General features: G+C 34.6%; 1 protein-coding gene across 1 annotated transcript; it reads right to left on the reverse strand.

The window, feature by feature from the left end:
• Positions 1-33758: 33758 nt before the first annotated feature.
• On the reverse strand, positions 33759-159897 carry PRRG1 (proline rich and Gla domain 1). Its single transcript, XM_051985049.1, has 4 exons — positions 159775-159897; positions 110806-110860; positions 73843-74003; positions 33759-37319 (listed from the first exon to the last, which is right to left on the reverse strand). The coding sequence occupies exons 2-4, from the start codon at positions 110813-110815 to the stop codon at positions 36798-36800; spliced, it is 693 nt and encodes a 230-aa protein (XP_051841009.1). The 5' UTR covers positions 110816-110860; positions 159775-159897; the 3' UTR covers positions 33759-36797.
• Positions 159898-211015: the final 51118 nt, after the last annotated feature.

Below are 211015 nucleotides of genomic sequence, written 5' to 3' on the forward strand. Positions count from 1 at the left end.
TCTAGGTCCAGAGCTCTATCTCTTGAAAAAGTAACTGGTTGGTCATTTTTTTTAAATAAAGCTATTTGAATCACTATTTAAATTTGCCCTCTTATTCCCTCTTTCCCCACCCTACTCTTGCTGAAACAATATGGGAGCACCTTCCCTGACATCAGGTAGATTTGAGTTCAAATCCAGTTTCAGATATTTAATACTTACTAGCTGCATGACCTTGGATTAAGTGCAAGTCACTTAACCCCAATTGCCTGGAAAAAAAAAAAAAAGGAAAAAAAGGAGGGGGGGGAGAGAGAAGAAATATGAGAACTCTTAATCTTTCTGCTTTCATAACATCTGAGCCGTTAATTTCCCCTTCTCTGTAGGTACTACTAAAACAAGTAGTTGGGATATTTCCCTCCAGTCTTATTGCATTGGGTTTGTTATTGTTGTTTGGAAGGGGAGGAAGTAAAATAAATTCACTTTAAAAGTGAACTCTAGTTTTCTGTAAACATCCTCAGAATAGTAAGAACTGATCTTCTCTCTCTCCCCTGCACTTATTAAGTTCCAAGAGCAAATGGTCTCTGATATGCTGAGTAGAAGGAATTCTTTTTATACATTGAGGAACTTTTGGCAAGACCATATGATCCATGCTAACAAATATATATTTTGTCTCCATCTGTTAGTATAGACAGAACAAGATGATGCATGAAACTGTTTTTCCTCTAGATGGCAACAAAACCACACTCATAGTAATAAGTACAGCTTTCCAATAAGTTTTATCAATGAATCAATCATTAAGCTAAGAAGCTGCTCTGTTCCAGGCACTGTGCTAGGCTCTGAAGTCACAAATACAATTTCTAATGACAAAGGAGCTTACATTTCAATAGAGAAGACAATAATGTCATATTTATGCATGCATTTATTTATGTATATTGCTGTTCAATCCAGTTCAACTATTTGTAGGGTTTGGGTTTTGATTACTCAGATTGAGTCTGATTAGCAACTGTTTCTGTTTTGATCAGAAACTCTCATTTTCCCTCCCAAATCGATTTTTTGTGAAAGTAAATATTAGTTTGACTTTTGCCTCAGTTCTTACCTAACCCTTAATTACTGAATGGGTGTGTTGCCTCAGACAAAGTGAGACTTAAGAAAGACTTTAGTTTTAAAAGGCCAAAGTTTCCTATTACATCCCGGACCAGTGCCAATCTTTTTGACCTATGTCTTGCCACTGCAATGACTCTGGAGGAGAGGGTGAGGCTGATAACTTTCTCCAACTCTAACTCACTTAAATTTACTTTCAAGTTAATAAGTTTCCAGAGGAATTGGTCCTCTTTAAGAATGCAGGAAGAACAACAACAATACAATTCCTTGTGACCTCCTTTTTAAAAATATTTTCTTGGCAAAAATGTTGAGGTGATTTGCCATTTCCTTCTTTAGTGGTTTAAGGTAAACAGAGATTAATTATGTTGCTCAGTGTCACACAGCTAGTAAGTACCTAAGTATCTGAGAACTCAGGTCTACTTATCAAGCTACCTATAAGTATGCATGTATTACAGAATAAAAATAATCAATACAAAGAAGTTAAAAACAAGGTATTTTGAGAGGGATGTTGAGAGAATTAGGAAATTTGTCATGTAAAAAAATGGTGCTTAAACATAGAAAGAGATAGGTAGGTAGGTAGATAGATGCAAAATAAAGTCAAAAGTTTTAGAATGTAAGTACATTGAGAGCAGAGACAGTTTTAGTTTAATATTATATTCCTTGTGTCTAGTACTGGGCTTGGCATTTGTTAGTTTAGTCATTGTCAATCAATTAACATAGAAAGATGGAAGAATAACTAATAATCAGACATCATGTTTCATTATTATCTGATCAATGTCGAGAGATTTAAAGCAAAGGCTTGAGAATAACTGGTAGACAGCTGTGGATCTTTGTTGGAAAAAATGGTGCTCGAATTGTATCTTTAAAAAGGAGAGGCATATTTTTTTTATTATTCCTTAAAACTTGCTTTTTAAATGCACTTTCTCTAGACTACATTAAGAAACTCTGTGCTTATATTTCACAGTGTAATTTTGATGGGGGCATTTTCTTATTTTTGCAAGGCAGAAATGGGAATAAGTTACATTAGTTACATTAGACCTGCCAATCATGAAGCTTCAAGGTTTGTGGTGAGCTTTATATGTGTTATCTCATTTGATCTCCACAACAACCTTATGTGATAAGTGCTATTTTTAGAGATCCCCATTTTAGAGATGAAGAAATGGAAATTAGAAGATTATGTTATTATTTATTAAATTGAACATGCTCCCAAAACACTCCAGAGTGAATTTATTGTGCTTATCACACAGAGAGAAAGTACCTTCTGATTGATCAAATCACAATTACTAACACTTTCCCTAAGTTATATGATTACAACAATAAAAATAACAATCTGTGGGAGGTACTGTGACAAGCACCTTATAATTGCCTGAGGCAGGATTTGAATTCAGTTCTTTCTTGTTCTATGTCCAGGGTTCTAACTCCTGCACAATCTAGCTTTGTTAGGTGAAATTCTAACCCAGTCCACTGACTCTAAATCCAGTGTTTTTTCCACTCTACTACATGTTAGAATTTTAGAATGATATTTTTCTTGGGATACATGTCAGAGGAACAACTTTACATGGAAGTGTCCATTTTGGTTATTTTGATATTTGAGAATTGGTCCATAGGAGACCCATTACTTAAACTGAATTCTATGCTAAAGGCAAAAAAAGAGAGTTTTTTTTTTTTGAAATACATTATATTTGTTTACATATTGCTTCATAATTGCTCTCCAGTTCTTTTATGCATGTATAATCTTTGGCAGGAAAACCCTAAATTAGCATTCAGACATATCATTCCCAGAAATCTGATGCTACCAGATAGCCCAGTTTCCTCCTAATTACAGACCCACTAGCCATAATCTACCAAATAAGGAAGCTTAAATAGGAACAAATATAAAGTTTAATATCCTAGGAAAACTAATGAATTTCCAGAGTCTCAAAATAGTCCTCATTGTCATGTCACTTGGGGAAAGATCCACCTACTCAGAAATGGCAAATCAGCTCTGATCCCTGCAGTCTCAGGATCCAGATTGAGTTTAGAATGAACACTTTCTTAAACTGCAGTAACTTATTCTGAGAATCATCAACAATATCATGAAAAGTTGAATCCAGTAGCAATTGTAGTCAAATGGGTTCCCCTTATCTCTTTCTCTATCCCTTAAAGAGAGGTTAATTGTGAGAGACAGTGAAGAATTGAGGATCATTCTGAAATTACGGTTGAATATTGGTTGATGGAGGAAATTCTCTCAGGGGTGACTTCAGGAATCAGGTACATATGAAAGATTTATTTTTGGTCTAAATAAAAAGTCAATATAATAGTAATAGCAGCCAAGCAAATGGTCATGGTCTAGCCCTCCTTGAAATTACTTTTATCCTCCAAAACAGGTTGCTGTATCACTCTGGAGAATCACACATTGGAGATCACTCAGGCAACTGTCAAGATAAGGTATAAGGGATTTAGGATTAAACTCTGTATTCCTTCCCCAACACATATCAACCTCCCTTTTCCACCCCTCCCCATAGTATTGTTTCCCTGCTTTTACCAATATTTTTACTATGGCTACCATCTGTGGGGATAGTTCTTTATTCTACATCTACATACAATAATTGGGTCTTATTTGGAGAGTTGCAGTGAGATTTGTTCAGTCTACTTCCAATGGGTAGGTAGACTTCTTCCCAATATGTCTGTTCATTGTGACAAGGATGTGAAAGTGATTATTTTTTCAGAAACTACTATGTTATTTTCTTAGGATGAACTTTCTTTTTCCTAGTCTGGTACCTTTTCCAAGGCATCATGGAATAGATAAATATCTCTATGGAACTGCTTGACTTAGCATACAAAGACTTAGACTTGCTCTTTAATCTAGCCAGTAATTAACTGCTTCAGGGAAGCAGAGACTCTTATAAAGGTCCTCTTAGTTCAATCAATGTCTTTTCTCACCTTAAGCCATCAACAAAAAAAGCCCTGCAGAGATAGGAAATAAGAGATATACACAAACACAATAATAATGATCAAGAATAGAATTTATTAGAACAAAAAAAAGAATAGTAATCACTGATTTCAAAGTCAAAGTTAAAAAAGATTCAATCAAAAGAGAAAAATCTACATTATATGTTAGACATATTAATATTGTTTTAGACTATTCAAAACAACTAGATAATATAAGGTTGGGATGTTGCTGCAGTATAGAAAATGATAAGTTGGTGGATTTAGAAAAAATATGGAAAGACTGAGATCTTAAAAGGATGATAGTATTCACCTTTAGAGAAATAGACAACAAATAAGTTTAATATGATGATACATAAATGTATATGTGAATCATTATAGGTATCTAGTATGTATGTGTATATTTTGTGTGTGTGTGCACACACATAAATATATACTTCCTTAACTGTAGCTTGCCTCAGGGAGGAAGAGGGGGGAAAAAAAAGAGTAAGTTTAAAAAGTGCAGCAGAGAACAAAAGAGAACCTACAAGGAAGGGAAAATGGACAATTCTGAATACAATGTGTTCTATTATTATATACACTTCCTTGAAATGGAAATTTATTGCTAGATATTTTTAATTCTCTCATGTTCTGCTATGCAATTTTTTCTTTTTTCTATTTTGTATTTGTGTTAAATAAATATATATATTTAATTGGGGGGGGGGGGAAGAGGCTCCTTTTCCAGGAAGATTGCATTCTTTCTCATTGAATTGGACATGTCCCCAAAATACTGAGAATAGTATAATTTTCTTATTGATTCTATTTACAATTAATTGATTTTATCCTGAATCTGCTTTTGTTCTATAACTAATTCATGGCTCTTGTCTCTGAACTTAGTTCAGAATTCAGTAGCTATGCAATGAATTAATTTTAGAAATGCAGCTCTTCCTTCTAGGTTATCTATTCTTATCTATCTATTCTTATTTTTATTTATCTATTCCTGCCTCAAGGAATTTTATTGACCTTGGGGGACGTGTGATTTTCTGTCCAAAGTCTGGTCTGCCATTTCCTATCTGGACTCAAAGAATAAGTACTTCTTAGTCTCATGAGAATAGAAAGTGTGTGTGTGTGGGGGGGGGTAATTTCTAGCTCCCATTACCAATCTTGTGGTTCCCTGTACTTCAACTTTTTCATCTAACATGTCCCCAATTTCATGAGGATATCTACTTTGGTCTGTTCTTTGTTCAATATTCCCCAAAACTTATAAAAAGGGAACTATCTTTTTGCTCAGGGTCTTTGACATAAATAGAGGGAAACCATTGACCCATTTGTTGACAGATAGCATGCCTGTGCTGATAAATGTTATCTTGCTCAGAGAATTACTTCAGTTTGCTCTTTTGTTAAATTTCAATCACAATAGTAGACAAAAGTGAGTTTGTTGTGCCTTTACAGAGAGAGAAGGCACTTTCTGTCTGAGAAAATCACAGTTACTAACACTTTCCTTAAATTGTGATATAACAGGAAGGATATATTATATAGTGCTTACTACATAGCAGTGTTAAATGCCTTACAATTATTATCTAATTTTGATACTTTGCACGTGCACTAGTGTTTTCAGACTTTCTAGGATGAAGATGGGTCCCTTTCCACTGATAAACTAAATATGGATTTGAAATTCTTCTCTCTCTCTCTCTCTCTCTGTCTCTCTGTCTCTCTCTCTCCATCTCCTTCTCCTTCTCCCTCTGTGTGTGTGTCTGCCTTTCTCTCTCACTGTGCCTTTGTATCTTTCTCTGTCTTTGCCTCTGCCTCTGTCTCTTTCTCTAACTTTTTCCCCTTTTTATGATTATACTAGATTTTTTTCAAGACAATCTTTTTACAGAACTTGAATCTTTATAAAATGTCACATTGTAGCTTACTTGAGTGTCACTCACACAGTATGACTTTTATTGAATGATCAATAACAGGCCCCAATCCAACCCTCTGTTGCTCATTGTTTGGGTTTTGGTGATTTTAAAGTGAGTGTTAATGACTGTTTTCTGTTCTGGCCAAAAACTCTGAGGGTCTTCCTCTCCCAGATCGATATTTCCCATGATGGTAAATTAGCTATCTTTTGACTCAATTTTCACCTAACCTTTAGTCATTGAAAGAACATGCCTCCAACAAACTGAGACCTGGGAAGATCTTAATTTAAAAAGACCAAGGACCCCTACTGAATTGTGGTCATTGCCAGTCACCTTGACTTGGAGGCCAATGATTTTGCACAGTTCTGCCTCACTTAAATCCAATTCATTGCCAAGTCAAAACATCATAGTAATGTCTCTGGTTCTCTTTAAGAATGAAGCAATAATGTATTTTGAAGATTGAAAGCTATATATATATTTTTAAAAGATTATCAGAGGATTATTTCAGAAAGGCCTGAATAGATTTACATGAACTGATGTTAAGTGAGTAGAACCAAGAGAACATTGTAAATGGCAACAAGATTATGTGATGATCAACTGTGATAGACTTGGTTCTTTTCAACAATGAGGTGATCCAAGGCAGTTTGATAGACTTGTGATGGAAAGAGCCATCTGCATCCAGAGAGAGAATTGTGGAGACTGAATGTGGGATAAAATATTATATTTTCATCTTTGTTGTTTTGTTGCTGCTTGGTTGCTTGTTTTTTGTCCTACTTTTCTTCTTCTTTTTGATTTGATTTTTGCCTTGTGCAGAAAAAAATGTAAAAATATATTTAGAAGAACTGCACATATTTAACCTATATTGGATTATTTGCTGCCTAAAAAAGGGGAGGAGGGAAGAAGGAGGGAGAAAAATTTGGAACACAACATTTTGCAAAGGTGAATGTTAAAAAATTATCTTTGCATGTATTTGGAAAAATGAAAAAATTTTAAAAAAAGAATGAAGCAATAATTTGATTCTCTCCAATTCTTCTTGTGCAACAAGAGAATTATACGGTTCTGCACACATATATTGTATCTAGGATATACTGTAACATATTTAATATGTATAAGACTGCCTTCTATCTAGGGCAAGAGTGGAGGGAGGGAAGGAAAAAGTCGGAACAGAAGTGAAAATAAGGGATAATGCTGTAAAAAATTACCCATGCATATGTTGTGTCAATAAAAAGTTATAATAATAAAAAAAATTTGATTCTCATGACAATCCTGTTAGGTATTTACAGATGAGGAAAATGAAGTTTAGAAAGCTTAAATGACTTGTTGATTCCAGGATTCAAACTCTCATCTTTCTGACTCAGACTTCAGAGTTCTATTCATGTCTTGCCTATCTGCATACTATCTTATGACTTAATTGAGTAAGCTAATCACCTAATGGTTAATTAGGTGATCACCTAATGACTTGGAGTTAGGAGGCTTGGATTAGATGACCTCTAAAGTTCCTTCTAGTCCTAGTTCATAGATTTCTATGGTTCCCTCATTGGGGCATCCCACCTATACCTATCCTACCTCCCAAAGCATTGCAACATTTTAAACATTTAAACATTTCCCCTTTGTTCAAAGAATCTTAGCTAACTATTGAAAGAAATGCAAACTATGATTATGCCATTTAATTAATTTATATTGTTGTGAATGATCATTGATATCCCCAGAGGTATTTTTAAAAAGTGAACTTTTAAATTTGTGACCAAAGATGAACTAGAGACCATTACTGATCACAGAATAGAAAATTTCGATTACATCAAATTAAAAAGCCTTTGTACAAATAAAACTAATGCAAACAAGATTAGAAGGGAAGCAACAAACTGGGAAAACATTTTCACAGTTAAAGGTTCTGATAAAGGCCTCATTTCCAAAATATATAGAGAACTGACTCAAATTTATAAGAAATCAAGCCATTCTCCAATTGATAAATGGTCAAAGGATATGAACAGACAATTTTCAGAGGATGAGATTGAAACTATTACCACTCATATGAAAGAGTGTTCCAAATCATTATTGATCAGAGAAATGCAAATTAAGACAACTCTGAGATACCACTACACACCTGTCAGATTGGCTAAGATGACAGGAAAAAATAATGATGAATGTTGGAGGGGATGCGGGAAAACTGGGACACTAATGCATTGTTGGTGGAGTTGTGAACGAATCCAACCATTCTGGAGAGCAATCTGGAATTATGCCCAAAAAATTATCAAAATGTGCATATCCTTTGATCCAGCAGTGTTTCTATTGGGCTTATATCCCAAAGAAATACTAAAGAAGGGAAAGGGACCTGTATGTGCCAAAATGTTTGTAGCAGCCCTGTTTGTAGTGGCTAGAAACTGGAAAATGAATGGATGCCCATCAATTGGAGAATGGCTGGGTAAATTGTGGTATATGAATGTTATGGAATATTATTGTTCTGTAAGAAATGACCAGCAGATGAATACAGAGAGGCTTGGAGAGACCTACATGAACTGATGCTAAGTGAAATGAGCAGAACCAGGAGATCATTATACACTTCGACAACGATATTGTATGAGGACATATTTTGATGGAAGTGGATTTCTTTGACAAAGAGACCTGAGTTTCAATTGATAAATGACGGACAAAAGCAGCTACACCCAAAGAAAGAACACTGGGAAACGAATGTGAACTATCTGCATTTTTGTTTCTCTTCCCGGATTATTTATACCCTCTGAATCCAATTCTCCCTACGCAACAAGAGAACTGTTCGGTTCTGCAAACATATATTGTATCTAGGATATACTGCAACATATCCAACATATAAAGGACTGCTTGCCATCTAGGGGAGGGGGTGGAGGGAGGGAGGGGAAAAAAAAAATCGGAACAGAAATGAGTGTAAATATAATGTAATTTTTAAATAAAAAAATTTAAAAAAAAAAAAGTGAACTTTTTTGCTCAGGTCAATTTCTGATTAGTGGGACTTCCTGGGAAAAGACATTTAGGAGCAGGAGAGATACTAACAAGGTTTTGACTAACAAAGTTAGGCTGAAGAAAAGGAGAGAGTGAATCTTTCTTCCCTTTTATTTTTTTATTTTTTTTATGTGAGTACTCCACCTTAGAAAAGGGTCTCCATTCCACTCAAAAATAAAGCATTTTGAATTCCACTTTACCCTTTTTTTCTTAAACTCTCTCTAATACTGTTTTTCCTGCTACAAAGATAGACAGATGGTCCTGCTGCATGCTAAACAATGATGTAGTTCTGCAGCCAGGCTGAAATACAGATAAGCCTCAGTTGCAGAACTAAAATAAATGCAAACTTGCTACTTTTCTTAAGGCTTCCTTCAAGCTCCTTAAGGAGGTGGAAGGTCTTTTTAAAGAAAACTCTTTGTAGGTTTAACAACCCCTAGTGACATAAGTATTTGCAACTGTATCTTCTGTTTTCTTAAATAAAGCTTCTGCTGACCTGTCTTAAAAAGAGTGAGGACTGATTTTTAGCTGGGAAAGGTCTGAGGTAAATCAGGCTGCAGATTTAGATAAATGAGCAGCATTTAACAAGAATGGATTAGTGAACAAAATGAATAATTCCACCAAGGCAGTGGGATTTACTTAATCACATGTTTTATTTTTTTCTCAATCATATTTTATTTTTCCAAATACATGTAAAGATAGTTTACAACATTCATTTTTGTAAGATTTATGTTTCAGGTTTTTTTTTTTTTCTTTCTCCCTCAGTTCCTCCTTCTCCTACACAGCAAGCAATCTGATATAGATTATACATCCACAAAACTTTTAAACATATTTTCATATTTTTCATGCTGTGCAAAAAAAAGTCAGACCAAAAGGAAAAAAGCAACAAACACAGAAGCAAGGTAAAAATAGTTTGCTTTGATCCCCATTCAGCTTCTATAGGTCTCTCTCTAGATGAGAATGGCATTTTCCATCCCAAAACTATTGGGATTGTCTTGGATCACTGCATTGCTGAGAAGAGCTAAATCTATCATAGCTAACCATGACATAATCTTGTTAGTGTTTACAATGTTCTACTGGTTCTGCTCACTTCACTCAGAATTAATTCATGTAAGTCTTTCCAAACTTTTCTGAAATCAGGTTGCTCATCATTTCTTATAGAACAATAATATTTTATTACATTCATGTGCCATAACTTATTCAGCCATTCTGATGGGCATCCAATCAATTTCTACTTCCCTTATCACTCCAAAAAAAAAAAAAAAAAAGAGCTGCTGGCAGCTAAGTGGCGCTGTGGGTAGAGCACCAGCCCTGAAGTCAGGAGGACTTGAGTTCAAATGTGACCTCAGACACTTAACACTTCCTAGCTGTGTGATCCTGGGCAAGTCACTTAACCCCAATTGCCTCAACAAAAAGGCAAAAAAAACAAAAACAAAAACAAAAATCACTGCTATAAACATTTTTGCACATCTGAATCCCTTTTTTCCTCTTTTATAATCTCTTTGGAATTCAGTCCCTGTAGTGACACTGCTGAATCAAAGAGTATATACAGTTTTGTAGCCCATTGGGAATAGTTCCAAATTGCTCTATGGAATGGTTGGATCATTTCACAATTCCACCAACAATGTATGAGTGTCCCATCTGTTCCCAGATCCCCTCCAACAGTTATCATTATCTTTTTCTGTCATCTCAGCCAACCTGAAGGGTGAGTCACTTAATTTTGACCTATTTCTTCTCCTTCCATTGGAACTTGGACTTTTGCCCTAAGGATCCTAAGCTCTGATTTGTGAGATTTGATTTTTACCTTGTCCAGGTTGGAAGTACAATGAACTTCTTCTGGCTATCTCCAAACCATTCTATCTGCACTCTGGTACTCAGGTTTCTACCCTGAGACTCTGGGCTCTCAGCTTTTACCCTTCTCCTGCCCTTCCCACTTTCCTACTTTAATTCCCAATAGTCACTTTTCTTCATTCAATTAGAATGTAAACTCCTTTCCCCCAACTTGAAAAAAAGACTTTATTGATTTTTATTTTTACATTACAAATATTTCCAGATTTACCCCCCCCAAATGAAAAACATTTAAGCAAAACTAACAAATACAGAGACTAATCTGAAAGTGCACACAACCTTCCACAGCTGTAAGTCCCTTCTCATCCTTTTTAATTTTTAATTTTATTTTTTTAACTAACAGAAATGTATTTTCTCTTTTTCCCACCTTCACATTGAAAGACTGCAAAAGAAATATAGAAATTGACAAACGTTGTAAAGGTTATATAAAAACAGGCACATTGATTCACTATGGGTGGACCTATGTATGGATATGACCATTCTGGAATTATATTTAGAATTAAACCCAAAATTCCAACAGAGTGAAATATATATACAATAGGAAATGCCTTTTGACCCCACTATGCCACTGCGTCCTGTATCCAAAAGAGATAAAAAAAAATACTAAAAAGGTCCTCTATGTAAAAAACAAATACGTATAGCAGCTCTTTTTGAGCTGGAAATTAAAGGGATGCTCGTTAGTTAAGAAATGACTGAATAAACTGTGATATATAAATGTGATGGAATACTAGTATGCTATAAGAAACAAAGAATTAGGTGATTTCAAAGAGAAATGGGAAAAATGCAAGAATTGACACAAAGCAAAATAAGCAGAATAAGAACAGTTCCTACTACACAGCATCAATATTACAAAGATGGACAAGTTTTGTGTAAGATTCTTGAGGGCAGTGATTGTTTTATTTGCTTGTAAGTCTACTTTTGCCGCTTAGCACAGTGACTGCTACATAATATTCAACAAATATTTTTTCATTCGCTTAATCTTCATATTCTTTTTAAATACAGTAGTTAACAATCCTGGTTGACAAATAATTACATTAGACAAACAGAAACACATCTTTGAGTTAAATGTACTTCTAATAAGTTCAGTTATTAAGAACACAAGAGAAAGATGTCACCATCCTTCATCTAGACATCCCATGTGTGGTATATGACCATACCTATGAATTTATTGATGTGAACAACTCAGAGAGGGGAATCCCCAGGGCTAAGGCAGGTTGGTAATCACTCTGCAACCTACAGAGAGTACACTGAGAACATGAAGAGAGGCAATGTGGAATAGTGGAGAGAGTGATAGTCCTGGGGAATCAGGACAACTTGGGTTCAAATACTGTTCCAGATACTTACTCGTTATGATTTTTAATCTCTCTATGCTTCAATTGCCCTCTCTGTAAACATGAGGAATTGGACTAAATACTTCTAAAGTCCCTTCCAGTTCCAAATCTATGAGATATAATTTCCCCAGGGTCACTGAGTAAGTATATTAGAGATAGTACTTGAATGTAGTAATTCAGAATCTCTGCAGAATTTGTCTATCCCTTAGGTTTCTTCTTCTTGCTGTTATTGTTTAGCCATTTCAGTCATATTATTTAGGATTTTCTTAGTAAAGATGCTAGAGTGGTATGTAATTTCCTTCTCCAGCTCATTTACAGATGAGAAAATTAAGGCAAATAATGCTAACTGATTTACCCAGTCTCCCACACCTAGTAAGTGTAAAATCTAAATTCAAATCAGATCTTAGGTCTTCTTGACTCCAAGGCAGGTATTCTGTTCATTGCACCATCTAACTTCCCCTCTCTGAACAAATGGTCACAAACTGAGGGAGCCAGATTGGCTTGTAACCTGATTTTATAGGCCAGTAATTAAGAATGGATTTTGCATTTTTAAATATAACTTATTTAAATATGGGTTTTATATTTTTAATGGATTTTACATTTTACATTTAGGGATTTTACATTTTAAATAAGTTATATCTTAAAATATAAAATCCACTCAGCCCGTTGGCTATACAGAAACAGACCGAGGGCTGGATCATTCTATAGTTTGCCAACACTTGTACTAAGTCAAGCTGATTCTCATGCTGCACATAAATATCTAGCAGAAATTAACTTTTTGAGGCTTAATTATCCCATACTTATGAAGTGATGGCATAATTTAGAATCACACTATTATGCAGCAAAATTGGACTTCAGTCCTCCTCAAAAGAATTCTTTGAGAACAGATAAAGGGGAAATTTCTTAGATGCCCTCTGAGACATGAGCATATTCCAGATTTGCCAATTTGGAATCAATTCAGTCTCAGCTGCTCACTTTAAGCAATTAGACTAAATCAGCCTGTGCCTGACATATCCCCCACAGCTATGATTCACATTCACAATTACTTTGACTGTGATTTAGACAATGAACTATGGGAAACCTCCTTCCCTTTCTTGGGGAAAGGTCATAATTTAGGAATTGAAGATGAATATAAACCAGTATTTCTCAGAAACTCCCCAATCTAAGAAAGTTAGATTTAGAATAAGGAGCTTTTTTCTTATCACTGAGGTTTTTAGCTTTGGAATCTTTCACCTTTCTCTCTCTTGGAAGATTAGAATCATATTTACCACTTGTCTAAGGAATTGAATTGTTTAATGATAGAGATGATTAGTGATGGGAAAGAACTGAACTCTGTGATTTTCTTTTATTCTGCCTTCTTGGTCTAGCTTAGAAAATAAATACCAGAGCAGAAACTTCAGATCTTGGCTTGAATCTGCAAGGAATCAGAAACTTCATACTGGACAATTCAATTTCACAGGGATTTATCCAGTGCTTGCCCTGTTCTAAGTATTAAGTGGCATCCTACGTGATGGGGATACAAACACAAATGAAGCAATCCCTTCCTCAAAGAACATATATTCTACTTGAAACCTGGGGGAAGGGGAGAACAATGTATATACATATAAGTAAATACAAAACATATAGAAATTAGTTTCTAGGAGAAGAGCACAGGTGTAATAGGAAGATCAGTTTGTTCCAGAGGGCATAATGGAAGGCAATAGGATACTGACACCAAAAGGATGGGGTTGACATAGGTGGATATGAAGAAGCAGGAAATAGTGATCAGGAATTTTCAAATTAGGTAACCTGTAATTCTGAATCACAAGGATTTTAACTAAAGTCACAGGGGGAGTAGATTATTTTGTCCCTTAGAATAATAATGGTAATATTGCTTTATCAACCCCTTGCTATCAGATAAATAACCATTGGTTTGATGAAATCTGCTTCTCTAAATATCTTATATTTATAATGTTGGCTGTCCTTCCTCCACTTCCCATCACCAAGTTCTTACATATCAGCTCAAGCACAGTTTGGATCCATTATGCCTTCTCCTGAATCAGTCACCCCACTGAGATTGTTGGCTTAGATGGGCAGACTCCAGATTCTAGCCTGTAGAGAAAACTCTACAAGTTCTCCTAATAAATCAAGACTACAGACTTGTCACCACTTCCTGAGATTAAACTGAGGACAAATCTTGGGAAGATAAGGAACAGAATTCCCACATTAGTATAGCCAGAATTCTCCACCTGGGGCTTAAGCTTTGCATGAGCTTTCTTTATTTACCCTAGCAGTTTTGGTCAGTAATTAGCCTTTACACAGGCTACTCTCTATGCCTAAAATGCACTTATTCCTCATCCTCATCTCTTAGAATTATTAGCTCTCTTCAAAGCTTAGCTTGGGCACTACCTCTATAGGAATCATTTTTTGATTCTCCTGGTTGTAAGTATTCTTTTCCTGTCCATACAATCTTGCATTTGCTTAATATTTTTAAAAATCACATCCATCAGTAGAATGTAAGGGTTTTTTCATTTTTTGTAACCTCAGCATCCAGCCTAATGTCTTATACACATTTAGATACTTAATGTTTGCAAAATTGAGTTGGCTCTCTTCCACTGTGTTCCTACATATTTTACCTTCTCTTCAAGCCAGCATACTTAGCAAATATCATTACTATTTGTCCTATCAAAGGAGCTTAGATGTTGCCAAAATCTACACTACTGTGGTTCATCTGATTAAAGTTTATTGATTGTATATGTATAGTTTTCATTTATTACCTATTAGTGATCCGTCATATACCATATCTGTGAAGGAGGTAGTGGTGTAATTTACCTTCCACTCTCAGACTTATCAGGTTTTTAGGGATAAAGATCATCTAATCTAATCTCACTATTTTGAAGATGAGGAAACTGAGGTGCAGAGAAATTGTCAAAACCTGCATTGGTTCCCTATTACCTCCAAGATTTTATACTTTTCCAGTTTCTTCCCTCTTTCATCCAATTATGGAGACCTACTCGTTACCTCCTCCTATCCCTCTCCCCTCCTCTTTAATGTAATATTTCATCTTTTTAATAGGCTCTGAATTCTGTGTCCTTACTCTTCATTCCTACCTTCTGCAGAAGGCTTGTGAGAATGCCTTGCCTTTGACCTTTTTCTTCCTTATTCTATATCCTGTGAATATATGATCATTTAATAACATTTGCTTCCATTTGAATGTCAGTTTTTTTTAAGTCAAGGGTTGTTTTTGCCTTTTTCCCTAAGGATTTAGGGTAGTACTTGGCATATAATAAATCATATTAAATATAAGTATAATGATAACCTAGAGTCTGATTAATCCAAAGATACCAGCTTTAAGAAAAAGAACTCACTATTTGCTAAAAATTGTTGGGAAAACTGAAAAACAAACTGGCAGAAATGAGGTATAGACCAACATCTCACATTGTTTCCTAAAATAAACTTAAAATGGATAACATAATTTAGACATAAATGGAGATATTACAAGTAAATTGGTAGAATGTGGTAAAAAAAAATTACCTGTCAGTTTTATGGATAGGGGAAGAAAGAATTCATGACCAAAGGAGAGACAGAGATTCATAGGAACCAAAGTGGATGATTTTAATTATATAAAATTAAAAAGGATTTGCACAAACAAAACCAATATAGCTAAAATTAGAAAAAAGGCAGAAAACTGCAAGCAAGTTTCTCTAATAAAGGACTCATATCTAAAATATATAGGGAATAAATCATTTCCCAAATGATAAATGGTCACAGGATATGAATAGGCAGTTTTCAGAGGAAGATATTAAAGCTATCAATAGCCATCTGAAAAAATGCTTTAAATTACTAGAAATAAGAGAAATTTGAATTAAAACATTTCTAAAGTGTCACCTCACACCTCAGATGAAAAAAAATATTAAATTCTGCCCTAAAAGCTATTAAATTCTGCTTTTTGAACTTCTACTAGGTCTATATCCCAAAAAATTCAAAGAAAAAAGAATAGGACCCATATGTGCAAAAATATTTATAGCAGCTCTTTTGTGGTGTCAAAGAACTGGAAACTGATGGGATGCCCATCAATTAGGAAATAACCAAACAAGTAGTACTATCAATGTAATGAATACTATTGAGCAGGGGAAATGATGCATGGGGTGATTTTAGAAAAGCCAGGGAAGACTTGTATGAACTGATGCAAAGAAAGTTAAGGGGAAACAGTGGAAAAATTAACAGCAATATTGTAAAGAGAGTTAATTGTGAAAAAATTAAATAACACTCATCTACACAATGATGCAGCACAATTCCAAAGGACTCATGATGAAACATCTTATCCAACTCCAGATAGAGAAATGATCAACTCAGAATAGAGATTAAGGCATATTTTTCTGCTTCATTTTTTTTTTTTTTAGACAAAGCTAATGTGGAAATTTTGTTTTGCATGACAATACATATTTATAAAGTTTAATTTTTCTTGTTTTTTCAATAGGAGGAAATTTGGAGCTGAATATAAAATAAATTTGAAAAAAGGTCTTTAAAGAAAAAATGCCAGCAATAACCTGAGACTAGAATGTTGATTGCTAATAGAGTATTTTTTTCTTCTGTAACATGCTACTGACTCTCTCCTTGTGACAATGAAATCCCTTGTAAGACTCAGACTTCAAAACAGAGCACTGAAATTCTAAACATTCCTTGTATTTGCACTTGGAAAAGTTTTCTTCAGAGTGCATTGCTTTCTTTAATGAGGGCTAGAGTTAAGTTACTTGATCAAAATTTGATATGTTTCTTTCAAACTCAATGAAATATGAGCAATGAATTCCTTAAGCTTAATGGCAACACACATTTTCCACTGTGCAGTTTCCTTTCTTAACTTTATTGCCTTGCATTTAAAATTCTTCACTCATAAAACAGAACTAATAGGCACTGGAATATTTCTTTAGGATTTTTAAACATTGTGAATTGTTTAGTTTACATTAAATAGCATGAGGATAATTATCAGAATGGAATTATTTTTGTAGATTTCAGTGTAGGCTGAATAAATCTTTCAACCTTCACTCCAATTGATGAAATCATTTCTGTAGTTAGTAGACTTGAGGAGACATAACTACCATCTGTTGTGCTGTGCTGAGATAAATGAACATATGTATATTAGTTTCTAAATGATGAATGTTGCTCTTAATAATGACTGCCATAATTTGAAATTAAAATGAATGTCCTTTTAAAGTTACTAGATTTTTCTGCTCCTTCAGAACCACAACACTATTCACCAAAAATTCATACCTAACCAGGGCCTATTCTGGATCATCTTGTATTGAAATCTTATTTTAAAGTTATTTCCATAGAAAACATCATTCTGATTATCAAATAACTAGACTATGATGGATTATTGGAAGGCGACATACACAGAACTCAGCTCAATTCAATAAATATTCATTAACCATATAGTGTTTTCCAGGTGAGTGGCAATGTGGTCTAATAGATACAGGAAATTGGGAAAAACTGAGCTCTCTTCCTGCCTCTGACACATATTGACTATATGACCATGGGCAAGTCACTTAATGTTGCATTGTCAGCCAAATCTCTAGAACTATAAAATACAACAAATTGTATTGTTGTTAAGATAAATTGTTAAGCTGCTTTAGTGGAAGAAACTTCCTATGAAGTTGAAATCAGAAGTATAGAGTCCCACCAGAAATGCCCAACATGCATTTAGAGATACAAGGTGTAGCCCTGGTCCTCAGGAAACTTACAAATAATTATAATAAAAGACACATTATGTGTTTTCTCAGTTGTAAGATGTGAGGTTTGGATTAGATCATTTCTTTAAAAAAAACAATTTAAATTTTTATTTTTCCCCAGTTACACATAAAAACCATTTTAAAAGATTGTACATGTACATTCTTCTTTTTTTTTTTTTTAATATATTTTCTTAATCATATTGGGACAGAAAAAGCAACAAAAGGGGAAAAAACAGGAAAAAAAAACAGAAGAAAAAGGAAAAAAAAAAAAGTAAAAATAACATGTGTTGATATACATTGAGTCTCCATAGTTCTCTCTTTAGATGTTTAGATGGTGTTTTTCACCCAAGTTTACTGGAATTGCTTTGGATCACTGAACTTCTGAGAAGAAGCAAGTCTGTCATAGTTGATCATCACACAATCTCGCTGTTACTACATATGAGATATTCTTAGTTCTGCTTGTTTTGCTCACATTAGCTCATGTACATCTTTCTAGGACTTTCTAAAAGCTATCTTGTTCATCATTTTTTATAGAACAATAACACTCCATTACTTTTATATATAACTTATTCTGCCATTCCTATGATGAGCATCTACTCGCTTTCCAATTCTTTGCCATGACAAAAAGTTTTTACAAACATTGTTGCACATGTGGGTCCTTTTCCCTTTTTTGTGATCTCTTTGGGATATAGACCAGTAGTAGCAATGCTGGATGAAAGAATATGCATAGTTTTATAGCCCTTTTGGAATAATTCCAAATTGCTCTCCAGAATGGTTGAGTCATTTCATAACTCCACCAACAATGCCTTAGTTGGACTGGATAATTTCTAAGATACCTCCTAACTTGAAGTCAATAAATCAACAAGCTTTTACTTTCAATCCATAGTAATTGCAAGGAAATAGGGATACAAATGCAAAAGTGAAGAAATTTCTTTACTCACAAACTTTTGTTTGCATGTGCACACACACACACACACACACACACACGATGCATTCAGCTTATGTAGGGGAGAGTGGTCCACAATTATTAATACCTTTTAAGTAGACACTGAGTGAAGAAACCCTATGTACTCTTGGCAAAAATACCAGAATAGTTTGCCGTTTCCTTTTCTACTTCATTTTACAGGTGAGGAAATAGATAAACAAGGTAAAGTGACTTACCTAGGGTTATATAGCTAGTAAGTATCTAAAACAGAATTTAAATCCAGGTTCTCATGATTTCAGGGTCAAAATTCTCTATTGCCCAAATTTCTTTTGTCCATCTACTGAAGATATCATATATACTCAAGAATTTCAGGCTGAGGCAATAGTTGGCAAGTTCATGTGTCCCTTTCCCCTGATATTTTTAGAAGTTTATTAATGCAGATTATTAATATTATAATAATTGTACAAGCCTCCAGTTAAAGAAGCAATTTCTTAATGTTTTCCCTCCTAGAGATAAGAATCTCTGACTCATAAAAATCCTGTCTATATAAAAATAAAGGTTTTTTTTCTATTTGTACTCTCACCATATAAAGACACATATGTACATATCTATATAAAGATAGGCATCTACATAATTATATATACATATAGGTACATGATGCTACATAAAGACACACACATGTATACACATTAAATACTTTTATCTGTCTTTACAGAGTACAAAGAGGAAATGCCTTTGTCTATTTGCATATAGACAGGATTTTATACATAAACACACACACATAATATATATATCCATCAAGAAATCAGATCAATCTTGTCTAGAGAAAACTGGATTTGAAGTATTAATGAAACAATAAAAAACAATTTAACAAAAAGGAAATGAAGTCTGAAGATTCAACCTCCTTGTTTAAAGACAGAAAAGGGAGGATGAAGAGAATACAATTTACCAGACACTGGCATTTCTTCAGGAAAGACTAGATTTATATTCCCAAATGGGATTTTTGCTAAATTAAACAGAGCTATGAACAAAGCTTCCAAAAGTTCAATGTTTAAAGTCAGTTCACATGAAAAAAAAAATACCTCCATTGCTGCTGCTACAGTCCCTTACTCTCTATTCTTTTCCCTCTTCTATTTCAAAATTCCTTCCTCCAGCTGTGTCTCATGGTGGTTGATTATCTTTCTAAGGGGAAAACTACAACTACCAGAAGCCCATATAGCTATTGAGCCATTGGGAACAAATAAAAACTTTGTTTCCTGATCAGTATGCATTTTATTTCCTGTATTGATCTTACATGTTGAATTGAACTAAGTGTGGCTTACTAACTGAATTGAATTCAATGTGGTTAATTAAAATAGGTAAAACACAGTCAAGCGGAATTAGGAAGACCTGGGTTCAAATCCAGCCTTGGACACTTTTTTAAAAAAACTGTTTTACATATATATATAAATATATATATATTTAATAGCTTTTTATTTACAAGTTATATGCATGGGTAATTTTACAGCACTGACGATTGTCAAACCTTTTGTTCCAATTTTTCCCCTCCTTCCCCCCATCCCCTCCTCCAGATGGCAGGTTGACCAATACATGTTAAATATGTTAAAGTATAAATTAAAGTATATATTAGACAATATAAGTATACATGTTGGACACATATTAATGGTAATCTTGGGCAAATCACTCTGTTTCCTCAGCTATAAAATAAAATAATAATATAATAAAACACTTACCTCTCAGGATTGTTGGAATGATTAAATGAGATAATATTTACCAAAACACTTAGCACTCTGCCTAATATGTAGCAATACTTAATAAATTCTTTCCAGAAGAGACACAATATATTTTGTGCGTGCTAGAAAAAAGTGTTAAAATTGCTTGGTTGTGTTGTATTGAGACTTCTTTGTAAAACATGCAGCTTACCTTATTTCCAAATCAATGCCCTATGTGCTGCCGAGAGTAGAACTTTTTGGCATTGAATCTGTGCATGTAGCTAAAAAAAAAAAAAAAAATCAAACTATCCTTTATCACAAACTCCTGAATTATATGCTATAAGCAGTTAAGTTTTTTGCCTACTTTTTTTTTTTTAGCTTTTATGCAAGTAATAAGAACTATAGAAATAATCTTAAAAGCAACTTTCATGCTGAGTAAACTTCTGAGAGAATGATGTCATCTTAGAACATTGTCACTGCAGAGCCTATAGGGGTCTGGAGATATGAGCAACATTGGCATTATAAAACAGAAAAGGAGTTTTTAAATAGAAAGAGGACTGTGATATGTATGCAGAAAGGAAGTGGAAATCAGAAGATAACAATAACAGATCATGTCTGACCTATGACAAGCATTCTGGAAAAAGAAAAATTTTCATTGTCCCCAGTGATAGTACCATGACAATGATAGAGAAGAAAGAACATTGATGGATGTTGCAGCCAGAACCAGAAGGGACACCTATAGTCCCTTGTTCATTAAACTGTTACGAGCTAAGCACAACATGGTCTCTTTAGTTCTGTGATAACCACAGGCTGCCTCCTGCATTTAAAGAAGAAAGTCTAACCTAGGGGAAAAATGGAATTTGAACTGGCAGAATAAAGATCTTTTGAAAAGAAATTGCAGGGAGTAATCTAATTTCTCATCACAAATTCAGAGTTAGTTTGAAGGAATATTTTTCTGTTTAATATTAGTTTTTGCCAGAGATTAACTCCACGGTATATAGCTTTATATGTGGATACTCTATGAGTTCAGGAAAATACTAGGGCAGTTAGCTTAGCGCTGACAAACTTTACTGTTTATTTTTTTCAGCTATGTGGCTCAATAGGCAGAATGCTGAACCTAGAATCAGGAACACCTAAATTCAAATCTGACCTCACTTACTTACTAGCTATTTGATGGTCAAGTCCCCCTTTGCCTTAGCTGTCTCATCTGTAAAATGGAAATAATAATCACCTAACCCCCCCCCCAAAGTTGTTGTGAGAATCAAATGAAGTATCTATGAAGTGCTCTGCAAATCTTAAACTCCTATGTAAATACTAGCTATTATTGTTGTTATTCCTAGCTTAAACTGAATGGCAAACACTTGCTGTGAAAATAGGTTCTGAATTGTACTGGTAAGATTGGAAGTCAGGAACTGATTTTGAGATTTACACACATACACACACACACACACACACACACACACACACATTGCATCATTTATTTTCCATCGCGAATGTGAGATAAGCAAAATAAACTATGTCAATATAACTACATACTCACATTTTTTGCTGCTGTTCAGTCATTTCAGTCATGTCTGACTCTTCATGACCCCATTTGGGCTTTTCTTGACAAAAATATTGGAGTAGTTTGTCATTTCTTTCTCCAGATTATTTGACTAATGAAGAAACAGAGGCAGAGTGAAGTGACTTGCCCAGGGTCACACAGCTAATGTTTGAAAATTAGATTTGAATTCAGGAAGATGAGGCTTCCTGCACTATCCACTGTACCACCTACTACTTCAATAACATATTTTATAGCAAGTAGCTTTTAACAATTAAAATTGTTGTATCATGACAGTACCATTCATCTGGTGAAATTAGAGATTCTTGTTAAGTTACCAGCATTGCTAATTTCACTTATACAATTGGGGTTTTTTATTTTATTTTGTGGTTTTTGTTCTTTGAAGCATAGAAGGTAAACATAGGGTATTCCAAGTCTTAGGACAGTTTAAGTTTTAATAACTATATGTTTGTTGCTTCCACTTCATCTGTTTTCATTCACTTCATAACATTGCAATCTGGCTACTGACCTCAAGATTCAGTGGAAACTTTTCTCTCTTAGTTGCCAAATCTGATTATACTTTCTCAGATTTTTTATCCTTTTTGACCTCTCTGAAGCATTTGAAGCAGTTAATCATCCTATGTTTCTACTTAATACTCTTTACTTTCTGGATTTTGATGACATTACTCTCTCCTGACTTATATGCCTGATCTCTCTTTGCTTTCCTTTGCTCATAATCCATTACCATGCCCCCCACCTCTTTGTTTTTTAGATCTCTATTCTGGGTCCTTTCATCTTCATTTCTTTCTCTATATTTTCTTTCTTAGTAACTTAGTAACTTCATATATATAAAGTGTATGTATGTATATGTGTATATGTGCATATCTCCAGTCCCAGACTCTTAATTAAATTGTAAGTCCACATAGTCAGCCATTTCAAACTCAATGTATTATAGATATCTCAAATTCAAAATTTCCAAAACAGAACTCTTCTGTCCTCCTTCCCACCAATCTCTCTCTTCTAAAATTCCCTGTTTCTGTCAAAGATACCACCATTTCCCATTCTTTCAGGTTTGTAACTTTGGTGTTCTTGACTATTCATTTTCTTCGTCCCACATATCCAATAAGTTGTCCAACCTTTCCATCAATATTTACTTCAGCATTGCTCACATCTGACTCCTTCCTATTCACATTGCCACAATCTTATGTTAAGTTTTCATCACCTTTTACCCAAACTATGGCAATAACTGTAATGACTTTCTAATCACTCTCCAGCCTTTAGTCTTTTTTTTTTCAGTTCATTTTTTTCACACAACTACAAAATGATTTTAATTAATTGCAGATCTGACTCTCCTACTCTATAAATTCTGCCACCTCTCTAGTGTGTCTAAGGTCAAAATAAAATTGTCTATTTAAAAGTCCTTTTCAATCAGGCCCCAATCTATTTTTCAGCTTTGTTGATGACTCCTCTTCTTGTGCTGTGATCCAAGCAAAGTAGCTCTCTCTGTTACTCAAAGTACACAGTACCCACCCTTATGTCTTTCCATTGACTATCTCCCATGCTTGGAATGCACTCTATCCTTATTTCTGCCTACTAGAATCCATATTTCTAAAATAGTGCAAGCCCAATCCTCTATATGAAGTCTTTCTTGAACACTCCTAATTACAATTATCCTTCATCCCAAACTATCTGGTAGTTAAATTCCTTGTATTTAGGGCTGGAGATAGAGTGCTGGGCCTGAAGTCGGGAAAATTCATCTTTTGGAGTTCAAATCTGGCTTCAGACATTTACTATGTGACTGTTTCCTTCAGTTTTGTGATTTGTAAAATGAGCTGGAGAAGGAAATAGCAAACCCCTCCACTATCTTTGCTTAGAAAAATCCAAATGGGGTCATGAGGAGTTTGAAATGACTGAACAACAACAAAGACATATTTATTTGCATTTGTTTTCTTTATGTTTATTCTCTATATACTTGTGTACATACCACACATCTCTCACTCAGTAGAACATAAACTTTATGAGATTAGAAATTGCTTATCCCCAAAGACTGGTAAAATGTTTGGCATAAAAATATGTTAAATAAATTGCTGATGGATTTATAATAAAATACTTCACAGTTTTAAGTTTATGTTCCCCCAAATTAACATTCATCACAAAACACTTCCCTCCCATGACAACCCTGTTCATGAAGTACATACTATGAGCATTACCACCATTTCACAGAGCTGAACTTGAAGTTGTGAAGTGATTGTCCTAAAGTCACACAGCTAGGAAGTAATACAGCCCAGAGAATATATCCTAGGTCTCCAAGTCTACCCTCATTTATACCCTTGGTATCTGTGTTTTGTAAGAAACCAAAAGCCAGAAAGTCAAGAAGGAGTACTTTCTGCATTTTTGTTCCTTCTATCCCTAATTTAACCTAGAGACAATATTTATGAACATATTCCTCACCTTTACTTAGTAAATACATATTTTGTTAATGCAGTTGCTTGATGAATTATAAAGTGATTAGCTTTTCATTCCTTTGTATTACTCTCTTCCATGCAACAATTTTAGACAACTTTGCTTTAGAAAAAAAAAAAATCCTGTCATCTTTTAAGCTTAATCCTTGAGCAGTACTACTTTACCAAGTTTTGGTCACCAGAATTTTAAAATTTGGAAGTTTAAAAATATCATCTGTTGTACTTCTCAATACTATAATGCCATGGGGCCCAAGGAACCCAGACTTTGTCCTACTAAGTAAGAGCTGTGTGCCAAGGTTTTCTCTGAGTGGTGTTATTCCTCTCTGGTACCTAATGAAGTGCCTAATTTGAATGTATTTTTTAAAATTAATCTTAAAAGCTTTACAAATGCCTTCCAATTTATCTATCTAATGAATGCTTTATTGATCTCAAGTGCTGTGTTCTTTCCTCCCCATTAGTTCAATATTTTCCATTGTTCTCTCAGATGAAGAAGTCTTGCTCCCAAACATTGTGTTTTCCCTGGTGATTTCTCATGCTTGGAATGCTCTTTTACTTTCTGCCACCTTGCTTCCCTGGTTTCCTTCAAATCCCAATCCAGGTCTAATCTTCTGCAGGAAGTCTTTCCCAATCCTTCATCTTAGTGTCTTCCCTCTGAAATTACCACCAGTTCCCCCTGTATACATCTTAAAAGTTGTTTGCATGTTGCCTCCACCATTAGACTGTGAGCTTCTCAAAAACAAGAACTGTTTTTTTTCTTTGTATCTACAACACTTGGTACAATGCCTGGCACATAGTAGGTGCTTTAAAAGAAATATTCTTAAAATATGGGTTGCAGCTCCATATGGGGTTGTGTAATTGAATTGGGGAGGGGTAGCAAAAAATTTGGCAATAGTAAAGATATCAAACATTCCACAAAGATTTAATTCTTTATATAATAATAGACAAGCATATCCATCTCATTAGCATGCAAATTTGCTTTCATTTTTAATAAATAGTAAAATTGTATGCTTACCAAAGGATTGGTTTTTTTTTATTTCTTTTTTTAATCAGTAAATGTTTGATTTATATATTTTATTCTTTAAATACCTATATGTCTAGGATTACATAAAAATTTCTTAGGTTAAAAAAAGGGTTTGAAATGGAAAAAGCTTAAGAAATTCTTTTTTTAAAATTGCTTTTTGACCTCTTTCCTGCACTTACACGATCAGATGCTGCAAGTTCACTATCTACCAGCAGATGTCAATGTAGCCAAAGATGAAAAAAAAACAAGAACCCAACAGTGCAGCACATATGCAAAGAAAGAAATCCCAGAAACCAAGAAGGGAATGAAAATGACTCTTTGAAATTTCTTTGGGCATTCATTTATTTGTTCAGTTATCAGCTATTAATTTTCAAGGTGACCAGAAAATAATCCACCTATATCATTCTTCCTTCAATATCTTTCAAACTGAAAAAAAATTCCTATGTTTAAAATATTAAGTCAAGAAAGAAAAACACCCCAAACCAGAAACTATCAGATGTTCACTTTGTGTCTGCTTAGTAGGTAGATGCCATTAGTATCTGTGTGCTGTGGCAATAAACCAAAAGCCAGAGTGTCCAAGAGCAAAACTTCCTGTACATTTGTTCCTTATGTCTCTAAGTTTAACTTATAGACAATTTTTATTGCCATATTTTCTCTCTGGCTTATTCCCTTTCTCCCTCGACTTTAAGTAGCAAACATATTTTTTTCCAGAATCATTTCATTATTTGGTAAAAGTTTACCAATAACTGGCATTTATCTTGTACTTTAATCTTTGCAAAGTACTATGAAATATACATATGTGTATAATTATTACATATCTGTATGCATGTGTGCTGAGGAAAGAGGAGTCAAAAGGAGTAAAAAAGATTGGAATCCTGCTTCTAACTAATTACTAGCCTCAATTTCCTTTTCTACAAAAAAGGGCAAATACCTATAGGATCACAGTATTGTTGTCAAACTCAAATGAGAAAGGGTGTAAAACACTTTTTAAAACTAAAAGCTTAAGTGATAATGTTGAATTGTATAACAAGAGCCTTCCCATGAAGCATGCTTTTCATTTCTGGTTCTGGTTTACCATGTGGAAAGGCTGCATTTTGGTTTAGGCTCAAGTAGTGACTTCTACTTTGAATTTTACTGTATGTTAAACTCTGAGGGTCTCAGGTACTGCCCTGCCACAGGATGGGCAGCTGGGTGAGGTAAGATGCTGTATCTTTTAAAAAGAGAGATCTCTTCTGTTTGGGTCTCTTGCTTGTTTCTCTCACATTGCAAGTATACTCTATCTCTACAACTCCCAGAAGTTCTTCCATGTAAACTCCTTGTCTACTTCTCCCATATGAAAAACACTCGCCAGAAGCTATGATTGAAAGGAGATAAGCCTCTCAGCAGTGCTCTCCCTAGGACATCATCTTTATCTTTCATTTTTAGCCCTATCTCTCTAATCCAATCTTCTCTAAACCATTCCTAAAAGACCATATCTGTGAGGAATAAGGCCATTTGTCCCATACTTTCTGCTACCATATGCTTCCTCTCAATCCTTCTTAGTCGGAGAAAAGGAACAAGCCAAGGAAAAAAATATGCTAATAAATGTTGTCTGTAAGTTAAATTTAGAGGCATAAGGAACAAACATGTATAGGAAGTTCTACTCTTGGACTCTGGTTTTTGGTTTATTGCTGTAGCTCACACCAACAGCATCTACTTATCAAGCGTCCCCTAATCTTTTTTCTTCTAGAGGTCATGGAAATCATCAATACCATGACCACATCCAGAAAGGTCTCATCTTCTAATCAGCATCTTTGTCACTTCTTAGGGCATAATTCCCTACCTTGGCTATCACTCCACTTTATAGGCAGTCTCACGCAATAGAATGGAAACTCTTTGAAGACAAAAAATATCTTGGTTTTTTATTTGTGTCTTCAGGTGCATGACTAGATGGTCAGTGAATAGAGTACCAACTCTGGAGTTACAAAGACTCATCTCTTTGATTTAGAATTTGACCTCAGATACTGTTATTAGCTGTGTGACCCTAACACTCAATCCCGTTCACCTCAGTTCATCTGTTGTCAAATGAACTGGAGAAGGAAATGGCAACCCATTCCAATATCCTTGCCATGAAAACCCCAAATAGAGTCATGAAATAAGACATGACTGACAACAACTGAACTCCAGTGTTTAGCACTTAATAAACAATTTTTAAATGTTTTTCTTTATTTCATTCCTTTGCTGATTCAATCACTGACAGGTGAGCTTGTATCTGAAACCACAGAGTGCATCTTTATTTTTCCTTTTATGAGTAGATAAGTAAAACATGATTCTTGAGGTAAATGTCTAAGATTAGAAGTAACCTTGAGACACAAAAATATATCCAGAGGCCTTTAAGTCTCATCAGTTTGGATCTGACTAGAAGGAAGGACATTTTTTGCATTGCAGAAGATGGTTATTGTTGAAAGGCATCCCATTTTATGAATAAATATTTCCTGGGAGTTGTTTGGATAGTGCAGACCAAGATGAAATGTAAAATGCCTAATCAGTGATCCCACCAACTGCTTTATGTTCTGATGAAGCTTAAGTATGAGCTCTTAGCTGATTGTAACAATAGTCCTAACTTGCTGAATCCTACTCTGTTCGGGCATGTTTTTGAGTCTTTTATGCTTATAATTTTTTTTTTTGTGGTTGAAAAGTTTTATGAGTAGAAGAGTGTGAGAAAATGGAGCTCTCATTTCGGCCAGGCTTCCTAAGATTGAACACGAGCCAAAACGCGTCTGGCTATAGAAAGGGAATGGAACAGTACCTCTGGGAGCCCAATGCTGGTTCTTCAAGATTAAACATATCAATCTTAAGCTATTACCTCATTTTAGCAGTTGAATGTGACATGAGTCATCCCCTTGGTCGAAAATAAAAGGAATCATACTTAACTTGTTGAATCCACCTCTTCAAAGATTTTTCAAACTTTCAGTACCAATTTAAGGGATAATATGTGGTGTCCACAACCTGAAGACTGCTAAAATGTCTCCTGTTAGAAAGCAGGAGAAATTTTAGCAGTAAAAATATTTGCTACATTTGATAAATAAACATAGTACTACTGTAATGTTGGATGGAAGTAAATTCTCTTCCCTAACCTCTTCCCATAGTCATTCCTTTTGCCTATACTGTATAGCAGTATCTGGAAATTATGGTAATTGAGGTAGTTAAGACTTTCACCATGAATGTAACTGATAACTACTTCCTAATTTATTCCAAAAAGACCCAATGCTGGACAAAACAATTGAACTTATCTTGGGAGGGCATGCTAACCGGAATGGGGAATTAGAAGAAGCTACATCACAGTATCATAGATTGAGAGCTGAAGAAACATCTGAGATCACCTAAATCTAAACTCTCCTATTTTGCACACCAGAAAACTGAGACTGAGAAAGATAGCAAAACTTAGATTCAGATCAACATTATCTGCCTAAAAAGGCTAGCCTTCTTTTCATATCCTGTCTCTGGATTGGGGATGTTGCAAAGATGTCTTGGAAGAATTCATTGGGGAATACCTATAAATGAAAAGATGTTCCATAGCATCATATTTCAGTAAGATGAGTTTTGAGTTGAAATGGACTATACAAAGCCCCCAATCATCATTTTTAATGTTAATAACCTTCTGGGAAAAAATATGCCTTTTGAAATGTTTCTGAAGGACAAGTGTGGGGGCAAGAAATATAAACAGGGGGAGAGCATGAGGGAGGGATTAGTCATTTAGATGCCATTTACAGCCCTGAACAAGCATGCCATGAGGTAAATGATTCATGGCCAAGGTCACTCTAGAGAAAGAAGGAATACAGGAACATGTCAGAATAGATTTACCAAACTACTAGTTATTTCATTTCCCCTATGCACTGGTAGATTTTAAATAAAATCACGTGTATTCAGCAAGATGCTGGCTTTCTGATCTTGTTCAGGTCCTATATCCATAGTAATTACTTAGGGAGAAATCTACTAAAGCAGATTTTAAGACTCATACCAAACCATCTGGAGAAATCTCTCAACCACTGTTTATAAATATCATTAAAAAAAACACTGCAGGTCTAATTCAAAGAAATTCAGCTGAGATTTCAAAAGAGTAAGTTCTAGAAAACAGAAAACAAACATTTATTTCTCACAGTGATTAAAATGAGCAGACTTAGAGGATCATTGATTATTTTAAGAGCAATTGTTGGGGAGGAAGGGAGCAGATTTGTTCAACTCTTGTCACTTAGGGTGATTTTAAATCCAAGGCAAGGTTTGAAACCCACTGCTTATTCCTACTCATGTGGCCTTGGATAAAGCAGATAAATTCTCTGGATCTCAGTTTCCTAATTTGTAAGGTAAGGGAGTTGGAAATACTGGAATGGTTTGCCATTTCACTTTCTAGCTCATTTTACACATGATGTAACTGAAATCAACAAGGTCAAGGGACTTGAACAGGATCACACAGTTAATTACTATCTTAGATTTGATTTGAACTCGGGTCATTTTGACCCCAGCCCTGGCACTTTATCTACTGTACCACTAGCTGTTCCCAAAATTAAAATGGCGGTTCCTTTGTTTGGCAAATTTGTCCCTTCCTATCTCTCCAGTTTCCTTACTATTTCTTCCCCTTTACAAAATCTGTGATCCAGTAACATGAGAATTCTTCATTTTAATTGAATCCAACAGGTTATTTCTCATCTCCACACCTCTGGCTAGCTCTTGCTCCTGTTTTTAGAATATGCTGTCTCCTTACAAGACACAGTTCAAAAGCTAACTTTTATAGGTTATTCCAATTCCCCCAGATTGTTCCATCTATTCTGTATATATCTTTTTTTTTTTTAATTTACAAGTTGTCTGTTCCATTTGAAACTAAACTCTTTTAGGGCAAGAATTATTTAGCCTTTCACTATGTCCTGGTGCAAGGGTACACCTACTTCTGACCCAACATATTGACTGACAAAGTACTTTACATATACTCTCTCATTTGCTCTTCTGTAAGGTAGATTTTCAAACTACAAAAGTAAATAATAGCAATAATAACAGCAATTGTTATTTTACTGTTGTTATTATTATCTTTTGGAAGTCAAACTTTTGCTTAGCCTCCAAACTTGGCTCAGTTCAGTTCAATATAACATTTATTAAGGTTTTACTATATGCAAGGAATCCATAGAGAAAGATGCAAGTTTTTGCCCCCAAGGAGTTTGCCTTCATCTTAGAACTCCAGTGGTTTCTGACAATAAGATTATGGTCTGGCCGATATTAAGGCTTTGCAGCTTGACAGGATCTGCCATATTTTGCAAGAACCCTAGGTCATTTGTCTACATCTTGATGAAGCATCAGAAAGGTACTTGAGTGGAATGACCAAATTTCTATTTGGGGTTTCTTAAAAATAACAATTAATATTGTTTTGTGGCTGAATTTGTAGCAATTGGTTATTGTAAAGACAATTGGAAAAGTACATTTTGAAGTTATCCAGAAATGTATTTTCATTCAATTAGATGGCCTAACTCCATTTTCTCCTCCAATTTCCAAAGAATTTTTGAAAATCATGGTACTTCATAATCGCATTTCCTAATTTGGGTGGAAAAGGGCATGCAGAGTATTTTGCTTTGTTTAAAATTTAAAGGAATCATGCCAAGAAAATAATTTTAGACTTGGCAGTGGTAAAAATTAAGATAAGAAATGATCCTATGTAATATTTATAAGATTTAGTTGGATGAGCAGATATAACTAAGAATAAACTCACATGTATTCTGGATAAATGTACAGTAGATGGTTCAAACTTTGTTTACCTCCATAACTGGTCTCTCTCTTTTTTTTTTTTTTTTGGATAACAACTTGACTTCTAACTTCATAAATCCTGTCATATAACACAAAACAGGATCATTGCTCACTAGTCTGCTTCAATTTTATTATCTTGGAAAAAGGATTTCAAAATTCAAAGAACAGAGTATCTAATGATTGAAGAGAAATGGAACTTTGGCAAAGAATAGCAACAACAAAACTCAATTTCATCACCAGATGGAGGAGTATAGCTTTGACAGAAGGGTAATGGATTTAAATCTGACAGTCTCAAAATCTCTGAAAGTTTACAAAAGGCCTTGAATAAAACTCATTTAGTTTGCATCAAGGATAGGAAAAATACATGGATAAATTTGAGAGGCTTAACGTGAAATGATATTTAAAATTTCAAGACAAGCAGACAAAAGTCCCAGAAAAGGGATTTATTTAAGGGAAGGGGTTGTTTTCAGGCTCAAAGTTCATCATTTATTAGCCACTGATGTGACAGAATATTAAAGAAAGCAAAGTTGCTTCTGCCTTCAAGAAACTTAATAGTTCACTTGAAGACAAAATATGTACATGAAATACAGCACCTAAATGGTAACAAAAATAAATATAACATTGATGGAATGCAAATAGAAGATGTAAGTGGAGGTGAAATGAATTGGCATTAATTCCTCTTTGATTAAATAATTTGACAAAAGTAAACAGAGAATTACAACATTTAGAATTGCTACTCTCTCTTATTTATAATGGCTCCTACTCTCAGGAAAATAATTGGGGAAAGAAGATGAACAAAAAATCTACATAGAAATATAGATTTGTTAAATTAAATTATATGGGCTGCAAATTTCATAATAGTTCAAAAAAGGGGAGATATCCACATAGGCTGAAGGAGGACTCATCTACAGGTCCTAGTTATCAAAGAAATATGATAGAGCTTAGAATTGATAGAGCTCATAGACAGCCATAAGTTCTGGGGAAATGATATTTAAAATTTCAAGACAAGCAGACAAAAGTCCCAGAAAAGGGGTTTAAGGGAAGGAGTTGTCTTCAGGATCAAAGGTCATCATTTATTAGCCATTGATGTGATAGAATATTAAAGAAAGCAAAGTTGCTTCTGCCCTTTAGTTATAGCAAGGGGAGAGAATTACATAGTATAATCAAGATTGGTAAACTTAGTCTGGTAATATGTAATGTGATTATGGAGAAGAAACCAGAAAGAAGGTGTTGATTTGATATATTCAGAGATATGGAAATAAGTCCCACTTCTGTTGCATAATTTTTGTTTTAAGAACCAATATTTACTGCCCGCTTATGTGTTAACATATGGTCTCTGCCTTCTGGGTGTTTTGAATGATACATATGAATTGATGACTTGGAGAGCACTCTCTGGATAGCAGAAGGATGGACAAAAAGCTTTGTTGCTTTGCAAGCTTATGCTGCTTACTCTAGGTTATTTTAGAGCTACAAGTTAAAATCCACTGTTCTTTTGCTTGCCTTTAACTCTTTCATGGTTATTTATGTACACAAGCCGGAATGAATCTAAACTTAGGTTAAGAAAATCTTGAGGTGGGCATACTCTCAGATGGGGAGAGTGAAGATCTCTATTTTTGGAGTTTAGACTAGTTGGCCTAAATCTGAAGTTCTTTACTCTTTTTATATCATGGATCTCCATTGGCAGTCTGGTGAATATAAAACCCTTCCCAGAATAACATTTTTAACACAAAATAAAATCTATAGGATTACAAATAAAACATCGTGTTCGACTATATTCAACACTTCAGTTTGCCATTTCCTTCTCAAGCTCATTTTATAGATGAGGAAACTGAGGCAAATAGGGTTGAGTAACTAGGGCAGGTCACCCAGCTAGTAAGTATCTGAGGCCAAATCTGAACTCAGGGAAATGAATCCTCCTCATTTCAGGCCTGCTATTCTATCAATACTTAGCTATCCCAATTATGTCATAATAGTTATCAAAATATTTTTTAAAAGTTTACAGACCCCAATTTAAGAACAGTTGGTGGAGAAGATGCCATCTAATTCTACTGTTCTATTAAAAGCAAGCCATCTTTAAGATGATCAATTTTACATCTAAATCTAAAGAGGAAGAGATTTAAAATCATTTTATTTCACACCATGAATACTTACCTTTAACTGATTTGTGACACAGTGAACCACTTTTCCATCTTCAGTGGGAATGAACTGCAGAAGTTCTGTGTAGTCACAAAAATTTTCCTCCTCAGCTGCTATTTTACATCTGCTAAATAGTTAGGAAAACAGCCAATCCTTAAGAATCTGTTTTTTGCCATTTTTCAGATTCTGACAAAGTATGTGAAATCAGACAAATGAAATCTTCTATGGAAAAGAGTAGTTCTAGTTGGTATCATGCCAGAACCATTTGACACCAGCTCCCAAAGAAGTGTTTCTCTTTTAGTATTTTACACTCCCACTTAGAATATGTCAGTGTTACATTTCACCAGCTCTTCTCTAATTTCTTTAGGAGGAAAATTTCGGAGGTATACCCCAAGGCTGAAAATGAGATTTACTGTGCTAAAATTCAAAATCCCTAAGAAAAAAAACATTTATTGGAAGGAGACTGTATATAGTATCAATTTTATTGGCTACTATAACGTTGTGATAGCTTTGATACTTGGCATAAAGAACTTCTTGGTTTTAAAAATAGCTTTATTTAGCATACCAAAAAATCACAAAGACAAAGAAAAATCTCATCTATTATGAACATAAACAAAATGTTTAAATATCATAATTTAATGTAAACCAAATGTCTTCAAATATTAAATCTTATAATCAAATACATGTTATTTACACAAAACTAAGTTAGAATAACCTCCACAGGTATCAATCGGGTAACCAATCTTGAAGTTATCTTTCAAGTACTAAATGAATAACAACCATGCCTTTATCCACAGAAGTCATCAGAAAATCAGCAATCACTTTATTGTTTGCATATTATGCAACTCATTGTTACATTCAAAGAAGGCAAGGTTGCTTGTCTTAAAGGTGTACAAACACAGTCACAGCACGTGGGAGGCTTGTAAAACATCCAGGGCTAAGGCTGTAAATTCTACTTCAGTTATTTAATGCAAATACAATTCAATTTAGTTAGTTTAAGAAAGGTAGTAAATATATTCTGCAAAAATAAACCTTTATTAAAAACCATTGAAGGCAAATGCAATATCAATCAGATTGGAAAGGCATAAACATAAAAAATATATTGCTACATTGAATGAGCCCCTTTCTCTTCTGCAAATGTTAAGAAATTGAATCTATAAAACTGGATTTCATTTCAGGATGAGGATGGAAATACCAAATCCTAAATGAATTTTAAACAAAACAGTATTTTCCCCTTCTGGTCTCTTCACAGACATTTCTGGCTCATTGCCTTTTATCAGTCAGGGTTTTCTCTGATCAACAGATATAATCACTGATTGATATATTTAAGGATTTGGCCTTTATTTCCAAAGGCCAAAATCCATTCAGTATTGCAGTTTGGATATCCATAAAAAGCAGCAGTAACATTAAACCCAGGAACTTAAATTTGCAAATAAACATAATTCAGGCCAGTATTTAATTATGGTATACCCGGCTCTTGTCCTTCAGTTTCTTCTAGTTACTGGTCCAACCCAAGCCCTGCACTCTACTAATTATCTAAGAAGAGCTTCAGGCCAGCTTCTATAGAACATTTAAAAACAAACATTAACAAAAACAAATTTTGAAGTGAAAATTCCTAATGGCTAGTTTCTAAAAATGCCAAAGATTGAGAGTACATAGGCCATAGATTAAGAATGGAAGAAATCTCTGAGGTCATATCAATCTGCTCTTTCATTTTGTAGCAGAAGCAACTATCTACTGTATATTTATAGTCATGTTCATGAGACAAAAACAAAAAAACCCCACAAAAATAAAAACTAATGTGCTTAGTGTTGAGGCTGTGGTCCATAATTGAGATGTTTTGTAACTTTTGAATTTAAAGTCACTTATAAAATCTTCCCCTGGGCCTTTGGACAGTAATTGCTGAGCAAACAATCCAGATGTCAGCACAATAATAAATGGTAGAAGATGTGTGAGACCAAGTACTTTGATGGTGGCAAGGTCAAAAGAAGTTTGTATTACCCTCTTGACTGTGTAAAAGCATTATGAATAATTGATTCACAGTTCCTGGGCAATGGACTGTTGTTGCTGGAACCTCTCACTAACGTACAATCCACTTGGTTCAGACCATCATCTTTTCTGTCTATGAGTATGTCAAATATGGGTTTCTTTTGTCCAGGAGACAATTCCCTTTGACTTTGTGAGGAGTGCGGACTGGTGTGGAGAAGTGGTTGACAATGTGGGAGTGGGACTGCATGAAAACATTCAGGTGGACAGGGTTGATCAACTTCATATCAGTGCAATACAGAAACTCACACTTAACTGTAGAAAACAGCATAGCTGCCAATAGAGAAGGTTTGCATTCTATTCTCAAATATTCTGCCTGCGGGAGCATGACATCAACTCCCTACTTTGTGAGAGTTATAACTGTACCTCCCCCGACCCAACGTAACACAAAAAGAAAAGTGACAAAGAGGCTGTAATTGGATTCCAATTTGCCCCTGGTATGACACAGATTTTGCAATCTTTCTCCATCAATAGAAAACCAATATAAAAATCACAGTGCTTTAATTCTTTTATATCTAACTTTATGGGAAATTGCCTCTCTATAATCCTGAGGCAATGACTGCAGCCTAACCTATGACTGTAACAAAATATTTTTCTCTCAGAGTTTTTAATCTTAATCATATTCCTAAAATGATAGAGAAGAGTCAAGCTGGAGGGGAATAAGTTTGGGTGGTATTATTGGACAACAAGGAAGTAAGGAGGGAATTAATCAAATTTGAGTAGTTTGTCACTCTAATATTTGTCTGTATCCACTTTACAAATTATTTCATGGCAAAAGGAAAAAGAAAGCATGAAGTGAATAAATATGATCAAAGTCATCTAAAAATACATAAACACTGTTTGGTTCTTTACCACATACACCACAAACCCTGAAATGTCATTAATAACCAATTATCTTACTAGTTAAAAGTTGTTAGCACTTTATCACTTATTGTTATCTCTGTCAGAGTGTCTAAATTCAGATTACCACATGCATTTTCCTTTTTAAGGTAAATGGGAAGTTACTGAGGAAAGTTAATCCAATATAATTTCCTACTTGCAAAATTCAACATGTTACTGGCTTTCTAATCTGCAAATATAATTAAGTGCTACACTTTGTAGCATCTAATAAGTCTCCCTCTCTAGGTTACTAAGATAGAAAGATTTTTTAAAGGCAGCTTCATATATATATTATATTGGCATTTATATGCACTCCCATATGAACACTGCTGTGGGTATCTGTTCCTATCTTCCCACTAGCCAAAATGAGCACTGATAAAATCTGAACGAAAAAAAAAAAAGAAGGAAAATGATATGAGAGGGGGGAAGTGGTATGCTTTGAAGGTCCAATAAATTATGTAAATGCATGATTATGCTGTGATAAAGTGCTACAAAACTCTCCCATTAGTAGTTTTAAAAGAACCAGAGTAATGGAGTTGGCTTTTTTTTTTTTTTTCCTGCTTTACTTGATGGTGGTGACGACAGGTACCATAGCAATGGCATTGGCTGAGCTGGAGTTCATGATGTCATCATACTGGGGGGGTGGATCTAAATGAGGTTCTGTCTCACTTCTTCTTAGGTTTGTCTGACCAGTGGCTTCTTCATAGGTAGGTGGGGGGTCGCAGTTAGAGAGACGTGTAGAGACAGAATCTGAGCGCCCACCTACATAACCCAGAAATCCTGGGGAGAGCCCACTGCTGTCAAAGAGTTCTTCTTGCGGGGAATGAGTGATGCTGAGATGGGACGGGAGAGGTCCTCGACTGTCTGTCAGGGTGCCATCATTATTGGCTTCCAGTGCTCCCCGTCTCATGTACATGGTTTGTCTGCGAGTTTTCTTTTTTAGGAGATATCTCCAAGTTATGAATATGATGATGAGGATAACAAAAAGGCCAATGATTAATGGAAATGCAAGGTAAAATGGATACCAGTTACTTCCTCTGTTTTCTGCCTGATGTTCCTTTATGTAGGTGTCCCAGAATTCCTTCTAAAAACAGTAAGACAGAATAAATCATAATGGTTAAAAGAGGACAAACAGAAAAAGTGAACAATCAATAATCATAAGGAAAAAAAGTTAAACCCAGGTTAGAGGATTCAAGTGGACTTTTTTTGGGTCTTGGGGATGGAGACATTTTGTTGCTACCTGTCTCTTAATCCTATGCTCTTCCCCACATCCCCATACTCCCTTACAATTGATATCTCTGTTGACTAGATCCGAGTTCTGTAACATTTTCATGTTACTTGTTACCGTTATATGTTACTATATTTTGCTAGAGGATTTTTTTTTTTAAAAGGTAACAATGTAGATAGAAATCTGTATAAAACTAAATTTTAGAAGAAAATCTCTGCTTCAAAGTGACTAAAAAAATCTGGTCCTAACCAAAGATCAAAGAATAACCCTGTATGGAACACTATTAAAATTTAAAGATGGCACAAAATAAATTAAGTTTAAAATTTTGCTTTCTCCTCCCTAAGTTAAATACACTCATGTAACTGCAGGAGCTACAAATAATGTATTTCATTATGGAAGACTTAGAATCAACAGTGTAAAATTAAGGGAGAAAGTAAAAATCACAAAAGGAATAGTGAAATGAGTTGTTGGCAGTCTTTCTTTCTATTTGGTAAAGAAAATATTAGGCAGAGCTTAGATTCAGAAGATCAAGCTTTGAGCACGTAGCTATAGCACTGCCTAGCCATTTGACTTTAGCCATGTCACTTGCTTCTTCAGTCCTGTTTCTTCTTCTATACAATGAGGGAATCTATAAGGTTCCTACAGAAATAATATTTGGAGATTTTGGGTTGGACCAGATGCTATTCAAGGTTCCTTTGAGTTCTAGTATTTTATGATGCTAAGAAACAGACATCTACTTACTGCTGCTATTATGCATATTTCAAATATGTGGATGATGATGAAATATATGGAAAAATGTACACAGCTTCAACCAGATAATTCTTATGGAACTAAGAAGCAGCAAAGGTATATAGCACAACATACCTCTTTGCATTTTATGATTATTAATGGAGAAAATTTAATCATTTAATAATTCATTTTTTCTCAATTATAAAATCAGCCATATTTTATACAGTTGTGTCATGATTTTTTAAAACAAGGTATTTCTGAAGATGTGGATAAGTTTTTTAAAATGCAGAGAAGTTTTTACTTAAAACAATACAACTGTGAATCCTTTGGAAAAACAAACACTTTTTATAAAGCATATAATTACTCTTCAGAATCAACAGTATTATAAATCTAGATTTTTCAAAATTTGCCAAAAATGATGACAAAATCTGTAATAAAATTGAACTGTACACATGGAATTTTGAGATTATTAGTATTTTATAAACACAAACCAGAAATGATCACTGCAGAAATTAACAGTATATTTTTAAACATGTTTAGGTTTTCTTTTTCTCCAAAAGTAAGAAGACTGAATAAAAGACAAGAACACTAGGCCTTTTTAAACATCTCTAATACTAGCGCCTGACACCAACATAATTTCCACAAAGTTTCATAGACATATTAAACATAAAATCATGACATTAAACATAAAGCTTAATAGAACAAAGAATATTTTTGGACAATATATGAATGGCAAAATATTTCAAGCAGATGTGGTCCATAATGGGCTCTCAGTAATATAGTCTATTCTACTGTACAAGGATCAAACTAGCTAACTTCAGAGAGACTTATTAATCATCATGGCGCTGGCTCTCAGGTGATGAATTTTTTCCAGTCACAGGGCTTGGTCATTTCATTCAAGAGTATGTATGAGAAAAAACTGAACATGATCCTTCTGTTCTAAGCTACTTATTCTCTTCACAATTTTTCCCTCTCCAGAGCTTTTATTTCATTAAAAATTTCATTTTTGCATCTCTTGCTTCATTTCTTCCAGGTATATAGTTCTTGAATCTAAATTCCTCTTTTTTCCCCTCCAGCTTTGAGTATCATTGTGGAATTACTTTCTTTTGGGTTTACATTTGGGCTTATATGAATCGACTGAGACAAAATATATAAAATCATACTAATAAGCACATACCCAAAAAGATTAAAGGAGAAACAAAAGGAAAGAAATGATAAAGGCCAGTGCCTGGATTCTGAGAGAAGCAGAGATATGGGGGACATTGTGGTGAAGGGAGTTTGCTTCAGATATAGAGTAGCAGCATTGATCACTTTCTCTATCATTCATCACCTTCTTTCAAAAGAGGGAAATGTGAGTCTAAGAGAAGAAAAAGTGTAAAAGGGAATAATGGAGGGAAATAAAAAATTAATAAGCATGAAGTACCTTTAAATTACAAGAGAAAATGACAGATCACAAAGATCATTTTGTTTCAGCAAATGTCTAGAAAAAGCACCAAAGTGAATACCAACAAGAAGTCCAAAATTAAAATATTAGTTGGTTCTAATTAGCTTTAGGGTTTACATTTAGCTCAGGATTACACAAAGAATTAGTTGAAATCTATGAACATTAGAAAGGTCCTGTCAGTATAGATAAGTGGTCTGGAAACTCAATGGAGCACCCCCAAATGAGACACTTATGGCAGTAATCTGACTAGGGAATCCACAGAAAGACCATCATAGAATGCCAGAGGGTAAGAAGAATACACTATATACTTCGATATCAGGGAAAGTCACCCATTGAACTATGACAGGAAATGATGGAGCTTGTTATTGCTCTGAGCATGGATACAGTAAAGGAAATGGAAAATAGAAGCAGAAACCCAGGAAAGTGATATTAGGACTTTGACCACATCATCCAAATGGATGGAAAGGTGAAGAGCTCAGCCCCGGGACAAGGTCACAAATCAAAACCTGAAGCTAAAGATATGACTACATCAGAAAAGATAACCAAAAGCTACTAAGGAATATTATGGAACAAAAAGCACCCAAAGAGAAAATCTGGAAGAAAATGGTAACACCAAAATTTTAAACAGAATTCCAAAGGGAGGGAAAAAAAGGCTTGAACACAAGGACTAAAAAACTACCTGGAAAAAATAAAGCAATAAATAAATAAAATTATAAATGAAATGAGTTATATAAGAAAAAATATAAAGGAAAGTCAGTAGCTTAGAACAAAACTACTAAAGATTACTGAAGCAACAAACACCCTGAAGATTAGACAAAACAGAAATCAATAACTTCATGAAATAACAAGAAAAATTAGAGAAAAATTGAATTGAAAAATCAAGAGTTTAAGAATATAATAAAGTATCTACTATCAAAAAAACAACTGACATGGAGAATACATGTCAAGAAAATGTATGAATCAGAAAACCATGATTCTTCCATCCTTCTGCCCTCAAAGTCTGGATATTATATTTCATAAAATCACAAATGAAAACTTCCTAGATTTAGTAGCATTTGTGGTCAAAGTGAAAAAAAGAATCTGAAAACCTTTTGAAATAAACTTAATATGAAAACTCTCTGGAATATCATAGCCAAAATGCAAAGCTTCCTGATCAAAGAAAAAAAATATATTGCAAGTAACCAAAAGCAAAGAATTCAAGGACAAAGGAAAAACCAGTCTGGATTATACAAGACTTAGTAGCCACACCCATATATGAAAAAAGAGATTGTAATATAATATTACAAAAGGCAAGTGACAAGATCTTGAAACTATGAACAACTTATTCTTTAAAAATTGAGTATAATTTTACTGGTGGGAAAAATATATAGGGGCCCTCAAACTTTTTAAATAGGGGGCCAGTTCACTGTCCCTCAGACTGTTGGAGGGCCAGACTATAGTAAAAACAAAAATTTTGTTTTGTGGACCTTTAAATAAAGAAACTTCATAGCCCTGGGTGAGGGGGATAAATGTCCTCAGCTGCTGCATCTGGCCCACAGGCCATAGTTTGAGGACCCCTGACTTAGAGTATAATTCAAATTATACAGCATATAGCATTGGCTCTAGAATTACAGGAACCAACTTTAAATCTTTCCTATGATACTTACTACATGAGTTTGGGCAATAGGCCTCAGTTTCCTCACCTGAAAAATGATAAAGTTGGACTAGACAGCATCTGAGAGAGTTTTCTTCTATTTCTAGATTTATGATTCTATAAATAAATGGTTTTCAAGCATCCCTGATGAAGATATCAGAACTACTGAGTAGAAACAAGGAAATGCAAACATAGGAGTTAAGAGAAATCTAGAAAGATAGCTACATTGCAGCAAATAAAAGGGGTTATGTTATGATGGTAGAGTGGGATGGGAGGTGGGAAGGGAATGTGTCTTTTGTTTGCATGCTTGTAAAGAATTAAAGAAAAGAAAAGGAAAAGGAAAACCTAGAGAAGAAAGCGAAAATGAGGAGGAAAGTTAACTATTTCAAGATCTAGATATATAGTACACAGATATGGAGAAAGATATATATGCTAGAAATATAATGAACACATAATACTATGTGTTGGAATCCTTACTAACTGCTAACTAATTAGAGTTGATCTAATCTTACAAGAAGATGTTTTGGCCAGAACCTGAAACTAGGTACTAAGTAGAACTAATCAATACAAGGCTTGTGTTCACACCTTTATTCCAGAAAGATTATGCAATGTTGATGAGGACCAAGAGAATTTATTGAATAATTGCAGGGTTCTGCAGAGTAAAATCAATATTAAACATTGGGTATAACCCATGCCTTTAAAGAACTTGAAGAAAAGAACAGCATATATTGATGGTAAAAGAGAAAAAAATATTTTTATAGATATGAGTCACTTTTAATGTGAGAAAGAAAAAGGTTTCCTGCATCTTCAAAATCTTCTACATGTCCCATTTATGTAGCAAGTAAGCATTAAACAATTATATATAAAAGTCTCTGGGTTAAGTGCATAACACATATTCTCATTTCCCTGTGGAGTTTTCAGTTCTGAGTCTACTAAACTAAATATCTACCTTTTTAGCTCATCTGCTCCCATCCTTTTCTCCTACCCAAAGAAAAATTCAGTATTTTTTCTTAAAATATAAAGCTCTAAAAAAAATTACTGTGATATATTAGAGAGTTCTAAATTCATCTACCATTTTCCTGGAAAACTTAACCTTCATATCATTTAATTATAATGAATACTCAGGAGAAAAGTCTGTTGGCTCATTTCATGAGAGATTATATCATCTTTAATTACAGTAACCAAACCTCAGAGCTTTAGCTATCCTTACATATCTACCTGGATAAAAAAAATATGTGGTGACAGACTAATTTCTTCCATAATTAGACTCTTTCTTCTAGACCAGACTGCAGATCAAGTTAAAGCTTACTTGAATTTAAAGAGCAAATTATATTTTATTTAAATGAACAAATAAGAATTCTTATAAGCAATTTATGTGCCATTGTAACCCATATGGTTAAAAAAAAAAAGCAGTACAAAAAAACTGTGAGAAAAGTTCATATCCATGAATGTGACATTCAAATAGCACATTTTAAAACAGATGAAAACCAGCTGAAATGCTGCTGATGCGACTTCTGAGTATGAAATTAAGTATGAAATTTAGTCACATGTTACAGCATTTTTAAGTACCATATAAAATATTTATTTAAAGGAGAGAAGACTCATTAAAAGTCTCAAAAGGTTTTAGATAAAGTTAAAACTATATAAGTAATAAAATTAAATTCATTTGAAGCCATAAGAACTTGACAACCACTTTTTTTAGGGAAAGAAATTTTGTTGGCTGCAGGCTTTGTGTGAGGCTTTCTAGAATCAAATGAAATACTACAAGTCCATCAAAATATTTTGGTTAGCTTTCTGTTACAAGAATTGGCTTTCCAAGAGGCAGAGCAGGGAATGGGGGTAGATTTAGAAATAAAGGTCATGAAACAAACAAAATATGTCAATAATTCCTAAAGAAAAAAAGGGGTGGGAAGGAAAGACTATCAGAGAATGATCAGTAAGATTTTAGGTATTTCTATTTTGTATTTTCTACCTTCAATCTAAGAAAAGGAAATAAATTATCACTGGGAAAATGAATCAAGACCAAAAGGATTCACAAATACATAGTTTTAAAATCACAGCTGGGCATTTTGCCCTAACATTCCAACAAGTAGGTTTCATCACAACTCCATCAGTTCAGACCTAGCTAGCAAATAGGATGGATTTTTTTATTGATTCTTTCATGCTGAGAACAGATATGCTGAAAGTATTCTGCTGTAGAGCCAATATTAGATTTGTTTTCTCCCTTCTGAACTCCATGAAAGGCCCTGAGAAAGGATCATTCTAGTCTTCTATAATACTTACTTGCATGGACCTTAGGCAAAATACTTTTAACTTCTCTAGGCCTCAGTTTTGTAATCTGCCAAATGAAACAGTTGAATCTGATGACTTTTTTTTTTGTCATTATTCAGCTTTTATTTTTATTTATTTATTTATTTTATTATAGCTTTTTATCTACAAGTTATATGCATGGGTAATTTTTCAGCATTTTGACAGTTGCAAGTCCTTTTGTTCCAACTTTTTCCCTCCTTCCCCTCACCCCCTCCCCCAGATGGCAGGTTGACCAATACATGTTAAATATATTAAAGTATAAGTTAAATACAATATATGTATACATGTCCATACAATTATTTTGCTGTACAAAAAGAATTGGACTTTGAAATATTGTACAATTAGCCTGTGAAGGAAATCAAAAATGCAGGCGGACAAAAATAGAGGGATTGGGAATTCTATGTAGTGGTTCATAGTTATCTCCCAGAGTTCTTTCGTTGGGTGTAGCTAGTTCAATTCTTTACTGCTCTATTGCAACTGATTTAGTTCATCTTGTGGTTGAAGAGGGCCACAGAATCTGATGACTCTTGATGAACTTATGGCTTGATGAACTACTGGGCATTGCAATTACCAATTAATTTAATTTGCTTTACCTCTAAATATCATCTTGGGACTTAAAAATATGAAGCTCTTGAAGCTAACAAAATATTAATTCCTTAAGAACCTCCTACAATTCAATCAACAAACATAAACATAGGATTTGTCCTTCTCTCCACATTCCTAGTTTATTTTGCTTAGGTAAATTCCGTGCTGCCTTACAAATATTCTTACCACTTAACCAAATATATTGAATGGCTATAAATCATTTACAACATTTTAGATTGCCACAAAGAAAATTCCGTCCTACTAGATGAACTCTTTCTAGCTTAGTCCCAGAGGATCTTGGAACCCCTAGGCAGGATGTGGCCTTCAGCAGTGAGAATATTATTTCATCTGTTCCCTAGCCTCCAATCCAAATACATCAAGGAGAGTTTTAATATGATTTCAACATCCTTTAGAGGTTGGACCAGTGGTTTAAGTTTGAGAACAGAATGAAATGGGATTCTTACAATCCATATAACAGTTAATTTTTAAAATTGCCTAGTTTCCATAACATGAAAAAAGATATTATTCAGTAATGTGTAGTATTGATTTGGTCCAATCCAGTTTTTCTGTTTCTGTGCAGGCTATGTTAGCACACCAGTCAAAAATCATGTGTCAATTCTGAAGAAGAAGGTCCTGATTACTTTTGTACTGTTTCTGTGTGTGGGTTTTTTGTATTTCATTTATTAGGAAGCTCTATCTGTGATTTGAATTTTAGACTCTTGAGCCACTTAAGTTTTAAGGTCAGTTCTAGTTTGCTGGCCAAAAAATATTGTTTCTATAATATACCATGCTTTGAAATCTTCCAAAGGGTCTTCCAAAAGCTAAGAAGAAGCTAGCAAAAAGATGGCACCATTAATGGCCCCCTGAAGGAGTGAAAGAATAGGGAGAACAAAGACCCTAAATTCCTATTTTGCCTCCTTTCTTCAGAAGAATCCAATAAGGTCTCCTGATGTAAAGTAAGAATAACTTAAACATCAAATCTTTGCCACCTTTCTTTTTCAAGGATATTTGATATATAGTTTCTTTATTTTTTATTTTTTATTTTTTGAGGTAATCAGGGTTATACAACCAGTAAGTGTTAAGTGTCTGAAGCTGGATTTGAACTTGAATCTTCCTGAGGCTGGTATTTTATCCACTGAACTACCTATGCATTCCTGGCACATAATTTCAATTGTTTCCTATAACCCCAAAGTAAAATACCTTCTCAAAGTTCCACCCCAAAGTTCTCCAACCTGTTCCTGAAAGGCCATTGTCTAATGATCATGAGGGTACTATACTGGAAGCAAACTGAAATACCCTTACCACCTGAAAATTAAAGTAAGCAATGGGATACAATGGGCTTGTCTCAGCTGTTGCCTGTGCCAATACTAAGTGCCGAATGTTGTAGCCAGGTCTGACTAGGGTTTCTTGGAGATTCAGACCAGAATAAAATGAAAAGCTATTAGACCATCAAATAATTAAGAAAAGGAAATTGTCTAGACACAGGTTGAAAAGAATATTCAGCAAAGATACAACACTGATTCCTTGAGTGTACTGGCCTTGCTAATATTAGTCAAAATGTCTATCATATAGAGAATCACACTCCTTGGTTCACGGGCTTTTGTGCCCATACCACCAGAAGCTTCAGGAAAAGTTCTGAAATAATAAAAGATTTTTTTTATAAGAAATTTTATAAAGAAAATATTTCTTTTATAAAGGAAAAAAAAGCTTTAGTTTCTTGAAGGGTTTTTCCCAAAACAATAGAAAAAACCAACACACACACACACACACACACACACACACACACACACACACACACACAAAACTCCAGCCCTAAAATACTCTGGTAATAATGCTTATGATAATGCTTCTGCAACACTTCATCAAGCTGGACTTGTCACAAATTTTCCTTTTCAGATTTCAGAGCTTGAGAGTGATGTGGGAAAACTTGCAATAATGCCTTAATGAGGTGTCTATCTATAAGACTTGAAGCATGTATTAATTTAATACAGCCTGCTAATCCTGAACTATCCCTCCAAATACCCCATCCTCACTTTTCCCACTGGTGAGCTCCTCCTGGAGCCTGCATTTTGTGAAGGATCCTAGACTGGTTTGCCTTCATGGTTCTCCTGGTATACTTGACTTTCTAGATTTCAAAATCACACCTTCATTTCTCTCCTGCTTTTCAGCTCCCATAAAAAGAAAAAATTCTCCAGTGAAGGAGTCATTTATTTATTGCTTATGCCTAATGCTTGGCCCAGTGCCTAGCACATAGTAACATAACAGCCTAATAAATTTATGTCCCCCTCCCTCCCTTCCTTGCTCCTTTCTTTCCTTCCTTGCTTTCTTCCTTCCTTCCTCCTTTCCTCCCTTCCAGTAACCATATTTAACTAAATAAGTGCTGTGTGACACAGTAGGAAGACAAACATAAGGAAAATTAGTACATAATGATTCTAAATACCATGGGCTTGTGCTGACGTCCATAAAATTAGGAGGTTGGATTAGATGGGTTCCAAGATAGCAGGGTAGAGATTCTTTGTCTCAATTGCTACCTAGCCTTAATCACTGAATTAATGTCCTCAAACTGAGACCTTTTGATGACCTAAGGTTAGATATCCCATTATAACCAGAGCCAAAGCCAGTTAGTTGTCTTTAAATCTTGCCACTGGATCCAGGTGGTCTGGAGGAAAAAGTGAGGTAGGTAACCTCACACAGCTCACTACATTTAAAACCAATTCACTTGCATGTTATGCAAGCCATGGTCCTCTTCGAGAATGAAGGACCAACAAGGGCCCCAACAAGGGGGCACTGAAAATGGATATCCCAGAGACACCTGAAGCTCAAAAAATCCAAAACTGAACTCATTATGTACCTCCCCTCCAAATCCTCTCTCTTTCCAAAGTTTTCTGTGATGTCTATCAAAGAAATCCCTATCCTTCCAGTCTCCAAGGTTCACAATCTCAGCATTATTCATAACTGCTCACTGTATGTCACCCTAGATATTCATTAATTGACAAATCTGGCTGTTTCTATCTCTATAACAGCTTTTGAATATGACCCTTTCTCTCCACATATAGATAAGATATTAGTTCAAGCTACAATCACCCCTCTTTCAGATTATTCTAATAGTCTTCTAATTAGTTTTCCTGCCCCAAGTTTCCCTCTATGACAATCCATCCTAAACATTACAACCAAGACCATCCATCTCTCTTAATTAATAAACTTCAAAGATTCCTGATTGCTTCTAGGATCAAATATAAAAACTCAGTCTAGTTCAATTTGTTACTGAGTAGAAATGGGTCAGTTTAAAATACTAAAATTCAGTTTGATAAGCACTGGCTAATTATTATGAGATGCTTCTCACATAATAGACATATTGTCTACTACAAGACAAGCATATTGACAATAGACTCTCACATAGTCACATAGAATAGCACATTAGATAAAGGACTAGGCTTTGCATCAAAAATATCTGGGTTCAAGTTCTGTCTCTGATACAGATGGCCTGTATGACCTTGGACAAATAACTTGACCTCTCAATATTCTCAGGAAATTCTAAGATTTTAGGTTCTAGATCAAGCAATGAATTTGGATGACGGTGGGAATTCTTCCAAAGAGAAATCATAGCTCCAATCCCCTCCCTCTTTTTCTCATCTCCCACAAATATTTTCCCAAAACTTTCCCATCTTTCTGTAGACAAAAACAGTCCCTTCCCTCAAGGAGTTTACATTCTATTTGAAAGAGATAGAGTAGGAAACAAGTATATAGGTAAGTAAAAAATATCCTAGCAGCTAGGTAGTCCAGAGAGCCCAGGCTGGGGTCAGGAAGACACATTTTCCTGAGTTCAAATCTGGGATTTAGGAGACTTTTCAGCTGTGTGACTGGGCAAGTCATTTCACCTCTATCTCAGTTTTTAAACTGTAATAGATGAATAATAGTACTTATCTCTCAGGGTTGTTAGGAAAATCATGAAACAATATTTGTAAAACATTTTAAACAATTCTTCACATACAACAGGTGCATAATAAATACTTGTTAAAGAGTATTTATACTTTTCTCTTATATAAAAGTATTTATACTTTCCCCATATATATAAAAGTTAAAGATAACACATTTCAAGTCCTTCATATTACAGACAAGAAAAGTCCCCAAAAGCTGAAATGAGTTATTTATCAAAGGTCATACAATTAGCAAGTGGCAGAATGAAGCCTCCAGGAATGTAAGCCAGCGGACTCTCTATTGGATCATCTGTCCCTAGCCAGCATGAATTCTTCTGCCTGGATGAACTGCTATTTCCAACATGCTATTAAAACAACATTTGATGAAGTCATCTTTCAACTAAGACAAAAACCAGATTTGCTCAACACCTAGAATCATTAAAATCTCATGGCACATTCCTCCCTCCCCGCCAAGTAGGCAGAATGTTTTAGTGTCTTGCCTGAATCCTAATTATACATTGTTCACATAAAATTCCCCTAAAAGGTCTAGCTGATCATTCATGTTATTCTTCACTTCATCATGATAAAATTATTATTTCCTGCTTGACACATGTCATATCCTACCTCTGGAGCTGCATTCCAAATGAAGAAGATAAAGAAGAGGTGGGTAAAAATATCCTTGTAAATAAACATTCAAGGTTTAAAACATAATACCAGTAACTACGTAATGTAGTCTTGTAGCTAGATTTTCAAAATGTGCCTGCCTGAGTTTTCACAATTAGCCTATGAAAGTTCAAGTAGCTTGCCAAATTCTTTCTTGTATTTATAATACTTGTAATCAATGACACTCTATTAACATCATCTTGCAAATCTTCCCTCTCTGGAAATGGGAGTGTTTTATATAAGCTCTAGGGTAGCTAGTAGAAATGACTGCCAAATATCTCTTAAGCAAAATGGATATGGCATCCTGGAATGCCTTTCCAATTTCAGTACTTTGTGGTTCATAAAACATTTCCATATATCTTGCTGGACCTCAATAACCCTACATTATACACAATGTATACATTAAAATCCCTAAAAGTGAGCAAACAGAAACTATGATAACTATCTTGAATCTTGACAAATAGGCGAGCACTTATCTACAAGGCTGATACAAAGTAGGACTAAATAATCACATTATTAAAAAGTTTAAGTGGAATAGAAAAGCCATACATCTACACTGAAAGATTATACTTAGCAAGTCATCTAATCATAGAGAAAAAATTACTTTTAACAAGATGATCTTAGTCACAACAACAGGAGTAATTTTTTTTGCTAGCAACAATGAAATTTAAGGTTTATGTATAACACTATGCCAAATCAATAAAAACTAACTTAGTAGCTCTTCAAAATTGACTGCAGAAGTAAATTCAGCTTAGTGAAAGCCAAAGTAAAGCTATGAATTCGTAAAAATCTGATTAATTGGCACCAAAGGGTAATTCAATTCAATAAACATTTATTAGAGCACCTAACTAAAATAAGGTATTACTGGGGATATAAAAACAAAAAGAAAAATAAATTTCTCCTTCAGGGAGCTTATAATGCGCCCATTATCCTCTGAAATACAGCATGTATAAACAATAACAGTAGAGAAATTACATATAAATTAACAGGGATGGTGAGAGCATTGCAACTGAGGGAGAGAGGAGATCAAGATAAACTCCCTGTAAGATAACAGAAGTAAGGATTAGACTTCCGATGCAGAAAGCCTAGGTTCAAGACTTGTCTCTAATTCATAATATCAGGGTGACCATGAGTAAAAGTCATATAAACCTTCAATGCTTCAGCTAAAATGAAATTGCAGACTACCGTTGTGAAGATTAAGCAGAGATGGATGATAACCATTTCTCAGAAGAAAAATTTAATTTACAGTGCTAATATTTTCTCCAATTTTTTCTTAAATCTAGAAAATCCACAAAAGAAAAAAATGGACAATGTTTACATTTTTTCTCATTTTTTCCCTTTTTGATTTGATTTTTCTTGTGCATCAAGATAATTGTATAAATATGCATTCATATATTGGATATAACATTTTTTTACCATGTTTAACATAAAAAAAGAAAAAAACAACAACAAAATAAAAACAAAAACAAGTTCCTATTTTCTAGTGTTTGCCAATTCAAGAAATAAACTCTCACTGAAAATTTAACAGTCACCTTCCTAATCAGCAGGGGTCCAAGTTTCAGAAATCCAAAATGCTGAGTAAGGAAACAGCACAAAAAGGCAATCAACAGAAAGAAAGGTAAGGAAGTCAATTTTACTCATGGGAATTAAAAATTAAAAACAAACAAATAAACAAACAAAAAAACAAGTGGAAAGAGTTGCACTTGTGGTTCACTGGAAAGTAATACCAAAAACCCGTTTGGTTTTGTTCTGGATGAAGCAAAACCAGGTATAGGTCAGAGAAGAAAGAGGGAGCCCGAACTTGGGGAATGGTGCTGTTGATTCATGCTAGGACTAAACACCTGGAGGCCAGCTGATAGTCAAAAGTCTCTGCAGAAGGGAAACTGGCTTTTAGCATAGTAGTCAAGTGACCAGGAATATGTCTCGGAGGAGGTTCTTTCATTTGGGCCAGAAAGTTTGCCGAGTTCTTTACACTGATAAATAACATATCTGCAAGAGTAGAGGGAGTTTTTGCAACCAACAGTTTGCAACCCACACCAAGTTTGGGGACCTCCTTTCTTCCATTCCTCCCTCAAATGGTCATAAAACAAACTATGTTGTTCTACATTATACACACACACACACATATACATTTATTTATATATATATATATATATATATATATATATATATACACACACACACACACACACTGTGTTGTGTTATTATACATGCCCAAGAATATTTACATTTTTGATGTAATATCATAAAATTCATTATAAAAGAATCATTTGATTATTAATTAAATGCCTAGGAATTTTGTGATGTTCTTTAGCTCCTATTTCTACCATGTGGCTAAATCATCTTGCATTACAAATTTAAATATGCAAAAATCAGCAGGGAAGAGGAAGAACATTTTCTGGCATAATTTCAAAATCCCCAAGCAAATAAATGAATATAAACACAACCTGAGCACTCAGGATTTACAAAAATGATGTTCAACTTCTGCTGTTTGAGCCCCAACAGAGTATATCTAACACCCAATCTTCCAACATCTGCCAATTTCTCATCACAGAGAGAAGTCTGAGAGCTCAGGGGTAGTCTCTCACCACTTAGGCTGCTGTGTGTATACCCTATACTGACAAATATAACATATGCCCTACCAATATGATACTAAAGTGAGAAATTCAACTGGAACAAGCTAAGGTACCACAAAAAATATTCTTGTTGAATGCAAATGTCTTTTCAGACCATGGCACTTGTCATGTTAATTTAACTTACTTGGTAATAAACACCTCAAACACTTAAAAGGGGCAATGATTGCTTTTCTTGGCTTTCCACTGCAGCATTATGTAGGCTGTTCTGAGAAAATGATTTCTTTCTTAATTTTAAAGTATAGGTTCATCTTACTTTAACTATGCATAAGAAGCATTATTTTAGAGATTAAATAGGCTATCATTTACCAGATACAGAAGTCTCCAGTTTGTAAACATAATTATATCTTGTAGAGTTAATCTTTAGAAATAATTAGAAATAAATGCAACAATTCATATGAACAGAATTTTATTCTGTGAGAGCAGGTTTAAAATGAATTATAATAATGCAAAGATGAAACTGACTTATTTCTTCAGGTCAAGAATAATGCTATAATATTTTGATAGATATATGATTTCAAAGAACCACAAAATTTGAGGGATAGAAGGGACTTAGATAGAAGCGGTCATGCATTAGATCCAGAAAATAACATCATAATGACACATTTGACAAGTGATCATCCAACCTCTTCTTGAACACTTGAAAGGAAGGGAGACCTACCATCTCCTGCTGAGCCCAGGACATTTCTGGATAAGTCTCCAAGTCAGGAAGTTTGTCCAGGGTAAAATTAAAATTAGCCTGAGCAATTTCCACCCATTGTTTCTGATTCTGCTCCCTGTGGCCAAAGAGAACAAAATCTAATTCCTCCTCCAGCCCTTTAAATACGTGTTAACAGTTATCACATCTCAATATCTTCTTAGACTAACTAACCACGCCTATTTCTTACAAAAGTGACTCTCCAGTGATGTAAATTCAAGGTTCTTTATATCCTGGGCCTTCTTTAAACATAATCCAATTTACTAATATCCTCCCTAAATAGTGGTGCTCAAAACTAAACAATACTGTAGATGAGTTGGGATGAGAGCAGAATACAAAACAGTCACCCAGTTCCTAGAAACTATGCATTTCTTATTGCAGCCCAACACTGCATTAATATTTCTTAATGGAAGCCACATCATACTACTGGCTCATTTTGATTCTGTAGGGCTTTAAAACTCTCAGATCTTTTTTTAAAACAACCACTGCCTAATCATGTGTCCCCCATTTGGTACAAGTGAAATCAGGGTTTTTTTGGGCATCCATTTTTAAATTTACTTTTATCCCTACTGAATTATCTTATAAGATTTGGTCCAAAGTTGAATTCTAACTGTCCTCCAATGTATCACTTCCAACTTTGTGCCATGTGCAAACCTGAAAAGCATGCTATCAATTTTATTCAAAGCATTGATAGAAACATCACAGGGCCCAAGACTGATAACAGAACCTGAGGACACTTCATTGGAGACATCCACTCCAGCCATACTGACCAGGAATCATTCGTTACACATAGAAGAAGGCAGCTTTTCTGAATCTGGTCAGTTCTGAATTTATCTAAGTGTATTTCTATCTTTTCTATAGTCTCTTCATGTTCTCTATAAAAATAGCAGAGATTCTCTACCAAAACCTTTGCTAAAATCTAGGTAAGTGGTATCAACAGCATTCCATTCATCTATAAACTGGTAGCAATGTGGTGCAATGAATAGAGCAATCTGCCAAGAGTCAGGAAGAGCTACTACTTAAACTCTAGTTTCAGGTTTCCTTATTTATAAAATGGGGGCGATAAAAGCACCTACCTCAAAGAGTCATTGTAAGGAACAAATCAATTATCTGTAAAGACCTTAACATAGTACCTTACTTATAACAGGAGCTGTAAAAAGGCTAACTATTATTATTATCAGTTTAGTAATCTTGTCCAAAAAAAAGAAATTATTTTTCTTGACATGACTTCTCTCAAAACAAATGGCATTTAAATAGGAGAAATTAGTATGAAATAAGGAACTGCCTGGCCATCATATACACTGGGCTATCTCCCTTCCCTGCTTATCCTGTCACCAGTGGCAGAAGGAACAGACTGGAAATGTTTTTAGTCAAGGCAACTTATGCTCCTTGAATCATTTCTCCACTGGAAATCCTTTGTCTCCAAAGCTGCCCCTGCTGATATCACATACAAAACTTCTGATGTCATCTGCTGGGCTAAATTCTCCAGGATTGGAAAATCCTGGTTCCATTTTCTCTTTCTTTCCCCCATACTTTGTCTGTCTCTCTCAACAAGCATTTATTAAATGCTTACCATGTGCCAGGCCCATTGTTAAATGCTAAGTTACAAAATAAAAAGCAATGAAAAAAATATCAGCCTCTACCTTTAAGGAACTCACATTCTAATGGGAGGAGTCAATATACAAATGTTTAACTATGGACAAATATAACATAGATAGCAAAATACAGGGAATTTTCAGAGGGTAGACACTAAACAGCAAAGGGATCAAGGAAGGTGAGATTCCAGCTGAAATTTAAAGGAAGTCAGAATTTAAAGACAGAAGGGGTAAACATTCCAGGTATTGGGAGGATGGCCAGTGGAAACCTTGACTGACTAAGGAGATGGAATATTTTGTGGGAGATAAAGCAAGGAGGCCCATGTTACTATACTACAAAGTGGGAGTGAGGGTAGGGGAATAAAGTGAATAAAGTGAGAAGACTGGGAAGAAAACAATTATCATATCATTGTGTATTCAAAGAACAGAAAATGACTCTCCAATGTAAATCTCCAAAACAAACAGCTTGCTTTTAAAAAAGCATAATAAATTTAAACTTTGGCTTTCATAGATATCCTGTTGTCTGTATCTCCCTCTGAATTTTTATTCTCTCCTTCTCTTGTATTTAAAAATCATTTTAAAGTGCTCCAATGACCCTTTCCACAGTTGTTCTGATAACTTTACCTCTCAAATTTAATAAATAAATAAATAAAAGCACTTTTCATATGACACACAAATGAAATCAATCCGAGCAAATGCACAAATTGAGGCCATGTCTAAAAAAGTATAACTCATTTTGCACCTCCCATCTGTCACCTTTCTATCTTCATTGGGTATGATCTATCCTTGATGACTCCATACTCGCTTTCTATTACCACTACTGCCAACTATTTCTTTAATGATTTCTTATAGAATCTTCTTAGGAATGAAACTCAGAATAACTGGTTTGCAGTGTGCAAAGTGTTCTTTTCCCTTTATGAAAAATCAAGACAAGATGATCAGTCATGAAAGATTCAGCTGCTCTGATCAAGACAATGATCGAAGACTACTCCAAAGGACTCATAAAGAAACATGCTTTTCACCTCTGGAGAGAATTGATGAACTGAACTCTCAGTGCTTTTAATTTTTTTTTTTTTTTTTGCAATATAAGCTAACATAAAATGTTTTATATGACCTCACGTGGATAACTGATATCTTATTGCTTGCTTTCTCAAGTGGAAAAGGTACAGGAAGGAGAGAATTTGGAACTGAATTTTTTGGAGAGAATTTTTTTTAAATGAATGTTAAAAATTAAATTAAAAAGAAAAGAAAAATAAAGAAAATATTGCATCTCTCTAACTTTATGGCAACCTCTCTTATTTTACATGATCTTTCAAATCTCTTTGGCAGGGGCTCAGCAATCACATCTGCCTATTTTTTCAAGATCTGAGGACCTAATTCATTAGGGCTATGTTGCACTGATCAAAGGAAACTAAGTAATGTCTTACTATCTCCTTGACTGAGTAACAATTCCTTTTAAGTCATTTCTATTCTGTTTTCCTTGTCATGGAAAATGAAGCAAAAACAAAAAAAAATTGAAGCTCTACTTTCTCACAATTGTCAATTATGATCCTCTCATGTATCCCATGAAATGATCCTATACTCTTTTCTCCCAAAATATCCTAAAGCCAAAACGACAACAAAGAACCCAAAGACTCTTTTTAAAAATGTCTTTAAGTTTCCTTCAGAAGACTCAGTTTATTCTGAGTTTTGGTTCTTTTTAAATTCCTTATTAGAATTGTTTTCCTTTATGTTTGTAGAAGTAAATAATTTTTACGAACTTCCCATGTCCCATGAACTGACTTCCCATTAATATTTTAATTCATAAAATCCTACTAATCTTTCCTCTAAATAATTCTGAAATCTACTTGCCCCTTATCTAGGGTGCATGTCAGACTATGCCAAGATTTCTAATCCTCTGTTCTAACTACAAGTAAACAATCATATTACTCTAGGGTTTCTATCATTTATACCTCATTAACTCTTTTTCTGGCTCAGAGCTGAGAATCCATTCCAGAACAGAATTTCCCCATGATTTCTCTTCTTTTGAGGATGATATTATGATTCTGGCAAGTTAATAAATTTTTACTTTTGTTAGAGAGAGAGCTCTGGAAAACTGTATGGATATCTGGATAACTGAAATCCTTATCTAGTTCCTCTTTCTGTCCACATAATCTGTAATCTACTCAAGTAAAAAATAATCCTGTTTTTCCCTCCCTTGCCTTTACCCAAATACTCTCCATCACCACTTTATAGTTCCTGATTTTCCTCACCTGAATGCATATATTATTTTAATATTCAATAATATTCCACTCTATTTTACCCATCCTAAAACTTTGAAGTAACTAACCATAATCTAAGCTGGTGATTATTTCTAATACATATCTAATATCCAAGCTACACAGGGAATTGATGCAAACATATAAAAATAAGAATGGTTACTTCCATGCACCAATAGCTAAGTAAACAAATGATATGTAAAAATAGCTTTCAAAAGAAGAAATACATGTTACCTATAATTGTAAATGTTCCAAATCAATAAATAACAATTAAAATGATAGTAACATTTGTTGGATCCTTGTACCCCTATCATTTAGATGGGAACAATGGATAGAATATTGAGCCTGGCACCAGAAAGATCCAAGTTTAAATCTAGCCTCAGACAAATTTCATCAATATTAAAATGAACATAATGATGACACCTACCTTTCAGGATTGTTGGGAGGACCAAATGAGATAATCTATGTGAAGTACGTAGCACAGTAGCTGGCACATAATAGATACTCAATAAATTTTATTTATTTATTTATTTATTTACAAAAAGCCCCTTTACAGAAAGCCATCCCAATTAACAAAGAATTGTTCTTGTAGTGTTTAACATTTTTGTCAAAGATGTGCACACAAGTATTGAAGACAAAATTACTAAATTTTCTAATAATAATAATTGTTATCAGAGCTGATATTTATAGAGTTAAGTAGTGCAGTAGATAGAATGATGGGGCCTGGAGTCAGGAAGATTCATCAACTTGAGTTAGAATCTGAACTCAGACACTTTTATTTGCTGTGTTACCCTGTCACTTAACCCTGTTTACCTCAGTTTCCTCATCTGTAAAATGAGCTGGAGAAGGAAATGGCAAACCATTTTAGTATCTCTGCCAAGAAATGGGGTCATGAAGAATCAGACATAATTGAAACAAATGAATAAACAAAAAAACAAACCTGCTGAAATCAGGCCTGGTACTCCATTCATTATACCACCTACACCAAAATTTCTTAAACTGGCTTAACTGAATTGAGAGTTGTGAAATTATGATTTGCTATCAGTAAATCTTTGATTTGTATACCTATTTTGTATACCTATATACCTGGGGTCGCACAAAAATTTCTTGGGCAAAAGGAAACTGCAACTAGAAAGAGTTTAAGAAGCTGTGACTAGATGATACAACACTTATGCATATGGTTAATTTGATGATGGAGTAAAAATACAAGAAGATCTGGACAGGCTGAAAAACTGAGTTAAATCAAGTAAGACAAAATGTAATAAGGATAAATGTCTAGTCTTACACTTGGGGTAAAAAAAATCAACAGCACAAAAACAAAATACTTGGGATAATGTAGATACAAGTTCAACTGAATAAAATCACTGAAAAACAAAACAAACAAAAACAAAAAAAAAAAAAACTGAAAGCTTAATGAGTCAACAGAGTGATATGGAAGCCAAAAGTTAATGTGACCATAAGCGACATTGAGGGAGGCCAGTGTCCAGGACTAAGGAGGTGAAGTTTCACTGTTTTCTCTTTTGACCAGATACATTTAAATATTGTGTTCTGTTCTGTTCTATTCTCATAGAATACTGGAAAACTAGAAAACATTGAGGGAAAAGTCATGATAATAGAAGTTCATGACATATGAAAATGATTTGAACAAAGTATATTTTAGTTGGAATTACAGATGAATATAAATGAACTATTATCATTCCAAAGTAAATCCTCTAGCAACCTTAAATGATACTGATTAGCAAAAAGAAATCTGATTTCTATATAAAAACTTAAGGACTAGACTTTGTGAACATTGAAGTAACATTTTCATTCTATCACATGCAAATCAGCAAAGGATATTTTACAATATGTTATGAGGATTCTAATAAATAATTTGTGAGATGTGCAAAAATATACATCCTCCTAGAGATATCTTTGCTGAGATGCCCTTACATCCTAATAAGAAATTCTGACCAATTTTGAAAAAAGTATCTATGCATTTTAAAACTAGATTTTGCTTTGGAAGTTTCCCGAGTCCTTAATTTTAAAAAAGTTTTATTTGAATATGAAAGTCCATCTTGCAGAATATAAGAGCATGTACAGAGGGGATCAGACTTGTACCACTGGGTTCCAGAGAGTAAAACTAGAAACACAGGGTAGAGGTTGAAAAGAGAAATTTACACTTCATGCAAAGAAAATGAGAGCTGACCCCAAGTAGATTTGAGTTTTCCTTCCTTATCATAGGTCTTCAACTGAAGATTAGATGACCACTTCTCAGGTAGCTCTATTCACAGAAGAATTTTGTTTGGGTAAGGATTAGACTAAAGGTTCATTCCAATTTCAATTCTATGATAATCTGCAGTTGGGGGAGGACTAGGTAACAAACATAGAACACACACATACACCCACCCACCATTGTTTTTCAGTTGATATGGATACCAACAATTGATGCACATTCGTTATTATGTGGAAAAGTTTAAAGAATTGCTCAAGCAATGAATATTTCAACCTCAAAGCTATTTAAAAACCAAGGAGTAAGAAAAATTCCAATACGCATTCTCCTTCCCTGGACTTGTTTTCAGTGTCCCTCTCACACACATTCAGTTATTAAACAGGCATAAATCACCCACCAGCTTGAGTTCAAGATTGTCTAAAGTTTAGTTAAGTTTCAAAATTTAACTAGCATTGGATAATTAAGCACCATCAACCCTAACATTTGCATTAAGTGGAAACAAAGTTTGTTAGTGGAAAATCACGATATAGGAGCCCAAATACAGACTGTTAAGCAATAAGAAGTTTTAGGTATTTCTACATATTCTAATTATATAGGCCACAAGTCAGAAGAGCCCAAAACTTTAACTCTTAAGAAAGGAGTGGTGTGTGTCTAATATAAAATGTTACCTCTCTATGTGGAGACAGACAACTCCAATTAACACATCTTTAGAGTACAAAGTTTTGTTATTTAAAATAACAATTCGTTTATATAGCACTTTAAGATTTGCCTAACATTTAAAACCAAACCTTACATAAATATTATTATTTCCACTTAAAAATTAGGAAACTGAGATATAGAGAGGGTTCAGGGAGGTGCTGATAGTTATCTAGCTAAGTGTCAGAGTTGGGACTCAGGATTCCTGACATTTAGTTCAGTATTTTTACGCAACATCATGTTTTAAATGACCTTCATAAATCATAGAGAGAGATATGTTGAAATATGACATATGGCATAAAAGCACTGTGTTTGTGAACATCCTGGAGACTCAAAAATAAAATCAGTGTACAACTGAGCACAGAATTATATGTTAATAGAAGCATGCAATTTCAACTCTACCTCTCTCCATCTTCTCAACTACATACAATGGAATGGATGAGTTGAGCTTTTAGTTCTTACACTATGATTCCAGACTTCAGTATACTTATGATTTCATCAATGTGAGTTCTTCCCTTAAAGCACAAATAGCAATCCCTCCATCTATATGGGATTTATATGGGATATATCCCTCCATCTTGTGGGATTTTTATCCAAATGCTCCCATAAAATCACAGTATCACTGAATTTAAGGGATCTCAGCAGTCACCTGGTCCAACTCATAAACAAAAGAAATCCCCATTATTAAAATATCCAAAAAGGGAATGAAAAGCTTCTTTCTCAAGATTTTCAAAAAGGGGAATCAACCCACCACCTTTCTAGGTCTGCTTTATGTTAAGACATCTCAATTTTTAGTAGAAAAAAAAATTTAACATCAAATCCAAATTGGCATGTCTATGATTCTGCCCACAAGTCAAATGAACTACAGTTCTCTCTTCTACTTTAGGAGGGTTTGGGCTAGAGGATCCCCATGATGTGGAAAATCAACATTTTGTCCTCCCTCTATACCAGAGAAGAAAGAAGTCTAAAGTTTTTCTTTTTCTTTTATGTTTACAATACCTTATTGTAAAATTTGGTTAAATATTTGGTCATAAACTCTATGTCACTGTTTGGTCTTTGTGTGTCATATGCACCTTCCATAAAACTCCCCTTAAATTCCCACTTTCCCACACTGACCTGTGATAGGGAAAGTTGTGATGTGGAAGAGATAATTGTAATCGAATTCCTCCTCCATGTGACAGTCCTTCAAATTCTTGAAAATAGCTACTACATCCATGTAGAGAATACTGAAATCTTCTCATACAAAGAAGTTCTATCATGACAAAAATCCTAATTTTCCATCTTTAATTTGTAGTAGAGGATACCCATAGACATTGAAGAAAATGCTAGCAGAATGTTAAGTTCTAATAGATCCTATCCAAACCGGAAAGACTCTGAAAACAATCCTAAGCACAGATAGTTACCTAGCATCTCCCAAAAGAATTTGTGAACACTCATCAGGTCCACTTGCCCCTCAATCCTTTACAATCTTGTTTTTGACCTTATCTCTAAACCTAAACTGTTTTCTCCCAAAATAACAACCTCTTTTTTCCCAGTTCTAATTCTTCTCAATCTATCGACTGCATTTGACACTGTTGACCATATTTTCCTCTTGAAAATTATTTTCTTCCTGATACTACTCTGTACTATCGTGACCATTCTTTCTCAGGCTTCTTTGCTGGATCAGCATTTATTTCAGGCTGCCAACATGGATGCTCCCAAAGGCTTTTTTCTAAACTTTCTTCTTTTCTCCCCGTGATTCATCAGCTTTCATGATGTTGTCACATCTATGAAGATGATGTCAAAACCTTTATATTTGACAGAAATCTTTCTTTTGGCTCTGGCTGTGCATAACAAATTGCCAATTAGACATTTAAAATGGAATGTGTTAGATATGTCTCAGATTAAACACATCCAAAGCAGGCCACATCTTTCTATCCAAGCCCAAATACTTGTGTTTCTGTTAAAAGTCTCATCAATCTTCCAGTTCCCCAAAATTTGTAATCCGAATAATAATTATTCTCAATTCTCCTACCCCTCTCTCTGCTCTCCATATGTCCGATGAAATTTGAGATATTTTTGCTGTGTCTAGCATAAGAATGAGAAAGTAACAAAAAACAAAAACCACCAAATAGCCTTTATACACAAATAATCTTTTTTTCAAAGTTGCCATTTAGAAATGAGTATATTAAATATTCAGTAGAATATCTAACCCAAAATTAAACCTATGTCACCAAAATCATTATAGCTAATGGCTAGAATTTATATAGTGCTATAAGATTTGTAAAGTACTTTATAAATATTACCCCTTTTATTCTCATTACCACCCCAAGATATAGGTACTGTTCATATTCCCATTTTACAGATGGGGAAACTGAGGCAAGTAGAAATTAAATGGCTTGCATAACCAGTAAGGGTCGTGTTAGTTTTGAACATAAATCTTCCTGCCTCTAGATCTGGAGCTCTAGTCATAATGCTGGTACATCATAGAAAATAAAAACTTAGTTTAATAATGATAACTAAAGTGTCCTGAGGCTTTAGAACATTTGTGTTGGGACAGTTTTTGTAGATATTTTCTAACAAACAGCAGAAAATAAGAGATAATTATACATTCCCAATCTCTTCCAAAGTCATGTTGCTCCATTTAAAATGAAAACTTAAGCTTCCCACTCCTCATTGCAGTCTGCAAGTGTAGTTTTATTCATAAAGAAAACTTTAAGACCAAAGATACTATAGTCAAAGAAATGTTAAACTAAAAGCACTCTGTTCTAAAAATAAACAATCTTGGGGACTCATTAATAAGCAGTGAATAAAATAAACAGTGAATAATAAATACTCCCATCTTCCCTGAGAAGATAAACATTACATATAATAAACATTACAATCTTATAATTCCTATTTAACATTACTAAATGAGCTACAACAGAGGCCAAAAGTTTGTATTTTATTTATTCCTCAAACTATTATAGCTACATTTAAAGCAGAAATGTGCTCTCTTGAGATGTAAGCCAGTTTTTGAGACTTCCCTTTTGCTTTTTCATCCTAGACTTCAGTGTTTTTCTTTATATTCACAGAGAAGCTTCACTGATTTAAAATGGCTAGAGAAAAATTCCAAGCTCTCTTGATCTTTAGAAGGCTAGAAGTTAAACAGTAATTTGTGGAAGTTAAATTCACCTCCACATTTCTGAATTTGTGGTTTTAACTAATTCCAAAAGCTTAATGATTCTTGGTTAAGAGTTCAGCTTCACTTTTAGAAGCTTCTGCCTATAAATAGAAAGCATATTTCTTAAGGGAAAGGGAGGAAGAATCTATATAGCATGACACTATATGTTTGGCATTGTACAAATGTTATCTCATCTGATCTTCCCAACAAGTCTGGGAGGTAGGTACCATTCTTCCCATTTTTGCAGCTGAAGAACCTGAGGCACACATAAGTTAAATGACTGTCACAGGGTCACACAACTAGGAAATATCTGAAGCCATTTTTGAACTCGCTTCCTTCTTGACTTTAAGCTCAGTACTTTCTCCACTAGAGGTCCCTAGTTGCTTCTTCCTTAACAGGAGCAAGAGTTTTCTAAAACAAAACCGTATTATCTATTGGATTCTAAATCAAGGGAATGAATAATGAACAATTTTATTGAGATTTTAAAAGAAAATTCCATAAAGGGAAATGTAATTTTGGATCATAACAGATATGAAATACTATTTACTGAAGAACCTCCAGTTTTAAAATGTTTTTTACCTGAGCCTTGAATCCTGAGTCTGTTTCTTGGAATTCTTTTGATTCCTACTTACTGAATACTTTGAATGCTGTTCTTTTTAGAGTCTGGAACTTAATTCCTATCCAAATTACCTGGATTTTTTCTAGCCTAAGAAACAGATCCTTTCTCAGTTTCCTTATCTTATCCTAGTTCAAAATTTTATCAAGTCTTATTTCATCAATCAGGTTTTTCCAGTGGGGAATTTGGGTGAAAGATCAGGGCATTTAGCATCAGAGTTCTACTACTCAAGTTTGTTTAGTTTCAATATATAAATAATAGGTCCTCATGAGTGCCAATTACAAGAGATCATTAGTAGTACCAGTTGGCTAACCATTTACCAGTTCTCCAAGAGACAAACCTGATCAAGAAAACTATGATATTCAAAGGGTTAATAGTACTACCTTTTATAATAAGGGTTAATCTTATTGTCTATTAGAATAATGGTATATAAGGGTTAATCTTATTCCTATTATACTCTAGGTAAGGACTGATGCAATTTTCCTTCCATAGCAGAGAAGTATTTTACCCTGATCTACAGCTAATAATAGTCCACCTGAGAAAGATAAGAAAACTAGACCAAAGAGGGTACTGCTGTCCAAATTACTAAAATCCCTCTGAATACGTTACCACACATTTTAAACTGGATGTCCTATAGGCACGAAAAAACACCAAAATAGAACATATGATCTTTTTCCCCCAATTCACCTGTTTCCCTAATTTCCATCTTAGGGTTGAGAATACCACTATCTACCCAAGTCCTCAACCTTCATGTCTTCTTCAATTTCTCTTTTTAAAAAATTAATTTCTTTAATTACAAAAGTATTTACGGCTCCCACATCTCACCCTCCAACTGAACAAAAAAAAAGAGAGAAGGAAGGCTCTTCTAACAAATATGCACCATGATCAAACAAATAATTTATTCCCATATTGATGGTATTTGAAACAAATCTCGTTCTGCACATTAAGTCCCTCATCTCTCTGTATCTTCATCATGGCATCATGGTTTGTCATGACATTGATGAGGATGCTTAAAACTTCCAAACTTGATTTTTTTTTAAACAATATTACTGTTTAGATTATTATCATGATTCTGCACCTGTCTTCTAGAAATTTTTATTAAAACAGAAGGGAAGAGTGCTTATGCTGGTAACTTTCTTTCAAAGTGAGAATGGAATCAAAACAGTATGCTCCCAACTACCTCTGAAAATTGACTATATTGACAAGGTTTTTTTTTGCATTTAAGTGAGCCTTAGTATTCTTGGTGAAATCTCACAATGACATCCAAAGATGCCAGCTTTCAAATAAGAGATGAAAGAGAAAGGGCATGGCACATAGAAAAGGGATGATGAAGCAGGAGGATAGCAAGGAAAGGGTGCAGGACGATTTTAGAACTTTTTTGTATGAATAAACTGGATACAAGAATGTATATTTTCAATGAATGGCATATATCTGCATTATACTACTCCAGTATTTTTTAATATTGGGGGAAAAGGAACAAGCATTTGAAAAGCTGATATTGTTGTTCAGTCATATCTAACTCTTAGTGATCCCCTTTGGGTCACTGCAGTGGTTAGCCATTTACTTTTCTAACTCATTTTACAGATGAGAAAACTGATGCAAACTAGATAAAATCACTTACCAAAATCACATAATTGGCAAGTGTCTGAGGCCAGATTTCAACTCAGGAAAATGAGTCTGCTTGATTCCCAGCCTGGCACTCTATCCACTGTACCACATACATGTCCTCAGTACTGGGCTAAGAACTTTACAAATATCATTAGATCCTCACAATGCTGTGGGACAAGTGTTATTATTATCTCCACTTTATAGATCATGAAACTGAGGCAAACAGAAGTTAAATGACTAGTTCAACATCACAAAGCTAATAAGTGTTGGAGGCCAGATTTGGACTTAAGATATTTATGACTCCAGACCCAAAGTTCTTGATATCCACTATGTCATTCCATCTGGCCCATACTACTAATGTTAATAGTAACAACACCCTGCACCAAACTGTAGACAATGGAATTACTGGGAAGTGGAACTTTGTGGGATTGTAATTTGATTTTTATCAACAATAAATCCTGGTAAAAATGCTTATTTTACTAAGTTGATAATCCATTATATCCCCCCCCACCCCTTCCCCCAAATGACCACAGTGGTGGTCAGTTTTACTTGGCTATGTAGTATTGGGACCAGCTTTATGGAGGTAATGAAAGGATCCTTCTCAATCTCCTTTATCAATTGCATTATTTCTATTTCCCTATCTTGGAGATTAAAGAACTGGATATTATACCCTTAAATACAAATTATAAACTGGCTGTTCCACATCATTTGCTGACCTTTATTCAAACAGCTGATGTTTTTAACATTGCCATGAGAAGTCAGTCTGTACTTCTCAAATCCAGATGTAGCAGGAAATATGTCAGAAGGATATTTTATATTGAATTGTTTCTGGCCAACAAATTCCTTCTCACTATAACTCTCAGACCAACAACAATGGAAGACAAGTTTGGCTCAACACTGCTGATCAACCACATTGATGAAAAGCTCAATAAAGGGAGGCAATGACTGTGCAGAAGATTGTGGACTAGCTTAAGGATCTGTGACAAGTCCAATACACTCTATTTGATCCTCCCTTTAAAACTATATTCATATGCATCATAAATGAAGGAGGTAAGAGGATGATAAAACTGAAGGAACTGGAAAATAATAGTTGCTTTCAACAACTGCCATGTACTTATGAGCTTTGTATCGTCTAACTTCAGGTTTTCTTTCCAAATAATTGCACAGGAATATGCCCCCAAAGGAAATTGTGTCCTAAAAGTCCATTACTAAGAACAAGGAACATGAGCCAACCATTGTGAAAAGGCCTTTCTCTTCAAAACTTAATTAGCTCACTGTCAATGCTGGGGAATTACCTATGCATATATTTCTAAATAAAAAGCTATAATTTTTTTTAAAAACTTAATTAGCTCAGTGATATAATAAATAATCTACTCTTTAGCTAAAGACCAGAATATAAGTCCTGGGCTAACATTGGACCTAAAGCTCCTGTAGAAGGCATCATGGATATAGTTGGACTTGAACTCAAGAAGACCTTAAGTTTGATTCCAAATTTAGATACTAGATATGTGATGTTAGGCAAGTCACAGAGTTTCTTCATCAATAAAATGGAGATAATAACAACACCTGTCATAAATAGCTTTGCAAACCTTGAAATGCTATATAGATGCTATCATTATAGAGAGACAGATCATCTGGTATGAAATACAGATCTCCACAAAGACTCAAGAACTGCATGCAAAGGCAGGACCAAAACCCACCCATAAATAGCAGGCAGAAAGAACTATCACACATGGGGTGATGTGATTGGTTCCTATTATTTATAGGACAATACATATTTACAACTCTGTCTAGGGTCCCTAGTGTTGTTCTCTGGGCAGCAGTCAGGATGGATTTGTAATAGTGCCGAGCCTAACTCAATGTATCCCATTACTTTTCCCTTTGGTTCACTCTCTGCAAAGGCCTGCAAGAGGAGGACAATGGCTTCTACAAGTGATTTTTCAGAATCGAGAGTAGGAGAAGGAACTGTACAGTTATTAATTTTTACATGTATTGACCTCCTTTTAAAAGACTTTCCTCACAGCGCTCAAGAAAAGTTTCATATTATTTAGGACTTTTGGTTCTATATTACACCCATCCAGAAGAGAAATTCCTCTTCCCTAGGGACTTTCCTTCAGTGTCCTCCTATCCAGAGGCTGCAAGCTCTTCACACTTTTCTGGTGATCCAAGAAGAATGAAGTAGAGAAGTCCTTGAAAATAGTCTTGGACCAATGCTTCTTCAAGGACCATTTGGACCTCTTCGTCTCTTATTCAGAATGAGAAAATACATCATTCTTGAAAAAACAAAAAGGAGATTGTAGAAGCCTATTTAGCTACCTCCATTTAAAAACTACTCTTTGTTTTTGGTTTTTTGTTCCTGGAAAGCAATACCCTAATTCTACTTCCTCTTTTTCTAAAGTAATACGCTTCTGTGCCAAGGAAGATGCTGACCAGCCAAGAAAAGCCAGCCTACTGTAAGTGAATCCTATATAACCCTTAAGCTTATATCCTCCCTCAATATCTATATTTAATAGTAGTATTCCTCAATGGAGATGCTAAAGAAAAATCAGTTATAGTAACCTCTCATAAAAGGAATTTTTTTCCCATTTGCTAACGTCTCTAACATACTTTGATTCCATAAAGATCAAGAATCACAAGGTTTTGCAAGGATGAATATTAAAAACTATCTATGCATGTGCTTTGAAAATAAAAAGATTTTAAAAACAGTTAAAAAAAGAAAGAAAGGGGGGACTTCCGGTTAAGATGGCGGAGAGGAGGCTCACAGCTGCATAAGCTCCACGCTTTCTCTCACTATTCATTTCATTACAAGCCTCTGAATCAATGCTTGACTGAAAAAAACCCACATATAGTTACCAAGAGAAGCCATCCTTGAGATCCGCCAAAAAAGGTCTGTCTTTACTGGAGGGCTGGGACGGTTTTAGATCGGGCGCAGGCTGAGGGCAGCGGCAGTGAGAGCACGGGAGCAGACTGGAGAGGGGGTGGGGAGTGATCGCAGCCGTCTCTGCGGGGAGAGCTCCGCTACTGGACTAGATACTTTGCTCCGGCAGCAAGTCAGCAGCCCAGCAGAGAAGCTAAAAACACCGGGGCTGAAGAATACAACCCCAAACAGCTGGAGTCTCTCGGGACCTGGCCACCTCCCCTTCCCCCCCACAGTGACTCAGCACGCTCTGGGATCTCAGAGCGCAGGCGCACACAGTCCTGCTAGTGCCTCACTGCTGCCCCCTGCAGTCTGGAGAGGAAGCTCGGTAACACACCCAGCCCCTCCCCCAAAGAAAGACTCTAGTTTTTTCTGTTTTTCTTTGGTAGTTTGTCTCTGATTATTAGACAGAATGAGCAAGAAGCTGAAGAGGACTTTAACCCTTGACAGCTTCTATACAGATAGAGAGCAGACTCTAAATCCTGAGGAGACTAAAAACAGACAGTCCCCAGGTGAATCCCCAAAGGAGGAGATCATCTGTTCCTCAGCACAGATGAACCTCATAGAAGTGATTAAAAAGGCTCTCACAAGGGAGCTAGAAGAAAAATGGGGAAAGCAGAGTGAGGCTTGGCAAAAGGAGAGGGAAGCTTGGGAAAAGGAGAGGGAGGCTTGGCAAAAGAGCCTGGAGAAAGTTAAAGAGAGAGTGGATAAAGAAGTAAAATCCTTGAAAAATAGGATTAGTGAACTGGAAACAGAAAACAGCTCTCTAAAAAACAAAATTGGCGAAATGGAAAAAAATTCCACAGAACAAAAGAACTCAATTGGACAATTAGAAAAAGACTTTAAAAAAGTGAGTGAAGAAAATACTTCACTAAAAATCAGAATTGAACAAGTGGAATTGAATGACTCGAGGAGACAAGAAGAATCAGTCAAGCAAATCCAAAAAAATCAAACAATGGAGAAAAATGTGAAATACCTTCTGGGGAAGACAACAGACCTGGAAAACAGATCCAGGAGAGACAATCTGAGAATCATTGGACTTCCAGAAAAACATGATGAAAAAAAGAGCCTGGACACTATTTTCCAGGAAATTATCAAAGAGAACTGCCCAGAAGTCACAGGAACAGAGGAAAAAATAAACATTGAAAGGATTCATCGATCACCCACTGAAAGGGATCCTAAAATCAAAACACCAAGGAATATAGTGGCCAAATGCCAGAACCCTCAGATGAAGGAAAAAATATTGCAAGCGGCTAGAAAAACCCAATTCAAGTATCAAGGAGCCACAATAAGGATCACCCAGGATCTGGCAGCATCCACATTAAAAGATCGAAGGGCCTGGAATATGATATTCCGAAAGGCTAAGGAACTTGGTATGCAACCAAAAATAACTTACCCAGCGAGAATGAGCATCTTTTTCCAGGGAAGAAGATGGACATTCAACGAAGTAAGCGAATTTCATCTATTTCTGATGAAAAAACCAGAACTTAACAAAAAGTTTGATCTACAAATATAGAACTCAAGAGAAATCTAAAAAGGTAAAGATTAATCTTGGGAACTATATTTTGACTATATAGATGTATAAAGAATACATGTATACCTTGTTCTAGAAATTGATGTGGAAAAGACATTGTATCAGAAAAAGGGTAAAGTGGGGGTAGTACATCTCATGAAGAGGCATAGGAAACCTATTATATCTGAGAGAAAGAATGGAGGGGGATGAATATAGTGGGTATCTTACTGCCTTCAGAATTGGCTTTAAGTGAAAAATCTTAAGACATATTCAATCTATGGTGAAACTTCTCCCACCTCATTGAAAAATGAGAAGGGAAAAGTGAAAAGGGAAGGAATAAGCTAAGCGGAAGGGAATACGGGAACTGGGAGGGAAAGGGGTAAGATAGGGGGAGGAACTCTAAGGCGGGGAGAGGGATACTAAAAAGGGAGGGCTGTGAGAAGCAAGTGGTGCTCACAAGCTTAATACTGGGAAGGGGGAGGAAAGGGGAAAGAAGGGAAAAAAGCATAAACCGGGGTTAACAAGATGGCAAGTAATACAGAATTGGTCATTCTAACCATAAACGTGAACGGGGTAAACTCCCCCATAAAGAGGAAGCGGTTAGCAGAATGGATTAAAAGCCAGAATCCTACAATATGTTGTTTACAGGAAACACACCTGAAGCGGGGAGATACATGCAGGTTAAAGGTAAAAGGTTGGAGCAAAATCTACTATGCTTCAGGTGAAGTCAAAAAAGCAGGGGTAGCCATCCTGATCTCAGATCAAGCTAAAGCAAAAATTGATCTAATTAAAAGAGATAAGGAAGGGCACTATATCTTGCTAAAGGGTAGCATGGATATTGAAGCACTATCTATATTAAACATATATGCACCAAGTGGGGTAGCATCTAAATTCTTAAAAGAGAAACTAAGAGAGCTGCAAGAAGAAATAGACAGTAAAACTATAATAGTGGGAGATCTTAACCTTGCACTCTCAGAATTAGATAAATCAAACCACAAAATAAATAAGAAAGAAGTCAAAGAGGTAAACAGAATACTAGAAAAGTTAGATATGATAGATCTCTGGAGAAAATGTAATGGAGACAGAAAGGAATACACTTTCTTTTCAGCAGTTCATGGAACCTATACAAAAATTGACCATATATTAGGACATAAAAACCTCAAACTCAAATGCAGTAAGGCAGAAATAGTAAATGCATCCTTTTCAGACCACGATGCAATGAAAATTACATTCAACAAAAAACCAGGGGGAAGTAGACCAAAAAATAATTGGAAACTAAATAATCTCATACTAAAGAATGATTGGGTGAAACAGCAAATCATAGACATAATTAATAACTTCACCCAAGAAAACGATAATAATGAGACATCATACCAAAATGTATGGGATGCAGCCAAAGCGGTAATAAGGGGAAATTTCATATCTCTAGAGGCCTATTTGTATAAAATAGAGAAAGAGAAGGTCAATGAATTGGGTTTGCAACTAAAAATGCTAGAAAAGGAACAAATTAAAAACCCCAGTCAAACACTAAACTTGAAATTCTAAAAATAAAAGGAGAGATCAATAAAATTGAAAGTAAAAATACTATTGAATTGATTAATAAAACTAAGAGTTGGTTCTATGAAAAAACCAACAAAATAGACAAACCCTTAGTAAATCTGATTAAAAAAAGGAAAGAGGAAAATCAAATTGTTAGTCTTAAAAATGAAAAGGGAGAGCTCGCCACTAATGAAGAGGAAATTAGAGCAATAATTAGGAGTTACTTTGCCCAACTTTATGCCAATAAATTCGACAACTTAAATGAAATAGAAAAATACCTCCAAAAATATAGCTTGCCCAAACTAACAGAGGAAGAAGTAAATATCCTAAACAGTCCCATCTCAGAAAAAGAAATAGAACAAACTATCAATCAACTCCCTAAGAAAAAATCCCCAGGACCAGATGGATTTACATGTGAATTCTACCAAACATTTAAAGAACAATTAATTCCAATGTTATATAAACTATTTGAAAAAATAGGGATTGAAGGAGTCCTACCAAACTCCTTTTATGACACAGACATGGTACTGAAAAGTGACACAGACAGGTAGGCTGAAAACAGAGAAAGAAAATTATAGACCAATCTCCCTAATGAATATTGATGCTAAAATCTTAAATAAAATATTAGCAAAAAGATTACAGAAAATTGTCACCAGGATAATACACTATGACCAAGTAGGATTTATACCAGGAATGCAGGGCTGGTTCAATATTAGGAAAACTATTAGCATAATTGACTATATCAATAACCAAACAAACAAAAACCATATGATCATCTCAATAGATGCAGAAAAAGCATTTGATAAAATCCAACATCCATTCCTAATAAAAACACTTGAGAGCATAGGAATAAATGGACTTTTCCTTAAAATAGTCAGGAGCATATATTTAAAACCATCAGTAAGCATCATATGCAATGGGGAAAAACTGGAACCTTCCCAGTAAGATCTGGAGTGAAGCAAGGTTGCCCACTATCACCATTATTATTTAATATCGTATTAGAAACACTAGCCTCGGCAATAAGAGTCGAGAAAGATATTAAAGGAATTAGAGTAGGCAATGAGGAAACCAAACTATCACTCTTTGCAGATGATATGATGGTATACCTAGAGAACCCCAGAGATTCTACTAAAAAGCTATTGGAAATAATTCATAATTTTAGCAAAGTAGCTGGCTACAAAATAAATCCCCATAAATCCTCAGCATTTTTATACATCACCAACAAAACCCAACAGCAAGAGATACAAAGAGAAATTCCATTCAGAATAACTGTTGATACCATAAAATATTTGGGAATCTATCTACCAAAGGAAAGTCAGGAATTATATGAGCAAAATTATAAAAAAGTCTCCACACAAATAAAGTCAGACTTAAACAATTGGAAAAATATTAAGTGCTCTTGGATCGGCCGAGCGAACATAATAAAGATGACAATACTCCCTAAACTAATCTATTTATTTAGTGCTATACCAATCAGACTTCCAAGAAAATATTTTATTGATCTAGAAAAAATAACAACAAAATTCATATGGAACAATAAAAAGTCGAGAATCTCAAGGGAATTAATGAAAAAAAAAAAATCAAATGAAGGTGGCCTAGCTGTACCTGATCTAAAATTATATTATAAAGCAGCAGTCACCAAAACCATTTGGTATTGGCTAAGAAATAGATTAGTGGATCAGTGGAAAAGGCTAGGTTCACAAGACAGAATAGTCAACTATAGCAATCTAGTGTTTGACAAACCCAAAGCCCCTAACTTCTGGGAAAAGAATTCATTATTTGATAAAAACTGCTGGGATAATTGGAAATTAGTATGGCAGAAATTAGGCATGGACCCACACTTAACACCATATACCAAGATAAGATCAAAATGGGTCCATGACCTAGGCATAAAGAACGAGATTATAAATAAATTAGAGGAACATAGAATAGTTTATCTCTCAGACTTGTGGAGGAGAAAGAAATTTGTGACCAAAGATGAACTAGAGACCATTACTGATCACAAAATAGAAAATTTTGATTACATCAAATTAAAAAGCCTTTGTACAAATAAAACTAATGCAAACAAGATTAGAAGGGAAGCAACAAACTGGGAAAACATTTTCACAGTTAAAGGTTCTGATAAAGGCCTCATTTCCAAAATATATAGAGAACTGACTCAAATTTATAAAAAATCAAGCCATTCTCCAATTGATAAATGGTCAAAGGATATGAACAGACAATTTTCAGAGGATGAAATTGAAACTATTACCACTCATATGAAAGAGTGTTCCAAATCATTATTGATCAGAGAAATGCAAATTAAGACAACTCTGAGATACCACTACACACCTGTCAGATTGGCTAAGATGACAGGAAAAAATAATGATGAATGTTGGAGGGGATGCGGGAAAACTGGGACACTAATGCATTGTTGGTGGAGTTGTGAACGAATCCAACCATTCTGGAGAGCAATCTGGAATTATGCCCAAAAAATTATCAAATTGTGCATACCCTTTGATCCAGCAGTGTTTCTATTGGGCTTATATCCCAAAGAAATACTAAAGAAGGGAAAGGGACCTGTATGTGCCAAAATGTTTGTAGCAGCCCTGTTTGTAGTGGCTAGAAACTGGAAAATGAATGGATGCCCATCAATTGGAGAATGGCTGGGTAAATTGTGGTATATGAATGTTATGGAATATTATTGTTCTGTAAGAAATGACCAGCAGGATGAATACAGAGAGGACTGGCGAGACTTACATGAACTGATGCTAAGTGAAATGAGCAGAACCAGGAGATCATTATACACTTCGACAACGATATTGTATGAGGACATATTTTGATGGAAGTGGATTTCTTTGACAAAGAGACCTGAGTTTCAATTGATAAATGACGGACAAAAGCAGCTACACCCAAAGAAAGAACACTGGGAAACGAATGTGAACTATCTGCATTTTTGTTTTTCTTCCTGGGTTATTTATATCTTCTGAATCCAATTCTCCCTATGCAACAAGAGAACTGTTCAGTTCTACAAACATATATTGTATCTAGGATATACTGCAACATATCCAACATATAAAGGACTGCTTGCCATCTAGGGGAGGGGGCGGAGGGAGGGAGGGAGGGAAAAAAAAAATTGGAACAGAAATGAGTGTCAATATAAAGTAATTATTAAATAAAAATTAAATTTAAAAAAATATATAAAATAAAATGAAAAAAATGAAAAAAAAAAAAGAAAGAAAGAAAAAGACTAGGAATCACTTCTGAAAGAAGCAGAGGCCCTCAGCTTAACTAGATATCTTTTAATAAAACTGATCAATCTTATTTTTATAAAACACAGAAAGTTTTACTATATAATAATGTACAGGAACAAAGCCTGAGAATAAAGGCTTCCTTCCAAGCTGCAGAGGTCATGAGAGATTCTGAAGAAATACTGGGAAAAGATTTTTAATCCTTTAAATAGGATTACCACACAAATTCTTTCAGAACTATCTTTAGAGTTCCTCAGAAATGCTTAGGTCACAGGCTTTTTATTTGAAAAGAAAAAGTGAAAAAAGCTGAGGAAATCCAGGTTGTTTGTATTTCAGCTAGGTATATACATTTTTGAAATGCAAGATTTCCATATTCAGTAATACAGAGAGGAAAGACATATCTACTAGGGAGTATATTTAGTTATTCCCCCCCAATACTTACAGTCTTCACATCATTTTCAAAGGCTTCTCTTGCTTCTTCATAAGTACAAACTTCTTCTTTGCATTCACGTTCAATATTTCCTTGTCTTATCTCTTCCAAAAAACCATTTGCTCTTGGATAACGCTTTAATACTGAATTGGCTTTCTCTTCTGTGAGGAAAACTGAAAAATATAGGATAATAAAAACACATTTAAAAAATAAATTAGCTTTAAACATTCAAAAAGAAAACTAATGGTTGAGAATTAGCACTCAATGGTCCAAATCACTAAATATCAGGAGTTTTTCTCTTCCTGTATATGCAAAAAAAAAAAAAAAAAATCCCATGTCACTGGTAGTTTATTGAATATGATATATAACTAATTGTTTTTATTTTATTTTTTTATTTGCAAGGAAGTTTAGATTATGCGATTTGCCTAGGGTCACACAACTAGTTAGTGTTAAGTAAGTGTCTAGGGCCAGAATTAAATCAGACTCTCCTGACTCCAAGGCCAGTGCTCTAGCCACTGAGCCATCTAGCTGTCCCTAATTAATTATTTTTAGCACACTTTAAATGCAGAAACAATAATGACAATATGAAAGATGAAAGCTGGGAGGCTAAATCTGGATAAATAAATAGGAATATAATGGTTCTATGTCATTACACCCATTCATGCAGTTAAGAGAAAATCAAATTTTCCTGTAATTTAAGTTTTGTCCCTAAAATTAATCATCACTAATCAAAAATTTTCAGTGAAATCCTAGAAGTCTTAAAAATATAAATCCAGAAAACAAGTCAAATAAATTCAATCAATCAATAAACATTTATTAAGTATCTACTCTGCACTAGGCACTGTTTTTAGAGATGTGGATATGAAATGAGTTAAAAGAAAGCTTGCCTTTCAGGAGCTCATAATTCACAAGCATTTTTACCATGTTTGAAGCACTATGCTAAACTAGGGCAACCAAGAAAGGCAAAAACAGACCTTATCCTGATGGAGCTCACAATCTAGTAGAGGAAGAAGGAAAGAAATAAGCATTTATACAGCACCAATTATGAGCCAACACTGTACGAAGCTCTTAACAAATATTATCATTTGATCCTGATAATAACCTTGTAAAGAGCTTGCAATTGCCAATAGCAGTTGCCAACTAAACCAAAATGATTAGATGACTTGCTCTTGTCTAAGGCAGGACTTGGATTTAGGTCTTCCTGAGGGAGACAACATGTTTAAAAAAAAAAAAAAGTATGTACAAACAAAACACAAATGGGGCTCATTGTAGGTAACCTCAGAGGGAAGAGTGTAGCATTGAGAAGGACAAAAAAGGCTTCTTGCAGAAGGTAAGAGTTACTTGATACTCAAGTAATCCAGGAAGCAGAAACAAGGAGAAAACCAATGAAAATACATAAATTTTAGGCAAATTGGTACTTTTTCTGAAAGTACCAATTTTAGGCAAATTGGTACTTTTTCTGAAAGTACACAACTTCTCAAACCTGTACAAAAGAGAAATCATGCAACAGACATAAAACAATTTTTAGCTATTTCCATGTATAAAGACACCAAGAACCCAAACAAAGCAAAACTAAGAGCAGAAAAGGCTAATCTCTAACCTTATCAACTCATAAAAAGCGCTCGAGCACACTCACTCTCTCTCTCTCTCTCTCTCTCTCTCTCTCTCTTTCTCTCTCTCTCTCTCTCTCTCTCTCACCACCTCCCTCCATCTGGTCAAGGCTACAAAATTTGGTTCATACATCTGTAACAAAACTCTATATGCCAATCTCTATCTCTACTTTGAGCCATTAAGTTCCAAACAGAAGAATTTGCTTGGCTTGTGACAATAGTAAAATATAGTACCACTCAATGATGCAGATTCCACAGAGATCCATAGAGAAAACTGTGGAAAAGAAGAAACTGGAGCAGCAAATATATGTGGTACTCTGTGGTTTTCCAAGAAATCTGCCTCCAGGAATCATTTGGAGCAGAAATCTAGAGTAGTTAAGCATGAATTAGCCAGCAGGAAAAGAAGCTGACACTTTGAAATTTAGCCACGGGGAAAATATCCTCAAAGGAAAGACTGTGATAAAGGGAGTAAAGGGAAAAATAAAGAAAACTATCAAATACTTCAGGTACAAAACTCAATTAAAAACTATTAGCATTATAATGGGAAAGGAAATGAGGTCCAGATTAAGAAAAAGAGACCAGGGATCTCTGAATCTGCAAAATCTAAAGAAATGAATCAACATTTGATGAGAAAGACTGTGGATTTTGCAAAAAAGATGCTGTCAATAAAAAGTTAAAAAAAAAAAAAAGAAAAAAAGATGGAACCCCCAAGAGCAGAATATTTTTGAATGATTTAAAAAATAAAAACTGGGGCAGCTAAATAGTACAGTGGATAGAGCACCAGCCTTGAAGTCAGGAGGACCTGAGTTCAAATCTAGTCTCAGACACTTAACACTTCCTAGCTGTGTGACCCTGGGCAGGTCACTTAACCCCAATTGCCTCAGCAAATTAAAAAAAAAATCATAATAAATAAATAAATAAAAATAAAAACTGAGAAATCAGAATTTATGGTTCACACAGCAGAAATAACTGGCATAATAGAAAAATGTGAATCCATGGAAGCAAGTCTCATAAAAGTAACAACAGAAAGGATAACTAATTGGGAACAAAAATAAATGAAAGTAAAAGACAAAGTAGACAAGCAGCAATTAAAAAAAAAATACAATATTCATTCAAGCAAAACAAAGTGATCTCAAGAAAGGTTGTGTGTACATAATTTAAGAATTACAGGTCTTCCAGAAGAATAATTAAAAAACCTGAATACTACAATCCAAATATAATACAAGAAAACTGTCCAGAATTTCTAAATGTGGAAGACAAAAAAAAGAATCTATAAATCGTATCTAGGGAAAAAAAATCCCATTCTGCAAACTGCAAGAAAGGTTAAATTTACAATTATACTGGCAAACAATAAATTCTGCAAGTAGCCAGGGAAAAGACCTTTAAATATAAAGGAAGGGAATTTTGAAACAGACAAGACTATTCTGTACTCTCTCATTGAAGTTAGAGGAGGAAATTGAGTTATAGATTCCAATGAGCAAGATGTAATTCAAGGTGACCCATTCCACAAATCTAAATCTAACTATAAATGAAAATAAATGGATGTTCAATAAAAAGAGCTATTTGAAACATTGCTGGAAAGAAAGGAATTATTTGTATCTCACATCCACTAGACAACAGAATACAAGAGGAGCAAATAAACTGAGTAAGCAAAGAAAACCATCAAAATAACTGAGAGCCCATTTTAAAAAATTTCTTCTAAACGTGCACAAGGAGACAGGTGAAAATAGAAGTAAAGTAAAGTAGAAGTGATAGTGAAGAATTAGGTCTACCAAAAAAAAAAAAAAACACCTTTTTTTCAGTTCCTCCCATACTCATTCTACCATTAATTTCTTCCTGAACAACTACATAAGTTATTTTCTCTTTGTTTTTAGTTTTTGATTTGATTAGGATATAATTTATATTCTCCTCTATTTTTCCCCTTCGTTCATTTCATGTGCCCTCTCATTTTGTGATTTGGGCAATTCCGCTTTAGGAAAATCATCTTGAGGTAGCTGAGGAAAGACCGAGGTAGGGAGAACTCAGAAGACTACTCAAAAAAATCCAGAAGGGATATCATGAGGCCCTAGACCGTGTGGTCGGTAGCAGTATCAGAAGAAAGCAGATGAAATATTTGAATTATGTTACAAAAGTAGAATCAACAGTAGCATCAGATTAGATCCAAGAAGGATGAGAGGTATCATGCAGATAGATAATTTCCCAGTTTATATACCCTGCTCTTTCCTTTCTCCCAAGTACTGGAAATATCTACCTCTTACGGGAAAAGAACCCATATGTACAAAAATGGTTGTAGCAGATATTTTTGTGGTGACAAGGAATTGGAAAATGAGTGGATGCCCATCAATTAGGGAATAACTGAATAAGTTATACTATATGAACACAATGAAATGTTATTATTCTCTAAGAAATGATGAGCAGGCTGATTTCAGACAAGCCTGGAAAGACTTAACATGATCTGATGCTGAGTGAAGTAATAAGCAGAACCAGAAGAACACTACATAGTAACAAGATTGTATGATCACCAACTATGATAGATTTTATCTTAACAACATAGTGATTCAAGACAATTCCAATAGACTTGGGATGGAAAATGCCATACATAAAGAGAGAACTATGAAGCCTGACTATAGATTGAAGCATAGTATTTTCACTTTTTTGTTGTTGTTTGCTTTTTCTTTTTCATAGTTTTTTCCCTTCTGTTCAGATTTTTCTTTCACAACATGACAAATATGGAAATATGTTTAAAATGATTACACATGTATAATAAATTGTTTGCTATCTTGGGTAGAGGGAAAGGAGAAAGAAAAGTATGGAACTCAAAATATTACAGAAATGAATGTTGAAAACCATCTTTCCATGTAACTGGAAAAATAAAATGCTATTGGGGAGGGAGTGAAAAAATATCTACTTCTTATGAACCAAGTTGTCAAATTCAACATCTTTGCCTCCTATCCTCCTGATTTTCTAATTTCTGTTCATGGTACAATTACTCTGTAAATCACTGCTTTTGTATAGTTTATACAGTTATATTTGATGATTTGTATAGTAGTCAAGAATAAATAAAAAGTAATGAACAGTGTAAAGGGGCATTTGTTCCATATAATAGCATTAACTAAGAATTTGAAAATGAAGTTCATGGTACATAATTTTGAACTCGAATGTGTCCATGAAACTTGATCATAGATATAACAGGATCCTAAACTAATCATCTCCATAATTACCAGAATATAATTTTAGAAAAAAGAAACAGCTTGGAATACTTAAATTCTAGTTAATTTCTCCTCAGAAATCTTTTGATTTCTGCTTTACTACTAGAGCAGAAAATTTATGAAACGTAATTAGAATGAAAACCCCTATTTTCTAACCCCAACTACCATGGCAAATTTTGACTGGTTTTTCAAGATGTAGCATCAAAGGTTCTTACTTTTAAAGGTTCCAAATTTTTAAATAGGAGAATCTGACTACTCTCTTCCTTGTCTGTGGCTCATTGCATCCCTGGTTTCCTATTCCTATTTCCTAAGTTGTCAAGAGCTGTTGTACAGTGAATACAGTCATCTGAAAGAGTGAATTTTGCTGGTCTACAACATAAGCCAAGAGCTTCCTTCATATTCTGGACTGAATACTCAGATAACTCATTATAATAATAACTGACATTTATATAATTTTTGCAAAGCTTTTCACAAATCTGATGTGATGCTCAGAAAGTGCATGTGACACAGAGGTGGTAGATGTTACCTCTGCTTTGCAAATGAAGACACAGACTCAGAGAATAAGTGATTTTACCATAGTCACAGCTGATCACAGGAAATTTCTATTCCAAATTTCTGATAGCGCTACGTTAAATACATTTTTCAAATATCTCAAGCTAAAAGATAATTTCATCACAAGCACTCTCTTAAAAAGATATCTTAGTAGAGGAGTTTCTTAGCCTTTTTTTTTTTTAACATCATAACCTCCCTTTAGCAGCCTGGTGAATCCTATGGAATCTTTTACAGAACAATGATATTAAATGCATAAGAAAAATACATAAGACTATGAAAAATGAAATCAAATATAAAGACAAAAAACAAGTTCAAAGCCCTCGGGTTTTAGAACTCTTGCTAACTAAGATTAGAAGGAAAGCAGAAAGTTGAGAAATAATGTTTAGCAAGTGCCTCTGATAAAGGCCTCATTTCTCAAATAGAGAACTGAATCAAATTTATAAGATATAAGTCATTCTCCAATTGATAAATGGTTGCAGTTTTCAAAGAAATCAAAGCTATCGCTGGTCATATGAAAAAAAATGCTCTAAATTACAATTTCAGGTATCACCTCATGTCTATCAGATTGGCTAATATGACAGAAAAGAAAAATGATAAATGTTGGAGAGGATGTAGGAAAACTGAGATACTAATACAGTACCTGTAGAGGTGTAAACTGATTCAACGGTTCTGGAGAACAATTTAAAACATGCCCAAAGGCATACTACTGCAAAAACTGCATACTACAAAACTACTATCAGCTCTGTATTCCTAAGAGATAGATTAGATATAGAGGGATATATTAGATATAGATGGACGGATAGAAGGATGGATGGAAGGATGGGTAGATAAACATATCTATATCTACATAAAAGGAAAGAAAGAAAAAGGGAAAAGGGTCTGTGCAAAAAAAAAAAAATAGCAGTTCTTTTTGTAGTGGCAAACAATCAGAAATTAACAGGATGAACAGTTGTGATACAATTCTTGTTGATTACTATTGTACTACAAGAAATAATAAGCAGGATGATTTCAGAAAAATCTGGAAAGACTTACATGAACTGATATAAAGTGAAGTAAGCAAAACCAGGAGAAAACTACATAGTAATAGCAATATTACACAATGATGAAACATGAATGACAGTTATTCTCAGCAATGCAATGATCCAAAGGATTCAAGATGAAAAACATTATCTCCCTCCAGAGAAAGAACACTTAGTCTGAATGCTATTTTTCATTTTGTTATTTTTTTGTGGGTTTTTTGGTCTGTGTTTTTTTTTCACAAAATGACTAATACAGAAATAGTTTGCATGACTGCACATGTATGATTTATACCAAATTGCTTACTATCTCAGAGAGGGGAGAGAATTTGGAACAGAAACGTTTTAAAAAAATGATCTTAAAAGATGTTTGGGTATGTAATTGGGAGGAAGGAGAACCCTTACTATAGAAGAACCCTATGTGTAATGAGCAAAATGAATAACCATCTATAAAAAAGACTATGATGATCTTAAATTTGATCCCTCCAAAGGGGAGAGATAAACACTGGGACTTCTGGTATTCATTCTCCTAAATATTGTGTCATTCAGTGGGCTGTTACATTGTTATTATTTTTAGATACTTGTTTTACTTTCTTCATTTTCTCCCCAATGTATCTATTTTAATTTTTCTCTATCTCCTCCATACACGGATGAAAAGAAGCCAAGATTAATCAATTCAAGTCTATATTCATGCTGACTTATCCTACTATCTTTTCCTAGTAATTCCCACTCTTCCTACTCCACTTTTGCCAGTTGATGAGTGTTCTTAATCTCATTCTGTTCAATCTTGACCTAGAACAATTAGGATCAGGCTACAATGACATTAAAGCAATAGTTCTCAGTCAGCTTGTGTAACAAGGATCCATAAAAAAGCCTAAAGCCAACTCATGGAACTCTAAAACTAGGTTAGCCTGAGCCAAAGCTATATACTGTGACATGATAAATAATGAAACCTGACAGGGCTATACATAGCAGGGAGAAAGAATCAACTACTGATTGATGGAAGGAAAAGGAGACAGAGAAAGACCAAGGCCAATAACTTTGGGCCACCTAGAGATACTCATAAACTAGGAATTCCAGTACAGAATCTACTCTTAAGCACCCAATTCATCCTATGGCAGCAGCAGTATCCAAGCTACAAAAGGAATAGAGCCAAGTATCTCCTCAGAATTTCATTATTTTCTAGGATCATAGAGATCAAAGTAAAAGAAATGAAGGGGCTGGAGATGGATTTACTCTACACTATATATTTTTTTAAGAAAAGAAAAAAGAGAGGGGGAAAAGAAAGACTAGGGGAGAAATGAAGTAGGAGAAATTTTTCTCTCTCTCTCCTCCCTTCCCCATTGTGGATTAAGGAAAGAATAATGTATAAATATGGTGAAGGGAAAAGGGACATAAACACTCTTATCTGAACCAGGAAAAGAAGGTTTAAACACACAAACACAAAGAGTGTGGTGTACAAATAAATCCAATTAATCAGGAAAACAGCTGGAGACAGGGAGAGAGAGGATGGTGGTTTAAGAAGGAAATAAGAGAAAGAAAGCAAATAGAAGTAAAACTTTACCTTCTGAGAATGGATCAGAAAGGGGCATCAAAAAAGAAAAAATAAAGTATAAGAACTAGTAATCAGACAATAAATTAATTGAAGAGGGAAAGGGCAAAGAAGTAGGATTAAACTATTTTGGTTATAGATTATGAAAGTCAATGATATTCCTTCTCTTTTACCACTCTATCATTTGTTAAGGCAGATGAGAAGGCAAAGGTGGGAGGGGGTGAAAAAAAGTATTTGGATATGACAAAGGGAAATGAAGACTTAACAAGTATAATTATGAATATGAATGGGATGAATTCACCCTTAAAACAGAAGAGCATAGCAGAATGGATTAAAAAACACCATCCAACAATATGCTTTTTACAAGAAACATTTGAGAAATATAAAGATTCACCTGGATGCCTCAGGTGAACTCAAAATAGTAGGGGGTGGGGGAGAATCATGAAATCAAATAAGGCAACACTAAAAACAGACATGGCTAAATGAGATTAACAGGAAAACTATATTATACTTAATGAGTTTTTAAAATTTTTTTTGGGGGGGTGGGGTAATCATGATTCTTTGGCCATCTTGTGAAATCTTTAAATCTCTCAGAATATTTTTTCAAAAATCCAAAAATGAAAGAAATGTTTTCAGTTTTAAGTTAGTTAAAAAAATAAAGAAAAAGAAATATTTTCCCATTGAAATTAATATATTCTGCTGAAATCTATGCACATGGAGACTCCATGGATCCCAGATTGAGAATCTTTGGCTTAAATATACCACAGATAATGAAATAATTCTATCTACCTGTCTATCTAATTTAACTTTTTCCCAAATGACATGCCAATTAAGTAGTTAAAGGAAGCTAATCAAATCAATAGGGAAAATAGAAATGAGAATTTTAAGAATATAATTACAGAACTCTTTTTTATAGCAATAAAGAATGAAATTTTGGAAGAGAAATCATGGCTTTATTTAACTAGACAAATTATAACAAAATTTACTTGGAGGAACAGTCAATTTCAAGGAGAAAAAAGTTTTAAGGAAGAAGGCCTAGTAGTACTATACTATATATTAAAAATTTAGAACTAGTTTAAAAAAAAGAGTTTATCAAGGTTGATCAATTGAATGTACTGAGTATACAAGATCCAGAAAAAAAAAAACTAACTATAAGTTGCATAGGTTCCAATAACCTGAGGACACCAACTATTACCTGTATTTGCTATTTAACAAGAATTGGGCAAATAAAAAAATAGTAATGTGGGAAAAAATAGGCTTATATTAGCATCTTATAAAATAAATTTGGGCAGCAGGGAAGGAGATATTCCACGAATAGGAGAAAAGTTCTTGATAAAAGAAAGGATGAAGACACAAGTGATTAAAATAATGTACAAAAAGTTAATGGAGTTAAAGAGAAATAGGTAAAAAGGAAAAAAATCTCTGTGGCAACTGATCTTACCATGTCACATTTCATATACGTGTGTGTCTGTGTGAGTATGTGTGCATATATATATATATATAATCTCCTTTTTCTGGACTTTATATATAGAAATGCTTGTGTTTGTTAATGATTTCCTATTTGTAAATATTATTTTAAGATAGCAAAATAAACATTAGCAGTTAGCAATCTACAATTAACCCTTTTGACCCTTCCCAATAAAGTGGTTTAAAAAAAAAGAGGTTTATTACTCTTAATCAAAGATTATTTCTAACTTAACAAAGTCTTCACTTGTGTTTCATCAGTCTCATTCTATAGCTTTTTTGGTTCAGTGATTTGCTATTTCAATAATTTGTTCTCAGCAGAGTTTGGAATGAAAGCGCAACCAAACAAAACCTTAAAAGTTTCTGCAATAGCTATTTGAAGCCTTCTTTATAATAATAATATTACTGAAATGTTCAGAGTGATTCAGTATTTACAAAGTACTTTACATATGCCATGTCATCTAATTCCTACATAAATTCTATAAGTAATTACTTACAGAAGGAAGTACTATATTATCCTCATTTTACAAATGGAAAAATTGATCTTCAGACATTTTAAGTAGAGTTTCTACTAAGAAAAATACTTTTATAATGATCTGGTCACATTATGTACAATTAGCCAGATACACTCCATTTGTAACTTTTCTAGAGAACCAAGAATTCCTCTCCTCTGCTTTCAAGGATGCTTTATCTGAATGTACTGGACTTTTTACTTGTGACATTACTGAGACTGTTGATGGTGTGACAAAATGTGTACACATTTAAACTACGTTTAAAGCCACTGGTTTAAATTATTCTAAGATTTTCCCTGAAGTGTTTAAGAATCTTAAAAATGAAAATAAAATTTAAAAATGAAAATAAAATAAAATTTAAAAATATCAAAATTTTTATTTTGAGCAGATCTTTAATATAACTTTCATATAACCAATTTAGCAACTCGGGCATTTTTCTCCTGTTACGTTACTTCACATAAATTGTTCTCTACTATAATTTACATTTGGCTATGTTGTACTTCATAAAAAGTAATAGTAAGGAGGTGCACTAGGTGGCCAAGTGGATAGTGCTCTGAGTTAAGGTCAAGAAGGCCCAAATTCAAATGCAGACTTGGACACTTTCAATTTTCTCCTCTATAAAATAGGGATTATGTAAACAACTACCTCCCAGGTTTATTGTAAGGGTTAAAGCAGATAATAGTTGTTAATATGGGGGCAACTAGGTGGTCCAGTGGATAGAGCACCAGCCCTGAAGTCAGGAGGCCCTGAGTTCAAATCTGACCTCAGACACTTAATACTTCCTAGCTGTGTAACCCTGGGCAAGTCACTTAACTCCAATTGCCTCAGCAAAAAAGTTAGTTGTTAATATGTGCCTGGCACATAGTAGTACATATATACATGCATATAGGTATGTATAGACATATCTATCATATAGTTTTGTTATCATCTCAGTCATGTCCAACTCTTTCACCCCATTTGGGGTTTTCTTAAAGATACTGGAGAAGTTTGCCATTCTGTTCTCCAGCTCATTTTATAGATGAAGAAACTGAGGCAAACAGGGTTAAGTGACTTACCCAGGATCACATAACTAGTAAGTGTTTGAGGCTGGATTTGAGTTGAGGAAGTTGAGCCTTCCTGAGCCTCAGGAAATATCTCTCTATCATAGATATAATATTAATGTCCAAGTATAGTGAGTGATTTTGATGAAGAGGGAAAAAACTATTAAAATGATTTCTTGCAAAATTTTTCCAATTTTTTTTCTGTTTAGAATTTTCCATTTTTGCTCTTAAATATGGTGCTCATTGATTAGAATTTGGTAAGTTTCCCTCTGCTCTTGCAGAATGTAGGGACATCTCAGTGTAAGCTGGAAAGCTTGAGTCTTGCTTAGCTACAACTATACCTTTTTTTCATTTTTTAAATTATAATTTCTCTTTAGGTTTTCTAATCATTATCTTATGTATTTGCTGGAATTTGTATTTGAGAACTGGAATCCTTTGCACCTATTTCACACAGTCCATTTAAGGCTTAACTCTACTTATTGTAATAACCAATTTCTGTTCCAAAGAAATGACAACTAAAGACCTCTCTGAACTCTCAGAAAGAATGCAGGGAGGTTTACATATTGGAGGATACTATCAGGTATAATTAATGTTTTTACTGGTTTTGTTAAGTCATTTTCTTTATTACAAGATATCTTTAATGGATTCAGTGTGAGCGAACATCAATAAAACTAAAACATAATACCAGGAGTGAGGCAGGGAACATTTATTCCTTATTTTTTTCAAGCACTGTACCATGAGAAAGAAAATTACTGAATATTAGAGATTATATCTACAATAGAAAAAACATCTGAGAGAATCAGGAAATTACTAGCTAAATAGTCTTGGATATAAATTAATTTATAATTAAGAATGAGGAATAAGTTAGTTGGCTAAATCTGGTTATATGTGAGGTAATCATTTAACAAGATTTATTTTTTTTTTGTTTATTTGCCAAAACAGAACAAGAAGGGAAGAATACCAGCATTTATTAAGCATCTATTATGTGCCAAGTATTTTGCTAAGTACTCTACAAATATTAACTCTTTTAATCTTTACAAAAATCCTGTGAGAGAAGACTGTGGAGACTGTGTGTGGATCACAACATAGTATTTTCACTTTTTCTGTTATGGTTTGTTTGCATTGTGTTTTCTTTCTCTTTTTTTTTTTCTTTTTGATCTGATTTTTCTTGTACAACATAATTATGGAAATTTGTATAGGAGAACTGCATTTTTAACATATATTGGATTACTTGTATTTTAGTGAAAGAAGATTTAAGGGAGGGGAGAAAAAATTGAAAGGTACTTGTTGAAAACAAACTATGCATATGTTTTTAAAATAAAAAGCTTTACAAAAAAAGATCCTGTGAAGTAGGTGCTGTTATATCACCATGTTCTAGTTGAAGATATTGAAATGGACATAGGTTAAACGACTTGATTATAATCATACAACTACTAAGTCTTTAAAGCCAGATTTAAATTAAGGTCTTTTTGACCCCAGGCTGTTCTATCCATTATGCCACATAGGTGTCTCTAAGAAGAAAGTTTTAAATATTTGCTTTCCTCTCCAGTTCTCAAATATACAGAAACTTTATGGAATGGGCTTTCTCAAAAGTTACCTTTTTCTGACCCTGAATATAATCTGAGCTCCTCTTTTAAAATCTGCCAAGCTCTGGTCTGCTTCCTTTGAGACACACTCTCAGTTTCATTATAGGGTATTTCTGTTTTGTTTGGCAGCTAAGAATTCCATGATCACATATAGACAGAATTTATTTGCCCTGTGAAGATAAAGATTCAAATACAATGTCGCACTCTTTCTTACTAAAAAAAAAAAGGAAGAAGAAAAATCACAATTCCAAATTTTGTTTATTTAGGAAGCTGGGTAGAATGGAATGGTGGAAATAACACTGGAAGTACAGAATAAAAAGATTTTGGTTCAAATCCTAACACAACCATTTACAAACTGACAAAAGGCAAATTTTTAAATCTCTCTGAATTTCCGGGTCCTTAGACTGTGAGCTGCTGTAGACTCCACATTGTTTTTTGACTTTTTTTTAATATCCTTGAAGATTAGCCCAGAGCCTACCATATAGGAGGAATGTTTAATATATGTGTGTTGACTTGATTTGCCCTGGAAATTGGACATGACAATGCCTGTACCAATAGTTGTATCTGTCAAAAGCAGCTCTATGTGGCTAAATTCCTTTTTTTTTTTTTTTTTAGCTTTTTATTTTATTATTTTATTATTATTTTTTAAATAGCTTTTTATTGACAGAACCCATGCCAGGGTAATTTTTTACAGCATTATCCCTTGCACTCGCTTCTGTTCCGATTTTTCCCCTCCCTCCCTCCACCTTCTCCCCCAGATGGCAAACAGTCCTTTACATGTTGAATAGGTTACAGTATATTCTAGATACAATATATGTGTGCAGAACCAAACAGTTCTCTTGTTGCACAGGGAGAATTGGATTCAGAAGGTAGAAATAACCTGAGAAGAAAAACAGAAATGCAAGCAGTTTATATTCATTTCCCAGTGTTCTTTCTTTGGGTGTAGCTGTTTCTTTCCATCCTTGACCAATTGAAACTGAATTAGCTCTCTTTATCAAAGAGATCCACTTCCATCAGAATACATCCTCAAACAGTATCGTTGTTGAAGTATATAATGATTTCCTGGTTCTGCTCATTTCACTTAGCATTCAGTTCATGTAAGTCTCTATGTGGCTAAATTCCAAAGAACCTTTCTCAGGATAAGATTAATTGAAATCTCACCACCAGCAAGACTGACTCAGGTTTTGATCTTTTTAATTCACCTTCAGCTGCCTTTCTTCTCTGATTGGAGGGCTGAAGAGTGGAGCACTAACTCTTCCCAAAGTCTTTCCTTATCAAGGGCTCATAATCTTTTTATTAACTCCATTTTTCAACATCAGCAACTCTTTTCAAGTTTGAATCCAAGGAACTTCGTATCTTCTGGTGCCTCTCTCTTCTTTCAGAATTTTTTTGTGTACGGTCTTCCCCAAAGCAGGCAATGTCTCTTTTTCTTATTTATACTCACTATACTAAGCACAGTGCCTGGTGCACAGTAGGCACTCTATTTATTAAATTACTTACTTTGTGCCAAGTACAATTTAAATTGCAGAGGGAACTTAGAAGTGGGACAATGGATATGAAAATCTAACAAATCTATGTAAACCAAAAGCTGAAACTAAGTGGGAGCAGGGTGAAAAGTGTAATTAAAAGTAAAGGCCTAAGTGATTTTAAAGGTTAACTTTTCTGACCTAGGACATTGAGGACTGAGGGTGAACACAGTAATAATTACCAAAGCTAATCCCTCTATTTGTTCATTCTATCCAGTCTCCTCCAACAGATTGCTCCCTCAGTCATTTCCATTCATCACCTATTTTCAGTCTCTCTATTAACTCCTTTCTTACTGCCTATAAACATACCTGTATCTTCCCTAGCCTGAAAAAAAATCCTTACTTTATTCTTCCATCTCATTTAACTTTTATCTTATTTCTCTTCTATTTTTCCTTCCTGTCCTTAATAGCTAAATTTCTTGAAAGATTATCTATAATACTTTCTCTCCTCCCATTCTTTTTTAAAATTCCATACAATCTGCCTTCTAACCTTATCATTCTATGGAAACTGCTCTTTCCAAAGTCACTAATGATCTCTTAACTGCTAAATCCAAAGACCTTTTCATTACTCTCAATCCCCAGGATTTCTTTGGCTGCCTTTATCACTCTTTCCTCATTGATAATCTCTTCTTTAGGTTTTCAGGATCCAACTTTCTCCTAGTTTTCCTTCTACTTATCTGATAGCTCCATTTCTCTTACTTTGCTGGATACTTCTCCAGATCACATAACCATAAGTGTCCCTCACAGTTCCTCCACCATATACCAAGGCTTCTTAAGATTTTCTATTTGCAATTCCTTTCCATCTGAGAAATTTTTACATAAAACAGGTATACAAACCAAACAATTAATGATAATAAATTATAATTTCATAACCACCACATTAGGTTATGGGAACCCATATGGGACTGCAAATCAATTTAAGAAGTTTTGCTATATACTACTTAGAGCTCTAATTACATGGATTTAATTATTAGATCAATCACAAATCTACCTTTGCCTCTAGAACTGGATGTTCAGTAGACATCTTAAATTTAACATGTCTAAAATAGAATTTACTGTTTTTCCCTTACCCCCCACTGCCTACTTTCCCTATTACTATAGAGAGTAATGCTATTCTCCCAGTTTCTCAAGCTCACAATTGCAAAAATCATTTAGATTCCTCATTAGCACTTAGCACCCTTCATATCCAACAAAATTGTGGATTTCATCTTTGCAACAAGTGCCACCTTCTCTCTTGACCTATCACCACTCTTGTACAGCTCAAGTCTTGATTAGTGCAATAACCTGCTGTTGAGTCAGCCTGCCCCAATACATCCTCCATTCAGCCACTAAGGTGATTTTTTTTCAAAACCCCAGTCCGAGCATATCACCCCCAATTCAATAAACTCCAGTGTTTTCCTATTGCCTCCAAGAGCAAGATAAAATAACCTGCTTGGCATTCAAAGCCCTTTATAACATAGCCCTTAGATCTTTACATTTTTCTTACAACAACATGTACTTATTCAATACAGTGGTACTGACTTCCTAAATGTACCATGAACAACACTCCAACTCTTGAATCCTGGCTTTCTCTCTGATTATTCCCTCCTGCCTGACATGCTTTCCCTCCTTCACTCCACTACTTACTCCTCTGGCTTCCTTTAAGTCCCATTTAAAATCTTATTTACTGCAGGAAGCTTTACTCCTTTAAACTCCAGTGCTACAAACATATTTATGTATGTGTTTATGCATGTTGTATATGTATATGTGCGCATATACACACAAACGCGCACATGCACACACACATACACATTTCATATTAACTCCCCACTATAGTGTAAGATTTTTGAGGGAAGGAATTGTCTTTTGCTTCTTTTGTATTCCCAGCTCTTAACTACTGGGACAAAATCTGGCAAAGTAGGTGCTTAATTCTGATTTACTGATCCTAAGAAAAACAATAGATCAAAAAGAGAAACCATAAAAATAATTAGTCCCTCTGAAAACTATTACTAAAAACAGAACCTTGATACAATAATATTAGAAATAATTAAAGAAAATTATTCTGAAGTAATAGAACAAGAGAAAAAAGTAGAAATAGAGCATCACTTCAAAGAGATCCCACAAAGAAAACATACAGGAACATCATTGCTAAATTTCAAAACACTCAAATGTTAAAGAAAATTTTACAAGCACAACAACAATAACAAATAATAATAATTCAAATATCCTGGAGCTACAATATTTTGCAAAAGACCTATCAGCTGTTACAATAGAAGAGAGCAGGTCCTGGAATATTATATATAGACAATCAAAAGAAGTAGGGTAGCAGCTGAAAACATTACATCTAGTGAAATTAAGTATAATATTGAATGAAAAAAAAGGGGGAGCATTCATTGAATTGTCAGATTTTTAGAATTTTGTCTTGAACAATCCTGAATTCAATAAGAAATTTCACATATAAGAGTTAACATCAAAGACTGTTATGGGCCAAAACTCTGAACTTGAAAAGAGTTCTTACAAACTAAGTCAGTGGAATTGATAGAGACAATAGTTATCTAATTTAGCATGGTTCACTATGATTGATTTAATTCTACAAGGAGATGTTATGGGCCAGAACTTGAAACAAGATACTAAGTGGAATTGAGGAGACAGTGGTTAAATCTAGTTTAGCTTTGATTTAATCCTACAACAAATAGTTTCCTAGTAACATAATGATTGGTATATACTTAGTGTAGAGCATATAAACCAGGAGCCTCAGCCAAGGAGATTCAGAGACATTCGGAGAGAAGGCAAACGACTAGCGGCAGGAACTTAAACTTTCAGAACCAAGGGGAGAAATTCAATTTGATCTTTGATCTTCCTGGTGGTTGGCCTAGACTCCTGCACTTTCCCCACTAAGACCAAGGCCAGACTCAAAGGCTCTCCAAAAAGCTGCCCAGCTGCAGGAAGGAGATAATGTAAACCATATGTCTAAGATAGACATTCGTAACTGAGTAGTCCAAAAGAAAGACTGAGGTAAAGCAAAATATGATATGAATTTAAAAAGCAAAACTGTGTAGGAAATGGTAAAAACAGCAATTATACTGTACAAAAGAGGTTTGAGAACAAGAATTAATGCAGAGGATTTAGATGGGGGATGAGGGTTAATAGTTCTGAAATCCAACTCTATCAGGAATGGGTTAAAGAGGGAACATTACATACATAGTAAAGAAGGGTATAGCATGCTCCAAAATCTATAAAGAAATTCAGGGCAAGGGAATGAGATAAGGGGCAAAATAGGATATAGAAAGGTGTGTAGATTAACAGGAGTGGGATAAGGTGTATACACAAATGAAAATGGGATAAAATGAGAGCGAAAGTGTAGGGGAAAAGATAAGGGAGGGAACTATGGGGTAGGGTGGGAATAGAGGTGGAGTATGTAATAGCAAGATCAGTTAACAGGTAGAAACAAAATAGAAGAGTGAGCAGGGATAGAAAATAAGATTTTCATTAACATTAACTATGATTAGGAGCAGAATTAATTAGGAAAATGAGCTAATAATCATTGATCTCAAAGTGAAACTAAAATTCAATCACAAGAGAAATTTATATCATATGTCAGCCTTATTAATATTGTTTTTAGATGTGTGTGTATGTATGTAGAGGAAAGGGAGGGTGTGTGTGTATGTGTGTGTGTGTGTGTGTGTGTTTGTGTATCTAGGCTTAACTGTAGCCTACTTGGGAAAGGGGAGGGAGGAAACAGGGAAAAGAATTAAACAGCACAGCAGAGAACAAAAGAAAACCTATAAAGAAGCAAAGAAAAAAAGGACAATTATGAATGCAATGTCTTCTATTGTTGTGCCAAAATTCCCTTTTAATGACGTGACCCAGTTTTTCCAATTGTCCTATTTAGTTATTCTGTCTCAGGTTATAACCTTTCCCTCTTAATGTTTGATGAGATAAAAGTCTACCTCAGTTGCTGTGCCCCAAAAACCCCAGGCTATAATCATTCCCTCTTAAATGGTTGATGAGATAAAAGTTTTCTATCTTTAGGTTATAGACATTCCTTCTTAATGTTTGACAGGATAAAGGTTTATCCATTTTAGATGTCATTAGAATATCAGTAACCTCCCTCCATTGTGTCATCCTAGGGGCCTCCCCCCGCATTAGGTTATCCCCACCCAGGTACCTCCCCCATTATGTCATTGTTCTTGTTATCCTATAAAGGAGTCTTGCTATCTAATGCTCAGGGCTGGACTCTTTGAGATGATAGTCTTGTCCAGCCCTGAGACCAACTGGGATCCATTGGTCCCAGTATCTCTATCCATTTCATAAACTATTGAATTGGTTTCTAATCTCTGTCTTGCTCAGTTTCTTCAGCATTACACTATTATCATATATGCTTTATTAAAATGGAAATTTACTATTACATATCTTGAATCCCCCCTTATGTTCTGCTGGGCATGACAGTAGACTTCTTCCTGTCTTTTTCTATTTTCTTTTTTCTTATTTTGCATTTAAGTTTTAAATAAATACATTTAAAAATAAATATTTACTGAAGTGAATTAAATCTACATAAATATACATGCAAGGATCCTCTATGCTGATAAAAGATGACAGAGATTCATGGTTATTTAGCTTTCAGTTTAGAAAGATTTCTGAGATAGAGCTTGATTGTCACTCAAAAGGCTGAATTCCACTAAAGAAGTCTTTAAATAAGTTCTTTTTAAAAAATTGCCCCCTAGAGTTATTTTGTCTTGAAAAAAAAAAGACAAGTGGCTATTTTCCTTTGTGTCTTTAGAACACAGAAACTGATGCCTAGGGACATTTTGGATAAACCAGCATCTAAAATGTCCTTGAGCTTGGGGAGAGGAGGTTCCATGAAATGAAAACAAAAATAATAATAGGGTTTCCAGTAATAAAGTTAGATAACATGCCAGAAATGGATTTATATAATAGAAGAGGCTCAAAGGAAGTACTAAGGGTCTGAAAAGTCAATATTTTTTTCCTCATTTTTTTCCTGAGCACTACTGTGTCTTTTCTCCAACTTAGTATCTTACTAAAAAACACAGTTTTGTATATTTAGAAGTTTCTAGTCTCATGATTCCTCATTTTACTTCATAGACTAAAATATAAGAGAAATGATCTGAGTTTCTCTTTTATTAGCAGCAGTTTAGAGTAATGTATAGAAAAGAGAGCTTGCCTTGAAACCAAAAAGACCAGAATTCCAGTCTCACCTTGGACACATACTGCTTGGGTGACCCCAGATAGGTCAGAAACACTCTCTGGTTGACTTTCTAAGACTGCATATTGCACGGAAGGTAACAATGTGCATTGATAAAAACTCCATTTCTCCATTTCTCCATACTAATGAATTCATAGATTTAGTCCCTTCTTATTCCTTCTCTGCAATTGACTGGGCAAATGACTAAAAAGGCCAATTATTCCATTTAAAAAGCAAAATTATCTTATTGAGTTTAGACCCCAAATAATATAGTAAAAATATAGTTCATTACTTATTAATAAGTCTACCTTTCCAATATAACTTTTTTCCACTTTCCAGTTTCCAATTAATGAGCACTTTTCTGCTTTCCCTTCCACCAATTGAAAAAAATTAAAAAGAAAAAAAATTTTATAAACAAATACAGAATGTCAAACGAAATCAATCACTGATAATAGAGCAAAACTAATTTCTGCATTGGTTATATCCAAAATGTATCTCATTCTACATTCTGAGCTATTATCATCATGTTCTATCAGAATCATGGTTCATTATCAGGCTTCCCAAAATTCCTTCCAGCTCCAGTAGAAATCCTACCCTTTTTTTAGGAAGTCTTTCCCAATCCCTCTTAATTCTAGTGCTTTCTTTCTGCAGATTATCCCTAATTTATTCTGTATATAGTAGCTTGCCTGTAGGTAGTAATATGTATGTTTGCTTCCCCCAGATACTGTGAGCTCCTCTAGGACAGATACTATCTTTTACTTTTCTTAGTATCCCCAGCACTTAGCACAATGCCTGGAAAGTGGTAGATACTTAATGACCATTGTGCTGTTCAACATTCTTATTTTCCTTGGAATGGGAACGGATAGCCTTCAACAAGCTACATGTACGCAATGTAATTTAACCAAAACAAAGTACATATTTCCCTATTTGTATACTAGAAAGAACATTGGATTAAAAACATAAAAATCAGGATTCAATTTTAGGCTCTGCTATTTGTTAGTCAAGACACCACATAATCTCATTAAAGTCTCAACTTCCTCACTTATGAAGCAGAATAAAAATATTCAGGATATTTTTAAAAGTTACAATATACTTTTGCTTTTTTTAAGCCATAACACACCACATAAGCTATTATTATTTTTTATCATATATTTTTCATAAAGTATAAATCACATTTCTAATTTAGGAATAAGTCATTCAACGACAGTGACAAAAAGGCATAAGGGATATTATCTAGGAAATGTATCCCTAGGGGGAAAAAACCAAAAAACAAGAGAATACAAACAGGGCAATGTTAGAACTGCCTTATTTGAATTCAAATTATACAGAGAGGGGAAAAACACCCACACTGTATATAGTATGGAAGCAAAGAAATAAGTCTACAGGTTCATATATAATTTGCATTTTATTTTATTTTACATATTAAAACATTCATTTTTGCTGATGTTTTTACATTTTAATTTATGCACTTCCCTAGTTTTTAAACTCACCTGAAGGGTAGTTACAACTTATATAGGTGATTAATTATTTCATTTTACTTATTATCTGTGTTACAGCTTTGCCCTTTCTGAATTTATTGTGGTGACACATTCGTGCTTCTGTGGCTAAGATAATGGTAACAACTCAGTATCAACCCTTATCTTCTCAAAATTTATAACAAGAGATCTCAAGCCTTTGTAGTTTCTATTCAACTACAGAGAAACACAAGTTCATACATCTAACAATGGAAAAGATTTACTGGAGTTATTCTGCCATATCACCTGTATTCCACACTGCTATTTTACAGAAAAGAAATTTGAAATTGGGCCCACCAATGTGCAACAAAATAACAGAATTCTGAAACATCACTTGAGTCTAAATTAGTTCACTAATAATAAGATAATTGGGGACAACTAGATGGTCCAGTGGATAAAAGTATTTAGACCCTATGTTTTCTTTTACAACATGACTAACATGGAAATATATTTTGCATATCCCTACATGGTGGGGCAGTGGCTAAGACCACTGGGTCTGGAGTCAGTAAGACTCATCCTCTTGAGTTCAAATGTGACCTCAGACACTTAGTACCTATGTAACCCTGACTAAGCCACTTACCCCATTTACCAGTTTCCTCATTTGTAAAATGAGCAGAAAAAGGAATGACAAACCACTCCTATATCTTTAACAAGAAAACTCCATTTGGGTCATGAAAAGTCTCATAAAATAACTGAACAAAAAGAAGGTTCTCTTTCATTTCTATTGTCCTGAATTAAATGGGAAATGTTTTTGTCTTCAATAGCCAAAATGTATATGGAATTAATTTTACATGTGAATACTTATAGGTAACCACACACACACACCCCAGGAAGCACAGCAGCTTTAAAAAATTGCCTGTCATTAAAGAAGGCAGGCAATTTTTCTAAAGGAAAATCCTGCTAAGGAAAAAATGATGGCAGTTGTCAACATGAACTAGATTGTATTACAATTTTAAAATTCTGGAGATAAGAGTTCACGATGAATTTCTGACATCATTCTAACTACAAAAGCATATTTGAATATGACACCACAATAAATCAAGAAAGGGAAGGGCTTTAATGGAGCAAATAAAATGAAATAATTAATTGCCTATAAATGTAAATTGTCACTAGCCTTCACATGAGTTATAAACCAGGGAACTGCCAAATAAAATTAGGTACTACATTACAAGATAATCACTTTCTAGGACTTGTGGGTTTTAAAAGTTCATTATAGTATAGGAAATATAGAATGAGACATCCAGGTTTAAAATTTTGATATGGCCTCAAATGAGCAATAGTTTAACGATAAATTAAAAATGCATAATTACTCTAGAATCCACTTTCTCATAAATATTTGTGCTCCAGTGATACTAAAGACATGCAAATTAACAAAATCTAGGACCTAAAAGTCTCATTTTATTCAAGCCCAAATAAAAATGGAAAATACAATTTCCATAAAATTGTTAGCTGCTAATTGAATCAATGATTAAAAAAATTATTCCTCAGTCTTCCAGACCCCCTCCTTTAAGATCTACCCAACATTGTTATCTTCTCTCCATTAATATAACTCCAATAAAAGGAAGCTCATTACACTCAGAAAGCAGTTCATTCATGGAGAGCAAGTCTGAATTGTGAAATGAAAAAAATGTTTGTTTTGGTATCAAAAACTTGAGTTCAAATCCTAGTTGCCATATATGGTTTGTAAGATCTTGGGGAAATCACAATGTCCTATTTCCAGCTCTAAGTCCACATTTCCAGTGAGCTCAAAATATAATAGAACGTTCACTATGGGGTAGCTAGGTAGCCCAGTGAATATAGCAATGAAAGTAGTAGAGTTTAGGAAAACCTGAGCTCAAATTTGACCTTCAACACTTACAAGTTGTATGACCCTGGTCAGTTGCATAACCTTGTCTACCTGGATTTCCTCATCTGTAAAATGTTCTGGAGAAGGAAATGGCAAACCACTTTATCTCTTTGCCAAGAAAATCCCATAACATAATAACGTTCATTTGTTACCATCCTGATATTATTGGTAAATTTTATTAAAAACTGTTCTTGTTAGAAAAGAACCAGCACTGCTGGAAATAACATTAGAGATCATCCAATCTAATCTTTTCTTATTTCATATATAAAGAAACAGAGGCATAAGAAAAGTTACTAACAACATTATTTTTTAAAAAGCAGAATAGCACTACCCTTCAACAGTTTATAAATATTGTTTTCCCCTGTTATTCCAACAGAAATATAATCGATTTATTATCACTACCAGGCAGACTGAATGTCCTGGAAGGATAGCCCTATGACACTGCATGTTAAATATTCAGTTCTTGTTCAGTCATTGCAGTCGTGTCTAACTCTTTGTGACCCCCATTTGGGATTTTCTTGACAAAGATACTAGAGGGTTTGCCATTTCCTTCTCCAGCTCATTTTTACAAATGAGGAAACTAAAGCAAACAGGATTAGGTGATTTACCCAGAATCACACAACTAGGAAGTGTCTGAAGCCACATTTGAACTCAAAGACAAGAGAGTCTTTGGCACTCTATGTATCACATAGCTGCCCTTTAAATTTTTGCCTTCCTACTAAGGTGGATTTTGTTATTCAGACACGTTTAAGTGTCACACTGTGGATCACAGCAAATCAATACTGTCCATTAGATTATCATGGGAAAGATATTAAAATGTTTTGCCATTTCTTTCTCCAGTAGATTAAGGCAGAGATAAAGTGAATTGCTTGGGGTCACACAACTATTGAGTTTCCAGGGACAGTCTTGAACTTGTGAGAAATGGATGGGCATTTGTTTTCCATAGTTATGAAAATTAAACTGGAGAAATGAAACTTAGAAGTTAGAAAACTGAAACTCCCAAGGACATCAAAGAATAATCAAAGGTGGAGTTTATTTTCTCCCAAAAGAATGTAAACTCCTTGGGAGCAGGGACTGGCTATGTAAAGAGATGTGAAGATTCATGTTCTGTAACTTCTGTAACATTCAAGTAATGGAGAACCAGAGGTGGGAGATCACAAGTCAGAAAGATGGGGAAGTCCTGAGACCAAGATGGAAATAGGTGATTGAGGAACTGTATCAGGATTGATGTGAAAAATCCTCAAATGGACACAAAAAAAGGAGGAATTAAGTGGTATAGCAGTTTTCTCAGAAAACTGACCCCCTCCCACAGTTTAGGGCTATAGTTTCAGGAAAAACCCCTTGCTTATACCCTAGTTTAATTTTATATAGTTCCTCTGTTCTTATACCCTGAGGGTAGATTCCCATGGCATACTGTGAGCCCTGATACTAAGTCAAGGACAGCTGGGCCCAATGTCAGGGTATAAAATAGGTTCTGTTGCTTGTCCTGTGTCTCACTCTACCAGACTATGCTACTGGAGGTGACGCTCCTTTCCTGTAGGGATTGAATAAATTGCTTTCTGCTTTGGCTCTGAGAAATGTCCATTTGAATCGTTTTGAGTTAATGGTGGCTGTCCCACACGAACTTCACCTACTGCACCACTGAGCAGCTCCTACTTTTCATTCTCAACAGATTTCAAAATACCCCAATATATCCCAACACAGCTAGCTCTCTCCTCAGAACTTTTTCAGCGTTTTCTATGTCTATTTATGCCATTTGCCAAGCACAAACAGATTGAGGTCACATTCTTTTATCTGTATGACCTTCCTCGCCAACCAGGGCAAGAGCTCCTCTAGGATAGGGTATATGTGTCTTATATATTTCTCTATCTACCACTGAGGGTTAAATAAGTGTTGCTATTGTGGGACAATGATAATTCTGATTCTTCAAAATCTTCTCCCTCTCCTCTCCCCATACCTCACGTGCTTTTTGTTTCTCATAATAGAAGTAATCTTCCTAAAGCATAGGTCTGACTGTGTCACTCACTTCTTATTACCACCAGAATCAAATATAAAATTCTCTGGCTGGCCATCAAAGCTCTCCATAACTTGGCTTATTCCTATTTTTCCTGTTCCCTTATACCCAGCTCTTTGCTGTGGCTTACACAATCCACCTCCCAGCTTTGTATACTTTCACTGACTGGTTCTTCCTGTTGACTGGAATTTTCTCCTTTCTCCTAATTTTCTTTTCACTGGCTTCCTTTAAATAAGAGAATAAAATTCCATTTCTGCAAAAAGTTTTTAATGGTTCTCTTCTAACACTAATGTCTTCCTTCTGAGTCTATCTCCACTGTTTGTTCTACATGAATCTTCTTTTTATATAGTTGTTTTAGACTGCAAACTTTTTGAGGACAGGGTGGTTTTTTTGTGTGTTCTCCCCCTCTCCCCCCCCCATATATATGTTATAAATGTCATAGTGACATTTATCACTATGCTTGGTTTTAACAATAAAAACTTTGACTTGAGTTGACTAAGAACCTAATAAAGTCCTTAAGGAAAGCACAAATTGTTTTATTTTTCTCTCTTTTCATAGTGAGATTAAAAAGAAGAAGAAGATAGAAACATAAAGAGTCTTCTTTGGGATCTCTCATGCCAGAAGGAAAGAAGGCTTAGAAGAGCTTACTTATGCTACTTTGTAAGAAGCAGGATATATGCCAAAATTTAAGCTGAATATTCCTTTATGGGAAAAAATATTGTTTCCATTTATCTTTAAGCAATGACAGAGATTATGAAATCCAAGTTGGAAGAATTTCTCAGTGGTGTCTGTAGATCAGAGGTTACTCCATGTTAAGTAGGTCAGGAGAACAAATCCCAAGTGAGTCATTCCCAGGACAGTTAAAGAAGTACTAGTTTAGTTTAGTTTCCCCAGAGGAGAGGAAAGATGCCTAAAGGATAGAGCACAAGTCTTTAGGGGTAATGTGAGCTGCTTCCAGAGATAGAAGACAGGAAATTCAAATCACCTCTGTGTCTTTAATGTGGAAAGGAAGGGAGAGAAAGAGAGAGACATAAAAGGAAAGATGAGCTCTAAATATGGACAAAAGATTAAAAGTCATAATGGTCCAGAAAAGGTCATGCAGAATTTAAAGATATGATAGACATGAAACTTTAATGCTAGAAGGGCTTTGAGACCACTTAATCCAATCTTCCTAATTTACAGAAAAGGAAAAAAGAGGACTAGAGAGAACGAACTTATTCAAGATCACAAAAGTTACTAATAGGGCTATGATTAAAGAAAGAAGAAACTAGAGAAAAAGAAAAATATTTTTCTATTTTTATCTGATTTTGAAATGGATTTTAGTGGCTCTCCTCAGATGTGTTTTATTCATTGTTTCCCCACACACCAAATGTTAGTTAAAATTAAACTAAATTAAGCCTATAATTGGTACAATTTATTGCCACTTTGCAAATGCAAAAGTAAAATAGGTGGAATAATGAATAGACTGTTGGATCTAGAGTTAGAAAAACCTGAGTTCAGACATTTTAGCCATAGGACTCCATGGCAAGTCATTTAATCTGTTTGCTTCAGTTTCCTCATCTATAAAATGAAAATATAATAGCTCTTACCTCTTAGGAGGTTGTTGTGAAAATTAGTGAGAACATACTTATAAAGGGCTTTGCACAGTGCCTGACACAGTAAGTGCTATACCAGTTTTAGCAGTTATTAGCTTCTTCTTCTTCTTCTACTACTACTACTACTACTACTACTACTACTACTACTACTGAAATAATATTGGAAGTATAGTTTTAAAAGCTTTCACTTTGTTGGCCCAGGAATATTCATTGAAAACATGATTATGATTTTCTGTTAAGATTATAAGATGAGAACAGTTACATGGTGCAGTGGAGAACCTGAGTTCAATTTAACCTCAGACATTCTATACTTATTAGCTGCGTGACCCTGGGCAATGCCTCAGTGGGAAAAAATGACAAAAACATGAAAAGTTGTAAAGAAGCCGAGCTTTCCCAGAGCTAGGGGAAATGTATAAGGCCATTACTACAGCTTTGTGAGTGCCTAAGAACAAAAAAAGACAAGACTTGAGAGGTCACCACTCCTTCCTCAAGCTTCTGATTTGTACATCAGTATGATCCACCCTGAGGCAAGGATGCCCAGTGGAATCAATGGTACATTTTTGCTGAGTGATTTTTCCCTCTCTCTCCCCCCAAAAAGTTAAGTGAACTTTTTTTTCAAACTATTAAGTAAGTGATAAGCTTCTTTATTTCATTCTAATCTTGAACTAACTGATGGGTCTCAACAAGCCCAGCATTTGAAAGATGTGGAAGGACTGGAGCAGACTGTTATTGCCAAAGCTGGGGAAGAGACACAGAGAAAGATGAACCACAATAGTGTCCAAGTTCCTATGAATGCTAAATGCTTACAAGAAAGGAGAGTAGAAAGGAAATTGTTTTGAGTGTAGCCACTAGAATTCACTTCAAAATCAAATGAAATTTTAAAAATAATAATTTCTTTTTTTTCCCCATTTTTTTTTTCTTTCTTTAAGCTAGTTAAGGCACATGTAAATGTTCTTTAAGAACCATCCCCTGGGGTGAAGTCAGGATGAAAGAGTAAAGGCAGCAATCCATCTAAACTCTCTCAAGATTACCCTTCAAACAGTTTTAGAATAATATCATACTGAACTCTAGAGAAACTTAGCCAACAAAAGGTCAAGGTGCTTAATTTTACAACCCAATACAATTTTGGAGGAAAGGACTGTGTCACTGGGATGGGGGTCAAACCAGAGAGCAAGAAGAAGCAACACCAGCCATGGGTCTCAAAGGGGACTAAAACAGTAGCAGAAGCATCAGGAGCCCACAGCCCTGAGACAGTAAAGGGATGGGACAAGTTATCTGAAAGGGATTATAGGAATCCTGAGCTCACAGTGAGCACAGGATCAGATATTTTTTGGCAACTGTATTGCCCATGAATCTTAGTGGGTTGTAATTCCATAGCTGAGAGGAATGCTTCTGGTCCATCATAAAGCAGTGGGGAGCTCAGTCCCAGTTCCAGGGTAGAGAAAAACATTTGTGATGAGCCAAGAATTTTTCCTAAGTAAATAAATGCCAACTCATAGACCAGGAGAATAATGATCATCTCTCTCCCAGGATAATACCATTCTGAAAGAATTAGCTCTGAAAAAAGCATGAAAAATCCTGGAGCATGGGTAAGTGCTTCCTCACCCCAGGTAAACAGAGCTCAAGTTCAAGTCAAGTAGGAAAAATGAGCAAAAAAAAAAAAAAAAAAAAAAAAAGAACCCAATTCTAAAAAAGTACGATGGTGACCAGGAATATCAAGACACAAAATCAGAAGACAATGATGTCAAAACAGCTACAAGCAAAGCCTCAAAAAAAAAAAAAAAAACTGCAAATTAAACACAAGCCCAACAATAATTCCTGAAAGAGTTATGGAACAAAAATAAGATAAGGAATAAGATTAGAATGGCGAAAATTGGGAAAAGAAATGAGTGATGCAAGAAAATTATGAAAAGGAAATTAGAAGTGCAGCAAAAGGTGCACAAAAAATTTACTAAGGAAAATAAAACTTTAAAAAACCAGAAATGGCTAATGGTAAAAGAGGCACAAAAATTCCTGAAAGAAAATAATTCCACTGACCCAATGATATGACTACAAGATACCAATAAATCAAAGAAATGGGGAAGGGACCTAGTTACACAAAAATATCTAGAGTTGTTCTTTTTGTGATGGCAAAGAATTGGAAATTGAAGGAATGCCTATCAATTATTGTAATATATATATGATTATGATGGAAACTATTATGCTATAAAAAATGACAAGCTGAATGATTTCAGAAAAACCTGAAAAAACCCATATGAAGTGATACAGTGAAGTGAGCAGAACCAATACATTATTTCAAAAAGCAACAATATTGTAATTATGTTCAACTGTAAACAATTTAGCTACTATAATATAATGATCCAAGACAATTCCAATGGACTCATGATTAAAAAAAAAAAAAGCTATCCATCTTCAGGGAGAGAACTGATAAACTTCGAGTATAAATTAAAACATAAATGTTTTTCACTTTACTTTTTATTTTTTGCAACATGATTAATATAGAAATATTTTGTATGATTTTACATATATAGTTAATATCAGTGCCTACATTCTAAAAACCCAGGGGAAAAGCTAATGAGATGAAAAAATTCAGAACTCAAAATCTTAAAAGAAAAAATGGTAAAAAAATAAATAATTAATTAGAGGAAGGGGGGGGAAATAACTATTCTCTGAAGAGGATAAATGAGATAATAATTGTAAAATGCTTAGTTTGGCACATTGTAAATGTTATTAAGTATTAGCTATTACTATTATTTAATATAAATGCTGAAAATTATCATTTGTTGAATTTTCATAATTACTTTATTTAGGGATGATAAGAGATCTTCAGGGTCAAAAGGCTGTTGAAGAACTGGACCTTCTTCTCCCAGTCCCCACTAGATTCTAATTTCAGAATTGTCTAACTGTGCTAAAGGAAAGAATTATCTAGGATTTTTAAACGACATTTAGGAGGCCATTAGGAACTCCACCGCCTTGACATTTTAGGATTATTTAGTGGTAAAAGACACTGAGAATAAAGCTTGAAGAGAGTGCTTAATATTCCCCCAGGGGCCTAAAATTGGAGATAAGGAAAAATATGGTATATATGACCAAGTTGATTTCTTACAAAAATAAAGGGGTCTACCTCAGTTTAAAAATATTAAAAGGATTTATCAAGTTTGCTGGAGTTTTTTTGTTTTTTTGATCATACAAAAAAAAAAAATAAGGGATGATTTTCTAGGAGAAAGGATGTAGTAGAAATTGAGCTGATAGAAATTAAAAAAAAAATTAGAGGATTTCAAATCTTATTGATAGCATTTCAAGATGAAACCCACTTGCTGCCACTGATGGACTGCTATAGTCAAAGACTTCATTATTCTGTAGGTAGATGGAGCTGACCTTAGATTAGTTTTGAAGAGTTGACAATAAACATGGATGGGGCTTATACTTGTGGCCTGATAACACCTTCAGGACAGCATAAAGCTCTGGAATGACAAACTTGGGCAGTTGGATGGCACAGTGAATATAGGGTACTAGATCAAAAATCTAGAAGATCCAAGTTTAAATATGACTTCAAATACTTAATTAGCTGTTTAACCCTAGACAAGTCACCATTTACTTCAGTTTCCTACATCTGTAAAATAAATTAGAGAAAGAAATAGCAAATCACTACAGTATCTTTGCTAAGAAAATCAAGAAGGAAGGGAGAAAGAAAGAGAAAGAGGAAAGGGAAGGAGGGAGGGAGAAAGGGAATGGGGGGGGGGAGAAATTCTCAAGCAGAGTTATGGAGCTATAAAGAGTAAGACATTATTAAAACAATTTAACAACAATAATCACATTTGGAGAGGATTAAAAATGACCAGAGAAAGTTTTCATCTTTGAAAAAAGACAGACATTTATCAGCAATGGTCTCAAGCTACATTTCAAAGTTTTCTTTGTCATGCTAGATATTGTGGAAAACTGTCATCTTAAAAAAATAAAATAAAATGGTTTACAACTCAACAACAAATGTAAGGTGCATAACAAATTCAAAATAAAAACATTTAGGATTTCAACCATAGCCTCCCAAAGTTAGGGTTAAAATTAGCTCTAAAAATAGTTTGACCTTGACATTGGCACAAGAAGCTATCACCATTTTAGTCTGCTGGAATGCAATATAATATGCCAATATTTAACTAATGAATTGTTTTTCAAGTTGTTCCAACAATTTCTGGTGATGCTATACAGAAAATCTGATTTTTACATATGTTCAATTAAAATGGAATCTCTAACTAACAAAAAAATTTACCATTATGGCTAAGAAAATGAAGTTTTACTTTTTGACAAAAACATTTTGGGTCAGAAAACCATCATGCAAAAACAATATCTTTTACTCAGCTAGAATAAAAAGAACATAAAAGAACAAGTTGCTTTCTGAATTTTGACTACAATGTTTATTTTTGGTTTTCTACCAGAAGGGGACCAGTGGATTTTTCCTATTTCTACTTTGCCCTGATTTAAAGAAATATGTGGATAGTTTTCTTTTTATAATTTCTTAATATCCTATATATATTCTTTCATTGGTTGTGGCATTAAGGTAGTTTAATAACTTAATTTTTTTTCTTAAACTGGTTATGAAGTTAGTTATTTTGCTATGAAATACTTTCAAATTTTTTTCCCTTCTTTTGACTTTTTTAATATTTATTGTTGCGTCATAGAGCCACTGGCTTCAATTTGGGTTATGATTTTCTGGAATTTGTTGCTTGGGCAAGGTTTGATTCCTTCTGTGCCAAGCTACTTAATTACCTTTCCAATTCTTTCTTCTATAGTTCTCATTTCTTTTCTAATTTTTTCCTGTCTAGTACTCTTATTTAATTGAAAAATACCACTTTAAACTCTTAAAAACAAACTTCTTACTTCATCTGCTAATATAGTTTTCTTTTAAGGCAGTAAGTGTAGATATTTTGGAATAGTTCTAAGTCATCCTAAGTTCAAACCATAAAAGTTTTTTATGGTAAGACTAATTGTTTTTGTTTCCTTTTTTCTTACAGACTATTTCCTGACTTCAAGCTTGATATTAGGCCCTGGCCTCTGTGCATTTCTGGAGGGAAGCTTTGGGCTGATCCTGCTGCTTCCTTGGGAGTATTGAGTATTGTGTTATTCCAAGATCTCAGGAAATATTCAGTCTGGGGAATCTGTAAACTTTCAGTTTTCCCAAAGTAGTTTGATCTAGGGCAAACTCTGATGACTTACTGCTCCCTGGATCTGAACTCTGCAAATTCCTGACCTGGTTTTGGTTCTGAGCAACAGCAGACCAACAGTTGCTTGACAGTCACTATTAGACAGCTGGAAAACTGGTGGTTCCAAGTGACAAAATTGTAGGCTTTCCTTTGTTTTAGGATTATTGTTCTGGTTTTTCCTTTGTAGACTTCAGACTGGACTAGAAGCCAGAACTGAAATACAGCTCTACTCCTGGTGTTGGACTTACTGTGCTGCTGCTTGCTATTGAAATTCCTCCTCAAGCCTAGAACCTGTGGTACTTTCTTACCTCAGAATGCCACAACTGGGTAGAGGTACCTTTCTGCAGCTCATCCCTGAAATCTGGAGCTTAGGACTGAATAGTACATGACAAAGCTATCAATTACATGGAACCCCAGTATAAGTCTGAAATCTACTGCTGCCCTGATACCCAGCAGAGTGCCTGTATTCCTAGCCATACCTCATCCCCAGTGTCAGTTTTCTTTTTGACTCCTTATGACTTCTTGGATTTCTCTATCAGGACTCAGTCTAATACATGTTTGGAAGAGTTTTGGGGATGAGGGGTGCTGAGCTGTATTGCTTTCTGCTACTATACCATCTTGGGTCTGGAATATGATTTTGAAACAGAATTTATTAGATCTCTTTATCAGGAAAAGAGAGCCATTACACTCTCATTGACTTCATACATGACTATTTTATACAACTGTTATAATATGATACCTTTCAGGAAATAATGACTTGCTCGTGCTTATAAGTCTTAAGGCAGATGTCACTTGTTCTAGATAAGGCTCATAATTTAAGTATGGGTTGGAGTATTTGACCTCTAAGATTGTTTCCAGGTCTAAAGCTGTAATTCTATGATTCATTAGATAAGCAAAAAATATACAGTGAAACGGATTTCAGTCCCAAAGAGTAGATGGGTACAAGTTGATCAGGGGCAACAATGACAACTTGATGAGAAATTCTAGATTCTTACTCTACCTCTAATATATTTTCTTTTGGTTGGTTTTTATGGACTTAATTTACAATCTCTTCCATAACCATAAAAATATATAGAATGATTTTTATAGCATATTTCTTCAAACCAAATGTCCCATGAAATGCTTCTCGTTGCCTTTAAACACACAATAAAAGCAACTGTGGTAGCTCTTTTACTTGTCTCAAAGCTGTGAGCAAACCTTCCACATGGCTATCTATGCTTTCTAATATTTGGAGGAAAAGAATTGAAATTTATATAATTAAGAAATATGTGTACTTGTTGGTCACTGGATAGGGATTTCACATTTGGGATGCTAACAGTAAAGTTCATATTTAAGAAGTAATTTACAAATAGTGATTCTTAACCTTCTGTTCTACTATTATTGCTGAAAGAGAAAGTGGTCATGCAAAAATTAAGGGTCCTTCTGAGTTTTTGTTCCATAATTTGCCACAATGCAAGGACACCTCACCAAGTGGCCTGTTTACCAGTAATGAGCCTCTATGTGTTTACATTACGGACCATCACAAACATAGTCTTGTGCTCCAAACAAAGTCTTCTAAGCTAGGTAGATCTTGCTGGGGATTGCTCCCTGGTAGCAAAACCCATCACCATGACTTTGAACTGCCTGCCCTTCATGCCAGAGATACTCTCTCTTCTTACCTCCAATGAGGGCTCCAGTTACTTGTTCATTCTCCAAAAGTAGTTATATACCATCTACTATGTACCAGGCACTGGGCTATTTACTTTACAAATATTTTATTATTTGATCCTTAACTACCCTGAGAGATCGGTGCTATTATTATCCCCATTTTACAATTGAAAGAAACCTAGAGATGACATGCCCAGGATCATACAGTAAGCACTTTGCAGAGTGTCTGAAACAAAGTAGCCTAAATAAATACTTATTCTCTTTCCTTCCTCCACTCTAGTATTCATATCATTATTCTATTAGCTAGGAACAGGGAAGATATCTTCATCAAAAACCCAAAATTTAAATAACAACTAAAACTCCCAGCAAAGGCAGCCAAAAAAACTGGTCTAACTTCACTAAAATCGTGGGTTCAGGAATTCCTAAAACTAAATCAGAATCCCAAGAGTTTCTGCCAATAATGTCCCTACCCATAATGGCATAAACCCAACATTAGAGTAATTTGTTTTCTACTACTAAAAGAAACAGAGAAAATGTGGGTCTCGAGTACAGAAGTAATGAATTCATCTTGGCAGCTTCCCAAAGAATACTTTTTTTCACAGAAGAATTTAAAGTAACTCAGTCTCTTATTTTTTTCATTCAACAGCCTAAAATTACTTAATATGTTTTGAAGTCAGACTAATATAGAAACTAATGTATTCTTTTTAGTCAAAGAAGTCCTACAAAATAGTTGTTTTGGTATTACTTTGCTACTAAATGTCAACCAAACCAAACAAGTATGTTTTAAGCTGCTAGCTAGAGATAGAGATAAAAATGGAACAAGTCGCTGCTCTCAAAAGCATTGCCTCTATAAGATACACATATAGGAAGGAATATTGTGCAAAATAAATACAAGAAGCAGAAGATTTTACAAATGGAAGTAGTAGAGAGCAAGCATAACATGAACTCCCCTTTTATCTGAACCAAAGGAAGATTAAACACACACACACACACACACACACACACACACACACACACACACTACATTTGGTGTTACAAAAATGCATTCAACTCAATGGGGAAAATAGGAATGGAGAGAAAGGAGTTTCAGAGGAAGGAAGAATTAAGAAAGGAAGAATCAAAAGCAAAACAAGACTGATCAAAAGGCTGGACTGGGTGGGAAGGAAAAGAATAGGATCAGACAACTAATTATAGATTACTAGCATGAATTCTATTCAGTTTCTTTCAATATCTTTTATTTTGTAGAGGGATGAAGGACAGACAAAGAGGTGAAAATTAAAAGGGGTAATAAGAATAGGGAAAACACAATTATCAATCATAACCATGAATGTAAATAGGATCAACTTATCCATAAAAAAGGAAGGTAGTGAGAAGTATGGTGTTGAGCTATTGAAACAAAAAAAAATTTTTACATTTCAGATGAATTTAAAAAAAATAGAGGTGATAATCATGATTTCAAATAAGACAATAAAAACAATTAAAAGAAACAAAAAAGAAACTACATTATGCTTAATGGGTCAATGAATAAGGAAATAAAAACACTAATGCTAAATATAAATATATACCAAAAGACACTATATAAAAATCAAAAGCAAAAATTCATTAAAATACAGGGAACAACAAACAGAAAAAATAATAAATAATTTTAAAAGATCCCCCTTTCAAGAAAAACAGTTTAAAAAATAAGTAAGAAAGAATTTGAACACAATTTTGGAAATGTTAAATATATTCTACCTCTGGTATTTACTAAATGGGCATCATAAGAGCAGTATACTTATGGTACCTTTAGTCACAAAACCATATCACTAAAGTACAAAAAACTTAAACAAGTATAGAAAAGCAAATATGTTAAACATATCTTTTACTATTCAGGAGAGAATAAAAACTATAATCAGTTTTTGAGGAAAGAATTCAAACTTAAATATGCACTAAATAATACAATCCTAAAAAAGTATGGATCAAACAAATTGTAGAAATAATAACGAGTTCTATCAAAGAAAAGTATAGCAATAAGACAATAAATAAAACTTTACAACTACAATCACTTTCAACCAAAGAAGCAAGTATCAATGTATTGGGCTTGCAATTAAGAAAATTAATACCAATTTTTTTTTTCCAAAACCCAAATAAATACAAAATACACACTATGGGAAAAAAATTAATGACAAATGAAGAAAAATGATAGAAAACTCTTTTACTCAAATGCATGAAGCAAAAATGATCATTTAAATGAAATGATAAATACTTTAAAATAAAATACTAATTAATGGAACATATAATGTAAATTTTAAATTCTTCAGCCTCAGAAAAGAAAATTGACTAAACTATAAATGAATTTTCAAAGAGAAAAATCTGAGATGACATTATAGTTGAATTCTATAAAACATTCCAAGAAAAAAAAATAGGGTGTTATAATATTTGAGTATTAAATAATTCTCCCATATTTCTTCAAAAAGTAAATGTGATGTTGATACTCAAACAAGAGAAAGCAGAAAAATAAAATTACAACCCAATATAGCTATTTAACATTGATTCAAACTACTAAATACAATATTAGATATCGCACAAGCAACATATTTAAAAAATTATTTATACTATATCCTCATTGAAATTGTATTAGGAATTCAGGATTACATTAACATTAAGTATACTGTAAAGATAGCAAGATTAAACAGGGGCAGTGAAAGTACATTCTCAAATGGATTTGTGAATGTCATCAATATTAAGAGTTTCTTCTCATAAAGCCCATTCAGTGCAACTTTTGTCCTAAAAGTTTGCCAGGTTTTGTGGAAGCCTTCTTCTCTTTGTTCTGACTACTCAAGAGTACTAATATAGCACTAATCCTATACCTATCATCCTTAGATCTTAATATATGATCAGTCCTTTTTCCTCTTCCTATCATTCCTTGATGACATTCTTTTTTCCTGTTCTTCCCCAGACTTCTTCCTTGTGTTTATATGCTGCAGCCCATTTCATACCATCATGAATTTTTCCATTGCTCTCTGGCTAGTACATACATGCCCTTAATGTATGTTTTCTTGTTGTTGTTTTTTGTTTTCCACATCAATAGAAACAAAACCATTTCTATCTAACAACCTGAAATACAGAATTCCTTACATATTTCAGTGGTTCTTCCTAAATAGTTCCCACAATGAAACAACAATTTTAGGTTTATTTTAAATCCAATTCAACTCTATAGGCTATTGGAAATTCATTAAGTTCATACTGATATATGAACAACAATGAAAAGAATAAATGAACTTGGCTTCTGCATAATTCTTGGCAAATATTTAAGCATCTGTATGCAAAGCACAGGAGAAAGGGAAAATTTTTAATAAAACAATATTCCCTATCCCCAAGGAGCTCATTGTCTGGTAAATGAATAATTAAAAATTACAATAATTTGTATAATTATTATTACAATTATAATAATTACAACAGCATTATACCATAACTATTACAGAGTTGCAAAAAAGAAAAAAAATGGGAATCAGGAGCTATTCAAAATCTAAGAGGGAGAGTTGTTACCAAGAGGACCAGGATTAATTTAGAATTCCCTTTCCTCCTTCATCCATGGTAACATCAATGTATGGTAGCTCTCCAAAAGAGAAAAAAGTGAAAGAAGAAAGAAGGAGGGCAGCATATTTCTATCTTTGCTAATAGGAGGCCATAGGCAGGAGTTTATTATTAGCTGCATGTGGTTTGCTCCAAATCACTTACTTCACATACCTGAGTTGGGCAGAGGTTGAATTTACCTACCCAGGTAAAAACCTTGTGACCTTGTACAACAAGAACACAAAAAATTCCCTCAAAAGAACTTCACATTAAAAATAGAATTGTCTGCCCTGGGGGTAGGCTAATCCTAAAATAACTTGCAACATTAACACCACCTAAAAGTAAAGAGTAACTTACCCCTCTCCATGACTTTTCTCTTTGGTTTTAAGTAGGCCCCTGGATGAAAATGATCCTGTATAAAACATGATATAAACACATCAGTTTTGAATAGGTTAATTTGTGAATTAGGATGAGTTTTCTGAAATCCAGACTTTTATATAGTAAATGTGAGCTTTTCCTTTTGGTTTACAAAAACTATTTGCTTTAATAGTAATCTTTTCTTTGTGACATAAGTACATGAGACATGATGTCTAACCTCAATGCAAAATGGATAGTTGTGCTCTGTATGTATTTCTTCTCCTGCCTCCCCACCTTACTACCCACCCCTAATCTGAAGTTTGTGTAGCAGACTACTCTACTTAGCTCTCAGCTGCAGAAAATGCTTAGAGATCCCAGCTACAGTTTAAATTCTAGCACATTCTCCTTATCAACTTGTTTGTTCTCCATCCCTTGGTCAAATATAGTTTAATTCTCTATTAATTTCAATATATTTTCTGCACATTAATTGAAAGCATCAACCTTTGGGATGCTAATGAAATTGACAGAGGCATGATTAAGCACACATCCCAGGCTATGTTATCTCTATTAAACTATATAATTTAATGATTAGATAAGCAATATGGTTTACTGGATAAAGTCCAGCTGGAAGTCAAGAAGACCTGGGTTGACATCCTTAACTTTGACACATACTGGTTGTGTGGCTCTTGTCAACAAAGATCATAAATTATAGATTACTATAGATTGCATTATTAAAACTAGTTTTTTTTCTGTACACCAATGAAATCACATCAAACTCCTTAATGAATAGAGAATTAACAGAACATAGAACAGAAACTTAGGAGAAAAAAATACACCTCCACAAATGCATGTGGTCTCAAACACACACACACACACACACACACACACACACACACACGTAAAAAAGGGTAAGAAAAATCTTGCTGTTTCATTTTTCCCAAAGGCATGAACAAAACATACAAAGATTGGAAAAAAAATTCAATAGTGCTTCTTACTCACTTGAACAGCACTGAACCCTTAATGAAGAGAGGAAACAATCAATTAACTAGCAATTTTTTGGAGAGGTACTAGCCATTACCTAACACTTCAAGGGCAATAAAAGAAGCATAAGACACGGTCTCTGCCCACAAGTTTATGACTTACATGAGGATAAGTAACATGCCTATAGGAAGCAATTAGAGGCTAAAAAAATATAAATTGTGCTAAATTGTATAGTAAGTGCTGTCAAATAAAAAATGGACTAAAAGCATGCATTCTAAGTCTTGGTCTTGTAACTGTCTATTTGACCTATGGCGAATAAAACTCTTTGGACCTCAGTTTATTTATGTGTAAAATTAGTGAACTAATCTATTTCCTTTTCCCCAGAATATAATACTAAACCTTCAGTAAAGGCTCTAACATCAAATATAAACTCTTTAGTAAGGCTTTAAATTAAGCCCTTCCCAACCTGGTCACAGTTATTTTTCCAACCTCACTGTATATTATTACTTCAGTTCCCACCTTTCCTCCTTAACTCTGTGATGTCACCAAGAAGACTTTCTCTCTGATCCTCACACATGGCATTTCATCTACCATATCCATATCTTTGCATTGTCTCCTTCCCAAGTTTGCAATGTACTCTGCTCTCACTTCCACCTCTGTGAGTTCTCTCTCTTCCTTTTAGACACAATTCAAATGCCACTGTTTATATGAAACCTCTCCTGAAGTGTCCAAATGCTAGTGCCCTTGAACAGGACTTCTTGAACTTTTTTTCACTTCTGATCCCTTTTCACCCAAGTGTATATGGTACATAAAATAGGTATACAAATCAAACCTTTACTGATGGTAAATCATAATTTCATGATTCCCACATTCAATTATGTGACTTAATTTTAAAAGATTTGCCCTTGATCACAAACTAATTTGTAATAAACTATATAGTTTTGATTTATATTGAGAGACGCAGCAGAGTATATGGCAAATAGAGCAATGTCTTTAGTATCAGAAGGAACTTAATTCAAATGCCATCCTACATATTTAATTAGCTGTTATCTTAGGCAATTCTTTGGGTTTCTCTTTCTTCATATAAGAAATGAAGGGGATGGACTCAATAATATCTAAGATCCAGTCCAGCTTTAAATATATGAACCTATTCTCTAAATACTTACCTATTTAACATGCCCCCATTGGAAAGTAAGCTCCATGTACACAGAAATTGTTTTATTCATGTCTTTTTATTTCTAAATGTTCAGGAGGTCTAGCATCTCTGGTGTGAGGACTTGCTGAGCCCTTCTCAGGGTTGTTTATCCACCTTTGGAGTCCACCGGATTCACCCAACTTTCATGCAGTAGCAGGTACAGCAGCCACATGCTGGTAAACTGTCTCAGCAGACAAAGTAAACCAGGCTTAGGGGAACTGACAAGCTTTAAAACCGTTGGTGAGTTAGGGGGATAATCTACCCCAAGCATGTGAAGAGATCCCTGGCAGAATGGATGGATGAGAACAATTTGTTCCAGTGGCTATGAAGGTGACTGAAATAGCACTGTGAAATAGGGCAAGGGTAAGAATAGATTAGGGATATGTAGTGTCAGATACTGACTTTTGTCTTGCCCCCTCAATGTTGACTCAGAATGAGATAGTGAGTCTGATAATTTTGTGCAACTCCATCTTGCTTAAATCCAATTCAAGTAAAGTACCCAATAAAGACATCATCCCAATATGTCAGTGGTTCTCTCATAAATGACAAAAACATCTCAAATCCAATAGAGTACCAAGTAAACAGCAGATTTAATATATTGATTAATTGATGCTACATTCTCATTAAAATGCACTTTCTTTTGCCTAGCAGAGTCTTACATGTATAGGTATTGCTGAACTGAACAGTCAGTGAATAATAAAATAATATACTCATTATACATCTAGTATTTTTATATCCCTAACTATATGCCAGGCATCATGCTAAGTATTTTATAATACTATCTCATTTTATCCTTGTAACATCTCTTGCAAGCAGATGTTATTATCCCTATTTTACAGATGAAAAAACTGAGGCAAACAGAAGATAAGTGAAGGACTAAATAATTAGTGAGTATGTTAGGCTGCATTTTAATTCAGGTCCTCCTAATTTGAAGTCTAATTACAAAAATTAGTGGAAGAGAGATAGGTTAGATAAATATGGGCTGCAGTTATCGAGACCAATTCAAAGAGATTAATCTCTGGGATTTTATCTTTTTAGATTTATTTAAATTTATTTCAAATCTTACTATCAATTTGTGCCTGCAAGTTTTAGGTGTTTTCTGATGCATTGTTGGTGGAGTTGTGAACGGATCCAACCATTCTGGAGAGCAATCTGGAATTATGCCCCAAAAGTTACCAAACTGTGCATACTCTTTGATCCAGCAGTGCTACTACTGGGCTTATGTCCCAAAGAAATACTAAAGAAGGGAAAGGAACCTGTATGTGCCAAAATGTTTGTGGTAGCCCTGTTAGTAATGGCTAGAAGCTGGAAAATGAATGGATGCCCATCAATTGGAGAATGGCTGAATAAATTGTGGTATATGAATATTATGGAATATTATTGTTCTGTAAGAAATGACCAGCAGGATGAATACAGAGAGGCCTGGTGAGACTTACATGAACTGATGTTAAGTGAAATAAGCAGAACCAGGAGATCATTATATACCTCAGCAATAATACTGTATGAAGATGTATTCTGATGGAAGTGGATTTCTTCAACAAAGAGAAAATCTAACTCAGTTTTAATTGACCAATGATGAACAGAAGCAGCTACACCCAAAGAAAGAACACTGAGAAATGAATGTAAACTATTTGCATTTTTGTTTTTCTTCCCGGGTTATTTTTACCTTCTGAATTCAATTCTCCCTGTGCAACAAGAGAACTGTTTGGTTCTGCACACATATATTGTATCTAGGATATACTGTGAAATATTTAACATGTATAGGATTGCTTGCCATCTGGGGGAGAGGATGGAGGAAGGGAGGGAGGGAAAAAGTCGGAACAGAAGCGAGTGCAATGTTGTAATAATGTTGTAAAAAAATTACCCTGGCATGGGTTCTGTCAATAAAAAGTTATTATAAAATAAAAAATAAAAGAAAAAGAAAAAGAAATAAAAACTGTGTTTCATATAACTGAATGTAGGGGTAACAAAATCATGATCTATTATCAGTAAATATTTGATTTGTATACCTATTTTATCTATATCTATATACTTGGGGTCATATAAAAATTTCTTGGGTGAAAAAGGGTCACAAGTGGAAAAAGTTTAAGAAGTCCTGTTGTAGAGCATTCATTGGATATCTTACTGATTCCCTTCTTCCCTATATATAGAATATAGAATATTCAATAGAGGAGCCAAAACATAAACTCTAAATAAATTGTCCCCAAGGTGTTAAAAAGTCAAAAGAGCTGAGCTCCTCCATCATGAATCAGAGGTCAGTCCCACAGGATTTAATTGGTCCAACCACATGCATGGATCTAGAACAGTGGAGCCTCTTAATGGACAAGGAAAAGTTTTCCTAGAATTAAAAAGTGTGGGTTTTTTTTTCACTTAATAGTATCTTATTTTTTACAATCACAGGTAAAGATAGTTTTCAACATTCACTTTTACAAGATTTTGAGTTCCAAATTTTTCTCTCTCCTTTCTTTCCTTCCTCCCACCTCAAGATATAGCAAGCAATCTGATATAGGTTATACATATCCAATCACATTAAACATATTAGTCATGTTGTGAAAGAAGAATCTGAAAAAGAAAAAGAAAGTGAAAATAGAAAGCTCTATATTTTAGACTTTTTAGTTCTTTTTCTGATAGTTGGTATTTTCCACCCTGAGTCTTTTGGAAATGTCTTAAATCATTGTATTGTTAAGAGGAGTTAAGTCTATCAAAGTAGATCATCATACAATGTTACTGTTACTGTGTATAATGTTCAGACTCTGCTCACTTCATTTGGCTTCAGCTTATGTCAGTCTTTCCAGGTTTTTCTGAAATCTGCCTGCTAATCATTTCTGACAGCACAAAAGTATTCCATTACATTCATACCCCACAATTTATTCAGACATTCCCCTCAACTTCCAATTTCCCTACCACCATAAAAAAAGCTGCTACAAACATTTTTGCACATGTGGGTTCTTTCCCCTCATAATCTCTTTAGGATACAGACTTAGTAGTGTTATTGCTGGATCAAAGAGTACCCTTTTATAGACTTAGAGCTCTTTGGGTACAATTCCAAATTGCTCTTCAGAATGGTTGAATCAGTTCACAACTCCACTAACAATGCATTAAATGCACCTAATCTTCCCACATCTTCTCCAACAATTCCTTTGAACATTTATCAACAGGGGAATGACTTGTGCTCTTGGAAATTGGATTCAGTTCTCTATGTATTTTAGAAATAAGTCCTTTATCAGAAATATTGACAGTAAAAATTGTTTCCCAGTTTTCTACTTTCCTTCCAATCTTGGTTGCATTAACTTTGTGCAAAACCTTTTTAAGGTGCTAACTTTTAAGTGTTAACTATGAACCAAGTGGGCAACCAAATGATATAGGGTGACCTGCCTAGAGTCAAGGAAGATATCTTCCTGAATTCAAAATTGTCTTCAAATTCAAATATTTACTTGGTATTACTTAACTCTCTATGTCTCAGTTTCCTCATCTGTAAAATGAGCTAGAGAAAAAAATGGCAAACCAGTACAGTAAAAGCAAAACTCCAAAGTCAGACGTGATTCAACAGCAACCAAAAATGCTTAGCACGTTAGAGTTACCTTTTCATTTGATCCTCACAACAGCTGAAGAAAGGTTTATTATCAGCCCCATTTTATAGATGATGCAAGTGAGGAAAGCACAGGTGAAATAACTTACCCACAGTCAATGTTTGACGCCAAATCTGAACACAATTTTTCTAATTGTAGCCTCTGGGCTCTTTCCTCTATGTCAATTTTTTTGATGTACTGTGTAATGAATAACACCACCTTGCTGTCTTAGTATAAGATACTATCTTTGACTATGAATTTTCACTGGCTGTCCCTCATTCTCTCCTTCCTCATCTTCAGCTTCTGGCTTCCTGCCTTCTTTCAAGTCTCAGTCAATCAACAACTTATCTTCTACAAGAAACCTTTTCTCCATTTTAATGGCTTCCTGTCCCTCTTCTAATTATTCCCAAAGTATCTTGTATATATTTTGTTTGTATAAAATTGTACGCAGGTTCCCTATGAGAGAAAGCTTCTTGAGAACATGAACTATTTTTTGTCTTTGTATCCCCAGCACTTAGTTTTATTAAATGCTTATTTATTTACTTTGTTGCTTTGACTGAATTTTAATTTTGCTTTGTTTTTTAAACACATCTTATGTTTTTCTAGCACCTAAAATTTCCTTTGTATATTTTCTCTTTCCCAAGGAACCATCTCAAGCAAAGATTAAAAAAAAATAAAATAAACTGATCAATACATTGAAAAAAAATCTGAAAATATAAGCAATGTTGATCAATGTTATACTGAAATAACCTTGAACAAAAGTATGCTGTACACAAATGGATCAGAAGTGATAAAGGGTGAGAAAGGAGGAGGAAAAAAAAAGATATAACTCAAATCCTTCTCATAAGAAAACTTCCAGAATCACAACTTCTGCTAAAATTTCTTTTGGCTGTCTGCAATATCAACTCTTTTATTACTCTAAAATCAATGAGTTTCTTCCCTTAGTGGCATATCTAATGCACCCTCAAGCTTTTCTGCCTGTATTTGTAAAGCCAAGAATGAATCATTACCAGCTGATGAGTCAGCCTCTACTGAGACTCATGTACCCAGCCAAGGTGGAAACTGATCCTTTTCCCAATGAATGTGAAAAACAGAGAATAAGCCATAATGGGAGAACAATGGAAAACTAAGACACTTACAAAGCTAATATAGGATGTGGTGTGATAGGAGGAAGAAGGAAAAAGACTTAGCCCAAAGAGAAGCTGAAGTGTTCAGACAAGTTTTCTACAGAAGATGCTTTCATTTTGATCTCCCTCCTAATGTCATGGTCCCCTTATAGAAAAAGGGCAAACAATAAGCTGCGAGCAGCAATAGCTGTCTCATGTTATGGGACTTATGGAAGTTATTTTGGAAATGATTTTTCTGATCTAATCTGCCATAACTTTTTTGTAATAATTTACATAAATTAATAATTTTAACAATTATAAATATAAATAATTATAAAAATTAATAATTATAATAAATATAAAATGTTTAAGATTATGGAGAAAACCAATAATAACAAAATATCTTTACCAAATATTTTTTAAAAACAAGATCACTTTCAAGTCTAGCCCTTTGCTCTACACAGTGGCTAAGGGCAAATTAATTTCATCACAGACTATGATTTCTCAACTATTTTAACTACAACCTATTTTCAATTAACTTAAAACTTTCCAGGGTTCCTCAATATTACTAACTAAACTGACTAGAAGCATAAATTAATAGCATAAGTATTTCATCTTCACATGAAAGAGCATACAGGGAAAGACAATGCATTTTAGAGTGAAAATAGGGACAAACGAATGGAAGTAATTATAATACTCAAGCCTCCAGTTTATCTGCAAATTGAACAATAGTAAAATTAAAACTCTCAGAGAATATTATTTCATTAACATGACAAAACTGATCTCCATCTCTGGCATTTTTGCTAGGGCCAATCGGGAATGGAAATGCCACAGCATATAACAGAGCATTTTTGTGACAATTGAAAATTGGAAGGTTCCAGAGTTCCTCATGTTTGTTCTGCTGGACCCCAATTTTTAGTCTTTCATATATTTTGTTTATATGTATTTGTTTGCATTTTTTATCCCTCATTAGATTTTGAGCTTTTTAGAGCAGAGAATATTTTGCTTTGTTTGTATCTTTAACACTTAGTATAGTGACTGCCACATACTAAGCACTTAAATACTTTACTTAAATGATTGACTGAGTGTTTAGAGAACAAGTAAAAGAAGAACTGTCACACCCTGAGCAATGATATCCAAACCAAGCAAGATTTACAATAGTATCATGAGAATCAAATGACATAGTAAGGTTGTTTGCAAATTTCTGTTATAGTTTGCTTTTGCCTGCCTCCAAAATGCAAATTGGGTGATAGGCAAAGGCCAAGCTAACACTTAAATCTAGTCAGTAACTTCTGAGCATTATAATATTTATTTACTGCATGGAATAATAATAAAGCATTCTATAAATGAGAATAAAGGTCTGCAAAATGCTTTCCTCACAATGCTTTAATATAGTTAGGATTAAGTATATTATCACCCTTTTACAAGTAAAGAAATTGAGCTTGAAACAAGTTGGTTCATAGTGATAGTGAAATGCACATTTTCCTTACCAAAATTCTTGTCACTAAAAATTTGCTCTTGCACTATATAGTGCCTTTTTATTTTTTAAACAGTGCTTTGTTTAATGCCATGTTATATTATTTTGTATGGAAAAAGTCACGATATATGTATATGAGAAGATTTGGTGTCTTTGAAGATACAAGGAAAATGCATTTGATGAGCAAGCTACCATAGATAACTTAGAAGCAATAAATGAAGAGAAGAAAAGGAAACATTTTGTCATTTCAAAAACATAAAACTTCATTTACAGTTTCTCTAAAAATATTAAGAAATAACAAAGGTAATTCTTTTAAAAATGAATTAACCATAATAATCAAAATTTAGACAAGTAGATACTGACCCATCTAAGAGAAATCTTCTATTTGTTCACTCTAGAAAGGAATTGGTATGACTGTTCTTTAGTCATGTTTGACTCTTCATGATCCCATTTGGGCTTTTCTTGACAAACATACAGGGGAGGTTTGCTAATTCTTTCTCCTAGCTCATTATTTAGATAAGGAACCTGAGGCAAATAGAGTTAAGTGACTTACCCAGGATCATATAACAAGTAAATGTCTAAGACTGGATTAGAACTTAGAAAAGTCTTCTTGACTTCAGGCCCAGCACTGTATCCACTAAACCACATAGGGGTGTATAGTATTGACTCACCCTAATCCAATTTCTCCAACAGTAAAATATTAAGATATTTATTAAGAAAGGAGTTCCTTTGCTTACTTCAGTAAATCAACTTGAGGGGAGTAGCCAAGTAAGAAACAAAGTAGTTATCATAATTTTGTAATATTAATTCCAATTTGTGATTTTTCTTCTTCAAGATTCCTATAAATCAAAGATTTTCAAAATTATTATTCTAATACTACTAAAACTTTTCCAATTACATATCTGTGTGAGGCTGAATTTTCTTTATATACTTCAACTGAAATAACATTGCAACAGAGTGAAAGCAGCAGATGTGAAAATCCAGCTGTCTTGCATTAAAGACATTAAAAAGACTTGCAAAAATATATAAAACAATGCCAGTCTTCTTTCTATTTTTTTAATTTTGGAAAATATAGCTTTTCCATAAAAATGTTATTTATGTTAACATGTAGTTGGTTAACAAAATAAAAACACTATAAATGAATTAACAAATACATTATCATTTTTATTTTTTAATATGCTAAGCTACATAAACAAAAGTTTTTTGGGGTTTTAAATTTTTAAGAGTATAAAAGATTTTGGACCTGAAAGCTAGATAACCGTTAATAAAAAATGTTATTTAAAAATCATCTTCGATGAAGAGATATGTCTGAATTCATAGAAGAAACTATGTCAGTTTGGAACTCTCTCTCTTTGAGCCAGAATATAAAAATGGGAGGAAAGAAAAAGAAAGAAAGAAGTAAGTCTTCTTATTAATCCTTACTCAGGACCTTCCTATTTCCATTTCTTTTGCATTTGACATCTTTCCAATTCACTCCCTCATTCCATCTCTTAGAATTCTGTCCACCTAAATATGATATAAGAAAGTTCAGAACAAATTAGTTTAATTATAATGAAGTTATTTGAAAAAGGTTACTTCTGTTCTTAAAGTATTGACTTCATTATTTTATCATTGAAAAGGTGAGTTTTTGCAAAATATTTTATTGACTTTTTATTTTAAAAAAACACACTTGCCAGAAAAAAATACACTATAAATAAAACAAATTGAAGGACAAATATTAAATATAATTAATAATATCATGTATAAAGCCATCATTTCACTAATAACTACCAAGTCATAGATATTAATTTTACATGACAATGAAGTATATATCAAGTACTGAATAAAATATTAAAGATACTGGAATAACAATCTAAATAAATTATAATAATTCTACAAAAGAGCATTTCAATGATTAAACTATGGAAATTATCATAAATTATAACTACAAATTGACAGATAAACCCAACTCTATTTCCCATGTTCTCTTCCTTTGCTAATTATATTAATCCCACATAGTCAGCTATTACCTTCAGGCAAATGAATGATTCTAGAATCTTTACCCCTAGTCCTGCCCTCTTTCCCAACTCAATGCTGAATTTCTATTAGTCCACTCAAATTTCCACTTGACATATTTAAAAGAATATTTTCCTTCCCAAATTTAACTTTTGTTGTTTCCTATCTTACTTTTTCTATTTCTAGTGATGTTATCAGTACCATTTTCTGTCATAGGACCTGAAACATTATAGTTTTTTACAATGATGCCATAAATCATACCTGGTAATCAAATCCTGTCAGTTTCTCCTGTCTGTTCTTCCATTCCCACTGGCCATACTAGAATGTTAGAACTAGAACAGGCCTTAAAAAGGTCTAAGCCCTGACATTTTAAAAAGGTGAAAATTGAGGATCACAGATTATCCAAGCAAGTAGCAAGGCTGAGACGTGAACCCAAATCTCTTATCAAACAGTATATTTTAAGTCCTGTCACTTCATATCTATCATAATATGATGACTTTTTTTCCAAATCCAGTCAACCAACATTTGTTAATCACTTACTGTATACCAGGCATGTATATGTTAAGCTAAACAAAGCTCTGAAAATGCATACACAAGTACAGAGAAAAACTGTCACAGATATCAAAAAACTTACATTTTTAAAGGAATAATTTAACATATAAAAGGAAGCTGAAGGGGAGAGGGAAGGAGGAATAAGAAAAAAGTGGGGAAAGAATAAGGAGGCAGTATAAATAGTCTGGAGTGAAGTTAGGAGAGAAATGAGAATCCACTGGCCTGGGCATCCTTCTTAAATGAAGATTCTGGGAAAGCACATTCAATTAGGAGAGACTCCAGGGTAGAGGGTAATTTCATTGTGTGAATTCAATGTATGGAGTGAAGCTTGGAGATGACCAACGTGTACCTAGTTGTTCCAAACCAAGAGAAGGTCTTTTGTTATAATTTCTTCCCACTTCAATCTATGTGCCTATTGTTATCACACTAATCTTCCTAAAACAGTATTTTATCAAGTCACTCTTGTCCTCAAAATCCTGTAGTAGTTCCCTACTATTCACCAAACCCAACAAACTCCTTAGTTTCGCATTCAAGGCCTTCTATAATAAGACTTTAACTCCAATTGGGATTGAGTGGCTTCCCTAGAGTCACACAGCTAATAATTGTCTGAGGTCAAATTTGAATTCAAGTCCTCCTGATTCAAAGCTGATGCTCTATCTACTGTGTCACCTAGCTGCCCCCACACAAATTATTCTACTCACCACTCCTTCAAAATGCCTTGAAATATTCAATGCAATAATATTTACTCATCAAATTGCTTAAGTTCTAAAAATTAATTTATGATTATCCTTTCCACTTTGTGACTTTCTCCATGATTTTGATATATTACGGGTTAGCATAAGAAATTTAATTGCAATTTGGGAGGAGTTTTCATATGAAGATCAACAAATGACAGAAAAAGTTTAGAAAATCAGAAATGCATAAAAATATATCTATATATGGTATTGTATAATATCAACATATTTTATCTTTCAATATGATAAAAATTTAAATTTCTTCTCTGATACAGATGGAGATTTTTACAGATTTACTAGATCATAGAGATATGATGCCTATAATACCTGTAATGTGGAAGGGAGAAATATATTCAAACCAGCAAATTTGGCTTTACAGTATTATCCTAATTTTAAAGCTGAGGAAATTGGTTATAAAGCTAGAAAGTGTTGAAACAGGATTCAAATTCATATCTCCTGATTTCAGATCCAGCACTTTTGAAACTATATCATACCATCTCAACAGAGGATATATAACTTTGTTCCCACTGTTCCACTGTTTAAAATTTCCTGACTAAATATTCCCTACAACGTATTCCACAGGTAAAAAGGTATTTCAAAATAAAATATTTATAAATGATAATTAATTCCTTAAAAATAGCAAACAAAAGGCAATGTAGCAGAGTAGAGAGAAGGCCGTTCTTGAAGATAGGAAGACCTATAGTTAGTAAAGGGTTAGTCTTAGAATCAAGAAGAGAGGGGTTCAAGTCCACCTTGTTACATATTCTTCTGCCATTGGGCTAGTGAGTTAAACTTTCAGTATGCCAGATGACTAGGACTCTAAGTTGTCAATTGCAATGGAAAGCTCCCAGAATTGATGAAATCTTAAGTTTAAACAAAAAATAAAGTAAAATAAGAAATTGTGTCAAAAAATGGAATCACGAATGAGCTTAATTCCCTTTATTTTAAACCCCAAATTTCCCTTTATCCATACTCTTAGGTTCTCAAACCAGCATTGTTAGGTTCCATAATAATATTTCTATTTCCTAATAACCCAAAAAGATCAAAGAAAAAACATAGATACCCAAAACAGACAGATAAGATACACACAAAAAATATTTCCAGCTAACTTTTAAACAAAAAACTGGAAACAAAGTAGATGACATTCAGGGGGAATAGCTAAACAAATTTTGACACATGCACATAATGGAACATTACTGAACTTTGAAAAAATGACACAGTGATAACCTGGGAGAATTTGTATAAACAGACACAAAGCAAACAAAATTAGGAGAACAATTAATGAAATGACTACAGCATTAAGAAAAATAACTGTGAAAGACTTCAAAACTATGAAAATAATTAACATCAGATAATGCTTTATTTTTTTAAGTGTTTTTATCATTGGATTATTTCATTTGATCCTCATACTTTAGTGAAATAGGTAGTATTATTATCATCATTTTATAGCTGAAGAAACTGAGGTAAACTACTACTTGCCCAGGGTTATCAGTTAATAATGGTCTGAGAGAGGATTCTAACTCAGACTTCCTGATGTCAAGTCCAATGTTCTATCCACTGTACCATCTACTGGCTTCTTTAATTCCTTATTGTAATAACTATGATCACATAGTAGCTAATGATGATTCCAAAAACCTGACGATGAATTGAGGTTCAAACAAGAAGTAACAGGAAGTTTTGGCCATGAGTCTGTTAGTCAAGACCCAGAACTCAGGTTCCTAATGCCGGGCAGAACTCATAACTGGGATCAATTCCACAGCCTCATGCCAAGATGGAAGGAAATGAGACACTCTCAAGAGCCATTCCATTAGTAGGGCACACATTCAATTGGTGATCTGAGACCCCAGCAGCATCTACTTTCCATCTTATGTTGTCCAGAGAGAGGCTCAGAATTTCTTGTGGATTTGAGTCCCATTGAACAAAGGTCCTATTATGTCTTATGTTCATTTTTTAAAGATTTATTTTCTGCCATGCTGTGCCCTCTCAACTATGCCTCCAGTGACACACATTGGAAGAGCTAAACTCCTGCTTAGCTTTGGAACCCATCCTGACAACTCTGCCATTTAGCCTGGTGAGAGTCACCTATGTTAAGCTAGCTTGCCCCAATTGTACTTTCTTCCCTCCCATTCTTTCATATAGGACATCTCCATCTTCATTTGCCACCTCTTACTCTGCAATAGTAACTAAGCCAATGTTCTCATTGCTTCTGTTTTCTGTCTTATAATTGCACTGATAAAGACTCCCCAGAACATATCTCTCATGTCTTTTCCCATTTTTTCTTCTATGCCTTTTATAAGACTTAAAATTCTTTATAAGCTCTTCCAATATGGCTCTTTGGGCTTAAAGTTAATTCACATCTCCCTTTTAAGTTGTGCATTTTGTCTTCTTCTGAGTTGGTGTTTTGATCTTCTCTGTCACCATAGTAACTTTTTATGGTCAAGGTTCTTTTTTTGTTCATCTTTCTTCTTTCCTTCCTTCATTTCTTCCTTTTTCTTTCTTTTTCTTTCTCATGTAACTGTTTCCCTCAATTTCCTCATCTGTAAAATGAGCTGGAGAAGGAAAATGAAAACCTATATCTTTGCCAAGAAAACCCCAAATGGAGTCACAAAGAGTCAGACTGAAATGAATGAACAACAAACAACAAAGATTAAGGAATTGGATATGGAATCTTTCAGCTCTAAATCAGGTAATTTTTAACTTTTTTGTAGCATAGTAATCTGGTGAAATATATAGCAATATATAGCCTTCTTGTACAAGGTTTTCAAATAATAGCAGAAATTGAAGGAAAAAATTCCTAGATGTTAGTGAAAATAAACATGTAATATTTTTTCTATCCAAGTTCAAAGACTTTCCGAATTCTCTACAAGGGGGTGTGATCCTAAAATAGAGGAAACCTCTCTTACAGGAAGAATTTGTGAATTTCTAAGCTATGAAAAGTAGAACTGAGAGGAATTAAGAAAGGAGAGAAGAATACAAAGGAGAAAAGAAAATGGGCATTTTATTTTATAACAATTTAAAATCCCAAACCTCTTAGGAGGAACTTAATTGGTATGAGAAGAATTATAGCTTCTTCCTTCTACTTTTAAAAATATTTTTAAGCATCAGAAAATACTCCTTTGCGGTTTGTGGCTTTTAATTTATGTTGAGACGATTAAACTATACAAGAAACAAACTATGAAGACAATGATTAGCTTTAGTGTTATAATAAAATAGTACAAAATAAAATATCCAACAAATTTAATCTGGAATGTGATAATATGCATACTGTTATAGTGAAGGGTAACTAGGCAAAAATTAGATAAGCAATTCATATAAAAAACAGTAACCAGTATTGATTCTGGCCTTTCTGGGGCAGCTGAGAAAAGAAGAAGAAGGCAGAAGAAAACAAGACCAAAGAGAAAGATACTCTGGAGTCCTCGCTGAAAATATCTGCAACTATGTAGCCCAGGAAGCTGGATTTTTTCTTTAATTACTTTAATGTTTTTCTAAACTCCCATTTGACAAATTAGTCCCCCCTCCACCCTTGAGAAATTTAGAATTATTGTCAGGATTGGCCCTGCAGAGCTGTGGTCCTGAGTTGGGTGTGCCTGACATTCACTGTGAAATGACAGCTTTATATACAGGCAAAGCAAAAAATTGATTAACTATATAGGAAGCTGATGGGAAGAGAAATTGAGCTATGGATCACCCTTGCAGTCAAAAAAATAAAAACTTTTTTTTTTTTTTGTTTTTATGAGAAAGGATCTTTGAGGAAATAGGAGAAAGTAAACTTTACAAATACCCAGCCTCTTTTCCTTCTATCTCCCAAGGATGATCTTATTTAAAGGAGTATGCTAAGATATAAGATATATGGAAAGGCACAATCAACCTATCCTGTCTCCCTACCCAATCCAAAATCTTGTCAGTGCTTGATTACTGTCACAAAGAAAATATGCACTAGAATAAGTAAAAGGATGGGCTAAGAGGACTATATATTTCACCCATTATTATTCATCATACAATTTTAGAGCTTTGAAAACAGGTTCTAGACTTGAAGAAAGTGAAGGAAAGCATTTGTCCAAAAGAATGAATTATGACTTGTCTAATGTCAAATACCTAGTTATTAGTCTTTTGACATTCAGTTCATTATACTTTCCTTAAATTAGATCTGTAAAGATGGGTACTAGGGTCACCAAGGGAGTTGTGGTAATGCACATATTTATGGGATGACCCAATCAGAAAGTGAGAAAATAAGTCACATTTTTTTTTTTTTGGTGACAATATAAGCTTTTCTTTAACATATCCAAATCATTCTTTTCATCCATTATAGCTTAAGACTGCCACATTCTACTTCTTTCCACCATTGGCTATCCAGATTGTGCTCAATTTTGGCCTTTTTTGGGAAATTATAAGTTATTTTGTCAGAGACCCCCTCAGCAGTCATATAAAAGCAAAATTTTCAGCCTTCCCTGCCTTTCTCCCACCATCTCATAGCTACTGCAAGACCCATCTCTAGGGTAGCTCTGGTAGTAGCTGGAAGATCTTACTGACTTTCATTGTAGTTTCCCCCCAATTGAGGATGAGTAAAAATCTCACTAGCATGATCCTTTCCCCAAAATTCACCAAGAGCTAGATGAAGTACAGCAGTCAAGATGATACTTTTAGTGAACTAGAGTATATATGGAATTTGGAAAAAAGAAGCTGACAAGAAACAATTAAAGCACAGACATCAAAATGGCATAGATGATGAAACAGTTAGTGTTGGAAGGACCCTGTGGTAACACAGGTAAAACACAGTAAGTGGTAGAGCTGTGAATTGGTCCAATAATTTGCAATTATGTGAGAGAAGTTACTAAACTATTCACACTCTTTGATTCAGAAATTCCACTAAAAGACATATGTCCTTAAAAGAAGTCATACCAAAAAGAGTCATAATCAGTACTTTTGGCAGTAACAAACACATGCCAGATTTCTTATGGTAATTCAGAAAAACTTAAAAAATATATGAAAACAGCAGAGTCAGATGAGTAATATGAACAGAGATCTTGATAATGTAAATAAAGACAACACTGTAACAGAGGACAATTTAGATTATATGTCAGAAAAAATATCTCTTCCAAAGAGATAATAAATATTATTTAATTAAACATTTCAGTCATGTTCAACTCTCTGTAACCCCATTTGGAGTTTTCCTTGACAAAGATACCAGAGTGGTTTGCCATTTCCTTCTCCAGCTCATTTTACAGATAAGGAAACTGAGGCAAACAGGGTTAAGTAATTTTCCAGGTCACATAACTAATGTTTATGGGCAGATTTGAACTCAGAAGATGAATCTTCCTGACATTGAACGCTGCACTCTAGTACTTCCTAGTGATCCAAATAGCAAACTCTGGGTGTAGAAGGTTCCTTAAGTCATGCAATTTTTTTTTTTTGGGGGGGGGGGGAAGTGGTAAGAGGTGGGAAAGGAGAAAAGGATCAGGATTATGTGGAAAATTTGAGAAATAACAGCATTATGAAATAAAAAAGCATCAATTTTTAAAAGAACCAAAGTTGCCACTTAATTCTTATTTCTCCCAACAATCATTCAGTACTACTACTGCCAATATCATTAATTGGTCTGAAAATTGAGAGAAGATCAAATCATTTTCTCTCCTCCCCAAAAGAATAACTTCTCTCCTAAACCCCAGCTACTAAACCAGGCAAACTGTCCTAATCCTCTCTTTTCTGCTTGCTTCCATTTGACCTCTCTCCTCAGGATCTTATGCAAATAGAAACTGGTTTAGTGGAGACAGAAAAAAAATTTGGATTATATTCCAAACCTAGTTTGAACACAACAGGTGTACCAATAGAGTGTTCAGCAATCCCACTCAAAACTTAACAGCCATTCAAGTATCATCCATTTGGCAATTAAATGGTATTACTTTTAACTATTAAAATAGATTTTGCTTAATGTATTTTTAAAGAATTCTTAAGAATGCAAGAGTTGGGAGAAGAATAGTGTTGGGATATATAGCATACTTCAGGATAAAATGGAAGAAATTATGCCTTTAACTTATTTCCAAAGCCATATCACTCAGGGGAAAGCATGGTAGGCAGAAGACTGATTACAAGCATATTTGGCTATGACTTCTAGTCATTAGTATTAGTTTAACAAAAGAGATAAGGCTTACCTAATCAATACTCAAAATAGGCAATTTATTCAATCTCTTTCCTCTTAGGCTTCTTATTAAGAGAACTAAGAAGCAAAAGCTGAAAGAAGAGGCAATTATACATCCATTCCAAGAAATCAACAGTTCTATCATCAAAAAATGAGGGGCTAGGAAATCATTTGAGATCATTCTTGAGGAAAAATATCAAAGAAAGTTTCCTTATGTTTACAAAACAAATATAACACTAAAAACAAAGGAAAAATGTAAAAAGGCAACTGGAGATGGATGAAATGAGCAGGTGACCTGAAGCCTACAATCTTAAGCTGAAACATTCAGATTTCTAGTTTTTACATGAGTTTTAAGCAATGTGTTAGTCAATAGTTTGGTGCTCCCATTCTTGAATAGTTTTAATTTGTCTGTTTTACTTCTGATTGGTTCCAAATCAATCCAGATCCTTCTCTCCTCATCTTCATAGCAAAAAAAGATAAGTTGGAATAGAAGGGATAATTAAATTAGGCTCAAATGCTACTACTGCTTAGCTGTGTGAGAATTTGCTAGTTATTTGACATCTTTAAGGACAACATTACTTGTAAAATCTATTCACTTTTCTAACTAACATGGCATCCTTCTCATGCTGATATTTTATTTCTCTCCTTCCTACTATAGCTGACATTCAAGAAAGCTATCTAATACCTACAATTCTATTCCCTTTCCTCTCATTTTCTTTTTAAATGCAACTCATTTGCATGCCATGGCATTACCTCCCTGATGTCATGTCCTCTTCAAGAACGAAGGACAAACAACATCATTTTCTTTTTAACTCAATTCTGTGGTTTTCGGTGTTATAGCTGAATTGAAACTGCTCTTTCCAAAATAACAGTAATATGATAATTACAAAATCTAATGGCCTTTTCCCAGTCATCATCCTTCTTGACTTCTTGGCAGTCTTTGACACTGTAGATCACCCTTTTGATCCCTTGATGTACTTTTCTCTCTAAGTTTTATTTAACACACTGTTTTCTCCTGATTTTCCTTCTAACCATCAAAGCACATATCTTTATCCTTTGCTGCATCTTCATCCAGGTCACAGTTTCTAAATGTGTATGTCAGCCAAGACTGTCCTAGGGCTTTTTCTCTTCTATTTTATTTAATTGGTTATCTCATTAGTTCCCAAAGATTTGATTAGTATTTATATGCTGCCATTTATAATTCTGAATTTAATTATCTAGACCTGAATTCTTTTCTAACTTCTAATCTGTCATATTCAACTGCCTTTAGGACATTTAAAATGGGATATCCAATAGACACCTATAATTCTACATGTAAAAAGCTGAATTAATAGCTTTCCCTCCAAGCCCTTCAAATTAATATAGAAGATGCCATCATCTCTTCTAGTCACTCAAGTTCTCAACCAAGGTGTCATTCTTGATTCTTCTCTCTCTCATCAACCTATATCCAATTTGCTGCCAAGCTCTCTCAGTTTTAATTTGTAAAATCTCTTAAATATTCCCTCTTTTCTGGTACTAATATCATGATGGTGGCTTTCCTCCTCATTTCATCCCTGGAATATTGCAATGTCCTTCCAGAAAGTTCATCTCCCTTGTCACAAGCCTCTTCCTACTCCAATCTATCTTTCTCTCAGTTGCCAAGGTACTTTGCTAAAGAGCCCAAATAATATTAATTCATTCATTCTCTCTCTCTCTCTCTTCCTCTCTCTCTCTGTTCTGTCTGTCTCTCTCTCTCTCTCTCTCTCTCTTTCTCTCTCTCTCTCTCTCTCACACACACACACACACACACACACACACACACACACACACACACACACACGATCTAGTGGTTTCCTATTATCCCTGTATCAAACATAAACCACTCTGTTTAACTTTCAAAGCCCTTCTTAATCTCACACAAGTCCTCTTACAATTTACTACCTTTCATCTACTCTTCAGTTTAGTGACTTCCTGTTCCTTTACATAAAACATGCCATCCATCCCCAGATTCTTTGCATTTTCAATAATAGCCATATTTCTATCCTTCCTTATTTTTGTCACTTAGCTTCCTCAGTTTTCTTCCAAGTCCCAGGTACAATCCTACCAAATGCTAACACCTTTGATTATCTCCAATGCATTCAGTATATATCTTATTTGTACCTTGTCTTATGCATGTTATTCCCCCCATTAGAATGAAAATTCCTTGCCTTTCTCTGTGTTCTCAGGCCTCACAATGCTAGAAATGCCTTTAATAAACACTTGTTGGCTTCTCCTTTTCCTTTATTCGTTTTTGGGAGTGACATTTTGGGAGAGCAAATTCAGTCTTGTTTTTAGTCTTTAATTAACCATGATATTGAACTCAAGCATCTCTTAAATTACGTAATGGATACTTTTTTTTTTTTTTTCCCTGTTGCCTGGTCTTAATTTAAAAGACAGAAAGAATTACAAAGAAGTCAAGACTTTCATTCTTCTTTATACTCTCTATGTTTATGTACCTAAGGACTTGGTTTTTAATAAGTTAAAGTGGATTTCTGCCTACTGTTCCACATGGCTTAAAGTTGATGTAATTCACTAAATAACTGTACTCTTTTACCTTCTATTCTTCTCCTCTAGAGGAGACATTTAACAGGTAAAATTTCTACTATCAGCTTATCAGTTATAGTCTAATCTAAGGAATCAAGATGACAGATAAATAAAGACTTCTATTCTCAGCTTTACCACCAAAAAACAGGGCCAGACACCCAAACACCAGCAAATGAGTTAATATATATATATGTAAAGTGCTGTTAATCACAAAGGTATAAAATGATTAGTTATTATGCTAATAAGATAACTGAAAAAACTTAAAATAACTAAAGATTTCCAACTATTCCACTAGGCTTTCTTTATATTTTTTCCTCCTCCTCTCCCTGGGAACTTAGGACTTAGAGCCCAGGCCTCAGGCTCTCATACCTGAGGTTTGTGCTTCATCTTGCCACCCATTTACACACTAACACTCTTAAGAGTACCCTCCACCCTTTCTGGGACTTTTTCCATTATGAGAATATAAAACTCTTAAGGGCCCAATTGTCTGGCTAAGCTTTTACTTGTTTTCCTTTAGGAAAGAGCCAAGCTAGCAGATAGCATTATTGAAAGCTTTATTTCTCAATTACAAATAAAAAATGAACAGTGACCACTCAAAGTTCCTCTTAGAAAATGTGTTCCATGACTTTTAACAGTTAATCTACTTAAAACAAGTAGACCATTTCTGAAACATTAAAAATGAAATATAATTGCATTAGTACATTCTAGGCAGATACAAACAATTCAATCAGAAGACTCTGGCTTCATGTAGTGATGCAAATGAAACTGATGGTATTAATCATTTTACACATTTTGTTGTTCAGTCATGTCTAACTCATGATCCCATTAGGGATTTTCTTGGCAAAGATACTAAAATGGTTTGCCATTTGCTACTCCAGCTCATTTTACAGAAGAGAAATCTGGATTAAGTGACATTACACTGCTTATAAGTGTCTAAGGCCAGATGTGAACTCAAAGATAAGTCTAACTACATGTTCAGCTCTCTCTCCACTATGCCACCTAACTGCCCCTTTACACAGTTAAATCATCTCAAAACTATCAGGACCAAGAATGACATTCTTCTTCACATCTTCTCCTTTCTACTCATGCTCAAGTAAGAAGAATTTTATATTGGATCTTGGAAGATCCAATTCAGCTTAATCCAACATCCAGCTTAATCAGAAATTGTAACCAGAACCACACTTTTCTAGGAAAGGAGATTTACAGAAGTGCTAGTTAGCTTTAATTTCAGTTTCTGAAAGTCTCCTGGTACTGAACATACCACCATGACCTAATATTTTTCAACCTAAAATACTTGTGAACTTATCAGTACACACTGCAGAAGTTGCCCTCCTCAAAGCTTACTCCTATCCCAACTCCTTTAAAACAGTCAAATGAAGCTTTCTGGTTTTTGATACTACCTACCTTCCATCTCTACATGTCTATGTGTTTCCAATACACATACACACACACACACACACACACACACACACACACACACACAGTGTCCTTTGTCCACTAAAGTCAGTGCTACCTCCACTCCCCAGTCCAAAAGTGGCAAAGGGAACAATATGAAAATATGTTTAAAAAATTATACATATTTAACCTATATCAGATTAATTGCTGTTTTGGGGAGTGGAGAAATAAAGGAAGGAGGAAGAGAAATCTGAAACATTAAAGCCTTACAAAAATCAATGTTGAAAACTATCTTTGCATATATTTGGAAAATAAAATACTATTGGAAAAAAATAACCAAAGTAAACTTTTAAAACTAAAAAAAAGTATTATTAAGAAAAATGCCAAAGGGAGAATCAGAAAACTAGGATAGTTCATTGTAAAATGGGGATAGTGACAGCATCTAATTTGCAGGATTGTTTTAAGGATCAAATGAGATAAGATTTATAAAAAGCACTTAGCACAGTGTCTAACATATAGTGATACTATAAAAATTTTTATTCTCTTGCCCTTCTCTTCTACACCCGAGAACATCTTCTGATAAAATCTAGATGGTAGCGTGGATAGAGCACTGGGTCTGAAATCTAAAGTCAGGGAAATCAGAGACTTACTTGTACAAATAATTTATTTTCTGTCTCAATTTCCTCAACTGTATTCTGAGGATAATAATAGCACCTACTTTTCAGAGTTGAGAGAATATGAGAATATTTTAAAGCACCTAACAGTGTTTGGCATATAGTAGGTCCTAAACAAATGCCAGCTATTAATTAACCAAAGCCTCAAAATTTAATTTAATTCAATAAACATTTATTAAGCACCAACTATGGGCCACTGTACTTAGTGCTAAGATTTAAAAAAAAAAAAGGCAAAATATAATCCCTGCCCAAAGGGAGCTTACATTCTAACAGGGAAGCCAACATATTAACAAACATATAAAACAAGATATATATAGAATAATCAGAAATAAACAGAGAAAAGGCATCGGAATTAATTAGGGAAGATTTTCTGTAGGAGGCAGGATTTTAGTTGGGACTGAAGGGAAGCAAGGGAGATTTGGACTGGGACCTATTATTGGCAGATCACTGAAAGCCACAGTAATGTGGGTTTAAAGGGATAGTTTAATAACTCTGTTTGAATCCCAATGGGTTCTATAAAAGACAGAGCTATATTTCAAGAAATTATGAATGAAAACTATATGAGAAAAAAGAGTTAATTGTCACCTGGAAGCAATAAGGAGCCACTGAATTTTATTGAGTACATGGATGGCATGAAATATGCTTGGGTTCAAAGATTCAGAACTAAAGGAAATCTTGTTATCCATCTAGTCCAACCCCATTATTTTTTACGATGAGGACACAGGTCCTGAGAGTTTGAAGTGACCTTCCAAAGATGACAAAGAACAGGTGGCAGCGGGAAGAAACATGAACCAGGCTTCTGAATGCCAATCCAATGTCCCAGATTTACTGTCATTTCTAGATGACAAAAAATGCATTCTTCTCCATCCTCCAAACTAAAAGCTATTCTTCGAGTTCTTTAGTATCCAGGAATAGGATTCCTGGTTTAAAGGGGGCAATATCAATTTACTGCCAATTGGGATAAACACAGCAAAATTTGGAAAGAGCCAAAGAGATCACATCACATCTTGCAGCTTATGGGAAATGAGGAAAAAAATAGGATTAAGGTAAGATACTAACTCATCTCCTTCCTTATGTCTATGTAATTAGGCAACAGCAACTTTACATACATGAGCTTAATCTAGCAACAGGGAACATCCATAAATAATGATGATAATGTACAAACATTTACAATAGCATTTTAAGGTAAAGTCTTTGGGATAAGAGGCATTCTCTAATTTCCACAAGGACTAGCTCAACTCTTAGAGATATTGAGAAAACAATTACTTCTTTGTAAGAATATTTATTTATTCATCTAAACCTTTTCTAAGTTAAAAGAATTCAATTCAGAGAGGTATCTATTTTGAAAAACCTTCCAGCAAAAGGTAAGGCTTTCTACTTTTCCAATTACACTTATTCGGAAAGATAAAGAAAGGAACTAAGATCCAGATTCCCCATCTCTTCTCCTCAGCACATTTCTCTATCTTTCAGGCTCAGATATGGAATCAAAAGGTAGTCTGGAAAGAGATTGTTCTTTGCCTCAATGGCTACCTAGCCTTAATCACTGAATGAGAGCTGCCTCAGTCAAACTGACACTACTTGAAGACTTTAGCTTAAAAAGGACAAGGTCTTCTATTCATCCAAGACCATCTCCAGTCCTTCTGATCTATATCTGGCTCCTGGACCCAGATGGCTCTGGAGGGGAAAGTGAGTCTCCTGACTGCACAGTCCTTCCTCATTTAAATCCAATTCACTTGCAAGTCAATTAATCTCCCAATTGAAAATCATTAGAAAGTGTCCATACAACCTCCCCACAAACAAAATTTATGACAACAAAAACTACTCAGTATTCTTCTTTTCTATTATGGAATTATTTAAAGATAAACCAAGAAAGAATCTTAAGAGATCATCTAGGTCAATTCCTTTGTTGTACAGTAGGGAAATTAGGGAAGAAAACATTTATTAAACACCTACTAAATGCCAGAAGCTGTGCTAATTGCTTTGCAAATATCAAGTAATTTTATCCTCCCGTTACCTTCTCCTTTAATATTGGCAACAACCCTTGGAGATAAATGCTATTATTAATCTCCATTTATACTGCCTGAGGGAGAATATAAACTCAAAGCTTCCAACTTCAGGTTTAGCACTTTTATCTACAGTGCAGGAGGGTCACACAGATAATAATAAAGCCATAGTTCTCCCTTCTGTTGGAGAGGGCTGAACAGTTGAAGGTAGGAAGGAGGTAAGGAGAAGCACAGAATTCTGCAGAATTCTTCTACAGAACTCATTAAAAAAAACACAGCTATTTTTAGTGCTTTAAGCTTTGCAGAGAGTTTTGCAAATATTAATACATCTGATCCTCACAATGACCCTGAGAAGTAGATGCTATTACAATCCCTCTGTCATAGATAGGGAAACTGAGGTAAACAAAAATTAAAGCCTTAGGTCATATGATTAGTAAATGTCTATAGGTGGATTTGAACTAAGATTTTTTAGTCTCCAGGCCCAGAGTTTATCTACCTATTGATCTTTTTTTTTTCCCCAAAACAATTAAATATGCAATATGACTCAGTATAACAAATTAACAAATACATTTTCCCCACTTATGCCCCAAATATACATTCATATCTCTTTTCTTCCAAAAGTATACAGTTACTAATGGCTAATGTGAAACATTTTACACGACTCATATCAATGAGTATTTAAAAATTTTGCCTTCACAATGAGTAGAAGAGGGTTGATCGGGAGATAATTTGGAACTAAAAATATTAAAAAAAAAAAAAAAAAAAGACCACCCCTACTAGGGCCAGCTAGATGGCCGGTGGCTATAGCACTAGCCCCAGAGTGAGAATGATGTGAAATTCAATTTCAGACACGTACTAAGAGACTCTAGGCAAGTCACTTAATCCCAATTGCTTCAAAAAAGAAAAAAAAAACTAATGGATATAGTTGCAATTTAAGTTTAGTTTTATTTTAAGTACAATTCCATTGGTATAAGAAACTGCCAGTATGAAACCTGTCTACTAGTACAAGACCAGTAAAACATCTGCAACATAATTATAGCCATACTCTAGAAACTGGAAATTGAATGGATGCCCATCAATTGGAGAATGGCTAGGTAAATTGTGGTATATGAATGTTATGGAATATTATTGTTTTGTAAGAAATGACCAGCAAGATGAATACAGAGAGGCTTGGAGAGACTTATATGAACTGATGCTAAGTGAAATGAGCAGAACCAGGAAATCATTATATACCTCAACAACGATACTATATGAGGATGTATTCTGATGGAAGTGGATTTCTTTGACAAAGAGACCTAACTCCATTTCAATTGATAAATGATGGACAGAAGCAGCTAAACCCAAAGAAAGAACACTGGGAAATGAATGTAAACTATTTGCATTTTTGTTTTTCTTCTTGGGTTATTTTTACCTTCTGAATCCAATTCTCCCTGTGCAACAAGAGAACTGTTCAGTTCTGCAAACATATATTGTATCTAGGATATACCGCAACATATTTAACATATATAGGACTGCTTGCCATTTAGGGGAAGGAGTGGAGGGAGGGAGGGAAAAAATTGGAACAGAAGTGAATGCAAGGGATAATGTTGTAAAAAAAATTACCCTGGCATGGGTTCTGTCAATAAAAAGTTATTATAAAATAAAATTAAATTAAAAATAAAAAATAAAATAAAAAATAATAATTATAGCCATACTGAGAGGTTAAATGCCTTGCCCTGCAGTCATAAGATTGTTTGGGGTAGAATTTGAATTTGGGTCTTCCTTTCTCTAAGGCCAGCTCTCTATATACATCTCATAGATTTTATGATTGACACTATTAATTTTAAAGCGTCATTTCATTTACACAACAAAAACTACTGTATTTCTCAATCAAGAGTTATTAATCACATACAGCAACAATCCTGGGGCTATCGGCAAAATTTTTGCTTCAAAAAGTTAAATATGGCTGGATTTCAAGTTTCAATTCAAAACACCTAGTTCTGGAATAAGGCAATGCCAAACCTCTCATCTCAGTGGTGTACCACCATGCTATTTGCATCTCATTACCATTCATGAGCACACAGCAATTGGAATAGGATCAGTAATTCATTCTAATGATGTAGCTTGCACTATAAATGAGTAGGAATAGTGAATACTCTAGTTGTAGGGGAGGGAGGAATGGAAGGAGAGAATAAGTGAAAAATCAGAGTTTAGCAAAGTATATTTTGATTAATTTTAGGCTCTTTGTTATATTTCTGGCTATAAAAATAATATAATTAAACATTTTACTTGTCTTTGTTTGCGATCATAACAGCATAGGTCTGTGCTCCTAAATCTTTAATAAAAAGTAGTCTAAGTAACCTCTGTACAAATTGTGAACTTTTTCATGTAAATAATCAGTTTTAATTTGGCTATCTTTGAAAGCAATAAACATAAGATGGACTATAATTACCTAATTCACTGTTCCCAATAGCCTTCACACAAAGTAGGCAGGAATAAGTAAAAAATAATATTTGTCCAAGCTTTTTCCAATGTTGTTATTCATGCTGTACTATTCAATCTATTATGAATATTAAATTTTGAGTATTTATTTTAAAAAAACACCTGGAATTTATTATATACCTTCTACATAAAGATTTGCATATCTGTATCTCTACTTTTCTTGATCAATTTGCTTACTGAATAATTTTTTCTTTAACCCTTATTTTAAGATGAGGGGAAGAAAAGGGAATTAGCATTTATAATTGCCACTATATGCCAGACACTGTGCTAAGTATTTACAAATATTTTCTTATTTGCTCCACATAACAATTCTTTAAGGTAGGTGCTGTTATTATTCCTATTTTACAAGTGAGCAAACAAGCAAATGGAAGTCCAGGGTCACACAAGTAGGAAATGAGTGGTGTCCCATTTTAACTTTGGTTTTCCTGCCTCTAGGCTGAATTCTCCATCAATTGTGCCACTTAATTGCCTAATTTGAAATTTCTTTTACAATAAAAGGACATATCAATAATTCACATGCAGCTAACTGATTAATGTAGAACTGTGCTCAGAGTCAGACATTCTAGGTTTATCACTCTTCAACATTAGATGATTTCTTCATCAATAAAATGAATGACTTCCAATCTAGTTCTGATGTTTTATAAATTACTACTTATAAGATCATTAAAAAAAGAATCCAGTTTAAAACAGCCCCACTATTTTTTTTTATTCCAGATTCATGGGAAGATTTGATTTTCCACAAGAAGAAAAATGAAATACTTTGTAGTTCAAAGCCTATAACATATTACTTTCCCATGAAAGAATACCCCCTAACTTCATGCTCTCCTACATAGTTATTTAGGCTAAGGCATATAAGAATCTGTCATTAAAAACATTCTATTCATCACAGGTGTTGTATGACATAGTTTTATGAAGTTATATGCTGTTTCACTGAACAAATAGGCACAAAATACAATTACATAACTAGCATGGAAATAGCACTTTAAAGTTTACAAAGCATTTTACATGTTTTCTCATGTAATCCCTACTACAACCCAATGAGGCAAGTGCTATCATCATTCCCACTTTACAGATGAGGAAACTGAAACTAAAAGAGATTAAGTCACTTGCCTAGTTCACAGAGCTAAGTACCTGAAGCTGAATTTGAAATCTGGTCTTCCTGACTACAAACCTACAGCTCTTTCCACTGTACCATCTCAGTAGTTTCCACAACTCACTTTGAATCTGAAGAATTTGCTTTCCATTTGTTAAAAAGACTCACACAATTACAATATCTAAAAAGATGTGCTTTGCTTCTTCTGTTACAGTAATTCTTTGTTTAGGGCTAAACAATCCAAAAATGGGATGTGTCTACCATGTGGAGAGCATGGAAACCTGTTCATCTCCAACTCCAGTCATATCAAAGAGCCCATATGAACTCAAGAGTTAATATCCTGCCTGTTTCTCTACAAAGTCCAGATGTGTGAAAAAGTAATTTGGATTTCTGCTCATGAATACTTCCAGGTGGTACACAGACTACACCAGAGGAACACTTAAACTCCTTATGACCCTCTGCTTGACTAATATACAAGAAGCTACAATCTGCAGGCAATGTTGCTAACATCTGATCTTGTCAAAACTTTCCACAAATCATTCCATCACAGAGCTAGACACATAACTCAAGGGTAGCCCTACCAGCTAGGTAGCTAGAGTAATACAGGTTCTATTGTATCAAGAGAAGAAGCACTTGCTTTCTTGAGACTGAAAGTATAGGAGCTAGGACTTCACATTTCCCATCACTGCTGATGGTCAAATCAACTTTCAGGGACAGGAGATAGGAAAGCCTCCAGCTAAGAGTCTGAAATGGTTGGTACAAAAAAGTAACCAACAAGAACTACTGCAGGCAGCTGAAAGCATTTCTGTCTCTAGAAGCAACTAGGTGACAGCGCAAAGAATGTTGGACCTGTAGTAATGAAGACAAGGGTCCAAATCCAGCTTTAAATAGTTACTAGCTGCAAGACTCTGGGATAATGATTTAAACTCAGTTTTCTTTTAGTGCCTGCCTTTCAGGGCTGTTTTACAGATCCAGTGAAAAAATATTTGTAAAGTTCTTTGCAAATCTTAAAGCATTAATTAAATGTTGGCTTATTGACCATCTTAGTAATGCAGTAGATACAATGCCAAGCCTAGAGTCAGGAAGATCTAAATTCTCTCTTGTGGATAAGTCATTTGAGTTCTATTTGCCTCACCAACCTCATCTACATATGGGGATATTAATACCTACCTCCCAAATTAGTTATTAAGATTAAATGAAATAATCGAAGTGTTTAGCATAGTGGAATATAAATGTTAGATATTTGTTTTTAATTATTATTGGGCAACACCAGACCCCTCCAGTCTATAACACTAACTCAAGATATCAGGGACAACCAAAAGCTGGTTTTAAATCTGTTCCATAGGAACAGAGAATTGCATCTGCCAAATTAAGTCTTGACAGTTCCAATAGACTTAGAATGGAAAATGTCATTCATATCCAGAGAGAGAACTAAAGAATACTGTTTTCAGCTCTTTTTTTCTTTTTGCCTTTTCTTTCTCTTGGCTTTTACCTTTTGTTCTGAATTTTTTTTTTTACAACATGACTAATATGGGAATATATATAAAATGATTGTATATGTGTGACCTACACAAGACGGCTTGCTGGGAGGAGACAAGAGGGAGATAGAAATAATTTGAAAGACAAAATCTCACAAAAATAAATGTTGAAAACTATTTTAACATGTAATTGGAAAAACTGAAATATTATTATAAAAAAGAATTTGAACGACAGAAATAAATCTTGAAAGATTTTGGTTTTCTATCTTATTAAATAAGATTCCATTCACTGGGAATCCCAAACATTGTCTTTCTTTTCAACATCCTTTGCAAATTTATCATTAACACTCCTAAATGTAGTGACAATATGTCAACATTATGTAAAAGCAACTTAAACTTATAAAATACTGTTTGGTGATGATTAATAAATTAATAAATTCTTTTAAGGCTATTGTGGTATGAAATGGTGAAATTCATTTTTATAGCAGAAATATACGCATAAGACTTGGGAGACCACGCAACATGTCTAGGACTGCATCGTCTGGATCTCTATTTTCGCTACATGATATAAAGAAAGGAATATGGGAAAGATCTCAAGAATCAAGAGCTCACTGGAGTCCCTAATGATGACTCATTTAGCCCAAGGAAATAGATACCATTTCCAAATGAGCTATCTTCTAGCTTCATGCTTCAGAAGGGAATCAGGAATTTCTAAGTTAGGGATTTGAAAATGTGACCAAACTGAAGATATGTAGCAAACTCAAGATGAGAGCAACTATATTGAGTTATTCAGCTGTGTCCAAAACTTCATAATGAGAGGTTGAACAAAATTATGAGAAAAACACATTTATGAAAAATTGTTAGTTGTCTCCCATAACCCAATTGTCTTTTGATAAAAAGTAAAAATATGATGTATATAAAACTATGCTTTTTAAGTATGCTTTAAAGGAGAAAAGAAAAATGGTGTTCCTCATTCTTACTTGGTTCTGTTAAGTAAACAGCTTCATGAAGAGAGAAGGCTCAGCTCTTTATTTTCCACTGAGGTTATAGAGCCTGAGTCCTAGAGTCCACTTTCCTATATTACATCTTTTTATGGCGGCTTTGTCCTGTTTATTTGCTATGAGGGGGGGGGGGGAGAGGAGAGAACTCTGTAAGTGAAGTGGCCTCAGATCCTCCCCATCCAAAGTGAAAGTTAGGCTAAGAACACAAACCTATGTTCTTTTTTTTTTTTTCTTTTCTATTTTAAGTGAAGGAGATTGGAGATAGCTATGACCTTGTAAGCTTTGGGAAACTGGGAGAAAAAGCCACCAGGTTTAGGAGTGAGTTCATGTCAGAATTTTCTAGGAGCTAGGTAGTAAGGGAGAGGGGGAAGCAAAGAAGGAGGTGAGGGGGAGGAAAGAAGGAGAGGAAGGAGAGGAAAGAAGAAGGTAAAAGGGAAGAAAAAGGGACGCTAGAGGGGAAGGAGGGAAGGAGGGAAGGAGGGAAGGATGGCTCAAAGTAGAGCCATCATTACTTTGAAGTAAAATAGGTCAGGTATCATTACAATCATAAAACTACCTTTTATCATGTAATTAATGGGTTCTTTCCAAAAGGAAAATGTAGTCAATAAATTGGTCAATAAGTCAGTTGGTGAATAAATTAAGGTTCTTCTAAATATACAAATAGAAGACAATGACTGTCCCCAACTATCTCACTCATCTTTTATTTCTTATCATTACTTATTAATACTTTATTTTCATCTAACTTTGATAATTGAAATGAGGGTTAGATTAAGTTAAAAAAAAAATTCTGGCTCTATAATAACATACAGGGTCCACCTCCTTACCTAGAAGGTGAATTCTTCAAATGTAAGAATTGGGTCAGTCTCCTTCCTGACACAGGACTTCTCACTGATCTGGTTCTCTGCACCCACTCAGATGAAAGCTGGGAAATTTAGCATCTGGCATTTTTCCAAGAAGAACCATGAATTTCCCCATAGGCCCTTAAGCTCACAAGCCTTCAAAACCTGTAATAGTTTTGTTTACACAATAAAACACTCAAAAAAGAGGCTCACAACCAGGCCTCAGAGATTAAAGAAAGACATCCTCCTACACTAGTTCATCCTCTCCCCAAGAAATCTAATGGGTCCTCATTAAGTACAGTATTGCCTATAGAATTCTCATAACATTTACAGGGTGTCACAAAAGTCTTGGTGCAATTTTAAGCTGTAAAAACCTCAGAAGTACAAAAACCACAGACTTTTAAAAAATCAATTGAAAGTTTCACTCTTTATTTGGATAATTTTAAGGCTAGGATTACAAAGGCAAGCCTTTCAGTCACTGAGCTATGGCTAATGGCTTTCAGCAACTTCAAAAATTGCCTAGAGCAATGTTTAACATAAGCCAGTGGTTATTTTTAACAAGAAATATATATATTTTTTAAAAAAGTGAAATAATTTATTTTTCAAAAATTTTTGTAAGTCTACAGCAATTATGAGTTTGAAGCAACTAGGTAGTTCAGTGGGTAGAGCTCTAGGTTTGGAGTCAGAAAGAACTGAGTGAGTTCAAATATAGATTCAGACACTTATTAGTGTTCTCTCCTTTTCTGGACAGATCATTTAACTTCTGTCCGCCTTAATTAATAGAAGAAGGAAATGGCAACTTACTTCAGTAGTATCTTTTGCCAAGAAGTCAGTACAGACCTCCTACAATCCATGGATTCATGAAGAGTTAAATATAACTGAACAACAAGAAGCAATTATACTTATTAGGTTATTGAAGCTTAAAACTGCACTAAAATTTCTGGGACAACCTGTAGTAATAGTCTGAATGAAATCCATGCAAGAGGGATAAAATTTTCTCAATAAAGAACTATTTTTTTTGATTATTAAAAATTCTGATTTTATCTCTGATTAATATATGAACAGATCTGTAAACAGTTGAGGAATGAATTTTTAATTATGTAAAATATACTGTAATATATACATATTTTATTAATAGATATGCTCTATTAACATGTTAAGTCAATCATGATTATAAATATGACCATTTTTATATGAATGTTATGGGATATTATTATTCTATAAGAAACGATCAGCAGGATGATTTCAGAAAGACCTGAAGAGACTTACATGAACTGATGCTAAATAAAGTGAGTAGAATCAAGAGAACATTGTACACAGTAACAAAAAGATTATGTGATGATCAACTCTGATGGACATGGCTCTTTTCAACAGTAAGGTTTTTCAAGCTAATTCCAAAAGACTTTTGATGGAGAGAGTCATTTGCATCCATAAAGAGATCTGTGGGGATTGAATAACGTGGATCACAACATAATGTTTTCATGTTTTTTGTTGTTGTTTGCTTGCTTTTTTCCTTCTCATTTTTTCCTTTTTGATCTGATTTTTTAATATGATAAATGTGGAAATATGTTTAGAAGAATTGCACATGTTTAACCTTATTGGATTACTTGCTGTCTAGGGAAAAGGGAAGAGGGAAGAGAGGGAGAAAATGTTGGAACACAAGATTTTGCAAGGGTGTATGTAAAAACTGCCTTTGCATGTATTTTGAAGATAAAAAGGTATTTTACACACACACACACACACACACACACACATACACATATATATAAATAACACCTTTATAATACAAATCTATATCAAATGCTCCTAGATATTTCTTCCTTTTTCTCCTTCTAGCCATCTGGCTACTCCTGTCTTCTTTCCAAGATAACCATCCTTGTCTTTGACTACTTCCACTTAGCTAGATGGCACAGTGGATACAGGTTTGGAATAGAGAAAATCCGAATTCAAATCCAGCCCGATATTATTTGTAAGACCAGGGGCAAGTCATTTAACTCTGTTAGTTTCTTCATCTGTAAAATGAGCTGAAAAAGGAAAGGGCAAACCAGTATTACCAAGAAAATCCCAAATGGTTCGACCTCCCACCTATCTAGGACTTGTGGGTGCTAGTTACTCTAATTCCCCAGGGCTGTTTCTTGAAAGATCTTCTAGTCAGAGAAATGGCTTCCAGGTATCAAGGGGAAATAAGGTTCATTTTAAGTTTTGTTTCAAATACTTTCTACCCATCCAGATTCAGAATATCAAACTCATCCTAGACTCTTTTCTTTAGCTCACATATTCTTTTCTTTTCCTTGAAAAAGACAATTCATCCATTATCTGTCTGGCACACTTAGACTTCTCTACTTTCTCACCTCCTGGAATTCCTGACTTCCTTAAAGTCATAACTACAATCTCATCTCCTTAAAGAAGCCTCCCTTTAACCCTACTGTCTTGTCTCATGATTATTTTAAATTTATATGTTGTCTCTCCCACTAAATTGTGTGTTCCAGAATAGGGTTATATTTTTGAGGATCCCCGTTAGTACAGTGTCTGGCACACAGTAGATACTTACTGATCAATGCTTTGTTTTATCTGTATATATATTTTCTACCTCTTTAGGGTGTAAATTCATTGACAGCAAGGATTTTTTATTTTTGTTTTTGTTTCTATATTCCTTATATCTACCACTGAGTTTGGCACATAACAGGTGTTTCATAAATCATTGGTAAACAAATAAATTAATCTGTCTCCTGCCTTTTTCTCTCTTCCAGATACTCAAGTAGCCAGCACTAGAAAAGGACCTTAAATTAAGCTCCTTCATTTTAAAAGTGAGGAAATAGTTTAGGTGCAGTTATTAGCCCAATACTATACAGACAAATAGCGAGAGAGAGAGTCAAAACTAGAACCCAGGATTCATGACTTCCTACTAAGTGCATTTCTTATTCCATGGGATTTCTTATTTTCCAGCTGTGTCTTAATTAACTATGGACATGCAATTGCAAAATCACCTCAACTTCAAAATACCTTATACTTAAAATACCTTCTATATAGAACTAGACTTTACCATCTTTTTTTTTTTTGAATGACAAAGTTGCCAATCATCCAAAATTTTAAACATTACTTTTTTCTTTTTATTCTTTCCCTCTTCTGCCACCTAAAATTAATCAGTTAACATTAAAGAATAAGGGGAGTTTGGAAAGAAGAGACTAGGTCTCCTTATCTCTCTTAGACTGGACTACATCAGTCATTCTCTGGTCTGATACTACAAGGGACTGACACAGAATATATGAGAGGCTATATTTAGTCACCCATGTTCCAGAGGCTCACCATACTGGTGTCAGACAACACAGATACCTGATCATCTTTAGCCCCGTTAGACCCTCAAGTTTCAGTTTTCCTAGTTTCAGATATTACAGACATGGACCACCACACTTGGCTCCATTTATCATGTATTAAATATCTTCCATATCTTTAAAAAAAAAAAAAACAGACCTGATGAAACAATATGTAAATATTTAAGTAAATATAGAGAAATCTGAGGAGAAAGAATAGTAATACTGATGAGATCAAAAAGGCTCTGCTTAAGGGAAGCACTTGGATTGACCTTTAAAGAACAGAAGATTTCTGGGAGGTTACAGTGTAGAGAGAATATATATTCCTGATATGGGATACAAAGTATTCCCACCTTTTCTGTCGTTACAATCTCTCCCATGCAAAGTATGTCACATTTCTTTCTATTCCCACTATAATAGCCCTAGTTCTTATCCGATTATAACCAATTCCATTTTTTTCTCATAGCCATTATATATCTCATAAATACCCCTCACCCCTACACAATCATATATTTCCTATATACCTTAAAACAGCAAGATGGCACAGTGGAAGAAATGTCAGGCCTGGAATCAAGAAAACTGGTTTTAGCCACGTCCTACCCTTCATAACCCCATTTGGGGTTTTCTTGGCAAATACACTGGAATGGCTTGCCATTTACTTCTCTGACTCATTTTACAAGTGAGGAAAGTAAGACAAACAGAATTATGTGCCTTGCTCAGGATCTTACAGTTAATAAGTGTCTGATGACATATATGAACTCAAAAAAGATTCTTCCTGATTCCAGGTGTGCAGTTCTATTTACTATATCACCTAACTGCCCTGCTAAAGGGGACCCATCAGACAAACATAAAAAAAGTTAACTCCTGCTCTCTAGCTTCCTAGCAAGAATACTCTGCCCCCACTTTTTCTCCCTTTCTGCCAGTCTAATATCTATCCCTTGTTCTCAAAGTACTTATTCAATATCATCTTCTCCTTGATCCTCTGTTTAGAAGTCATTTTATTCTCCTAACGTCCTTAGTCCATTTTACGGTTCTTCACATTCTCTCCTTGTATTTATTTCTGTCCAACTCTGGTTAATAAACTCTTAAATTCTACTGGGAGAGAGATATCCATCTAGGGATGTTACTGAACACCAGATATCACCAAATGGAGATTCTATAGGGCTCTCAAACTCAAATCATTAAGAAATTAACATCATTTCTCTATTTCTGGGCAACAACATCTTTCCAATCACCCCTCACATCCATCTAGTTGCCAACTCCTGTCAAGTCTACCTCCACACTAAATTTGACATCGCATACTTTTCTCATACACGACACACCTAGGTTAAAGTCCTCTTTACCTCTCACCTAGACGAGTATAATTACCCCCTAATTTGTCTTTAAAATTCTTTACCATGAATGCTATGTTTCAGCAAAAACCACGTTACTTGCTATTTCCTATTCTTCATAATTGGTCCTTCCCCAAACCCATCCTCCATAACTTTTGCACAGCACATCTGCAATCCTCCTCACAGAAGTTTCATCTCCTTTCATATTTAGTTAAAGTGTCACCAACCTGGGCCACCTAATTAAAGTAGCAAAGCCTATTCAGATTTCCCAGTACCTGTCTTTTCTCTCCATCTTCCCCCATTATTTTGTACATGTTTTGTATTTAATTTTCTATAGGCTGATGTTTCTTCCTCCATCATCAATGTAATGTAAACTCTTTAAAGGATAGGACTGGTATTTCCTTCTCTTTTCTCAGAATCTTACATATAAGGGTTTAATAAATGTTTACTGAATAAATGCATTTCCCATACAAACTTGCAAATCCATTCAATAAACATTTGTTGAATCCATGAAATTTTCAGATATTAAATGACAAGCAAAGTTAATGTGAATTACCTAATTTTGTTAACTTTTTAATGGCAAAGAAAAAAAAATCATCCACAACAACATTAAAAAGCAAGTTCAAAATTCTTTTATATAGCTCAAAATGTAAATGTTTCCAATTATTTAGTTTGTAAAGCCCTGAAGGAGTCTAAGTTTCCAAACAGAATAATTCCACACAGAAAATTATAATTTAATACAACACTTCATAAAACTAAAAGTATTTGGGTCTTCTATTTTGCCTATTGACAAAAAATCTATTTCAAATTTCATATGTAATAAAATTGTATTAATAAAATTTTTAAAATTCTACTGGGATACTAAGTATAAATTACATAGAAACTTAAAAAAAAATTTTCTGGACTTATGAGTAACAGTAATAATAAAAAACAACGCATTAAACTTTCCATTAACTTTTTCTTACAGAGACAGCAAATTCAAATTTCCTTCATATGTTTCTGACTTGCTGACTTCTTCCCAGCAAAATGGTAAAATGGTTTAAATATATATATATGTGTGTGTGTGTGTGTGTATGTAATTTTACCCAATTACATATAAAAAACAATTTTTAACATTTGGTTTTTCAAAATTTCAACAAATTGCTACTTACAGGATGACTGGAGCAAGTTACTCATGAAGATTAATCACAAAAAAGGAATCCATAATGTTAGTTGTCAGACCACAAAGCCCAACCACAAATAGAAAAGGATTTTAGCAGCTCTACAATCTAACATTTTGCATAACAACACTTTCTTTGTTACTATTTGTTTTATTTTTTAAATGCTTGAATTTGAAGAACTAGTCTACATTCAACTTAATTCAAGCTTTGGATTCAGAAAAGACCAACATGCCTTCCCACAGCAGTCATAAGTTCCATGTTACAGTCATGTTGAGCACTTGCCAGAAGAAAGTCTAATTCTCTTTTAAATTCAATCCCCCCTCCCATTTCAAGTGCCACACCTTTTAAAGATCTAATAATAGGTTCTTTCACAAGTTCATTATCATTGTTTGAAAAGGCTTTACAATAACTACACTAGTAATTACCAAGACAGGAAGAGAGAGCTAAGCAACAACAGGGATAAAATCTACTCTATTAAGCATTTCTAGAATGCCATAAGTACTGGGCCACATTATCTAACTTTACATCTCATTTATCCCTTAGACCATTCCTGGAAGATAATGTACCTCTACTTTTGCACAAGGTGAATCTAAGGCACACAGTAATCATGCAATTTGCTTATGACACAAATACAAACTATATAATCACTATGGCTCCTATTTTAGGAATACTTGAGCTACTGTGTCATGTGTCTATAAAACACCCAAAAATATTGTTGCCATTATGTCACTATCATAGGCAACTCTACCTTAGCAAGAAGCATCAGCTATAAGATATGAATCCAGGGCTTCTGACTCCATTGTGAGATTTTTTTCTACTTTATTATACTTAGATAAATCTTAAGTTATCTGAAACCAATAGTAATTAAAGTGATTTACTAATGATCAATAAACCCCTCTAAGTTTCATAGGCAAGATTTGAACTGTTAACTAAGTTTCCAGGTTAGTCAGTTAATATTTATTAAGTGCCTATTAGGTGCTAGATCTTAGTAAATATGTTCTCTGCTGTAACATAGTCCCTGCTCTCAAGGATTTCACAATCATTAAGGGGGAAGTGATACAGTCAGACCTGAATTTTGGAAAGCTGTGTCAGAATGACAGCTGAGCTGAGGATGGATTGCAGAAGAAAAATACTTGACAACTGAGTTGAGGATGGATTGCAGAAAAAAGATACTTGAGGTGGGAAGAATAAGTCAAAGACTAATAATGAAAGAATCTTAATGTGTCATGATGAGAGCCTTCCACCATGGTGTGGTGGCAAGGAGCAGAGAACAGATAATAAACTCTTCAACATATGTCCTTAAGTTAAAATAAACAGGTTTAACAGATTTGATATGGAGAATAAGTGAGGAGTCAAGGTCCCAGTACAATCTGCTGTCCCAAGCTGCCAGTGCATGATTTATTTAAATAAAATTTTCTAAAAAGGAAAAATAAATAAATATCACCATCATTACCATATACATTACCAGTCACAGAAGGATTTACATACATCCATATATACACATCTATAATATAATATTACATACATGCAAATATACACACATACTTTTCAGTTTTGCCACCCTTAATGATAGACCTCAAAAACCTTCAGAATGGGTTTAAGCAAAAGGTCTTCAAAAAACATAAAGATAGACTTCTCTAGACTGGACCTTAAATCAAATGGTATCATTAAATACCAGGTAGATAACAGAAACAATTAGCAATCTTTAAAAAGGATAAACTTCCTGCTTCTAATTCCAGAAAACTGCTAAAAGGCACTCCTCACTTTTTCCATCCCATTAAGTTATTGCTTCATTTAAGGCTCTTCCTAAAGAGGAGAAAACATATGTAATAAATTACTGAAAATATGCAGTTCATGAGCAAGCAGTAAAAGAAATAAATGGACCACTCTAGCAACTAACTACAAAACTGTCTTATAACACTTTTTTTCCACTTTAGCAGAATTCTATGTAAGGCATATCAGTCTCACAGTCCATCTAAGGACTATTACAAAAGTACTAAAGAAAATCAATGTAGAAGTCTCAGGGTTCCAAACTTACACTATAACTGAATTTAACACAATTCCAAATAAATCTTAATGAAGAATGGAATTGTAACACACTAGAAATACAATAGACTCCAGAGTTGTTCAGATCATTACTGTGGTGTATGTCATGTGTAAGCATCATTAAACTTGAAAAATCCATGCTAATTAGAGTTAACAGCATAATGAAGAAAGTTCCATGCAAGAGTAAAAGGTTTCCAAATCAACCAACCTAACCTTTCTTTCTCTTGTCAGATTACACTGTAGAACAGAAACTCAAAGTAAAAAGTATATCAAATTTAATTTCTATGGAAAGGTTAAAGTTCTAAGAAATAAAGCCCTCCCCCCCCCCAAAAAAAAAGGAAAAAAAAACAACTGAAGAAGAGACTATACTAATTACTACTATAATAAACTAGCTTTGAATGTGCATTAGTAATTTAAATCATTTGAATTTTCAAAGTTCATTAAAATTAAAAAATTAATTCCCATCACAATTATGCAACATATTCATAGAAATGGTTCAAAATTCATTATGAAATTGTATACCACGATAAGGTCAAAATGAGTTCATGATTTAGACAGAAAGGGTGATATTATGAGCAAATTAGGAGAACAAGGGATAATCTACCTCTCATATCTGTGGAGAAAACAGGAATTTATGGTCAAAGAACTAGAGAACATTATGAAATACAAAATGGATAATTTTGATTACATTAAATTAAAAAGGGTTTGCACAAACAAAATCAATTAGAAGGGAAGCAGAAAGCTGGAGGAAAAAATTTAGTCAGTGTTTCTGATAAAGACCTCATTTCTAAAATATACAGTGAATTGACTCAAATTTATGAGTACAAACCATTCCCCAACTGCCAAAATAGTCAAAGAATACAAACAATTTTCAGACAAAGAAAATATAGTAATTTCTAGTTATATGAAAAAAATGCTGTAAATCACCACTGAATACAGAAATGCAATTAAGATAAGAGGTAACACTTGATATTTCTCAGATCTGATGACAGGCGGTCATTTTTTTTTGGGGGGGGGAGTGGTAGTGATGTTTGCTTGCTTGCTTTCCCTGCCCTTTTCATTTTTTCCTCTTTTTGATCTGATTTTTTTTTTTTTTTGGCTCAGCTTGACAAATATTTAAATATCTTTACAAGAATTACACACGTTTAACCTTGCTTATTGTCTTGGGGATGGGGATGGGAAGAGAAAAGGGAGAAAAATGTGAAAAATAAGGTGACTGTTGAAAACTACCTTTGCATGTATTTGGAAAAATAAAACACCATTAAAAATTCAATACTGATGTAACATGAGTATATGACAAAAACATTTATTTATACAATAAGTATTTACAAGATGCTTGGCCTAAGCCATGATATGTTATGGCATAAATCTTCTAGTGACTTTTGCCATAAGACCCCAAAGGAGTTTCATAAATTTATATTTAACACCTTCAAACTAAGAAACAGCTACTTATTCACTAGTGATAATAATTTTGGGTGTATAAATTATTTACTACAGTTAGCCTGAGGACTACACCAAAAGATGTCATATTGTCTTCTGGAGTTTTTATCCAAATATGACAAAAAAAATTAGTGGATACATTGATGGACTTCGTCAGTAGATAGGAATTAAAATCCTGCCTCAGGCCCTTATTAGTTTTTGGAACATGGACAAATCATAAGATTTCATTTCCTCCATATGTAAAATGGGAATAATACCTACCTCTTAATAGCTATAAGGAAAGCACTTTGCTAATTATAGAGGGATAGGAATACATTTGATGTGCTTAGACCAGTCAATAGTGTGATAGGGTGACTAGCCAATGAAGGCACAGGCTTTAGAGTATGTGCAATATCCAGATGAAGGTTTGATAAACCCTGTTTCTGGAAATTCATGAAGAAGGCTTTCTATCATTGCTTTGGCGATACGGCGGGTATTCTCTCACTGTTGCCCATCTATTTCATGGTGATGAAAAGCCTTTTAACTGTTTGCTGCACCCAAACTTGGAGGATATAAAAAAAGACTAGAACAGATGGGAGCCTATTTCTTTCCTGTTGATAAGCAAGGGAAGAACTACTGTGAGCTTCCAGGTAAGAGAGGGAGTTTAGGTTGTCTCTAGCCCTGAATGCCTCTGTTTCTTTCTGCAGTCTCTGTTGTAGTTATCCCCTCCTGATCTTAGGTAACTGAATATTAGAGAAAAGACTGGTCTGTTCTAATGTAGAGAGTTTGAAAGTTCCCCTCTGCCAAGGGAATGCATAGCAGCAGGAGCCAGAGTACCACAAAAATGATGCTGTCTAGCAGTCAGAGCAGCAGCTCATCTATCAGTTATGAGAATTTGTGTAAAGTGCTTTGCAAATTTTAAAAGCCTATATAAATGCTAGCTACTATTACTGTACCAAACAGCCAGAAGTAACCTTGATAGGGGAATGTTTTATAGCTACCCACTTTCAGTTTGAGATTACTCTTCTCAAGGACTAAGGTGTATAGAGTAGAGAGTGTTTCCAATTTGGGTATATTTTGTAGATTTTTTTCCCCTTCTTTGTAAAGATAAGTAAATTGCTTTTAATTGGTTAATTGATGTTTGGGAGACCGAATCTTGGTAGATTGATACTGGAGGAATACACTGTAGGAAGATTTATAAACAATAGTATTAGAAAACAAATTAACTCAGATCTCCAAGATTGTCTCTAGGACCCTAAAGAGAGACAGCATAGCCATTTGCTAAAAACGGCAAGTTGGCCTGCCAATAGAAGGGAAGGGTTATGAGAATAAGGTCAGAAACTATATTCTATGTAAGGAGCTCCCAGGAAGGAAGCTCCCTTCTGTTAGTGCATATCAGCACCTTCTGGGAAGTTAATGATCCTATACACTTACCAGAGCTTTGAAAAGTTAAGTGATCCCAGGGTACTGTAGAATCACTCTGTGAAAAGAGCAGAAACTGAACATAAGCCTTCCAGGCTTTGAGATGGACTATCCCACTATGCTACAATATCTCTCATCTTGAGATGAGAAACTAAGAAAAAAAAAAAAGAAATTTGAAAAACTGGGAAGAAAAAAAGGAGAAGTGCCTAAAAAGATTAATATGAATGCACAGGAAATTAATGCACAAACTCAAATTTTTAAAAATACAAGTTTTAGGGACAGCAAGGTGGTGCAGTGGATAGGACACTAGCCCTGAAGTCAGGAGGACTTGAGTTCAACTCTGATCTCAGACATTTAACCCATCCTAGCTGTGTGATCCTGGGCTCAAGTCACTTAACCCCGATTGCCTCAGAAAAAAAAAATACAAGTTCTGAATGATTCTTTTGAAATTTTTAGAGAAAGGGAGAGATGGTCTAGGAGTCAAAGAAGACAAACACTCCAATTTTCTGTCTTTTTTCAGAAGTATTTTATTTTTTTCAAATACATGTAAAGATAGGTTTTCAACACTGATTTTTGTAATAATTTGTGTTCCAAATTTTTTTTCTTCCTTTCCTTACCTTAGCCCTCGTGTCAAGACTGCAAACAATCTGATTTGTCATGTTATATAAGAAAAATAATCAGACCAATAGGAAAAAAAAAAAAACAAGAAAGAAAAAGCAAATAACAACAAAGGTGAAAATATTATGCTCCTTTCCACATTCACTCTCCATAGGTCTTTCTTTAGAGATAGATGGCAATTTTCTACCTCAAGTCTACTGCAATTGTTTTGGATCACCATATTGCTGAGAAGAGCCAAATCTATCACAGTTGATCCTCACATAATCTTGCACCCCTATTTTTAAAGAGGGTAAAGAACAGTCTACACATACAAGTGTCCCCATTATAATCCATGCACTACTTAGTCATTTAAATAATCTTCATAAAACTCAGGTTTGTCATCACTCTCTATGCCACTGTTCTCAAACTTTTGTTCTTAGTAACCCTTTATACTATTAAAAATTATTGAAGGTATTATGTCCAGAGTTTTTGTTTATGCAGATTATATTTATAGATATTTACCATAATAGAAATAAAAATTAATTTTGAATTTGCAGATCCTCTGAAAGGGTTTTTAAGACCCCCGGGATTCTCTGGGCCACATTCTTGAGAACTTACAACTAGTGCAACTAGTTCAATTAAGTGCAAAGATCTCTAATGCCTCCGACATCAAATATTAAATTCTTTCTTTGGCATTCAAATTCTTCATCACCTGCTCCCCCACACATACTTTTCTGGCCTTCTTACATCTTACTTAACTCACAAGTATTCTTCTACTTAATACAGGCCTCATTACTGCTATTTACACAAAACAATGAATTTTCACTGGCAGTCTCCCATGAAGAACTTTCTCACTCCTCTTTCTACCCTAGTTGCCTTACTTCTTTCATGTCTCAGATAAAATCTTATAGGGCAGTCAGGTGGTATAGTGCTGGGCCTGGAGTCATCTTCCTGCATTCAAATCTGGCCTCTTGCTAGCTATGTGACCCTGAACAAGTCACATCACTCTCTCTGCCTCAGTTTTCTCTCCAATAAAATGAGCTGGAGAAGGAAATGGCAAACCACTCCCTAAATGGGGTCACAAAGCGACAGATCTGATTTAAAAGACTAAAGAATGACAAAGTCCCACTTTCATCAAAAAGCCTCTCAGTTCTTCTTAATCTAGTGCCCTTCCTGCCTTAAGATTATTTCCACTTTTATCCTGCATCTTGTTTGTATAGTTGTTTGAATTTTGTTTCCCCTGTTACACTATGAGTTTCTTAACAGTTGGAACTGTCTTTACATCCCCAGTCTTGACACACAGGAAGTACTTAATAAATGTTTACTTACTGACTACAAACTATAGGGAAATAGTGTATTGCTTAGAAAATCTTGTTTATTAATATTGTTTGAACCCAGCTTAACATGGCTGCAAATTGGTTGACCTCAGGGAAGCCAATTTGTTTCAGGCAACACTTGGATCCAATCCAAGTCTAAGGTCCTTACATTTAGGATATCCCATATTTGAATGTTTATGTTCACATCTCAATCAACCTTACTATTAATGTTTATGCTTATTTATATATATATCAATGGACTTTGACAGGTCTCAACAAAACAGCTTAACATCAACCAAAGGTGCCAGGACTGGTATTTTATAGAATTTAAACCTCGTAGAGAGAGAAAAGCAAAACCAGAAAAAAAAGCTTTCTCCATCAAATAAACAAATAAACTTATTTCTAAAATTATTTCATATTTTGGGGTTTATTCACATCACTAACAAGCCTGATCAACTTGGCTTTGATTAGCAAAATTCCATAATACTTGTTAAAAAATGTGTTGATGTCTTTTATTCATTTTTGGATATAACTCATACTCTCTCACACTAGCCCTCCCTTATAACTAAGGCAAGAAAGGAAACACGACCATTGGTTGTGTCTGACAATACCTGTAACATTCTGCATCCAAAATCTCCCACTGCTTTATGAAAAAGGAAGAAAGTATCTTCCATCATCTATAGAACACACTATTAAAGTAATGAAGAGCTTGTGAGCATTCAAGAAAGAAAGTACAGTTATTACTTCCAAACTACAGAGATTAGGAGCAAAATACCCCTGAGATGTAAAAATTTTTGGTTCTCCCTTCATACTCAAGAAAACAACCAATTTTTTTTTTCTTTTTTGCGGTATTTACAATACATCTGGATTAAGTATTTGGTCATAAATTCTTTTATCACTTGCTGGATTTTACACATTTGTGGTTACCATAAAACTCTTCAGACACTGCTCTAGACAGCTCTCTAAGGCTAAAAATGCAAAACATGTCTATGTACCTTGTTAAAGAAAGTGTTCTTACCTAGGTTTACTATGAGATCATAGGTCCAGTGCCTTTCCCTACCCCTCCTATGTTTTGCAGTATATTTCTTAAAACAGTCCCAAGAAGTTAGATAGTGAAAAGTATCATCCTGATTTAATAGACAGATTTGGAGCTCTGGTTTTATGTCTTGCTCAAGATCACATAGTGGATATGTGTCAGTGGGAACACAGCCTTAGGCTTTCCTGACTAGTTTTCATTAGGACAACTGAAATTACTACCTAATTATCTTCATGCCTCTAAGAGTTTTCCCTACCTAATGTCCTTCTTGAAAACCTACAAAATCCTGAACACACAGGTTTGACTATGATACTCCCTCCATCAAGAACCTTCAGTCACTCCCTCTTGCCTCTAGAATAACATAAAACTTTTCTAATTTAGCATCTAAAGCTTTAATAATCTGGCTCCAATAGGATCTTTTTAAGTTCCTTGCAAACTTCATTTCTAGCCACAATGCCCTATTTGCTGTTTCCCTCATACAATATTCCATCTCGAGCTTTGCACCATTGCATAATTGTCCTCTGTTCCTAGAACATACTCCCTTTCTCACCCCTGACTTCCTTCAAAGTTTGCCTCAAGTACACAAGGACTATCCAGATCTCCCTGACAGCTTCTGCAATCCTATCCAACTTCCACTAAATTACTTTGCTTACATTATAGTTTTACTTTGTTGAAACTCCAGATAAGCTCCTTGAGCCTAGCACAAGAACCTGACACTCAACAAGTATTTAAATATTGTTAGATGAATTAATGAAAAGCTAGGTCATCTGTCTCAAGCTCCTGCTTTTTTGCTTGCTACTTCAAAAACCCTCCAGGTTATCCACTGTTCTTTCCTCTTAGTGATAGGACAAAATCCCTGACACTCTCTGGGATAATTAATTAAATTTCTAGATGTCCTGGTTTCCTCAACTGCAAAATAGAGATACTAATAGCCCCTATAATGTCTAACATTTATATAGGATTTATGATCCAATGATTCCAAATCAAAGTCTTCATTTCACAAACTCCTAGAAAGAGTTGCCTTCACCATCATCTTTTATGGAGCCACTACTCTCAGAACCTCATCTAATTTCAAGGAATCCTTTCCTGATTTTCTCCTACTTCTCTATCCTTTTCTCCCTCTTCTTCCTCAAATTAACTTGAATATACCTACATGTACACATGTTATTTCTCACCCATCTCTTCTACTATGTTCTATTTTTTTGCCTTTGTATTTCTAGAGGATAACACAGTATTTGGCACATAAAATTAGGTACTTTGGTGGATCTATGACCACATATGTATGGAAAAAGGAAATTCATCCATAGTTTCTCATCCTGAGAAACTTCTGTTCATAGGAAAAGCTTAAGAAATGTTTGTGGCACTGAATTGAAAGACAGGTCAAGAAGCTTAATAAGATATTGAGAGTCCTAGGTAATATGCCATAACTGGATTGATTCTAGGAACGAGGAATATATGGCCTAGAAAAGAAACGCTATAAGAGTCATATGATAGACATTTTCAAGTATTTGTTGAGTGCAAAAATTAGAGGAAATAGTGGGACAGATTTGGTTTCATGTACAAAAGAAAATATGAGACCCAAGACTGGAAACTCACTCCAAATTCAGCCCTCTTCACATCGCTTCCTAATCCTTTTTCCATCTCTCAGGTGTGTGAATTTTCGAACAATTTTTTCTTCCAACTAATTCAAGGCTTTAATGTAGTTACACAGATTAGTGTTTCCATTTTTAATACCTGTTCCCAACATCATGATCAATATTTTTCATTTTCCAATACTTGAAAATGACTGCCATTTTGAATTTCTAGCTTTTTTAAAACCCAAAATGAAATTAATGTAATAACTTCCCATCCTTAATGTGGTTATGTCCCATTACTAAAGCCAATTATTGGAATTTATCACACACTAGATATTTTGATTATTTGCATTGGAAATTTTAATATTATAAAGGTTTACATTTCATTGAAACACGCCCTTTGATACTGTTAAATGCAAAGTATTTTTGTTTGTTTGTTTGCTTTTTAAGGACTAAGAGCCTCCTAAATCAATATTAAGCAAAAATCCAGTTTATTGCATACTTGGAAGATGTGACTTTCTATTAAACAGAACAAAGATCTGAAAATCAGTGTTTGTAAAACAGAATTCAACAATGAAGGGAAAGGGGTGGAGGAGGAAGAAGTCCAGAATGTTTTTGTTGTATTAACCCAGAACAAAGGAGTAAAAATATCTACATCAGAACTGAGCAATATTTTCATATGCACATACCATGTGTGCCATTGAGAACAGAAATTAGGAAATGAAAGTCTAAGAATCTTTAGCCGATCAAGGATTCCATGTTAGGTTGTTTTTCCCCCTTGGCTGTATCATTTTCAGGGTCCCAATATAATGAAACATAAGTTTGGTTTTACCCCTAACCAACTTGTCTACTAAATTTAATCAGTCCCATTCATTCCTTTGGTAACACCTGGATTTCTTCTTTCTCCAATTTTTTTTTTTTTTTTTTTTTTTTAGCTTTGAGAATTTACTTCTTTCCTAAAACTTCAAACATATAATTTCTCTTTATATTTGCCACTTAACCCATTTGTCCAACCAAGTTCACTCAAATCCCCTTCCTTTATCTATTATGAATCTGACATCCTTTCAACTGAAGGTGGGGAGCATCCACAGCACAATCACACTATCAGACAAATTGGCCCCAAATCATCCCAAATCTGTACTATGGTTCATTGTTTTAAAAGCTGATTCCCGTCACAGCTCCTACAAAAATGGTATCATATTAGGGGGAGGGACAATTTTTTTTTTTCATTTTCTTTACTCCTCCAGAGGTAGACAGCTTGGGAAAGTGGAGAGCTCATTGGTTTTGGTGCCAGAAGACCTATTTCAAATAATACCGCTGATATTACTTACCTGTGTGACTTGTTTGAGCAAGTCACTTCTCCCGGGATCTCAATCTCCACATCTGTAAAAGGGACCCGGAGTAAAAGAGGTAGGGTGGAGAGAAGAAGGGAAGAACTAGATGGCCCCAGAGGGTCCCTTCCAGCTCTGCTGCCAATATCCTAAAGAAAGTTCTCCAATTCCCGAGAGCCAAGTCTAAGTCAACAGTCAAGCACCAGCTCCGATTCCCTCCTCCTCCCCGGCGGCTGTCACACATAGCTGCCTAGAAAACAGTCATTCCCTTTGTTAAAATTTCCACCAACACAATGAAACAGAAAAATGGTCAATGCTCACGTGGAGAGAGTAGGGGAGACACAAAATGTCGGAGGGTGGGGGCAGAAGTCATAAATCGTCAAGCCTTCCCCGGCACCAACCGGGGACCAGATTGTAACCTAAACTACCACCCCTCCTTTCCCCAAGACCCTTACTACTCACAACGAAGAACTTTTCCACAGTCCCGAAGGGAAAGACAAGAGATATAAAACTCGGCACAATCGCGCACCTCCCAGAAAAAGATTCCAGCTCTGCCTTTTCTGGGAAAAGGGAAAATCACTCGCTGAGACCCAGCTCTTCCGCGACCCATCCCCCCAACCTCAAGCCAAATTCTCAAGTCCTTCTCCCCAAATTGTCTGCCCCAAGTCCTCAGGCCCATGGGTCGGACAAAAACCGAAAACCGGTGGGTGCAATTAAAGTTCAAGTCCGCTCCCCTTCTCGGAGGCAAGTCACCCACTTACTTCCCGGAGCTCCAGGGCAGGAGCTCACTACTCCCTTTCCCTCCCGCCCCAAACCCAAGGAACCCCTAATAATTCCTCAACTCCTTCCTGTGAGAGCTCGGGGGACACTCGTGCCGCACAGCTGGATTCTGTCACCTAAGCAGCTGTGGCAGCCTCCACTGCTTCATTTCTCCCCCGGCTTCTCTAGTTCTGCCCGGACTACCTCAGCCGGGTCAGGACAGGGAGGCGAAGAAATGCAAGCACGGCTACCCTTCCCGCTTGGGAATGCTCTTCCAGCCCCTACTGAGAGTACCTGGACCTTTCCCAAAGGAAGAAAAAAAAAAGATTGGGGAGGGGGGGGGAGGGCTTAAGGGGCGGCGGGAAGGTAGAACCACTAGGTAGGAGTCCCACTCACCAGTGCAGAACAGTGACCGCTACTCGCGCTCTGAGCCCGGCCAGCTGCTACTACGACCACCGCTTCTGCAGCCGCTGCCTCCCTCCCAGCCAGCTGCGGCCTCGGCGCCTGCGCGTTCCTCCAGCTGCGACCGCCGCTGCCAGAGCCCAAGCGAAAGGGCCACTGGATCTGGGCGGGGGTGGAGGAGGCGGAGGCGGAGGTGCAGGCGCCGCCACAGCCACAGGGGACCCGGAGCTCCACCGGCACTGCCAGCCCTAGGGAGCTTCGCCTTGTGTGGAAGTGCTTGCAGGAGTTCCCTCACCAACCTTGCTGTGACTACAGAATCCCGCCGGTGCAATCCACATTTAGCGCTCCCTTGGATATTACTAGAGTGCATGACTTAGGGGTTGTTTAGGGAGTCAGTATGGATTCCTAGAATCCCTTCTTTCTTTCCCCTGAAGCACACAGCCTGCTTTCACCAATTCTTGCTTTCCAGAGCCTTTGAAGGAGCTGCATTCTGGAGAAAGAGCAGTTTGGCCAAAGGAAACTGTCCCTGATACTGTCCTGAGATTTTTATCTTTCGGAGAAGCTAACTTAGCCAAGGCCAGGGCCAGCAGGCCTAGAGTTGCGACCGCAACACAACCAGCTCTACAGAATTACCCGCCCCTTCCCCCTTCACTACCTCATTCAGCAGATGACTCTTGGAGTCTTGTTTCACCATCAATCAGTAGCCTAGTCTTCAGCCCTTCCTGAGGAAGAAAGCACAAGGTGATACACATATAGCATACCTATAATTAGGATTTCTTGTAAACACTTGTATTTGTATGTATTGTTTATCCATCACTGCCTTTGAGTACACAAAATTGCCCTTTCTCTGAGGATAAATTCTCTTGTCACTTACTTTTGATGCTTTTTCTTTAAAAGAATTGAAAACTCCTCCCAAATCACCTCAGAAAGAAAAATCAGAGAAAATGACAAATTACAGAAGGAAAAACCTATTTGGAAACATATGATCATAGATTTTGATTTTTTGAAGGAATTCATTAAACTTCTTGTTCCTTAGATCTTTTTTAGTTGGATGCTTCTGTTCAGCTGGTCATGAGCATTTTCCTAATTTCCAAATTAAATTAATTCCCTAAATAAATTGCATTCAAAGAAAATTGACATTCAGATTTTGTCTTTTCTCTTGTTACTTAATTTGGTTTGACTGGTGTAGCATATGCTTTAGATCCCCAGCTTCTTTAAAATTGTGGGTTCCAATCCCTCATGGAATCGCATACCTGAATGTGGAAGTCAAGAAATTATGATGAATTATCGGCAATTGTTTGACTTGTATTCCTGTCTTATATACCTATATATCTGAGGTCACATAACAATTTCTCAGGTGAAAAGGCCTAAAGATTGGAAAAAGTTGTAGAAGTCCTACTCTAGACTATATCTCCAACCCCTGAATACATTTACACCAGTTTGATTCCAAGAGAAAAGGTGCTACTCCTTCCTTCAGAGTCCTAGGTGTAATCTTGAGAAGTTGGGATGTCTTTTTAAAATAAGCTTCTAACACCATAACTCATGAATCTTGATTGATATATTAGAGTGCTGGGGGGAAATGGGTTCAAGTTTAGAAAACATGTGACAAAGGAGTAATATGGTATTCTTCTTTAAAATATAATATAATAATGGTTCTTTCTGGGAGCCGGTTTCTTGGGGAGGTTTTCTGGAGGCAGCCTTAGTTGCAGTTGAAAGTAATAATCACCCAAAATGCAGCCAGCTGGTAAAAATGCAAATGTTTATTTTCTCCTTCCAAAATATCCCAATTAGTTGAGGCCTATCTCTTTGTTTGGTTCTAAGAGCTCTTGCAGCTTTGTCCTTTGCTTCTGCCTCTGCTTTCTTCAGCCACCAGAGCCAGCACCAAGTTGAATCTGTCTTGCCTCTGAGAGAGGGCTTCTGGCTCTCAATCTCCTAGAGTGCTCCTCTCTGACCCCAGTCAATGTTCCGAAGTAAAACTCCTCACTCAGAGAGGGCTTCTGGCTGAACTCACTTGACAATCCCCTCTCAATCTAAATTCAGCTGAACTTCCAACTGAGTTTGCTTCTTATATATCATCTCCCAAAGGTTGACTCCTCTTTCTGGAGGCATACCTAAGGGAGGTGTGAATTCACAAAGTTACAAAGTTTGCTTTGTGAATCTCCCATACTTGTGAACTCCAATGAGTACTGGTGTGAACACAAGCATTGTATCAATTAGTTCTACTTAGTACCTTGTTTCAGGTTCTGGCCCAAAACATCTCCTTGTAAGATCAGATCAAAGATACTGAACCATGTTAAATTAGAGAATTATTGTTTCTATCAACTCTAATGACTTAACAATTTGTAAAGATTCCAACAGAGTAACTCAGCAACTGATTGGAAATTCTTTTCTCCTTTTATGAAATAATCATAATATTCCCCTTTAAGTATGGTGTAGTTTTCCATGGGGATCCTCTGAGAGTACTGAAACTGCCTTTCCTCAGAATTTCTAGTTTTTATCTTCTGATGTAGAAACTGCCATTAGCCATTCTAAGGACCCTGCTGGAATACCCATGTTGTTGTTGAGTCATGTCTGACTCTTTGTCACACCATTTGGGGTTTCTTGGCAAAGATATTGTAATAGTTTACCATTTCCTTTTCCAACTCTTTACAAATGAAGAAACTGAGGAAGTGTTAAGTGACTTCCCCAGGGGTCACACAGCCAGTAAGTGTTTAAGGCCAGATTTGAACTCATGAAGATGAGACTTCCTGACTCCAGACTTGGCACTCTACACAGTATCATCTAGCTGCCCCTTAGGGTATCCATGGAAAATCACAAATGTTCTGATTTTCTTTTCAAGAAAGGGTAGAAGAAAAAAATCAGAGGCTCTTCTTTTCCTTCCTTTATCTAACCTATTTATTCGCAGGGGCTTGGCTTATATTGCTTTCAGTGATTTCATCAGATACTCTTGTATTAAGGTTTCAAAATGGCTTCCTATTTTATATAAAAGTAATAACTTCAAAGGTCATAAACTGTCTCTGCAGCCAATACTGTAGATCATCATTTTATTTCATCCAATGGTTTTTATTCCTATCAAACTAGTTAAAAAGTGGGCAACTAAGTGGCACAGTAGATAGAGCACCTGACCTCAGGAAGACCTGAGTTCAAATGTAACCTCAGACACTTAGCACATCCTAGCTGTGTGACTCTGGGCAAGTCACTTAACCCCAACTGACTCAGGGGAAAAAAAAAAGATTAAAGACTTGTTGTACCTAATTTATTGATTCAACCTACAATCCCCTCATGTTTATACTGCTGACTGATATAAATGGAAAAATCCAGCTGTTTTTTTCAAGAGCATAATAATTTTTTCATCATTTGAATCATGGGTTTCATAACTAGAGCAAAAAAGGACCTCAGAATACCATTGTAATTTGAGTATATGGAAATACTCAGCAGATGACAACCGATTTGGGGCTGGATTCTACTTGTAATAGTATAAAGTCTTAAACTTTACTGGGCTTTATAATTCAGAGGAACAGTAATCCCTCCCAGCCCAGAGAAAGATAGAATTATCTCCCTAAAGTCCATTTAGGAGATATAGTTCCCTTTGACTATTAGTTTTGTGGTCCTTCTTTGAGTGAGTAAAGACAAGAGAGAGAGCAGAGCAGAATACTATAGTGAATGGAGAATCTTGCAGGGATCTTGGGGTGTGTGATAGATTAAGTACTAACCTCAGACCCCTTTGAAAATCACCAGCCTCCTATGTGAAGAGGAATGGGTGGGTAGGGATGTGATCGAAAAGGAAAGTCATGTCTTCTTGGCAGTAGGGGGAGAAAACTTAAATCCTGCTCTATTTCATGCAGAAGGAAGGAGTAAAAGAAGTAAATGTCCTGCCACCTTTGCTCCATGATAGCAATATTTACTGATTACACCCTGTTTTTACAGATGAGGAAACTGAGTTAACTGACTTCCCCAAAGTAATGAAAACATTTTGCAATAAAAATTAGATTTGAATTCAAGTTCTCTAACTTAAAACTGGACTGAACTGGTCTCTTACCTCTGGAGGGCATTGAACAGAATAGACTCAAAGTAGGAGAGTCAGGAATCAAACAGAAGTTTAATTTCAAAATGAAGGAAATGGCTTGCAACAAGGAGGCAAATTAGACATATGTACCTGGGATCCTACTCCCAGTAGGGTGGACTTGCTTATACCACTAGCTATGCAGTGAATTGTAATCTTAACAATGAGGGGTAACAGCAACAATGAAACAAGTTTGATTCATAGCCTGGCCTGACTGGAACAGGGTTATAGCAGGTTCTTGACTAAGCTCAGGAAACACCTAGTGCTGGTCAAAGCAATGCAATAATTATATACAACAATCGTGGAATTTTGCTCTGGCTGAGATCACCAAAAGGCTGGAGCAAAGGCCTGTTTACTGGGCTTCAGCTCTGGAAAAGGGTCTCCTAATATCTCAACAAAGCCAAGGCTCATTCCATCACAACATACTGCCTCCTCAAACAAATTATTTAATCTTTTTGGACCTCTATTTCTTCTAAAATGAAAGTATTGGATTAATGATCTTTAAAGTTCTGTCTAAACCTAAAAATGTTCTATAACTGTAGCCAGTGCCCAGCATTCTGACAGGTTGTAAATCTGAATATTCCTAACATACTTTTTAATAATCCCTTATAGACTTGTCATCAATAAAACTATATTTTTTTCACTTGTGTTTCTCAAGGTAACACAGTTTATATAGATTCCTCACCATATCTGTACATAATGATAAGGAACAAAACAAAATCAGACAAGGAATAGAGATGGCTATGGATGATATTGGTAAATGTAGATAAAATTAACATAGGTCTTTCAGATTGAATAATTTTGTGTCTGTTGATTTTTTTTAAACCATATAACATTATTACATTCTTGAATAGTTTGCTGTGTTTATTTTCGTTGTCATAATTTAATTTATAATTTAATCACCTTTTAAGGTCACAAACTTGGAGTTATTTTTGCTTATTTTCTCACATCATTTTCAAATTGTGTATATTCTACCTTTTAGTGTCGCCAAAATCTATGCCTTCCTTATTTCTCCCCCAATGACCAGACTGATATAAGCCTTAAATTAGACTATCTCAGAAGCTGTTAACCTGGGACCTATATACTTATTAAAAAAAAAAAAAAAACAAAAAACTTTTGTAACTGTATCTCGATATAATTAATTTATTTTGCCCTATTTTATTTTATGCATGTAAAAGCACTTTTCTGAGAAGATATATAATGTACACTAAGCTGCCAGAGGGTTCCATAATACACAAAAGTTAAAGAATGCCACCACTCTCCCTAATTCAACTCATCCTGAAAAAAAGGCTGCCACAATACTCTTTTCATTTATTTATTTAAAAAAAATTTATTTAATAATAACTTTATATTGACAGAATCCATGCCAGGGTAATTTTTTACAACATTATCCCTTGCACTCGCTTCTGTTTCGATTTTTCCCCTCCCTCCCTATACCCCTTCCCCTAGACGGCAAGCAGTCCTATATATGTTAGATATGTTGCAGTATATCCTAGTTACAATATATGTTTGCAGAACCGAACAGTTCTCTTGTTGCACAGGGAGAATTGGATTCAGAAGGTAAAAATAACCTGGGAAGAAAATCAAAAATGCAAATAGTTCATATTTGTTTCCCAGTGTTCTTTCTTTGGGTGTAGCTGCTTCTGTCCATCATTTATCCATTGAAACTCAGGTCACAATACTCTTAAAGCATCATTTTTATCATATTATTTCCCTAATGAAGAAACCAAGAATCCTGCCGTATTAAATCTAGGCTTTTCAACCTAATAATCTAGGACTCTCAGAAACTATCCCTTTTATTATCATGATTTAACCAAATGCTTGTCCACTTTGATAGTATTCTGCTTGCCATTTTGTCCTACAATGATGTGCAAATTTTTGCCTCTTTGCCTTTGTACAAATTATTCTGCCTAATATTCCAACAATATACTCTGTCCAACTTTTGTTGCAAAAATGAGTTCATTCCTGATTGATCCCACCCAATTCTATTTGCTTTTTAAATGTTCTTTCAATAACTTGTGTATTTGACTTAAATCACTGACAAATTTCTTAAATTTGTCAATCAATTTTATTGTTCCCTCGCCCCCTTTCTTGCTCTTTTTAAATGTCTTTTTGAATTAAAAAAAAAGAATTCTGTTATAAGGACTAGCTTTCTATGAGAGGAGAAAAGAGAAATACACAGAAAAAAATCTAAGCAAGGTAAAAACAAAAAATGAAAATAAAAATCTATTTAATTTTTTTTAAATCACTGTGTAATACTCGCTTTATCATGTTAATTATTCTTATATCCTCCAGACATTCATGTTTTATCTCCTAAATCTCTTAAACCACATTATGACTTGCTCAAGGACAATTTCCTCCCCTTTTTTATATCATCCCAAATCAGCTGGTTTAATGCTTTCCACTAGGTAAGTATTCATTTAATGTTTGTTAACTAATCAACATATTTATTGAATCTTCCAGGGTCCTGTGGTTCTTCCAGGTTCTAGAGAAATTTTGAATGTACAGATGACATCCAGCAATCTACTTTAAACATAATTATTCAGGTACATAATTTCATAGCTGATATTTACAAATGAATTATCTTTTTTTTTTGTATTATTCAGCTTGTTTAGATAGACTTTTTTTTTTCTAAGTGTCTAAAATTTTCTCAGACTGAGTCTAAAATACCACCACATATTCAAAACAAAATGAATACTCAAGTTCTTATAAAGGAAATATATCTTTCCATATCTAATAACAGTTATTCTGATTACAGCATTTATTATTCTGTTAAACTACCGAAAAAGCATAATCCTTCATTACAATCAATATAGTAAATCAAAGAGATGTTGAAGGCACTTTAGTTTTTAGTGATGTGTAAAGTTATCTTTAAAATCTTTCTTTAATTTCAAGAAAGTTCTTGATCTATTGTATCATGGATCCTTTTGATATTCTCATGAAATCTATGGCCCTCTTCTGAGAATAATGGTTTCAAATGCATATACACAGGATTACAAAGAAAACCAATTATGTTTAAAAACAGTTCTCAAAATATGATAAAAATAAATCTTTATGGGTTAGAGGTTAGAAATCTCTGACAAAAAGAGGAAATCTTTAGTTCACTGAAATATATTATGGTAGTTCTTGGGATACTTGTGACAGTTTTAAACATTGTCTCTGCCCTTAAAGAGACAGTAACCTTATAGGTGAACATTTTAGGTGCCACATATGTATGTATTTAACAGAAAAAAAAAATCACAAAATTGTCCAATTACAAAATGTCAAATTAGAATAAAAGATTATACGATTAAGTTAAAAGATGTGATCTCCAGACTTTTTAGTGAAAACTTTATTTCCAAATTGTATAACTTAAGAATGAATTATTTATTTACTTTAATTTTACCAATAAAAGGTTTATTGTACAAAATGAATCCCCCTAATCATGTAAAAAGCCAACAGAAAATTATGTTTAAAACTGATTGATTGAATTTTTTAATTGCTTAAAGCTGAAGACAAATGAGCAAGCATATATACTAAAAACAAACAAACAAACAAAACTTGTTGAAATAGATAAAAATGGAGAAAGGGAAAAGTCCTGGTCAGGAAGACACAATCTAAAATACAAAGATCACTGAGCTAGGAAGAGATCAAATGAACTTCTGACTTGAGCTTCAAGTTTTTTTAGATAGTCCTGTATTACACCCAATATATTCTAAGGATCAAATGAAGGATTTGAGAACCATTTGCAAATTATAAATCAAATAAATAAAAGAGATTGTTCTGTGGGTTTTCATAATGAATTATCATTTTCACAGAATTTCAAAGTTGGGATTTCAGAAGCCACTTGGGGCTGCTGCTGCTGCTACTACAAACATGAGTCATCCAGGAGCTGCCAAAATTTGTTGAGTCTACCTCCATAATATAGCTCACATTTGTCCCCTTTTCTCCAATCATACAATCACTATTCTGGTTCAGGCTCTCATTACCTCTTGCCTGAACTGTTAAAATAACTTTCTAATTGGTCTTTCTGCCTTTCTTTCCATTGAGAGATGCCAAATTGGTATTCCTAAAGCACAGATCTGACTACATCATTCCCCTGCTCAAAGAGCTACAGTGAATTCCTCTTGCCTTTAGGATAAATTATAAATTACTCTGCTTGGCTTTAAAATACTTCACAGTCTGTCTTCAGTCTACATTTCCAGGCTTATTACACATTATACTCTTTCATGCACTGTATATTCCAACCAATTTAGACTACTTGGTCTTTGTCATCCAGGACATACTATCCCCACTTCCTTCCACATCTTTGCATAGGGGAAAAGGGACATTGACAGGAATTAAGAGAGAATTAGATTATTTTCCTACTACATCTTGTGAGTACTTACATTTATTTGTGTAGGGATGAAGGAAAGAGACTCTACTACTTGATTCTTTCTTGTTATTTACATTGATTTCATGTTTTAATTAAATATTGCAAAATGTACTCAGGCTACATTATCAGAAGATTATTGAACAGGAAAAAAAAAAAAAAGAATACTGCATTTTGTTTTGCTCAGATATCTATGCTCCCTGTTTTTTGTTTTTGGTTTGGGGCAACACATTTTTAGAGGGCTATTTGACAAAATGGAATATATTCAGAGAAGAGTGATTAAGTGACATTGTAGAAAACTTAGCCTAAATTAGAGAATACAGTATTGGGAAGTTGTGGCCAGACAGCAATTCACATGGAAAAAAAAGTCATTTTAGTGGATGGCAAACTTACTCTGAGTCAATACTATAACATGGCAGGAGCAGAGTTAATGTTCTCTTAGGGTTCATGAAGAGAAATATATTAGAACAAGGTTTCTTATAATCTTGCTTTTCCAAGTCAGAGTCCATTTGTCCAGTTCTGAGGGTTTCACTTTGGGAAGGACACTGATGACCTGAAGTATATTCAGAAAAGGACACTAAGATGATTGGACATCATGGAGACACATGGATCAAAGTGACTGATGATATTTAGCTCTGGAAAGAGAAGTGTTAGAAGTGGGAGAGGGGATAGAAGAACAAGAATAATAAACTCTGAATATCTGAATACCTGTAATGTGGAAGAGGAATTAGGCTTGTTTGGTTTGGCACTAGAAGACAGAGTAGAAGCAATGATCCAGAGAGGCAGCTTTGGCTTGGTATTAAATAAAAACTTGTAAACAATTAGAGTTTTTCCAAAAATGAAAGGAAGTGGGGGAAGGGTGGGCTTTCTCTACTTGACATTTACAAAGTATGCATGAAAACTTAACAATGGTGTAGTTAAAAACAAATCTTATTTAAGTGCAAGTTGGACTAAATGGTCCCAAAAAACCATCCCACTTCTGATATTCTGTGAAATAAAATACTAGCCAATAGTATATTTCTGGATTTTCTTTTCTTTTCTTATTGTATGTGGTGATTTTCTTCTTTTAAAATAAAATAATGGTTCTCTCTGGGGGAGAGCAGGTTTCTCAGGGGAGGTTTTCTGGAGGCAGCCTTAGTTGCAGTTCAGATCATTAATTACCCCAAATGCAGCCAGATGATAAAAGTTCAGATCTCCCCTGGATACTTGTTATTTGGACAGATTCAGATGAATACCCCCTACAACATTTGGAAGTGGTTTGGACCCTCCAAGATTTCTGGGGCTTATACATCTCTCCCCTCGTACCTACCTTCTTAACCAGGAAAGAGATGAAATGTAAATAACTTATTTTAGGTAGGGTTAGAGCAGCCAGAAGGAAGTTTTTTTATAACTGTTCTGGGAAAGAGCAAGAGCCATGGCACCTTTTTCACCCTTCCCCTCCTCACCCTTTCCCTCCCCACCCTCCCAACCCCCGAAAGGCTGGGCTCTGTCACTGAACCTTCAGTCATCTATAAATACTTCACAGGTGGGTGAACTGAATTGTTTTGTCTCAGAATGCCTAAGAAACTATGGAAAGTTTTGTTTTATTTTGTTTTCCCTCTAACCTTTCCACTTCCTGTGGTTGCTGGTTATTGGGTATCATATGATTTATTCTCCTGTATTTCCTCATTTTGCGTTTTATCCTGATTTGTAGTTTCTCCTTACAGAAAATATACTCTTGTTCATGAAAGCTATTTACCATCTGTATGCTGCTTTTGTCCCTGAATCAGCCGGGATCCAGGCCTGAGGGCTCTCCAACTTCAATCTTTGTCCCACAGCTCCTTCAGAGCCTAGGAGGCTATTATCAGATAAGACTCACTTTAAATTGCGGCTTCCTATTAAGCTCGGGGTTGTACTTTCCCTTTTTAAAAGCTATTGTCTCATAGGACACAATCTCACCTCTTGTCAAAAGATTAGACTTTGCAAAAGGACTCTTATCAGCCCAATTATCTACCTCCTCAATGAACTTTTTTTTTAGTCATTGATAATTTGCCTGAACCTTTTCCTCAATCATTAACATTCTCCTTCCTTTTTAAACCCATCTCAGTGAATCTGAACCCCTTGCTCTCATGGTATAAATTCCATTTCATGATCCCCACTCAGGGATCTTTCTCAGTTACTTCCAACCTCATGAACTTTCTCTTTTAAGATTCATTCAGTTCACATTTTTCACCAAATCATGATTATGATAGCCGTTACCTATTGTTTCCCAAAATATTCTCCTTCATTTCCCAATGAGTTTGATCCTAGCTAATGGTATTTCTCTTCTCTCCAGTTCCTACTTACACAGCAGGGAATTCCAGCCTATGTCCTCAAACATCCTAAATTTCCCAGTTCCTCATTTCCCATGACTTGTTCCTTCACTCAACCTCAGCTACCCATAGATGTGTTGTAGAGTCACCTCTGAAAGAATTCAGCTTCAGACACAAAAAGTGTTGTTTGCTTCAACACAAGCAAAGGCATTTTAATGAGATTTATGGACTCAGTAGGCAGGCTCAGCTCCTTGAAGGAGTCCAAAAACAAGCAAAGCCAGACAAGATTTTTATAGAATAAATGGTGCTGATTACATCACAAGATAGATAAGTTCTGAGGTTTTAGGAGGAGTGTGCTAACATGGGAGGTCCTAAAGCCTTAATAGAACTGTGCGTATGGTTACCTAGAATGCAAAAAGAAAAGCCCACTTGAGGGGGGGGAGGATATTAACATATCTGTAATTAGTAGGATTTATCCCAAGTTCACAGCAAAGAAAGAGAATGGGCAAGCATCCTGTGGGAGAAAGATTAAAGTTTTTGGTTTAATGTCCTATCTTATATCCAGTTGGTGTTTCTTTTTTATTTGATTGATTTCTATGGCATGTTTTGATTTGATGGATTTGATGGAATTATAGACCATATAGACCTGTACCTCCACTAGTGATTAAGAATTTTTGTGGGATTTGGACTAGAGAGAGAGCAGATCTAAGCTGAGAACAACAATTAGAATTCCCATCAATAGGAATAGTTATATCCTTGATCTGGCCTTCACCCACAAATATTATACTTTCATGACCATGAATGCTGAAATTTCTTTATCTGACAATTATATTTTATCATTCCATCTTTTTCTGTCTTACCACTTCACACCTATTCTTTGACCTTACAATCCCTTCACTTCTCAGTTTTTTTAAACCTGACTTTGATTCTAACACTAGCTATATTGACTTCTCTTCTCAATAATTTCATGAGTTATTTCAACTTTACACTATCCTCTACTTTCAATTCCCCTGTCTCCTTATCCTATTGCCAATCTTGCTCTGATAAGCCTTTACCTTGGACTTCCACAATTTGCTACTTTTGGTCCTATTTTTGTGGGGCTGAATCGAGAAAAAAAATCACAAACATGTAGGCTGAGTCCAATACATATTTGTATTATATAATCTCAATTGGGTCCTCCCTGTAGCAAAGCAATTATTTTATAATTTCCAATAAACTTGTTATTCTACTCACCACAGCAGCTCTTCCAAATGATTTTCATGCCTTCTCAAAAATCACATGGTTCCCCTTTTCCCAACTTCTCAGCTGAGAACATATTTAATGGAAAAACCCAATAAACTCAAAAAACAGTACCACAAAAAACAATATATATTTACATAATCCAGCAAAACAAATTCCTACATTAGCCATGTCTGAAAAAAATATATGTCTCCTTCTGCATTTTAAATTCATCATTGTCAGATCACTCACATGTTTTATCTTACTTCTTTTGGATTCATGGTTTACCATTGTGTTGTTCAGAATGCTGGTCTTTCAAAGTTATTTTTCTCTTAATGTTGTCATTATTGTATAAATTGTCCTCTTAGTTCTGCTCACTTCATTCAGCATTGTTCATAAAGATCTTTCCATTTCCCACTGAAAATATCTATTTTATCAATTTTATGGCACAAAAATATTTCATTACATTCATATGTAATCTGGTTAGATAATGTCCAATAGGAACTCTATTCGATTCTTTTTATTTATTTTGATGAACTGTTATAAGTATTTTTACATATGAATGTCCTTTCCCCTTTTTTTTTTTTTTTATTCCTGCAGGTTATAAATCTAGTAGTGCTATATCTGGATGAAAGAATTTGGACAGTTTGGTAACTTTCTTCTCATTGTTCCAAGTTGTTTTCCAGAATGGTTGGACTAATAAATTCATAGCTTAGATGCATTAGTGTGCCTGTTTTTCCACAGCCTATTTATCATTTTCTTTCTTTCTTTCTTTCTTTCTTTCTTTCTTTCTTTCTTTCTTTCTTTCTTTCTTTCTTTCTTTCTTTCTTTCTTTCTTTCTTTCTTTCTTTCTTTTTTTTTTGTCATCTTTGCCATTCTGATAGTTATGAAGTGGAATCTTCTAGCTGTATCCATGTGCATTCCTTTATTAATGACTTGAAAGACTCTTTTCAGATGATTGTTTAAAGCTTGAATTTTTGCCTTTGAAAATTGCCTATTCATATTCTTTGACCAGTTATCTATTAGAAAGTGGTTCTTAGTCTTAACATTTTGAATCAATCCTTTTTATCTTTTATATCTTATAAATGAAAATTTTATCAAATATACTTTTTGTAAAACTCTTTTTCCAGTTGCTTTTTTTCCTTCTAATTTTTATTACATTAGATTATTTCACTCCCAGAATTGAACTTTCCTTTTTATCTTTTGTAATCCTCATTATCACTTATCTTACTATTCCCCTTTCATAAAAGCAGTTTTGTTATATATCTTCTAATAGATTTATAATTTGACTTTTTATATCTAAGTCATATGACTATTTGGAATTTTTCTTGATATACAGTGTGAGATGTTGTGTATATCTAATTTCTATCATATTACCATCCAGTATTTCTAATAGTTTTTGTTAAGTGGTATGTTCTTATTTAATAACAGGGGTCTTTGGGTTTGTCAAATTCTGTGCTATTATTTATTTAATTCTACATCTATTATCTATATCTATATCTATTAGTTACCTAATCTATTCCACTAATAAGCTTTTCTTTTTAAAAATAAATACAAAATTATTCTAATGATTACTGTTTTGTAGTACAGTACTGATATTTTGTAGTACAGTCTCTGATACTGACAGTTTCTTCTTTCCCTCTGCCCTCCCCCATTGTTTCCCTTGAGTTTCTGGAATTTTTGTTTCTTTGAATTAGTTTTATCACCATAAAATATTCTTTTGGAAGTTTGGTACAGCATGGAATAATTTAACTATGTACAATTAATATTTCTACTATTATTTCTATAAAGAGCTTTATATGGCTAGATTCACATTTTCTTTGGTAATAGCATAGAAAATATATTCCCAAGCATTTTATGGCTTCTGTAGTTATTTTTGAAGGCAATTTCTTTTTCTACCTATTCTTCCTGAATTTGGGTGATTATATTTAGGAATTTTAATAATTTGTGTGAATCTATCTTATGTCTTGAAACTTTATTAATATTTTAGGTGACACTAGGGTTCTGTAACTATTTGTTTAATTATTGTTTTAGTCATGTTCAACTCTTCATATCATTTGTAAAACTCTGGCTTCTAAAGCTCTTCAAAACCTGACTTCTTTCTATCTTTCCCATCTTCTTATACTTTCCACTGGTTACTTTTTTTAGGAGTTATTTTATCTCCTGACTCCATGAATTTTTACTGCCTGTGCTCCAAGTTTGGAATGTTCTCTCTGTCTTTGTCCCTATCTTTCTCTCTATATCTCTCTCTCCTTCCTTCCTTTCCTCTCTCTCTTTTCTCCCCTCTCCCTTTCTCCCCCTTCCTCCACTTTTGGCCTTTCCGGGCTACCTTTAAATCTCAGCTAAAATCTTACCTTTTATAATATGCCTTTCCTAACTCCTTTTAATGCTAATGCTTTCCCCCAAGATTATTTACCTTCTATATATCTTATATATGTGCACATATTTGTGTACATGTTGTTTCTCTTAGTGGAATGTGAACTCCATAAGGTGTGAATTGTTTTTTACTTCTTTTGTGTTTACAGATTTTATCATGGTGCTAAGCATTTAATATATACTTAGCATATACTGAGCACTTAAATGCTTGTTCCCTTGAGTAGGTTAATGGGAGATTTTAGCAATTATTTGAAATTCAGATGAATTATAAAATGACATTAAGATTCCAATCTGGTAAGAAATCCCTAAAGTGGGTGTTCAGGACTCATGTTGTTTTATTAAATAAATCAAATAAAACCTCCAAAAGGCAGACTTCAAAGTGGATTTGATATTTCTTTCCTCTTCTCCTCTAAATTAATAAATTTATTGTTGAAATATGATGTTGTGGATTAAATCCTCAATCCTCATTGCAGAAAAGGAAAGGAAGGAAAAGAGAAAATTTGTAATCTGGCTTCTTAGGCAAGAGCTCCACCCTCAGGGGAAAGGAGGGGCTTTACCTGAAGGGAAAGTCATGCCCTTGTGGGCAAAGATAGGAATGATAGGGAATATTGAGTTCAGTCTCCTTTTCAGAAGGTAGTTAGGAGTAGACACTTAGCCACTTTACTCATCACAGCAACACCTGCTGGTTACATTTTAATATCTTAAATTTATGTAAGATTTTGTGTTTCTAAACCATTTGACACGTTATTTCATATAATTCTTATTATAATCCTATATGTTTAGCAGTTTTATTATTCCCACTTTGCAAAAGAAATTAAATAAATTTTCCAGTATCACATATCTAATGTCAGGACCAAGACTAGAACCCAGGATTTTTTAATCCATATCTATAGAGTGTCCTCATTACATATTTTTAAGTTTAATTTGCATTAGAAATAATTTCTTCCTTATTTTCTTAAGTCGAGAGAAATCAACAAAAGAAAAATATTAAGCTTTGATTTGTAACTTTTACAATTTTTCAAGATATAAATATTCACACTTTAAATTAATAATACTTTCTCATGAACCAGTTTGAGCTGGTTGTTCGTATGTCAAATCAAGTCAGATTAAGTCACTAGTCAAGTCAACAAACATTTCTGAAGAACTTTCTAAGTATCAGACTCTGGATTTAGCACTGGATAGAAAAAATATAAGTGGAATGAGAGGTAGACAGATCTCTCTGGGCCTAAATTTCTTTATATGAAGAAATTAGACTAAATGGTCTCTGATTTTAGATCCATGTCTGAGAATCTATGTTGGAATCCCAGTTCCACCATCCACAAATGTACCACCTACAAGTTCAAGAGTTCATAAGTCCTATTATCTATCCATTGTCTATTCACTTTCCATCTTTCCTTCTACATTTCCTCACCAAAACCTATTCTTTGTTCACACCATGATCCCCAAATCCTCACTCTCTCAATGTTCTTTCAAGTCATCTTCCTTAGCTATTCCTAGCTATTCTCTTCTGTTTTCTCCATTTCTAACTGAATGTCTAGTAGACATCTTAAGCTCAACATGTCAAAATTGAGCTCATTATCTTTCCCCTTAGGTTCTCCCCTTCTCTTAACTTCCCTATTACTGCAGAAGGCAACAAAATCCTCTTAGTACCTCAAGTTTTCAACCCAGCTTTCATCCTTGACTCTTCACTAACTCTTACCCTCATTACCATACTATTGCCAAGGCTTATTGATTTCAAATTTTCATATCTCTTGAATATGTCTCCTACTCCCCACCCTATTATAGGACCTTTAACTTCATATTCAGATTACTACAATAGCTTCCTGATGAGTCTACTGGCCTCAAGTCTGTCTAATGCTAAAGAGATTTTCCTAAAATGAAAGTCTAATAATGTCATGGGACCTCCCACTCAATCAACTCCAGTGGATTCCCTATCACCATATAAAAAAAATTCTCTATTGGTCATTCAAAGCATAATTTCCACCTCCCCACTTTTTCCTCTCTTCGTACATCTTACTCCCTACCATGTTCAATCTTTTGAATCCCATGAATAAGACACTTTATTTCTAAATTGTCACCATTTTCTCTAGTTGTCCCCCATCCCTAGAGTGCTCTCTCTTTTCATCTCCACTTACTAGCATCCTTAATTTCCCTTAAAGCTCAATCAAAATTCTATCTTTTACAAGAAGTCTTTCCCACCCCCTTCTAATTTTAGTGTTTTCCTTCTTTTAATCATTTCCTATCCCCCCATATAGCTTGTTTGTACATGCATATTTGCTTGTTTCTCTTCTCCATTAGATTGTGAGCTTCTTGAGGGCAGGAACTGTTTTTTGCCTCTTTTTGCATCTCTAGCACTTATCACAGCACCTGGTACATTGTGGACACTTAATAAATATTTATTGACTAATGACTAATTGAATATATGGCTTTGGCCGAGGGATAAGATTTCTGGGTTTTTATTTCCTCTTCTAATAAAAGAAATTTGGATTAGAATTTTGAAGTCTATTTTGATTCTAAATTCATGGTCTTCTCCACACTTTCTCCCTCATTTTATATTCAGTAAACAGGGACTGAAAGGAAAGAATCTAAGCATTTTTACAGAGGGACAAAGGCCACTCTTCCCATAATGCTATGGCCAAGTCACATGCACAAAGGGGAGCAAAGATGAGCTTTTGTTGGGGAGAGGGTCCTCAAGAGGATGGACAGGTGTCTTGTAGGTTATGATGGCTGTGAGGATATGGAACTGACTAAGCAAAGTGAGCATGTTACTGGTCAAACAAGGAAGAGTTTCTGAGCTAATGCATGAACTATGGAAGTTACAATTTTCTTTTTTTTTTTATTATAGCTTTTTATTTATATTTATTTTATTTATTTACTATTATTTTAATGAAAAAGCAATATTTTCTATTTACATTCAGCATTGACAATTGCAAAACCTTTTGTTCCAACTTTTCCCTCCTTCCCCCTACCCCTTACCCCAGATGTCAGGAATACATGTTAAATATATTAAAGTATATGTTAAATACAGTATATGTATATATGTCCATACAGTTATTTTGCTGTACAAAAAGAATCGAAGTCACAATTTTCTATCAGTATTATATAGAGTGCAGAGTTGAAGGATTAGTTGCTGATTGGCTATCCTAATAGTCTAGTTATTTGGTTGCCAAAACCATTAATGAACATATCCTCCAGAGGAAAAAAGGGAGAAGCTAGATGTAGGCATGGATTTTAATGAGTTCCCAAACTCTTTTCATGCTATTGGGAGTTTTTCTACTGGTGTTATGAGATTATCTTCATGAAGAGAAGGACTGCCCCCTGGGAAAAATGACTGGGAAAAAAAAATGGCACTATTCCCTTGCTAATTATGCTTTGTTGTGCTGTATAGACTTTGTAATAAATTTGCACTATGTGTAACTGGGCATTGGGAAGGCACTTATCATTTAAAAGAGGGAACTGCTATCTCCAGAACTATTTAGAGACTAAAAATGAACCAAATATAGATTTTCTGAACCTCAGCACTATATGGAGTCAAAATCAAAGCTGTATATACTTTTATTATACAAATTCCAGGGACCTTTTGGGGATCCTATTTTCTTTTGATCTTTTCATCAGCTCCCATTAGGAGAAGTGGGTTGGCAAAACAATTTAATTAAGAAAAGGTTTGGGCAGGAAAATATGTTTAAAAAAAAAGCAATTTAATGAAAATATAAGTTCCCTTATAATAATAATAAAAAAAGATTTAGAAAATTGGTCAATAAGAAATAATTTAAAAATCCTTGTATTTCTTGAAAACCTTAACCAAAAATATGTCTGGTATTACAGGAGCCACCTGCTAGTGGTTGCTGGAGATCTAATTCTGACCAGCAGAATAGATTCCTTCATGTGAGAAAATAATAATACAAGGAGACTGAGAGGCAGTTGCATTCTCTGACCTCTCTCCTTTTCCCTCTTGCCTCCAATTTCACCTTTTTTTGTTTTTCCTTTTTGTTCTGATTCTTATTTCACAACATGACTAATGTGGAAATATGTTTAACATGACTGAACATGTATAACCTGTATCAGATTGCTTGCTGTCTTGGAGAAAAGGGTAGGGAGGAATGGAGGGAGAAAAAATTGGAATTCAAAATCTTATAAAAATGAATATTGAAAACTATCTTTACATGTAATTGAAAAATAAAGAAGGGGAGAAGTCAAGGGGGGAAGAAAAGTAGTTTCGAGAATTAGGGATCTTTTGTTTATAGTTGAATGGGCCATGTGAAACAAATGCCAGCAGGACAAGATAGTTAGCTCTCATTATACAAAAGGAGCAGAGACATAATAGCGTAGTCTAAATCACACAGGATGTCACAGGACCAGAAATGTAGACTGGTTTATTGTTTTAAATCCATTATCCTTTTTAGGTGGGTATGGGAAAAAGTAGCTGAGAGTAAGGTTTAGCTGACATAGAGGCTTAAAATTGATGAAGATGAGTTAAAAAAAAAAACCCAATTTTTTTCATGCAAAAAAGCCTATTTTAAATACCTTTTAACTATGATTTTGCAATCTTGTTGTTTATAAGTTTTTAAGGCATATCTGACTCTACCTGACCCCATTTGAGTTTTTTTGACAAAGATACTGGAGGTGTTCACCATTTCCTTCTTCAGCTCATTTTATAGATGAGGAAACTGAGGCAAATAGGATTAAATGACTTGCTCAGGATCACACCTGGCTGGCTGAGGCCAGATTTTGAACTCAGGAAGATGAATCTTCCTGACTCCTGATCCGACACTCTATCTACTCCACCACCTAAGTGCTCTTAGTCACTTTTCTAAAAAGTATTTTTCATACTCATCAATTCCCTATAGTGACAATATTGAATCTTGTAGTAGTGAGCCTTACCATGTGAAGCCTTGGGATGGTGGTATATTTCCCAGTTTAATTAGAAAGTTAACTTGGCACCTGTTTTATTTCATTTATTCTAGCCCATCCTAATTATTTTGTTCTAAAATCTGAATTTGGGCCTGCAAAAAATGGTATGACTGGATTAAATTCTAGATCAATAGACTCCAAATTTTATCATTTTAACAGTACACATCCCAACAGTAAAACAATTCCATATTTTTATAACAGAATTATTTAATTTAAAATTTTAATTTTCAACTTTCACTTTTATAAAAATCTGAGTTCCAATTTTGTTCTCCTTTTTTCCCCAAGATAGAAAGCAATCTGATATAGGTTATATATATATACAATCATGTTAAACATATTTACACATTAGTCATGTTGTGAGAGAAGAATCAGAACAGGGGAAAAACTAAGTGAAAAAAAGAGTGAAAAATAGTAAAGTTCTTTCTCTGGATATAATTGTCTTAGATCATTGTATTGTTGAGAAAAACTAAATCTACCAAAGTTAATAATTGCCACACTTAAAAGTGAAGCACTTCTTTGGAAAGTTCCCCATAACAAAGTGAAATCAGCAGAGCTAGGACAACAATATGTGTGATGTAAATGGAAAGAATAAGAACTATCTCCCCCAAATAAAAAATTAATATTGCAGTATTACAAAAGAATTACAATTTGGTTCCAAAGAAGAAATATGAGAAGATACCCTCCACTCTTCTCTTTGCAGAGTTCAAGGATGCATGGATAAGTACTAGTGTATAGAAGTTTTTCTTTTTTCCTAATATAATGATCAGTTTTCTTGATTTTTTTTTCTTTCTGTTTCCTCTTTTTCTTTTTAAAAACACTTTTTGTCCCTAGCTGATAAATGGTTAAGGGATATGAACAGGGAACTTTCAGAAAAAAAAAAAAAGCTATATATAGTCATATAAAAAAAATACTCTAAATCACTATTGATTAGAGAATTGCAAATTAAAATAACTCTGAGGTCCTACTTCAAACCTATCACATTGGCTAAGATGACATAAAAGGAAAATGATAAATGTTGATGAAGATGCAGGAAGATTGGAAAACTGATGCATTGATAGAATTGTGAACTGATCTAACCATTCTGGAGAACATTTTGGAACTTTGCTTAAAGAACTATAAAACTGTGCATATTCTCTGATCCAACCATTACAAGGTCTGTATCTCAAAGAAATCAGGTAAGGGAAAAGGACACACAAATATATAAATGATTATAGCAGCATTTTTTGTGGTGGCAAAAAATTGGAAATTGAAGGGACGCCCATTAATTGGGAGAATGGCTGAATAAATTGTGGTATATGGGTGTAATGGAATACTATTGTGTAAGAAATGATGAGCAAACAAATTTCAGAAAAACCTGGAAAGACTTACATGAACTGATACTGAGTAAAGTGAACAAAACCAGCAGAATATTGTACCTTACCTAGAAACTCACTGTGCAGTGATGAACTTTGTTAGGCTTAGCTCTTCTCAGCAATACAAATGTCTAAGACAATTGCAAAAGGCTCATTTTGGAAAAATTTATCTACATCCAGAGGCACCCTATTCCTTTAAGGACCAAAGATCAATCTGGCTAGGCTGAGATTTAAAGGCTTCACTTAAGGAGAAGGAATCAGAGAGTATAAGTGTGCTTTTATTGCTTTCCAGAGGAAACACCAAGCTGCCTGAGTGTTGGGTGAATGTTGAGATTACTGCCTGAAGCTTTCTCTCCTAAATTTTCTGACCTGATAACTGTGGAGGTGGAAGGGGCTTACTTTATAGCCTTTTTGACTTTGAAGTGTATCTTTATTAATGCTTAATTAGTAAAATTGGTCTTAATTGGATTTTATAGTCTAGAAGTACTTATTGTATTTTTAAGCCTACAACATGAATGGTTGGCTAAGCTCACAATGTTTTGGTATGATTTTTTTTTAACACTAATAAAGTTGGGTAATTGCAAAAAAAAAAAAAAAAATAGGATTAAACACTAATCCAACAAATCCTTAGAGCAATAACTATTGAAATTATCATCTAATGGAGAAATTTAGAATATTTATCACTTGCAAAATTTCACAAACTGATAGAGTTTATAGACAATTTGTTTTTATCAAGTCTTTTGAATAAATCCTAGGTTTTAGATGTGGGAATTGCCTTTTGCCTATCTTCTGTGGAATAAAATGGAAGTTCTACACATTTCATATTTGTCCTCATAAAGATGAACTCACTCTACATCCAGTTCCTTGATTAGAGACTTCAAGGGAAGGGTTTATATTTCTCAGAAAGATAGGTTTTGTGGTTTAGATTTATGTTCTTTTCCCATGAGCCCCCATTGCTTATGACCAATCTATTTTCAGTGTGATTGACTTTTACCTTTGGGTGGAACTCCATCTGAATAATGTCTGACCTTAGCTATGGATCTTCATCCACTAAACCATAATATGGGCCTTACCAGGTCAATTAGTGAAATTTAAGAGGGAGACTGGGGAGGGAACTGTTTCAGAAAATAGGATTAATAATACATATATGTGCTTTGTACTTCATGGAAAGAGGCCTGATGCTCATCTTCATGTTAGATGGGTAGAGGGTAATGATATTCTCTTCTGCAAAGAACTTTGGTCTTGTCTTTCAAACTTGGGGCAGAAAAAAAAGTTTGATAGCTAATAGGAGTGTTAGTAAAATTGTAATTAAGTAAATTAGGTATCCAGAACCAGGATAATAAGAGTTCCTGCCTGACCAAAATTTAGGACATCCTTAAAAGACTGCCCTTTTTGGCCATTCCTCCATCTCATTTTGTTAGTCCTCCCTTCTCCTCTAACATTTGCTCATTGGCTGCTCTACCTAGTTGTTTGGAGCCAGGAAAGTTTTTATACAGATCGATGAGGGATAAATATATGTGTGTATGATATGTATATATGTTTATTTATGCCTACACACACACACACACACACACACACACACACACACACACACAAGTTTAAAGACTTTAGGTCCCAAAGGCTCAGGATGTCTAAATATACAAAGGAATACTAGAGCCTAACATATGCTTGAGTTGCCGTGGCTTGCAAAGGGATAGTTGCGAGGTATATAAGAGATTGCTAGATACTGGCAAACAGACATTGATTATATCAAGGGACTTTTGATTGCTTCGTGGGCATCCAGGTGCTATTGGAGATTTTGGGGGATAAATCACAAAAGAAAGGAGAAACTTGCTCAGGTGGAGGAGAGTCAAAGATCTCATTTGGGTTTCTGCTTTTTATTTTTTTAACACTAATAAAATTAGTGCAAAAAAGAAAAAAAAGAAAATTAAACAGTGATTTGGTAAATAATAAGAAGTATATGATGAGTTTTGGCTACCAGTGTCTATAAGAGAGCTTAGGGTAGCTTTTGTGCTGTTTATCATAGATAGGGCTAATTAGAAACCTTTGGAATTTCCTGAGCCATTGCATATGGTTAATATTAAACACCACTGAAGCATGGGATGGAAGTGGTGTTAAGAATATTTCTTCTCTGGTAATAAGGATGAAGAAAAGTATAGTACTTCATTAATAAAATTCTCTTTATGTTAACCCTCAGGGGATAGTATCTATCATATGATAGTAGATTATTGGGAGGTGAATAAAGTTATTCTGTCAAATTATTCTGCCAAACTTGTCCATTCCTCATCTTGTCAGTGTTGGAACCAGATAGTTCAGGCATCAATGAATGGTATGGGTTATTGCTCTCAATGTTTTTTCTTCTCCATTCGAGTAACTAAGACCAGTCAGGAGCATTTTACTTTTTCTTGGAAAGTTTAAGCTACTTTCATCCTATTTCCCCAGGCTATTTCAATCAACAAACAAACATTTATCAGGAAATACTGGGTGCCAGGTCTTGTACTAAATACTGGAAATAGAAGGAAATACAAAAACATAGCCTCTGTCCCCAAGGAACTAATGGGGAAAACACAATGTAAAAACTGTACATTGTGAATAGAAGGAGTGTGTGTGTGTGTGTGTGTGTGTGTGTGTGTGTGTGCATAGGAGACTAAGAATTCCAAGCTTTGGGAAAAATCAGAATTAACAGATGAAGCATCCTGTGGGAGAAGCAGCAAGAAAACTAATGTCAGTAGATGAAAGTATTTGGAGATTGTAAAGTTTATGTGTGGAATTTACTAAATACTAAACATGTTTAGATTTAGGAAGATTGCTTTGATAGCTGAGAGGAAAATGGACTAGAATGGGGAGACTTCAGACCATTTAACAAAAACAACAGATCATTGAAATAGTTGAAATATTGAAATAGTCCAGATATGAGGGGATAGAGAGCCATACCAAGTTAGTGGCTGTAGTGGAGAAAAGGGGATATATTCAAAAGATTCAAAAGTATGATTCACAAGAGTTAGCAAAAGATTGGACACAGAGTGTGAGAGAGAAAGAGAAAGAGAGTGAAGGGGAGAGAGAAAGACAGAGATTGAGAAGTCAAGGAGGATACCAAGGAAATCTCTAAACTAGTGTGATTGAAAGAATGATGGTTCCATCCATGGTAATAAGGAACTTTAGAAAAGGGGAAAGCTTAGGGGAAAGATAATGAACTTAGTTTTGAAATATGAGATATGGGATATTCGTTTAGAGATATCAAAATTTTGTTGTTCAGTAATTTTTCAATTGCATTTTTTTCTTCATGATCTCATTTGGGCTTTTCTTGGCAAAGATACTAGAGCTGTTTGCCATTTCCCTCTCTAGCTCATTTTACAGATAAGAAAATGGTATCCTTTTTGCTTAGGATTTTGCCCAGGAAGTAGATACTTACTAGATGTATAAGTATGAGATCATATTTAACTCAGGAAAATGTCTTCCTGATTCTAGACCTGGCACTTAATCTATTTTACCAACTAGCTGCTCCAGAGATATCAGATAGGCAGTTGGGAACACTAGACTGGAGGTCAGGAGAAAGATTATATCTGGATAAATAGATCTGAGAATTATTAATTAGTATTTGTGTAGCACTTTAAGGCTTGCAAAGCACTTTGCAAATATCTTATTTTATCCTTACAACAATCTTAGAAGGTAGGTGTGGAAATGATAGATGAGGTAATCTGCTAGAGAAGATGGAATGCAAAGCAATCATTTGTACATGAAGAGGGTTTTATCTTGTTAAGAACAAGGATCAACTGTTAATGTAAGTAAGAAAGGGGTGAAGGAGGAGAGAGTGGTGAAAGGTTTCTGGGTAATATGAAATGAGGAGGAGAGGAAAAGACAAAACTCTCAATGAACGGCCTTAATTTTTTAGACCCCAGCTGAGAGAGTGGGAAAGGGGAAGCTATGGGAGGTTTGAGAAAGGATAAAAAATTTGGTAGTAACCATTGTGATTTGGAGATGTGCCTTATTGCAGTGAGGGACTAGTTGAGATTAAGTAACATGGATTTGTAATGGATTCAGGTAGACCAATATCATGATTTTCTCCAGCTTCTGCTCAGAAGCATATGAATAAAAGAAAATTCAGAAAATGTTTGTAGTAATCTAAGGCTGGGATTTGGCAGGAGAGGAGAAGCAATAGAAAAGGGCTACAGATCCAAGTGTAGCGCCTAATATAGAGTGAAACTAATTCACAAAAGGTTGAGAAAGGGGAAGGAGGAGAATATAGCCAATATAGACCATATAGACCTATAGACCATCCTCAAGACCCGTATAGAACACATCATTTTTCAATATGTTCTCCCTTACCCCATACTAATGTCTCTGGGGAAGAATGAAGAGTAGAGGGATTGGAGGTTACACTGAGAATGAAGAAGTTGTTAGGAGATCATAAGGCAAAGAGAAGGATGGAATAACAAAAAGATTATGATAAGATCAAGAAATTTCAGAGTTCATGAACATGTGAGCAGCAGATTTTTAGGTGAAGACAAAATCCGAAGTTTGATGATCTTTTTGGGTAGCTGAGGTGAAATGTAAAAGTAGGTTAACAGAATTGAATAGACTGAAGAACTGGTAAGCGTGGATGTTTGAGAGAATAGAAATATATGAGTTATAGTCCCCTAAGATGAGGGTAAAATTTGTTTTGAAGAGAATCTATGAGCCAAGTATTGAATTTATTGAACAAGGAATGAAAATGATTGGGAATTAGTAAGTAATAGCTACTGGAATCTTTATTTGGTAATAAATATAGTGAATGAATATGAAGGGAGAAGAGGTTACTGAATCATGATGGAAGGGAGGAGTCCCTAAGTAGCAGTGGAGAGCTAGTAGTTATCAGATCCCTTTATCATGATCAATGAGTCAGTGACCCATTAGTAAAAGTGCAACAAATACTGGTAAGGGTGGGCTGGGAGAGCTATACCACAAGGAGGGAGTCAAGTCTCAGTGAGAGGCAGAAGATCGAAGGAGTAGAAAAATAAAAGATTTAAGATGAAAGCAAATTTGTAAAGTAAGGATCAGGCATTCCAGAGGACAAACTGAGAGGGGCAGATAGATTTGGAATGGGATATTTTGGGATTAGGGTTAAAGGGGATGAAGTCAAAGGAGCAACCTTTGTGGGGGTATGGGGAGTGGAGAATGGGGTTTGTATGATGAAGCCAGATGTTTAGAGTCACTTAAAGGTGAATTGAACTCTTATTTTCCTCAGTTGTAAAGGATCTTCTGAGGGAGCAGAAATCTTCATGCCTGAACAATCCTGCACAGATGACTGAATAAGAAAATGCTGGAAGGGGTTAACTGGGATTGTATCTAAAAGTAGTTCATCCTCATCAGATAAGTCCTCCTAAAGCACAGAATCAAGAAACTACTGCAGTAAAGTGCTTTCCCTGTTCCTGAGACATAGCTTTTGGGAGCTAGGATATCTAACCCCAGATAATTAGAAATATAATAACAAAGATGTTATTTTTAAAGTCCATTCTAGTGCTCTATGTATGATACCAGATGCCCAAGGAGAGTGTGGAAGATGGAAAACCCAGTAAAAAATAGACCCAGCCAGAATAAAATGAATACCTTGAGCAGAAGCATTGGCATGGGGGAAGGGGGTATTTTGAAAAAAGGATGTGTTTTATGAGGGCCTTGAGAGTGGCTGTTGCAGTAGTAAACTTAAGTGGAACTGTAATCCTGTATTTTGCATGGATGCCAAATGCATTGAGAGCAAAGCTCTTGTCCTATAATGGAAAAAGAGTGCCAAAATAATAAATAAAGGGCTATTGAGAACCCTGAGGGATCATTTCATACCAATTTTTAAATGGTAGATATCCACAAGTTTGACACCTATTCTCTCAGAGATGGGAGTTCTGGAAAGTCCTTTAGGAAGTCACCCTATAATCTGCATGGCTGGTTAATAAGGGACTTAAAAATTTGGACAGATAAGATTTTTATTTATACTGATTCTTGCAAAATGACTTGGATTAATGGTCTGAGGCTTCCAGAGAATAAAATTGGAAAATTAAGGTCTCTCTGCTTTGGGGTCAGACTAATAGAAGAATTTTGCTGATGGCTTTCACTGCCTACTCAGCAAGAAGTTTGTGGGCCATATTTGTGTCCCTCAGAGTAATCATAACTCTGCTGAACTGAAAAACCAAGCTGATGCTATCAGTAAAGGGCCAAATAGTTGGGAGCATTCTATTATGAGGAATGATTCTAGACAAAATAGCAGTGTTTAGAGAGAGGTCCATTAGGGAGGCAGATTATTACAATGTTTAAAGTCTTTCCTCCAGGTCCAACCTTGGGACAAGTAGTGATTTTCCCAGAAGACAGGGGCTTTTTAGCAAACAGGAACAAGAGAAAGTATGGTCTGCAATATCATGCCTTGAATTTTTTCCCTCTTTATCTGCATCTCCTGGTTTCCCTAGCTTTCTTCAAGTCCTAGCTAAAACCCTATTTTCTGCAAGGTCTTTCCTAATCCCCCTTAATGATAGTGGCCACCTTCTAAGATAATCTCCAATGTGTCCTCTATATATCTTGTTTGTATTTAGATGTTTGTATATTATCCTTTTCATTAGAATATGAGCTCCTTTATAACAAGGACTATTTTTTATCTTTTTTTAATCCCTAGTTTTCAGCACAATGCCTAGCACCTAGTAAGCATTTAATAAATACTTGTTGACTAAAGTGGTAGTGGTTTCCAGATAGGAGACAGAATTTGGCAAGGATGTGTTTGGAGCCAGATTTACTTCTGGAACAAAAGCGAAGGCCCAGAGGTGAAGTCAAAGTCTAAAGGTAGGTGACTTGGTTTATGGTCACAGAACTCTCTGAAAAATCTCATGAGTGAAGAGAACAAAGTGGAAAACTTTCTCTGAGATGTCTTCTAGTTGAATTCTCCTGTTTATTTCAGGTCTCTGTTCCTGAAAGAAGTCATATTTCCTGAAGTCACTTATGTTCATTGTTATTTTGACAATGTCCACAAACATTTATTAAGTACTTACTATATACTAGCCACTATGCTGAGAGAGGATTGAAATAAGCCATAGAGCTCCAAGATATGATGGTGGCTGATGTGAGAGACAAGAGTGGGAGATCTATTTTAAGAAAACCCATGGTTTATTTGATGATTTTTCTTTCCCCTGATGGTTTGGGTAGCTCCTTCCTAGATAGATTTCTGGGGAAAAAGAGATGAAATTATTAATAGGAGCCTGATTTTTTAACACTGTGAGGGAAATAGAAATATATTTTTATAATCATGAGGAGTGGGGAGTTGCTTGGAGAAAAGCTAATTTGGTAGAAATTTTGAGTCCTTTGAAGAAAGTGAAGATTAGTTTCTTCATATAGCCTCCATAGAAGAAAGAAAAAGCTACCCTGTAGAAATCTCTTGATGAACCAACATCTGAAAGCATCCTCTTGATGGGGCTCCAAGACAGGAAGAAATTTTACTTAGTGAGCTGGGTAATGCTTAATGGGTAGCAGAATGGGGTGAGTTCTAGTGCCGTCTTTGGGCCTGATGGAAGTTGTATGCAAGAGACTGTACTATTTTAGCTATTTTTAAGTCAGATGATTCAAGCCTATGATAGGGTTTGGTGATGGTGCTGTAGGTATCATCATTTATTTGTCGGGACAAAATTTTCTGCTTCCGCTCCTAGCCATCATGAATGTTTTATTTTAAAAGACTTATGAATTATTCTTGATATCACACTTCTACCTTTAAAAAAAGACTGTTTATGTTGTTTCAAAAGTTTATTTGTATTTAGGTTTTTTCTAATTATCAGGATGGCTTTAATATTGTTTTAGTAGTATAAGATCCCTTAGAAATTTTTTGGGATATTGCCACAAAAGGTTGGATTGTAGCAGAATTTATATTGATTTTATGTGAACAGTGTGTGAAGCACTGGAGGACAGAGGAGAAACCAGGTTAATAGGGCTGCACATTTCTGAGGGGAGGGATGTGTTTGAGCATCCACTGGGTTATAATTGTCAGAGCCTTTCTCCTTCCTTTCCTTTTCATCCTTGACCCCTCACTTCTCTTCTCCTTTTTCCTTAATGGCCCAACCGGTGCTTTATAAATCTGGTAATTGCTATAGCATCATATAGGTTGGCCTGATCCTTCAAGGGGAAGATGGGCAGTCCTGTTAAGATAATACAAAGGTCTGACATAAGGAGATTGGTGATCAGGGAATATTGCTGAGTTTTTTCTGCTTTTGGAGAACAGTAAGGTAACTGGTTGCCATGGCAACTACTTTCAAGGGAATGGCAAACTGACTGGTTGGCATAGTAACTAATTTTTTTTAAGCTACTTTCAGGGGAATGTCAAACTGAATAGTTGTCATAGCAACTGCTGACCCCTTGGCATCTGCAGGGATGCTTTCTTTGATCTGAGTCTCCTGACCTGGTGATTGTAGGGAAGTAATTTTATATTCTTTTAATTTGGAAGAGTATCATTGTGATGCTTAAATAAAGCATTAAGTTGACAAAATAAATATAAAGTAGATTTTAAATGTATTTTACAATTCAAGAATGCTTATTGCTTCTTAAACCTTGAGCCTGAATGCCACACTAAACCCACAATAACCTCACAGGTCTTTGCTTTGCATCTTTCCTCTATAATTTCCCCTACTTTCTTCCCTCATAAAATTCATCCTAATGAGGTGGGAAGACCTCATATTTGGCATCAGAAGACCTGTGCTGAAATTCTGACCCTGCTATTTTAATACACTTCTATTTAGGCAAATCAATCCCTCTCTGGATTCTGATTTCCTTTTGTATATAAGAGAGAATCAGAATAGGTGGTCTTCAAAGACTCTCCTAGCTTTTTTTCCCTAATTTTTTCTTGGAGTTTATTAATTGTTCAAAGTATTTTCAACTTTGCAATCATTTTTTAAGAGAGAAAATTTTGAATTCCATTTAATATTGGAATAAAAGTTTAAAGTCTAGCCTCCATTGCATGTACTTTACTCTGCTTTGTAAATTCCAAATGAAAAATGATGTTTCCTTGACAAGGATGCTAGACTTTGGAGCCATAAAAATGTAAGCGAAATATGTGTAATATAGCTTACTGAACTTGTGTCTAGTGAGGAAATTATCTGATTTGCATTTTCCCTGAGTTTGGCCATAAAACTAGATTAACTGGCTTTACCTCATCCAATCCATTTCTTTTTTGGGAGTTGAGTGGCTTCTGGAAGCAAGTATTAACTCATTCTGACATGACATATATTGCTCTTTTGAAGCTTTCCCAGGAAAAGGTCCTAGGGGCAATGTTATCAGTGTTTACAATAATGTTTTATGTGACTTCATGCTTTTCTAGAATGAAAATTAAAAAGATGAAATTAAAAAATATTCTCATAGTCTAGTAGCTGGTTGTTATGGTTTTTTTTTTTTTCTAGGATTCTGTTTATCTCATGTCATAATTTACTCCTCCCCTCCCCCCTTTCTTAAGTGCTTGCTCTTTTCATTATTTTTTTCTCTCTTTTCCCTAATAGCTTTCATAGCTCAACTTCAAAGTTCTTATTTCTTCCAGCATTTTGTTTTTTCAGAGTGCTAATCCTTTATGACATTGTGCCAAAATCACTACCTTTGTGGAAAACTCTTGTTAACTTTTGTTGTTGTTGTTATTGTGTAATGTTGATTAAACATAATTTCTTCTAAAGAAAGGACTGACAATTAAAAAAAAGTTTCTGCATTTACAAAAAAAATTTTTTTTTTGTGGTGGTGGTAGAGACAAGCACTTTGGTTAAATGATTTGCCCAGAGTAAAACAACTAGTATGTGTCAATTATCTGAGGACAGATTTGAACTCATTTCTGCCTGACTTTTTTTTTTTTTAAACACAGTAAGTATTCCATCAATATTAGATGAATGAATAAATGTAATTTTGGTAATGATAAGATTTTGTAGTTGTAGAAGTTGTTGGATGTTAATATAACGATGATCAAATGGACCCAATTTTCTCATTTAAATGCCTACCAGATGGCTGCCTATTAGATCATAAATAAATATAACAATTGAGAAAATTTTCAATTGGATAGTGGGGAAGCTCTCATGGACACTCTTTTATCTTATTACCTTCTTTCTAAAACCTCTGGAGAAGTTATAGCATAGCAGAATTGATGCAGTTTGAGCATTATTCCTAGTGGTCTAGAGGTTAGTGGCAATAAGAGAGTTGTTAAGAAACCTCTTTAAATGGGCCACAAGTTTTAGGAATGAAAGAATTCACTCATTCCCGAATTATTAGTTGGAAAATGAAAGTTTACTGTTAGATAGAAATTAGTTTACCAACAGACTGACTTCTATAGTGGGAGATCTATTGGAAAATGGAGTTTTGCACTGAGAGAATGCAATTCTCAATGGATAGAAGGGTATTGATACCTGAGTGAGCTATCTGGGTCCATCTGCAAAAGAACTTTGTTGAAGAAAGCTATTATATTGGGTCTTAGTGGGGGCTGGAACAGCCCAAGCAGGTCAGAAACAGTGGAGGCTGGTGGTAGAGCCCCAAGTTGGCTCATTTACAAGCTGGGTTTCAGCTTGAGTTGGAATTTGAATAGAATTGGATGAGTTTCTTTAATTCAGTAGTGTTGGAATTCTTTTTCTAAGCACTGAACCAACCCCACTTAGGTAACAGAATGAAATTGTTTGTCTTGTTTCTCTTTGGTGGGGTCCCTCATTGAGGCAGAGTTAAAGATTTTCTCCTTCAAGGAGTTTTAGAGTTTCAGGGTCCCTTCTTCATTATGACTTTGGGTTTGAAATCAGAAGTCTTACCTCTAGCGTTTATTATATGATCATCAGCAACCTTTCTAAGCCTCAATTTTCTTACTTGTAAATTAGAAACTTTGGATATCCAGGGATAAAAAGGGATTAAATGCTATTTAATAGTAAATGATACTGTTATAAAAGTTCAATTTGATTCCTAAGACCATAGGACTTTGTAAAGGGCTGAAACTCTTAAAAGGTGTGCTTGAATCGGACAACAGAACACTTAAGTTAAATTACTTATTGGACAATGATTCTATTAGCATATGTTTGGAAAAATGGCCCTTCTCACTGTTCTGTGCTGGCTGGATGTTTGGTGTATACAGATAATAGTAAGGAAGGATTAGGGGGTGGATTGAGAGAGGCAAGAGAACTGCACTTGACCACAGGAGGAGGAGGAGAAAAGTGTGGAGATTCTGGACTCTAGAATCAAGGAAGGATCATTGGCAAAACTCTTGGCAGTTTTGTCCATCTCCTTCACTTCTTCCCCTAAAAAACAAGGACTTTTGCTTATCCTGACTCTGGCTGACCTGAAGTCTCAGGGACCTAGCTTGAACTTTATAGGACTTAGAGATGGAAGGTACCTTACAGGTCATGCAGTCCAATTTATATCTTCTGACTCCAGATTCTAGGGTTTTTCTATGACACCATACTTCTGTTCTGTTACCTTTCTTACAATATTAGCTATATATTTCTTACACTGACAAGAAAGTAGCAAAAAAAACTTTGTTATTCGGAACTGTAACATTTGTTTCACAGAATGTGTTCTAACCATATCAACAAAGCATGGTTTTTACAGGTTAACTATAGTTATGCTTTATTGAGCAAAACCCTTCTTTAAAATTCGATTCACCTTGAAGAATTTTAGCTACATAATTGTGTGTAACCTGAAGAACATTAAATTAAAGAAACATATTGATGCTTCAATCATAATGTTTGACTATTCTGAGTTTTCTTTGAATACAAAAGGGAAAATTGTGCAGACATTTTTTTCTGCTGCTATATCTTGTGAACTGCTCTGTGGACAATGACAGCAGAGGATAAGATTTGATTTAGAAACTTGAAGCAAAACATTTTTTTCCTAGAAATACATGGAAGAAAGCATACAATGCTTATGATTTTAGCCTTTGATCATTTATCAGAGGTCTTAGCTGGCTGAAAACATATCAGCCACATGGCTTGTGCAACCTCTCCAAGAGGAAGAAGTTGGATAATATGTAAGGGTAGTGCATTTGGAACATACTATAGTACTTACATTGACATTGTATAACTAGAAACAACTCTTCTAATTAACTTTAGAAGCATTAAAAATGGCCTATAAGTTTAGCTATTTCCTCTTCTGCTTCATTTATGTCTAAGGTAACTTAGTGACTTTTGCTCAAACTATCTGGTGAAAAACCATGAGGTAAGGGGGATAAACTTAAGACTTTTTTTCCAACAATCCTAGAGCCTTAACATTTCTGTTTGTCTTTTTTATGATCTATGTGACTGGATATAATAATGAGGAATGAATGATCTTTTTGACCTAGGTCAGTAAAAGCTCAGATAAGTATTCAAATAGCACACTATATCTGGACATGAACTTGGTGTGGTCAGTCTATGTAGGAATTTAGCTAGGTTCTGAGTTTATTCCACTGGATAATAAAGTGGTGTAAGCTAGAATATTCCCCAGAGATTTTAGGGGAAATGTTTATGTTTGTTTTTGTTATGTGTTTGAAGCAAATATCCCTTTATAAAAATTCTAATTGGTGTTAAGTGATTAAATGAAGGTGCTAGTTTCTGGTCCTTAACTGTAGGGTAGAGTGTGAGAAGATAGTTGATGGAGATTTCCTTCTTCAAGGAGGTCTATTATACTGAGAGGGAAATTTATCCAAATGTGGCTTTGAGAGAATGAACAAGAGAAAAACATATTAAAATATGGGCTGCAACCCCATAAGAGGTTACATAACTGAATATGGGGGTCATGAAAAATTAGAAAACAGTAAAAAGTATCAAATATTGTGCCAAGCTTTAATTCTTTATGTAAAAAACCATCTCATTAGCATACAAATTTGCTTTCACCTTTAATAAATGACAAAATTGTATGTGTACTAAAGAACTGTTTTAAAATAAATTTCTTTATGATTATCAGTAAATATTTAATTTATATATCAATTTTATATAGTTATACACCCTGGGTTGTATAAAAATGTCTTAGATAAAAAGTGGTTGAGAATAGAACAAGTTTAAGAAGCTCTGAGCTAAAGCATATAGCAGTTGTACTTGTTTAAATGAATTTTTTTAAGCATGTAAAGAAATAAATTTATAATAATGCTTAGAATATATGTTATCTTTTGAGCACCAGTATTTTCATATAGTTATTTTGTTTACTGTCAAACTCACAATTTTTCTTGATGACAACTTTCTTACAAATTTACATAAAGGGATTGGTTTGATTGGCAGTAATGTTTTTCTTCAAAATGTTTTGCTTTCCAAGAATATTCAGTCTTGTTGGCTTCTGCTTTTGTCTCTAATTGGTAACATGGCAGATTCTGTGATGCAGTCTTCAAAACATACTGTTTGAATATTTCTCCCTTGCTTTGTTCACACATATTCAGCATTCATTCCACAGCATAGCACAGCCGGGAAAACAGGCAGAATGCAAACTGATCCAGTAGTCACTCCAAAGAATGACAACATACAAAAAAAAAAAAAAAGAAAAAAAAAAGAAAGAAGATTTACTTACACAGTATGTCCCCTTCCTCTCTTTATCTCTATCCATTTTTGATAATTTTGGAAGTCCAAAGTAGATCTTGATATGATTTACCATTCTTGGTCTTATAATATTTAGAACAAAGGAGAATTGTACTCTAAAACTAAAAGAATAGTAACATGTCCTGCCCACTTCTCTTTAAAAATGAACTATTGTTTCCACTGAATGAAAACAGCTCCTCCTCTTAGACCATCTCCATAGTTGTTTTATGTTGTTAAAATAGATAAGCATTGAGTGGAAGGGAAAGAGCTAATGATAACATTCACAGAAGGGTATGCAAAGCTTGAGCACACACTATATATGGCTATATTAGTTAAATAATTTTTTGGCAGCCCTGAAATAATATCTAATTACATTCCTCATTGACTGTATCTGACTGAGTCAATATATCAAATATTTCAGCAACTTTGCTATAAAATCCATTAGCCTAGCATTTTATTTTTCCAAAAAAAATTTATTCAACTATGATAGTTATTTCCACATATAACACATGGAAGCACTGTAGTTGTGATATTCTCAATAAGTCAACCAAATTAACTAGTTACCTTGGTTATAGTAATTAATCAGGAAGAGAGTGCAATATCTGAGTTTCCTATAGGGTGGGGTCATCTTTCAGCTACCAACCTATTACCCACTTCTGTTTCTTATACAGTAAAAATAGTACAGCCTTCTTAAAGCCAGCATCCCTATTGGCCAACAATGGGTATTCAATCTGCAAATGACTAGGATGCTTCCTTTTACTATGCAGTTCAAACCCAAGCTTCCCTGAATTTATAGGTTTCTAGGGCAGCATTCCCAAGGTGCTACTGGTAGTGTGTCTGTGTGTGTGGGGGAGGGGGGGTCACCCTTCTAGCTTACCTAAATCTAAGGGATGAGTGATTAACCATTTGAAATGTGGGAAGATGGGTTGAATCCCATGTTCTTTATAATATCCAATTGTGGGACCTTATCCTCCCAGACTCCTCCATTTTACCCTCTTCTATGGTTCTGCAAACTTCCAACCTTCTCCTCCCTTCTTATTTATCCAATGGTTGTTAATCACTCAGGGAAATTATAACCAAATTACTACCCAGACACATGCAATAGCCATTGTAAAGACCCACTGGGAAAATCCTCAGCATATCTACCACCAAGCCTGTAGATAACTTCTTGTCTACATCAGCTTAGTCACCTCTTAGGTGCAAAAAAGGGACAGTGATTACTTAAGACTTTGGTTCTACTCCCCATTCCCCCTGCCTCTCTTTCTCCTAGCTTTCTCCTTTCTGCTTTTCATTTTCAATAGAACAAAGTAAGTTTCTTATTTATTTTATAGTTTTTTTTTTAATTAAAGCTTTCTATTTTCAAAATATATGCATGGATAATTTTTCAACATTGACCTGCAAAACCTTGTGTTCCAAATTCCCCCTTTCCCTAATCCCTCCCCTAGATGGCAGATAATATATATTAAACATGTTAAAATAGATATTAAATCCTAGATATAGATATAGATAGATAGGTAGATATTTATACAATTATCTTGCTGCACAAGAAAAATCAGATCAAAAAGGAAAATGCAAAAAAAAAAATGCAAACGAACAACAAGAAGAATGAAAATGCTATGTTGTGATCCACACTCAGTTCCCATAGTCCTCTCTCTGAGTGTAGATAGTTCTTTTCATCACAAGACTATTGGAACTGGCCTGGATCATCTCACTGTTGAAGAAAGCCACATCCATCAGAACTGATTATTGTATAATCTTGTTGTTGCTATGTACAGTAATCTCCTGGTTCTGCTTATTTCACTTAGCATCAGTTCATGTAAGTGTCTCCAGGCCTTTCTGAAATCATCCTGCTGATCATTTCTTATAGAACAATAATATTCTATAACATTCATATGCCATAACTTATTCAGCCATTCTACAACTGATGAGCATCCACTCAGTTTCCAGTTGCTTGCCACTACAAAAAGGATTCCCAAAACATTTTTGTGCATGTGGGTCTCTTTCCCTCCTTTATAATCTTTTTAGGATATAAGCCCAGTAGAAATACTGCTGGGTCAAAGGGTACACAAATTTTGATAGCCCTTTGGATATAATTCCAAATTGCTCTCCAAAATAGTTGGAACACTTCACAACTTCACCAACAATATATTAGTGTCTTGGTTTTCTCACATCCCCTCCAACATTTGTCATTATCTTTTCCTGTCATTTTAGCCAATCTCAGAAGTTTATCATGGTGTCTTAAAGTTGTCTTAATTGAGCAAAGTGAGTTTCATAAAATAAGCCTATATTAATGTGATTTGAGCTGGAATAAGAACCTAGAATTCAAATCCAGCCTCAGACATTTACTGGCTCATTTAATTTTATTCTACTTCAGTTTTCTTAACTGTAAAATTGGGATAATAATAGCATCCCTGGTGTTGGAGAATAAGTAAAGTATCATATATAAAGCATTTTGTAAACTTTAAAATGCTATATGAATGCTAGCTATCATTTATTATTATTATCATTATTAATTTTCTTCACACATGACACTATATCTCTTATCTCATTGCTTCAGAACAGGCCTGGAATGCTCCTTTCCTTTATTCCACTTCATATAATTTTTTTTTTAAAGACTGAATCCAAGTACCACTTTTTTCATGAAGCCTTTTCTAATCCCCTCAAATTCTAGACTCTCCCTCACAAACCACTTTGTAGTTAACTACTTTGCATTTAATAGAAATTTGAAGCACAGTATGGTTCATTACCTGTGCTTCTTGTACTTTTAAGAATGAAAATTATTGCCTATCCCCAGTTACTCCCATGTTTCTTATAAAACTTTGAGAGAGGATCATATATTTGGCATTTAGAATCTATAGGCAATAAAAAAGTTAACTATAGAGCCATATTTTTCCTTACTTGAAGCTATTAGTAAGGAGTTGATTTTAGGTAATAATTTAGTTTTTTTTTTTAAATATTGAGGTTATTTCCCTCCCTCTCACCCCAACTCTAACCTTGGCATCTATTATTCTTATCAATATTTACCTAAACCTATTTATGTATTAAATCCTAACTTGTCCTTGTTCACACAACCCATTACTTTCCCTAAAACTATCCCTAAAATTAACTCTTGCAACATCCCTTAAATAATATATGATCTTCATTTTTGTCCTAAATTTTATCATAATTCTGTAGCCTTATTTTTTGTCCTTATTAATTACAATCTTATCCTTATTCTAAATTAATGTGTATTTAATATATTAAAAACAAAATATAGAGGTAGATGTGGCTTAGGGATAATATCAAGCATTATAATAAAGAAGTACTAATATTATTAAAACAGTGAAAGTAGAAATGAAGAAATAAAATAATAAGTTTAAGAACTTTGAGGTTTATAGAAAGTCAAAATACTTAAAAATTAAGGAGAAAAGATTATTAGTTGGACAATATCCTAAAGAAAATAATCAAAAGAGTAACAATGAAATAAAAATTTTATTTTTATAACAAAAGTTCAAGACAACAGATCTTCACTAAATGCAAAGAATAAGACAGTGCTTCAGGTGAAATTAGTAAAGGTGCTCAGCAGAAAAGAAATACAGAGAAGGGAACAAATCACTAACTAAAAGTAAGAGTAAAACTAGAGGAACCAGCTAATCACCAGAATAACCAGATATCACCACCAGGACACTAAATGAAACATTCTCACATACCATGGCCATTGAAATCCTCAACTAAATGCTCTATTAGCTGATGGCATGATAAAATCTTAAAGTTATGAAGTCCATCAGGGTGCTGGAAACTTCTGAGGTCCAGGTATAGAACTTTTCCAGGAGCAGAAAAGACATTTAGACTGGATTGAGTAATCTTGGACTACAAGAACCATTCTATTGCTGTCAGTAATGTTACTATATCTTTAGGAAATAGATATTTTGTTTTCCAGTTGCCCAGAGTAGGCAAAATTGAAAAATGTCAAATAGAATATTGACATCTGGCCTAGGAAGATTAATGAGAAAATAACCATAGTCAGGGTTCTGGGACACTGAAAATCAGCCACAGAACACTGATGATGTAGGACTTGATTAGATGAAGCAAAAATCTCTGTCTCCCCGCAATATACACACAATAGCTATATATGTATTTATGTATATATAGGTATATACACATACATACCATATGTACATGTAAACACAAATATGCATGCACATATTTCATGTCTGCAGAAATACATATATATGTATAAATATGTGCATATTATCTAGATTTGTGTCATATGTGTGCATACATACATATTATGTATGGAGAGAGAGAGATAGAGACACAGAGAGAGAAAATTAGGATGAATGAATATAAATGAGATAAATGTCATTTTTCCTTTTTTTTTTTTTTTTAGCAGGACATAAATGATTTTCTCTTCATTGAATTCAAGAAATAAATGCTAGTTTATTCTATATAACTGTTCCATAACTTATTTTGTTGTTTTTATATAATATACAGGCATTGTTTATATGTACTACTGTTTTATTATTACTATGTATTTTATATATACATATGAAGAAATTAGGACATAATAATGCAACTATTATGCCTCTAAGACTGTATATTTAAAATATTCAGGAAAAATGCAAGTGATCTTCCCGGACTTTTCTCCTTTTCCTAATTTTTGCTAATTCCTCCATCTTCTCTGCAGTGATGGAGACAGAAGGATGCTTGCATTAAGAAGACGACTATGGAAGGAGGGATACTACAAAAGAAAGGAACAAGAGCTTCTGGAGGACGGCAAGAATTGTCCTATAGAATGAGACTTCTGAGAAAAAATAGAGAATCAATGCCAGTGGATATGAGGCTATTATAGTAGGTAGGCTGAAACTGAAAGTTGCAAAGCCAAAAGAGCTTCAGATAGTTAAAAGGAATTGCAGGAATTGTGCATCCACAACTGGACAAGAGGTTCTATTATCATGGGGGCTGCAAAACAGCAGACACCAATGAAAACTGTCAGCCCTAAGGGCGTGCCTGACCCCAGAGGAAAAAAAACCAGACCAGTAGATGGGGGAAAAGAGCTTGTTTCTAACTCAAAAGCTATATAATAGTGTACTTAGGCTACTAAGACTCCCTATTTGAATTAACCATTCTATTGTGGGCCTGGAGAATCATAATAGGGAAACTGGAGATCATTCTCTCTCCCTGTCCCTGTTCCTTCCTTCCTCTCCCTTTCTCTCTTTCCTTCCCTATTTCTCCCTCCCTCCTTTCTCTCTCCCCCTTTCTCTCCCTCCCTCCTTTCTCCCCTCTCTTTCTTTCCTGCCCTCCTTCTCCCTCTTTCTCTTTCCTCTCTTTCCCTTCCTCCATCCCTCTTTCCTCTCTCTCCCTCCATCTATCCCTCTCTCCCTCTCTCCATCCCTCTTTTCTCTTTCTTCCTCCATCCTTCTTTCCTCTCTCTCCCTCCATCCATCCCTCCCTTTAACTCTCCCCCTTCCTCTCCTTCTGCCTCCCTCCCTCTTCTTTCCTTTTCCTCCCTCTCCCTCCCTTCTTCCCTTTCCCTCTGCTTCCCTTCCTCCCTCTCCCTTTCCTTCTCTCTCCTCCTTCTAAGATCTTCCACTGTATCCTGGTCACTGGTCCTGACTTTTGCCTTGTTACTGTACTTTAAAGACTCTGGAAGAAAAAGTAAGTCTGACAACTTAGTGCAATTGTATCTCACTTAAGTCAAGACATTAGCTCATGATGTCATTAATCCTTTTTAAAAACTGAGGATGAACATCACATATATACAAACACACATAGGGTATAAAAAGTTAGAAAGACATAATTTCTTGATAATTAATCATTTTATTAATTATGATTAGCAAATAATTAATAAAAGGATGGTCTCTTGTAAACCGAAGGCCTCTTCTGGAGGCCTCTTAATGCTTATATACCCTTGGAAAAGTATTTCTGACAAGCATCAATCAAATCTGATTAATTAACAATTAATGAGAAAATGAATATTATAATAAGAAGTGGGTTTATAATAATTTAAGGACTGGGGATATGACTGATCACTTAGACTTGGACAAAGAGACTTTTCACTACCTAGGTCATTGCTTCCTAGGTGAGGGGCTCTATCTCGACTTTGACTTGTCTGACTAAATGCAGTGGACTGGAATTCACCTAGATTACAATTTCTTTACCTTTTGATCAGATCTTTTCTTTTTATTTATTTATTTTTTAAATAACTTTTTATTGATAGAACTCATGCCAGGGTAATTTTTTACAACATTATCCTTTGCATTCACTTCTTTTTTTTTAATATTTTATTTTATTTTATTTAATAATAACTTTATATTGACAGAATCCATGCCAGGGTAACTTTTTTACAACATTATTCCTTGCACTCGTTTCTGTTCCAATTTTTCCCCTCCCTCCTTCCACCCCCTCCCCTAGATGGCAAGCAGTCCTATATATGTTAGATATGTTGCAGTATATCCTAGATACAATATATGTTTGCAGAACTGAATAGTTTTCTTGTTGCACAGGGAGAATTGAATTCAGAAGGTATAAATAATCCGGGAAGAAAAATAAAAATGCAAGCAGTTTATATTCATTTCACAGTGTTCTTTCTTTGGGTGTAGCTGCTTCTGCCCATCTTTTGATTAGATCTTTTCCAGTTGAATGGGGGCTGAACAAGACTAAGGAGACTTAAACCAATCTCATCATTAGCTCTGTTCTTTATAGGCTGATTTGACCTAGTAGAGAATGAGGAAATAGGAAGGGAAAAAATGCTTTATCTCCCTAATATTAATAACTGTTATTTAATAATAATTTCTCTCACACACATATTCCATTGTAAAGAGAATAGGATTCTAGTTTCCTTTTGGTTTATTATAGTCTTGAATCTTTCTAAAATCAATTTTAATCAAGCTTGATCTTAGTATGCTTTGGTTGCTTGAAGAAAGAAAATGAACACCTCTGGGGAGAACTAAAAAGATGAGACATATTCTGTGTTAGTTGGGGGGAAACATTAATTGAAGGCAGGAGGCAAAGAGCAAATTTATTGAGAAGTCTCTAAGATTTGATTTTAGAAATATGTGACTCCTTAGCAGTTTTGTGCTACTGGTTAGACAAATTTATACAAGCTGTGGGAGTCAGTAATAGTTCATTTTGAATCTAATTTATGTTTAATGCCTTACTTATTTCCCCCTCTAACCAGACAAAAATATGTAACTACAAGAGATAATTAAATATAGAATTTATTTTCACTTGTACACCCTTTGTCTATGTTGTAAAATAATAGCTTTTGGTCTTCAGATCACTGGCAATATAAGTAAACTTTGTCATAATTTCTCATAACCATTTTCTTGAACAAAGATTAGATTGTAATTCTATATTAAAGCCTTTATAAGTAATTTTTCCTAAGAATATAAAATTGCCTCTAAAATACCTTTCGACCCAGTCAGTTTCTTATCAGAATCAATAGATTGCTACCATTAAGGTTGTCTTAATCTTTGTGTCAAGCAAGAGTTTGCTCTGCTTAAATTTTTTAATCAAAATAACTAGGTTGGAGTCTAATTGATTGGGCTTAACTCCTCACATAGCTATTATCTACTAAAAAAGTAAATTTATTATTTTTTTGGTGAGTGTAAAGATTGGATTCTTAGCATACTTCCTCTTCTCATAGGAAACTTGAAAGATTAAGTATAAGCATAATATAGAATGTTTTCATTTTAAAAACTCATATAATAGGGAAAAGTCTTAGAAAGATAAGACTATATTTTAAATAAATAGCCTTTTATCCCAACATCTTTGTTCTTTAAGATAAATGGGACTTATTTTGATGGCATATTTCTGTAATTATATGGTTTCACAACTTAGAGGGAATCTGTCTTTGAGGCATTATTATTTTCTGGTGAAGGCCTTCGTGCAAGTAAGTTGTGTAGGACAACTGAGCATTAGATGATTCTGACATCCATTTCTGACAAAGATCTTTATAATAACTGGCATTTTTATAGCACTTTAAGCTTTGAAAAGTTCTTTTCTCACAACAATTCTGTGAGATAAGGAGTAAAAATAAGCATTATTATCTTTACAACTGTTCAATGTAATATTCTAAGTCCTATTTTCATCTTAGATATGCCTTTGCAATATCTCTCTTATTCTATTCCTTCTCTCCTTTATTATTATAACCACTCTGCTAAGTCTTTCTGCTTCAGATTTCTTTCCACTCCAATCCATCTTCTATTCTGAAAATCAAATTGATTTTCCTTAAACATAGGTCTGACAATATCTCTACTATTCAATAAACTCTAGTAGGTCATTGTCACCTTTTGCATAAAACATAGCAGTCTCTGTGTAACATTTAAAGTCTTTCATAATCTGGTCCCTTCCTAACGTTCCAGTTTTTGTACATCTTACTCTCCCTACTCTTATAGTCATCCCTCAGCCATCACAGCTTTTTACTATTTGAGGATTGGCCATTGATAATTAAATGCAAATTTTTGGAGATTTGTGGCAAACTGTAGAAAATCAAAAATTTTGTGCATGTGTAAAGAAAATTTAAAAATGCATAAATACTGTATATTATTGATCTATTTTTATCATTTATTACTATAAGTATATATACATCAATTTATTATAAGCAATTAAATTTGGTTAAAAGATTCAGTGTGATAAAGAGCTATAGATTACAGAATTTCTTTGGGAAAGCCTTCTCTTTGTCTCTACCAAGCACATTCAGTTGCATGATTTTCTCCTGTATTGATCCTTGTATTTATGTATTTTGTAGAAGGAGTTGCTGTAGCTACATTTGTGACCACAAAGACTGCATAGTATGTGAGATAATAAACTCACATAGAAACTGCAACTTTTTTATGGACACTGTGTGTTGTTTTATGTTTTTGGGGTCAAATAAATATGGTCAGAATTACCAAAATTAATTTTGGAGTGTCTTATGTTTCACATTTGTGACTCTTGTGTCCCTAAATCCCTTGTAAACACTGAGGAACAACTACACTTTATAATCCAGTGATATTGGTCTTTTTACTGATTCTTGAAACTGACACTCCATTTTCTAACTTCAACTTTGAGAGTTTTCAATGACTTTTCCCTCATTACTGGAATGTTCTTTGTTTCTCACACCTATCCTCCCACCCCCACCTTATTTCTGATTCTTAGCTTCAATAGATTCCTTCATTCCTTCCTTTTTTTCCTGTTGTTGTAAATACAAAGGTTGGAGTCTTAGTACACTGCTTTCTCATAGGAAATTTGATAGGGTACCTTTGATATCTTTCTCAAGATTCTGCAGTCATATTAAATTTAGTTATAATAATGATATGTAATAATAATGATTGGCACAAGATTTGATGGTGACAAAATACTTTCAGATTCATTATCAGACTTGATCCTCATAACAACTTATGAAAGTGGTTGTGCATGTCCTGTTATTTTTATTTTTCAAAGGAGGAGATTAAACCTAATGGAAATCAAATTATTTTCCCATGTTCATATAGCTAGTTAAGTAATAGGGTCAATATTTGTATCAAAGTTCATTGACTTTGAATTCAATGCTCTTTCTATTATGCTACATTATCTCTCTGAAAAAATCAAAGTCAAAAAGTGTGTTGAATCTAGGCATCACATGAACATTAAAAAAAATAATTTGTTGGGATGTTTTGTCTTTGTGGTAGTTTTCATTTAAAGGCACCTCAAATTTCAAACACATTGCAAAATATATTTTACATAGTAAATTACCTTATTTCTTATTTTTTGTTATTACTGTATCTTTAATAAGGGAAAAAAAACTATGCAGTGAGTCATACATAAATAAATAAATGTGACTTTTATTTTTATTTTTATCATATACGAAGTGGTTAAAAGCAGTGAAATTGGAGCCAGAAAACTTGAATTTGATAATTGATTCTGATGTTAAATTTGTGAAGTTGGGTAAGCTACTTAGTCCTTTCAGGCCTCAATTTCCTCATTTATAAAATATATGAGTTGACCTAGGTGATCTTTAAAATTTCTTCCAGATCTAAATCCTATGATCTCATATTTTTTCCTACCACTCTCATAGGTAATGAAGCAAATACTTTTTTAAAATCACAAATGGGAATTATTATAAATTATTGACGCTTTGCTTCTTGAAGAGAAGTAATGTTGTGCAATAGAAAGAGTACTGATCCAAGACATCATCTGTAGAATAAGAGGGTCTAGAATGAATTGTGGGAAAATTTAGCCATATAACTTCAGGCAAGTCACTTCTTCTCTCAAAAAGGCCTCTTTCCTTTTTGTAAAATGGAGATAGTATTATTTGTTTTGCCTATTTAAAGGAATTGTTGTGTTGATGATGATGATGATGATGATGATGATGATGGTGATGGTGATGGCTATACTAGCTAACAATTATATAACAATTCAAAGTTTATAAAACATTTAATAAATATTGTCTAAGTTTATCTTCATAACAATACTGGGAAGTAGGCAATATTATTATCCTTATTTTACAGTTAAGGAAACTGAGGCAGACAGATTTAGTGAATTTCCCAGGGTCATACAGCAAATAAATATCTCAGCTTGGATTTGAAGTCAAGGCTTTTTAGCTCCAAGCCTATTCGATATACAATTTAGATCATATGGGATGATGTATATAAGAAGATTTATCTTTTTTCCCTTTGCCCAGCTGCTGCTGGGGAGCGGGGGAGAAGAGGGTTGTGGTTTGCCATTCATACTGGAAAAGGACTATCAGGAAGGTGATTCCATGACATACAAATGAAAATGATTTAAGTGAGGGGGCCTGTGCAAAGTCACCAGCTTCACTTTCTCTTCTGGAATCATCTGAATCCAGTGGCAGCAGAAGAAACTAACCTTTCATTTGAATTTGGATTTTCTTAGAACTTATGGAGATTTGGGGAAGAAATCTTAGACTTTTGCCACCTGTATTTGCCCTCTTGGAAGAGAAAGTGTTGGCAAAAGAAGAAATGACATTAATAACAAGGTTTTCTTACTTTTGTATTGATATTAAGAGTACTGATGACTTTTGTTATCAGAGAGAAGTATCCAGAAGTGGGATAGGATGCCTCAGGATATAATGAGTTTTCTGATCATTGGCAGTATTGGAACAAAAGCTACATCATCACTTTGTAGGTTCTGTTGTGGTAAGAATTCTTATTTAGTCAAGAGTTGAATTCTAAGGCTTCTGAGGTCTCTTTCAATTCTGCAGATCTATGGTCTGGCTCATTTTCCTTCTTTTCTGTAAATCAGTGACATACATGTATAATTCCAGCCTTCTTCCCATCTCTTTTAAGTCCTTTCTCTGTCTTCCCACACTCAGCAAACTCTTTCACCTTGAAACATCTGAGCAGTCTGTCTGGCCACTTGAGAAAATAGGCTGGTGATATTGTGGGCATACTGATTTTATCTATCATTATCTAAACGGTAATGGTAATGCTGCAAGCCATATAGTGTAGCAATACATTATATTGCCTAAAGTAAAGCCCTATCATAGAAAATTATTGATATTTAAAAAAAACTTCAGGTTGGAAGTCTGGGTAAGATGCTGAAGTGCATATAAAGAAAATCATATGAAGAAAATTGTTATACTTATTATGTATCAATTTAGAGTCAGAAGACCTAAATTTGAATTCTGACTCTTGTCTTATAAATACTTTTATGATGTTAGGAAAGTCCTATCAACTGGATATGGTAAATACCTTTCTAATATTGAAAGGTTGAGGATGATGGATCTCTTGAATTCAAAACTTTTAGGCTGCAATGGACTAAACTAATCCTGTGTGTTTATGTTAAGTTCAACATTAATATGATGAGCCCCAGGAATGGGGGCAAAGGGAAGCACAGATTCTTGAAGGAGAGGACAAACTAGTTCAGATAAGCAACAAGGCATGTCAAACATCCCCATCAATCAGAGTGAGATTAGGTCCTTAAATGGACCCTAAACTTTCATCTTGAGTGAGATAGTATGACTTAGTCTGACTAAAATGGAAAAAAAAGTCAGTTTGCTTTGTGATTCTCAATTTCTCCTTGTAAAATAAAGGAACAGGGCTGGGTGTTTTTTAAGGTCCAGTGCTTAGTATAGTACCTAGCACATAGTAGGTATACCATGAAATCTAGTTGACAGAGTGACCTTCCAACTCTAAATGTAATGATTTGATGAATATTGGCTATCATTGGGAATACTGGTCCAGAGAGAAAGGATGCAATATGATATAGTATCAAGTCAGCTGGACAGGCAGTCATAGGATCAGATTTAGAGAGAGAAGAGACCAGAAATTTGTTTTAACTTCCTCATTTTACAAAGCAAGAATCCAAGACCTAAAGATCTGGTTTGTTATATCAGTTCTTTTAGTTGGGTGACCCTTCATGACCCATCACCTTTTTTGGATCCTAATTTCCTCAATAATAAAATGAAATGTTTGAACCAGATGGACCAGCCTTGATATCCTGTAATCTTGTCCTTCTTAGAGGGTACGATAGAAATAAATAGAATTTTGCATAAAGAATGTGAGGTTACAAGCTTTTAGAGGGCAGAAGCCAACTCAGACCAATTTGATTTGTACAGTGCATAACACTATGCCATATCTATTGTTATTGATCAATTGTATCTGAATGTGGTTTTTTTTTTTTAAGCAAAGATACTGGAGTGGCTTACCATTTCCTTTTCTACTCCATTTTACAAATGAGGAAACTGAGGGAAACAAGATTAAGTGAGTTTCCCAGAGTCACATAACAAGTGTCTGAAGCTATCTTCCTGACTCCAGGCCTAGCACACTATCTCACTTAGCTGTCTTGTACAGAGTTTTAAGAAAATCAGAATCTCACACTGCATACCAATATACATTTCAGATACAGACATACTTGTTTTGCTGTACTTTGTTCTATTGCTTTTTGCAGATAACACATTTTTACAAATTGAAAGTTTGTGATAATCCTGAATTGAACAAGTAATTGGTATCATTTTTTCAACAGCATGTGCTCACATAGTATCTCTGTGTTACATTTTGACAATTTTTGTAATTCAAATTTTTCATCATTATTAAATCTGTCATGGTGATCTGTGATCAGTGATCTTTGATGTTACTACTGAAATTATTTTGGGGCACCAGGATGCACCCATATAAGGTGGTGAACTTAATAAAACATATTTGTATTCTGATTGCTCCACTAATCTAGTGTTCCTGTCTCTCTCCCTTTCTTGGGCTTCTGTATTCCCCAAGAAACAATATTGAAATTAGGTCAATTGATAATCAGACAATCACCTGTAAATGTTCAAGTGAAAAGAAGATTCAATTGATCATGCAAACTTTATTATTATCTTATTTTAAGAAGTTACCATAGCCACCCCAACCTTCAGCAATCACCACCTTGATCAGTCATTAGTCATTAATATTGAGCAAGGCTGGCCACTAGCAAAAACATTATGACTTGTTAAAGGCCCAGGTGGTGGTTAGCATTTTTTTTTTAGCAGTAGAATATTTTTTAATTAAGGCATGTACGTTAAAAAAAAAAAACCCAACATAATATCTTGCATACTTAATAGACTACAGTTAAGGGTAGACATAACTTTTACATGCATTAGATAACCAAAAAAGTTGTGTGACTTGCTTTATTACAGTATTCACTTTATTGTGGTGGTCTGGAATGGAATTTATAATATGCCCAAGGTATTTCTACACAGATGACTTAAAACATCAAAGGTAATATAAGCAAATTAGAGAAATGCGAAAGAAATTACTTTTCAGATCTATGATAAGGACCAAACAAGAACGGGATTGGGTGGTAGAGAGATCACAGAAGATAAAATGATCAATTTTATTATAAAAAATTTTATATAAAATTAAGAAAGGAAACAAATAATTGGGAAAAATCTTTCCAACAAGTTTTTTTTTAAAAAGGTCTCTGATGCCTTTGCCTTAAAGTAGTTACCAGAATTGGGAGAAGGACTGTTTATAAGTTTTTCTTTTCAGAATGCCAGTCTGTTCTTAGCTAGACTGTTCTCTGGTCTGTTTTTTGACAAGGAAAAATAATAACACAAAAAGGACAGAAAAATAAAGGCAGACCCTACCATTGGCCTCCTTTTTAATAGGCTTAGTACAAAAAAGTAGCTGAGACAGACAACAGACAACTAATCAATTCAGCCCTGATAGTTGAAGTATATATCAAATGCTCAAAGACTTACTATAACAACTTAAGGTTCATCAGGGAATCTCTCTATCAATATTTTACATAAGTATGATACAATCTGTCAACAACAACAACAAAAAGCAAAAGTGGGAATAAAATTAAATTCTTATATAGGGAAATAAAATATCTACCTGTCCTAACTAGGAAAAATCTCTGAAAACAAACAAAAAATCAGAAGAGTTTTGAGAAGAGGAATGAATGACCTTAAAGTGATGGAACTATAAAAGGGGCACAGGAAAAAAATGAGTCCTGTATAAAATGAGGATTTTATTTATAAAATATTATTTATTCATACGAGCATTAATTAATAAATTCATAATTAATATACAATAAATTATAAACATTGTATTTATGGTATTTATAATGAATATCTTTTTATAATCAACAAAGCCTTCTCACAACATTATAAATAATAAATTTATTAAAATAAATCTGCATAATTTATTGAGTTTATTGTATATTTTATTATATATAGGTTTTATTTTATTTATTATTTGTTTATTAAAAACAAATGGTTTTAATTCAATTGCTCCTTAGGGATGTGAAAACTGGACAAATGTTTTGAGCTTTATAATAGTTACCAGCTTCTGTACTAAAGTGTCTGGACTATGAATTTCTTTTTTTTTTTTTTAAATTTTTATTTAATGATTACTTTATATTGACAACATTATCCCTTGCACTCGTTTCTTTTCCTGGACTATGAATTTCTGAAAGAATAAATAATGTGGGGTAAAATGTGTTGTAATATCGTAAGAATACTGAACTTAAAGACAGAAATATGGCCAGGATTGCAGTTTTAACTTTGGTAATTACTACTCATGATCTTGGGTAAAGCAGTAGGTCTCAGAATATGTTACTCAATAGCTTGGGCTATTGATCTTGAAAATTTCTTCTCTAATCTATAGAGCAAAACATATTTGCTTAAGAAAGTACCATGTCGAATGTTTTGCAACTTCATTTGACTGACTTCCTGAATCAGTTAAAATTCCCCACAGTCTGAGGACACTCTTCCTTTGCTCACGGATCCACCTTGGAATAAGAAGGATCTTGCTCCTTGTGCTAACTTATAAAACCCAACTCTTGTCTCAGGTTGGACTTTTGATTTGAGCACAAGCATCTTTTTTCTTTTCTTTTTTCTTTTTTTCTTTTTTCAAACTGCTACCCTCTCTCAATGAATGCTTACTGGGTAAGACTGAGTTGGGTGGGGAGATACACATTCTATCTTCCCATTCCAATCTACCCCTTGCTTCCAAACCCTCCGGTATTTTCAGTGTGTTCTTCCAATCTGAATTCCTATTGAAGTTAGTTTCTTTTTGTGTGTAATGGGAATAATAAAGTCCTACCAGGCTGCTACGAGAATCAAAGGTGATAAAGTATAGGAAAGAAACTGTAGAGTGTTATAGTTATTATTATTGGAATAATTTTTTTCTAATATTAAATTACATTGTTCATATAATGACACACAGGTCTTTTGGCCAATCATTACTTGCATTATAAAATGCTATGAAAACAGCAATATCTTAAACTAGTTTATTTATTCAATTTATTTACTCAATGAGTCAACTTGAATTTTAAGAGGCTACTGTGTTAAGCAATTGTCCAAAGATGTGTTTTTCTTGAAATTATGTTTTTTTCTTTATGTAGTTTTTACATTTAAATTAAATGTCTTGCTAATGTTATTAATGACCTTTTACATTGTAATCACTTTCCAAAAATTCTCTCATAAAACCCTCCCTTAAAACAACAACAAAAAATAGAAATTCCAGTTTTGACAAGTTATGCCCATAATTTAAGAGCCCCAAAGTACAGGCTAAACCAAGCAGAAAGCATCATGTGTGAATCCTCTTCACCCAAGTAATAAGAAGAAACATGATTTTTCATCTAGCTTTTCACTCAGTAATAGAAGGTGCTTGAAGCAGCTGCCAGAAAACACAAGAGACACAGATATTAATTGTGACTTTGCTGCAGACAAAAGGAGTAGGTTTTCTGAATGTGTGAGATTTGACTATTCAAATCCAATTAACATTAGGGGGAATCATGTTGCTAATCCCTCATGCACTATGAAAGTAATGTGCCCCCGGATGTCACTGTTTCATGGCAGATGTAGAGAAATGATCATCCACTTGTCAGTTAAAAAAAGAAAGAAAGAAAGAAAGAAACTAAACAAAGCCAGACTGCAAAGGAAAGACAATTAATAGATTGCTGCATCAAATGCTTGGTACACATCCAAGGTTCATGCCATTGAAAATTTTCTGCTCTACTAATTTTCTTCATTGTTTTCCTCACTAATAACCAATAACATTCACGATGGATCTTTGTGCTAAAAATTATTTATGTGGGCATTTTCACTTGAAAGGCAATCTCTCTGTGTTTTGTCATGAAGGCACTTAATGATGAAGCCCCTCATGGCATATTCTTTGCTGTGCAATATCTGAGAAGAAGCAATCACTGAACTGTGTTATGTAATATTGCCCCAGGGATATTATGTGGATTTCAATTTGCTTCAAGGGTTAGGGTGAAATTTAATCCAAGCCCTAGCAAAGAAGTTTTGTTAAATTTGATTAAAAGGTTTGGTTGATAATCTAAGTTGTGATTTTATAGTTTAGTACTGTCTACATTTCATATGGAGAGTAAGAAAAACAAGGCTATCCCTATAGAAATGTAGGACTCAGGGCAAATAGCATTGTGTGCCAGCCCCACTGGTAATATTTTATATAACCAAATTTTAGTGAAAGTGAATTTGAAGGGCAGTCTTGAAGCTGACTAAAAGCCAACATGCAACCCCAGGGACTTATTTAGGAGAAAACGAGGCAGATCACTGTTGCCAGGCAGCCAGCTCCAGACCTTCAGGGAGCTTAATGGTACAGCTGGTAAGAATATTAGACTTTAAGCCAGGAGACAACTGAGTTCAAATTCTACTTCAGAAACTGACTATAGGACAAGTCACTTAATGTTTCTCAGCCTTAATTTCCTCATCTGTAAAATGGGGATGATAATAGCACCTCTCTCCTAGAATTATTATTGATGATCAAATGAGATAACAC

This window comes from Antechinus flavipes, chromosome 3 (assembly GCF_016432865.1).
Source record: "Antechinus flavipes isolate AdamAnt ecotype Samford, QLD, Australia chromosome 3, AdamAnt_v2, whole genome shotgun sequence".
Lineage (NCBI taxonomy): Eukaryota > Metazoa > Chordata > Mammalia > Dasyuromorphia > Dasyuridae > Antechinus > Antechinus flavipes.

What these genes read in the sequence shown, in the direction of transcription:
- PRRG1 (XM_051985049.1), bottom strand. An exon ending in TTGAAAATGATGTGAAGACT is followed by an intron (nt 37,320 to 73,842) that starts GTAAGTATTGGG and finishes TACTGTTTTTAG; the next exon opens with AAGGAATTCTGGGACACCTA.